The sequence below is a fragment of the Meles meles genome, chromosome 5, assembly GCF_922984935.1.
Source record: "Meles meles chromosome 5, mMelMel3.1 paternal haplotype, whole genome shotgun sequence".
In the NCBI taxonomy this organism is placed as follows: domain Eukaryota; kingdom Metazoa; phylum Chordata; class Mammalia; order Carnivora; family Mustelidae; genus Meles; species Meles meles.
Genome location: NC_060070.1, coordinates 22512317 through 22800674, shown reverse-complemented (window position 1 = coordinate 22800674; position 288358 = coordinate 22512317). Strand labels below are relative to the sequence as shown.

The window sequence follows — 288358 nt, the reverse complement described above, 5'->3', positions numbered from 1 at the left end:
CTGGAAAGACCTGGAGAGGGTGGCAGGGCTCTTGGGAGAGGAAACGCTTTGTACACATACACACTGTAAAGCACTGTACGAAGGTCAGGTTTTCGCTTTTAAGGAAATTCACTTCAGTTGGAACAGCTGATTCTCAGCTTCTCAGCAGCTAGTGCTGTTGGCTTCACTCCCACCATCCTCACTGAGAATTAACTGGTTCAAATATTGATTCCTGGGGCGCCTGAGTGGCTCAGTGGGTTGGGCTCTGCCTTGGGCTCGGGTCCTGATCTCAGGGTCCTGGGATCGGACCCCGCATCGGGCTCTCTGCTCGGCGGGGAGTCTGCTTCCCCCTCTCTCTCTGTGTCTCTCTGCCTACTTGTGATCTCTCTATCAAATAAATAAATAATTTTTTAAAAATGTATTCCTTTGATACTTGCTTACAGAACCCCTCGCACGCGCTAGCTCCAGCGGAATGAACAGGACATGGCTAATGCCCTCAAGAAATCCACAGCCTCGTAAAAGTTCTCGGAAGATTCTCATTCCGCCAAGTGCACAGGATCCGAAAGGAGGCGAGGATGGCTTGCCCTGGAGAGGGGAGAAGGATGGGGGCATTGCTAAATTCTGCACCAGGGAAAGACCAGGCTGTAGCGCACCCAAGTGTACCTCTGATTTGTTTAAAAAAAAAAAAAAAAATAGTTCCACTGTGAGTGGCCTTTCCACGTGCAACAAAATGAAAATGGTTGTTTTGACTTCGGAATAAGCCGCTATTTCAATTAGAACGTCTCTGAAAACGGACGTGGCCGTTGCTGGCAGCTGCTCCCTGCGGGCTCCTAAGTGAACCCCGTGGGTTGCATGGGCACCAAACAACATTTAATTATTTCCTACTTCACGCGGTCCACTCAGAGGCCAGGCAAGTCCTGCTTCACGTGAGTGGAGCCCCTTGGACTCATTCTAGTTCTATTTTCAACTTCCCGTCGACCCAAATCCCTCTCTGGCCCCAGGAGTTAAGACTCCATGTTCTAGTTACATAAATTCTAGGCCCCAAAATAGCCATGCACGCTGACAGCCATTTGCCCTGTCTCCTGGGCCTCGGGGCCCCATGTGCTGCTCGGATGACCACGACAGCTGTCAGCCCTCTCAGGTGGGCAGGGCCGGGATCCTGAGAAAGGTCTCCGTAGGGGAGGCCCAGACCACGCAGCCAGGCATCCTGACCCACAGTGCCCACTCCCCATTAGAGGACCTGAGGAAGAAGGTTCTTAACCATCTTTGGAGACATTTTAAGCTAGCAGAAGCATCTCCACTCTCAGTATGTTAAATACCACCGACTGGGCAGCTTAAACAAGTCCAAGAGCCTAAAAGCCCAAGATCCAGGTGCCCCGAGAATTACTTTCCTCTGATGCCTCTGTGCTGGGTTTGCAGGTGGTTGTGCTCTTGCTGTTTCTTCAGATGGTTCACACCTCTGTGCACAGGTGCCCCTGGTCACTCTCTGTATCTTAACCCTCTCTTCTTAGAAGGACACCAGCAGATGGCATCGGGACCACACTAACAGCCTCATTTTAATGTGATCTGCTCTTTTTTTTTTTTAAGATTTTATTTATTTATTTGACAGATAGAGATCACAAGTAGGGAGAGAGGCAGGCAAAGAGAGAGAGAGGAGGAAGTAGGCTCCCTGCCAAGCAGAGAGCCCGATGTGGGGCTCGATCCCAGGACCCCGGGATCATGACCTGAGCCGAAGGCAGAGGCTTTAACCCACTGAGCCACCCAGGCGCCCCGTGATCTGCTCTTTAAATACAATTTCCGAATATAGTCACATTCTGAGGTTAGAATGTTAAGGCTTCCGTGTATGGATTTGAGGGACACATTTCGGCCCAGGAGAGGCTTCTCGAAATGGACTCTTTTGTCAATACTCACCAGTTCCGTCTGAAACCCTTTCTCCGGGTGTGTGGCATCAAGGTGAGGATGACCAGATTCTCATTTCTTCTCCTTAGCTTCCCAGTCACCACACACCATTCTCTGGGAGGCCGCTGATTCCAAGCCCAAAGGCCCCTAGGAAGGACAGCCAGGCCGTTGGTTGTCCTGTCTGCTGAGATCTGCTGAGAAGCAGACAGGACGAGGAGGAATGAGAGAGGGATGGGAAAGAAGAAAGGGGATGGGAAGATTTTTCTAAAAAGCAGAGGAGAAAGACGAAGGGTGAAAGCAGTGATGAGCTCAGAAGGGAGAAGCCCACTTGCCTTTGTTTCCAGAATCCCCGGAGAGTCTAACCCTATCCAGTCTAGGAAGCCAGACTCAGGCTTTGGAGCCAGACCCAGGCTACTTGGCTTAAGAGCTGTGTGGTCGTGGGTCAGTCACTTACGTTTCTTGTCCCTCACAGGCTGCTAGGGCCCCTCACCCTGAAGGAAAGAGGGGTGGGAGAGGCCAGAGCTCTGAACTTGCCCACACTGTCCTCCCCAACACTTTACAAGGCTGGTCTCCCTCCTGATAATCCCAGAGATCAAGTCTGTGGAATGAGTCGATGAACGAATTCTCACTAAGGTGGGAATACACATGGCAGCTTGGCCTGACCCGTCCCAAGGGTCCTTGCCCTATAGCAGAGCCTGCGTATTATCAAAGATAATCATTCTGCACAGCCCACAAAAACATAAAAACTAATCCTGAGCAGAATGTCTCATGAGACTTGTGACTGCCTGAACGCCAGTTTCCTGATAAGCCAGGCTATCGGTGCTGACCGACGTTTTTTGGCTTGGCAGAGACAAGCGAAGAAATCCTCTCTTCTGTCTCACTGTCTTCTCAATACCTTCAAACACTGTCAAGTATTGCCTATTATCACTTTTAATTTGACAGGAAGTAATTTCCTGACACGTGAACCTCTCCCAAGAAACCACTCACACGAGCTGAGCTGAAAAACTGGAACACCAGGGGAACACCAGCTCACACAGACCTTGGACGTCAGCCCCCTTCCTCCCACGCTCTCTTCTTTGGAAGAGAAACAGAGTTTCCCTTCCTTCTCCTCGGGGTAGAAATCACCAGAATGCAGAAACAGCTGCTTCCAGTGCTGTCTTTCTAGCTAGACAATCGAAGGCCTGGATTTCTTGTATCTTAGCAAAGGATCTGGGGGTTCAAAACCGGTCCCACCTGCTCCATCCTGGGCCCAAGGCCCAGAGCAGTCCCAGAGCAGAGGGAGGAGCCACAGGGAGGCCGGTTCTTACAGCTCATATAGAAAATAAACTTGAGGGGCGCCTGGATGGCTCAGTGGGTTAAAACCTCTGCCTTCGGCTCAGGTCATGATCCCAGGATCCTGGGATCAAACCCCGCATGGGGCTCTCTGCTCAGCAGGGAGCCTGCTTCCCCCCAACTCTCTCTGCTGCCTCTCTGCCTACCTGTGATCTCTCTCTGTCAAATAAATAAATAAAATCTTTAAAAAAAAAAAAGAAAAGAAACTTGATAGCTGTTTTCAGAACACTGACAGCAAGTCTAAACACAACATTGCCAATGAAGATTTGTGAAGTTGGGAGAAACTTTACTAAAACATAATCATGAAAAACAAATTTTGATCAGCCAGGTTGGATGAAAAATGAAGCATCTTTCTCTTTTCTCCATAAAAAAAGTTACAGAATCCTTGAGTGTGCAACCAAAAAAACAGAAACAAAACCAAAAAGGAATAGTGTTATAGGGGTATTTCAAAGAACTAATGAAAATAGTAAATAGTTTGAATTTTATAATGTCTGTATTCTTCTTTGTGATTTCCCGTGCTAAATAAATACTCACTTTTATACCTAATTTTGTCATGTGTGTTTTTGTTTCTAAGAGGGCCTCCAAAATTAAGTAAGGTTTGGGCCGCACAAACGCTGGATGGAACCCTGGCAGGGAGTCACTAAAGAAATCGCTGGAACCCATCAAGAAGAAGTCAGCCAGGGGCGCCTGGGTGGCTCAGTGGTTTGAGCCGCTGCCTTCGGCTCAGGTCATGATCTCAGGGTCCTGGGATCGAGTCCCGCGTCGGGCTCTCTGCTCGGCGGGGAGCCTGCTTCCCTCTCACTCTCTCTGCCTGCCTCTCTGCCTGCTTGTGATCTCTCTCTGTCAAATAAATAAATAAAAAATCTTTAAAAAAAAAAAATTCTAAAAAAAAAAAAAAAGAAAAGAAAAAAAAAAAAAAAAAAAGAAGAAGTCAGCCATGTAACAACAGCAATGATGGTCTCCCTGCTGCAGCCCCAAACAGTGATTCCACATAAGAAAGGCAATCGAGCACGCAGACGCTTTGGTTCCTAAGTAACAGAGAGTTACATGGTTAAAGGAAACATTCTCACTTGCACAGGCCAAGGTGAGTTGATACATTGTGAGTTGTGGGTTGGTAGCTAGGACCTCCAGAGGAAGGCAAGATCCAGCATTAAGTGAACTTTGAATTTTGCCCCCTGGTTTTGGCTGGGTACGGCTGGGGTGTCCCACTGGGGTGTCCCGCATGGGAACGGAGGAGTCTGTCTTTTGCCAGGATGCTTGGAGGCAGGGGAGCCCCCACCCCCCGACCTGGGTCAGAGGAAAGGAAGACTCCTTATGAGCCGAATGAATGCTTTTAACCTCCGGAGTCTGCTTTGACAGCCCATTTTTCCTTGGCTTTCATTTTCTTCCTCTCTTTTCAAGTTATTTCATGTTTGGGGAAATGAAACATGAACAAAAAGTCAGATCAACAGTGACCCGCACCTGCAGGTTGGGAGGGGGGCCAGAGTCCACACGGCGCTGGTGGGGACTGGGATTTTTTTTTTTTTAATATTTTATTTATTCATTTGACAGAGAGAGACCACAAGTAGGCAGAGCAACAGACAGAGAGAGAGGGGGAAGCAGGATCCCCGCGGAGCAGAGAGCCCAACGTGGGGCTCGATCCAGGACCCTGGGACCATGACCTGAGCCTAAGGCAGAGGCCTAACCCACTGAGCCACCCAGGTGCCCCGGGGACTGGGATTTTAACAGGGCCTGGGAGGGGTGGAGGCTCAGTGGGACAAAACGGCATGCCCTGTCCTCTGCCTATTTTTAGAATGTTTGCCAGTTTCTTTAGTAACTACTTTTTAAAGTACTATACAAGAAAATGAAATAAATCCTTATGTTTATTTAAAAAAAAAAAAAATCCCCTGCCTGCTCTTAGCAGGACCAGCGAACAGAGCTGGAGGCCTCAGGCAGGGGGCAACAAGTGAGGCCACAAGGTCGCCTTCCCCCAAACCACCTGGAACTTTCAAGTCAGTTTCTCAGAGGACATGGGGCCTGAAACTGCATTTTTAACAAAGTATCCACGCGCCTCTCTTACCCAGAATCTGTGAGCTGAGAGCAAGGGCCCTGGACCAGGCCGTCCCTCTGTGAGGAACAGTTCCAGGGTTTGAGGGTCATCGGTCCTGCGACCCTGCCCCTCTCGGGAGGCTCTTCTGGCTTGTTTGGAGCACCTCGGTTACAAGGGGCTCATTGGAAGACCCGGGGAAAAGGAGGGAGGCAGGCGCCCAGCAGCCGCCACACAGCCAGCCTGGGGGCTCAGGGCTGGGGGTGGCGGTTGGGGGCCTGGAAGGACTGTCCCCAGTAGCTGTGGAGATCCAACACCACAGCTGTAGCTCTAGTACCCAAAGCCCTGGGACTCCAGCTTTGGTGACTTCCTACTCAAGCTTACTTTGGGCTGGAAGACTTACAGCCTAGGGAATCTGAGATTTACCTAATACATTATTATTATTACTCCGTGTTGGGAAGAGCGGCTGTCTGGTTTCTAGAGCCATGGCCGGTGGTCTCGGTTTTTGTTTTGTTTTGTTTTGTTTTACTGAAGTATGATTGACACACAATGTTCTATTAGCTTCGGGTGTACAACAGAGCGGTGCCACAATTCTATACCTTAGTGCATGCTCGCCATCTATCACTACACGATGTTATTACAATAGGATTGACTTTTTTTATTAACCCCATAGCGCCCAAAGCACTTAACTTCCCTCTGTGTGGCAGAGTTACATGCTTAAAGAAACATTCTTACTTGGGGATGAACAGTGTACATGAATTTATAGGATTTGACCAGCTGGGATCCCAAAAGGAAGTTGAGACAGGATTGGATCTCTGAGCTTCAGGATAAGAGAGGTAACTGAACATTGGTTACAAATTCAGCATCCGGGCCCTGCCTCAGAGGTCCTGCTGCAGATCTGAGGAAGACCCTGGAAGTCTGCGCTTGAAGAAGCCTCCAGGTGATTCTGGTGAAGGTGGCTGCTGACCTCACTTGGAGGCTTGCATGAGACTTAAAGTAGATTAAATTCACAGAAGTGCTCAGAATGGTACTTCATACATCACAAAATGCCAGATAAAACTTACCATCACTCTCCTCCATTCTGGGCTAGATGTGGAGGGGAGATAGCCATGAACCAGATAAACATGTTGCCTGCCCTCCAGACATTGAGGATAAAGTGATGTGAAGAGCTGTGGGGTCAGGAGTTTTGCCAAAGCCTAGTGGATAACTGGAGAAGCTTTTCTGGGCCACAACCAGGAGCTCCCAAGCTTTACCTGAGGTGACCATCTTGGCTCTAGAATTTGTACAAAGCAAGATTCTAAGCGTCAATCTTGTCGGAAGGTAGGTAGGAGAGGTGTCTTAATTCTCGTTTGCATGGCTCTGCGTGCAAGATTGAAAACGAGATTTCAGTTTCTCATCAAACACCGGCAATGGAAGGGGAGTCTGGTTCCCACATCTCGAGAGGAGGAGACCAGACAGGAAGATGCTAATCTATGAGGCATGGCCCTGGGTCCTTTCACAGAAACCACATTACGTGATCCTCACGGCGACCTTCTCAAATGGGCTGTATCACTGCATCTTTTTTTTTTTTTTGAAGAATTTATTTATTTATTTGAGAGAGAGCGAGAGAGAGCACAAGTTGGGGGCGGATGGGCAGGGGGAGAGGGAGAGACAGACTCCCCGCTGAGCAGGGAGCCCAATACAGGGCTCGATCCCAGGACCCTGAGATCAAGGCAGATGCTTAACCGACTGAGGCACGCAGGCACCCCTAATTGCATCTTTATATGTGAGAAAGCCAAGTCTCAGAGAGGGTGCCCTAAGCCTAGGTTTCCACAGCTAGAGAAATGGCAGCTGAGCCCAACTCCAAAACTGCTGTTTCTCCTGCACAAAATAGTAATCTATTAGTACATCTCATGAGCCAACTTGGATGCTCCAAGCTCTAAGTCTTCCAGTCCTCAGCTACTCTGGTTATCACTGTGCCAGGTGGTCCATTGCTTGAGGCTGACACCCCACATCTATGACTCCCTACAGCACCCCAGACCTGGAGGGAGAGCCATGCCACAGCACGTGGCGGAGGATTCCTCAGCAGGCATCCCAGGGGCCAGGAGACACAACCCAACAGTGTGGGCCATTTAGCTCCACAGGGGATGAACTTAGCCCAGCGAGGGATTGAGAGTCAGGAGGGACCCAGGAGATAAAGGCACTACACAACCTCCATGCCCTCCCCTCCATGCCCCCTGCTCTTGTCCAGCATACATCTCATGGGGCCAGCTAACAGGTGGGTCTCCTCTGAAGCCTTGGCCGGCACACTAGCACGCTGCCCCATACCTGCCTCCCCACCCTCCCCGCCTCACCCCGGCTGCCCCAAGGTTGTACTTCCTGTCAAAGCATGAACATTTAGGCTTTTCTTCATGTTCTGCTTTCCAGGGAACCCAGGCTGAGATTCAAAAGGAGCAGCGTTCAGATCGAATTCTCTCATTTAATCCTTATGACACCCACATACTGTTATCACAGTGATACAGATACAGTAGCGTGTGTTGAAAGTCCCAAAGCTTTGGGAGCAGCGCCACCCACGCACCTGCCTCTGATCCCGCACCTGGGACCCTGCACCAGGGAGGGTATGTTCCTGACAGCCCCCCTCACCTACCTGGTCCTGCGTGTGCCTCACCTCCGGTTCGTATTGTCCGCGGAAGGGAATGCTAGATGCGTGCCCTTAGCCATTCTCTCCATCTTATTAAAGAATTAAATTGTAAGTGGTTCCCACTGTACCCCCAGCCTCCCTTGCAGCTAGGTACAGCCGTGTGCCTAAGCGCTGGGAGCAGTCCCCAAAGAAGAATTAAGCCAACGGTTTCCAGAAGGTGCCCTCAGAGGGAGGGAGACTCCCTCTTCTCCCAAAGCCGGAACGCAGACATGGCCGTTGGACTTAGAGCAGCTCATACCATAAGAGAGAAGCTGAGTGTTGAGAGTGGCCGTGCACAGAGATGAAGGGAGCCTTGGTTCTCACCCCCATGGCCAACATGAGGACCCGGGACTGCCCTGCTCAACCTGGGATGTAAAAGAAATAAACTTTGAGTTTGTTTGTCCGCTCTTCTCTCAATCTTTGCCTCCATACCCAAATTTACATCCCAATCCACTTTCCAGTAGGTAGTATGGCACAGCTGCATGGAAGCAGGCCTCTGGGTTAGATGGATCTGGGTCCAAATCCTGACTCAACCCAGGAGGGTGGCTCTGATTCTTGTTTCATCTTCTTTGACAGCCCCTTTGTAGACCTACTTAAGAGATAATCATTCATATATCACATGTCTTCAGCATGACCTGGGCTCAGTGGCTGAGCCCAAGGTCTCAGACCATTGGGTCAAACTCCAGATCCATATGTTCCAACTGTATTACCTCGGACAGGCTGTTCAACTTCTCTGTGCTTCCATTTCTTCATATGTAAATGAGGATCCTAATAGTGGAGTTAAAGTTAAGGAAGATCACAGTCACCCACTATGAATGCAGAGCAGACCCAGTTTCCTAAGACTTTTTTTTTTTTTTAAGATTTTATTTTATTTATTTGACAGAGAGAGATCACAAGTAGGCAGAGAGGCAGGCAGAGAGAGAGGAGGAAGCAGGCTCCCTGCGGAGCAGAGAGCCCGAAGCGGGGCTCGATCCCAGGACCCTGAGATCATGACCTGAGCCAAAGGCTTAATCCACTGAGCCACCCAGGCGCCCCCCCAGTTTCCTAAGACTTAAAAATTCTTGGCACAGAACTTGGTATATGATAAGCATTCAATCAATGTTAGCTGTTGCTGCTGTTGCTGCTGCTGATTATATTATTATCATCATTCCTATGTTGCGCACAAAGCCTGGTGCATAAAAGGCATCAATAAATGTTTTCAGAAGGATTGAATGAATGAAGATCTAAGCCATATTCTGTGGAGTGGAAGAAGCTTCAAAAATGAACCAAACAATCAAGGTGAGATATTTCACCCCAGGCAAGATCAGTGCCTATCAGTATCCCCCCAAAAATGCGGCTCCTCAGTCCACAGACCTTCACAAGCATCCCTCAAGCTTGAAATATGGGGGTTCGGTGTTGTTTATGCCAAACCAAAGCCTAGGCTCTGATTCCATATGGAGCTCCCCAAATAATGGAGCTCCCATACAGCCCTGGAGGGCTGTTCATAAAAATTCAAACATCTGAGCCATTTCTACTCCGGGTGTTGACTTGTGCTAGTTGGTGAAGACACAGGAGTCTAAGATTGTCGTCATTCCAAAAATGACGAGTGTAATTCTCACCAAGGAAGCCCTGGTTAGGACGGCCCCAGTGAAGCACGGGGGCCAACTGCACACAGAATTCCTCCTCAGGGCTGCCCAGAATGAGCACCTGCCCCCCACTGGGCTGAAGGTGCCAGGTCATGATCCCAGAGTCCTGGGATCGAGCCCCGCATCGGGCTCTCTGCTCAGCAGGGAGCCGGCTTCCCACCCTCCAACCCCGCCCGCCCCTCTGCCTGCCTCTCTGCCTACTTGTGATCTCTCTGTCAAATAAATAAATAAAATCTTTTTTTAAAAAAAGTGAAGGGAAAAGAAATCTTTCCAAGTCTTTTATAAATTAAACTTGAAGTAACAGTACGGCTGAGGCCAGCTGGGTGGGCTTTGCTTTTCCCTTCTTTCAATTCTTTCCCCTCAGAGAGATGAGGGCGGGTATTTCTGGGGGAGGGGACTTTGCCACATGATCCTTCTATGGCAGGTGCTTGCAGGCAGGTGTGGAGGGCCCCAGGGGCACTGCCAGGCACTAGCTCCTGCACTCTGCTTGGCAACGGTTCTAGAGAAGGTTCTAGACAAGTTGTCAGTGCTCCACCGGGAGGCTCAGGAAGGGTACCCCTCCCTTCAGCAGGCTCACGGGACTGCATAAGGCAGGGAAATACTGCCACCTGTTGATCATTCAGAAACCTTGTTTGAGCACCAACCAATTCCCATGCGCACGCACTTTGTAAAAATTAATCCAGCCTTTTTACTAGTGTTGAATACTTAGAAAATTCGGTATCTTCCATTCTTGCTCCATGTGTCCATTTTTGCACAAATAACTCATGAATAGAGTCAAAAGTCACCTTTCAATCCCAGTTCCCTACTGGAAAAGTCACCTCTGAATATGCAGGTGCCCACTGCATGTACATTTATGAAAGTTATATAGGGTCAGAGGAGTAAAGGAGTCTCAAGCTTCAAGTTCAAGAGTTCCGGGCTCTGTTTTTGGATGACTACTGCTAGCTGTGGGGCTGGCCACGCCCCTTCCCCTGACAGGCTCTCTGATAAGTGGGGAAAGTGGGGACTTCCAGCTCCAAACCTATAGGTTCTGGGTACCTAGTAACACCTCATGTGATAAGACATTTCAAGTGAATTTTAGGAAAATTATACTGCAGGAGTTCTAATTAAGAAAATTAGTAAACAGGCTCTCTTTGAGTCCTCTGCAGGGTATTGTTACGAGACTGCAACAGTTCACTGGGCCTGTAGAAAAGAGGGGTCTCAAATTAAGAGGGTGACTGGGGGATGACTGTACATTCATTTTCCCCACATTTATTGGAATGGTTCCCTCCTGTCTTTTTCAACAGCAGGTGAGGTGTCCGCAAACCACCATGGGTTGCTGCTGCCTCCAGGAGCCCAGATCTGCCCCCACGCCACATACACACACACACACACACACACACCCCAAGTGAAGGAACTGGGGCTTCCCCACGTGAAGAAGCCCTGGGGCCAGAGAGCCCAGCAAAGCTTGCGAGTGCTGACTGGCAGCGAGCAGCAGCCCGCCCTACAGCCCCAGCCCCCTGGGTCTGTGGCTCTGGAGTTCTGAAGGTTTGCAGCACCAGGGAAAACAGGGCCTTGCAGGTTGCACAGTCAGCCACAGACATGGAAGAGCAAAGGGGGCTCCGAGGTACCTGTACAGCCCTGATTGGTTACATCTTAAACTAAAAATGTGACTACACATTTGCTAAAATGGGAAAATCAGTTGCAAATTACAGCAATCAAAAAAGAACCTTTTATTGTAAAATTTTTGAAATGCTGTTTATACTCATTAAGCACATGAGTATGAGCTATATGTCTAAAACATGTTCACTCATTTCGCCTCACTCGTCCTCAGCTGTCCGGCCTCGGAATCAGGCTTAGTTACTCCATGCCTTGGACCTGGGTGATTAGAAGACCTTGTCAGCCTCGCCTGCCAGCAGCAAATCTCTTCTTTCCGCAAAGGCCCCCTCAGCGATGACTTGAGAATCTGAGGCATATTCTCCCCGAAAAAGAGGCCCATTTTATAGTTTCTGATGTGAGAAACAAAGGCAGAAAATAAATTATTAAATTTCCTTACTACCTACAGCCCATTGACAAGTCCTTGAAACAGAGTGACATTCCCCTAGGGACTCAGCTGCCTTGCTGTTAATACCTTGCTAAGGGCAAAAGGCAATCTTAGCCTGAGTCCCCCTCCACCCTTCAATCCCACCCCCCACTCCCAGGATCCTGTAAGTCTCTTTTAACATATAAAGACTCCTTGGGAAACTTCCTTTATCTCTAGTCCCCAAGATATTTATTGATAAGCGTCTCCCAATCATATGACCCACTAATATTCATCTGAAGGGTCTCATGACTAAGGTTGTATCAGACAGTAATAAATGACATTTTCTCAACAATAGATAACCCCCTCGAGGTCCTGGAAACCTTACTTCCAAATTCTTTAGAGACTTATTCTATACCTAATCCCTGCACCCCCCCCCCCCAAGTATATAACGGACCACTCCACACCACCCCAGTGCAGCTCTTTCTGCCCACGGGACCTGTCCCTGTGCTTTAATAAGACCACTTTATTGCACTGAAGACGTCTCAAGAATTCTTTCTTGGCTGCCGGCTTCACACCCTAACGTCTTTCCTACATCAGTTTCTGCCTCCTTTTCTACGTCCCCAGGAAGCTCGTCCTGCAGCCCTTCCTCCTGCTCTGGTCGCTGTGGAACATGCCGCCGCCACCAGCAAGACGGGGCAGGAAGCTCCCATGTGCAGTGTCTGCCAACGTCCTCGCTGTAAATCCTCCTGCCCGGGCCCTTGTTGAAGACACAGGCCCAATGAGCAAGGATCAGCCCCAGCACAGCTCTCCAAAATGACCTCACCCTGGAAACTGATGAATTCCAGAAAACACACACAGAAGTTGCCTGCATGCTTTTATATGGAGCATTGAATAGCATCCATGACATAAAATTTATTATTCTTTTCTTTTTTAAAAAAAAGATTTTATTTATTTATTTGACAGACAGAGATCACAAGTAGGCAGAGAGGCAGGCAGAGAGAGAGGGGGAAGCAGGCTCCACGCTGAGCAGAGAGCCCGATGCGGGGCTCGATCCCAGGACCCTGGAATCATGACCTAAGCTGAAGGCAGAGGCTTTAACCCACTGAGCCACCCAGGCACCCCTAGAACTTATTATTTTAATACTCCACAGGGTTAACACCGAGTTGTTTTTCCCCATACACAGAGCCCTGAGAAGGCCTTGGGAGGGTCTCTCCTGATCTGCTAGCTGCAGAAACAATAGGAAGGGGAGGCATCGCTTATTTATGGAAGATCAGGAGAGTAAGAGAAAAGTCTGGGAAGGAGCACCAGAGAAGCAAGGAAAGATGATCTGGGGAGATGAGGCTGTAGAGGGAGCCTGAGGGCGAGGTGCAGGGGTGGATTTGAGGGGACACGCAGTCCATCTCCAACTGAAATCACCCACCAGGGCGAGCGTTCTTAGAAAAGCAGGCTGAGCCCGGGCGTGCGAATGGACAGCAGTGTCCCTGTGGAGGGGTGAGCCCTCCAGCACTCATCCGACCGCCTGGGCTGGAGAGAGCTACCACTCCAGGGAAGGAAGGTGCGGAGAGTCCCAGGGAGTCTGTGAAAAGATGACCATGGACTCCAGCCAGACCAGACCAGGGGGCGGCCGCAGCCAATGGTGCACTTTGCTCTGGTCTTCCGCTTGCCCTTGAGGCTTAGAGGGAGACAGCTCTCCTCCCAAAAAGAGATGTGAGGAAGCGAAAGTGTGTTTTCACCGCCCTGTTCAGTTTCCTTCTTCCTCCCTAATCCTCACTTGCTGTCCCCATCCGCCCAGCTGCCAGCCGCCTTCCAGCTAATCCGCACATCCAGGAGGAGAGGCCCATCTGCTTCAACTAAGAATTCCCTACAAAGCAATTTGCATTTTATTAATGGACTTAGAGAGACAGAGAAGCCTTCAAGAAATCAGCAGTTAGCGCAGGCCTGTGGGGGCAAAGGTCCAGTGCCCTCCTTGGGAGGGAGGGAGGCCGGAAGTCTGGAGAAAGCCAGGCTCAGGTGATGGAAAAACAGAAGCCTAGGACACTGGTGTCAGCCACATGGAGGGTGGGGACCTTCTTTGGAGGACAAAACAGGAAATAATGAGTTTCCATTTCAGCGCAAAGTATATACTGATACAGAAAAAAGCTGCAGATGACAATTAATTATTTGAAATGATACTCCATCCTGGAATGGGCTGTTCTATCGTCATCTGACTTGGTGACTTTGTTTTCTTTCCCTCTTAGATGCTACGTATTTTATAGATTTATTTTTTTTTAATTAAACAGATTAACATAGAATTTCGCTTTTAGAATTATCCTTTAAACTTCATTATACGAGATATCCTGAGGCATTGAGGGAACAATTTGGAAATGACAGTAGTTTTGTTTTGTTTTTTTTTTAATGTTTGCACAAAGCAAATTCATCAAAATTGACTTGGTTAAACAGAAACTTTAGCAGCAACGTGTTTATCGAAACGACCTCTACCCAGCTGTTTGTATGAATTCTACATACTTTCGCTTGGCTTATTTGTTCATTCATTTTTTATAGGTTTATTCCTTTACCTTCATATCCCACACCCAGTCTTCTTTAATCACATTCACGTGGGCAAACAAGCAGTATTTTTTCCTGTACGTATTTTTGGAAATCCGCGTTCTTCTAAAATGTATGTTGTTTTATTTATATGGATGAGACTGCGTTCTGAAGCTCGCTGTCTTTGTGACTTTTTTCCCTCGGCGTTGTGTTTTTGCGGTCCGGCTAGGCTACCTTCTCAGTAGCCAGGTGGCAAAGGATCCAGGCAGAGCCTCATCTCATTCAGCACTGTCTTCCTTATCAGGAAGTTTCCAACTCTGTGCCCCCACAAACTATTCTGTGAAGAGCAATCTCCTTAAGGATCAGGGGCAAGTTTCTCTGCCTAACGCTCAGGACAGAATTGATGGGTCATGGCGAGATGCAGATGCCACATTTTTCCAAGTAGGACCAGAAAACTTACTGCTCTTTCCAGAAGAATTTGAAAGAATCATTCCTTCCCTTGAGTGGCACCTCAGGGTTCCTACATCCTTACAAATACCTGGCGTTATCTAACTTCATATTTTTGCCAGGCTCATGAGTAGAAATTAACATCTCATTGTTGCTTCAGGTTCCGTTGTCTGATTGCTGATTATCTGCAGGATCTCTTCACCTGCGTTACAGAGGCTCATGCAATTAGCTGCTGGGGTAGGTAGAAATGGCAGACCCTATCCTTTGCTCCTTTTTTCTATTAGGGCTTCTGTCATTTTATTCTTTATTTGCAGGAGGTTCTTGTGTGCCTAGGTCTGAGCTCCTTTGTTTGCTTGTTGTTTCTTTGTTTTGTAATGTGATTTGTGCTTTCAAAGTTTTGTTGAATAATTCTTTCCCCGTTTCTGGGTCACTGAAGTAACTCTTGTATTTTCTTGGATCAACTCTGTACTTTTATCTTTTCTATTTTGGTGATGTGGTGTCCAGTGGGATGCAGTTGTGTTTTTTTCTATAAAGTGAATCAGATTTCCCATTTGTACCAAACAATCTCTCCCTCCCCCACTGACCTGTGGTGGCACCTGTATACTGTTAGTTCACGCACAGCTTGGATTTGCCTCTGAGCTCTCCCGTTGATCCATTTGTCTGTTCTGACTCCAAAACCACACTTAAAGCAAGTAATAATGGCTTGGTAGTGTGTCAGAATCTACTAGGATTAGCCCCCTCCCTTTCTTTACTCTTCTTTTTTAAGGCAGATTAGTGATGGATCTTTATTCTTTCATATAAATGTTAGAGTAAATTAACCAAGTTCCTTAAAAAAAATCCAACTGGAATACACATTAACATCACATTTGATTTATAGCTTACTTTGAGGAATGATTGACATCTGGATAGTGTCTTATCATGCTGTCCAAGAGTATGGACTCTCTCGCCTTTCACTGACGTATTTTAGGGTGTTCATAGCAGTTTAAAAGTTTTCTCCTCAGAATTATTACATAGTCTTGGTCAAGTGAATTTCTGGATAATTTATAGTTTTTTTGTTTTTATTATAAACGTATCTTAATTCTGATTATATAATGTCAACAATACTATTGCTTTTGCTTTTTCTAGAAAGACCTGTTGCTTTTTCTAGAAAGACCATTGAAAATAAAAGACTACTGAAAACATTACAAGTTTCAACTCTTTCTCTTTCAATCTTTACACATATTTTTTCCTTTCTTTCAAATATTATCCAGGACCTCTAATCGTCTGTAAGATATTATTAAGGGGTATCTGTAATAGCGGGAGTAGAGTTTATTAGTATGTAGAGGGCATTATTCTGATCTCTATCTTAAAGGAGCCACAGCTAAACTTTTCCTGTTAGGTGTAAATGTGTATCTCCTAGAAGATGTTGGTACGTAAGCTTTATCAACTTAAGAAATTCCTTTCTATTCCAACTTGATAAGAGTTTTTATCATAAATAGGTATTAATCCTTTCCGAAAGCTTTTTTTGCAAAGATTAAGATAATTATATGTCTCCTTTATACGTGTAGAATGTGGGGAATTACATTGATTAATTTTCTGATGCTGAGCCATCCTTTTATATCTGGGATAATCCTCACTTGGTTTTAATGTATTTTCTTTTAGTTTTTATTTATTTGTCAGAGAGAGAGAGAGCACAAGCACGGGGAACGGCAGAGGCAGAAGGAGAAGCAGGCTCCCTGCTGAGCAGAGAGCGCTACACGGGGCTCCATCCCAAGACCCTGAGATCATGACCTGAGCCAAAGGCAGTTAACTGACTGAGCCACCCAGGTGTCCCTTGATGTATTATTTTTTTAAATAAACTCATGTATTCAGTCAGTATTTTACTCTCTGCTTATATATCTACATTCATAAATGAAACAAATCTAGAATTTTCTTTATCTTTCTTTGGAATCAAAGTGATACTAGATTCATAAAATGACCTGGGCAGCTTTTGTTCTTCCTCTTTATTGATACAACCGGTACAACTGCACAAGATAAGAGTATCTATTCCTTGAAATCTTGGTGAAATTCACCTGTAAGTCTGTCTGAGTCTGGGATATAGGGAGAAGTAGGTCTTTGACCTCCTTTTCAATTTGTTTCATGCTTATTGCTCTAGTTCAAGCTCTCTCTTTTAGACCAACTTTAACATTTTGTATATTTTTCTATGAATTCATTTCTTTCATCCTGGCTTTCAAATTTAGTGGCAGATAGATGTGCACGTGTCTTTCCGGTCCCCTTTTGTCCTTCTGTTCTTTCCCTAGTTCTTTCCCTCTTCTTATTCTGTATTTTTAAATTAGCTCTACTCTTTTTTTCCTTAATCAATCTTGCCAGGGATCTATCTTGTTAATTCCTGAAAACATGTTTTGTTATCCTGTCAATTGCTGTTTGTGTTTTAGTACTTTATTGATTTCTGCCCTTATAAATATTTCCTTCTTTCTTGTTTGCTCTGTTGTTCTTCCCCAAATTCTCTTATCGATTGCTTACTTCATTTGTTATTCACATTCCTGTTTCCAGATAAATGTATAGAAAGCTGTAAATTGTCCAGAAACCTTCAGCTGGTGCGCACAGTTCTGGTGTATGGCGTTCACTTTAGCTCTGCCTTTTTTTTTTTTAAGATTTTATTTATTTATTTGACAGACAGAGATCACAAGTAGGCAGAGAGGCAGGCAGAGAGAGAGAGGGGGAAGCAGGCTCCCCGCTGAGCAGAGAGCCCGATGCGGGGCTCGATCCCAGGACCCTGGGATCATGACCTGAGCCGAAGGCGGAGGTTTAACCCACTGAGCCACTCAGGTGCCCCAGCTCTGCTCTTCTTTAAATTCCTTTATGATTTTCTCTGTATCTCAAAGGTTGCTCAGTAGCAAATTATGTTGTTTCCTAACAAAAGGACTTGTTTGGTTCTGTGTTTCTTATTCATTTCTAAATGTATTCAGTTTCAATTTGTTGCCTAGAACATGATCTGTTTTTGTAAACGTTCCAGTATGGTTGAAAAGAAATCTTGTTTTAATCTTCATTTTATTTTATTGTTAGGTCATGGATAGCTCTACTTTTCTTTCTTTCTTTCTTTCTTTTTTTTTTTTTAAGTAGGATTATCTACTTCTCTCTGCCATTCTTTCTGAATGGCAACCAATAGTTGGCTGGACTATTTCTGAAGCTTTCTAAATAGTATATATATGTTTACAACGGGTATCTTTTCTTCCTTTATTTTTTATGCACATATAATGTCAATCATCTGTGTCTTGTGGTATTTTTTGCCTTCAGTTCTCATTTTGTAAGATATTAATATTGCTGTCCCAATTTTCTTTTTGTTCGTGATTGCCTGGTCTGTATTTTTATCTACTTTTATTGTCAATTTTCTATATTTTTGTCATGTGTGTGTCTTTTACAGACAATATATTGTATCATATTTTATTTGTGTTTGAATATACTCCAAGAGCCTCTGTCTTTGGTAAAAGACCAAAAAAAAGTTAAGTTTAACCTTTTTGCTGCCACACTAGAACTTAGTTCCACTATCTTATTTATTTTTATTATTTTTATAGTCACCCTGCTATACATGGTATGCCTGGAATTTATTTTTCTTACAACCAAGGTTTGTACTTTTTGCCCGCTTTCGTCCATTTCACTACCAACCCCACACCCCTCCTCTGGCAACCACCAGTCTGTTCTCTGTATCTATGAGCTCGGGTTTTTTGCTGTTGTTGTTTTTGCTTTGGTTTGTTTTAAGATCCCACATATAACTGAGATCATACGGTACTCATTTCTTCCCATGTGACTTACTTCACTAAGGGTTGCGCCCCGCAGGCCCATCCATGTCGTCTCCACTGTGTGTTTTGTATTTGTTCTACTTGCTTTCTCTTTCCTTCTTTGCTCTGTTCCTAAATTCCGCCGACTATTTTAAGTTTTCTTCTGTAAGACTGAGATGATACGCTCCAGTTTCGTCCTTATGGTAGTTTTCCTTAAGCCCCATACTCCTGTTTCTCTTCTCCTAAATGTGTGGCTCTCTCTTACCTCCCCATTTCCTTTACTAGATCTCACATCCTCTTTTATGCTCCCTCTCACTCTGCCCCCTCTAATGTGGATAGAATTTTATTTCTGGGTTATGACGTGAGAAGGTTCTTTCCCTTCTGACACCAAATACATGTGTTTTTTCCAACAATACTTCTTCAACTCTCTAACACCAACTTCGAGCCTTAAAATTCTGAAACTAACTACCCAGAGTTAGTCAGATTCCAGAAGGCTCAAGTGCCTTGCCCTCCAAGACGGCCCTCCCTTCAGATGCCAGTCACGAGTATTGGGGTCCTGGGTCACCCATGTTTCCGTCCAACTTGGCTATAGAGTCAAGGTTTTTCCCCAAACCCCATCATTGATGGATTTTTTACAGAAGTTTCATTTCATCAACATGATTGATTAAATCATTAGCCATTGGTGATTAACTATCTCCAGCCCCTCTTCCCTCTCAGAGGTTGGAAAGTTAGGTTGAAAGTTCCAAGCTTCTAAGCAAGGCTTGCTTTTTCTGGCCATGAAGCCCCTATCCTGAAGCTCTCTAGGGGCCTGCCAGGAATTGTCTCATTAGCACAGAAGGTGCTCTTATCACCTTAGTACAAGAGTCATAGGAGCTCTGTGCCAGGAATTGGGGACAAAGACCAATTATCTTTCTTATATCACGTTACATAAATACATTTCCTTCCATCCTAGCTTTAAGACAATAGAAAACTTCACCAAGATACATGGTCACTCATCTTTCCCACAACTCTCTCTCCATGGTCAGGATTTATTTCTCCTATTATTTAAATACTTCTTCCGAAAGTATTATCAATATGGGTCTTTTTGTGGCAAAACCTCTGAAGCTTTATATGCCTGAGAACATTTCTTGTGTGGCCTTACGTTTGAATGATAGAACAGGTTGACTGAATAAAATACTTTAGTATCAGAAAATTTATCTTTACTATTTCTTCAAATTTTATTTTCTCCATTTCTAGGACTCTTAACTATGTGGTTGTAGACGTTTCTCTATCTTCCATTTCTTCTAGCTTTTTTTTTTAATACCTATTTCCTTTCTCATCTTACCATTTTCTGTTGCATTCTGGGAGAATTTCTCAATCTGATCTTCCAACTCACTGATGGTTTTTTTTAGCTGTATCAATCCTATTAGTTACCACATGTATGCTATTCTTAATTTTACCTCTTACCTTTTTCACACCTAATATTTTCTACTTGGTTCTTTTTGGTGATTTTTTTTTTTACTCTTGCTAATATCTTCCTTTATTTCTTTAAGTGTATTTATAGTGCTTGTTTTAAATTCTTGGCCCATCTGTTCAAATACTTCTGCCCAGTGGCATACATTGTGCAGTTTATTTATTTATTTACTTAGCCACTGAATTTTCCAGTCACTTTGGCTCATGAACTTCTCTTCCTCTCCTCTCTTCTACTTATTTCACCTGTTAATAATTCCTCTATTTTTTAACATGTGTTCTCAATACATAGGACCAAAGACACTAGACTGTGTCAGTTCCAGTGAGTTTAAGGGGAAGAGAGGGGTACAGCTGTAGATTAGGGAGTCCCCCGTCTCCCCCCATGGAGAGTCCCCAGCACCATGGGATTACTACTGATTCCTCGGGGCTGTTGGCCCTCCATGAGGCAAAAACTTTGGTTAAGCTTTCATCTTTGAATCTTTAGGAAAAGGCAAGGGAGGTAGTCCCCTAGCATGTAATTAGCCATCCCAGGGGGTGTAGAGAGGGAGGAGGACAGGGATGACTCTCAGAGGTTAGCTGTTGGGTCCACATCCTTTTTTTTTAGGACTTGATTTATTTATTTGACAGGGATAGAGAAAGAGCATAGGAGGGGAAGCAGAAGAGTGAGAGGGAGAAGCAGGCTCCCCGCTGAGCAGGGAGCCCGACTCGGGGCTCGATCCTAGGACCCTGGGATCATGAGCCGAAGGCAGAGGCTTACCCAACTGAGCCACCGAGGAACCCCTGGTCCATATCGATTTTCATCCCTTCTTCCCCCTGGTTGGGCTTTTGTGCTGCCATGAATTTGCCCTGCCGACACCTGTACCAGAGGTCCTCGCAGCAGCCGCCTGAGTCGGCGTTGAAGAGGCAGACAGCAGGTGCCATGAAGCCACTCTGGGGAGATGCGAGGACAGCCCTTAAAGGGCTTTTCTCCAGTCGGTCTCCTCACTGTGCTGCCTCTGGTTCCCTTCACTTAAGAGTTCAAGACACCCTTCCCAGGAGCTTGTTGGGAGTTTTGTTTGTTTGTTTCTTTTGTTGTTTTGGGGTCTGTTTTTTTTTGTTGTTGCTGTTTAAAAAATCAAGACCATTCCCATCTCTTTATCTCCAAACACGCCTCCATCTTCTCTGGGCTGGGACCATCCAGCCTGCTCCCCCTTAAATGAATTTGAAACACGAAAGCTTTTCCTCTCCCCTGCGGAGTGTTGAGTTTAAGGATGACAGTCCAGAACTCTAATAACACAATGCCACTTTTTCTAAGGACAAGGCTGGGAAAAGATGAACTAGGTAAGTTTTGTTCATTTGTTTATTTTTAATTCTGACCTTACTATATAGATGCTATGTCATTTTATCTCCTCCAACACCTTGTATAGTTGCTGCCTTTCTTCGCTGCCCAGATCCTCCCCAGGTGCTGGAGTTGGGGGAGGGGTGTTTGAGTCACTTTCCTTACCCAAGGTCACACCCTCTCCCCAGGGACAGCCAGCGTCCAGTGGCTGCTTGATGAGGGATAATGGGTGAGGCACCAAGGACTGGCCCCTCTTGACTCAAAGTGGCACGGCTCTGAAAGGCTAAGTTTGGAGCTCCCTGGGAAGCTGGCAGAGGCCTTGTCCCAACTTCTCCTGCTGCCCAGTCCTGCTTCCTTCCCTTCCCCCACACGTGTTGCCCCCCGCCCCCCCCACAAGACCCTTCTTCCTGCGCGTGGATCTCTGCCTCAAAGTCTGTCTCCCACGACTAGAACAAAGAGATAGATATCATGTCTTCACACTTTACAGATGTGGAAACTGAGGCTCGGGGAACTTAAGTACTTGGTCGAAGGGGAAATTTGAGACTTGACTGTAAAATCTGTCTGACTCTCAGACCTTTGGATACAGTTTTGGTCTGAGGGATTCCTGCCCTCACTAAGACAGGAATGTGGAGCAAAGAACATTCATTCAACTGTTGGCTCCCAGAGCCTCCCTACCTGGCACCATGCCCCCAAGATATAATCACATAACTCTCACACACACACACACACTTCTTTGCACACTTCTTTGCACTACCAACTCTTCCATGTCAAAAATTCCCACAAAGGAGTGGGAACTGCAGGCTCTGAAGGTTTGCCTCAAATGCCTTTGCAACTTCAGCAGCATAATGCCTGGCCCTGGGGCTGGGAAAGGGGACCTGACTGCCTGGCATTGCCATCAGGGCTGACGCGGTGCTCCCCCTGTAGAGTCCTGGGCAGGGAGAGCCACCTCCCAGGCTCCGAGAATGGTGGCTTGTCCTCCCCCGCTGCCCAAGAGACCAGAGCTAGGGAAATGCTGGTTTTCCGTTTCCCAGACAGAATCAGGAGTTGATGTCTTCTTTAAGAACAAATGCCATCTGCTGTCGGAGCCCAGCTAGTGACTCTGCCGGGGCCTCGCTCTCACTCACTGTCTGACTCGCTTACTCTCCCCCAAATGCCCACATCAGGGTGCTGCGTGCTGAAATCTTTTCTGAGGGTAAACATGTCTGCTCTCTGCCTAGGACCTTTTAAAGAGAGGATCCTGTTGTGTCGGAGCAGAAACACCCTGAGCCCACCTGATGTCAGAAAGGCACCCCGAACTGGGAGGTCACCCCACCCCATGCAGAGGGCTGGCAGCACCCCCACAGCAAAACCCGGCCTCCAGAGCACCTCCAGCTGGATTTCTGACCACTAGGTCATCATGGACACAACCTGTGCTGCTCGTTTCACACAGCGGATCCGAAATTCCTGAGGGACCATGTGTGGCTTGGCGCTGGCCCGTCCTCTGCTTTCCTGGCGCTGGGAGAGCCGATGAGAGAAGACAGGGGCCTGGGAGGGGATGGGGAAGACCACAGCCAGAGATGCTCCGGGGCTCTTAGAGCCACTGGACAGAGACTCGGGGCCAGGTCCCACATTCCAGCCAAGGGCCCACAGCTTTGAACAGCGGCCTTTTCCATTGAGCATTGAGAGGACAGCTCTAAGGATCCTGGTTAGCGTCCCCCCCCTCCAAACGTTTTATGAAAATACTGGAAAGAAAGTTGAATAAATCACCTGAAATAAGTAGAAGAGTTATGCCATTTTGGTAGCAGAAAGGACATTAGCAACATCAGAGGCCCAGCAGCTTGTAGGGGGGCCTGGCCTCAGCAGGTGTTGGTCCACTCCTCCTCTTGGGAGAGCAGCTGTGGTCCCTGCATCCCGAGTCGGTGCACTTCCTCTGCTCGGCACTGTCCCACTTCCTGGACACCTACATGGCCCTCGTGCGCTCCGCAGGGTACTTCTGGAGTCTCCACCCAGAGCCAAGCTCCGCAATGGAGCTGGGAACAGGACGGCAAGGGGAAAAATAAATTTCAAATCCATCATAGAACTTACCAAGTCTAGGGAGGAAAAGCAACACTAAACACAAAACTTAGGCAAAAAGCAGTAAAGCTATCATCGTACCAAGTGCTGAGAAAAGGACTTGCATGGTACTGGGAAAGTACGACGTGAGCTAGTCGGGCTTGCCTAGGGGGTGATGGCTGAGCTGGCCGAAGGAGGAGTGGGCAAAGAGGGGATGGCCAGTCTAGGCAGAAGGGGACAGCAGTGACAAGAGGGAGTGTGAGTCTGTAAGGACAGAAAGATGACCGTGAGTGGTAGGCGGGGTGCGCTGTGAGCCTGGAGAGGGTCCCGATTGGCCAGAAAAATGCAAAGTCCTTAACATCTGTGAACCAGTGCTGTGAAATAATCAGATTTGTATTTTAAAAATCAGGATTCTAAAGAAGGCACGTGTTGCGATGAGCACCAGGTGTTAGGTGCAACTAATGAATCGTTGAAAAACACTACATCAAAAACTAATGATGTACTATATGTTGGCTAATTGAACATAATAATAATAAAAAAAATCAGGATTCGCTGCAGCATAGAACAAAATAGGAAACGATGGTGCAGACCAGTTAGGAGTTACCGCCTGGACCAGAGTGATGACACGGATGGACAGGAGGGAGCAGGATTTAGAGTCTGATGAAGAAGGGTCAGCGAGACTTGGCAGTAGGTTCCATGAGGAGGAGAGGGAGAGGGAATGCCGAGCAGGACCCATGGGTTTTGGTGTCATAACTGGTTGTATAGTAAGAAGAGGACCATATCTGATGGTGAGAGTCTGCATTTCAGACTTGAGTTTGACGGTGCTTAGAGACACCCAAGTTGTATGGTCCAAGAGGCAGCTGGATACCTGGGGCAGGGGCTCTGGGTGAGGCATGTAATTTGTGGCGGGTGTGGTTTCCAAAGTCCCAGGCGCGGACATGGTCTCCCAGGGAGCAGTTACAGGAGGAGGGAGAGGGCTGTGGATGGTGGAGGGACTCTAACAGTATGACCCTGCAGGGCTCAAGGAGAGCTTCTAGAGAAACAGGAGACAAAGCCAGAGAACGTCAGGTCATGGAATCCCACTGAAAAGAACATGTCTCTTGAAGAGGAGGACTCTTTTTCTGGCCCCAGTGGAGTAACAGGGACGGGCTTACCCTCCCTGAAATGACAAGGCACACGCCACACTGGTTTTCAGACTTTGAAAAACAGAAAGCACAAGAAAGCCACCCGTCCACTGCCTGGAGAGAGTTTCCAGGCTGCTGGGCAGCAGGGGAAACCTAGGCAGAGCCCGATGGCTTTCCTGTTCTGGGAGACAGAAGTGAGAGTTTGGGGAGACCTCCTGAGTCGTTCCTTTCTCTCCTTCCAGAGATCCTGAAGTGGTTTTGAAATCTGGGTCTCATGGTGTGCGTGTGTGTGTGCGTGTGTGTGTGTGTGTGTGGCGGGAGAGGGGGCAGACTGTTTGGAACCAGCTGTAAGGAGCCTCATGAGCAGATAAAAATAAAGCGTGAAGCCTGGCTGGGAGAGTGACGGAGAGGCCAGGTTCTTCTCGAAAAGTCCAGGTGCAGGGGGAAAGAGGTGCAACATTTGCAGGGGTGAGGGTCTGGCTGAGAAGGGTGGACACAGCCCGTGGGGGTTCCGGGGCCCTAGTCAGAACCAGTGCCTCTCCTCCACGCTGGGATTGCCCTTCCTCAGGCTTGTCTTCAGAAAACCTCTCTGGAAATTCAACATCACACCTGTGTTTGCCAACTTCCCAGTAAGAAACAGCCCCCAGAAGCCCACCCCCCTGGAAGAGACACAGCTACCATGTTTTTCCTCCGAAGCACTTTGCCTGTTCTAGTCCGTGCCTGTTCTTTGCATGTTCTAATTCCTGCAGTCCCCAGGCTGATGTTCCCTGAGGGCGGCCCAGCCCACATGGCAGGGGCAGGGAGAGGCTTCCTGTCGGTTTTTAGGACCAATAGCCTCACATAGAGGAAGTGATCCCCAAATCAGTCTGCCAGAGGGCCTGCTCCATGGGCCTCAGAGAGCCAGGGGCTGCCATGCCACACCAAGAATCTCTAGCCAGAGATCCAGCTCAGAGAGCAGGCCAGGGGCCCGTCCCCTCCCAGCAGCCCTTGCAGCAAGGGCAGGCAGACTGGAAAGGACGAGAAGACGGGACTAGGAGCCAGAGTCCTGCAGAGCCCTGTCGCCAGGCCCGCACCGTGACCTTGAACTATCTAACCCCAGCTCTAGGTTGTGGTCTGCGCGCCCACTTTCCTTGAGCGCTGGGTGAAGAGAGGTCGACACACTGTTCACCCCCCACTACATTCGTTTCCTGAATTTCTACTTAGAACATTGGTGTCTGTCAGATAAGAGAGGAGCTCCATTAGGCTCCCAGCGTCACAGTTTCTAGTAATTACCATCAGGCACAAACAATGGAAAAAAACTCGACAATGGGTGTGATTTGAATCATTAACTTTTCAGAACTGCTCACAAATGAATCATTTCATCCACAATCAACTTCTATTTTACGTTATTTTTCTCCTCGAGATAGAAAATAGATAATTATGGAGAGAAGAATTGGGAAAACTTTCCACGTGCAATAATTTGTGTTCAGAAACATGGAAACAAACATTTCTCCGAATGTACGAAATGATTCCGCACAAAAATCTGTTATCGTAGAAAACCTTCCAGCGTGGATTTAGTGCAAGCAGGCGTAGCTGAGAAACGTCTGTGATGTAAAGCACATCAAATGTAAAATATGCTTGTGTGGTGTGTGGGTGTACGTGTGTGCTCCTTATAATACAGCCCCTGTCCTCCTTGCTCTGTGCAGCCCACGCATAAGTGGGCATGAAATGCTTAATAACACCCCCCCACCAGCTGCTCTACCCAAGGAGAATGTCTGATAGAGCTACACGAAGAAAGGAGCAGAGTCAGTGATGGCTACGCAGCGGGAAAGGACTTGGTAACTATGGCAACTTGCTTTAGAAGTTGGCCTTTCCCAGCCAAAAATCAGGTGCGCCCTGTCAGCCCTCCCACCGTCACACTGGAGGGAGGGAGAAGCCATTCAGCAAAGGCAGCCGGTAGCCACACAAAGGACACGCCAAGGAAAGTGAACCCCTTTTAAGCGCCAGCCCCACAGGGCTCTTGAAGCCGCAGACTAGGAACAAGCAGGAGGAGCGTAGGGGCGCCTGGGTGGCTCAGTCCTTAAGCGTCTGCCTTTGACTCAGGTCATGATCCTGGTGTCCCGGAGCTCTTGGCTCAGGTCATGGTCCCGGGGTCCTGGGATGGAGCCCCACATCGGGCTCCAAGCTTGGCAGGATGCCTGCTTCTCCCTCTCCCCCTGCTTGTGTTCCCTCTCTCACTGTCTCTCTCTGTCAAATAAATGAAATCTTTAAAAAAAATAAATAATGAGGAGCATGGTTGAGGAAGTCTCAACAGAAAGACCGGGATTTGAACTGCAAATAGAATGCAAAGTCTTCCTAATGAATACATCAGCCCAGGGGTGGCCATTCTCATGCAAACTAGGTGGGGACCCAGAGAAAGATCAGCACACAATCAAGAAGAGAGAAATGAGGGGACCCAGAGAGGGTCAGGGAGCAGGGTCTTTCTTCCCGGATATGGTTCAAGAGGAAGGAGGGACTGGAGTTCACCCCAGGATCCCACCATTCATTAGACAGATTTTGTAGCTGTGGCAAAAATTGTATGTTTGACTCTCAGTAGACTGCAGAGAGTTGATCGCACAGGGTGAGCTCATGTCTTCTCATTATATGCGTGATAGCTGTCATGACAAAATCTGGAGTGAAAAGAGCTCCTCAAATAGAGTTAGACCAAGTCCAGTGACCGTTAGCGATCTGTCTCTGAGAGGGGGAGCGTCCCTCGCATTGAAAAGGGCCCAGTGAGCGGCATCTCAGTGAGGACTCAGGCTCAGTTTACACATCTCATTGCAGCACCGGGCACAGCGGATCGTTGCCTCTGTCCCTTCACTTTTCCTCCACCTGACTTCCAGAGAGCCCCCTCTCCTGCTTCCCTCTGAGCCAGCTGAGTGCTCTTGTTTACTCCCCTTTGCGGGATCTTCCTTTTCCCCCTAACATTAGCTGACCTGGGGCTTGGAAGTCCTCCTGTCTCCTCTGCCTTCACCCTGTGTGATCTCGCTCGCCATCAGCAGGCTCACTGCCCCTGCACACTGATGACGCCTACTTGGACCTGCAGTTCTGAGAGTCGAGACTGATGTGGCCCGGCTCACCCAGTGCTCGTGGAGGGCCAGCAGGCGTCCCCCACACACAGCAGGGCCCCAACTGTCCTCCTGAAGCAGAGGGTGGTTCCGCCATCCAAGTAGGGCCCCGCTCTGAGCCCTTCTTACCCCTGCCCAGCCCCACCTCGGCTGGCCCCATCATCTCGCGCCTGGATTGTGCTAAGTCTGTCCCGAGTTCTCCGATTCCGCCTTTTTCTCTTTCCTACAGTCTATGCCCCACACAGCACCTAGGGTCTCTGAAAGCCACAAATGAGCTCCCACCGCCCACCTTGCTCCGATGTCTTCCGGTCCCAGTAAGAACACGGCCCGGAGATCTTACCAGGGCCTTTGGGGCCCATGGTGCCGCGGTGTGCCCGCCTCTCCAGCCGCCTCCCTGACCTCCCTGCCCTCTGCCCACTCCGCTCCGGACACGCGGGCTTTCCGCGCTACTCCACACGTGCCGTCAGAGCCTCACGCTCGCTGGAACCTCTGCCCGGGGCACCTGGCTTAGCTCATCCCCCTCTCCCGGCTGTGCTCTCTCCTTAGACCCTCCCCGCCTCGTCTTCCTTACACCTTCAGCCCCGCATTTCGTTCTGCCCCTTTATCCCTCTGTCCTTCTCTGTGCCCCACTGATGCCTGCATCATCAGAAGGGTTTCTCTCCCTCCATAGAACGTGAGGTTCATAAAAGCAGGGGCTACTTGTTGTCGCTCGCTGTCCCCGCCTCCCCGGGCCTCAGAACAGTGCCCGGCGCGTGGTGGATGACCGGCAGGTGTTTGCAGATGAACGAATACACACGCGCAAGAAGAAAACATCGGCACATCCGTGTGCTACGTGGGCTGGGACATGTCACGCGATAGCGGTTTTTAAGCTCCTTTTGATTTTGTTGCTAAATGATCTGGCTCTGGTAACAAATGAAGTGGTAAGAGAAATCATTCTGCGGGAGAATTAAAAACATCTGGGATCAAGACATGGTCCGCGTCTCTGACAGAAAAGAGGCTTCGGAAATTTAGCTAACAGAGGAGTGTGCAGAGGCGTAGAATAGGACTGGGAGCTGGAAGAGACCTGTCCCCTCAAGGGAGACATATGTCCTCCCACCCTGTGTCCTATGGGCTCACTGGCCCCATGCTCAATCACCAAGCCAGCCTCCCTGTACAGGTGCCTCCCCAAGAAGAACACTCCTTCTAGTTGCTAAAAAAAAAAAAGAAAGAAAGAAAAGAAAGAAAGGAAGAAAAAAAATTCTCTCCATATCATTACAGAATTACAGACTATTAATAAAGCACCATGCCTTCAGCATGAACTAACGAACTTGCCATTCACTTCTTTGATCCGCAAAGCAACCCTGTGAGGTAGCACAGTTAGAGTCCCATTTCACAGATGAGACCACCAAAGCACAGACCGGCTAAATGACTCGTCCAGGGATAGGACGCCAGTTAAGACGCGGAGCCAGGATGCAGGCCGAGGCTGGATTTCGGCCTCCACGCTCTTCATCACCTGCATAACCTCTCTGTTCTTAGCTGGAAGGGTTTCTCATTTTAAAGATGAAAAAGCTAAGGCAGGGTGTGTCAGTCGGTAAAGTGTCTGCCTTCAGCTCAGATCATGATCGGGTCATGATCCAGGGGTCCTGGGATAGAGCCCCGCATCGGGCTCCCTGGTCAGGGGGAGTCTGCTTCTCCCTCTGTTGCTTGTTCTCTCTCTCTGTGTCCATAAATAAATAAAATCTTTTTTAAGAAGAAAGAAAAAGCTAAGGCAATGACAAGCGGGGTGACTTGGCCAAGGTCACACAGCAGGCAACGGACGAATGGGGGTATGTCCTGGTCTATGTTTCCTGTTCTCTCTGGTTGGCTTGAAAGATCTCAGGGAGCTATTTCGGCCCCTGGGTAGAGGGCGGCAGGGAGGTTTTATGGTGGAACCAGTCCTAACTACTGTTAAACAGTAAAACCAACAGAAGAAATTGCCTCGAGCATTTATATACAAGGGTAGGAGTAATTAAAGCAAGCATTCAGAACTTAATCTTAGTTTAAGTGGAAGGGAAGCCTTTTGTATTTGGAATTTTTTCCTTTTTACCTCTTTCACTACAAGGTATTGTGTGATGTCTGCTCAAAAAGTACTTTTAACTGAGTTTTGCTCTGCTGTCCCCCAATACGAAGTTTACTTACTTTAAACCTGGGGTGGACGGCATCCTCTGTGTCCCTTAATTGTATCAAAGACTCACCACTGTGTGTGGCCCAGATGGAGTCTTGGGGGCCGAATAGCATTGCCAGGACTTGCCCTGGTCCTTATGCCTAAACATACAAGGTGAAAGATGTGACCTTGAGCAAGTCAGACCCTTTGGGCCAGTTTTCCCATCTAACACAAGCAGACAGGCCTACATGGTTTCTTGTTCTCTGTGGGGCCTTCTGATTCTACACACAGAATAATTAACAACAGTAGTCATTTGCTTATTAGCAGGCTCTGTGCTAGGGCTTTGTGTACATTTCTCATTACATCCTCTCAGCATCACTATGACATAGATACAATCATTATCCCCATTGTACAGATGAAGAAACTGAAGCCTAGGCAGGCTAAGAAACTTGCCCAAGGTCACAGGCGAGCTGGGGTGGGGAGGGGCAGAGGGAGAGGGTGAGAGAATCCTCAAGCAGACTCCCCCCTGAGCGTGGAACCCTGCACAGGATTTGATCCCATGACCCGGAGATAAGGACCTGAGCTGAAACCAAGAGTTGGAAGCTTAACTGACTGCACCCAGGCATCCCCCAAATGGTAACCTTCTCAGCACTGATCAATAACTTGCTTCCCCCCCCTTTCTCTTTTGTCTCCAAAATTAATCATAGAGGCCTTTTTTTTTTTAGTTTTGTTTTGTTTTGTTTTGTTTTTAAAGGGAATGTGGGGCACCTGGGTTGCTCAGTCGTTAAGTGTCTGCTTTCAGCTCAGGTCATGATCCCAGAGTCTTGGGATTGAGCCCTGCATCGGGCTCCCTGCTCAATGGGGAGGCTGCTTCTCCCTCCCACACCGCTCCTGCTTGTGTTCCCTCTCTTGCTCTCTCTCCCTTTCAAATAAATGAATAAGATATTTTTTAAAAAAATAAATAAATAAGGTAATGAGAAGGATAATGACAAGGCCCGTCCAGAGGATCTAGAACCTTACAAGTTGTCATAGTCTGATTTCTAGGTTCCGTGCCCCCTAGTACCTGGAGCTTGTGGCTCTCTTCCTTTCTCTTCTACACCTGAGGGTGCAGTTCTCCAAATCTCAGCATCCCTCCCCCAGCCTCTGGAGTCCCTGACACCGCTCAGTGCTTTGTTCTGTCCTTCTCTGTGAAAGTGCATCTCACTAGGGAGTGGTCCTGAGCTGGTAGGATCAGAGGGTGCTCAGGGGTACCCTGCCCTCATTCAGGAATCGTCCATCTCAGAGCAATTTGCCATTCACGGTCACCCCGGGCAAGCTGGGACTTAGTAACGTCAGCAAGTGACAAGAGTCTGAGCTAGGATGTTGAAAGTTGGATTGCAAGGGGAGGGTTAAGTAGAAGAAATAATGCAAAGAGAAATGCAATTCGATAACTGACTAGTTCATAGATGGAGAGAAAGGAGTGAACTACTGTCTAAGCCTTAGGATCCAGGATTTGAAGCTCAAGCAACCAGAAGAACGGTGGGGTCAGAGTTAAACAAGACATCCTTTGTAAAGGGCTTTCAAAGCTTCATTTTTTTCTAGGTTGAATACTGTACTTCTCAAATTTCCAAGCAGACCAGGCATGGGGAAATCTGTGGGTAATGGAGTTTTCTCCGGCCCTTCTCTGCACATTTTCTGCCGGGTTCCATGGGCCGCTGTGCCCCTCGGCTGCCTGTCCTCTAACCCCTGCTAAAGTGATGAGCTGTATCAGGTGTGGGCTGATAAAGGCAGAAGCCGTCCCCTCTCCCTTGGGAAGCTACGTTTTAAAAGGAGTCTCAGGAAGAAATAAAGCATTAAGACAAAAGCAGAAGGCACCTGCAAGAGTGGAATTAATGGGTCCTAGGGTTCATTTTTTCAGATGAGCTGGTAGTGCTAAAATCCCATGACTGGGTAATCACAAGGTTAATTCTGTTCTATTGGGATCGCTTAATTTCAAAGCTTTTCTTGCCTGACAGACTACTGCTTATCACTGGAGCTTTAGTCCTGTTCTTGTGGGAGGTATGAAATCACTTTCTTTCTTTTGTTTCTTTCTTCCTTTCTTTCTTTTTTTTTTTTTTTACAAATTACTTTCTAACCATCCGTTCATTTATTTTTTTTTAAAGATTATTTATTTATTTGACAGAGAGAAATCACAAGTAGGCAGAGAGAGAGAGAGGAGGAAGCAGGCTCCCTGCCAAGCAGAGAGCCCGATGCGGGACTCGATCCCAGGACCCTGAGATCATGACCTGAGCTGAAGGCAGAGGCTTAACCCACTGAGCCACCCAAGTGCCCCGTGTTCATTTATTTTAAAAGATAACAGTAGGGGCGCCTGCGTGGCTCAGTGGGTTAAACCTCTGCCTTTGGCCCACCTGTTTCCTCCTCTCTCTCTGTCTGCCTCTCTGCCTACCTGTGATCTCTGTCTGTCAAATAAATAAATAAAATCTAAAAAAATAAAAAATAAAAATAAAAGATAACAGTAGAGTTAGAATAATTCTTCCGTATTTCCTGTCGGTCTGTTCTGGTGGGTTTTTCCGTGGTCCATAAGAGGTCCTCTATTACTGGGAAAATGTCATGTTTAATGTCTCATTAAAGAAGAATGAAAACTCCATCCCCACATCCAGACCTTTAGGAGAGACACATGGCTCTTCTAAAAGAGACAATGCCCCGCCTGCCCCGTTAAGTGGAACGCAATAGAACGAGCTGATCTGTTATCACGAGCAAGTGCTCTCGGACCAGAGCCAGGAACTCAACAATGCATGCAGCCGGCAGCCACCAGTTCCAACTCAGCTGGTCTACCAGAGGTCCAGCTCGAGGAGACACTTACGGCCTCGCCTCCTCCAGGCACTGGACACTGAAAATTTTCATGCTGCATCAGTAGAGGGTAGAGCGGTGCAGAGCACAGACTCTGGAGCCAGGCTATTTGGGCTCAAAGACTTGCTCTGCCAATCACTACTTGGGTGACCTCAAGATATTTATTTCACCTGCTGTGTCTTGGATTCTAGAAAATGGGCACCCTATTCACACCTACCCTACAGGGTGGTTGTGAACACAAAATGACATCAGGTACGGACAGCTGTTCGTGTTAGCTTTTAATGACCTTAGTGACTGAAATATTTCTTATAATTTCAGATTTTGCAGGCATTCAATTCTGCAAGGGATTTTAGTTAAAATGAGACAAAAGAAAAGAAAGTGGTATCTAGCCTTTTTAATCATTTCCAGTTTCCCTTGGATGTCTCATGGTCTAGTAGTGATGTTCACACATGACAGGCCACACACTCAATGGCAGGGATGTCTGGGGACACTTTAGAGCCACCCTTCAATTATCATTGCCCATCAGGGCCACAGAAGCCCTTTCCATATCCCTTCAATGTCACGCTGTCGTCCCTGGAAGAGTATCCAGTTTCGACAGAACTCAGCCAACAACTTCTCACTTCTGCTTCAAGAGAGCACCCTGACCATGGAGACAAGACCACTCAAAGACGCTGCATAGAGATATATTCCACACTCATGTCCTGAAGACGCTCTGAATGGATGGGTCCTTTTCATCATGATGTTTTATTATTATAGTGCTGTGGAGCCATACAAATATTTATTGAATATTTATGCTTGGTGTTTTCCCTCTATGTGAAATGCTTCTCATCTAAGTGTTAATTCATGTTTGTTGATCTGTTGAAAAGTTAGGATAATCTTAAGTGTTTAAATTGGTGGTTGAAAATTATTTAGAAGTATTGTCATTTAGATACTCTTTCCTCTGTGTTCTGGCATCTAACCAGGGTAGCTTTTTCTAAAATACCATAGCAGAAAAAAAACTCTACTCCATATATTTTTAACAGTTTCTATTTTTGTGGAGTTCAGTAGGATTCCAAGAAAGAAACATAGTGAGTTTAGTATTTTACTTTTTAGCTTGGCTAACAATTACCAAATTAAAGCCACATATAATTTAAGACAGTTCATACTGCTATTAATAAAAAATTTACTTTGATAGCATTATTTTTAGATATGAAAATGGAACATGTTTGAATGAACTCCAGAGATTACATATTTTCTTTGAGAAGACAAACCATTTCCTGCTGAAAATATAAGGCTGAATCAAATACTGATGTTAGAGGTCTGATAAATCTTATTGAAGAATTACAGACGTACATAAATATACCTAAAAGGTAGCTCATTCTAGGAGAACATATTAAATAAGTTTACAAGTATGATATATATTTTCTTCCTTCGATCTATTTTCCTAGAAACTGAATGAAGTATTTTAAGTTTGAACCAGCCCAGAGATGGCTCTGTTTCATATCCTATATTACCCAATCTCTTATTCTTTTATTTCTAGAAAGACTAGATCTCATCCTGGATAATGGGATATCTGGCACAATTTAATTTTTTTAAAGATTTTATCTATTTACTTTTTATTTAAGATTTTATTTATTTATTTGACACGGAGAGAGAGATCACAAGTAGGCAGAGAAAGAGGGGAAAGCAGGCTCCCCACTGAGCAGAGAAGCCGATGCGGGGCTCCATCACAGGACCCCGAGATCATGACCAGAGCTGAAGGCAGAGGCTTAACCCACTGAGCCACCCAGGCTCCCCTGGAACAATTTCATTTATCTAAAGATCTCAAAAGGCTATATCTAGAATAACAGGAATTTTACCAAAGAAAAATAGGGTTCTTCGGGGTTGTAAAATGTGCAAGTGTAGGGTTGGATAAGCTTAGCTGACACAGCCAGATTCAGTAGGATGTTCCTTCCTCTACAGCTGTGTTTGTTGGACATTACTCTCTCACAGTATTAAAATCATAAGAGCACCCAAGACACCTCAAGTCTTCGGTGTGAGTTGAAAGTCATCCAGGAAACCTTGGCCCAACACTTTCCTGAAATGCCAAAACCACCTGTTAAATGAACATTCTTTGGGTTTAAGCTTTTCCAGTCTTCAGTATCTCCTGTTAAAGATGTTATAGATCCTAAACTTTTAGCAACAACCCTTATGGGCGATTAGCTTATTGACTTGCTGATAGTGTACAAGCCCACTTGGGACACAGAAGAGGACTTGTGCCTTTTGTTGGTGAGATGGGGGAGAAGCATTGTGGGGGATGTGTCAGTGGGGTTAGAGGGCCGCAGAGTCACTGCACAGTGGAGAGAGGAATCCCTGAGGTGGTTGGGAAGGGCTATGGGAGTGGGGTGAGATGGAGAAGTCCTGAGGTAGGAAATTTATTTCTGGAGAGAATGGAAAGTATACCAAGTAAACCCTTTGTCTCTGCATATATGTATAGGTATACATACGTGTGTGTGTGTGTCTGTGTCTATCTTTCCTTCCCTCCTACCTCAGGCTGGACCTAGCTGGTGCTTCTAACCCACCGTCAGTATGGTCTTCTGCAGATTTTTTTAAGGCTCCCAAGTATGATTTTTTAAAATAAATCTTATTTTTGAAATACAATTTTGATGTGGAAAATGCATATTATCTGTAGAAAAAAGTGGAAATCTTATGATCTGGAGATATAGCTGATATATAGTTCATTCAAGAGTTCAATGTTTTATTATTTTTGCATAATTGGGATTATGTCGATAAGATTTTTAAGAATCTGGATATATGTTTCTTTGTTTTTAAGGATTTATTTATTTATTTGACAGAGAGAGGGCATGGGCGTTGGTGACGGGCAGAGAGAGAGGGAGAGACAGTGTCAAGCAGACTCTGCGTTGAGCACGGAGTCAGTCTTGGGGCTCCCTCGCACGACCCCGAGATCGTGATCTGAGCCAAAACCAAGGGTCAGACGCTTAACCAACTGCACCACCCAAGCGCTCCTGTTTCTTTAATGATTAAAACAAAACAAGTAAGCAGACAAAAACCATTCAATGTTCCCTTCCTAAGGAAAGGAATTATGATTATAATTATTATCTTATTATTATTTTTTAAACGATCTTGTTTTTTCCCTAGAGATAAAACCCAAGTTCCATGGCATACCCTCTCCTTCCTCCAAACTCTTGCCATTTTGTTATGGTTTAACCATTAGCTTTGGTTTGCTTCCAGCTGCTATTCCAAAATCCCCACCACCCCCAACCCAGCCCTGCCCCATGAGACAAGGTTAACCTCACCTAAACAGTCAGCTCTCTTGTGCTCATGATTTTACTTCACTCTCTTCTGTCAGTCGAATCCCTATCCATCCCCCTTGTGCTGTAACATAGCAGGATTGTTGCTGGTTCTGATCTTTACTATAGTACAAAGCAAATCTTAAGTACTCCAACAGTTGACAGATTAAACTGTCCTGTTCTGACTGAGCTGTGAGTGCCTTCCTTAGCTTTCAGCCCTGGGGATGGAAAGGGGGCAAGATGGACTCTGTTTGCTGGCCTGAAGGCTTATTAAACCCCTGTTAAATTGAGTTCTTTCGGACAGGCTATCCTTGTTTTTGGAATAGCGTAATTATTTCCCTGTCTGGACCCAAGTATACCCTTCTAACATCAAAATTGCTTTCCACGCTTTGGGCTCTGCTAAGAAATCACCAATATGCCTTCTCCCTGGCCCTGGTCCCCCAGCTCTTTACCCAATCTGCTAATCAGAGCCGACCATCTCCACTAGCGGATTCCAACCTTCAAGTTTATTCTTCCTGTCCTTGCCATTCGAATTCTTAATGCAGTGAGCTGAATGTCTCCAGCCTCTCTATTCAGAATACCTCACTCTGATTCCCAGGAGTGTATGTCTACACCCACATCTCTGAAAAGCCTCCTATCGCTGTATATCTCTGTTGTCCCTGGAATATCTAAGTCGTATCAGGGAACATCATCCTTCATGAACCACATCGTTCATGCACACATTCACATATTAGAAAGTTTCCTGGGAAAACAGAAATTTCATATGCTTCGGCGCATATGTTTCATAAATTTTATGTATTGCAAAACATGTAGAAAGAAAATGCCTTCCAGCTTTTGCTACAACAAGCTAGTTCAGATATTAGTGAGCTGAAATTTTCATGGGCTCATTTATTATCTGCCTTCCCAAAATGTAAAATTCTGGTAAGAAGGTGCTGGCTTTATTTTCTTAGGAAGATAGCTTCTGTGTCATTTTAAGTTAATGTGACACTCTCCAAGTACAAGTCACAGTAGGAAACTTCAATCCTAATTAAAACCAGCTCCTTTCTTTCTTGAAACCAACCGTGGTGTTAATGTGGATCGGGCGCTAAGTTTTTAAACTGATACAAGCAAACTTGCTCTGATTTCTGCTCATTTCTATTCAGGTTTCAGGGTCACAAATCACCCCTGGCCAATACTAAAATCATGTTTTAATGAAATATAACCACCATTAGTATCTCTGAATTTATGAATTTTCATTAAAATATTCCGAGACTATCTTCTGCCATGTTTACCGGGCAGCAGACTGGCGCCAAGACCATGCCCATAGAATCCCAGATAATCAAATAATGAATCTGTTATCAACTGCTTTGCTTGTCCCTTTCCTTTAAGCTACTTTTCTTTTTTCTACATGCTAGACTGCTACCGTGTGCAGTCGCTCGCTGCAAGCCGCAAGAAATATCTGTGTGGCGCAGGCATTTGCAAAGGTTTTTCAACCTGCGGTAATCGGTCAGAATTCCGTTGCTGTGGTTTTCTAATACAAATCATTTGTCACTAACATCTATGAAATTGGAGAAAATTAAGTAAATATTTAAAAATCCTACATCCCAAATAACAGTAGACAGTATGATTTTTAAATCAGATCTCAACCTATGGAAGGAACGGAATAAACAAAAAATGTAATGATACCTCTAGAAATCACGCTTTGAAGATAATAACAAATTACACATGTGGGACTATGATATAAAATATCATAATATTCCTGTGAGGTGAAAGTAACTTTATTGGAGAAATACTAGGTGCCCAAACTCTCAACCACAAAGTTCCTTATTAAAATCTCAAGATGGTAACACCGTTCTGAGCACATAGCAACTTCAGGCTAACGTTTCTCACAATAGGATGGAATTAAGTATAAGCTGATACACAAAAGGTATATGATATTCTTTGTATTATTTTGTATTCTTGTGCATTTTCTGTAAGTTTGAAATTATTTCCAAATAAAACGTATTTTAAAAGTCAGTTAGCCAGTTTGTGGGTTTAAGGGAGAGAGAGGTAGGAAGAAGGAAGGTGAAGAAAAGGGGCAGATGTTAAGTTTCCGGCCAAGCACACAGGAGTCGGCTGAGGCCTAGACCTAGAAGTTCTAGTTCTAATACTGGCTATCATCTTTCATTAATTACAGGAAGAAAGACTTTTTATAGCAAATTTTCTGACCAAAAAAAAAAAGTGTTCTTTTTTGGCCTTGGTTCAGAGTCCCAAACCCCAGTTCTAAAAGGCTCTCCTCTAAGATATGCCCAATTTTCAGAATGTTCCTGCAAGGCTATGGACAGGTTGGTCACAAGAGGGGAAAATACACTCATTTTTTGATGGTTTCAGTTGCAAGCAAGTCCCAGACAACCTCACTGGCTGCGTGGCTACAGTGTAGTCTGTCAAGAGCTGTGAAAGGTCTGAGATTCCATTCTGTTGGCAAGCTGTTTTCCTGGATGCTGAGAGAAGACATGAGACAGCAAAAGTGAACTACTTTATTACTCACAGCAAAAGCAGTAGCCAGAGTGTCAGATGTTCTCAGTGGTTCCCCAAGCTCCTGGTCCCATAGAGATGGGGGGCGGGGGGGAGTGTGAATGGGCCTAGATGTAGAATGGACCTGCATACCCAGTGGGTTATATTCTGGGAGAACAATACTGAGCTTGGGCTATCCATGTTTTAGAGCAGGAAACAAGCAAGTTTCCTCTTTGTTGGGGAGAGAGAGATTACCTCATTCCTCAAGGTTGCTCACTGCAAAAACAAGCCCGAGACATGGCCCAGGTAAAGAGTGGTCTGGGCCTTGCAGAGTGCCAGAGTATGGAAGAGTGTCTCCCAGCAGAGTCCCTTCTCAGTAATAGATTGCTGATGAGTGGTCCAGGGCCGGTTATCGGTCATAACCCAAACAATTTCAGAATGGAGCTAATGGAGTGGGTTGTGTGGAAAATAATTGGCAGAAGTGGAGGGGCAGGCAAGTACAGCTCATCCACGGTTTTCTCTTTGATGAAGAAATAGAAAGTGTAGAAGAAGAGAGCAGGAGCTTACGAATTAGAGGCTGGAACCTCCCAACGACAGTAGGAAAGGTCTCTTACTTGTACTACTCTCACTCGAAGCAGCAGCTGCTTCTTCCTACCTGAGCCTCTCCTTTTGTCCTCAATGGGATGGCACTTTGGTGGCTGGCCCTTCTTTGCACTGCCCTCCTCTGAGATGTTTTCAGTCCTCGATACTAGCTGAAGTCATTTGCTTCTTGACCCTCTTTTGTATCTTAGACTTTACTGAAGGTTCTAGTTTCACACTGAAACGAACAGAATTTAATTTCTCAAATACACAAAAACTTCTCTTGCAGTCTCAAGTCTCAAAGGTACAGAGATACTCAATGTTTTTATTTTTTTAATCAAGAATTAAGAACTAAAAACTAAGAACTAAAAAAAAAAAGAAGAAGAACTAAAAAATCACATATAGCTTCCATACATTCCACCAAACATGTATTGATCACTTTCTTCCTCCTAGTACTGTGTTAATGCTAGAGATATCACATTTATCAAGACAGGTGCCTATTCCCAAAGATTTTACCATCTCTGCCTTATAAACTAAGGTTGTAAGGCATATGTAAACAGGATGCTGAATGGAACTTTTGTGCTGTATCATCCCAGAACTGTTAAGACTGACAGTGAGGTCAAGAGTAATCAAGGACACACCCTGCAGGAACACTACCATGAACCAACCACATCTGGGACCAGATTCTTCCCTTTAGGGCATACAGGATTACCACCATCCACCTCTATTCCGCACAAGGTATTAGGTAGAGCATTTACAAGGCCAAAGAAGGAGTGGTCAGCAGGAACCTTAACTAGAGTGTGGTAATTCATGGTTGGCTGAGTGGGGAGTAGGGAGGGCAGTTGGGTCAAGAGAGACTAATAGACTGGAGATGCCTAACAGTGAGTTCTCTATTTGGTTGCTAAATGAGCTGCAAAATTTGCAGGCCACCCAGATTGTCAACTACGTATGGAAAGAGAGTTCTTGGGAGTGGCTTGACAGGTGCTCCCTGGACAGTGGGGTCATGTTATATTTATACAATCTATGCACAGATAACAATCCATGCAATTTCAATCAAAATCTCAAAAAAAGTATTCATGGCATTTGCTAAGTTGGTCCTAAAGCTCATTTGAAAGATTAGAGGGCCAGAAATAACCAATATTCTTCTTAGGAAAAGTCAAAAGAAATTTGGCCTCCAGAAATCAAGACTTAGAAGTCTATAATAATCAGGAAAATGTATTGCTGTAGAGAAAGACGGATATACCACCATTCTCATTCATACACTGGAATGTGATAAGTGAGAGTGGGTGGCATTACAATTCAGTGGATAAGAAGGCCTGTATAATTGTTTATTATTCATAAAGAAAAATGATTCTTTATCGCATACCCCAAATAAAAATAAATTCCAGATAGTTAAAAACCTACTGTGAAAAAGCTAACTTCTAAAGTTTTCAGAAGAAATTATATGACAATATCTTTACAACCTCGGGGTACAAAAAGCTATCTTTATTCAGCAATGAAAAATACAACCATAAAGAAAACTAGTAACAAGTTCGCACATTAAAACTGAAAACTTCTGTATGATAAAACTCTTCATGGGGCGCCTGGGTGGCTCAGTGGGTTATGCCGCTGCCTTCGGCTCAGGTCATGATCTCGGGGTCCTGGGATCGAGTCCCGCATCGGGCTCTCTGCTCAGTAGGGAGCCTGCTTTCCTCTCTCTCTCTCTCTCTGCCTGCCTCTCTATCGACTTGTGATCTCTCTCTGTCAAATAAATAAAATAAAATCTTTAAAAAAAAAAAAAAAAACTCTTCATACTCAAAGTTAAAGGCCAGGTACAGATTGGGAGAAGATATTTACAATTCATATTATTGTATAACATAAATCACTAAGAGAAACAAATACTCTATTAGAAAAATGGGCAGAGAATACAAATGGATGCAGATGAAGAAAGTTAAATGGCCAATAAAGATATGAAAGAAAATAACTAAAGAGATAACGTTTCACATTCACCAGAACTACAAAGATCGTCAGTACCTATCCTTGTTGGAATATGAGACAGGAAATTTTAAAACAACAATGATTACTATGTTAAAGTCTCTAACAGAAAAAGTAGACAACACACAGAAGCAGAAGGGGAATTGAAGCAGAGATGGAAATGATAAGAAAGATGAAATGGAAATGCTAGAAATGAAAAGCCCAGTAAGGAGCTGTAATGTCCGACATTAGTAACCTGACACAGCCAAGAAGGAAATCTGCGAACCTCACAGATAAGCAATAGAAATTACCCAATCTGAAACACAAAAGGAAAAAAAGGAGTGTGTGGGAGGGTGAGTAAGAAAACAGAACAGAGAATCCAGGAGCTATGGAATAATATCAAATAATCAAGCATATGTAATTAAAATCCCAGAGGAAGACAAGAAAGAAAACATGGCAGAAAAGAAATTTGCTGAGATAATGGCTGAGAGGTTTCTAAAAGTTCCATAGATGAACCTGATGATCAGCCAAGTTTAAAAACCACTGGGTAAAGGGTAGATAACTCCTCCTCACTCCATGAACTAATAGCGCAAGTGAACTGGAAATGTAGATAGAAGCTTTACGAGAGGTATCTGTATTCGCTGCATTAATGAGGCATGAATCACGCTGACAAGTCAACATAATAGGTCAGCAGAGGATTTGGTTTAGAGCCAGACGAGTCTCTATGTTAAGTATGTTTCCGTCTCTCATTTCTAATTCTTTTTTTTTTCTGGGAAAAAACAAACCATCTTACCCTTCCTAAAAGAGGTGCCGCTGTACGAGCTTCACTCCTTTATGAGAAGATGACTGTAAGCTACCTTAGATCTGGGTCTTTCTTTTCCTTACAAGCACATAATAATCATATGCACCTGACGCATAGCAACAATTTGTAAATATTTGTTGAATGATCAAAAGAAATGAGCGAAAATGAAAAATGACACCTGGGACTTTTCTCCAAAGAGAAAAATTCAAGTACAAGGATGGACACATTACCCTTTTAGCTTTACGTACCACAAACTAAACTTAGACCTGCTTTTTAGCACCTCCCAATAACTAATACTGGTGATAGTGACACTAACTCATTCTTTCATTATTTTAACATTCACTAAAGACCTCCAGAGTCTCCTGTGAGGCTAGGGCTTACACTGAGCGCTAAAGATACAAAAATGAACAAGTTGGACTTCTCAAGATGCCCACAGTCTAATATCAGGAAATAGTGATATAAACAAATAATTACAATACATTCTTTTAAGTGTCATGTTAGTTTCACTTTTTAAAATGGAAATGATGTCCACAATACCCTTTCTTAAAAAGTAGAAAATTCATGGTACCTTTCAGCAATCATAGTAACTAAGGACACGAGTTTTAGAGTGAGACTGACCTGGATTCAAATTCAGGCTCTACTCTTTATAAGCTGTGAGGCATGGGTCACAACTTCTCTGAAACTCAGCTCCTTCTTCTGCAAAATGGTGGTAATACCACTTCCTACCTCATTCTGTTGTTAGGAGGATTAAATGAGATAGAGTGTAAACTACACCAACACAATGAAAAGGTATGTACAAACGAAATATCCAATCAGAGGTTAATATCCAAAATATATAAAGAACTTACACAATTTAATATCAAAAACCTCTACAAATAATCCAATTAAAATGGGCAGAGGACCAGAATAGACATTTTTCCAAAGTCATACAGATGACTAACAGCCACATGAAGAGATGCTCAACATCACTAATCACCAGGGGAATGCAAATCACAACGATGACGAGACACCACCTCATACCTGTCAGAAAAACAAAAACAAAAACAAAAACCCACAAGAAACAAGTGTTGGTGAGGATGTGTAAAAAAGGAACCCTCATACACTGTTAGGAATGTAAATTGATGCAGACACTGTAGAAAACAGTATGGAGGTCCCTCAAAGAATTAAAAATAGAAATGCCATATCATCTAGTAATTCCACTACTGGGTATTTACCCAAAGAAAATGAAAACACTAATTCAAAAAGCTATACGTACCACTGCGTTTACTATAGCACTATTTACAATAGCTAAGATATGAAAGCAATCCAAGGGTCCATGGATAGATGAATGGATAAAAATGTGGTAGATATACACACACACACACACACACACACACACACACACAGAGGAATATTACTCAGTCATAAAAAAGAAGGATTTACCACTTTCAACACAATGGATAGGCCTAGAGAGTATATGCCAAATGAAATAAGTCAGACCAAGAAAGGCAAATACCATATGATTCCATTTATATAAAGAATCTAAAAAGCAAAACAAATGAACAAGCAAACAATAAAACAGAAACAGACTCAAAAATACAGAGAACTGGTGGTTGTCAGATGGGAGGGTGTGGGGGAATGGGTGAAACAGGTGAAGGGGATTATGAGGTACAAACTTCTGGTTATGAAATAAATAAGTCACAGAGATGAAAAGTACAGTACCAGCAACGTAGCAAATAATGTAAGAATAATACTGTATGGTGGCAGATGGTTACTAAACTTACCATGGTGAGCACTGAGTAATGTCATGTATAGAGCTAGCAAATCATTATGTTATACACCTGAAACTATATAGCCTTGAACAATAATAATAATACATTCAATAATAAAAATTAAAAATATAAATAAAGAAAGGTACACTTCAACAGAGGGGGAAAAAAAGGTCAACTACTTAGGACAGTGCCTGAACAGATGGGGAACAGATTGGTGGGGGAAGGGAGTGGTAATGGTAATAAGAGTAATATATTTCCTTTATAATACGTAAAATTTTAATCCTTGATTATACGGAAGGGAGATTTATCCAGAATGATTTAGTTTTCATGAATTCTAGACAGCTAATATTTAAACAAACATATATTATACCAACAGCCAGAAGTAGAAAGATGTATCCTCCAGGAGAGGTATTATCAGTGATACCTCTCTGGGCACCATTTATAATCCACAAAGACTCTACAGTCACCATAAAGTTAAAACAGACTTTGGAAGTACAAATAAACGCTTCAAATACACACCTCCTTCCCTCAAGCAAGACTGCTTCAAAGAAAAGTGCCACTGGGGAATTTTAATTTATGATGAAGTTTTCACAATATGTGTAACTTCAAATAGCATCCTACGAGTCCCCAAGCAGTAAATTGGGAGCCATTTGACGGATCTGTCACTCGCGCTTTCTCATTCTTTAGAAAACTCCAGGGATGCACTGTCTCCACTTACATAACCTTCTGTATCTATGCTTTTGAACACTTCTCTTTGTTAGTTAAAAATAACCTGGATTGTTCACAGTTCTCTTTTTTTGTTCTGATGTGCCTTTAAATACAGCTGCATGCAGTTTCACAGCAAACAGCTTAATTGTGAGCCTAAAAAACTCAGTTAAAATCTGGAAATTGTGCATTTTATGTAACTCATGCTTAAGATGGAAAAATGCTTGGTTATTAATTTTAACTTTTCATAAGTACCAAAAATGGACTTCTCGTTAATTTTATTTTTGTTGATAAAGGAATAAAAAAAGATTTGGGCTGACCAATCTCTTCTGGTAATGGGTGGTGGGTAATTTGGATCTATCTTTTTGCTGAGGACAATTAGAAAGCTGGACAAAATATTAAATACAAGTGCTTGAAACTACCTGAGAGATGAGAAAATAACAAAGAATTGGCAGGCCAAGGTCTGGGGGTATTTGATGGCTCAGGCACTCCCTCCGATGAACTGACTGATTCCAGATGGGGCTATTGAGAAAATAAGCAGCACGTCTAGCACCTTTATGGTGATTGGAATATATGGCAACTGGAGTCTGGGACTTGCCCCAGGGGGAGGGCAGGTGAACCTCCTAACTTTGGGTTGGGACCTTAAAGAGCTGCACCCCAGGAGTAAGGTCGAATCAGAAGCAGATAGGCTCTGCAAGGACTGCAACTTACTTTGAAATACCTACATTCCTAAAACTGGATTGAAGTGATATACTGATTGCCTGGAAATAACAAAAGTAATTCCTCTTTGGGAGATGATTAAAAAGAAAAAGTCTTTGAGCTATTTCTATAATCACAAATAACTAGGCACATAAGGAGGGAATACGATATAAAGAAACCCAACAGAAGTAACAGACATTAGAAATCGGGGATATTTGATTTATCCAGATTCATTCCAACCCTGGAATTATCAGATACATAAATATCCTTTCTACTTTCAAGGAGATGAAAGATAAGATTAAAAGTTCTGACAGGGAACTGGAAACTTAAAAAATTGGAAATTCTAGAAGTGGTAAATACATAGAAATTAGGACCTCATTCAGTAGGTATAAAAGCAGATTAAACACAGACTTAAGTAAATTATAAAAAGGTCATAAGAAAATACCCAAACCTAACACAGAGAAACAAAAAATGGAAAATAGGGAATAATTGCTCTCTCTCTGGCAAATGAATAAATAAAATCTTAAAAAAAAATAAAACAACCAAAAAACAAAAAAACCCCTATCACTACAGATCTTAATGACCTTAAAAGGATAATAAAAATATTATAAAATAACTCTATGACAGTAAATTCAATAATTTAGATGAAATGGACATAATTGAAAATCTGAATAACCCAACATCAATTAAAGAAGTTAAATCTCTTATAATAAACCACCCTACAAAAAAACTCTAAGCCCAGATGGTTTCATTGGTAAATTTAATCAAACATTTGAAAAAGAGAATGTTCATCTTACACAAACTGTTTCAGAAAACAGAGAACACTTTTATAAAGTTAGCATAACTCTTATGTGAAAATCTGACAAAAACATTCCAAAAAAAGAAAAGTATTAGGCTTCCTGAACAGTGATTAAAAAAAAAAATCTCTAATAAAACATTAGCAAATCAAATCTAATATATACAAAGGATCATGATCAAACAAAGGCTTATTCTAGCAAGGTTGATTTTGTGTTTGAAAATCAATATAATCCATCCCAGTAACAGAAGAAAGGAGAAAAACCATATAATCAGTTCAACAGATTCAGAAAAATGCACCTCAAGTTTGGAATGAAGAGTGCGCCCTAAATCTGTTAGAACACATTTAAAAAAACCTGCAGCTAACATCATTCTTAATGGTAACATCATACTTAATGAATGCTTTCTCACTGAAGATGGGATCAAAGTAAGGATGTCTGCTCTTACCACTCCTATTCAATATTGCACTAGAAGTCCTAGCCAGAGTAAGAAAACAAAATTTAAATAAATAAAAGGCATACAGATCAGAAAAGGACATTGTTTTTATTCACAGATACGACTGTTTACATAAAAGTTTCTATGGATTCTATCAAACTAGTAGAACTAATACGTGAGTTTAGCAAATTGAAAGGACGTAACCAATACACAAAATTGTATTACTCTATATTATAAGCAAACAACTGGAAAGTAAAATTTAAAAAATTAAATACTGTCAAAAACATGAAATTCTTTAGGAATAAATTTAACAGAAAACATGCAAACCCTCTACACTGAAAACTACAAAATACTGCTAAGAATTCAAGGGGACTTAAATAGACAGACCAGGTTCACTGATGGGAAAACTCAATATTGTTGTCAATTCTTCTCCGAACTGAGCTATAGATTCAATGCAATCCTAGTCAAAATTGCCAGAAGAATATTTTTGTACAAATTGGCAAGCTTATTCTAAAATTGACATGGGAATATAAAGGGCTTAGAATACCTAAAGCAATCTTAAAAAGAAGTAATTGAAGGGTTTTTAGTACCTGACTCCAAGACTTATAAAGTTACCAGTAATCAAAACTGTGGGGGTAGTGGCAGAGGACAAAGGAACCAATGGGGTAATAGAGAGCCTTGAAATAAAGCCGTACTCATATATTCATTTGAATTTGGCAAAGGCACCAAAGCAATCTGTGGTGGCCATAAAAATGTACTGAGATCTCCTGCTGGGGGAAGCAGAGTGAACTGAGGCCCCAGCTGCTACCCTTCTGGATTGACTATTATGTTCACGCCAAGGCCAAGCTTACCTCATGTTGCTCCTAGCCAATGATTAAGCACAGCAGGTGAGTGATAGTGGCCAATCCCTCTAACAGGCAACTTTGGAATGAAGACTCCCCATTGACCTAGTCAAAGCTTTTAGAATAGCTCTGTAGTCTGAGACATTTTTCAACCAGTCTTCCTTTTTCCCTCCACTCCTCTCACCATGCAAAGGCTCTCCACATGCCTTCTTTGGTCTCCTCCCTTTCCCTCCCCCAATAAATATTCTGCACATCTAGTCCTGTCTTTCATAGGCATCTTGGAGGACATAAACACAGGCGGAGGCAGGATTAGGGCACCACTGTCTAAGAACACAAGTGGTGGGGTGGAATTTTGGACTGGTTTATTCATCACCTGGCAGGCCAAGAGGAATGTTATTATTACCCTGAGTGGTCTGCGGGGCATGGACAGGGAGTCTCTGGCACAGGGGAGCAGCCAAACTGCTACAGATTTCACCTAAGGTGATGTGGGAAAACATCCTGGAGAGGTGACTGCCCTTGCATGCATAATGATTCAAACATCTGAACAAAATGAGAACAGTGCCTAACAGTGCAGTAGGGCTGGCTGGTTACTGCCAAGTTGCTATGATGTTCTACAGAGGAATAGTGAGAATGTGAGGGCTGTTAACAAGCAGGTCAAGACTAAGGGTGAGCGCTTAGTTGGGTTACTTACAAAAAGGCCCTTCTTTCTGGTTATGGAAGAGCAGGTATAACTGAGCAGCTGACTGGAGATTCGTTCATTTGAGTCACAGAATTTCAGAGACATTTACTTGCTCAGTTGATGGATGTCTACAATGGGAAGGCCAGGAAAATTTACATGAAGGCATATGAACAGAGAGGCCACTGTGGCCAAAATGAAGACCACATAGTGGGCTCCCACTTACCAAGCAAATCTAGCTACAGCTGCATGTGAATGTCCAATCTGTCAACAGCCAATCTGATTCTAAAATGTATATAGAAGTACAAAGGGCCAAGAATAGTCAAGGTAATTTTAAAGAAAAACAACAAGGTGAACAGGTTTGCCTTCTTGGATATCAACATTTTCTGTATGGCTGTAAACCATTTAGAAAACTCTGATACTGGTGGAAGGCTAGACCGGTAGAACAGAATAAGGTCTGTAAATAGACTCATTTGTGCATATCTGTATTGTCATCATTCTACAGTCAGATTACGCAATCATATCAGCATAAATACACACTTTTTATAAATTTGCCTGGCAGAACAGAGAGGAAAGAACAGTCTTTTCAACAAATGGTGTTAACTTGATTTGCTATCCATAGGAAAAGAAAGTGAAACTTACGTCTGACCTCACATGGCGCACAAAAATCAATTCCAGATAGATTACAGATCCAGCTGTGAATGGTAACACAACAAAGTCTCTGGACTTTTTAGACAGTATAGAACAATCACATAAACTTGGCATAGGGAAGTATTTCTTCGGGCACAAAATGCATTAACCATGAAGAAAATAGATAAAATGGGCAACCTGAAAGTTAAGAACTTATTTTCAAAGAGCACCAATAAAGTGAGAAGAGAAGCTACAGAGGGGGAAAAGATAAAGCTAATAAACATAAGGAAAGGTATTCAACCTCATTAGTAATCCAGGAAAAGAAAACAAACCATGACCAGACACTGTCATAAGCCCACTAGAATAGCTAAAACTAAACAGAGTAATACCAGAAGCTGTGACAAGTATGCGGAGGAACAGGAATTCTCAGGTTGCTGGTGGGAGTATGAATTGGTACAACTTCTTTGGAAAAGTGTTTGGCATTAGTTACTAAAGCAGAAGATTCTCATGTCCTGTGAGTTTGTGATTCCACTTCTAGGTATCTACTTAACAGAAATGCCCACACAAGAATAAGAACCATATGCAAAAATGTGGAGAAATACACTAGTACTTCTTGTACAAGCCCCAAACTACAAACTAGAATCCATCAACAGTAGAACGGATAGAGTGTGACATATTTATAGCTTGGACTACTATAAAACAATGGAAATGAACAAAGTAGCTTACATATAACACGGTTGAAACTCACAAACAAAATTTTAAGTCAGACACAAAAAAAGCACATACTAAAAGATAACCACTGATATAAAGTTCAAAGTGTAGGCAAAATTAAACTATTATAGTCAAAACACATGCTTAGGTGGTTGGTGAAAGTCTAAGACAGAAACAAGGAAGTGACTACCATAAATTACTCTTGGGGTTGGAGATGAAGAAAGGGCTAGTAGTTAGGAGGGGGCACGCACTTTCTAGAGTGCAATATTCTATTTCTTGACTTGCATTGGCACTCACAATGTGGTAATTATGGAGTCAAAAATTTTATGCACTTTTCTGTTATGTGTGTTTTACAACAAAAAAGATTAAACAACCAAGCAAAAGGAGTAAGCTGGTCTTTGATATCAAAATGAAGGCTTAGTGCTTGGTTAATAGGCCCCATTTTTTATTTTTTGATAATGATAGGCAGTTCACATTGAATTATCTAGATCGTTTCACTGAGACCCTATGCCAGACATTTCTGAGATGGTTGGCTATTAACCAATCCAAGAATCAAATGTAAAATTTTGGCCTCATTTTATATGCTCCAAAAAACAAAATCAATAGAATCAAGCATAGAATTTATTTTTTGAGGATTCCCGCCGACCAAGTAAATGAGGCAGATGAGACAGCTTGGACTTGAAAGGGATAGATAAAAAGTCAAATCCCTTGCTACTTCTTTGTTTTGAATTACATAACCTTTGTGGCAGAATTATCTTTGACAGAATCCTGAGAAGATGATTTCTAGATCTGAAAGTTAACAGGATAAAGGGGAGCTGAGCACGTTAAAATGGGAATAGAGCAGGAATTCTGGAGATGTGACAGGATAGAAAGGAGGAGCCTCATAATAAAAGAAAACCACAATGATGTTCACATAGGGAAGGTGGAATATAAAGTCTCAAAACAAGAGAAGGCTGCATGATTTGACAATCTAGAAGAGCCTATGGATGTACTTAATGAGAAAAGGAGATCAAACTAGCAATATGGCAAAATAGAGCAGAACTCCAACATGGGAGCTTAATCATGGGATTAAGATGGCAAGGAGATCAGTCAATCTTTCCTAGTTTGTCCTTCCATCTCACAGTACCATCAAAACCCGAAGTTGGAAGAATCCAATGGTTTCCTTCTGGCAACTTCCTTTTATAGCCTGGAGTCTCTATAAATTCATGCACCAATCTCAACAATGTTTTCAATATGGTCTGACAATTTCCTATTTCCCTGGAAAGCTCTCCCATTTATCATAATGACTATTTGATTAAAAGTCATTTTAGAGGACTTTTCTTAAAACTGTTGACATTCTCCCCATCTCTCCAATCACCCTCAGCAGCACTCCCATGTACTTCAAAGAGGACACCTCCCATTAGAAGGAAACTTTCTCAACTTTTTGGGACCAGGCCTTTAAATCTAACGGCTTACCCATCTATCCTTTCCTTCCTGCAAAGAGCTTTCCCTTTACAAATCCAAGACTAATTCTTCCCTCCAACCATGTAGGTGATCCTTTCCCTACTTTATGTCCCAAACTGCTCATCCTCTAATGGTCTATCAGTAAGCCAGGACTCTGAAGTTTTCCTCAACTCCTCTCTAATTACCAAATCCAGTGTATTCCACATCCTGAATTTCTCTTGAATCTATCTCATCATGTATCTCCTCTCTCACCACCATCCCTAAATATTGTTTGTCCTCTCTTACAAAGCCTGACTGAACTCTTGACCTCCAAGCTTACTAGTCTCTAATTTATTTACCACATTGCAGCTGCCAATGATCTTCCCAATATGCTATTCTGATAGGTCACTTCTTTAATTTTACTGTCCACGAAATAAATGCAAACTCCTTAATATGGCTTACCTTTCTCATTTATTTCTAGTTTTACTACTCCGTCCATTCATGCTTGGCATTAAGCATTCCCAGACATTCATATACCTATTTCTTTTGCCTGGTAGACTGTTCACCATCACCTTAATACTTATCTGTCAGGGTTCTACCTCATAATTTAAATGTCATTTCCTTTGGGAGCCTTTCTTGGCTTCCTAGACTAGGTTTGGTCTCTGTGCTATGTGCTCCCCTAACATAACACTCATTGTTCTTTGTTAATTTATCTGTAGGCTCAGAAAGTAGGGCTCTGTCTATTCACTGCTGTGGCCCCAATACCCAGCAAAGTAACTCTAGGCATCAAAAAAGTCTATTAAACAAGTGAAAAGAAATATCAAAAATGTAAAATTTTAAAAAATAAAAATAAAGCATTAATCATAGGAGATGGGCTCCTTCATTTGGAATGGTCTAGATACAGTTCCTATAGATTTCCTTTAAAGTTAGAAGTACAACATACCATGGACTTCAAAGGTAAGAATAAAACAGATACTTTTAAGTTATAGTGGAAGCTATTACGATAGAAGATATATTGTGATTTGATGGTTCTTATGTCTTTTATGTTGTTTCCAGGCCAAAAAGATGGATGGGAAATTTTATTACCCCGGAGACATCAGTGTCCTATATCAAAAGAGTAGCATTGAAAAAGCTAGCCTAAAGGCAGGATGGATAAATAAGAAATTTATTAAGAAGTCTTTGAGTATAACACACACAAATACATAAGGAACATATTTATAAAGATACTATAAAATATTCAAAATCATTACCACTAAGCAAATTTACCTATAGTAAGAAAGAGGAGAAACTATAAATATCCTGAGAAAGATGACTTTAATACATGGTCAGTGGTTTAAATTTTTTGTCTAAAGAAAAAAAAAGCTAGAGCAGCTGGCCTTACAATAATGAGAAAAAGGTATTGATAACTAGTCTGCAAAAAAAAAAAAAAAAAAAAAATGCCTGAAATGTTCATTCAGGGCTGGTATTCATTCTTTATTCAGAGCCTGGCTGTCAGGCTTGAAAGGCAAGAGATTACTGATGCATTCTACAGCCAAGTCATGGAGAACATAAATAAATTTGTTTTTCGTACAGCAATGAATAAAGGGAGGAAAAAGACTTATTCTTTGTATTATAAAGGTCTCCTATGCATTGTTTGGCTTTAGTAAGATGATTAGCTTATTAATTAAAGTTAAAAGATACAACTTAGAAATATCATACTTTGATATTTCATTTTCATTATTTCAATGGAGCAAAGCCATCTTTAAATTCTGATACTGCATGATTAATATCCTGCATTGATTAATTTACATTTTTTTACTATGTAGACACTACATAGATCATGAATTCCAAAAAGGAATTTCTTAAACTATTTAGGAGCTTTAAGTAATTTATTTTATATCTGCTTCAGTATTTTTAGGGAGGTAGTTTTAAAAAAAGCTGGGGTCAGGTGATGGAAATTGGGGAGGGTATGGGCTATAGTGAGTGCTATGAATTGTGTAAGACTGATGATGATTCACAGATCTGTACCCCTGAAATAAATAATACATTACATGTTAATAAAAAAAAAAAAGCTGGGGTCAAGGTAAATGCAGTAGAGTGAAAATGAAAAAATAAAGAGCAGAAGTATGTTTACTAAGGGCAAAGTTAGAGCTTTTGAAAGTAATTCATGGTATTCCCATTAAATAAAAACACTATCAATTTTGGTCTCTGCCTTAAGAAAAGACTTCGCTAATATTAGTAACTTTTAACTTTTGGCCAGAAGAGTCAATCTTAGGCTTTCTATTTCTTAAATTACACACACTCACAGTTTTGATGAAGTTAGGACTGGTTTAGGCTCAAATGTGTTACTGAGATTAGTGGAGGGAATTTTTCAACATAAGAGCAGTGCCTAGGAAGATAAGATTTTAAGAGCTCTAGTAGACAGAAGAAACAAAGGTATTTCTGAATCTGTTTACAAGAGATAATTATGAATCGCCTATTTAAGATGAGGCCCCTGCTCTCATGTGAGTAATCTATTTGCAAGCTCAAATAGGTAATAACTGTAATGCAAAATGGCATTTAGGTGTACTTGAAGAAAGCTTATAATAAAAGCACTGGAGAAATTGAAAAGGAATACTCCATATTAACTCCAGTTGTGGTGATCTGAGAAGACTTCATGAGAATATGGGATGTGAGATGGATGTTGAAGGACGGGCAGGGCTTTCTGAAAGTGGAAATAAAGGTATTTCATAATTTACAGAACACAATCCAAATGAACATTTTCCTTAACTGTCTTTTAATAAATATTTATAACACGAAAATGCTTCAGAAGTCATCTCATCTGCCTAAATAAATGGAAAGCAGTGGTTCTAGCTTAAGATTACTTGAAAGTACAGAGCTTACAAATATTCCTTAGAAAAAGTTATAGACACACTCCCCCTCTGTAATGACTGAATATCATCCTAAACTCCACTGTATCTCAATATTCCCCTCCTCTTCCATCTTACCATGATTGTGAAGTTCCTCTTCGGCATCACACACAAAAAATCCAGAGGCAGCTTCAAGGAACAGTGGAGTGAAAATGAAAAATATACACAGAATATATTCTGTATGTATTTTTTACAGACTAAAGGTCAAATAACTTAAGGACTAAAAAGTATTTGTTGACGTTGGCAATATGGAGGTAAATGGGTAAGAACTGTGACCAAAAAAGTGAAGCTAATTATTCCTCCATGATATACAATTCATTTTTTCTGCCTCTAGGCTCCACAACCTAGTGCAATAGCGATCTAATTCATAAGAAGACAATAACTGTCCAGTAACTTTCATTCTTCTTAGGTATTAAAATTGACCACAGAATGATTGTTCTAAAATTCTCTCGGGGCGCCTGGGTGGCTCAGTGGGTTAAAGCCTCTGCCTTCGGCTCAGGTCATGATCCCAGGGTCCTGGGATCAAGCCCCACATTGGGCTCTCTGCTTAGTGGGGAGCCTGCTTCCTCCTCTCTCTCTGCCTGCCTCTCTGCCTACTTGTGATCTCTGTCTAATAAATAAATAAAATCGTTAAAAAAAAAAAGACATTAAAATTCTCTCACCAAATTAAGCTGAATTATCTAGACTGAAAGGTTATTTTGCTTTCTACTGGCACTTTCTTATCTTTCAGAAATATTCTGAAAAACAAAATCCTCTCATGAGCTATTTAGGATATGTACTGCCAGGCTTTAAAACAGATCCACTTCTATTATTAAGAAATTTCCAACTATTTCCTTTATTATTACCCTTAACTACTCCAATGCCAGTATCATTGCATTTTGGTTACTGGCCACAACTGACCTTTATAAAAACTATATACTGCCACTGCCTTCACACACTTAGAAAGATAAACTTTAAACTGCGTCATATTTTCTTGAGTTGAATTCGACATATTTTTGTAAAGTTGAAAGAAACCTCAAATCACTATCTTTTTTTTTTTTAGAGAGAGAGAGAGAGAGAGTGTGAGCACATCTGTGCATGTGAGCAGGTGGGTGGAGGGGCAGAGAGAGAATCTTTTTTTTTTTTTATTTTTTAAAGATTTTATTTATTCGACAGAGAGAGATCACAAGTAGGCAGAGAAGCAGGCAGAGGAGGAAGCAGGCTCCCCACCAAGGAGAGAGCCCGATGCGGGGCTCGATCCCAGAACCCTAGGATCATGACCTGAGCCGAAGGCAGAGGCTTTAACCCAGGCAGAGGGAGAATCTTAAGCAGGCTCCATGCTCAGCACAGAGCCCGGGCTGGAGATCATGACCTGAGATGAAACTAAGAGTCAGACACTTACATGACCGAGCCACACAGGTGTCCCCACTATCTAATCTCCTGTTCTAGGCAAAGCTACCCGAAAGAACAAAGCACATCTTTTGTTAATTAGAGCTATAAGTAAATTTTTTTTATGTCCAAACTATTACCACGATAGTTTGCCACTTAGTTCCTCATTCTTACTCCACAGAGTATGGGTCATTAGTTATGTACCTAAATAACCCCCAAATCATCAAGTAACCAATGACCTCATCTATCAGCTCTCTATTATTGTGGACTAATGCTGTGTGAAATAACCCATCTCAAGACTCAGGTGTAAGACAATAAGCATTACTTTTTTGCTCATAAATGTATAGGTCAGTTGAACAATTCCTCTGAGCATGGCTAATCTTAGCTAGCCTTGCTCATCAGTTTATAGCCGGCCAGCGGGTCAGCTTGTGCTTGGCTGGTGTAAGATGGTCTCACTTGGCACAGCTCTCTGTATGAGGTTTCTGATCTTCTAGCAGGGTACCTTGAGCTTAACCTGAGACAATGCTATTGGCCAGAACAGGTCTCAGCAACACTCAGATCCAAGGTGGGTGGGAAAAGAACCCATCTCTTGATGGGAGGAGCTAGAGATTGTACTGTAAAAGGATGAGGACTGCAGATACTTCTATAGTCCAACTAGAGAACTTCACATTAAACAATCTAATATTAACACTGATTTCCCTCCAGCCTTAAATCTGGATTGGGTAAACATTAACAACACTATCACTGCAAAATATAATTTCAAGAATGCTGTTAGGGTGTCAAGTCATCGTGTGTTGAAATTAGACAGCAAACTGAGATTTTAATTTAAGAGCCTAAGGAGTTGAAAAATACTGATTTTGAAAAAACGATATAAAAGCTACCTTACATACTAGACAACATGAATCTGTATAATTAAGAAGAAATTATATAGTTTAAGTGATTTTAGTTTTCTGCTTACTATGTACATATTAAAATTCTACTTTATATATATTTGATAAATTATCAGAAATAGTTTCATTCAAAGAGCAACACCCATGAACCTTTAAAATGAACCATTTATTAAATCAGACTGTTATTCTTAACAGTTAATGTAAGTTACATGTATGTTTATGTCAGAGTATTTCACATGGAAATTTTTTAAACTCTTATAGGCAAGCAAAATCGTACCACACAATATATAAGTGGGAAGGGGGTACTGCTAAACATTCAAATAAGGCAAGTATTTAAAAACAGTAAAACAATAATTAAAAAAAATTCAAGCATTCCTTTAAGAGAATTCAATACTACTAGCTAAACATACTTTCTGAGTGTATTCATATAATCAAGGCAGTGTTTCTTCTTTTAAAACATCAGGAAATGGAATAAGGCTCATTAAGAGATACAGCTGCCCTCAAGATTTCAATCTCAGTTGCTTTCTTTAAATTAAAATTCACAAAGTGCACAATTAAGATATATCAAAAAACTGAATCTGCTACTCTAACAACAGCTGTCCATGCTTAATACTTAGTGGTTTATTTGACCAAATTATCTTTTCAGGGAAAAATAAAAAAAGATAAGCCACTGTAAAACATTTAGTTTGAAATGTATGCTAATATTTTTCTTAGAAATCAAAAATTATGGAGGAAAAGGGTTATTTATCATAAGGAAAAGAAAGCAAAACACTGGAATGACCAAACATTTTCAAAGAACAAGCACCACAAAGGACATTTGCATTCAGTTTTGTAATATTTATCAATGAATTTTTCTTACTCCAACCAATCTACTTCATCAAATTCTGAATCATCTTCTGAATCACTATATTCCACAGCAATACGGCGAGACAGGATGGTGGCAACGTCATTTTCAATGCGTTCGTGTTTAGCTTCCTGTTCACGCTGCTCTTCTACTTTGCGTAGCTGAATACCTGATACAGAAAAACCAAAGCACTCTTTGTAAACCAAAATACTATATACTACATATTATTAATCTTTCTGGAATAAAATCAATTACATGTGAGAAATACTAACTGGAAAATGGAAAGCAAGATCTAGTAAAAAGAATCTGAAGGGATCATATTTAGAATCGTATTAATTTGGTCAATTAATTCTTTCATTATCTGTAAAACTAACTGGTCAAACTTAGCAGCTATCCAGGTGAATATCTACAGCTTATTTAGCCATGATGGTCTACTGTCCTCCCTACCAGCACCTCCCCCCAAAAAGTCAACCGGTGGTCAAATAAATGTTGTTGAGTGTATCTTCTGTGGCTTTATTCTCTCCAGTGCTTGAGGGAAAGGCAGTATTATTCATTCTCTGCTGCTGGTGCCCGGCTTATGGTAGGTGCCTAGGAAATGCAGGCTGAATAAATGAGTGAGTATGAGAGGGCTTTCCTTTGTTACTAAGGGAGGAACTTATATATAAGTTCCTATAAAGGCTTCTGGTAGAGCAAGTGTCACTGATACACCAAATGGACAGGCTTAACACTGAAGAAAACACCATTTTTAAAGGAGTTAATATACACATTAAACATAATATAAAGGGTTTTAACTAAATTTTCTATAACTTGTAAGTCTGACACTTTCAATTTCTCATTATTTAATGAACATTTTAAGAATCCCTACTAAAGTATGAAAATAAAATAACTCAGTGTGATTTATTTTCTGGAAAATGATTTAAAATACAGGTTGAACACAGCTTTCCTTTCTAAGAACCATGTGTACAAAGATACGGTCATCTAAAATTTTGTAAGTGAGGAAAACGTTATTCTGTCAAATATTTAGGAAGATTCTAATGATACCACAGCAATGCTTTTACAGGCCACAAGGAAATTACCTTTCCGTATTGCTTCCAGAAGTACACTCCTGGCGTCACTGATGACAGGTAGAGTTGATGGATGACGCTTTGGCTCAGAAGTAGGTATAACTTGTGATGGAGGAGATGGAGGCATTAATGGAACATGGGGACCTGGGGCAGTAGATGGAGCTGGATGTAGCCCAGAGGGAGGATGAGTAAGAGCTGCGACTGTGACAGGTGATGATGGTCGAATGCCCGGTGGAGGCAGAGGCGGCGGTGGTGGGGGTGGAGGCAGCCCCTGGACTTCACCTTGCGGGAGTGGATGAACTGGTACAGTCTCGCATACCGGGGCAGCTCTAGCTACTGGCGGAGAGGGCTGTACTAGAGGAGGTGCGATCGGAGGAGGAGCTGGGTGGAGAACTCCAGGGGCAATCTGGAGAGGAGCTGGAGGCGGAGGTACTGCTGGCGCTTGCAAAGCAGTGGCTGGAGGTGGAGGTGGGGGAGGTACTGGCGGGGGAGGAGTTGAAGTCATTGAAGCTCTTAATGAAGACGTTGACAAAGCAGATGGGAGAGGTGGTGGAGGAGGTGGGGGGGTGGGGCTCACAAACACAGGTGTCCTGCCTGTAGCTGGTGACTGAGGGCGATTTTCTATCAAACCTGTAGCAGAACTGAAATGATAAAGAAATCCTAGCAAGTTATTAAAAGAGAAAGAACTAAGCACAGGAAAGATATGACTACCAGTAATTATATCAGGGCAGATGCATTAACATGTTCCTGAAGAAATGAAGAATTCTTCAGTATTTAGGATGAAGGGAAAACGCCAACAAGAAATTTAAGAGGCGGTGCTTTCGTTTGTAATATTCTAAATGGTCTCATCCTTCCAGACACCTGTCAGATGCACTCAAGCATTTTATGCTTACTTTGACAAATAAAATATTCAATTTTATGCTGTGATAGGAGTCTTTATAATGACTCAACATTTATCATATGACAATATTTGCAGCAATACTTGTGGCCATTACAATGCTGCATTGATACTGAAGCTATTAAGACTCATCATATGTCATTTCAGTTAAATCAATAACAACTAATTATAAGCCACAACAGGAAATTTACAGCTCTCTTCTTTCCTGCGGATGGAACATCAAATGACTCAGTGATAGAAGGCTGATTTTTTTAACTGAAAATTATAAAGCTGGTCTCTATTTACCTATTAAAAATTTTATAAGCTGGATAACAATGGATAAAATTAAACTTCAAAATCACTTTACTGAAAGATTATTGCCTCTTTTCTCTGAAATTCTCAGAGTATTCCCCATAATACCAAATTAACACTTAGAATCACATTCTTTGGTTCCCATTTCTTAGTCCCTTACCACATTCCAAAAATTTTTAATTTTTATTAATATACTACACATTATGGGCTTGATAATAAAGCTATAATAAAATGAAACACACTTTAACCTTTAAAGTAAATTCTCATTCACTAAATTTTCCCCGCGCGAACACGTCAGCTTTTATCAGAGGCTGGCAAATGACGGTCCACAGTCAAACCTGAAATGCTGTTTTTATAAGTAAGGTTTCACTGAAACACAAACAGGCATTTATTTATGTATAGTTACCAATGGCAGAGCTGAGAGCTATGACAGAGAACGTATGCCCACAAAGCCTAAAATATTGACTAACTGATCCTTTCAAGAAAAAGGTTACCAGCCCCTGAGAACAAACATCACCTGCCCATCCCAGCATACCTGATACAGGTGGGTATGGGTTTGGTATCCCCTGCTCCATGCATTGGTGGAGGTGGAGGAGGTTCGTGTGGTCTGACTAAGACCCTTTCCTCAGCTCTAGTCAGAAGCTCACTCATCTGACTAAATGGCAAAGCAGAAAGTGAGTAAGATCCATCCATATGGTCCACATATGTCTGAGGTCTAAAAAAAAAAAAAATACAGTATCAGTGTGTTTTTCTTGAATTACAGGTAGAGTACAGTGTTCTACAGGAGAGATTTAACATGTATCCTTTGATTGCTAATATTTTAACCATTACTAAGAAATTTCAGAAATTTATTACTGCTTTTAAAACAAAGAATGCTGCTCACAATGTAACCTTTCCTTGCAGTTATTTTACTATATTATAATACTAATTTAATTCACAAGGATAAAAAGTATTACATATAGAATCTTATAAGCAAGAAAGTAATTATCTTTTGGCAAATTGTGTTCAAAGCTATCTGCCTCTATTTCATTTTTTTCCTTCAAAATATGATGTCAATGACAAAAAGCCAGAATATGAAAACTGGAATCTTCCACCATCAGGATATCTTGTTGCTATCTTAAACTTAAATGACTTCTAAATGTCTGTATTAGTGAGAAAGGCCTCCATGATACCACAGAGATGGCGAACTACATTGTTTTGTCTTTTTGGTGTTTTCAAAGGTGGCAGGGTACTCAGAAAGTAACAGTAACAAAGCAACACATGACTTAAGATCAGATTTAAGCAGAACTTTAGATTTATAAATATTTACTGATTGTAGTGCATGCTGGGGATGAATGTACACAAAGTGAGTTAGAAAATACAATTGACTATGAACACAGGTTTGAACTGAGCATGCCCACTTATACGACTTTTTTTTTACAGTACAGCACTGTTGATGTATTTTCTTTATAATTTTCCTTTTTTTTTTAAAAAAAGATTTTACTTATTTATTTGACAGAGAAAGACACAGCAAGAGAGGGAAAACAAACAGGGGGAGTGAGAAAAGGAGAAGCAGGCTTCCTGCAGAGCAGGGAGCCCGATGTGGGGCTTGATCCCAGCTCCCTGGGATCACGAACTGAGCTGAAGGCAGACGCTTAAGAACTGGACCACCCAGGCACCCTTCTTTATAATTTTCTTAACATTTTTTTCTGTGGCTTACTGTATTATAAAAGTACAGTATATAATACACATAACATACAAAATATGTGTTAAATGACTATTTATGTTCTCAGTAAGGCTCCCGGTCAACAGGAGGCTATCAGTACTGAAGCTTTTGGGGAGTCAAAAGTCACATGTGGATTTCTGACTGCACAAGGAATTGGTGTCCCTAACTCCCTCGTTGTTCAAGGATTAACTGTACTGAACTTACACTACTGGGTAAGGTACTACCATAATTACTTAACAGTAGTAGAAAAAAATGTTTATAGATTGCTTTTTCAAATAAATCTCAATTCTTTAGGTCTTTTTCTGTCAATGCGTATATTAATAGTATCTTACATGTATGTTACTTCTAAACTTGGCAAAGATATTAGCCTAATAATTTACATGTATTATTCCAAAGAAAACTTGAAACTCTTTTCCATTCAAAAATAACTACAATATATATATATAATAATGACTATACTCATTCAACTATACACAAATTCCTTTACAGAGATATGCTAGTATAATGTTTAGTTAGGGTAGCATGTCACTTAGATGGGGGCCATGGTGACTGAGAAAGGAAAAAGACCTATTCTATAGTTCCGCAAAAGGGGATGAGTAATTCCGTTTAAAAGTCCTGATATGACTGAGGTGGGAGATGTGGCAATAGAAAGGGCAGGAGAAAGAAAAGGAACAAAATATTACCCTTTCTCAGCTCCTATTTTATATGTAGTGAAATAGTAATATTTCAAAAAAATTCCAGACCCCAATCCTCTATTATGAAATTCTAGCAGACTCTGCCTGAAATATTGAGAGAGAGCACTGAGACTTCATATGAAAGCTTAAATAACCCTAAAGATCATCTATTCCAACCACCTCTTTCTATAGATGATAAAACTAAAATCCAGGTATGAAAATGACCTGCCCAACACCAGACTTTAGAAGGCTCACAAAAGTCAGGGTTTCAAAATTATTTCTATAGCTGAATCAGGGTCTGCTGGTTCAACAATTCAGGACCTAAGACTTAGAGGCATAGATATCAGAAACAAAACCAGTATTTTATCATTAATTTTGTTAAAAAACAAACAAAAGAAAAGAAACCTTGTTTCAAAATGAGAGGCTGGGCCATTAGCAACTTCAATATGCTTATGTAAGAGATTAGCATCATCTTCAGCCAGCTCTGGACCTTGGGCCAGTTTCTGCCATTCTCTCCGCCTGTCATGAGGTGCTCTTGGCACTTTTTCTGGTTCATGAGGACGATCTAGATTTTTCTGCTATAACAGATGTATTGAAACAAAGCCAAATGCTGAAGTACTAAGTTTTTAAAAAGATGTTATTAACAATCAAAATAAAATTCTAACATTAATACTGAAAAAGACAATGCCATCATAATATAGTTAAAGTAACACAGAGACAGTTCATTTGTACATTCAGAATTAAATCTTAGCTAGCTGACTTGCAATCCCAGTTTCTGGTCACATTTCTTTAACCTCTAATTTTAACTGATGCACCAGATAAAAACAGTATGCCTAAAAAGATGGGATTAGGAGGGAGACAAACCATAAGAGACTCTTAATCTCACAAAACAAACTGAGGGTTGCTGGAGGAAGGGGGGTTATGGAGAGGGTAGTTGGGTTATGGACATTGGGGAGGGTATGTGCTGTGGTGAGTGCTGTGAAGCGTGTAAGCCTGACGATTCAGACCTGTACCCCGGAGGCAAATAATACATTTTATGTTAATAAAATAATTAATTAAAAAAATAGTATGCCTAAATAATAAAATCTGAGGTCAGAAAGTCCTTTCAGATGAAAAAAGATTTACCAACTCTCCTCCCAAATCTACTAGTTTTTGCTATAATGAGTGAAATTTCTACCAGTAATGGCACTGTCTAACTAACCAAAACCTTAAAATTTATTAAGGCTATGTAATCTGGAAAGTGCCCAATTAGCTAGCCAATACAATTATTCAATTAACCCATAACAACCGTGTCACTCAACAGAAACAGGGTATTCAAAAAATAAAACACAAAATGATTCAAATTGTGGGACAAAGCAGAGAGAGGTCAAGAGTTGGTGTAACAAAGTCAAATGCCCAAAGGGGCAAAGCAGATCACATACATGAATGAAGAAAATCAGGTGTAAGATGGGGATTGCAATGAAAAAACAGGCATGTCCATTCAGGGCTTTCCACTTCAAGAATTTTAAAACCACTGTTTGTCAAACAAAACACTGACTGTAGGCATAATCTGAGCTGCCAGTCACCAGTCTGTAAACTCTGGCTAGAACGCTGGGATACTGTCTAGTACAGAAAATAGTAACACGAAGGCATTATGGAGAAAAGGGAGGAGAGGAGAGATAGTTACAGGAGAAACAGAGGGATGATAAGAAACAGATTTTGCCTCCTTCATAATTCTGCCTAAATCCCAATTTTGCCTCCTTCTTTATTTCCAGTTATTATCAACATATAATAAAGCAGATCCAAGAACATTTTATTACAAAGTAGAAAATAGCAACGTAGCAGACAGATAATAGGAATTTAGTGAGAATATCATCTTTCCAAAACATTCAGGATATGATCTGTGGTAAGAAAATATAGCTTAATTTACTTTGCCAACATCTGCACAATATTCCTTTGTCCCTTCTCACCAGAATGCCATTCTCTTCCCTGGTCCCCTTAATTCCTATTTGTTCTACAGTATTATAAGCTTTGTTGGAAGTGTTTACCAACCCTGTCCTCTGGCTAAAGCAGGTGCCATCTTGTGCTACCTAAACCCTCCACGCATACCTCTGGTATGGCACTTATACCACATTATAATACCGATTGTTAGACTGTGATCTTCCTGTGTGGTTATAAAGACTTCAGTATAAAACTGTCAAGATACAAGCCTAATAAAGTTCCCTGCATGCAACAAAACACAAATACACAAAAACTAACTTCAATTTTTTGAATCTCTTGTAATACCTTCTGCTTCCTCTTTTCCTTCCTCTTATCCTCTGTATCTTGCAACATCTTTTCTTTCCATAGATCAAAGAAATACGAAGGATTGGTATAAAACTTCAAACCTTCTTTACCATCATCTCTGAAATGTAAAAATATCAATTAAAACATATACCAGTAAGACGTAGAGAGGCAATCAGAATAATTTTAGTAAAATGCTTTTTTCTTACATTAATGAAATACAGCATGTGTAAAAATACTGACAAAATAAATTAGAATGCTGCATCAAGAAAATATTTCTCACGAATCAGACAAAAAAACTAAGGAAAATGGAAAACCAGGTGTTTTTCAGAGTTGGTGTTACTAATCTGAAGAACAGCTGGACGATTTTCATCCCTAACTTGTGCTGAATACCAACTTTTCTAAAAGTCCTTTGGGAAATTCCAATAGTTACAAAAGGTTCTGCCAAAGATAAAAGCCTGAAAAGACAATAATATCATTAGAATTGAGAAATTACACAGGTTTCTGCCAATTACTCTAATTTGCTTATTATCTCACCAAACCCCCAAAATATCCTTTAAAACTCATTCTAGTAGCAACTGTTATTTTTATCCAATGACTTGCATACTGACAAAACAGTTTCAGATAAATATCTGAATACCATTTTATTCAGGATATATGTTGTGTATCTTAAATTACCAATTGTACAAATTATGTGAAAGCACCCCCTAAGAAAGCCTGAGGAATTCTAGATTTTATTTTAAATGGTACAAAACATCTTTAAAAGATCCTACACATGTGTTTTGTAAAAACTTAATGCACATAGATCAAGAGGAGGCATAAGAAAGCAAAAATGATATTTCTACATTTTGTTAGTGTGGTGGAATTTTTTTTTTTCTAATTTTTATTTTTATTTTTTTTCAGTATTTATTTATTTTTTTCAGCGTAACAGTATTCCTTGTTTTTGCACAACACCCAGTGCTCCATGCAATACGTGCCCTCCCTATTACCCAAGTGTGGTGGAATTTTGAGCTCTTCATTTTTTATTTTTTACCTGAACAGCTATTACATTAAAAAGACAGTAACTCTTTGCCCCTTCGTATAATAAGTTTGCCATTGGCTTTGATTAATAATACTTTTCAAAACAACTTCCTTGAGTAAGTTTTGTATTTTGTATGCCAGAACCTTGGGAACCCACCTAGTGAATAAAGCAAAAGTTTTCTAAAGGTGGTAGATGAGGAGGGTTCTATGTGTTGGTGAAACGCTCAGTGACATAAAAAATGTTTGGGGATTCAGCATTTAAGGGTAGAGTGCTACTGATCTGGACTGAAACTCTGCACTAAATCGCCAGCCTTCACATTTATTACCCCACTGACCTGTAAGGAGTGAGTATATTGAGAGGTGGAGGCTGTTCGCAAACGTCATATGTCTCCTGTAACGGAATAGGCAAAGTCTTGCGGTCAAAGAGCTGCTGATCTTGAATTGTGGAACTTCGGAAAGCTTTCCTCATTGTTATATCTTGCAAAGATACTAAAACAAAAATCAAGAATCTATTTTATTTCTTTTTCTAAGTAGATTTAACATAGTACACAAATTCACATACCGTATTTAAGAGTTAGCACAGCTCAGGAAGTTGTGACTGTAGAGGCTTGTGAATCAGGAAGCACATTTTAAATGCTCTACCATTATATCACAGTGTTGTTCCAACCAGTTTGAAGGCACCTGTGATTTCTAAAGCTCAAAAGGCTCTAATGATAGCCTGAAATATCATCTACATTTCCCATCAAACATCTTTTTCCTACTTGCCATCCCCAGCCCCCACTAACCCACATTTTTCTTCTTCCTTTTTTTAAATAATCTTTTTTCCCATATCCTTTTCTTACTTTTATTTAGCTTACACCAACACTGAAAGTATTACTTGGTCCTCAGTGGCATTCTTGGCTAAACATACTGTTGACGTCTATGCTATCTAGACTATAAATATTATACATATGCTTTAAACTTAAAACAAAGTTTACCATGAAGAAAATATTTTCAAGTGCCAGGCAATCTATATCATCATCTATTTCACTTATTACTTATCTTATACTCTAATGATCTCTATTTAGCCATATATAAGCTCTTGAAGACTGACCCTGTCTCATACATCAGTATCTCCAGTAACTAGCAGAGCTCCATCACATACATGAGAATCTAAAATAACTTTATTTACTCATTTTCTTTTGGACTATGCAGCATGTTAAAATAAGAAATGTACCAAATTTGTACATTCTTAATTCTTAGAATGATTTTCTGATGTTAAAAAAGTAGGTGATTTCGGGGCGCCTGGGTGGCTCAGTGGATTAAGCCGCTGCCTTCGGCTCAGGTCGTGATCTCAGGGTCCTGGGATCGAGCCCCGCATCGGGCTCTCTGCTCAGTGAGGAGCCTGTTTCTCCCTCTCTCTCTGCCTGCCTCTCTGCCTACTTGTGATCTCTCTCTCTGTCAAATAAATAAATAAATAAAATAAAATCTTAAAAAAAAAAAAAAAAAGTAGGTGATTTCTTAAATATTCAATACGGGTTTAAGTATGTAGGTACATACCATAGCAAGGCCAGTACTACACAATTCTTAAATTAATTCTTCTCCCTAAAACAGTTTCTCTATCATCCTCACAAGTAAAATTCACTCAGCGTGAACGTCTGGATCTATGGACCAGCTGGAGCGATGTGGCTCTGCGATGGCTACACCACAACTGTCTTGCCAGCAGCTCCACTGCTGCATGATTTGTAACACACTCAAAAACACCAAAATAAAATTCAGAGAAGGAAAAAATTTTTTTCCCACTATCGCTAATGAGCAGACTATATGTGCTTGATGTTCTCACTAATGTTTATTCACTTAATTTTTGCAACAATTCAATGAGAAGAGAAACTATTATTCCATTTTAAACATAAGGAAACCAAGGCTAGGAAACATGATAAAACTGGCCCAAGGCAAAATGGTTAATAAGCAATGGAGCCAGAACAGAAAACCCTGATCTGTCTGCCTCTGAGGCTGATCCTTTTAGCCCTAACACCACACACTGTTCTCTGGCTCCTGTCAGATGTGGCCCCTTTTCTACAATCAAAATGGATCAATTCTTGCCACTCCCCCACCCCACTTATTTACCGTAAGTATATAACCAGGATGGAAACTAGTGTTTAATCTCCCAAACCTTTCTTAGTCAAGGATGTAAAGAATGTATAAAGTAATAAGCAGTTTAAAAAAAAAAAAGATCTATTTATTTATTTGAGAGAGCGAGCGAGCAGGGAGAGGGGCAGAGGGAGGAGGAGAGAGAAACTCTAAGCAGACTCCATGCGAAGCATGGAGGTCAACACTAGACTCGATCACAGGACCTGAGACAATGACCTGAGCCGAAACCAAGAGTCGGATGCTTAACCAACAGTGCCACCCAGGTGACCCATTAATAAGCACTTTTACATCTTCAACTGCTCTCATTTACCATTTGTCTTATTAACACGCCACCGTGCTAAAAGCCCTTCCAGCTGCCAACATGACATCTGATATTTAAACAGTTTTATGTAACACAGTAAGTCAATACAGTATTTGTAAATGTAATTAAATATAATTATATAGGTCTTTGTTTAAAAGATCATTTTTTACAGTTTCTAAATTATATTCATAGTTCTCACCATTACTTAAATTATTTAATAGTAATTTAGAAAACAAAAATATTGGTATTACACTCTGTAATTTTGTATCATATTCATAATGTTATTTCATATGAACTCTGAGTTTAAAAATCTAGGTTATAGTTATATAAGTAACTTTGAAAATGTTTTCTTTCCAACATCCCCAAAATGGTAACAAATTAAGCAGTTCAGCTTTTAGATTCTGAATCCTTCTCTCATGTACCCCATAATTTATTACAACATATACATCAAAGGCCATGGGTAAAAAAGACTTGTAGTAAACTCGTGTTTAATACTGTTCTTAAATTAAATGCTCATCTCACCAAACCTAGGATACATGTGAAAGAAAATATAGTATGAGTAAACTTACATTCTTCTTCTTTAGGGTCAAGCTGTGTAACACTAACAGATAAACGGTCCACACGTTCTTGTAATGAGTTAACTCTGAAGGAAAAACTATGTGCTTCATTGAACAATTCTCCAAATATATCTTCAGCATATTTACCTAGGCAAAAATGAAACATATGCCATAAAATTTAATGTGATCAGAGAGAAATACCAAACAATTTGACATTTTAAAAGTGCTGTCCTGATGACTTTGGCATTTATTTGGAACTAAAGTGACCAACCTGAGACAGAGTGGGAACACAACATAAAGCCTGGGAAATCTGATTTTACATACTAGCTCTGCCACTTCGTAGGTGTCTTGTGACTAAAATGGAAATACTCAATCTGCTTTATCCATACCTGCCTAGTTGTTGAGGTTAGAGAACATTATGATGTAAAAGTATATACAAATAATACCTCTTCTAAATCAGCATTCATAAATAAACTCTATACTAGAACTGATTTTCAGGCCAAATGGTAGAATCTAAGAGTCTTCATAAACCCAACAGAAGACCAGTCTCAGACAGGCCCAAAACATAAATTCTGAAAATTTATGACACAAAATATCTTCTTGTTCTATTTTCTTAAAAAAGCATCATAAATCTAAAATCACTGTATTTTCTCTAGTCATATACATTTCTATTACTGAAAAGAATAAGCAAAAATAATCCCATTCTAAAAGGAGAAAAAAGAGAAATTTCTATCTAGTAAATAAGCCAGGGAGAAGTTTAGGCAACCTATAATGAAAACATTATTCAAGTGTATTTAGGACATATACAATATGTATACTCATGATATAAAGTTGAGTCATTATTATGTGTACCTTTGAATAAAAAAAATTGATGGTCTTCCTAAATTAAGACATTTTAGACCCAAGGATACTGTGTAGGTTAAATCTAGTTCAACAGTAAGTTCTATTGAGATAGTTCCTGAGACAGAGGTAATAAATATTTATTTTTTTTAAATTTTTTTTTTAAATAAGATCAAATTTTTTTTTTAAAGATTTAATGTATTTATTTAACAGAATGAGAGAGAGAGAGAGAGAGAGAGATTACAAGTAGGCAGGGTAATAAATATTTATTAAATGAATTCATTAATCTCACTAGTTTATATTTTAATAATATTGCACTTTTCCAACGTATGTCAATACATTACCTGTTAAATCAACAAGCATTTAATGAGGGCTCGCCCTGTGCCAGGCAGATGTTATGACCTTCTGAAGGCACCAAAAAGTAAAACAAAATTCCTGTCCTAGAAGATTCTATAATGTTTAAGAAAAAAAAATCAAAACTTTAAAGTCTCGATAATAAATTAAGAACTTTAATGTCTACAAAAAAATAATAAAAAAGAATTATTTTGTATATATTCATTTACTCACATATATCTTTAAACCAAATTGACTGAAAAGGTCTTATATGTACCAGACATTGTACCAGACCCTGAGTATATAAAAATGATGGAACAAGGTCTCTGCCATTGATGAGTTTTGAACAGAGAAAGAGACATCTAAACAAATATGAAAAGCAATTTAATAAATAAGTCCAAATCTTTACTCCATTCACTTTGAGGCGTTGGTATCAATTTCCTCACCTGTAAAATAGGGATAAACATATCTGCTTCAAAAAGAATTTATAAGAAAAGAAGACAGTGAGCAAAGAACCTCGCAGAATTCCACATATAGGGTAGGAGGTCAGCAAGGGGCATCCCTTACTATAATATAAGGTAGAAGCTACAGAACACAGAGAAAAAAGCCCCTAACTTTTGGGTGTGGGGTGGTGTCGGAGACACTTCCAGAGACACAGCTTCTTCAGCAGATAAGGAAAGCATCCCAAGTGTAAGAAAAGGCAGGTATAAAGTCATTCATTTATTCATCTAATGTTAGGGATACAAATGTTAGGAACACAGAGATAAAAGGGCTTAAAAGGGCTTAGTTTAACACAGGGATCCTTAATTTATAAGCTGTAAACTAATGGAAAATTATACACAGGTTTTTAAATGTATTTGCATTTTTCTGGAGAGAGGACCCACAGTTTCTCAAAAAATTTTTTTTAAAGAGTCTATGTTCCCCCTCAGTAGAGTTTTAACTACTAAAGTACTTCAGTGGATAAAATAAACATCCCATCTGTTCTCTTTTCATATCCCTTCTTACTTTCCAAATCTACCTCCTCTTTCTCTTCGAGGTAAAAGGAAAAAAGTTTGTAATGTAAAACTGATTGGGCATGTATCTGAATTTGAATTATTAGAAATATTGTACTTATAACCCTTCAAAAACCTACTTGGTCTCCTTACTGTCTTACCATCTATGATGTTAAAAATCTAAATCAAAATCCCTCTCAGCTAACATTCTATGTTTTCCAAAATCAGGATCTGCCATATTTATCCAATACCATCTGTCCCTTTAATCCCCACTACGTATTTATTTTTGCCTCTATTCATTTGGCTATTCTTCTTGCAAGATAAAAATGCCTTCCTATTTCCTCTCCATTTTCTAAATTCTTTTGTTTCTTAAAGGCCCAATTCAATTCACATTTCATTCAGCAAGCCTCTTGTAATGACTTCACCTTATTTTTCATCTTAGTTCCTGTAATCTAAAACTCGTGATTTTAATTATATACATGCTCACACTATTCAGAATGATTTCAGTATTAATCACACTTGACTCTTTGATTCAAATGGGGTATATACTCTTTTCAGACAAGAACCATGTAGCTTTATCACACAGCAAAGTGTTCAGTCTTATTTGTCTATTGTCTATGTTTCTAATTAGTGTTATCAGGCCAATCTATTTATCCTCCCTCCTACCTTGCTATCTATCTGTCAAATTTAGGCTCTATCAGCCCATCTTGGCAGCATGAACTGACTGTATTCAACAGAAGGGTGGCCTTGGGAAGAGAGAATGGTAAAAGATCCCTCAGGTAATTAGAGTCTCAATGACCATTAAACAAGACAACAATAAAATGGGAAAGAATTTTGGTAGAACAGAATAAATTTATAGAAAGTGAATTCTATGTTTTCAGTTTTTATCTATTAGAAAACAGAACTGTGTTCTACTAGAAAAAACATTTTGGTGAGGAAGAAGACAGGAGGATGTCCCTTGCAACTGACCTTTATTTTGGTGTTCTCTTAACACTTTTGGTGCTAATGATAGCACCAAAGTCAACATTTCAATTACCTAGAACCATTTTGGATAGCCAAGTTCACTAAGTAATTCAGAGATTATTTAATGCATTACTTATTATAACTACTTTGGATAAAAACTGATGTAAAATCTATTTTAAGCTTCCCTGTCTTAAGTAGAAATACAAAATTAAACATAATTTAACCTTTTCTTGAAGACTCAGTAATGAGTTGATTATGGAATCAAAATGTTCTCAGTGAGAAAGCAGCCTTGAAATGCCTAAGATTATCTGCTTTTACATGAAATGGCCTCTTTCCGGTTTTTATATTGCTTTTTCCCTATGTCACTTCTTCCTTTGCTGTAAACTATACTTTGACTGGGTTAGGTAATACCTGCTTCTATTTTTATCTCCTCAATGCCTCCCTCTTTTAATGTTCTGAAGCATAAATGTTTGGAAATCAGATCATCAAACCTGTATGAAATATCAAAGTAAAAGTAAACAGACTCTGAGAGAAGGATCAGTTGGGTATTTTATGTACATAGTTTTTTAGTGCACGGGCTTGTTTATTTTGGCTAGCTAGGGGCTTTTTAGGTTTGGTTCCGGATTCCCTACTATGTCAGTGGGAAAGCTGCCAGAGAGTTTAATTCCAGGGCAGTAAATTATTGTTACACCTCGCTACAATATTAATGGGGTTTCTTTTGTTTTTGAATCTCTATAAACCGCTTAGAAAATGTCTACAATAGTCTCGGATTCCAAATCTGAAGCACCAGCTATATTTTATAAGTTATTTCTTTTTTCAGAGTTTGGCTATAACATGACCATGTCCCTGCTGTTAGATGTTACTTATATGGATTATACCAGATTTAACATTCCTTAAGTTTCCATCTTTAGGTCATATAAAAAAATGGGTGAGTACAGCAAATTAACACTCTTAATCATTATATTAGCTCTAAATTTGACGTTGGGAATATACCTAAAACAACATGCCTGTATTAAACCCAAAATTCACTTTAAGAAATATTTTAACTAAAATTTATTGTCATTTCTATGCTATTAATATGTATTTTAATATTAAATATTAAAGTATTATATACTCATGTACATGTAGTAATACAAATTTTATATGAAATTATGTTAGATTCAATTAGTGCTATGTCACAAAAAAGGTCAGCAAATGTCTGTAAAAATATGGTTAATCATCTATTAGTATGATACTTAGGACTCTTCTTTTGATTTGTCTCAAAAGTACATTCCATATTGACTTCCCCAAGGAAAAAAACAGGTAGATAATATAGTTTGTTAGTGACTCACTGCCAATAACTAACCTGAAAAAATAACCACCCAAAGAGGCAAGGAATATACTTAAATTCAAATAAATATCCTTTTATTTTTTAAAACTATTTCATAGGCAATGTAGAAATTTAGTGCTCTCACCAAGAGCATTCAAAAGTAATTTTTATGTTGCTCTAGCTATGTATGTGTATGTCAAGTGTTCTCACCTGAAACACATTAACAACCTCTCTTTATCTTATGCTAAGTACTCAAAAGAAAGAACAAAAGTTAAAAGGAAAAGAAAAGAGTCAATCTTGCCTATAAGGACAATACATGTGGGGCTAAGATATATCTAGGACCACTTAGAGAATATACCTAAGGCCAAGAACATCTTGTTTTTTCTTTAAAATGAAATATAAATGTCTCATTAAAAAGCTAAGGCATCACTTCAAAAACAGATTGGATTTACTTTTTTAAATTTTCCAGATTTTAAATTTTGAATAATTTACTTAATTCTTTAACTCAGCAATTCCCTTCTGCAGTCTTATCATGGGAACACACTGCCTGTCTCCTCCAATACCTGTCCCTCCCATTGGCCTTTACTACCCGGCCAACCTGCCTGCCTTTCGTCTGTGAGAGGCCAAGCTCACTTGCTATCTTCACAGCGTTCTGCACATCACACTACTAATGTCCTTTAGACAACTCACCCGACTAACCCGATTCTCTTAGTGACTACCTCACACCTCTTAATTTTAGATATTTGATAATATAAAAATATTTCCTTAGGCTAATAAAACATATGTAAAGAAAGAGATACTAGTGAATAGCTGAAGCCTCTAAAAAAGTAACAATGATAATAAGCAAGCAAAAGTATAAGAAAGATAAGTATAAAGTATAAGAAAGATAAGCCCTGGCATTATCTTTCATAGATGAAATCATATTTTAAATATAATTTCAGTGATTCTTGTCCATCATGTGATCCTGTTCCTAAAACTGTCCTTATTTCTCTTTTACCAGAGGAAACACGCAGAGAAAAAATTATTCTAAAACTCATTAATTTAAATGGGTACATTTTTCAAGACAACATTGTATTCTTCTCACGAAACATCCCCCCAAATTAATCATAAGAACATCTTCTTAGTACTTATACTCTTAAGTGTAACATTGTCGTTTGCAAGAAATATATTTCACTGATATAAAAATACTTACTTAGGCTACTTAGTTGTCTAATTATATTTGCCAAGGAAATATTGGTTACACATTCTAGTTCATTCTTAATGCCTCTAGGCAGTGCTGTGTGGCACAAGTGCCTAGGATCGATGTTTCTTTTCACTAATGGCATCTTGAGATCAACGTCTGTGCCAGGTCACCTGTAGGAAATCAAACAATAAATTAACATTATTCGATTCAACCCAAAACAGAGTAAGACCTCATCTTTCACATTTCATAAAAAATATTTGCTAGTAGGAAGACAATGAAAATGGAGTTACTGGCTAAATGAATCAAAACTTATTTATTAACCACCTTTTCACCTTCAATTATTAGAATTTTAACATTCTATTAAAAAATGAAAAAAAAAACAACTTTTAATGTCAGTTGCTTCATAATGAACTTATAAATCACTATCACTATTATTCTCCTAAAACCACAGTTTTTATTTACTACAACTAGGTTTTTTTTTTTTTTTTTTTTTGGAGAAATGGTGTGAAAGGTCCCCTCTAAGGAAGCGCTTAAAGAGAATTAAAGAAGCTGGAAGAATAGGATCAAATTTACACTTTCACATAAAATGTATCAGGCGTTCAACGGCTCAGAGATCAAATAGTCCAACAGTCCTATATCTCCAATCTTATCAACACTGACCATATCTTTAATTGATCAAATAGTTAACTTTCTTCCAATTATGGGCAGCCCTTATTTCCCAGGTCTCACATCTTCACAAATTTCAGCTACCATAGTTTTAGTTCAAGAATACCAGTCTCCAACAACATGGTTCCAATTTCACTTACCACACTATATTAACTACAACTGCACAAAGACAAATTTCTTTGTTAGCACTTTAGTCTACAAAGCACTATGTTAATAAGAGATGTATATCATGATCAGTGACTGATCATTTCCTTTCAAAGTTGGTTGGTGACTGGTCATTCAATTCACCTGTCTAAAGACAGCAAAGCATGTAGCTCTAGGTTACCTTCTTGCCTCCTAAACCCATCTGAAATTTTACAAAATGGGTAACAAAAAGAAGGAATTGCCCAACAAAGAGAAAAGTACAGCAAAGAAATGAAAAAATGATAAAGCTGGAAGTGAAACTGAATTTAAATGTAAATGGAGTAATAGAAGAAACAGCTAATTGTGGGAATGTTGCCATTATGAGAGACTCTAGATTTGCAGTCAGAAGAATGTAGCGAAGGTAACTTACTGACATAAATAAGGACAATGGTTGAGACAAAAAGAAGATGTTCCTTAGGAAGTGATGCAAGCAAAAAACTTTGCATTAAAGAAACTCTTGGAGATATCTCCCGACATTAAAAATGCAAAAGTAAAATGTTGGGAGCTGATCCAAACGGACAATTTGCCAAGGCACAGAAAAGATGCTCACTCTGGCTAGATCTACTATTCTAATTCTTACAAGGAGATGGCAAAGTACTGTTCAAGCTATTCTTGATAAGTTTTTTACAAAGAAATAAAACACTTTAATTCTAATTGTTTTTAATGTTTTATAGAACACTGTATTAAATTAATATAGTTTTACTTTTTTCATTTCCCTATATACATTTATAACATAAGAGTTTTTAACATCTTGACAAATTTTTTTAAAGATCATAGAATGAGGGTAATATTTCCCACTGCTTAAGATCCTTATGTGCAGTTTTATTTTGTATGGTCACTTTTTTAGTCCCACACTACCATGCAAAATGAGGACTGCCTGTACTCACCCACTGATAAATAATGGTTATGAAGAAAGTTTTTTCAAAATATTACCCTAATCCAAAAAAGGTTGGACAGCTTTTGTTGTGATTAGAATAGTGCCTTTAGGTAAAATTCAAAAGCACTTTGTTGAGAAAAACTCTCTTCCTCATCTCATTTTGTTGAGAAAAACTCTCCTCCTCATCTTTTACTTCAGTTTCAGTATTATATTCTTTTCATATTTTTCTGTCTTACTCCTTGGTGATTTTAATGGTAACTTACTATCTAACTCACTTATCTAACTCAACTATCAAAATCTTGGTGGCAAAAGTAAAATAAAGCCTAAGAACTTAATATCCTCAATCCTAAATAACTGCCTAATTTCTGTTTTAGAGAATTTATAACAGTATCTTTAATGTAGGATCTTTTGTCATACTGGGAAAGGGTGGAAAAAATCCTAAATGCTCGAAGGTTTAATTTAATTAGCAAGCAAAACTAAAATCAAATTCATTTCAGTATTTTTACTGCAAATGAATGACACTACAGACAAAGGGCTAATATCCAATATCTATAAAGAACTCCTCAAACTCAACACTCAAAAAAGAGATAATCACATAGAAAAATGGGCAGAAGACATGAACAGACATTTCTTCAAAGATGACATACAAATGGCCAACAGACACATGAAAAGATGTTCATCATCATTAGCCATCAGGGAGATTCAAACCAAAACCACATTGAAATATCACCTTACACCAGTTAGAACAGCCAAAATTAACAAGACAATAAACAACAAGTGTTGGAGAGGATGTGGAAAAAGGGGAACCCTCTCACACTGTTGGTGGGAATGGAAGTTGGTGCAGCCACTTTGGAAAACAGTGTGGAGGTTCCTTAAGAAATTAAAAATAGGGCGCCTGGGTGGCTCAGTGGGTTAAACCCTCTGCCTTCGGCTCAGGTCATGATCCCAGGGTCCTGGGATCGAGTCCCGCATCAGGCTCTCTGCTCAGCACGGAGCCTGCTTCTCCATCTCTCTCTGCCTGCCTCTCTGCCTACTTATGATCTCTGTCTGTCAAATAAATAAAATCTTTAAAAAAAAACAAAAGAAATAAAAAATAGAGCTTCCCTATGACCCTGCATTTGCACTACTGGGTCTTTACCCCAAAGATACAGATGTAGTGAAAAGAAGGGCCATATGTATGCCAGTGTTCATAGCAGCAATGGCCACAGTTGCCACACTGTGGAAAGAGCCAAGTTGCCCTCCAACAGACAAATGGGTAAAGAAGTTATGGTCCATATATACTATTGAGTATTATGCCTCCATCAGAAAGGATGAATACCCAACTTTTTTATCAACATGGATGGGAATGGAGGAGATTTTGCTGAGTGAAATAAGTCAAGCAGAGAGAGTCAATTATCATATGGCTTCACGTGCTTGTGGAGCATAAGCAATAACACGGAGGGCACTGGGAGGAGAGGAGAAGTGAGTTGGGGGGAATCTGAGGGGGAGATGAACCATAAGAGACTGTGGACTCTGAGAAACAAACTGAGGGTTTTGGAGGGGTGGGGGGTCCGGTGAGCCTTGTGGTGGGTATTAAGGAGGGCACGTATTGCATGGAACACTGGGTGTGGTGCATAAACAATCTTGGAACACTGAAAAAATAAAATCGAGTTAAAAAAATAAAATACTGCAAATGATCAATTTCCTCTTTAAAAACAATAAAAAATACTGCACAGGATGAACCAATAACATATATTTTAATATCTTTTGATCCACCATTGACTAACTTGCCTATGTAAGGGTAAAAATCTTTCATTTAATAATAAAAAAAAGCTCAAGTATATTGTGCTAAGACATAAATAACTAATTCTAAAAATTGTTAATCTATTTTCTTAGGTCATGACTAAATACAGCAAACAAAAATTTCCCAACTATTATATAACCCATGTGGTTATAAAAGTAATTAGTAAAAAATTCCTAGGCTTCTTTATCTATTTTCCTGGGTTCTTAGCAATTAAACTGCCAATTATTGAAGCAAACATCAAGAGACTGAGAGAATGCAAACTGAAGTCTACATCCCCTAAGGATTTTTAAATTATTTCTTAAGGGGCACCTGGGTGGCTCAGTGGGTTAAAGCCTCTGCCTTCGGCTCAGGTCATGATCTCAGGGTCCTGGGGTCAAGCCCCACATCGGGCTCTCCGCTCCGCGGGGAGCCTGCTTCCTCCTCTCTGCCTGCCTCTCTGCCTAGTTGTGATTTCTCTCTGTCAAATAAATAAAAAAATATTTAAAACAAAATTATTTCTTAAGATAAAATAATTCAGCTATCATTTCAATAAATCTGTTTCTTAATTCAAAGAACATTTCTTATGGGTTTAATTTTAAATCCTGATATGAATGGTAAAATTAAAAATAAAATTAGCTACAATACTGCTAAAGCATCATGTTTATTTATTTTTTAAAAGATTCCATTCATCTATTTGAGAAAGAGAGAGAGAGAGAGAGCGCGCGAGAGAGCGTGCGCATGTGTATGTGAGCAGGGGGAGGAGGAGAGGGAGCGGAAGAAGCAGACTCTGCACTGAACACAGAGCCCGATGCAAGGCTTAATCTTACGACCCAGAGATCATGACCAGAGCCAAAATCCAACCTTGCTGCTCAACCTCCTGAGCCACCCAGACGCCCCTAAACCCAAAACAGATTTAAAATTAAATACAAAAATACAAAGCTAATACAATTCAAAATAACATTATTTAATACGACAAAATCACTTTAACTCAATCATTGCTTGCCATATGAATCTTGTACTGACTGCTCCAAAAATCTGCTTTATTTTGTTCATGCCTATCCTGCTATGTAACAGCCTTTTCTTTATTTGAACTACTGTTAAATTTTATTCATTTGTTACCTAACTGACAATATTGGGCTTTACTATGTTCAAATACAACATTTAGGCGCAAGTGTTTCCCTGTAGTATCACCATTTAGACTGAAACATTTAAAGTAGTACTAGTTGACACTAAAGTTATGATAAACACAATCATAAACAGAGATACTAAAATTACTTTCCAGGATTCATATAAAGTAGACAACTAAATGATTCAGAATATGCTTTCAGTAAGTCCTTTCAAGGTAAAGAATTTTTTAAAATTTCTTAAAGGTTTTTTTTTTTTTTTTAAATTTGACAGAGATAACAAGTAGGCAGAGAGGCAGGCAGAGAGGGTGAGGAGGAGGAAGTAGGCTTCCTTCTGAGCAGAGAGCCCGATGTGGGGCTCGATCCCAGGACCCTGGGATCATGACCTGAGCTGAAGGCAGAGGCTTTAACCCATTGGCCACCCAGGCACCCCTCAAAGTAAAGAATTTTTATACAAAACAAATGAATAAACAAACAAAAAGCAGAATCAGACATACAAACACAGAGAACTGAAGATTGCCTAAGGGAAGAGGGATGGGGGGTATAAAATGAGTAAAGGACAGTGGGAGATACAAGCTTCTGGGTATAGAGTGAATAAGTCACGGGAATAAAAGGCACAGCGTAGAGAATACAGTCAATGATATTGTAACAGCATTGTATAGTGGCAGATAGTAACTCCACATGTGGTGAGGTTAGCATAATGTATTGAGATACTGAATGCTGTACACCTGAAATTAATGTAGCACTGTCAACTATATTCAAAAAAGTTTAAATAAAGAATTCTTAAAATTTTAAAATTCACATAGAAAACTCATAAACATCCCAAAATAGGTCCAGGCTGAGAACCATTCTAGGCCAAGCCAAAGACATCACTTAAGGAGGTGCAATAAGTTGTTCAAGAAGCAGGGTTAGGAACAGAATCTATTTGTGTACATGCATGTTTTATCAAACTCTATTGCTTCTTCATATTAAGATGTATTTATACAACTTGCACTTTAAAAAACCATTCTAACAATTCACTATTCATGGACTGAGCAAAATTTCACATAAGAGGAGAAACAAAATGATTCTTTCACAAACCAAAACAGATGAACACTGCTTTTTCCTATTTTTAAAGAGTAGGAAACACATCAGTTATGTATCATGCATGATAACAAGCCCACCAATAGACTCCTGTACTTGATTTAACCCAAAATATGGAAAATTTTACCCCCTCCCCACTATTTTTCCTTCATGCTTTCTTTGTTTATCTCCACACACATAATTCCAAATACTGAATACCTCTTTCTGGATATCCCCATGAATAAAACCTTAAAATAACAAGCCCCAAATTAAAGTCATTATTTTTCCCCAGCAAAAACCTAGCTCTTTATTTCTTATATTAATTAACAGCCCCATCAAAGTATAGCCTAGTTAGATAGAATCTTCTTTGACTCCTTTCAATCTTAACAAATCTAATCTGTACAAGAACATCTATTCAATTCCTACGAGATCATCTGCCGGTATCCAACTGTTGGTATTTTTCTCAAACTTTTTGAAAAACTTCCAAAATGTTTGTATAAATTTGTATTTCCATATCCTCACAAACATGTGGGCTTTCTAATACCCATGTTACACTCTGTAAAATACGCCATAATTTATTTGACATTCTCCTAATTCTGGACATTTTGGTTACTTCTAAATTTTTATTATAATAAATAATACTTGATAAACTTACATTATATAAGTCCTTATACAAGTTCCTGGTTATTTTCTTGATGTATGAAAAATTCAAGACTCTTAAATATTTATTTCCAAATTGCTCCCAATAAAATTATTCTGTTTTCAGGGCACCTGGGTGCCTCAGTCAGTTAAGCCACTGCCTTTGGGTAAGGTCATGATCCCAGAGTCCTGGGATCGAGCCCCACATCGGGCTCCTTGCTGAGCCAGGAGCCTGCTTCTCCCCTGCCTGTGCTTGTTCTCTTCCTCTCTCCCTCCTCTGTCAAATAAATAAAAATCTTCAAAAAAATTTTAAAAAATGATTCCATTTTCATTTTTACCACACATGAGACTATTTTAACACTTTTTCAACTCCATTATTTATTGTCTATGAGGCCTCTTATACTTCAGTTTCCTTACCTTAAAGTAGGGAGAATAAGACCACCTAATTCAAGGGTATTTTATGGAAGTTAAAATGGTTGTTACATGAAGAGTTTTCAGAAAAGTCCTTGGCACTCCTGGACAACCAACAGGTTAAAAAAGAAATCAAAAGGAAAATCAGAAAATATCTGGAGACAAAGATGAAAACACGACATATCAAATTTATGGGATGTAGCAAAAGCAGTTCTAAGAGGGAATCTGATAGTAGTAAATGCCTACATTAAGGAAAAAAGAAAGATTTCAAATAAATAATCTTAATTTGTACTTCAAGGAAGTAAAGAACATGCTAGGCCCAAAGTCAGGAGAAGGAAGAAAATAATAAAGCTTAGAGCAGAAATAAATGAAATAGGGAAAAACAACAGAAAAAAAAAAACAATGAAATTACGAGTTGGTTTTTGAAAAGATAAAACTGACAAAAGTTTAGCTAGACTAACCAAGAAAAAAGAGAAAACTCAAATAAACAAAATCATAACTGAAAGAGAAGACATCACAATTGATACCAGAAATACAAATTTCATATTCAGCTACTAAGAACAATTATACACCAACAAATTAGATAACCTAGAAAAAAATGGGTAAATGCCTAGAAATATACAACCTATGACATTATTAGGAAGAAACAGAAAATACAAACAAACCAGTAAGGAGATCAAATCAGTAATCGAAAACCTCCCAAAAAAGAAAAGCCCAGGACCAGATGGTTTCACTGGTGATTTCTACCAAACATTTATTTTTAAAAACTTTTAAAAAAAGATTTTATTTATGTATTTGAGAGAAAGAGAGAGAGCATGAGCAGGGAGAGGATCAGAGAGAGAAGCAGACTCCCCACGAGCAGGGAGCCTGATGCAGGACTTGGTCCCAGGGCTCTGGGATCATGACCTGAGCAGAAGGCAGTCAGTCAGTCAACCAAATGAGCCACATAGGTGCCCCTCTACCAAACATTTAAAGAAGAATTAAAGCCAATCCTTCTTAAACTCTTCCCAAATATTTAAGAGTAAATAATACCCCCAAACTCTTATGAAGGCAGCATTCTCCTTATCAAAGCCAGATAGACTATAAGAAAACTATAGGCTGGGGTGCCTGGGTGGCTTAGTCAGTTAATTATCTGTCTTTGGCTCAGGTCATAATCCCAGAGTCCCGGGATCGAGTCCAGCACTGGGGCTCCCTACTCAGTGGGGATTCTGCTTCTTCCTCCCCCCTTCATGCTCTCTCTCTCAAATAAATAAAATCTTAAAAAAAAAACTAATAAATTCAGTAAAGTTGCAGAATCAAATTAATATACCAAAAATCAGGTGTATTTCTATACAGAAACAACAAACCATCTGAGAAAGAAATAAAGGAAACAACCCTATATGATAGCATCAAAAACAGTAAAAATCTTAGGAATAAATTTAACCAAGGAGGTGAAAGATCTGTATGATGAAAATCATAAGACACTGATGAGGGAAACTAAAGACACAAATAAATGGGAAACTACAGATTCAATGAAATCCCCATCAAAATTCTAATGGCATTTTTCACAAGAATAGAAAAAGCAACCTAATATTTGTATGAAGCCACAAAAGACCCCAAGAGCCAAAGCAATACTGAAGAAGAACAAAGATGGAAGCATCACATTTACTGGTTTTAAACAACATTGGGAAGCTATAATAATTATAACAGTATTGTACAGGCATGAAAATAAACACACAGGTCAATGGAGCAGAAGTGAGAAACAAGAAATAAACAATGCGTACGTGGTCAGTTCATACCTGATAAGGAAGCCAAGAGTTCTCAATGGGGAAAAGATAGTCCTTTCAATAAACAGTGCTGGGAAAACTGGATATTCACATGCAAGAAAATGAAACTGGACCACTATCTTACACCACTCACAAAAATTAACTCAAAATGTATTAAAGTTAAGCTTAAGTGTAAGAACAAAACCCATAAAACTCTTAGAAGAAAACCACAGGGAAAAATCTCCTTAACGTAGCTCTTGGCAATGAGTGTATGAATATGATACCGTGAACACAAGGAACAAAAGCAAAAATAAACAAGTGTGACTACAGCAAACTAATACGCTTCGGCACAGATAAAGAAAAAAATCAACAAAATCAAGAGGCAACCTACAGAATGGAAAAAAATATTTGCAAACCATTTTAATAAGGGGTTACTATCCAAAACACATAAGGAGCTTAAACAACTCAACAGCAAAAACCACTAACAATCCAATTAAAAAACAGGAAGAGGAATGAATAGACAAACATTTTTCTAAGACAATGTACAAATGGCCAATGGGTACATGAAGATGCTCACTATCACTGATCTCAGGGAAATGCAGATCGAAATCATAATGAGGTATCACCTCACCTATGTTTGAATGGCTATTACTAAAATACAAGAGATAACAAGTGCTGGTGAGGATAAGAAAAGGGAAACCTTGTGCATTGCTGGTGGGTTTATAAAATGACACAGCCACTATGAGAACCAATACGGAAGTTGCTAAAAAAAAAAAAAATCAAAAATACAATTACAATATGATGCAGCAATCTCACTTCTGGGTATATATTCTCCAAAATGCAATCACTATATTGAAGAAGTATCTGCATCCCTATGTTCACCGCAGCATTATTCACAAGAGCCAAGACATGGAAACAACCAAAGTGGCCACTGGGGGATGAGTGGATAAAAAAGTTGTGGTAAAAAAAAAAAAAAAAAAAAAAAAATTGTGGTAAATATATACAATGAAATTTTTTTCAGCCATAAAAAATGACATCCTGCCACTTACAACAACATGGCTGAACCCTGAGGGCATTATGCTAAGTAAAATAAGTCAGAGAATGAAAAATACAGTATGATCTCACTTATATGTGAAATCTAAAAAAGCTGAACTAAAAAAAATAAAAATAAAAAAGCTGAACTCATAGAAAACAGAGCAGAATGGTGCTTGTTAGGGGCTGGGGGTTGGAAGAAATGAGGAAATGTTAGTCAAAGGGTACAAACTTACAGCATAAGACAAGTAAGTTCAGGGAATATAATTGCAGGATGGCTATAGTTAACAATATTGTATTACATACTTAAAAACTGCTAAAAGAATAGATCTTAAATGTGCTCACAACAAAAAATGGTAATTATGTGACATGAAGGGTGCGCTATTGTAAACATTTCACAATATATGTATTTCAAATTATCACATTGTTATATATTACTTAACATCTCAAGAAAGCTTAGAGGGGAGTCCCTGTTACATGGTCAGTGCACAATAAATACTACTATTGTAATTTCTCACCAACATTAATCACTAAGATAGAATTGACAGTACTCTATGGTTAATTTTTTCAAAGATTTATTTAAAGATAACGTGTGTGAGTGAGAGAGAGTAGGGGGAAGGAGAGAGAATATCTCAAGCAGACTGCTCTGAGCACGGAGCCCCACCCAGGATTCAATCTCACAACTGTGAAATCCTGACCTGAGTGGAAGCCAAAACTTGGTGCTCAACCGACTGAGCCACACAGTCACCCCTCTTTGATTCATTTTAAAGAGGAAAAAATGATACAGAAGGAACATCAGAGAGCAAAGAAGATACTGACCCACATCTTTTCCAAGTTTAACATACGTGGGATTTATGAATGTAGGTAGCACTCTCACACAAGAGGGTACAGATGAAACTAATTTAAGGGACTAGCTAGTTATCAGTTAAGGCAAGGAGAATGAAGGTTTAAGTTTGGAAAAGAGGACAAAATAACTATATACAGGGAAGTTTGCAAGTCATGGAAGCAAAAGCTCTCTGGAGCACAGTGGAAGGATTTGGGAAAGATGGAGAAATGGGTCAAACGAGGAACTGTTCAAAGCAGTCTAAGATTTGAGTTCAGAGGATAACAGAAAACAAAGGCAGCTTGTACTTCTGCCAGCTGACTCAGAAAAACAGTCAGATGAAACATAATGGAATTATTTCTAGGTCTTTTGAAAAGAATATGGGCATTCTCTTTGGTTTATGCTATGGTCCTAAAGGTGTCAAGAGACGATGCTACAGCATGCAAAAGTAAATATACTTTCAAACTTTACCACATATTGTCGTACAGCTAATTACTGGCATTGGAGGGATAATCCTCTCACTCAGACTTCCCGTTCAGTTGCTTCCTTCATTATAACATGTTGACATTTTCTCCTAAATTTCATTCCTGAATTTGCAACTAATTACTTGGAAAAAATAATCATATATAGTTTTATTTTTCTTTAGTTGCATTTACTATTTGCTACGAAAAAGGTGATTTGCTATTTTCCTGCCCACTCATTAGTCTCATGAGATCTTCACATAACTTTTTATCTTGGCATTTCACTACAGAGAGGAGTGTTTTGGCATTTCAAACCTGGGCATTTCAACATGTACTTCTCTTCCTGAACATTTTTAAAAATACAAAATAAAACTAGTACCAACATTAATTCCCACTCTTAATAGTTTTCAATTCAGAAAACCCAGCTATTTTTAAGACTCATAAGCTGGAACATGTATTGGAAGCCAAGTAATTCATCTTTCATTTTTATAGATGAACAAATTTACCTGAAACAGTTAAGAAACTTGTCTGAATTATTAACAAAATTGGCAGCAGAGCTATGATTGTATTTTAGGTTTCCAGATTTTAACCTACTCTTCTCTTAATCTGTTTTAAAATGCATTTTAAAATCCATTTTTATTTATTTTAAAGATTTTATTTATTTATTTGACAGAGATCACAAGTAGGCAGAGAGGCAGGCAGAGAGAGATGGAGGAGGAAACAGGCTCGCCGCCGAGAAGAGAGCCCAATGCGGGGCTCGATTCCAGGACCTGAGATCATGACCTGAGCTGAAGGCAGAGGCTTTAACCCACTGAGCCCCCCAGGGGCCCTTATTTATTTATTTTTATTTAATTTTAATTTTTCAGTGTTCCAAGATTCATTGTTTATGGACCACACCCAGTGCTCCCTGCAATATGTGTGCTCCTTAATACCCACCACTAGGCTCACGCATCCCCCCCACACCCTCCCTTCCAAAACCCTGTTTATTTCTCAGAATTCATAGTCTCTCATGCTTTGTCTCCCCCTCCAATTTCCCCCAATTCACTTTTTCTTTCCTTCTCCTATAAAATCCATTTTTAAAAAATCCATTTTATAGGGGCACCTGGGTGGCTCAGTGGGTTAAAGCCTCTGCCTTCGGCTCCGGTCATGATCCCAGGGTCCTGGGATCGAGCCCCACACCGGGCTCTCTGCTCAGCAGGGAGCCTGCTTCTTCCTCTCTCTCTCTGCCTGCCTCTCTGCCTACTTGTGATCTCTATCTGTCAAATAAATAAGATCTTAAATTTTTTTTAAAATCCATTTTATATTCTTGAGGAAACAGTCTCCCAAATTTCACAATACCTTAAAATTTTTCCAGTGGTTATTTTGAAGTTCCCCAATTCTCAGATGACTACCTCCTTAAATAATTGCTTCCACATTATGTATGATGATCAAAATTTGGTGGCAAAAGAGATACCAAAGAAGTAAAATACCTTACCATCCAAAAGCTTACAAGATAATGAGGAAGCAAAGATATATGCCAAAAACTTAAAAGTATTAAAATTGGACATATGGATGACTAAGGTTTAAAAGTAGGATAAAACACATTATTGGGTGATCAAAGAGAATGAAATCAAAACAAGCTAAAGAGGTTAAGGCAAGACAATAGTAGTAATAGACCCGTGTGCTATATTTCACTGCTAACCCCATGTAGCTAATTTTAAAATAAATAAATAAATAATTTAAAAATCAGTTCTTCAATCCACTAGCCATGACAGTGGTATGTAGTATGACAACACAGCTACAGAAAATCACACCATTATTGCAGAAAGGTCTGTTGGATAGCACTGATGCCCAAAATGGATAAAATGGTAAGAAGATAGGTTAAGTCAGGCATAAGGAAAGAAATATAAGTAAACTTGCCTGAATGTACATGGAGATGGAAACACAAGATAAAAAATGCCATCAAATTGTAGATTTTGAACTTTTTGATATTTAAGGAAGAACACATGATTCTTCTTAAGGAGTAAAAGATCACAAACATTCGATTTTAGAGAATTTTAAAGAGATTTTACTGTTTCTTCTGGACTAAATGTGAAAGGATGAGGCAGTAAACCAGTGGATCATATATGTGGTATATATACACATATGTATGTACAGCTTTAGTAAGTATCGTTAAATGGTTTCCCAAAGTATTTGAACCAATTTATACCCCCACCAGCAATTTATCATAATTCCAGAAATTTGACATCCCTGCTAACACTCGGTATTATTCACTAATAGTTTTTTAAAGATTTATTTATTTTAGAGAGAGAGAGAGTGAGCGGAGGGCAAGCGGGGGAAAAAATCTTCAAGCAGACTCCCTGCTGACACTAGCCTCCACCCTACAACCCAAGATACCATGATCTGAGCCAAAACCAAGAGTTGGATGCTCAACTGAGACACCCAGGTGCCCCTAAACTTTAATAATTTGATGACCTAAGCAAGACTAATCACATTTTATTCTGAAGTTTCATCTAATCCATCAAAAATTTTAATATCTAGGGCGCCTGGGTGGCTCAGTGGGTTAAGCTTCTGCCTTTGGCTCGGGTCGTGATCTCGGGGTCCTGGGATCGAGTCCCACATTGGCCTCTCTGCTCAGCGGGGAGCCTGCTTCCCCCCCCCCTCTCTGCCTGCCTCTCTGCCTACTTGTGATCTCTGTCAAATAAATAAATAAAATCTTAAAAAGAAACAAACAATCCCTTTTAAAAAATTTTAATATCTAAAGTCTTTTGCCACTAAATAATTATAAAATATTAAATGTATTATTTTTGATTAAATCTTTTCTGTGAAGTAAACAATCAGTACATAAAACCTCTTCCATGCTATAGAAACACTATTCCCTACATTCTGTAAGATTTCTGTAAACTCAAGAGTTTTATGATTGGTCTAATAACAAGATCAACAAAATGCACAAAGCTACACTAAGTCATCTATTATATGAATTTAATTAAAAATTGAGGTTTTAAAGTATTAAATTTATAATTATAGACATACATTGAGTCACAATATTAATCACAATTTTGAGTCAAGAACTTGTGAAACTTACAAAATCACCTCTTTTATCATGTTCAATTCTTAGTTACATCCTCACTTTTGTAGTGTTTTCTCTTGACAGGTGAAAGAGAGTACAAATATTATTAACCTTTTAGTTATCCCGACTTGGACATAGAAATGCTATGCTGAATCAAATCAATGAGAATAATCAATCTGCATTCTCTTTGAGTCTCATGTTCATCCATTTGCAAGTATTTATTATTACTACCATTACTATTACTTTTGGTCTTTGGTCCTATTTTTAGGAAAAAAAAAATATAAACTTTAATTAGGTATAACTGAGGCTTCATATACTACATGTAGTGGACAGAATTCTACAATGGCCCCCAAATCTGCCCCTAGTGCTACTTCTATGATTGTTATATTGCATGTTAAGAGAGATTTTGAAGATGTAATTATAGCCATTCATCAGCTAACTTAGTATAGGGAGATCAAATGTGTGGGCTTACCCTAATCGCATGAGCCCTTTAAAAGCAGAGTTTTTTCCAGCTGATAGCAGAAGAGGAAGTCAGATTCAAAGCATGAAGGAGATTCATTGTGCAGTGGCTAGCTTGAAGAGGGAGGGGGCCACTTGAAAAGGACCTGAGTGTGGCCTCCAGGAGCTCAGAGCAACCTGACAGGCAGGAATAAAACAGGAACCTGAACTCTATAATGGCAGGAAATGGATTCTGACAAACTCAATGAGCTTAAATTAAGCTGATGTTTCCCCAAAGTCTCCAGAAAGAAACATAACTCAGTTTACACCCTGATTTTGGCCTTGTGAGATACCCTAAGCAGAAAAACAGACATGCCCAGCCAGATTTCTGACCTATGAAACTGTTAGATAATAGTGGTTGTTTTAATCTGCTAAATTTCTGGTAATTCATTAAGCAGCAACAGAAAACTAATACACTGCACATAAAGTGTACAGTTTGATCAGTTTTAAAACAGTTTTATCACAGTTTAACACTGTGAAATCACCAGTCACCCCTTTAATTTTGTGTCCCTTTGTAATACCTCCTTCCACCCATATCTACAAGCAACCACTGACTTCCCTTCTGTCACTACAGATTTATTTGCTTGTTGTAGAATTCTATAAAAATGGAATTATAAAGTTTTTTTTGCCTGTCTTCTTTTCATTCAGCCTAATTATTTTTATATTCATCAGTGTTGTCCCATGTATCAATAATTCATTCATTTTATTGAATAGTATTTCATTGTATGGATAAATAGTTTGTTAATCTGTTGATGGACATTAGGATTATTTTCAGTCTAAAGTTACTGCAAAAAAGGTTACTATGAGCATTTTGTACAAGGTTGTGTGTGGCCATGTATTTTTGTTTTTCATGGGTAATACACATAAGTTCGTTTTAAGGACCTGGGGGGAGAGAGAGGTAGGAGAAGAATTAAGGGTACTTCTGAAGTGAAAAATGAGAGGGATCCTTTTGACTTCCAAAAGTAAATTTCAGGAGAAGTTGTGACCTCTCCTGTTTCTGAAGAAATGTTCAAGAAATGGGAGTCTACAAACTGGTTGAATAATAGCAAAGAAGATGATTTGATAGGCAAAGACTTAAGTCCCTTATTTCTAAATTCTACTTTTTCCCTCCAACATATTTTTCAGTGTTTTGATTCTGTTGCTTATATTCCTGATAAAATACAGTATCATATAGATTACATTTAATGCATTTCAATGCACTATTACAAAGATGTCTGCATTCCAGATTTCTCATTTACTATGATGAACAATATTACTTATCTTCTATGAACAGGTTATATTACAGCAAGAACCATGGCACAGCCTTAACATAACCACAACGAAAGGACACATTTTAGCAAGAACCTAGTCCATATAGGAAGACCTCAGTTAATTTTTTTTTACACATAAAAGCAAATAAAGAAAAGGGATCCAAAATAAAACATGCAATGAGGGGACTTGGTTACCACCACCTGAACTTAATAAATCCAGAGTTTATTGGTAGGCAATTCTGAAAGAATAAAAATAAGTGGTGAAATTCAGAATTCTGTCTCATAGACATATCTGAAGTGATTACAGGGAACTTATGTGAATATATTTCAGAAAACTAATTCAAAATGTTTTTGAAGAATAAAAGTGATGTCAACACATCAAGAATGATTAGACATGTATGAAAAATTTTTTCTTTTTTAGGGACGGGACCTAGAACATAGGAAATAAATTCTACATTACTTCCCCTATTTTTTCCATGATGACTCTTCTGTGAGAGTCCACTCTGACCTAGTCACATTTTTGTTTTTTCATTGTACAGTATTCTCATGACAAGAAGATATAAACTAAGATACTGCCAGGAAGACAGCATATTTCTTCTTCAAAAGCCATAAAATAAAGACAGAAGTACAGGGACTACTCCCTAACTTTATGAAGCCAGTGTTACACTAAAACAAAAAGAAGAAAATAACATTTCAAGAAAACTACACACCAGTATCTCTCATAAACACTGATGGAAAAATCCTTAATAAAATTAGCAAAGTGAATTCAACAATGTATAAAAAATTATACACCACAACCAAGTGGGATTCATTCCAGTTACAAAAGGCTGATTCAATATTCAAAATTCAATTAATAACTTTTACATGAATGGTCACAGCAGCTGTATTTGTAGCCAAAACCTTAAAACAACCCAAATGTCCATCAACAGATGAATGAATAGCAAACTGTTATCCACTGGAATAGTGTTTATACAATAAAATGGCATTCAGTAATAAAATGAACTAATTATGGGGTCACCTGGGTGGCTCAGATTAAGCCTCTGCCTTCGGCTCAGGTCATGGTCTCAGGGTCCTGGGATAGAGCCCCAGTTGGGCTCTCTGCTCAGCAGGGAGGCTGCTTCCTCTTCTCTCTCTCTGCCTACTTGTGATCTCTGTCAAATAAATAACTAAAATCTTAAAAAAAAAATCAATTACTGTAATCCATCACATCTACATCCATCACATCTACAGGCTAAAGAAAAATCACATGATTACATCAGTCGATACAGAAAAAAATTTTGACAAAATCCAGTACCCATTCATGATAAACTCAGCAAACTAGGAACAGAAGGTAACTTGCTCAACTTGACAAAGAACACCTACATAAAACTATAGCTCACATCACACTTAATGGTAAGAAACTAGAAGCTTTCCTGCCAAGATCAGGACAAAGGAAAAGATGTCCTCTCTCATTACCTTATACTGAAAGTGTTAGCTAATGTAATTAAGACAAAAAAAAGAAAAAATTAAACGATCAAGAAGGAAGAAATAAAACTGTCTTTATTCACAGATGACAAAACTGTTTACATAGAAAATACAAAAGAATCAACCAAAAAACCCTCCTGGATAATAAGCTATTATAGCAAGGTTCCAGGATATAACTCAAATTGTTTTTCTATGTATCAACAATAAGCAATTAAAATGTGAATTAAAAGAACACTGACATTAGCACCCCAAACCCCAAAATACTTAGGTGTAAATCTAACAAAATACACATAAGATCTGTAGGAGGAACTACAAAATTCTGATTTTGAAAAAATCGAAGAACTACGTAAATGGAGAAAAATTTAATGTTCGATAGGAAGACTCAATGCTGTCAAACATCACTTCTTGCCAGCTTGATCTTTAGATTCAATGCAAATCCTAATAAAAACTTAGCACATTACTTTATGACTACTGACAAACTGATTATAAAGGTTACACAGAAAGGCACGAGAGCCAGAAAAACCAATGCAATACTGAAGAACAAAGTTAGAGAACTGATATATCTGACTTCCAAATTTACTATAAAGCTACAGTAATCAAGACAGTGTGGTACTGATGTCAGAACAGACAAACAGAACAGTGGAACAGAGAACCCAGAAATAGATTCACATAAATATATGATCTTGACAAAGGAGTAGAAGCAATACAATAGAGCAATGATAGTCTTTTCACTAAATGATGCTGGAACAACTGAACACCCTCATGCATTAAAAAAAAAAAAAGGTAGGGGCGACTGGGTGGCTCAGTGGGTTAAGTCACTGCCTTCGGCTCAGGTCATGGTCTCAGGGTCCCGAGATCGAGTCCCGCATCAGGCTCTCTGCTCAGCAGGGAGCCTGCTTCCCTCTCTCTCTCTCTCTGCCTGCTTCTCTGTCTACTTGTGATCTCTCTCTGTCAAATAACTAAATAAAATCTTTAAAAAAAAAAAAAGAAAAAAAAAAGTAAACACAACCTTTTTTAAAAAAAGACTTTATTTATTTATTTATTTGAGAGAGACAGAGACAGTGAGAGAGCATAAGCCAGGAGGAGAGGGAGAAGCAGGTTCCGTCCGCACTGAGCAGGGAGCCTGGCATGGTGCTTGAACCCAGGACCCTGGGATTATGACCTGAGCCAAAGGCAAACGCTTGACCAACTGAGCCACCCGGGCACCCCTAGACACAGACTTTATACCCTTCACAAAAATTAACTCCAAATGGATTGCAGACCTATATGTAAAATGTAAAACCACGAAACTCCTAGAAGATAACACAGATACCTGTTGAGTTTGGCAATAACTTTTTAGATATAACACCAGATCCATAAAAAATAATAAACTAGACTTTATAAAATTAAAAAACTTCTGCTCTGTGAAAGCCACTGTCAAGAAAATGAGAAGACAAGCCATAGACTTGGAGAAGATATTCACAAAACACTGAAAATCCAGTGTTATCCAGACTGTTATCCAAACTATACAGATAACTTTTAAAACTCAACAGTAAGAAAGCAACCTAGTTAAAAACTGGGCAAAAGACCTAAACAGTTCCAAAAAAAGATACCCAGATAGCAAATCAACATACGCAAAGATGCAAAACATCGTAAGTCAACAGAGAAGTGCAAATTAAAATGAGATACTACTACATACCTATTAGAACAGCCCAAACCTGAAACAATGACAAAATCCAAATGCTGACAAGAATGTAGAAGAACAGGAAATCTCTTTGTTGGAGAGGATGCCCACTGATATAGCCACTCTGGGTGACAGTTTGGCAGTTTCTTTCAAAACTAAATAAACCCTGACCATATAATCTAGCAATCACATCCAATGAGTTGAAACCTTAAGTCCACACAAAAACCTGCACATAGATGTTTATAGCAGCTTTATTCGTAATTGCAAAACTCGGAAGGAACCAAACTGTCCTTCAACAGGTGAGTGGATAAACAGACATGGTATATCCAAATAGAATATTAATGCTAAAAAGAAATGAGCTAACAAGGCATGAAAAGATATGGAGGAAACCTAAAGGCGTGTTACTAAGTGAAAGAAGCCAATCTGAAAAGGCTGAAGGAAAATCTACGGAGACAGTAAAAAAAAAAAAAATCAGTGGTTGTCAAGGGTTAGGGAGGAAAGCAGAGATGAACAGGCAGAGCACAGAGGATTTTTAGAACATTCTGTATGATACTAAAATGGAGGCTACATGTTATATATATATATATAAAATGTCATACATTTGTCAAATCTACATTTGTCAAAATCTACAGAATGTATAACACAAAGTGTGAAACTTAAAAGTAAATTATGGACTCCAAGTGATAACAATGTGTCAGTGTAGGTTCACTGACTGTAACAAATGTGCCACTGTGGTGCAGGATGTTAAGAAGTTAGATAGTGGGGGAGGAGGTACACATGTGACCTGAAGGCGAATGTGGGAAGTCTCTGTACTTTGGGCTCAATTTTGCTGTAATCCTAAAACTGCTCTAAAAAATAAAATTTAAGTCATAAAAAAATGTGAATGTATGTAATGCCATGCAACTGTACACTTTCAAAATGGTTAAAATGATAAATTTTGTTACGTATACTTTACCACCATTTTCAAAAAGTCGTAAGAGGGTTCTAGCCACATTAGGAACCAAGAAGATATTTTATTGAGATGTCTGTTTCCTCTCCATCTCTTCTTACTCAAACTACTGTCTTAGTCCATCTGAGCTTCTGTAAAAAAATAACACATACTGGTCGGCTTATAAACAACAGAAATTTATTTCTCAGAGTTCTGGAGACTCAGAAGTCCAATATCAACGCAGATCAAGGCTGTCCAAGACCAAGATGTCTGATCAGAGCCCCCCTTCCTAATCTATAGATGATTGTATTCTTACTGTGTCTTCACATGATGGAAAAAGCAAGGAAGCTTTTATTTTTTAAAAAATTATCATTTAATGGGGGGCCTGGATGGCTCAGTGGGTTAAAGCCTCTGCCTCCGGCTGAGGTCATGATCCCGGGGTCCTGGGATCCAGTCCCGCATCAGGCTCTCTGCTCAGCAGGGAGCCTGCTTCCTCCTCTCTCTCTGCCTGCCTCTCTGCCTACTTGTGATCTCTGTCTTTCAAATAAATAAACAAATAAAATCTTTAAAAAAAATAATCATTTAAGTCTCATTTAAGGCAATTTTTTTTTTAAACAACTTCCTTCTGGCTTAGACTTTCTATAGCATTGTTCATTCAAAGTATGATCCTAAAACTAGCAGCAGTAACATTAACATCACCCAGGAACGTGTAAGAACTACAGAATTTTAGTCCCACCCTGGAGCTTCTGATCAGAATCTGCTTTTTAACAAGATCCCCAGGTAATTAGGACGCATGATAAAGTTTGAGTACAGTATTCTAGAAGACTTAGCACCCCTCTATTTCCTCTTGTATGTTCCTCACAAGGGGCATGAATTCTAGAAATAAAGAAATAAAGGGAGCAAGGTACAAAAGTCAAATGGATAGGCCAAGATTTTATCAAAGGAAAAGGAATAGGGATACAGTAATGCAAAATTAGATATATGGGGTATAGTTGGAAAAAAAGAAACATTCATGAGAAAAATAGGTGATATACCAAGCCAAGCTGCTCATTTGGTCATTTTGTGATCTATCACAGACCTACATACTGGGTATTATGTTAAGGTCTTTTAGAGAAATGAAACTGACTTTGTGTCAGGAACTTTGCTAAATGCTATATACATGTAGATGTGTGGGTTTTTATGTATTTAACCATCATATTAAGTGAATACAAAGTCCTTAGGGGAGAGAGAGGCTATTCCTACTTTACATGAAGGGAAATTGAAGTTTAGGAAGCTAGTAACTAGCCCAAAATACTTATTTATACACAGCTGAATCAAAATTAGAAATCAGGTTCAATGTTTTTTTTTCCCCACTGTATCCCTATGTTGTCTGGAAATTGATCACAAGATCCTAGTGGTCGTATAAAACACTGTCTCCTGGCACACCACTCTTTGCCACTGTAGGGCCTTTGTATGCACAGTTTCCCCTTAGCATTGCTGGCTCCTTTTCATTTCTCAAGGCTCAGAAAGCCTTTCCTAATTCCTCTTAAATAGATCCCCTTGTTATCCTATTATAGTGTCCTATTTATTTCCTTCATAGCATGTTTTCAATTTATAAATGTGTATTTAATTGTTTAATGTTATATCGTTCCTACTAGGCTGTAAATTCCTCCCTTAGAGTAGAAACTGTTTCATTCATTACTGTCCCAATACTTAGCATACTGCTTGTTACATAGTAAGTATTCAATAAGTATTTTAAAAATAAGCAATGTTTACTTTCTGTGTGGCACCATATTGGTTTATTCTCCAAGAGCAGATAGTGAAAGAAGGGACAAAACTAAATTCACCACAGGGAATTAAAATGAAAAAGTCTCCAGGGTCAACACCCAACCTGAAAATAAAATTTATTACCTAAAAATGAGTACCTGTTACCATCAGCTAAATTATTAATTGACAAATAAAACCTAGTTCCAATGTGCCTGGAGTATCTAGGATAAGCATCTTGCTACTTAGAAACACAGGGATAATCGTATCACCGCTAGTGTGACTTTGTGACTTCACAATAGGCTTTCCACTTTTCCTATTTCACTATAAGAGCATTTACCAGGTTAAATACCAGGTTGTTGAAACATACAGAAATGAAATGTTCACCTGAAACTAATGTAACATGGTGTGTCAACTCTACTTCATTAAAATAATAATAATGATACACATTAAGAGTACAGTAGGTGCTATACAATGATAGTCACTGTTATGCCTAAATGTCACCTCTTTGGTTGGACTTCCACAGATTATTTCAGTCCTTTACTATTTGCATGTCACTTACATTATGGTTCCTCATCACGGGCCAACATAGGTTTTATCTCCCTTACTAGGATCTGAGATGATCTGCGCAGTTCCAGATCTCCCACATTTTTAGTGTATATAGAAACTTATGGTCAATTCAATATATTTTTTCAAACTTTACCTGTAAATCATTAAACTGAGAGACAGAGATGAGCAATAAGACTCAATTTCTGTCCTTGCACAGCTTATAATCTTGTAGTGGAAAAAGAGATGTCATTTAGTGTAAATGACTCTACATCCACAAACTCTTTTTCTGAAACCCTTGGGGACTAAAGTGTTTCAGAATTTAGAATTTCTCAAATTTTGGAAAGGTAATACAATATATATACTCCTATTAAATAACCTCTCAGCAAGGTCTAGGTCAGTACCATATGATCAAACTTTATTGTTTATATAATAAAATGTATGAACATTTATATTAACTGGTATAAATGAAGACTACAAATAGCCTCACATCAGTTCAGGTAAGGTTTTATCACTGTATGTTTCTAACTGCTGCTATAACAAATTACCACAAACTTAGTGGCTTCGACAATACAAATTAATTTTCTTACAGTTTTGGAAGTCAGACATCTCCCTGAGCTAAAGCTAAGATGTCTGCAGGGTTGGGTTCTTTCTAGAAAATCTATGAGAGAATCTGTTCTTTGCCCCTTCCAGCCTCTAAAGGCTGTCAGTGTTCCTTGGCTCCTGGCCTTCTTTCATCTTCAGAGCAGTTATCTCATTACACTGACCTCGGCTTCTGCTATCACATCTCCTTCTCTGACTCTCTTGCCTCTTTCTTTCCCTGATTATATTGAGCCTGTCTCAATAATCCAGGCTAATCTCCCCATTCCAAGATTCTTACTTAAATCACCTCTGCAAAGTCCCTTTTGTCAAGTAAGGCAGCATAGTCAGAGGCTCCAGGGATTAGGATGCAGACATCTTTGAGGGTGCATTACCCAGCACACTACAGCCACCAAGTTAAAAAAAAAAAAAAATACTCCCAGCCTTCAGAGTCTTTTGGACTTCAGAAATACAGATAAGGAATTTGGGGCCTGTACAAGGGAGTGTAAGGGCAGTGACATAAGAAAAGCACAGGATAATTGTAAAAACATAATGAATGGAGAGACCACAACCATTAAAAGCTTCATGAAATAGCATTTGATGAGAGCCTTCAAAGATACAAAGGACTGTGACAGATGAACACAGGAAAACCTTACAAAAGGTAATTTTCAGACATATCTGCTCCCAAAACTTTTCAGATATACAAAGCACAACAGCAAATTCAGAGAAAACTACCCTTGAAAAATGCAGAGGTTAGAGGTGCTAAGCCCCTGTACTGTCAAAAATCCACCTCTAACATTGAACTACCCCAAACTTAACCATTAATATTCTATTGTTGACCAGATGCCTTACCAAAATATAGTCGATTAACACATACATTGTATGTTATTATGTATCATATACTGTATTCTTAAAATAAGCTAGAGGAAAAAAATTTTAAAATCGTAAGAGAAAATATATTTACGTATACTGTAGAAAAATACATATATAAGTGAACCTATGCAATTCAAACCCATGTTGTTCAAGAATCACCCATATGGTACACACTGAAGGAAGAAAGAGAACTGCAGTTTGACTAAACTATATCAAGTTAAATTAAAAGAGTAATTAAAGAAAGTTGAAGTAGATACAATAGGTTATGTTGCTTGTCCGGATGAAGAGTTTGTCCTTAATCCTGGAGAGAGTGAGTAGTTAGTTAGAAATATTTTGAACAGAGAAATGACATGATATGATTGGTATTACACTAGAGAAAGATTAATTTGTAGGACTGATTCAAAATGGAAAAAGGAGAAGAGTAGCAGACCAGTGACTAATCTAAAGAAGTCCTAAGTATCTTAAGTAGGGTGGTTGAGAAGCAGAATAAGATAACTAAAATTCCCAAGACAGTTTCATCCACATGATTTTTAGTAAAAGTAGCTATCAATTCTAGTGCTGCATGTCAGGTACTATTCTAAATTCTTTCTATCTCACAAAAGAGTATGAAAGAGTTTAACTCCATTTTATAGATGAGAAGATTAAGACACAGAAAGTATAAGTAATCCTACAATGAGTAAGTAGCATGGCTAGGATTTGAATTAGGTAGATATGACTTCAAAATTTAAAGAAATATGAGCGCAAAATGACGTAACATTAATCTGAAAACTGGATAAATTAATTTGTGAAAAACTCACCATTCCACCTGACAATAAACAGTAAGTTAGAAATGTATACTATAAACTATAAAACAAACACTAAAATATCACAGGAGTTTATAACTATTAAGCCAACAAAGGAGACAAAAGGTAATCAGTAAGGAAGCAATAAAAAAAAACCCCAAAACTACTCAATCTAAGAAAAGACAAACAAGGAGATATATAGGATTGATGAACAGTCAAGACAGCAAGAAAACAAATAACAAAATGATAGATTTAAACTCTACTATATCAATAATCACATTAACCATAGATTATCTGAACATGCCAATAAAAAGGTAGAGATTGTGAGACTGGAGTAAAAAAAAGTAAGGTCCATCCATATACTGTCTACAAGTACATACAAGTATATACTGCTTTAAATACGAAGGTACAGATAGGTTAAAAGTAAAAGAATGGAAGGCAACATTTCATTAGCTAATGCTAATGAATAAAAAGCTGAAGCAACTATACTAACATCAGACGAAAAGTCAAATAATATTACTAGAAATAAAGAGGATCATTTGTAATAATAAAAATCAATGCATCCAAAAAGACACAAAAATCTAAAATGTTTACGCAACTTTGGGGGCACTTGGTGGCTCATCGGTTGAGCATCCAACTTGGTTTTGGCATCCCTCATGGTCTCAGGATGGGATCAGGCCCCACATTCAGTTCTGCACTTGGTGTGGAGTCTGCTGGTCTCTCTCCTGCTCCTCCCCCTGCTCTCTCTCTCTCAAATAAATAAAATCTTTAAAAATTAATAAAAATAGCCTTAAAGTACAGCAAAAATAGAACTTCAAGGAAAAATAAAGTGCACAGCTGTAGTCAGAAATTTCAACATCTCTTTCAATAACTGATAAAACAAGTAGACAGAAAATAAGAATATAGAGGTGGAAGAACACCGTCAACCAACTAGACCTAATTGAATTTTTTATAGTACTTATTTTAGAGAGAGTGTGTGTGAGAGAAAGAGCACAAGCAGGTGGGAGGGGCAGAAAGAAAGGGAGACTGAGGGGGTTCCTGGAAAACAGATGCTTAACCAACTGATCCATCCAGGCACCCCAACCTACTTGAATTTTATAGAATGTCCTATTTCAAAACAGCAGATACATGTTCCTTCAAGTGTACAAGTAACATTTACCAAAGAGAGACCATATTCTGTAATGTAAAACATATAAGAATAATTTTTAAGGATTCAAGTCCTACAAAATGTGTTTTCTGACCACAGTCTGATTAGAAATCAGTTAACAGTAAGGTACCTGGAAAATACAAAAATATTTGGAAACTAGAAAACATATTTCTACATAATCCCAAATCAAAGAAGAAATGAAATGAAAAGTTATTTTGAACTAACTAAAAATGGAAACCACATATTAAATTTTGAAGGAAGGAGCTAAAACAGTGCACAGAGGAGGAATTTAGCACTAAAGTGTCTGTATTAGCAAAGAAGTCTCAAATGAATGGCCTCAACTACATTCATCTCAAGAAACTAGAAAAAAACAGAGCAAATTAACCTCAAAATAAGCAGAAGAGAGGAAATAACAAAGATGAGAGCAGAAATCAATGGAACAGAAACAGAGAAACAATGGAAGAAAAAAAAATGAAACCACAAGCTGGTTCTTTGAGAACATCAATAAAACTGACAATTACCCAAATTGATCAGGGAAGAAAAAAAAATACAAATTGCCAATATCCAGAATGAGTTGTGTAATAACTATATCATATATAACTATAGAGATTCTATAGATATTAAAGAATAGTTAGAAAAAAAAAAAAAAAAAAAGAATAGTTAGGCAGTGGCATCTGACCGGCTCAGTCTGAAGAACATGCAACTCTATCTTATCAGGATCATGAGTTCAAGCCCTACCCACTCGAGTGTAAATCAAGATTACTTAAATAAGTATCTTTTAAAAAAGAATAGTTAGGGAGTGTTATAAACAACTTATCCTAATAAATTCAACAACATCTTCAGTGAAATGAACAAATTCCTTGAAACGACTACTAAAACTCACTCAAGAAGAAATAAGTAACTTACATAGCCCATTGAAAAAAAATACTAGCGAAGGATTTATACTACTGGACTTCATATTTATTATAAACATAGCCCTATATATATATATGCTCAATTAATTCTTCACACCAAAAAAAAAAAACTTTTATCTTTACCTCACCCCATGTACAAATAGGTTGCAGACCTAAATGTAGAATATAAAATGATAAAACTTCTTAGAAAAAAAATAAAATCTTCGTGACCTTAGGTTAGGTAAAGATTTCCTACATATAACACCAAAAGTACAATCTATAAAATGAAACACTAGTAAACTAGAATCCATCAGAATTAAGAACTTCTGCTCTTTGAAAGATACTGTTAAGAGAATGGAAAAACAATGCACAGGTTAAGAGAAAATATTTGCAAATCACTGATCTGATTAAGTACATGCATTCAGAATAAAAAAACTGCAAATTCAATTAGAAAACAACCCAATAAATAAATAACCAAAGATCTGAACACATAATTTACAAAAGAAAACATACAGATGACACACGAAAAGATGATCAAGATCATTAGTCATTAGGGAAATGCAAATTTAAGCCACAATGAGATACCACTACAAACCTATTAAGATGGCTAAAAGCAGAATGGTAAGGATGTAGAGCAACTGAACTCGTAAGTTGCTTATAGAAATATAAAATGGACAGTTGGGGACCTGGGTGGTTCGGCTGATTAAGTCTCTGACTTCGGCTCAGGTCATGATCTCAGGGTCCTGGGATCAGACTGCATGGGGCTCTGCACTCAGCAGGGTGTCTGCTTCTCCCTCTGCCTCTGCCCCTGCCCTTCTCCCTGACTTGTGCTTGCTTGCTCTCTCTCTCTTAAATCTAAAATCTAAAAAAATAAATAGATAAATATAAAATGGCACAATCACTTCGAAAAACACTTCGGGACTTTCTTATAAGATAAAGAAATGTCTACTATATGACCCAGCCATTCCACTTCTATGTATTTACTCAGGAGAAATGAAAGCACATGTCCAAATAATGACTTTTACATGAATGGTCATAGCAACTCTATTTGTAGCCAAAACCTGATCCATCAACAGATGAATGAATAGCAAACTGTTATCCACTGAAATAGTGTTTATACAATAAAATAGCATTCAGTAATAAAATGAACTAATTATGGGGAAGCCTGGGTGGCTCAGATTAAGCCTCTGCCTTCAGCTCAGGTCATGGTCTCAGGGTCCTGGGATCAAGGCCCACATTGGGCTCTCTGCTCAGCAGGGAGCCTGCTTCCCCCTCTCTCTGCCTGCCTCTCTGCCTACTTGTGATCTCTCTGTCAAATAAATAAAATCTTAAAAAAAAAAAGAACTAATTATGGATGTCAAATAAAATCTTTAAAAAAAAAAAGAACTAATTATGGATGAAACAACTTGGGTGAATTTTAAAATCATTATGTTGAGCAAAAGGAGCCAAAGAAAAGACTATAACTATATTATTCCATTCATACAAAGTTCAAGAAAAATGCAAGCTAACCTATAGTGACAAAAAGTAGATTAGCGGTTGCCAAGGGTGAGGGTTGAGTTTGGTGGGGTTGGTGAGGTTGGTGGAAGGTGTAGGGAGAGGTAGGATGCAGAAAATATAAAGGAAGACTGAGAAATCTGGGGGAATTCATTATCTTATGATGGTTTCAATAAAGTATCCATAAGTCAAAACTTACCCAATTGTGTAATTGTATGTCAATTATATTTCAATAAAGCTATGAAAAATCTGTTTAATCAAATAGCATTTATTAACTATTTATTCCAATATAGTCAATACTCATATCACACTATACGATGCTTATTTTCTACTACCTATAAACAAAAAAATAGATGATATAAACTTACAATAGTAATATTAGACATCAACTTCAATGTACAAGAGGATATGGTTTTTCATAAAAATTTTTCTGGAAATATGCAAGCAAAAAATCTTCAGGACTAACAGATTAAAACATAGTATAAAATTGGACAGGCTCAGGTAGATTCAGTGAGCTTTGCTATCCTCTGTCCACATACAACAGTCCTACTGAATTGAAAGTAAATACAGTAATCACCATGGAAAACTGGTAAGCGTACAACTTTAACAATTCCCACCCCATCACTTAAAATAATCCACACAACTATAAAATAGAAGATGAGTTGGATTACTAGAAATTTATAATTTGCCTATGTCAAAGTCAAATATTTTTCCACAGAAACCATTTCATATGGTGACAAAGTTCCAGACCAATTCCCAAATCTTATTTAAGCAGTAGGGATTAATTAGCCTCTCCTTCTACATCACTGTTTTTCCCTCTACTGGATCACTGCCATCAACACAGAGACATGCTATAATTTCACTGTTCTGTAAAAAAGATCAAAAACAAAAACAGACCTCTCTTGGTCCCACTTCTCCCTCTAGCAACATTAAGCCCTCTCCCATTTCTCTGTGCTCCTTTATGGCAATATTCCTTGAGTTCTCAGATTCTCTTCACCAATTCTTACTTAAATCTGTCCCATGCAGGCTTTCATTGCCAGCAGCGTACCAAACCACTCACCATGATCAGTGATCTGCTCTAATTCTCAGGCCTCTTCTCACTCAACCTATTAACTACATCTGACACAGGTGTTCACTCCTTGAAAATGCTTTTCAAATCGGGCTTTCTGGAAACCTCAACTCTTGGCTTGCTTCCTACCACCTTCTCATCTTCTGTACGTCTAAATCTTACTAAGATTACTTACTAAGTACTTCAGGCAGGACTTAGTCCTAAGACCTATTTTCTTATTTTTATTTACACTCACTTCATTAGTGATTTCATATTAAATTTTCTTAAAGTGAGATATATCTATATTTAACTTGATGAATTTGTATGCTTTACTGTCATCCCCAAATAAACTATAGATATAGCTATCATTATTTGCAGACACAGCTATCTATAAAAACAGATTCAAAGAGAAACAAAAATATTAAGTAGAGTAAGTAACTTAATTTTCAATAAGTCATCACCATCTTTCTTTAGTTTTACTTATAACTGATAGGGAGTTACTTTAAAATTAAAAATACAGTTATATTAATGAGTACCAAAACAAATAATTTAGTATTCAGTCTAGTCATTTATTAAATTAGAAACACTTAAATATTACATTAAATATTTCATTAAAAACACCAATCATGGCCTTATCTACAGTCCTAGTCCTATAACATAACAGTAACATCCTATATTAATATAGACTTGTTTCAAAAGCCCTTTTACAACAATCATCTCATTTTACCCTACAAAAGACTCCACAAGGATATTACAGTAAATACTGTTTTAACTAGCAGTTTCTGCTCCTAACATGACCTCTCACATAACAGTAAGACTTTAAATGAGTGAATTTAATGAATTTAAAATTAGTTGGAGAATCATAAATCCATCCCCACTACAAGGAATATATATTAAAATTCATGCTCAACCGATGGCAGGTCATTAATGTCATCTTTCTGTATTTAGTGTAACATTACAAAAAGGAAATTTACATCTTCTTTTTAATGCTAATGAACGAAACTAAGTCCTTTATAGAAAAATCGGTAGAGACATGCTTTACTTCATTTACTTCCATGACTAGACTGACAATGAAAATATGATTTTTATGATATTAACACCGACTGACTAAGATATAAGGTACATGGATGTTGGTTAGCTGCCTCTATTCCAATGAAAAAGATTTACTTTTGCAAGCAAGAAGTAGAATGCATCTGTAATTGAGCACTCACTAGTAGTCCATGATTCCTTTCCTCCCTCCAAGATTTCCACCTTAGATGACATGTCATGTACTGCTTGCCAATCCCAAATCAAGTGTTAGAAGCCTGTAGATTAGAGCAAGGCTTTCCAAAGCATACCGCCCTTCCCTTGAGGTCTCCATTGTTAGTACTTCCAGACCTGAGGATTGAGGAGTCAGCACCTTCCCTTCTACAAACTATATGAAGTGTCTGTGTACACATTCTTACACAGTTCTACCTCCAAGACCTCCATTTCTGAAATGTTCCTTTCTGATTTAAATAGTCTATCCTACCTCTTCAATTCCTCATTATAAATTTTTATCCTTACACAGTCCTTGTAATCCTTTCACACTCTCCTCTATTTTCAAAACCGTCAACAACTTTTTGGCTTTGCTTCCCCTCCTACCTCACTAGCCTTTCAGATGCCTCTTCAAAGGAAAAGGGCCCCAGACCACAAGAACTTACCTCCTGGTCCCAAAAAACCGCTGTGTCAGAATGTACCATATTATATACCTTCTGACACCTTCAGCACTTCTCTTCTGGTTCTCCTTTTAATTCTTACCTTGTAAATATTAAGTCAGGATCAACAGTTTTGTTACACCCCATTCCTTCTACACTCTCTTTTTCATAAATCCATCTGTTTTCAAATCTTGAACTGTCACCTCAAAATTACTTATACAAATGACCCCAACATCCCTATAAATATTTAATCCTGTGCTATCAGTCTACCAGACTGATAGCACCACAAGAATGTCTCATTAATCCAAATTCAGCACATCCAAATTCAAAGTCATTTTCCATGACTCTTCAAAAAGAAAATGTACTCATTCTTTGGACCTCTCTATTTCCAGTTAACAGCACCAAATCACTTAGAATATGATGAGATCACCTTTAAATTAAAGCCAAGTACTAGATTCCTTACTAATCAATTTGCTAATCCTTTGATTGTGTATGAATTATTGGCAAAAATAACTGCAAGCTCATCAAAGGAATATAATACAGTCATTTTCATTTAATTCCTTTGATGGTTCACTAATTTGGAACACTATTTTTACGCTGTGCATGGCTTAAACTCTGGAACCAATCTCCAACACATACCTCCAGTTTTACAACCTAACAAGTAAATCAAAATAATTCCAATTTTCCCCCACATCTAGAGAAAGCTCGAGTCAGGAATAAGCATTACGAGAAGGGCAATTAAATTTTGGCTACTACTGAAAAATTCTGCAGCTTAAAGCTTAGTTTGTACCTCATAAAAATTAGAACTACACCTTTTCACAGGGTTGTTGTCAGACTGTATTATCACATATGCCTAGCACTGTACCTAGCATATAATAAGGGCTCAAAAAAATGGTACTACTGTTATTACTGATGTCACTATGAGGTCAGAAGCAATACAGCCAAATGGGAAGGCATTCTGTTCCTCCAGGTCACTGCTTACAGCACACATTTGTTACAGTGTTATTTTGATCAATCTATGTCCTATATTTTCTAGAGCAACTCTAACTTAGATGACTATATTATAATGGTTCTTTTAAACCTTTGGAAGTTCCTAAAGTTTCAACATTTTGTCATCTACACTTCATTGTTCAGCCTGCCTTTCATCCCAGAAGTTAGCACAAAAATTTTTAGATGGTGTGATGCATACTTTTAGTTCCCGTGTTATATAACAAAATCAAAACTGCAGAAATACTTAAAATGTATACCTTAAGTAAACACCTAAGGACTCCAGGCAGAGGAAGCCCCTGTCTATGCACTAACTTTTGTACTTTTCTTTTAAAAACTATTACATCTCATTTGACTTCATTCAGGTCTCTGCTCCCCTCTCTCTCCCTAACAACCCTATTTAAAGTACTGGCTCCTCCTATTACTTTCTATATCTTTGCCCTGCTGTATTTTACTTCATAGCACTTACTGCCACTTATCATCATACCATATTGGTATTTGTTTATTGCCTACTTCACTCACTAGAGTGCAAGCCCCATTTGAGCAAGGATTTTGGTTTTTTTCTCCACTGAATACCTAGCACTCAGCAGAATCTGGCACCTAACAGCTGCTCAATAAATATAATATTAATTAACAGAGAGAACAAGACCCTGCTATGATGTATAATTTCATTTGGTTTCCTAGAATGCAGTAGATCAGAAGTGACAATTTAAAGGGAGAAGCTACTAGAAGCAGGCATATAACACTGACAGTGAAATATTAAGAAATTTCAAGGGCACTTACGTGGCTCAGTCAGTTAAGCATCTGACTTGGCCTCAGGTCATGATCTCAGAGTACTGGACTGACTCTGCGTGAAGTCCCTTGTGGAGCTCTGCATAGAGCTCCCATGCTCAAGGGGAAGTCTGCTCCTCCCTCTCCCTCTGCCTCTCTGCCCCATTCATGCTCTTCCTCTCTCCCAAATAAATAAATCTTTTTTTTTTTTTAAGGAAGTTCAAAGTATCAAACATAACAATGGACGCCAGCATATCATAACTGAAACAGTATTCCCTATCAACATATCATTTCATCAAGTTTTTAAGGTGTACTTGTTACTTAGCTATCTCCCTCAGAATCAACTGTGCCTCCTTTCTCAGAATTATCAATAAATCATAATATCTTCTTTCAAAATATTGTCCTAGGCAGCCTGGTCTCAAGCTAGTTAATTACCAAGGTGCTTGATTATTATTGAGCCTCATAGTTTATATCACAATTCAATATACCTAAATTACCTTTTACATAGTGCTTTATAGTTTACAAACACCTTCTAAGGTATTTTTAATCCTTACAATAGCTCTTCCATGTGGTGGTTATCATACACATTTTACAAATGAGGAAACTGATCAGAAGTAAAATGATCTAAGATAAAGGACTAAGAGAAAGGACTAAGAATTAAACTCAGTCTTCTGGTTTAGGTACGCCAATTCCTGATTAATCTCTGGGTAATCAGAGGAGGAGATATAGATAACTGAAAAATAGCCATTAAAATCAAAATTGCAGTTTATCCAAGGAGAATTACTGAGCATGGCTTGCCATATAAAAGAAAGGAAGCAACCTAAGCATCTAACAGAGGGGGGCAAATGAAATAAATTTTAGTATATCCATACAGTGGAATACTACACATTTTTTTTTCATATTTGGTTACTTCCAGGTTCCACTCCGACATGTAAAACACTTAGAAGACATTACTCCTCTCTCACAATAAAATAAAAGCTGAACAACCTGAAAAATAATGGACTTTTCCTAGATTCTTGAGATACTGAGACCAGAGGACACTCACCCAAGAAACTAGAAAGAATGATACAGAGAATACAGATTAGCCAACAGAAGCAGAAGGTACAGAAGTCAGAACTGATATGAATATTTAAATGGTAACTTGAACAAGTTGCTGGAGGCTGACTGTGGACTAGTTTGAGACTTTAAAACTCCTGGAGGTCTAGTCTGAGGGGGCTGATAACACTTTCCAGGGTTTTATGCCCCACAAGTTTCTCTAATTAAAATCAAAGAAAAAAATCCCCTTCTGCTTGGCTGGGGGAAGGGAAAAAATAACATTTCGAAACAAGTCCAGAGAATTCTCCACACTAGCAAAGGAAAAGACTTCATCAGAGCCTTATCCAACTTGGAGAAGCAAAAACTACCCAATTCCTGCCCACTTTTGCCTTTTTGACATACCTATAGTGTGGGGAAGAAAAGCTGAGAAGCACTGGTGAAGGTAATAATGCCTGAGAATTTCCCAAAATTAATGACAGAAGCCAAACTATAAATCCATGAAGCTCAGAAAAAATCAAGCAAAGAGAAATACCAAAATATCTATACCTAAGTATATAACATTCAAACTGCAGAAAACTAAAGAGAAAAACACTGAAAGAAATCAGGGGGAAAAAAAAATGCTTTATCTATAGAGGAACAATGATAGGAATTATGTTGGACTTCTCATCCATAACCATGCATACCAGAGTGGAGTGAAATATTTCAATAAAAAAACCACCAACCTAGAATTTGTCACTGAGAAATTATCTCAAAAATGAAAAGAAATACTTTCTCAGCCAAATAAAAACTGAATTTGTCATCAATAGACCTGCTTTGCAGAAAAAAGTTCTCTAGAGAAAAGGAAAATGACATAGGTTAGAAACTCCAATCTACATAAAGAAAGAGCTACACAGAAGAATAAATGAAGGACAGATAAAAAAAAAAATTTTATTCCTGAATTTAACAGATAATTGTTGGTTCAAAGTGATAATAGTCACAAAATTCCAGTTGATTATAGCATGTGGATAAGCAAAATAAATGGCAGCACTGTTACAACAGATGGGAAAGAGAAATTGGGAATTCTCCATTATAAGAAATCTGCAATACCTATGAAGCGGGCAGGCAACCTCTAGGACAATAACTAAAAATATTCCAAAAAGAAGTATAATTGGTACTCTAAGAGAGGAGAGAAAATGGAACCATATAAAAAGCACAATTAAAGCCAGAGAAGGCTGAAAAAGAGAAAAAAAAAAACACACAAAAGAACAACTATAATGAAAAGTTACAAAAATGATTGATATTAATCTGACTATATCAAAACCACTTTAAATATGAATGGTTCAAATACACCAATTAAAAGAGAATTCCAGAGTGGATGAAAAAACCCAACTATGTGTTGCCTACAAGATACCACTTTAAATATAAAGATACAGATAGATGAAAAATAAATGGATAGAGACATGCTAACACTAATCAAAAGAAAGCAGGAGTAGCTATGTTAATTTCAGAGAAAGCAGACTTCTGAGCAGGAGAATTTTTCAGGGATAAAGAAGGTCATTACATAACATAAAGGGGTAAATTCATGAAACAGAGGACGTAACAATCCTTAATGTATAAATACCTAACAACAGAGAACCAAAATATGTGAGGCAAAATCTGACAGAACTGCAAGGAGAAATAGATGAATTCATGATTATAGAGACTTCAACACCCCTCTATAAATAACTGACAGATCCAACAGGCAGAAAATTAGTAAGGATAGGGCTGAACTGAACAACACCATCAATCAACTGGATCTAATTGACATTTATACAGTACTTCACCCAACAACAGCAGAAACCACATTCTTCTCAAGTTCATATAGACCATTCACCCAAACCACATTCTGGGCCATAAAACACACCTTCCAAAATTTAAAAGAATAGACATCATACAGTGTATGATCTCAGACTATAAACAACTAAAATAGAAAGCAACAGCAGAAAGATAGCCAGAAAATCCCGAAATATTTGGAGATTAAACACCACACTTCTAAATAACACATGGGTCAAAGAAGTCTCGAGAGATTTTAAAATATTTTGAAGTAAGTGAAAATGAAAAATACCACTTATCAAAATGTGTGGAATCCATCAAAAGTAGTGCTTAGAGAGAAATTAATAGCCCTGAATGCACACAGTAGGAAAGAAGAAAGTCTACAATCAATAATCTTGGGTTCCATCTTAACTACAGAAAAAGCAAGCAGAAGCAGCAAAGAAATCAACAAAATTAAAACCAGGAAATCAACAGAGAAAACAAATGAAACCAAATGATTCTTTTTAAATATCAACAAAATTGATAAATTTCTAGCTGACATTATGATGTATCATGCAAAGCTTTTATTTTGGTTTTTAGAATAAATAAGTACTAGTCTTCATCCTCAACTAAAATACAAAATGCTTCTCCTGTTCCTTTTTTCCTCAACCTTTCCAATTTTCTAACATCATTTCTAGCACATGTATGTTACAAAATTTATCACTGCCCCCCCAAAAAATGACACATGTGAGACAATAGAGTCTTATTAAAAAGTGGAAAACAAAGACTTACTTTTGTAGCATAATGTGAAAAAATGACAAAGTTCATATTTTTGGTAGAGAAATCAAATAAGTTAATCTATGCCCTGACATGCAAGCTTTTCTTTTTTCTTTTCAAATGAGTTAGTCAGTAGAGAAACATTTACTTTAATTAGAGTAGACCTGAGTGACGGTTACTCAAGAGGAAAGAATGGCAGAAAGCTCTATCATTGTCAAACATACCCAAAATAAAGCACTGCTGCCATCGTCACCTAATAGGTGTTAACCACACCCAACCTCCACCTCCTTAGAATTCCATTAGAACCATTAGTTTAAGAAGTGGTACTTTACCAGCACAGGGCAGTAGGAAAAAAATGGGATTTTAAAATCTGTGTTCAATTTTACCTTTCTCATTTTTATGAATACAAATTAATCTATGGTAGGACTTGGCTGGTTGGCTGCTAAGTACCAGAAATATAATTCCAACTAGTTTATGAAAAAAAAAAGACAACTTATCACAAAAATATAGCAGTAGTAGTGGTATTACACTTGGGTGTCTCTTGGAACCCAGTCTCAGGACCATGGACAGGTGATTACAGCTAGGACTGTATCTGCTCTTGTTCTTTCTTCCAGATGCCCATTTACACCACTAACAGTTTCTGGGTTCTGTATCTTCCAGTTTCAGTAACTAGAGCAAAACCCTCTGGGCACTTAGACTTCAGGAAAAGCTCTGAGTGTCCTCCTGGCTTAGTGCAGGTGTACAGAACTGCACCTATAAACTACAGAAATGGGCAGAACTGTGACTCGTCTCCCAGAGTGATCTTTTTAAAAGATGGATCTGGTCCAGTTGTTAACCTGATTAAAAACCCTTCCTGGCTTTCCCCAATACTTACAATAAAATCCACAACCCTAACTGAAATAAGACTTATGTGGGCCTTACATGGTTGACCCCCATTTACCTTTAACAATCTTATTACATTACGCCACAATCCCTCTTGCTCACTATATAGTTGAATTTTATCTACTTTGGCCTTTTCTTAGCTCTTAGTGGAATCTAACAAGCTCTTTCCCACTTCAAAACTGTTGAATATGTATCGTTTGCATTCTCTTCCCTTTTCACATAGCTAATTTCCACTAATTTTTCCTCAAAGCACCCTCCCTGACTCCCAAGGTAAATTTGGTTCCCTGTCCTTTTCCTTTCTAGCATTCAACACAATTTCTAATTACAGACTCATGTATTTGTTCAGTATCTGTCTCTCTTACTATACTGTTAACTCCAAGAGAACTGAGACCTCTATTTTGTTCTCCATTGTATACTTCTAGCACCCAGCTGGCCTTCAATAATTATGTGCTGAATGAATAACTGGTTTAGCCTAGGACAAGTGGTAACCACCACTAGACTGACCAATTACAGATGAGGGGAAGGGTAGCAAGCAGGCAGAATTACTGTTATCAAGTTATTAAAATGGTTGCTCCACATTAACTTACTAAGGAAAGGAAAGAGAAAGTGGTTCCCAGACAGCCTGTGCTTCTGTTGAGCCAATAAACAACATGTTTATTTCAGTTAACCCTCCTCTTCCATTAAATTCTAATAGGATTATGATACCAATGAAATAAAATAACAAATACAATGGTAGCTATACAGTGACTTGTATATATAGCAAGCATGCAATGTTATTTTTTATCTACTTAGGAAAACATGTTACCTATTTATTTTTTGTAATATTATTAACCTCCAAATAAGAAGTTAATTAAAAATCTACAAAATACTCCAATGTGTATGACCAACATAGCTGTGTTTCATAACCCCTTTTCTCACAGCATCCTGATCTTTCCACCTAAGGGAATTACTTACCTGCTATTCTGTAGCAATTTAAGTACCCACTCAAATATCTATTTAACTTACAGAACGAGTTCTAGAAACACAAAAATGAAGCAAAACAAAACAACCAACTAAGACAAAAAATCTGTCTCTATTCTCAATGGATCCATAAACACACTTTCTCACTCTGCCTCCAACCCCACCACATGCATCCTCCGGCCATGCCCAAAGTTCCACAGCATCCAATGCAAGACTGTCAGATTTAACAAATAAAAATGCAGGATATCCCACACAGTATGTGATACCCCTATTCTCAGGCCATATTCCATCACTTTACTTCATAAACCCATTCCAAAACCCTAGTTCCAATATTTTTCCTTATAAAAAAAAATTTCTCTGAAGATTCACTGGATATGATCTTCCTCCAAAGTATAAATAAAATCTACCTTCACTTTATTTAACAGCTATCACTAAAACACTCAAAAGAATAGAACAAAGCAAATCGTCTTTGTTTCTTGGTGGAACCAGGAGTTAAAAAATAAAAAAGAATAAAAATAAAGGCAGACAGAACAACCAACATTACAAAAAACTCCTTTAAGACTAAAAAGCCTTGCTTCCAAGAACAGGCATGTGAGAAAAAGATTAAGACTAATCTTTTCAGAGGTAGATCCAGAGAGAAGAAATTCCCTGAGAGGAGGAAGTATAGAGGCAGTAATATTAGAAAGGAAAAATCAGCTCTCATAAACAAGTGGTTACACTGAGCATTGAAATGCCTCTGAATTTTATTTGTAACCGAAAGGAACCTCAGAGATTATCTACTTCAAATTTTCATTTTATAATCCAGAAAAACCAAAGACCCTGAAAAGTAAAATGACTTATTAAACATCACACAGAAGACCCTAGCTCCTTCCAATTTCTCTCATTCTCTCACCTCTTGCCCCATATAATGTAAGGCTCACTGAACTGAGGAAGATCCTCCTCTTCACATCCATTGGGTATTAGAGAACAAGTTCCTAATAATGCTGTCACGTCTAATACAACAGAAATGTATTCTTAGAATTTCAAAGAAAATTCTGAATGGATTTTCTGAAAGAAAAAGTGTTGTACACAACTGTAGTTATTTTCAATATAATATTTATCCTAATTATTAGTAATATAATTCTCTAGTATTATAAATCTTATAATTTAGGTACATTATGAGTTAAATTTGGTGGGCTGCCTGTGAATCTAACCACCAAGAACATTGTTTTTGAGGAATTTCCCAATTCCAAACCATTTTACAAATTTTAAAATAGAGATCTCATGCTAAATTAGGAAACAGCAATACACAAAGACTCAAAATTATAAACTGAATATGATAAATTAAAAATTCAAGATTCTTCACTTCATAAAAAGCTCTACCTCAGGGTCATTTATTTTTAAAACTTAGTATTCAGGCACATTTGGCACAGGATATAATTAACATACATCTTTTTAATAATATTTCACTGGAAAACTGAAGTAAGCAAAAAAGAACCAAAACATTTCTATACTTATCTAATTTAGGAAAAACAACAAAAAACCTTTAATGCATATCTTCATGAAGTGACCTAGAAGAGGTAAGAAAATTAATCATTTTATGAATGAAAGGTTGACAATCCCTCACATTATTGTATAAGATATTTAGTACTCTTCCGAAAAATGTGTGAGTAAAGGAATTCTAACTGACCAGGTAAAAAAAGTTCAAAGAACCTCCAAAGCATTTTTCTCTTTTCTCCTGAAATAAAGCTATAGTTCATGATTTAAAATTTATTGATAAATCTATTTTTAAAAATTTCTCTTCAATCCACTAAATCAATGGATATGCTTCAGTCATTCTACTTGTCTCGTAACAACAAAAATGAGCCCCTGCTATTTGCTAAATGCTATGCTAGCCATTTTAGATTTTTGACAATAAGATTCAGGATAGTTTCTGTCCTCAAGGAGCTTAGAAAAACCTTTAATTAACTGTATTTACCCAAGTGAAAATGACAGCTGAATTTTAAGTTGGTCATTTGAGAAAACATTAAAAATGTAATCAAATTCATTCTCAAAAAAACTACACAATAGTAATTTTAAAGACATTTGGATAAACTCATCATCTATATGAAGCTTCCCCACAAAGTAACCAAAAATACAGCTTTGGTAAAAGTTCTAACAATATATTTTAATAGTAACTTTTGCTATGAAAATTGAGTTAATAATAGTCCAATAAGGAGATCAAAAGTTACTATTACTATCTCTGTGATAATGAAAGCCAAACATTTGGAAATGGATACCTTAAACTATTCTGAAAATGAAAAAAAATGTGTAATATAGTATTATACAACATTAATACTCTGCATCTGAATATGCAATTATTTACAAACCTGGACAAAACTCAATACCACACCTTACAAATGATCCCAACTATGTATTTTGGATCATGTCCAAATCATTTTTCAATGAAAAAGGCCTTAATGTTTTTTGGGAGAAAAATTTTATTTTTACAAACTTAATTCAAGATTCTACTTGTTTATTATCAAGTCTTGTAACTTTTTTCGTGAATATGAACTATATCCATAGTTATATCTACATATAGGTATTAACTACAATACCTATTAAATTTGCAATTATTAAAAACTCTTTATGGATGAGAAACATTTTTCAATTTATAGCCATATATCTCCAAGGCAAAATTCAATGTAAATCAGCCATTCTAACACGCCAGGGGATATCCTAATGACGTTTTTATCTTGTATTTTACCCTGAAATATTTTCATCATCCATCAGTTAAAATATCTAAAAATTTCTTTAAAAGCATTATGAAAACATCTTTATTAAATTTATGCATACTACTCAATGACATAAATGGGTATTGTCTCAATATACATATAAGGAAACCAAGGCACAGAGGTGTCCATTTTGTAAATTGCAAGGTCATTTCCTAACCAAGCACTGATTCTACACCATCAAGTTTTAAGTGCGCCACTTCCAAACGCCGTAAAACAATTACTGTACCTTAAAACAACTGCCTCTGCAATGCCTATGTGCAATTCTGTTTTATCAAGAGGGTTATGGCAACAAGCTTAAAGGAGAAAAGCCAAAGGGGAGGTTCACAAAAAAAAAAAAAAAAAAAATGGAAACACTTATTTTTGGCAGTGAATCATTTATTTTTAGGTAAGGAGAGGTAAACAGTTTTTAACACAAAAATCAAGTAACCAACAGTTGTTTCTTCCGTTTTCAAAAAATATTCCATTTTTCAGGTAGTTCGTGCAAAACAGGAGCCTGCCCATCCTTGGAGAGAGAAGTTAGAAAAAAAATGAGAAAAAAATTCCACAAGTAATTAAATACATGGTACTGCAAAGAACTGAATGAAAAATAAAATTTAGAGAAATTAGCGAATGCTCATTATGGCAGTTGAAACCCCACCTTAAATATTAAATGCTTCCTTTCATTCAACTGAAAGCTATGAATAGCAATAAAATATTACCGAAAAATAACAAAATACAAAACTTTATTCAAAACTTGAGAAATTTTCTATCAAGTACTTTATTCAAATATTCGCAATAAAAATACTTTGCTAACAGAAACTTAGAACATATGGGAAAAACTGCCCGAGAGTTCAAAGACAGACTGCATTTAAAATTACGAGAGAGCACTATCAACAATTAGATGAAAGTTCCCTATCACACATATTACATTTAAGAATATTAGATGGGTTGAGTAACCAATAAACCAATTACCGCGCAAGAAATAAGACTTAATACGTGAATCTTAACACCAAAGAAAAAATAAAATTTTAATCCAAAGCGCATGATACAGGAAGGGACAGGATTAGACTGAGTCATATTAAAGTATCTAGTCTAGCTAGAGATTAGTTAATTAATCGGCTGTAAGACAGGTTGTGAACGTTCAGGTCAGAGGTGCTTTCTTTTCATCATTATTCCAGTTCAACACCCAAGCGCATGCAAGAGAAGGCGTCAGAGTACCGAAGCTAGGGGGCATGCTATAGCAAGGGGAAAAGAAAAATGGGAAAGGTGCAGTGGATGCTGCATAGTTGAATAATTATCTGGGTGGCACAATGGGCGAGTCCTGCCGACATCGGAGCTGAGTAAGCGGCTCCCTAACTCTGCTCGAGGCACTCCCCCATTACCACGCATCGGAGGCGACCTCCCCGCCTCGCCCCCTCTTCAGGGGAAGAAAGGGATCTCCGCACTCGCTTTACCTTTATGTCTGTAATATAAAGACGCGCGGCGCAAACACGCAAACGCACTAGCCGGCTTTACGGAGCCTCCCGCACGTAGCGCAAGCGGGGGCTTCTCGACCACCCGGTGCTGCAGCCGCCCCCAGTGCGAGCAGGCAAGGGGGTGCCGGCCAGGGCAGGGGGCGCTCAGGCGGTGGCACCCCAGGTGAGCCCTGCAGTCTCCCCACCTAGAGCAGCCTCGGGCGGTCCCTGCAACAGAGACCCAGGCACGCCGGCCGGCTGCCGTCTCCCTCGGCAGCCCAGCCCGGCTGGCGGGTGGGCGGCCGGAGCTCCGGAAACCCGCGAATGGGGGTGGGGGCCGTAGCGGGGGAGGCGCGCCCATCCCCGTCACCTTTGCCGGGCATGAGCGCCACACACATCTCTCTCCGTTCTGGCCGATAAGAAAGAGTTCTCCCAGCACCCTCTCCCCACCAAATACCAATTCCTGAGAGATTCGTGCTCACCGTGAAATCATGGGGGTCTTGCCTTACCCCGTCTTCATGCTTCGGTGGCGGCCGCCGGTCCCCCTCAGCTCCCGGGACTCCACCTACAGCCTCCAGGAGCGACAGGCTCCGGCGTGGAATCGTCTCTGGGCAGCGGCCGAGGCACCGGACTACTGGGAACGCCGCCTGCGGCGCCCGCCGGTCGCCGGACCCACCGTGTGCTCGACGCGCGAGCGAACAACACCGAGAGCCGCCGCCGCCGCCCCCCGCCCGCCCCCTCCCCGCGCGCGACGCTCCACAACCGGGCGCCGGGATCCGCGCCTGAAGGAGGGGGGACCGCTGACCCTCGCCACCTAATCTCCCATCCTTCCCAACAGGAGCTATTCTCCACAACTCAGGGTCTTCCAGCTTAAGAGTCTCGCTTTCCTCTTCAGCTCCCAGTGCCCAGGTGCAGCCGTGGTGGAAAACTCAGCCTCCGCCCACTCACCCAACAGAGGGAATGAATACGTCTTTCCCCCCCATTTCCTGAGGCTGTTTGGTATTGCCCAATCCTCAATTTGGGGGAAGGGGACGGAGAGAACAGTGCTCGGCCGGGGAGTGAGGGAAGATGATAGCCAATTGAATGAACCATCCATTCAGGGGAGGGGTCAAAGAGAGGGACTGCCCACTTCGCCCCGCCCCTCGCTCCAAACTACATTTCCCATTGTACATCTCCAACTTCCCGCCGCGCTGCACGCCGGGAGCGTGGGACTTTGCGGCCTCAAGGTATTTTGGAACTCGTAGTCTTTAATCTAGCCACAAAGGTCCTGAAAGTTAAAGGGTATTATAACTCTATTTCCCTAGATCAATGCTTTCATATTCTCGGTTCTCTTATACGTATGCAAGTGCTAGTTAGTGTACAATTTAAAATTTCGGAAGTGAATTCTTACCAAGGAAGTAAATACTGTGTGTTATGGTCATCTGTCAGGACCTGGAAGCCGCTCCTTCCGCCCGGGCCTGGTCTCCGCAGAGGATCTGGTGCCGTCATGTCGGCTGCGATTGCAGCTCTGGCTGCGTCCTATGGTTCGGGTTCAGGGTCCGAATCGGACTCGGACAGTGAGGGCGGTCGGTGTTCCCTGCCAGCCGCCGACTCCCTCATGCACTTGACGAAATCAGCTTCGACCAAACCCTCTCTGGCAGTGGCGGTGGACTCCGCTCCGGAGGTGGCAGTTAAGGTAAGCTCTTTGGTCACTGATGCAGTGCGGGACTTGTCTGCTCCTGCTCCAAAATCCGGCAGTCTCTTGTTAGCGCCGGGTTCCCTCTTCCTGGATGAGGAGACAAGTTGCTAACGCTCGGATCTCTTCTTCCTACATGCGTCTTCCTCGGGAGAAGCCGGGACTTGGAAGTTCAGGACAGCTCTCCACTGCTCCCCGCTCTCGCCTCCCTCCAGCAAGTGGGAAGGGGAGTCGGGTTGTGAAATTTGAATTTATTGTGATTAGGATGTGGCCTGGGTAGAGCAGGTTTCAATTAGAACTTCCCAAACTAGAGTATGTACCCTCACTTGAAGTGAGTAATGTCCCGGCTTTGTTCTGTTTCTGAAGTCAGAACTCGATTCTGTTCCCCGCTCCACCGCTTCTGTGAACTTACAACCTTCTCTGTTTCATCGCCTGTACAATGGAGATAATTTTAGAAGCACATATCTATTCGAGAGGGTTATGTAAAACTTAAGTGAAATGATACAAATTAGGTTATAGTACAAAGCCTAGTATCTAATGAAAGTACAGTAAATGGTAGCTTAACCCTTGTGATTGTATATGTCAAAGAGTGACAAAAGCCCTTAGATTTAAGAAACTGTGTGCTTGATCCCAGTTGAGGAAAGTGATAGAGGGAGACATTGGTTGTATGGATCATTTAACAAATATTTACTGAAGATGTGTTATTTGCCAGGAACTATCCTAGGGGTTGAAGACACAGAGGTCTTTGCATGCATGCTAGTGGAAGAGGCAACCAATAAAATGTGAGCAAATAAAATGGTTACAGATTGAATTGAGTAGTATTTAGAAAAAAATAAGAGTTCTGTGATAGGGAAGAAGATAGGATTATGACTTCCATAGATTGGTCAGGGAAGGCTTTTCTGAAAGAGTAGCTTTGAAGAAGGAGGAGAAACCAGCCATGTGCAAGATAAGGCAAGAGTTTCCAAAGGAGACAGCAAGCTTGGAGATGACAAAGAGCCGAGTGGGTTTGAAGATCTGAGGAAAGGTTGGTGTGTCTAGAGCCAGAGGAAAGCATCTCCCAATTGGTAGTGTACGCCCAGTAGAGCCTAATGGGGGTGATCAGAAGTTCAAGATAGGGTGATGGGAGGCAGTGTGCAAAAATTACTTTGTACTTAAGATGTTTCCTAAAGAATTGTCAAATCAGTATGTTGTATACCTGAAACTAATAGAACATTGTATGCGAATTATACTTCAATTAAAAAAAAAAACAGACCAAAAAAAAAGATGTTCCCAAGGCAAGTCTTCTGCAAGTTTCTATGAATTTTACTTTTTATTAATAGAATGGTATAAAAGAATGCTTAGGATCCTCCTATCTTTATGACAAAACAAACTCCCCAAACTTGTTTCACCCACTCCAGCAGCCTCCCGAGTTGTCATTCTTTGCATAGCTTAGCTTTTTGGAGCTCTCACTTCATCCCATTTTCTCAACCAAGTGCAACCTAGCCATAGCCTCTTAGGAAACTACTTACTCTCCCTAAGAAATGTTGAGAACTTGTCAAGGTCTGCCATCTGACTTGAATATCTGTATCAAGTGACACTATTAAATAGGTCTTGTTTTTTGAAACTTTCTCTCCTGTGGCTTCCGTAGGGCCATCCTCAGTCTTCCGAAACCCTGCTGTTCTGTGCTCCCTTGTATGTTTCCTTTGACTCTGCCCTTAGTCCCCCTTTCACTCCTCATATTCTCTCATGCCTTCAACTTCAGTCTGTGCTTCTGATGCCTCACCGGTGAGCACTGTCGTTCACACAGGCTCTGGAGTCTTGCAAGACTGCCGGGATTCAAATACTGCTCCAGCACTCACCCAAATGGTCACCTTGGACGAGTTACTTTGTTGTTGTTAAGATTTTAATTATTTATTTGAGAGAGAGAGAGAGACAGAGAGAGTGACAGAGAGCACAGGTGGGGAGGAGAGGGAGAAGCTGGCTCCCTGCTAAGTAGGGAGCCCGATGTGGTGTTCGATCCCAGAACCTTGAGACCATGACCTGAGCCAAAAGGCAGACACTTAACCATCTAAGCCACCCAGGTGCCCCTTGGATGAGTTACCCAAGTGTTGTGTGCCAAAGGTTTTTCTGTTTTGTAAAGTGGGGATGACACTAAGACCCATCTCATGGATAGATTGGTTATAAAGCACATTCAGCACTTACCTATAACATGTCAGACACACTATCTGTGCTATTTCCAACTCTAAACCCCTTACTAGCTCCAGAACTACTAAACAACTCTCTCTGGAGGGTTCCCAGGCACCTCCAATCCAATGTGCTAAAAAATTAGATTATTTTTTTCCCCTCAAGGTCAGCCTCATGTGTTTTTCCCATTTTGGTTAATGATCCCACAACCCACTTACTAGTCCAAGCCAAAATAGAAGGGTCTTCTTTTCCTTCTTCCTCAGCCCCTGGAGCTAGTCGTTCAGCGGGTTCTAACATTTCTGCTCCATTAATTTCTCTCAGATTAATTTTTCCTGCCCATTTGCACTGATACAGCCTTACTTCATGTCTGCATTACTTCTCCCAGGAGTCATTCTTGTTTTTCCTTTCTCTTTCAACCCCTGCTTCTGGGTAGTCGGTCCTGTCATCGTGACACAATGGTATTTATCAAATATTTTCTTTCAGATTTTTATTTCTCTGCAAGACTATTATAATAACCTTCTAACTGATCTTTCTGCTTTTTCCTTTCTTCTTTCCTCATTCTATATCCCATTCTTTCCTTCACAGCGCATGCAAAGTAATCTTTCTAAAGTCCAGTGTTACCTCACTTCCCTGCCCAAAGACACTGTGTTACTACTAATTCCCAAGTTCTTGTGTAACCTGAGGCCTGCCATTCTCCCGTACTGAACTCTACAAAATAAGCCCCCAAAGCCCTATTTTCTTTTTTTTCCTCTCAAGATTTTTGGCCACACTGGTCTCTCTGCCTGGAAATCCCTTTCCTTGTTGCTCATGCTGCTTCCCCGCCAAAAAAAAATCCTACTCTCCTTCCATCTCAGTGCACATATTTCCTCCTCTGTCTGTCCAGGCAGCCTTTCTTGGTACCTCAGTTGTAGTACTTGCTGCATTCCTGTGACTTGTTAACTTTCCTTTACCCTGAACTCTTGGGAGACCTTGGGGACCAGAGATGGTTGTGTCTATTTTCATGTCTCCTATGCCTAGTATACAAGATTGAGGGAGATATATTTGGTGAAAGAATGAATGAAAGAGTAAAAGAAAGTCTTGAAAAAGCATGTACACTGATTGGGCGGGGGCAAGGGAACGTCTCTAGAACTCACTTTGTTCAAACACCTCAAGTTTTAAGTAAGATAATCCAGAAAGAGAGGTTGTATAAGGTACCAAAGGTCCATTAGAAGCAGAGCACAGAGCCCACCTCCCCCCTGCCCCGCCCCCGCAAGCCCATCCCCCAGCTGATGAAGATTCTATGATGAGAGAGTCAGGGACATCAGTTATCACTAGTTTGTGTACCAACACATGCTGGTAGGCAAAACAAATTAACAAATAAAACCTCAAAACCTTACACATAGTAAATGTGCGCATAGAGAAATGACCAAGGGAGGAGATGTGAAGCATGCAAATACGTTCATCTGTATTTGACTAATTGTATTATGACAAATAGCAAGCATTTTGACAAGAGTATAAACTTAAGCAGTGTTTTTAATCCATTTTCCTGAACACTAATGCGATTGAACATCTTTTCATATATGTTATTGGTGATTGGACTTTTTTTTTTATTAAAGATTTTATTTATTTATTTATTTATTTGACAGACAGAAATCACAAGCAGGCAGAGAGAGAGAGAGAGAGAGAGAGGAGGAAGCAGGCTCCCCGTGGAGCAGAGAGCCCGATGCGGGGCTCGATCCCAGGACCCTGGGATCATGACCTGAGCCGAAGGCAGAGGCTTTAACCCCCTGAGACACCCAGGCGCCCCATGGACTTTTATTTTCTTTTTGAAGTTGACTATTGGGTCGACTTCCTTCCGATTTATAGGAAATCTTTGTATAGTCTAGATAATGTCCTGTGTCAGTTACATGTGCTGCAGATATCTTTTCCAGTTTGTGGCTTGTCCTCTTGCTCTCTACTCTGTCATGATAAACAGTTGTTTGCTTGTCTAGTCTTAGCAGATTCGTCTTTTATGAATTGTGGTTCCTGTTCCTCGTTTGAGAGCTTTTCCTATCCCACAGTTATAAGAATGTTCTCCCATTTCGTTTTTTGAAAGCACGAAGTTTTGCTTTTTACATTTAAGTCATAAATCCACATGGAATTAATTTTTGTGTATGGTGTGAACATTTTTAATACCATGGCTTGATCTTTTGGTAGGACTTTTTCCCTTACCCCTTATTGTTGTTGTTAGTCGAGAATGTCGTGGCTCTTCTTGTCCCCTGTAATTCTATATACAGTTTAGAATTGACTTGTAGAGTTTTACTGATTTCCAGGTGGGATTTTGTTTGATTATAGTGAACCACAGATCAATTCGGAAACAATATTATATCTATTCATTTCTTTAGGTTTTCTTTAGATTTTTAATTTCTTCCGAAGTATAAATTTTCTCCATCAATATCTTGCAGTTTTGCTGCCGGTATTTCTAAGTGTGTCTTATTTTTATGCTAATGTATTAATAAATAGCATTATTTTTTCTGTTTATTGAATTTAACTGATCTCACTACTTACATAGTTATATCTGCTGCAAGTATGACAATATTTTTTTCTTTCTTTGACTCTATTTCTTTCATTTTTTTTTGTTGCCATGCTTGCTAATGATCAAAAGTAAGAAGGTGGAAAAAGAATATATCCAGCAAATACTGAACAAAAAAAAAAAAGTGCCATTGGTTGTATTAAGATCAATAAAGTAGACTTCATAATGATGCAGGTTCAATTCACCAAGAGGTATATGGCAGTTTTAAATTCATATGCATCTAATAATGTAATCTGAAAATATTCAAGTAAAAATTGATAGAACTACAACAAAAAACTGACAAATCTACCATCACAGCAGAGATTTTACTATGCCTTTCGATAATTGATAGAACGAGCAAAAAAGAATAATTATGAAACGGTGATTTGAACAACAAAATTCACAAACTATGTAAAGGGTATGAAGAACCTGCACTCAAAGCAGAATATTTTTCTCAAGCACTAATGAAGCATTTTTTAAAAGCTGACCATACACTAGGCCAAGCACTGGTGAACTTCAGTAAAAGGCCAAATAATAAAGATTTGAGGCGGTGCGGGCCACATACAGTCTTTGTCATACCTTCTATTTGTCTTCCTTTTTTAAACAAGCCTTTAAAATAAATGCCATACTTAGCTTGTTGGTACAAAAACAGACTGTAGGCTAGATTTTGCTCACAAACTAGTTTGGCAACCCCTCTAAACCATAAAATAAGTCTCAATAATTTTTTTTTAAAGATCTTATTTATTCATTTGACAGAGAGGAAAGTGCAAGCACAAGCAGGGGGAGCAGCAGAGGGAGAGGGAGAAGCAGGGTCTCTGCTGAGCAGGGAAGCCCCATTCAGGGCTTGATCACCAGGACCCCACGATCACAACCTGAGCTGAAGGCAGAAGCTTAACTGACTGAGCCACCCAGGTGCCCCAAGCCTCAATAAATTTTAAATCATGTTATTGAATTCTCTGACCACGATGCTTCTAAGCTAACCAGTTAACTGTAAAATTCCCGTATTTGAAAATTATGAAATTGTACTTCTCAATAACCCAGGAGCCAAAATAAAGAAGTAATAATAATGGAAAATACTTTGAACAGAACAATAAGGAAAATAATACTCACCAAAACTTGTGAGGTGCAGCCATAGCAATATATATATACATTTTTAAGTATAGTCTTAAATACAGGTAATGGAAAAGAAGACAGACTTCACAGGAAGTTACTATACTAGGCATCCATGCTTTTGGATTGATTTTTTTTTTAATCATTCCATCCTTTTCCAGTGCTGATTTGTAAATTATGCCCTCAGTTTCTGCTCTTTGAGTGGTTACCCGTAGACATTAAAACCTGAATTAATCAGTACTTTGCCTCTTACTGAACAGTGCAAAAGCCTTAGATATTTCAGTTTTATTAACATTCCCCTACCCCTGCTTCAGCTATTAGCATCCTGTATTTTTCACATATATTTAAACTTCAGAAGATGACCTTAAGCCAAGCTGATTCTTGCATCTCGTATGCAAGAGGTTGCTTTTTTCTCCGGAAGTACAGTGCATACTTCATGTCCTCTTGTGAGGGCTAACTGGTGGCATATGCTCGTGGTTTTAGTGTTTTGTTCTGTTTTTTAAGATTTATTATTTATTTGAGAGAGCGTGGGCAGAGGGTAGAGTCAAAGAATCCCAAGCAGACTCCCCACTGAGCACAGAGCCCCATATGAGCTGGATCCCATGATCCCAATCTGAGCTGAAATCCAGATTTGGCTGCTCAAATCTGGATTTGATGATGACTGAGCCATCATCTACATGCTCCCTCAGTTTGTCTTAAAATGTTTTTATTTAACCCTCTTTTTTGATGGATCTTTTCACCAGGTTTAGTTTACTTAGCGGGCAGTTTTTTCTCTCAGCATATTTAAAATACTTTTCTTTTTCTTCTGACTGCTTTTAAGACCCTTGCCCTCTGCCCCCTTTGTTGGGGGGAGGGTGTGGTTTCAGTCTTGACGTTCATTATGGGATACCCAGATGTGGATTTCTTTTTGTTTGTCCTGCTCAGAATCTGTGGGGTTTCTTTAATTGGGAATTGATGGGTTTGGAGTGTGGATCTTCATTGTTTCCGGAAAGTTCTCAGTTCTTATCTCTTCACGTATTATTTTAGTCCTGTTCTCACTTCTTTTCTGCTAGGACTCCAATCAAACATATTTGTTTTCTCCAGTGTATGAGAACAGTTATTTTCTGGTTAAAAATGTATTTTAATGCAACACTGTCAGATTTGGCACTTTGGAAATCATGTAATGAACCCTATTGGGTTGCAAGAGTTGCTTGTTAATTGACTTTAGAGATAAAAAAGTAAAAGCATGCCTGGCTCTCTCTTATTGTAGACCAGGAATGTTACTTTCCCCCACTGCATTCCCTGCTTTCACATAACCAACTGAGTAAAATGAGAATTCTGCCTCTTATTTCTTTATGGCTGATCTTTCTTATACTTATGAACTTCAACTAGATCACTTTTTTCCTCTGCATTTGTTAAGGGCCAAATCCAAAGGATATCTTTATGTGAATTTCTATTCTTTTATCTCATCCATGTAAATGTCCATCTTAGGAAGTTTATTCATTTCTACTTTCTGGGGGGGAAAACTATAAATTGATAAATGGCTCATAATGATTAATATTTGTTTTCTGCTTTATAGTTTACAGAGTGCTTTTCCATCTGTCATGTACATGAGTAAAAAATGTGAAAAGGACTCAAAAGTAAATATTATCTCATTATTCTCAAATTACTTTGAATCAACAGAAGATAACCTGTTCAAACTTATTTGACCCATAGGGTACCCTTCACTCACTGCACTTTAATTTTTATGGATAATTAAAACTGAATGGAAGTCCTCTGTAATTCTGTGGTAATTTCAATTGCATGGTTAATTATTATTAAACTCCTCTTGGGTATTAAAACAAGGTTGTGATATTGTCCAAGTTTTTCTAATTAAATGTACAATTAATTAAAAACTCTTCATTTTCTGGAGGGTTGTTCAATTTGTTCTACAATTTTAGCAGGAACCAGAGACTGGGACCTATTTATATTTTTTATTAGTTGCCACTGATGTGTATATAAGAGTAATTCTTTTTTTTTTTTAAGATTTTATTTATTTATTTGATAGACGGAGATCACAGAGAAGCAGGCAGAGAGAGGAGGAAGCAGGCTCCCTGCTGAGCAGAGAGCCTGATGAGGGGCTTGATCCCAGAATCCTGAGGATTAACCCACTGAGCCACCCAGGCACCCCAAGAGTAATTCTTTTTAAATTGTACTTTGCCCTTAAAATTTAGTATCTCATGGCACTCTGTTCAAAATAATTCAAATTTAAAATCTCCTAATCGGAGAGATCTGATAAACCACATTTTAAAGTGGTTCTAGCAAACGTATTCTGTGAAATCCACTCGGGAGGTCTGAATGTGGCTAAGCCTTGTTATTTTAAGCAGTTTACTCTAGAATTGAATATTGAGAAATGCATTTAATTTAGTTTTTATGCAGTTGAAGCCATTTGTATATAACATTTTAATTTTATGATCCTGGAATTTTTCTACTCAACATTCAGCAGATACGGTCTCTAATCGGTGAAGATTCTAGTGTGCATTCTAGGTTAGTAAACAGTTCACCCTTGAACAATGAGAGGTTAGGGACAGCAACGCTCTCCCTTCCTCCCCGCCTCCCTGTGCAGTTGAAAATCCGAGTACCACTTTTGACTACTCAAAAACTTAACTACAAATCGCCTGCTGGTGACAGAAGCCTTACCGATAACATGAATAGTCAATTAAAACATATTTTGTCATGTGTATTATATACTGTATTCTTACAATAAAGAAAGCTAGAGAAAAGAACATATTATTAAGAAAACCATAAAAGAAAATACATTTATAGTACTTTACCGTATTTATTGAAAAAAATCTGCCTACAAATTCAAACCCGTGTTGTTCAGGGGTTAACTGTATACGTATCATATTTTAGATGGCCTCACATCTGAATCCCCTTCCTAAGAGTCGTAATGTGAGGAACAGCCCTTGCTGCCCCCAGCTTTCAGTAGTGAAAGCCCAGATTCTTGTTCTCCCAGCTCCCTTTCATCTAAGGCTCGGGACAGTAACTTAGGCTGAGCAGACAAAGGCACGCACCTAAATTCTAATCTAAAACCAACCCACAAAGAAGCAAGAAAAGAGAATATGTTGAGTGGCAGTGGTGGCCAACGTCTAGTTTCCCAACTAGGCCAGTAATCTCAATAGCATCCAGTGACAGCCACAGTGGTTTAGTAATGATGTTCAGGAATGGTGAACTCTTGTCCTCAGCAGACTGGTTCTGTGACATGCTTGATGTTCAGTTGGGATTCCATCTGTATACGCACCCCATTTCCCCAAACTGAGTCTCTACCCTTCTTGGCAATTCCAAGAGAAAAGATGAGATACTCAAAAGGATTCAGTGCTGTTTAATTGGTCTGTAAGGGTTTTTCCCCTGTTTGCAGTGAAGAACCCTGACGGAGTCTGCCAGTGATTTTTTGGTTTATTGCCCATTGGGTGTCTTTAACATCGTTTCTTGTGGTTACTTGAAATTTTTTCCCCTTCTCATTATTCTGTTAGCATCTTGGAGTCAGTGACCTAATGTTGCTAGTGCTTATTTCATAGAAGTGCTACAGGAATTATATGAGAAAATGTGAGACAACAGTAAGGTCGTTAAGCACTTTTTTTCATAGCGTGTACCCTCTTCTAACAAACTATATAATTCACTTAGTATATTGTTTATTGTATGTCTCCCCCACTAGAATATAATCTCCACAAGGACGGGGAGCGGTATCTGTTTCTTTGGGTCTAGAACAATGCCTGACACACAGTAGGCACCCAGTCAGTATTTGTTAAATGTATAAATGAATTTGAAGTTACCACACCTGTTTTGTGAAGAGGCCTGTGTCCCCAGCTACACAAAGAAAATAACATCAGTTGTGAGTTCTAACATCTCCCACCAACTCCAAACATCTATCCTTCTCTTTGTCCTCTGTTTCATCTCAGAGAGGACTCGCCTCTTCTCAGAGGATAACCTTCCAACTGTGCTGGCTTTTTTCCTGGGTTTCTCCCTACTTTCTCTTATCCTGTAGCTTATAATTGACTAAATCTTGGCTTAGTCCTTCCTTAAGGAGGGAAAAAACAAACTTAATTTTACCTCAAAAATTCTTCAATCTGGCACCCCATCTCTTCTTTTCTTTATTGCCAAATGTCTTGAGAAAGTAGAAATGATTACTGTCTTGTTTTTCTAAATCCTTAGTTATATTTCTGTCTCTTAGGACTGCTTTTCCATACTCTACCCCACTACCAGAATCGCTCTGGCAAAGGTTTCATGTGACGTAATTGCCAAATTCAATGATCTTTAGTCAACCTTCGTCCTCTTTCTCAATGGATTTGACTCTTTCTTTTTTCAATTTAACAAATACTTACTGAACAGGCACTGATTACGCTGCATTCTACTAGGCAGTGAGGATGTAAAATGTTAGTAAAAACCATGTGCAACAAATGATATAATATCACAGTTGCTATAAGGAATTATGTAAAACATTCCTTAGGATTGTAGAAGAGCAGTTTTCCTGAGCCAAGAGAAGAGAAGGTAAAAGAGAAAATAAGAAGATGACGTATTATCAGATAATAAAGGGAAATTCATAAGGAACAAAGACAGTAATATCACCAATAGCACAGCTAGGGTGAAAGTGCTTGATATTTTTAAAAATCAGAGATTTATCTAACAAGGCAAAGGTGGGAGTGTATTACCAGATAAGGAGGTATTATAATGGATGAGACAAGATCTGATGAAGTCTGTACAAGGATAGTGGGGACAAGAATGAGAAGGCCAGTAGAAGTAGGGTTGCTGGAGAAATATTTCAGAGATAGAATCAGTAAGACTCAGTGCCTTATTTGTTAGCGAGTAAAGGTGGAGTCATGGAATGAGACACAGCAAAGTCTTTGATGTGGTAGAACATCCATATCATGTAGTTCAATAGGCAGTTAGATAATATGGATCCAGAGGCCTGGAATGTGGTCAAGGTTGCAGATAAAAATTTGTGGAGGAGATTGAAGTCCTGAGAAAGAGAAGATAAGGTAAAAATATGGACAGTTCCAAAACTAGAGAGGATGGAAGTCCAAGGGAGTCATACCTGAGGAACCCTATCTTTGAGAAAAAGAGAAATTAAGTTACCTGCTTTGGGTGAGGGTTGCTTTACAAGTGGTAAATTTTGAAACACTCACCACCGTGTGCCTCTAGTACTATTTTTTGTTATTGTTTTCTAGTCTTTGGTCGTTAGTTGTTCTGAGTCTACCGGGTCTTCATTGGTCAGTGACATTGCTTCTTCTCCACCATCACTATCATCTTCATGATATCTCACCTTCTGAAAAAATTTTTCGATATTGCTTTGAATTGTGTTTTGTATTATGTTGCAGATGTATGTTGCATTAGCAAAAGCCCAACAGAATAAAGAAGGTGATATGGTAGGGTTGGTTCTAGGAGTCAAGGATACATGTGTGCCTATGAAATCCAATCTTTAGTAAGGGATGGTAGACAATAAATATATGGTAGGTGATGATAAATGTATTGGACAAAAATAAAGCAAGGTAAGAGAAAGTAGAAAAATTGAGCAGAGACCTGATAAAAGAGAGAAAACAATCATGTGGCTATCTAGGGAAAGAACGTTCCAGGAAAAGGAAATAGTATATGCAAAGACCCTGAGGCAGGATTGACCTTTGGTGAATTCTAGGAATAGCAAATGAGCCAGTGAGGCTGGAGTTGATGAGCACTGGCACAGGACTTGGTGAGGATGGAAGTTTGTGGGGGCAAGTTTTCAGGGGGCGACCATTCTGAGATCTCGAAGAGGAGGCTAATTCTCAACCAGTTAGATTCAAACGTCCTTTTGTAACAGCAGTTCTGTAATTCTACTGAAATGTAATTCAGAGATGATATGTAACTTCCTTAAAAATTTCAACTTTTTGCCCTAATTAAAGGAAAGGTATATATAGCCTGCTTAATATGTGAATTAAACATGTATGAATAACGGTTTTAATATGTAAATACTCAGGCAGGACAATACAGGAAGATAAAATCCCCAATAGCACTACCCAGGGAACCATACTTACTCTCTGAGAACAACTGGTAAGGAGAAGTTACTCGAGGGTTTAGAACAGGAGTAACATAATATAATATTTTTATTAATTACTTTTATTAACATATAATGTATTATTTGCCCCAGGGGTACAGGTCTGTGACGTCAGGCTTACACACTTCCCAGCACTAACCATATCACATATCCTCCCCAATGTTCATAACCCAAACATAATATAATATTTTAAAATCACACAGCTTCCTGCATGAAGTGAGGCTGTGGGTAGACAAGGGTAAAAGCAGGGAGCCTGGTAATCAGGTGTGAGATGGTAAATTAGACTGTGAGATGACCATGAAAGAGGACTTGAGAAGTGGTTGAACTTTGAATGTATGTAGAAGGTAGAGGATTTGCTGATGGATTGGAGATACAACGTGAAAGATAGAGGAAGCGAGGATAACTCCAGGAGTTTCTGCCTAAGCAAATGTAAGGCTGGAAGAAGTCACTGGGGAAAAGGGAAACAGAAGTGAGATGTATCAAATTTGAGATGTCTGTTAGGCATCCTGGGAGAAAATATGTCAAGCTAAAAGTTAGATATACAAGTCTTTAGAATTCAGAGCAGAGGGCCAGGCTAGAGATACCAATTTGGGATTTATTATATTTGTAGCAGGTGGTGTGGTTACACAAAATAGAGATCACCAGTGATTCTGTAGTGGACATGAGATTTTTATGTTCATTAAACTGGGGGGTGAACTTCAGAAGGTTGAAACATTGGCATAGAATGTAAGATTTAGATTTAGAATATTAGAGTCCTGACACTTTGTAGCCCAGAACCCATGCCATCTGGGTATATGTCTAATAAGGTTTGCTGAATAAATAAGTAGTTGTCCTGAATTAGGAACCAGAGGTTAGGTCTTTGGAATTCATAAAAAAGAGGACTTGGGCTCTCTTAATTTAAACCTTGGAGTAGCTTACTAGCCTATTTAGAAATTTTTAATTTGTTCAGGTGGGATAAAATCAGCATTTTGGAAAGAAGAAAATGTTGTTACACATTCTAACCTTTATACCTACATACATTACTTTTATTAGTCTTTGAATTATTAGAATTATTAATCATATGGTTTAGTACAATAATCATAAAATTGGTATTAAAATAACTAGTGTGACCTTGATATAGTTTCCAGAATAAAATTATTACTTGTCAGATATTTAATGTTCGTTTGGTTTTCTTTTAGGAAGATTTGGAGACTGGAGTTCACCTTGACCCTGCTGTCAAAGAAGTTCAGTATAATCCTACCTATGAGACCATGTTTGCTCCTGAGGTAAGAAGACATTCTATTCAAGATTCTGCCTTTTGCTAAAGCATTTGAATTATACATAAGTAGATAAACAGTTGGTGAATTCTTCAGAGTTTTCTCAAGAGAGTATGCTATTTAAACTTTCCAAAAAATATGTCCTATTATATGCCAATTATATCTCAATTTTTAAATAAAAGGAAAAGAAAAATGTACTTTTTTTTTTTTAAGATTTTATTTATTTATTTGACAGAGAGAGAGAGAGATCACAAGTAGGCAGAGAGGCAGGCAGAGAGAGAGGGGGAAGCAGGCTCCCTGCTGAGCAGAGAACCCAATGCAGGGTTTGATCCCAGGACCCTGAGGTCATGACCCGAGCCAAAGGCAGATGCTTAACCCACTGAGCCACCCAGGTGCCCCAAGAAAATGTACTTTTAAAAATCCGCTACTGTTCATCTACCAACATACAACATCTGACAGAATGGAACAATGCCTTTTGAGAAAAGAAATGTTTTATTTTTTTAAGATTTTATTTATTTATTTGACAGAAAGAGATCACAAGTAGGCAGAGAGGCAGGCAGAGAGAAAGGAGGAGGCAGGCTTTCTGCTGAGCAGAGAGCCCGATGCGGGGCTTGATTCCAGGACCCTGGGGTCATGACCTGAGCCGAAGGCAGAGGTTTTAACCCACTGAGCCACCCTGGTGCCCTGAGAAAAGAAATTTTTAAATATCTGATTCTTAGACGAGAATGTAGTTAACATTTTCCTCAGTTTTGTTTAGGGAGTATTACAGATTAACCATCAGGGAAAAATAATTTATTATTAGCATCATCAGTGCATAGTATATTGTGAAACATTTGGTTGCAAATGGTCCTGTGCTAAATACTGGGAAGAAATGCCATGCTAACGTGTTCACTGCTCGGTAGTGGTCACAGTGTGTATTGCCTACTCTGGGTAAGACATCTTATGATGGTGATGATGATGGTGGTGATGATGAAGATGATGGTGATGATGAAGATGATGGTGGTGGTGGTGATGTTGAAGATGATGGTGATGGTGATAAATGGTGATGGAAGCATAAAGAAGATGAGGAAGGAAGAAAGGCAAAAAACAGTGAAAATTGTCCATTTAGGAAAGTCTTGGTGTAAAAAAATAAATTTTTAGGGGCGCCTGGGTGGCTCAGTAGGTTAAGCCTCTGCCTTCGGCTCGGGTCATGGTCTCAGGGTCCTGGGATCGAGCCCCGCATCAGGCTCTCTGCTCAGCGGGGAGCCTGCTTCCTCCTCTCTGCCTGCCTCTCTGCCTACTTGTGATCTCTCTCTCTCTCTGTCAAATAAATAAATCTTTAAAAATAAATAAATAAATAAATTTCTAGCTATTTCATTTTTAAAAAGGGAAAGAATGCCTGACTGAGAAATAGAGATGCCAAAAAATGGTCATTATGAAACAAAATAGGTCTTCAGTAGCAGGATCTTTAAGAAATACTTTAAAAATGGGGTACGGGGTCATATTTTATTACAACTGGGTAGAGAAAGAGGTACTTTTAAATTTTTTGTTTTTTAGCATGTAGTCACTTGTCCCCCTCCCCCTTTTTTATTTTTATAAAGCAGAGTCATAAAGCTGTTCTGTATAATTTGCCCGCTCAGGTTTCTGTAGTTACTTAAAATATGGCAATTGAAATACGTAGCACAGCGGACGATGTCAGTGGTAGTATTTAGACAGGGCTCCAGCAGTTCCTAGAGTGTCCAGTAAGCAGAGATCTCTTTCTTGTACTGCAGCACAGTTTAAATCTTATTTTATTTTTCTTAAATCCCTCTAGCCTGTTGAACCTGTAGACTGTTTCATATCCCTTGGTACCATTTTAGCTGGCACAGTAAAGAAAGGTTGTATATTACATATATGCTTCGTGATTTTTTAAATGAAAAGTGCCGCCATAAAATAGGGCCACTAAATGCAGAAAAAGAAAATCTGGAAGTGGTGTGGTGTGTGACATTCTTATGTCAGTGCATTTTATATGAAGTCTCTTTCTCTTCCATTTTTAGACCTTTTGCATAACTAATACATTGCTGTGTGACTAGAGTTTCTGAAATTTAGAAGATCAAGATTTTTTTGGTGATACTGGTGAGGCCTAGCATCCTCTTTGTGAGATTACCAATCCTTTTAGTATTCTGGGTTTTTTTCTCATGTTAGGGAGCCTCACATTCAAAATATAAATTAATTTATGTTAGAACACTGATGCTGGTCATCAGTTTAAGAAAAGAGAGATGAGGTGGACAAATGAGAAAAAATTACTATTTTTCCTGGTTGCTGAATGAACTTATTACCTTTGAATTTTATGACTAGGATCTGTATAATTTGACAAAGTGTGGAAAGGTATTAGCAGGAACTTTGATTGATGAAATTCATATTCCCATATCTTGAGAATCCATTGTTGGAAAAAGATACAGTCCTTTTCCTCAAGCTGCTGTTTACCAGAGATGATACCTTCAGTGTTGTTTTTAAAAAGGGTAGAGACCAGACTGTTTTGTATATGCCTGAAGTGGTATTCAAGTTAAGGGAGAGATTGTATCTGATTGTGAAGATAAGAAAAAGTTGCATAGAGGAAGAACTATTTAAAATAAGGAATATTGGGGCGCCTGGGTGGCTCAGTGGATCACAGCCTCTGCCTTCAGCTCAGGTCATGATTCCCCACCCCCCCCCACACCCGCCCCCAAAATCTGGCTCTCTGCTCAGCAGGGAGCCTGCTTCCCTCTCTCTCTCTGCCTATCTCTGTCTGTGAAATAAATAAATAAAATCTTTAAAAAAATAAAATAAAATAACGAATAAAGTCCAGGGTAAGAACATGAGATGTGGGGTTAAATACACTGCTTATTAGCTCCGATGTAACCTTAGATTGCCTCAGTTTTCTTTTTCTTTTTTTTTTAAAGATTTTATTTATTTGACAGAGATCACAAGTAGGCAGAAAGGCAGGCAGAGAGAGAGGAAGGGAAGCAGGCTCCCCGCTGAGCAGAGAGCCAGATGTGGGGCTCAATCCCAGGACCCTGAGATCATGACCTGAGCCGAAGGCAGAGGCTTTAACCCACTGAGCCACCCAAGTGCCCCTGCCTCAGTTTTCTTATAGTTAAAATGAAGATAATTTTTCCTTTACCGAGTTACATGGATACATGAACTAATGTATGATAGGGTTAGGAAACTCTCTGGCACAGAGTAAGCATTTGGTAAACAGCAACCTTTTTTGTTATTTATATTACTATTCTTGGCATTGATGCTAGAAAGGCTTTTATAAGGAAAGATTCCAGGCAAAAGAGAAAAGCATTAGCTCAATTATAAAAGATCCAAAGAACAGGAATACCTTCGTCAGCAAGGGAGAACAGGGAGGTAAGACTCACATATAGCATTGTGCAGGTATCTGGGGGCCAAGGTAAGCAGTTTGGTCTTGATTTAGTAGATGATAGGGGCACCTGGGTGGCTCAGTAGATTAAGCCTCTGCCTTTGGCTCTGGTCATCATCTCAGGGTCCTGGGATCGAGCCCCACATCCGGCTCTCTGCCAGCAGGGAGGCTGCTTCCCCCCCCCCCCCCCCCCCCCGCCTGCCTCTCTGCCTACTTGTGATATCTCTCTGTCAAATAAATAAATAAAATCTTTAAAAAAAATAGATGTAAATACATTTTTAAAATTCTTATTAAAGAGTGGCATAATCAGAGCTGAATTTGTAGGAGGGCTAACTTGATAAGGGTTTGCATGATGGAAAAGAAGAGGAACAGAAACTAATGAAATGAAACTGCCATTTATTACTGTATACCGGCTAGCATACTGAGGAATTTATATATTTGTGTACCTTATCTCTTTTAGTTTTCACAATAATCCTTTGCAATAAGTACTCTAATACCTGTTTTATTTCAAGGAAACCAAGTCTCAGGTTATACTGTGAGCGAGTAACGTAGTTGAGAATGTGAGTTCATGTCACTCCTATGGATTGCTCTGTGGCTGGAAGACCAGTTTGCAGACTGTTCCGGGGTTTGCATGTCACACCCCTATGCACATACTTTGACTTTGCTAGTTCAGTAAATTAACTGTATTGACTATTTCATTTTATAAAATGTGTTTTTCCCTCCCAACCAAGGACTTTTCCTAAATGGTCTAACCTAGTATCCAGATAAGCTTTCTCAAATTGCAGACAGAACTTGAAGAGATACTAGCTATTGTTTTAGTGCACTGCTTTTCTTCCTTTCACTCCATCCTTTTTGGATCTACTTAGAGAAATGTGTATTTGCCAGCTTTTGTAGACTCATATAAAACCCATAAGCCTCAGGGAGATTTTCAGATTTAAAATAATAGTACTTTTAGGAATAGAAAAAATATCAAAATTAAAAGAAAAAAAATCCTAGTTTTTGTTAAAAATCTGGCCAGAGAGCTGCTATAAATACTAATGTTAGAGTGAACTTTAGAAATCAGATAGTTCAGTTCTTTAATTTTGTAGATGAGGAAACTGAGGCCCAAGGTCATAAAACCTACACTAATAAAATACTCTTATATTAATAATATTTAAACTGTGCTTTTATGTCTCAAAAGGTCAAGGTGTTCTGCCAATAAAATTGAATGGTGGTGATCTTTTCCAAATTTGTGGAAAATAATTAAGTTATTCAAAAGGCTCTTCTTACCTTGAAGTTTGTTTATAAGTATTTAAACATTGATGACTACAATAAATATTAATGAAAAACTTACCAGCAATCTAAGTATTATATAACTGCTAGTTCAGTAACTTGGGGGGGTGTTCTATATGTAAACTTATTATTATGATTTCATACAGTCAGTTTTTACCAGTGTAAGTTTTCTTTTTTTTTTTTTTTTAAGATTTTATTTATACATTTGACAGACTGAGATCACAAGTAGGCAGAGAGGCAGGCAGAGAGAGAGAGGAGGAAGCAGGCTGTCCGCAGAGCAGAGAACCTGATGCGGGGCTTGATCCCAGAACCCCGGGATCATGACCTGAGCCGGAGGCAGAGGCTTTAACCCACTGAGCCACCCAGGCACCCCCAGTGTAAGTTTTCTTAATTCCTCTGGTGTTTTACGACTAAGACATTGACCCTCAAGCATTCTACCTTCTGAAGACTTTTGAGAACCACTGCTTTACAATACACAGGTTTCTTAGATTTATCTACCAGTGTCTTAAATTAAAAATGCTTTCCTCGGGGTCCCTGGGTGGCTCAGTCGGTTGAGCCTTGGACTCTTGGTTTCAGCATGGGTTGTGATCTCAGGGGCCGTGGGATCTGTGTGGGGCTCCACGAACCATGGGGGATCTGCTTGGGGTTCTCTCCCTTTGCCCTTCTCCCCACACACGCATGCCCTCACTCTCAAATAAATAAATAAATAAATAAATAAATAAATCTTTTTTAAAAGTGCTTTTCTCTGGGTGCTTAGGTCAGTTAAGCATCTGCCTTCAGCTCAGGTCATGATCCTAGGGTGCTGGGATTGAGCCCCGCATTGGGTTCCCTGCTCCACAGGAAGCCTGCTTCTCCACTCCCCCTGCTTGTGTTCCCTCTCTCACTATCTCTCTCTCTCTCTCAAATAAATAAAATGCTTTTCTCTTACTTTATACATAAATCACTACTTCACTCAGGTGAAAGATGTAAGCATACTCAGGAACATCCTGAGATGTCGTGTTGTGACACGCGCTCCTGTGCTTTCTTTTGTTTTTTAATGGTTAACCCAGAATTAAAAGAAGTGCATATTCACAGAGACCAGGAACATCTGGGACACATAATTTTTAAGTAATTCGGAAGAGCTGAGTTCTGCTGAGTAACATTCTCTCCCTTTCTTTCTGGCATTTATTTAATGTCTCTGAGATCAGTTCCAATAGCTGCTGGTAACCAGGCAGTTAAGGTGAGCCAAAAGTACTGAGATCCTCCCCCAACCCAGCTTCCTATTAGAAGATCTTTTTGTTGTCTCAGCTTAAATATCTGTGAAATGTAGCACATTTTAATTTTTAGACTGCTTTAGGAATAGCACCCATATGAGATCTACTTAGCTATAGGTGGATCTGTATTCATATGGAAATCAAAGTTCCTTCACGCTGAGAATTTTTCTTTAAAAGATAGGGCGGGTTAGATATGTATGGCCTGTAGAAGAATTGTTCTTTTTTGTAAAATCTTAATAAAATAAGACTATGGAAATTGTATTTTCCTTTTTCAAATTGGAGAGTATAATTGTAATGATTAACTTATTATATGAGTAACAATAAGAGTAATGGAGATTTTTATCATTTCAAATATTTTTCCCCCAGAAATGTCAGACACAGCTTTGCAGATGATAGCTGACTATATTCGGTAGAGCATCTAGGAAACTTCTAAGTCACTTTATTATCTTTAATTTTATGGATATTCCTTGTTTTTGTAATAAATTTCATGACTGAACAAAGTTACTGTAACTGCCAGCATTCAGCAGTCTAAATGTTTTTCTCCCCTACATTTCCACCCATCAGCAAGGAGGAACTAATGCGGGCTATGAAGTCTTAGTACTGTCCTTTATTATAATTCAGAATAAATAGTAATGAAAGTTAATGAAAATTGGATATTTTTAAATTGAATCATTTTAAATATATAAGTGGAAGCTGTCAATATAAAAGAGTATTGTAGGGGCACCTGAGTGGCTCCGTGGGTTAAGCCTCTGCCTTCGGCTCAGGTCATGATCCCAGGGTCCTGGGATAGAGCCCCGCATCGGGCTCTCTGCTTGGCAGGGAGCCTGCTTCCTCCACTCTCTCTGCCTGCCTCTCTGCCTACTTGTGATCTCTGTCAAATAAATAAAAATTAAAAAAAAAAAAAAAGAGTATTGTAGTAATTTCTTCTGAAGCAGAAAAAACCATAAGGCACATGTAACAATTAATTTCAGATTTTTGTGCATAATATAATGTTGCTATCTAGAGAAGGCAGCATTCTGCTTAAGAGAGGATCAGTAAGTTATTTTATGGCTCTTAGAAATGTATCTAGGAAAGGTGGTTTCTAATGGTAGTGACTTACGATGTTCTAACTTCGAAATACTTCATCATGACAATATACCTACAGAGTTCAAATAAAATACCTTGTCTAATTCCACAATTTCCAAAATGGGAAGTTCACTTTATTCTTCATTTAAAAAGAAAATACAGGGACGCCTGGGTGGCTTAGTCTGTTAAGCATCTGCCAGTGGCTCGCGTTATGATCTCAGGGTCCTGGGATTGAGCTCCATGTCAGGCTCTCTGCTCATCTGGGAGTCTGCTTCTCCCTCTCACTCTCCCTTTGCAATTTCCCTCTCTCTCTCTCTCTCAAATAAATAAATAAAATCTTTAGAAAAAAAATACAAAGTTGGATTTTTCCATTACCATTAAATAAATATTTTTAAGTTAATAGTGCTTGATATAATCTGATACTTTTTTACCCAATTTTTTAAAAAGCTGCTATGATTTAAGGAATGTTACAATGCAGTGGAATCCTAGACTATGGTTTGTTCTAACCTGGTTCTACCAATTAAGACTAAAACTCTTGACATTAGGACAGATAAAATACATCATCTTTAGTTTTTTTCCTTCATTTCCAACATGAAAAGGAGAATACCGCTCTAACTTTCCAGGATTTTTGTACAGATCAAAGTTAGTAACATTTAGAAACCATTATGGAAGCTCCAAGCATTATAAACAAACAGATAATAATGTACTGTTTTGTGTAAGACTTGTTAGTGTGGCTTTTCTCAGTAAAGAAATTTTATTTTCATTTATAATGTCTTTTCTGGGGACTTTTTCAAGCATTTAACTTTTATTTTCTATTTCCTATTCTCTGCCTCCAGTGGGGGTCTGAGTAATCTTTCCTTTATTAGTGCTTTCTGTATGCCAGGCATTATGGTAAATATTGAAGATTTTAAGTCTCTACTTTGAGGAACTCATAATCTAGTGGAGAAGAAACATGTATTTTTTTAAAATTACATCATGATGCCATTATTGATATAAAAGTCACCAAAAATCATCTTTACAAATTAAAAAAAAAAAGTCACCCAAAAAAATTCCAAATCGGGATTCAGACCAAAATACAGTTACTTTCAATTATCAAGAGCAGCATTGTGAAACAGAACTTCCTGCAGTGGTAGAAATGTATTAGCCAATAACCACATGTGAGTTTTGAAATCTTGAAGTTTGGCTGGTATGACTGAGGAGCTGAATATTTTAGTTTACTTAATTTAAATTTAAATAGCCCCCCTATAGACTTTGGAGAGCTGGATTGCTCTCTTTCTGACCTAGGGGCTGACCAACAGTGCTAATCAGTCATGGCCCAGCTGCACTGAACCATGTGTGGGGAGCATGTTCCCCAATAGGAACCCAGTATGTCCCCCAATAGCCCCTATGGTTTAGAGTTGATAATATATTATACAATAATTATAGTAATTCTAGATTTATATATCAGAATTTAAGTTTATTTTTTTCTTATAACATTGCAGTTCGGACCAGAAAATCCCTTTAGGACCCAGCAAATGGCTGCCCCTAGGAATATGCTTTCTGGATATGCTGAACCAGCTCATATCAATGATTTTATGTTTGAACAGCAAAGAAGAACGTTTGCCACATACGGTAAGGTGATTAAGATTTACAGTTTCCAGTTTGACACACTTTTGTGTGAATAATCTGTTTTATCTTCTTGCTTTTTAAATTTACTAATCTAGTTTCCTTTTTAAGGTAGTGTATTTTCTTAAACGCATCTATATTTATACAGACGGGAAGATGAACTCATGTTTTTAGCTATCATTCTAAATTTGCTGTGATTTCTGAGTACTAGAAATATTCTGTGGCCTTAAAAACAGAATATTTTCTGTTGTACTTGATAATGAATACTTGTTATTGAATGTCCATCATATGCAGATTGCTGTTGAAGTTGGTAAATGACCAGATAGTGTTAAGAGGTTACTTTTATTTTTAATTCCAGTATAGTGAACATGCAACGTTATATCAGTTTGCAGCATACGATATAGTGATTCAGCAGTTCTATACATTACTCAGTGCTCATCATGATAAGTGTGCTCTTAATCCCCTTCACCTATTTCTCCCATGCCCCCACCTCCGTCCCTCCTGGTAACCATCAGTTTGTTCCCTCTAGTTGAGAGTCTGTTTTTTGCTTTGTCTCTTCTTTTCTTTGGTCATTTATTTCTTAAATTCCACATATGAGTGAAATCATATGGTATTTGTCTTTCTCTGACTGACCTATTTCACTTGACCTTATACCCCCTAGATCCATCCACGTTGCTGTACATAGCAAGATTTCATTGTCTTTTATGACTAAGTAATATTCCAGTGTATATGTATTACATCTTCTTTATCCATTCATCCGCCAATGGACCTTGGCCAGCTTCTGTAATTTGCCTATTGTAAATAATGCTGCAATAAACATAGAGTTACATATATCTTTTTGAATTAGTGTTTTCATATTCTTTGGGTAAATAGTAGTAGAATTACCGGATCCTATGGTAATTCTGTTTTTAATTTTTTGAGGAACCTCCCTACTATTTTCCATAGGGGCTGCACCAGTTTGTATTCCCACCAGTGGTGCGTGAGGGTTCATTTTTTTTTCTGCATCCTTGCCAACCCCAGTTGTTTCTTGTGTTTTTGATGTTAGCCATTCTGACAGGTGTGACGTGATACTCATTGTGGTTTTGATTTGCATTTCCCTGATGATTAGTGACGTCAGGCATGTCTCCATGTGTCTGTTGGCCGTCCGGATGTCGTCTTTGGAGAAACGTCTGTTCATGTCTTTTGCCCATTTTTCATCAGATTATTTGTTTTTTGGGCACATTCTTTTTATTTTGTTACTTACTGATTGACTTTATTCTTTATTTATTCTCAGATACTATCTCTGAAATCTTCTTTTGTTCACTAAAGGACATCAGAAAATAGAATGGCTACAGATTCATTGTGTAGAATAATTATATCCTATCAGCAGTAGAATTTAAGAACGTTAACATGCACACAAAATTGGGAATCTCCTTTAAAAGAAGATGGGCTTTATAATGTCTTTGTTGATAGTTCCTGGTCACTGCTCTCGGATTTGCTAATATTTGGTGGTGCCTTTCCTTTCTCTTTCTATAATCTCATCTGTGTCTTTTTGCCTATTGTAGTCTTTATATATTAGTTACTTATGCTAATGTTTCTAATTTTTCTGCCTTATCTGCCCTTAACCGTCATTATTATAAGATAGGATTTAAAAAGTTTAAAAAAATAGTGTCATGTGAAATATATGTATTCAGTGATGCTTTTTAATAAGTTATTTTCATTAAATAATATAAACAAATTTTAAACTTTCAGGAAAGAGAGAAGAAAAAGGTTACCCCACCATCCTAAAATATCTACTCTTAGCATTGTGATCTTTATCTCTCCAAGTTACTCTGTACTATAATCATTCTATACTGAAAAATTTGTGTCTTACCTTTTTATTGGTGTTCTATCATAAGCATTTTCCAGTGTTAATATGTAATCTCAATTTCTCATTTTTAAGCACTATGTCATGACTGTACCATAATTTACATAATTATTCTTATGTTGGAAATTTACTTTTTTTCTAATTTTTAGAGAGTAATGTAAACTGACTCACTGTAAAGTAGTTTAAAGTTTTAGTACAGATAGTCTTAGTGATTTATCACAATATAGTCTTGGAAATTGGTTGTAAAGATTGTCATATTTCATTGATCATATTTCACCATGACAAGGTTATAATTGACAGTGTGCCAAAAGCTAAGACTGTGTACCTCTGAAATCATCTAGAAGGGTTGGACATTTCCAGCCCAAAAAATGGTTATCCTGCATTGTAAGCATTACTTGAATAAGGGATCGCACGTAAATATCAAGTATATATGCGGCACACAAAAATCAACTTTATTGAATCATAAGTTTGTTATAGTCTATAATGAAACAGACTTTTAAAGATTTTGCTTGTTTTCTTAGACTTTAGAAAGGACAAGCAATAATTTAGAGAGCTATGACTACTTTAAAACAAAACAGAAAAGAAAAGGCTTAAGTTTATCTGATATCTATTTTCCTTCTTAAATTATCCTATAGTAAGAATAAGCATTTAAAACTACTCAGTTTGGGGCTCCTGAGTGGCTCAATTGGTTAAGGAATAGCCTTGGGCGCAGGTCATGATCCCAGGGTCCTGATATAGAGCCTGGCATTGGGATCCTTGCTCAGCGGGAACCTGCTTCTCTCTCTCCTGTCTGCTACTCCACCTGCTTGTGCTCGCTCTCTCTGTGGGTCAAATAAAGAAAAAAGAAAAAAAAAAGAAAAAACTACTCAGTTGGCTTTAGACCTGGTTTCAAAAATAGGCCTTTTTTTTTTTTTTTTTTTTTTTTTTAAATAACCAGTGGGTTTTGCCTCTCCCTTTAGGGAGTGGTGGGCTAAAACACAGATTGAACTATTTAGTGAGTTAAAGACTTAAAAAATGAAAGCTAAAACTATCCAACAGATTGTGCCTTAGTGTTAACACAGGTTAGACTCGTCACTACCTTGGTGTGTGGCCTCAGATTCTACACAGTGGTTCAATTTCTCGGTATTTTCAGATAAGAGTTCTTGGTTTGTACCAATCAAAGGGGGGGGCCAGAGGGCACCACACCGGTCTGTTCATTTTTCAGAAATGCTGTCGTACCTGATAGATGTACTGAGAGACTTCAAGAGCTCTGCACTTCAGTGACAGCATAGAATTTGGGCTTCCTGGCTGTCTGTATAGCTCAGCCAAAATCCAAATGCCGTTAGTGAGCTTCAGGGATTGGTACAGCATGTCCTGCCCTTCCACATTCCTCTTGGCAATAGTTATAAACACTGTTGTTTTGCAATTTGTTGGAAACAGTGTCAGCATTTAAATGACATTTCTTAATCTGAAACTGAAGCTCATTTTCATCGGGAATATCCTTCCACGTTGCAAGGAAGACCTGGTGCTGCATTTTGCCATCTTCTACAGAAAGTACATTGAGTGGGATGAGAAGACATCAGTATTACTTTTCACAGCTATCTGCAGTTTATTCATAGGTTCCATATTCATAGCTGGCCCCAAGGTATTGAGAATCAGGGACATCAATGCTCTGGTTTAGCATCAGTGGTGCATGGATGGTCAAAGGAGTGCTTGGGGTGACCCCAAAGCTATTCTTGTTAAACTGGACTGCAGAGTCTGTCATGTGCTAGAGAGCTTTGTTGGTGAAGTTCATTTCCATATAGATGTGCCATTTGTGGTGACTAACTGTTCTGGAGATCCCCAGGCCTTTAGCTTTTACTACAGGCAGTCAGACATCCACCAGGTGCCATGCCTATCCCCATGCCTATCCCCATGGAGAGTACAGACAGGTCATTCAGACCACTGCTGACCACAGCAGGAGTAAGTGAAGGAGCAAAGGTTGCAGGCACTGATGAAGGGACGAAGGATTGTCCCATCAGACCGTCTAGTCCTCCTCCCAAGAGATCCACTGCTCCCATCTGCATGGAGGACGCCAGTAGCACATTGACTGGGGGCCAAGGGCAAGGTTTAAAAGGTCTCCTACAAGGTCACCTTGAGAGCGGCTAACCTGAGCCTGTTCTAGGTTGGTGGTGGTGGGGGGGGGGGCAGGGCTGTCACCTGCATCAGTGCTCCCATGGTGTACTGGCAAGTGTTTGTGGTGGATTCCATGACTCCCTTCTACAAAAGCATTGGGTGGCTATGGTACATGGAGGCCAAAGAACCCATGTGGTAGATTAGTCCCTCCAGCAGAGTTGATCTTACTAAGATCTGTCTCCTCAGACACCAGTGGCTTCTCAAACAAGACTGCTTCTCTGGCTGTGACAGGGTCTGTTGAGAAAAGGCACCAATAAATCCAGCCCCAGTCTCGAAGGTCAGGATTAGCAGAATCCTGTGTTGCCAAACTCAAGACTCACTATAGCAGCTCCTGTGTTTCTCATGGTTTCTTGAGAAACAACTTCACGATGGCAGTAAGAGTGAGCTACACCTGGGCTTTCGTCAGGAAAACGCTCCAGGAAGCTTTCCAGTGACTCGAAGCGTTATCAGTTCTCTCCGCATATCCTCCCCCAATCCAGATCGTAGCTGCTTGAGTGTCTGGTCCATCCAGCGAGTCTAAGTTCTCAGACCGAGTGGCATGGTGCTTTCCTACTTGATGCAGTATTTGTGAAAGCCCTCCCTTATAGAACCGTTACCTCTTGGATCACATAATTTCCTCTGGTCTGGAGGAGCTCCAGCAGTGTGCACACACGGCACCCTGTGGATAGCTCACTTTGATGGCTCACCGGCCAGTGGCCTGCACAGCTTCGCGAGCAAAGCCAACATCCACCTCTGTGGTGTATTCCTCTAATTCTGCCAGAACCTGAGCAATGTTGTCTCGGAACTCCAAAGAGATCACGATGTCCAACTGCTCTAGTTTAGAATAGATGGGATCACTGCAGTTCACAAAGAAGACTTCGATTTTCTGCTTCAAGATTTGGGGGCTTTCTGGAAAATTACACTGATACTCTTCAGGGCAACATACTGCACCTCCAACTCCCTGGACAGCACAGTGACAAGCGCAGGGGCAGCTCCTTCAGCAGCATATTGCAGTAGTCCCAGTCCTTGAGTAACATCTCTAGAAACTTCACTAGGACTCTTACTGCTGAAAGCACCGCTGCTCAGTTGGCATGAAACCACCAGTGAGTTACAGGCTCACAGATGCTCTGAGCCCGGCGGTCATCTTTAGGGTTGTAATGAGACAGGAGGTCCAAGATGAAAATCTGACCCCATCCAGCACACTTATTCAGGGCTGTCAGCAGCTGATTAATGTTCTTTGGTTCAGATCAAGTAGGTCGCTGTTTGGGCAAGATTCGCTGATTTTAGAGCATGCTCCTACAGCATTAGCCAGTTGGGTTTGAATCTGCTCTGAGATCCCACAGAGAATCTCGAAATGATCTTCTGCCATTTGGGCATTGATATCATGGAGCTTTGCCACACGGAGTGCTGCTGTTTTCCAAAAACAGAGATAGCTTCCTCCTCCATCAAGCATTTGCAGAGGGGTTCACAGAGATCGTCTGTAACCTTGTCCACCCGGCTGCACTCCCACAGTCCTGACGGCCAAGGCCCAAATGAGAGGACTGGGATCTTCACGGTCCTTCACAAAGCTGTTGATAGCCATGATGGCCATGTCTGACTGACTCGTGGCATAGTTCATCAAACAGAGATACCCAAGCTTCTTTAATTCCAGATTGTCAGTTTACATCTGGAAAGAGAGAGCTGACATCCTTCCCCACAGCCACGGTAGCGGTCACTTTCTTCACAGCCTCCTTCCTCTTCTCTTTCTTTTCGTTGTTGAGTTCAGCCTTCAGTTCAAAGATTTCTCCATGTTTATTGATTGTGAAGTACTTGGAGTCAGTCATGGTTCTGGATCTTTCTTGTGCACCAGAGGCAAGGGTTGGGATGGTGGCAGCAGCCAGCAAACATAGCCCAAGTGGTGGTGTCATGGTTTCCTGGATATAACTGGATATAAATGTTTTTGAAGGTTTTGTTACATCTTGTCAAAGGAGTTCTCCTACCTTACACGCCCACCACCACATGTGCAAGTCCTCTTTCTCTTTACCCAAGATCTGGTTGATCGTTTTTCCTTTATTTATGTGATGACAAAAATGTATAATATTTTATCTCTTTAATTTGTTTCATTTGGACCACTAGTGAGGTTGAAGGTTTTTCCCTGTATTTGTGACCATTCTTTGCAGATTGTTTTTCTCGGATCTAATAATAAAATTGGTATTATTGGAGACTGTTAACTCAAGGAAACAAAGTGAGAGTTGCTGGGATGGGGAGGTGGGTGGGGGATGGGGTAACTGGGGGATGGGCATTAAGGGGGACACGTGATGTAATGAGCACTGGATGGTAGATGCAGCTGATGAATCACCTGAATTCTACCTCTGAAACTAATAATACACTCCATTGCTGTACTTTTGATTGCATTGAATTTAAATAAAATTGAATTTAATTTAAATAAAAATTTTAAGAGCTAGAGCCATTTCAAATAAGACTACAAAGGAAGAAAGTAGACATTAACTGTATTAAAAATATCAAAAGGAAAATAAACTTTAGCAAGATAGATGAGACTATCTCAGAACTAAAATGCAGACATAGTCACTTTCTTGAAACATAGGATATTAGAAAACGAATTGGACTGAAGTTCTGTAGTGTTAGAATTGTATCTTCTTCTGTGCCTGGCTGACTTCTAGTAGGGCATATTGCTAAATATTTAACTTCTCTCATTTGTGAAGGGAAAATATTATTGTCCCTTAACTACCTGAGGTGGGAGGCAGTAGCAGTAGTAATGGTGATCCTGGCAGTAAAGATTTATTTTACCATAGATGATGAGGAGAAGGAAGAGAGCATGAATTCCTGTGTTCAGAAACAAGACTATGGCCAGATGAGCTGGGGATTTATGCTTCTGTAGGTACCACAGGAAGTACCAGGGATCTCCCTTTCCTCTCTGCCAATCCATCCCTCCAAACAAAAATAATGCAGTGTCATCCGTATAGACATAAATCTCTCTCAAGATAGAATTACATTGTAGATCAATTCTTCTGATTGAGATGGGGATTTTTAACATCAGATATGTTGGTCTAAATTTTGTATGAGCCTTGTAAGATCTCATTTAAAAAATCCTTTACAGAACACTGCTCTGTACCTCACAGAGACAAAAGATAAAGTAACTCATGGGATTTGGATCTGTGATTTCAGAGAATTTACTCCAAAGCTGCTTTTCTGCCATCTATCTCTCTCGTCTGGCCAAGAACGTATTTTAATACTGAAAAAACTATATGCAGTTGAGTTCATAGCCAGGTGGTTGGTTCTAGTCTAGCCTGTCATGAGGGTGAGTTGAACACCTATATCCTTAGCTTATTTGGAAAGTGTGTTCGATGACAAATCTTTTTCTGTTCCCCAAAGGAAGTTCTCTTTAATCTTTAGCTGGAAAATTAAAGTGTCAACTTTATCCATTAAGATGTACCCCTTAAAAAAGTGGCTAGTACTTTAATATATTTTGTGATCATTCACACGAGTCAAAGATCATAAACTGATTAATGACTGAGTCTCTTTTGTAAATATGCTGATTACTAAAAGTAATTTTACCAAACCTATCATGTTATAGCATCCCCACTTAGGAAAAATTGATTTGAGTTAAATATAGATTTTCTTTCCTGAAGTCCCCAGACACCACTGCAGACTACTTTTATATAGATAGTAGCTACATACTTTCATCACTTTTTGAAGGAGTTATTCACAAGCCAGTTGATATTCTTACTTACTTTTCTTACCAAGGAAACATACATAATGATTTATGAAGTAGAAATGTATTATTTTAAAATTAAGAGGGATGGGTGTCTTTACAGAGAATAGCATTTTCAAAATAACAGCTAGATTTTATATAATTCTTCTTACTCTGTTCTTTTAAAAAGTATTTAATAGTTTATATAATTTGATAAGCTACAGCCCTATATTATCTAGTACCAAAAACAAAAAGGAAATGGTTTCTAAACTTCCAAATGTGTGACGTACCTATATTTGTAAGATCTTAGAAATTTGACTAACATTTGCTTGGCCAGAGAGACCGTTAATAATGTAATGTCAACATGCTAGATGCATTCTAGAAGATACTTCTTACTCAGCTGAAGTCCTTCACGGTCCACCCTGAGATGCTGAGAGACCATTTCAGCATCTGGGAAGGAAAAATATGAGATGAGTGTAACTGTATGTAAGAAAATGAATTTTAAATGGCAACAATAGAATCAGTAATACGGACTTTTTTCCTTACAGGTTATGCCTTAGACCCTTCATTAGATAATCATCAAGTGTCTACTAAATATATTGGTTCAGTAGAAGAAGCTGAAAAAAATCAAGGTAATTCATTCAAATTTATTTGAAATATTTCATATCAAGTATATGTATATATACGCACACATACAATTACTGTCTTGCAGATTGACCTGGGACAGTAGGAAAAACTAGTATCTTATTAGATTGATTTTATTTTTAAGTTGAGACAAGTAATATAGAGCAATATAGTTTAGAACTATTATTGTTTAAAGCTTGTTTTTGCCACTTATGAGGCATGCAACCTTGTAGGAAAGATGTTGGTACCTATCATTCGTGTTGTTATGAGTACTTGGCACAGTGCCAACCATGCAGAACTCATTCAATAAATTATAATTAATGTGTAGCAAATGCTTGCAGTTTATTTCTCAGCACAAATGTCAAGCTACATTTTTATGGAGCAGAACAAGTTTTATTATACATTGTCTATGGAGACTGTCTTAGGGTTGCTTTGAAGGCTGAGTTCAAATATGTTTTAGAATATGTGTTTGTGCTCATATTCATTTTGTACTTGTAAGACAAAGTATCATACTCTAAATGCTGACTTGTCACAAAGCTCATCATTGGAATCTTACCCATAAAATATGCTCATTAGAAAGAGAATATGCTGGGCACCCGGGTGGGGGGTGGTCTCAGTGGGTTCAGACTCTGCCTTCGGCTCAGGTCATGATCTCAGGGTCCTGGGATCAAGCCCTGCATCAGGCTCTCTGCTCAGCAAGGAGCCTGCTTCCTCCCTCCGCTCTGCCTGCCTCTCTGCCTACTTGTGATCTCTGTCTGTCAAATAAGTAAATAAAATCTTAAAAAGAAAAAGAATATGCTGCTTGTACGAGGATACTTCTACTTAGAAGACCCTGTATCATCCAGCAACCTTCACTGTATGAGCTACATTATTGTTCAAATAGAATTTGACAAGCTTTTGTTGTAGCACACAACCTAAAGGAAACTCATTTGAATTAATATAGGCAAGCTTTTTTGTATAAGTTAGACGTCTACAAGCCATATCTTTATGTACTTAGATTTTCTGTTAACAGTTAAATTGTGATTATGACTTCCATAAACCTTTCTTTTTCCAATTTAATGACTACACACAACTTGCCTCCTCCTACTGATCAAATCAGAATCTCAACCAGAAACATCCTCTTTACTGTTTTCTTTTTAATCTAAGATTTATGGTATGAGAGGTCCAATTTAGATTTTGATCACTTAGAAGAATACCAGATTCTTGTGAAACCTTGCTTAATACATATATTATTAATTTTTAAGTTACTAATTCCTTACTATAATCTAATTCAGTTTTTAAATGATAAATTTTACTTTATTCTTGCTTTCAAAAGTAGCTTTATCTGGGCACCTGGGTGGTTCAGTCGGTTGAGCACCCCACTCTTGATTTCAGCTCAGGTCATGATCTCAGGGTTGTGAGATCAAGCCTGTGTTAGGTTGCACGCTGAGCGTGGAGCCTGTTAAAGATTCTCTCTCTCCCTCTCCCCATGTATATACATACACTCTCTCGAAACAACAAGGACAAAAAAGTAGTTTTATCATTATTTAGTGATACTAAGTTGCTGGATTCCTTTCAGAAAGTGGTAAAATCCACTGATACAGGTCCTTGATTCATTAAAAAGGATTGTGTACCTTGTAGGATTATATAGCCAGGTCTTTTCTTTAAGTATATTAAGACTCGTAAAACATTGCAGTAGTAGAAAGCTTCTCTTCCCAGAAGGTTGAGTTTCTCTTTGTATGGCATGAGTTGGTATACCTGACAGATTCATACAGATTTTATTTTGTGTTCTTTAATGAAACTTTGGTCACTTAAACAATCACTTTTCTTTAACCACATAAAGTAAAAATTATATATATGCTACTGTTTATTTAGAAAATATCCATTTTTTTTAAAAATGTAGGTTTAACCGTATTTGAAACTGGTCAGAAAAAGATCGAGAAGAGGAAAAAGTTCAAAGAAAATGATGCATCTAATATTGATGGTTTCTTGGGACCATGGGCAAAATATGTGGATGAAAAAGACGTAGCCAAACCCTCAGAAGTAAGTTCTGATGTTTTTCATTGCCAGTTCAGGTAGATGCTGTGTGTCTGTGAAAGAGATCTATATTAATAAACTTGAGATTTCCTTAGAGAACCAAATGATGACTCATCAATATTTCTCTGCCGTGGTTGACTGAGAAAATAGAGTCAGATTTTTTAATTTTTCTTGGGAATATTTTTAATTTATCCTTTTCTGATTTATTTTCTTCCATATTTTTAATTAAAATACAACATTGAACAATTTTTAATAATTTAAATTTAGTAAAAATTGATAATGCTATTAAGCTACCTTGGTAGCTGCTCTTGATACCACATACTCCGATAGTAACCACAGAATCAGCCTTTCTGTTGTTTTAGAATTGGTGGTGGGTTTTATTTGTTAACTTATATGAAAATTTTAATAAACAAATAAAACCCACCACCAATTCTAAAATTACAGAAAAGCTGATGTCAAAAAATGGGCAGAAGACATGAACAGATACTTCTCCAAAGAAGACATACAAGTGGCTAACAGACACATGAAAAAATGTTCATCATCATTAGCCATCAGGGAGATTCAAATCAAACCCCCATTGAGATACCACCTTACACCAGTTAGAACAGCCAAAATTAACAAGACAGTAAACAGCAAGTGTTGGAGAGGATGTGGAGAAAGGGAAACGCTTTCACACTGTTGGTAGGAATGCAAGTTGATGTAGCCACTCTGGAAAACAGTGTGGAGATTCCTCAAAAAATTAAAAATAGAGCTTCTGGGGCACCTGGGTGGCTCAGTGGGTTAAGCCTCTGCCTTCGGCTCAGGTCATGGTCTCAGGGTCCTGGGATCGAGCCCCGCATCAGGCTCTTTGCTCAGCAGGGAGCCTGCTTTCCCCCCTCTCTCTGCCTGCCTCTCTGCCTACTTGTGATCTCTCTGTCTGTCAAATAAATAAATAAATAAATTTTAAAATATATATATATACAGCTTCCCTATGACCCTGCAATTGCACTACTGGGTATTTACCCCAAAGATACAGACGTAGTGAAAAAAGGGGCCATCTATACCCCAGTGTTCATAGCAGCAATGTCCACAATTGCCTAACTGGAAAGAGCCAGGATGCCCTTCAACAGATGAATGGATAAAGATGATGTGGTCCATATATACAATGGAGTATTATGCAGCCATCAGAAAGGATGAATACCCAACTTTTGTATCAACATGGACAGGACTGGAGATTATGCTGAGTGAAATAAGTCAAGCAGAGAAAGTCAATTATATGGCTTCACTTACCTATAGAGCATAAGGAATAACAGGACATTAGGAGAAGGAGAGGAAAAGTAAATTGGGGTAAATCGGAGGGGGAGATGAAGCATGAGAGATTGTGGACTCTGAGAAACAAACTGGGGGTTTGGAAAGGAAAGGGGTGGGGGAATATGTGAGCCGGGTGGTGGACACACCATTAAGGGGGGCACGTATTGGAGGGAGCACTGGTTGCGGTGCATAAACAATGAATCTTGGAACACTGAAAAAATTTCAAAAAATTTTTTAACAAAGAATATATTTGAAAAAATAATAATACTATGAAGTTTTATAAGGTAAAACCATAGAACTCTACCTGTCCTTCTCCATCTCCTAATCCTACTACTGTCTCTGTGAGCCAGTGACTGTCCTAGGTCTTAAGGATATAGCAGTGGATAAGATCAAGAAAATCCTGTCCTTGTGAAGCTTATATTCTAGCTGTATCTTTCATCCATGTATCTCAGTCATATACATATGCCACTTTTTATTTACATTAGACATCATCTGTTGACTTCTTTGTTATTACAGATAAAGATTTACTACTATCCCACCTTCTTTCCACTGTTTCTCCCATAAAAGCTGTGTCACAAATCTGTGGTTGTTGCTTAGATCCTTATGACTTAGTAAAAGTTGTTTACTGGAGAGCAGCATAGTGTACAAAAATTGAATTTCCTTTCCAATACCAGATTTTCTAGCTACTTTGTTTTTTTGCTTACATAATTAGCATACTACAATAAATTTATTTCTAGGTGTTCCAGAAAGGTGGGTTTTGTATAAAATGAGTTTAAAAGTATTAACTAGTTGGGGCACCTGGGTGGCTCAGTAGTTTGTTAAAAGCCTCTGCCTTCAGCTCAGGTCATGGTCTCAGGGTCCTGGGATCGAGCCCCACATCGGGCTCTCTGCTCAGCGGGGAACCTGCTTCCTCCTCTCTCCCTGCCTGCCTCTCTGACTACTTGTAATCTCTGTCTATCAAATACATAAATAAAATCTTAAAAAAAAAAAAGTATTAACTAGTACCCATTATGTGTTTCATGTCATTTGTAATCAAAGAGTTGAGACTATTATCCCAGGAGATGTATGTAACAGCTATTGCTTCACCCAAAATTGGAGCTCATTATAAAGTATTTATAACCAGCTTTGGGCACAGTGGGGTTCTAAAACATCCATTTCAAAGTTCACTCCTTAATTTCCTTAGGAAGAACAAAAAGAATTGGATGAAATTACAGCAAAGAGGCAGAAAAAAGGCAAACAGGAAGAAGAGAAACCTGGGGAGGAGAAGACAATCCTACATGGTAATATATTTTTTATGCCTCTTCATTTTCATGATAAACTTTCATATATTCGGTCTGTTCTCTGTTCATATGTATCAACTGCCCTTACTAATCAGCTGCTGTACTTCACTATATTAAGAATAATTATATTTGACTATTTGCATCTCAAAGAAATTACAGCAGACTCATCCATGTTCTAATAAAGGGGAGAAAATAACATGATTAATGATTGCTACAGATGATTCTTTGAAGTGCTAGTGAATTTTTAAAAATGTAGATAAAGAAGAAATTTGAATTTTCTATAATCTGTTCTTTCTTAAGAACAGACTATTCCCTCAGTCACTTTACCCTTTTGTTTTTAACCCAAATCAAATATTCTCCAGATATCTACATCATTCATAACTAAGTTATACTTTAAAAGAAAAACTTTGTTTTTCATGTGAATAGACTGGAGATTAAGATTCTCAGACTAATTTTGATATGTGGAAGAAAATGCTTATTCAGGAAATGTACTCCAAAAGGATTTATAAATATTCTAGAATGTTCCTGGTTCATTCATAACCAGTTATATTTGGAAAATTATGTAGTGATTATCAAACTGTAAAGAATAATTTAGTACCATTGTATTGATTATTCTAATGTTAGATCACAAATATCAAATATTTAGGTTTGATGAGGCCATATTTGGTCTCTCAAACTCCAGTTTTCTCTCCAAGGATGCTATTTAATACTATGGTACTTGCAGCCATAATCAAAATAACAACCAACAGCTACTCAGGACTTACTGTGTGGCAGGCAGGTTACTAAATGCTTTATGCACACTATGCAATTTAAGTCCCACTAGTGACTTCACTGCAAACTTTGTGTTGAAAGTGGAAAAGAGAATGAAAAAGGAACCTGGAAGGGCACAAAAGAGGAAGTCAGGGAAAAAGGATAGTTGATATTTTTGTTTTAACTTCTTTTCTATCCTGTTTTGCTTCTGGGTCTTTGCCAGTGACTCACAAGGCCCAAGCATTTTCTCTTCTTCCCTCGATATAATTATGCTGCAGTGAAATCTTCTTTAAATATCATTAAAATGTGTAACTAAGTAAAAGAATTACAGATCTTATTTAAAGGACTGATATTCTCTGGGTACTTAGAAATTCCAAAATACTACCTCTAATTGTAAATAATAGCAGGGATTTCAGACAGCTCAATTTTAGCTGACTCTTAGTCTTAACTTCATCAGAGTGTTGTTACCTAAACCTTAATAAGGAACAATAGCCCTGTGAGTAAGTTGTTATCATCTAAGGATACAGGTTTTATGACTATAGCTTGTATTTGTCCACGGCTTTCCTTTGTCTTGTTTTAGTTAAAGAAATGTATGACTACCAAGGTAGATCCTATCTTCACATACCTCAGGATGTTGGTGTTAATCTTCGGTCCACTGTGCCACCTGAGAAGTGTTACCTTCCCAAAAAGCAAATTCATGTGTGGTCTGGACATACAAAGGTAAGCAGATTTGTGGGGATTGGCCATGACATACCATTCATAATTCAGTGTTCTGGTAGCCCAAGCCTTTCCCTAGAAATTCTTGCCACAATCTGCTTTATCTAGGGTACAATGTCAGTGAATAATGGGTTGGTAGTAGCACCAAAACATCAGTAATTTTGCCTTAGCTCTTGGGATTACTGTGCTTAAGAGAAGATTAGATGGTTTCTGGTTTATTAACTATGATCATATTGAGACTAATGCAGAGGCAAGATACTTGAAACTTCTGATGTTGATATTCCTTGTCATCTGCACTATTCCAACTGATAATTCCCAGCTTTTAGCAAAGAGCAAAGGAACTGAGTAAAAGAAGGAAGAGGAGAGAGAGCATTAATAACTTGATTGACTTAAGAATTCCCTCGGGTGAGAAAGTCAGTATTAAAGGTTAAAGAACATAGCTTCAAAAGTTTGGTGTCAAAAAGGCTGTTCTTGGAATACTAACAAAGCTTATTCTGGGGCATTATTTTTGGAATGAAGAAAAAAGTAAATTAGATTGTCTAAAAATACACTGTCCTTTCCTTATGTTTCATTTCAGTTGATTGATTACTGTAATACCTTTTTATAGGGCGTCAGTGCCGTCAGATTATTTCCTCTCTCTGGCCATTTATTGCTGTCTTGTTCCATGGACTGTAAAATCAAGGTGAGTTTTCAGTAACAGAGTAGGAATGCTGCAGAGCTAGTACTTTGGTGAAGTCTGTTTGGTTAATTATAAAGAAATTTGTGTTTGATAGGCAATTAGAGCCTAATTATTTTCTCTTAGGCCCCATGAATATAGCCATTTGTGAATTCCTTCCAAACATGTATGGCTCTGTGGTCCAATTGGCTAGGCTCTTCTGTAAGCTTAGAAAACTGATTAGAATGTAATCAATCACTTTGGTTTTAGATACACAAATATTTAACCACTAGTAATGATTTTTAGAGGTCTTGGATATGTAACTGAGTTCATTTTTTTCCTCAGAACCATATGAGCTAGAGAGAACACGCATTAGAAATCCCATTTTAGAAAATAGATAATGTAATTCACACTTTTTCTTATAAATGCAAGTAGATACCAATAGCAGAAATGCTCCTAGCTTCTTTCAGTTTTTTTTCGTCTCAGGAGGCTCCACCTTAAGTTAAATTTCTGCTATAGAGCATGTGGGGAAGAATTCACTTGCCACAGCATGTCAGCTTGAACATGGGGAAAGCCTTTTTAAAAAATCGTTAATCCGAAAGAATAGTTATCTTTTTGTGTGTCTTCTGTGTCTAGTTTGTTATGATGGTCAAGAAATATCAACTCTGTAATACTCTTGAGGCTTGGAAAGTTGAGTCATTAAAATTTTACTCTTTGTAAACAATTCGTGGATATTAACAATATATGAAGGTAACTTTTCTTGATGAGAGCAATCATTTAGGCATTTGTCTCTACTCAGTAGCTTAAAATCAAAAACCAACTGTTTGGAGTGAAAACCTTTTTTCCTTTTTTTTTTTTTTTTTAAGATTTTATTTATTTATTTGACAGAGATCACAAGTAGGCAGAGAGGCAGGCAGAGAGAGAGAGGAGAAGAGCAAGGAAGTCTGATGCTAGGCTCCATCCCAGGACCCTGGGATCATGACCTGAGCTGAAGGCAGAGGCTTTATAACACTGAGCCACCCAGGCGCCCCCCCTTTGTTTCCTTTAACTTTGACTTAATACAAGCTATGTTCCTTGAGATGAAGGTCTTCTGACCAATTAAAAAAAGCCTGGTGTTCAATTTTGTTCACATGCATAAACATTTAGGAGGTATCCATTATGTGCAAGGGGCTGAGACTGAAAACTTATCAAGGCCCTGTCCCTGCCCTCAGGGTAATCATTTCATTATGATGTAAATGACGGTTATAGAGTCAGGTGGAAAGTTCTGGTTTCTAAGAAGGAAGCCTCCTGCAGCAGAAAGGTAACGAAATAAAAAGTGGTGGGGGTGAGGGGAGCGTAGGTAGTAGTAGTAGAAAGACATGGCGTGTGCTGAACATTATGAGTTTGTGGCTGCTGGAGTCTCGAATCTGAGAGATAGAGAATGGTGACAGGCATCAGCGAAGGATCAGGTGCTAGAGGTCCTTGCCTGCTATGCTGTGGGGACTGAGACTTTATCCTCCTGACACGGGGTGGCCAGAGTGCTGTTTCTTTTAGAACACTTGTAACGTTATTGAGGATTAGATTTGAGGCACGCAAGAATAAAGGTAGTTTTAGGGGTGCCTGGTTGGCTTAGCTGGTTAAGCGTCTGCCTTCAGCTCAGGTCACGGTCACAGGGTCCTGGGATCGAGTCCTGCATGGGGCTCCTTGCTCAGCGGGGAGCCTGCTTCTTCCTCTGCCTGCCACTCGCCCTGCTTGTACTCCTTCTCCCTGACAAATAAATAAATATATAAAATATATTTATATTTTATATATTTTATATATATAAAATAAATAAATAAAATCTTTAAAAAAAAGAAGAAAGAATAAAGGGAGCTATTGTATGTACTAATTCACTTTAGGTGTGATGAGAATTATTAGCCTGTTATACTTTAGATCATCGTTTTCATATAGCTTCTATAATATTTTGTTACTTTAGAAAGTTCAAAAAAAAATCTTCAGTATCAAAATGTTATAAACATGGCAGTTTTGGTTTTTTTTTTAAGATTTTATTTATTTATTTGACAGACAGACCACAGGCAGGCAGAGAGGCAGGCAGAGAGAGAGAGGGAGAAGCAGGCTCCCCACCGAGCAGGGAGCCTGATGTGGGGCTCGATCCCAGGACCCTGGGATCATGACCCGAGCCGAAGGCAGAGGCTTTAACCCACTGAGCCACCCAGGCGCCCCTAAACATGGCAGTTTTAATAACATTTAGTTCTTCTGGAAGTAGCTCATATTACATAAATAGAAACTTGTCATCATGGAAAATCTGTCAAATATAGAAGAGAAGAAGAAGAAAGGGAAGATCACTTGTATCAGCTCCACCTAAGTGCTCTGGATATTTTCTGTATCTTTGTCAGATCTCCGGGGTGTGTGTGTGTGTGTGTGTGTGTGTGTGTGTGTGTAGTCCAAATGGTACAACACAGACTAACAGCACCAAGCATCATGTTCGTTGATGTATGATGCCTTTGGTTAAATCCCCAGTACCCGCAGATACGCACACGCATAGCTGGCAAATGTTGTTGCTCTTGATTGAAACTTGTCATTCTATGGAAGTCTTGTATTCAGTTTAATATTTCTGTGTGTTTTTTCCCCAGCTCTGGGAGGTTTATGGAGACAGACGCTGTCTGCGAACATTTATTGGTAATACTCCTTTCCTCTCTGTCTATAATCTGTTTGGAAAGACTTTTTAAACTCATTGACCATAATGTTACTACACTGCTAATGAAGGGAAGTCTTCAAGGACTCGAACTGAGTCTTGAAGAGGAAGTCCTCCCACATAGACATATAGACAAAAAAAGAGAAAAGAGCAGAAGCGAAAGTGGTCTGAGAAAGCATGCTCTTTGGGGCAGCCGGGTATAATGCAGAATTGCCAGAGAGGGGACACGGTGGGAGGTGACTAGAGGGAACAGCAGCGTAACCGGGGGCAGAGCATGATGGACCTTTGGTGCCATCAGTGAGGAGTGGAGAATCTATGCAGAGGCCTTGGAAAGCCTGCCATTAAACTGCTTTTGAGGAAATTGACTTGGTCCGATCTGAAGTTTACAGAGATCACAGTGGTAGTATGAAGATGTTCTGGTAGGGCAGGCCTGCAGGCAGGGAGATGAATGACAGGGTTATGTCACTGGCCTGAATTAGAGACCATGAGAGCCTAGCCTAAAGCAGCTGATAGAGAGGAAGAGAACAATCAGGAGTTAAAATCAGCAGGACTTAGTCACTGGATGTGAGTGATAAGAGTGAAGCAGAAATCTAGGGTGACTCCCAGCTGGCTGGCTGAACAGGGATGCCATTGGCCATGAGAGGGGATATAAGACGATGACAACATGTCACTTGTTAAACCTGAACTGCCTTTGGAGTATGGAGATGCACATGTCCAGTGAGCAGTTAGCCGGGTGTTGAGCTTCGAAAAGAGGTTAGGAATCAGCAGCTAAAGCACACTAAAGAATAAGACTGAGCGAACTCCTTGAAGGAGGAAACAAGGCCAAAAAGAGAATAGCTTTGTGGCCAACTAGCCTTGTGGGTAGAGGATAGTTTACTGTCTTTGTGAGATTTCATGTGAAGGCTGGTTACGTTTCCAGATGTAACTGTGTACATGACTGAATTTTTGTGTGATTTGTAGTGGCTCGGTTTTTAGATTTAAGTGGGAGTCCATTCTGCATGCCTTGTTAGAATTGTGGGGCCTCGCTGAACAAATGCTACAAATGTAGCATCCTACAGGGAGACTCTCAGCTGCAGATGGGAACAAAATGCCTCTTATACATATAGTGGACTTGGTCTCCATCTTGTTCATATAGTGGACTTGGTCTCCATCTTGTACATATGGTGGACTTGGTCTCCATCTTGTTCATATGGTGGACTTGGTCTCCATCTTGTACATATGGTGGACTTGGTCTCCATCTTGTTCATATGGTGGACTTGGTCTCCATCTTGTACATATGGTGGACTTGGTCTCCATCTTGTTCATATGGTGGACTTGGTCTCCATCTTGTTCATATGGTGGACTTGGTCTCCATCTTGTTCATATGGTGGACTTGGTCTCCATCTTGTTCATATGGTGGACTTGGTCTCCATCTTGTACATATGGTGGACTTGGTCTCCATCTTGTTCATATGGTGCACTTGGTCTTCATCTTGTACGCATAATGGACTTGGTCTCCATAGTGGACAGATGGAGAAACTATCTAACCAGCAGATAGTTTTTCAGTGGAAAACGAAATTATCAGTTTTGGAAGAGGGGACTCTTTGCTGTAGAAAAGAATGCCTAATTACTGTCACACGTAGCCCAATTAGAATTCACTGGTGATGGCGGTCCAGGGCTGCTGTGTGTGGCTGACAATTCGTGCAACCCATATTCTGTCAGTCTTGGTCATGAGGGGTGGTAAAAAACAGGGAAGTTTCTGCTTTGATTTAGCCACATTTTATTCATCCCTGTAACTTTCAAAAGAGCAGCTTGGTCTGGCAGACTGGTTTCCAAGCAAAGCACCTTTAAGTTAATTTATTGTCAAGATGCTATCTTAAAACAAGATAGATGTTAATGTTAGATTCCAGAAGGCTTAGTCTCTTGAGGTTCTGAAGTCACTTCTCTGAAACTTGGTAACTTGATCACAGAAATCCGCAGGTATTGGAGAAGAGCTCTGATTCCATGAACTTTAGGATTGGGTCGCTTTGTTTCACTTAGTGAGTAATCTGGAGAACGAACCTCCCAAATGTCACTAGGCCCTCTCCTTTCATTGGCAATAATTGGTCTATTATGTTTCCTTAAATTCTTGGCTGCTTAGTCATCAATTATGTATACTGCATATTAAAAGATTTCTGTGACAAACTCTAAATGTTAGATCTTTTCTCTTGGCTCTTACCTAATGTTAGGCATCAGAATCACCTAGGGAGCTTTCTGAAGGAGAAATAAAAAACCACTTGCATTCCCAAGCCCACACCTACCATATTCTGCATCAGTAAGTTGGGATAGGATTCCAGAGATTCTGACTCACAGGGTGGCTTGCAAATGCTATTTCTCTCACGGTGTTTGTGTTTTAAGAAAAAATCCTTCCCCTCACCTCCATTTCTATTGTCCCTGCTTTAGGCCACAGCAAAGCCGTTAGGGACATCTGCTTTAATACTGCAGGGACGCAGTTCCTCAGCGCAGCTTATGACAGGTACCTTAAGCTCTGGGACACAGAGACAGGTAAGAACTTATTATACTAATGCCGGTACGCATTTATCTTACAAATTAGCACGTATAAACCATAGAACATTGAGCAGTCTTCCGTGGCAAAACGGTGCCTCTGAAGCTGCTCATTCTCGTATCATCGACTGTCAGCTAATACCATAAAATGTTCGTAAAGTTCAAACTCAGCTACATAAGTAGCTCTTTTAGTCTGAACCTTTGTTTCCATCAAATACAACTTATAAAGCGAACATCCTGATAGGCAAGCGAATTTGAAATCTTCCGTAGATGAGTTAATTATCTTCTTGTTCCCCTCCACCACCAAGGACACTGCATTGCACGTAGTAGAAGCACAATAAATGTCTGATGAACAGAATTAATTTAATTGCTCATATTGATTACAAAGTCTGTCTACAGACCCACGGGTCAGGTGGTTTAATGTATTCACAAACGTTAATTATTTTAGTACATTGTGGCTACTATAATTTTGCATAATTAGAGAATCATCTTTCATCTTACCAAGTTCTAAGGGTAAAGATAATAGCTAATATTTATCGAACACTTACTGTTTACCAGGCATTGTGCTAGGCACTTGTATCCAGCATCATATCCAATTCTTAAAATAGCCCTATAATTACTATTATTATTATAGATAAAGAGATTGAGGCTTAAAAGGGGAGCTTTTCCAGAGCCACACAGCTCATAAGTGGCTGAACTGATTTAAACCAACGTCTCTCTGATGCCAGAGCCCCTACGCTTACCCCACAGTGGTTCTCCACTCCGGCTCCAATCACTTTCTCTCTTCTGCAGTCGATGATCCAGATTTACTTTTGAAAAAAATATTTTTAATCATAAGGAATCTGTGAAAAGGAACATTAGAGTTTATAGTAAGGAACAAGCAGTCTGCCTTCTCCAAAATGTATTAAGCAAATGATCTCTAGATTTTAATCCCCAGGCTGTCTTTGAAGTGGTCAAATTTCTCTTCTCTACTTTAACTTGAGTCTTCGGTTTTAGGACAGTGTATATCAAGATTTACAAACCGAAAAGTGCCCTATTGTGTCAAATTTAATCCCGATGAAGATAAGCAAAATCTCTTTGTAGCTGGTATGTCTGATAAAAAGATTGTGCAGGTAAGTCTTTTTTACAGTATTTTTTAGTAAGATTCCTATAGTTTATGTTGTATTAAGGGGATGGAATAAGGAATGTTAACTTGTTTAGTGCTTGCTGCTAATGGTCAGAGATCTTTTTCTTCACTTTCCATAGTTCTGATCTTTATTTTCACATCTGCTCCACTTCTGTCTTGACCTTTTCTCTTGTTTGATCTACAGTGGGACATTCGAAGTGGGGAAATTGTGCAGGAGTATGACCGGCACTTGGGGGCTGTCAACACCATTGTTTTTGTTGACGAGAACAGGAGATTTGTGAGCACATCTGATGATAAGAGCCTAAGAGTTTGGGAATGGTGAGTTTTTGTCAGTAGAAGATCTGATTTATATAAGTATATCAGGCAATTTAAAAATCTGTAGCCAAAGAAAAGCCTGATAATAGGCAACCATGTGAATATTTCCACAACTATGATATCTGGCTTGCCAACCAAACTGTTTTAAACATTTAAGTACCCAGAATATGGAAATAAAAATTTAGACATGCTACATTTTCATAGTCTTTGGGCTAAAGGTTATATATTTTGAGCCTGAATCTAAAGGTTATATATTTTGAGCCATTTTTCTTGCATTGGTGAAAAGTTTATATTGTGTTGCCTTTCGTTGTTTATGAGGTACTTTTTCTTTGCAAAATGACTGATGAGATGTAGGCCCACAAATGTATAGACTCTGTTATTCACCATTGGGATTAAACATTAGACCCTGACCTCAGAGTCAACCCAAACAAAGAAAGAATACTTAAAAACTCTTAAGTTTTTAAATGTCTACATTATGATTATTCAGTATTGAAAATGGCCCCAGGTCATCACCCATTGTGTCCTGCCATTCGTAACACATAATGGTAAAAATCAAATGTTTTATTTGTAGTTTTACAAATGGTTAAAGTGGTAAGTTTTGCTTTCCTTGAGAGAGAAAGAAAAACTTTCCTAAAGTCAAGAAATACTAAAACTGGTTTCACTAAGTATCATAGATCGTGTTTTTTCATTTATTTATGAAGAAATGCATAAGAGTCTTTTTGTTCAAAGGAATGTTTGGATGGCGCCCAGCTCGTTTTTATAGTCTGTTATGAAACACAGCTCAGCCGTGGTTACAGCCTCGCAGGGCCTAAAAGTGTGACTTCCCACCCCGGAAGATGCTCTGCTTTAAGAAGTGGGAAGCCAAGAGGTTGCTTCTGAAACTGAGTCTCTCTGGGGAACTGAGCAGGTCCCTAACCCTCGTCAGGGAAATTTAGGTAATTGAAGGTTTTGTGTGATTGAACCACAGTTTGTCCCATGCTCAGCACCAGTAAACCCCTTCAAACTGCCCCCAGTCATGGAGAGCCAGCTGTACTCTATGTACAGTTTTAATGTCATCCTTAAAGTCCAAGATTTGAGACTGTCTCATAACTAAGATCTTTTTTACTTCAGAAATGATGTTACATGCTGAGAATCCCATACAGACCTCAAGTTTTTTATGAGCGTCTTACATTATTTGTACCATAGTCTGAAGCATAAACATATCCGTGTACTTGTTTTGTTTATATACAGTTTGATTATACTTAAACTTTCAGATGTTTCTATCTTCAGATGATATTTCAACTCCATTTTAAAATGTGGAGTAGTTTAAATGAAATTGGTAAATATTTAAATGAAGCACCAGTTACAGGGCTCTAAGAACACTTGCATGTGCTTTTGAAATTAGACATTGGTCAGCAAAATATGCAAAAAAAAAAAAGTACAGATCTTTCACCTTGGTTAAATTTATTCCCAAGTATTTTCTTGTTTTTTGAGGCTATTACAAATGGGATTGTTTTCTTAACAATCTAGAAATGCAACTGATTTTTTAATACTGAGTTTGTGTTCTGCAACTTCACTGAATCATTTATTGGTTCTAACAGTTTGTGTGTGTGTGTGAAATCATTAGGGTTTTCTATATATAATATGTCATTCGCAAACAGAGACAGTTTTACTTCTTTGTTATTTGGATGCCTTTTTCTTCTGGCCTGATTGCTCTGGCTAGGACACTCAGTACTACATTGACTAAAAGTAGTTAGAGCAGACATCCTTCCTGATCTTAGAGTAAAAGCTTTCAGCCGTTTACAGTTAAGTATGATGTTAGCTGTGGGCTTGTCACACGTGGCTGTGTTCCCCCATACCCAGTTTATTGAGACTTTTTATCATGAAAAGATACTGAATGTTGTCCATTTTTTGGAATTTTTTGAGATTATCGTATGATTTTTTTTATCATTCCCTTTGGTATTTCATTGATTTGTATATATTGAACCATCCTCACATCCCAAGGATAAATCCCACTTGATCATGTTATATGATTCCTCTAACGTACTGTGGAATTCAGTTTCCTAAAATTGTACTGAGTATTTTTGCACCTATATTCATTAGGGATGTTGGCCTATAGTTTTCTTTTCTTGTAGTGTATTTGTCTGGCTTTGGTACCTTATAAATGAGTTTGGAAATGTTCCCTCCTCTTCTGGTTTTGTTTTTTTTTGGCGGGGGGGGGAGAGTTTGAGAAGGATTACTATTCATTCTTCTTTAAATGTTTACTGTACCTCACCAATGAAGCCATCTGGTCCTGGGCATTTTTTGTTGTTTTTGATTACTGTTTCATTCTCCTTAGTCATCATTGGTCTGTTCAGATTTTCTATATCTTTATGAGTCTGTCTTGATAAGTTGCATGTTTCCGGGAATTTATTCATTTCTTCTAGGTTTTCTAATTTGTTGGTATATAATTGTTCATAGTAGTTTCTTGTGACCATTAGTGCTTCACTGTTATCAGTTGTAATGTCCCTTTCATTTCTGTTTTTATTTGAGTTTTTCTCTTTTTTTCTTAGTTTAGCTAAATGTTTATTAATTTTCTTTTTCAAAAAACCAGCTCTTAGTTTCATTGATCTTTTCTATTGTCTCTAGTCCCTATTTCATGTGTTTTCTCTCTGACATTTGTATTTTTTTTTTCTTTCTGCTAACTTGGGTCTTAGATTGTTCTTCTTTTCCTGGCTCTTTGAAGTGTAAAGTTAAGTTGTTTATTTGAGATCCTTCTTCTTTAATGTAGGTATTTATCAGTATAAACTTCTCACTGACTTTTGCTGCATCCCATAAGTTTTGGTATGTTGTGTTTCCGTTTTCATTTGTGTCAAGATAGGTTTTGATTTCCCTTTTGTTTTCATCTTTAACCCATGTTTTGTTTAGTAGTGTGTTGTTAATCTCCACATACTTGTACATTTTCCAGTTTTCTTGTAATTGATCTCCAGTTTCGTACCTTTGTGGCCAGAAAAGATGCTAGATATGATTTCAGTCTTAACTATATTAAAGATAGTCTTGTGGCATCATATATGATCTATCCTGGAGAATATTTCATGCGCACTTGAGAAGAATGTGTATTCTGCTCTGTTTGGTGGAATGTTCTGTATACATCAGTTAGGACCATCTGGTTTAATGTGTCATTTAAGTGCAATGTTTCCTTATTGATTTTCTGTCTGGATGCCCTGTCTGTTGTTGACAATGGCGTATGGATGTCCCCTGCTATTATTGTATTGCTGGCTCTCTATTTCTCCCTTCAAATCTGTTAACATTTGCTTTATGTGTGTAGGTGCTCTGATGTTGGGTGTATAAATACTTGTATTTGTTATATCTTCTTAATGAATTGATGGCCTTCTTTGTCCCTTACTGTAGTTTTTGACTTAAAGTCTATTTTGTTTGATACAAGCATAGCAACTACCCCAGCTTTTAGTTTCCATTTTCATGGGATGCGTTTTCCATCCTTTCACTATCAGTCCTTCAAACTGAAGTGAGTCTCTTATACACAGTATATAGTTGGGTCTTTTTTTTTTTTTCCATTCAACCAACTTGAGTCTTTTGTAAATTTAGTCCATTTACTTTGAGGTAATTATTGAGAGGTCTGGACTTTTACTAGTGCCATTTTGTTCATTGTGTTCTGGTTGTTTATAGTTCCTTTGTTCCTTTCTTTCTTCCTTTGTGATTTGATGATTTTTCTATAGTAGTGTGCTTTGATATCCTTCTGTTTCTCTTTTGTGTATCAATAGGTTTTTGCTTTGTGCATACCATGAGGCTTACATAAAACATGCAGGTCTTGCATTCTTAATCATATGGCTGGTTAGTTAGATGATGAAGGGTCTGGTGGGGAGAGAAGATAACTTGCACTCAGTTTGGTGAGTCAGAAGGAAACATGAGCATGAGTCTTGCTACAAAGCCAAATAGGAAGCAAAATCACCTCAGGATCCCTAGAGCTGACCTTTACCACATACATCCATCCCTGAAGGCGATTACTAGTGTTACTGGCAGCTTGCAGAAAGGGAGGCCCCGACCACCTGAGAGTGAACACTGACCCCAACAGTAGGAAAATTCTTATTACTAGGACCCTCAGATGGGTGATGTTTGCCAAACTTTCACACCCTATGCCTGCTAAGAGAAGCACAATGATACAAAAAGACAAACTAAGAGAAACTTGGTTTTCATAAATAATGCTAGATTATTAAGATTATTAGACAATTTTAAAGGAGAATAAGAGATTATCAATTAGATATTGAACAGCCTGGTATGCTAATTGGCTGGATTCATGAGATGTCATAGACATGTTTTTTTCCCAAAGGTATTTATTACATTAAAATATTTTTAGAAGGAAATTTGACAGATGTTAATCCTACTGTTTATCTTGTATCTTTAAAATTTCATAGGTTTTTTTTTTAAGATCTTATTTATTTATTTAACAAAGAGATTGCAAGTAGGCAGAGAGGCAGGCAGAAAGAGAGAGGGGGAAGCAGGCTCCCCACTGAGCAGAGAGCCTGATGCAGCCCTCCGATCCCGGGACCCTGAGATCATGATCTGAGCCGAAGGCAGAGGCTTTAACCCACTGAGCCACCCAGGTACCCTAAAATTTCACAGATTTTTATTAAGTTTTTTTTCCAAAGAGTTCATTTCCGGTTTGAAAATTATATGTAAGATATGTTACTAGCTTATTATACGGAATTAGTTTCTAATGAGAAAATAGTGTTGTGTTTATTAAATGTAACTATGCCTAGCAGACATTTTCACTAGCAGTTAACAATGTTCACAGAGTGTTCAGACCCATTTCTTGTTCTAGACCTCACTGTATCAAGTCCTTGAAATAAGGGATCTGCATATATTTTTTGTTTGTTTGTTTACTTTTAGGAAAACATTGAGTGATCTGAACCTAGACTCTGGTTAATGTAGACAGGCTCTACTGTTTTAATCTATGTTATTGATTATTATGGGCTAATAATTTTATATGAGGAGGAAAAAACAGTTGAACCTTTTTCAGACTGAGGTTCTTTTCAGTACATGTGGGTTATTTTGAATGTCACTTCTCATTGGTATTTTAGAGAGGAATAAAGGGTTGGAAATTTGATAAATGATACTGTTCCCCAGGTTACACCTAAAAATACTTTGTTCTAACCAAAGCCTCATAGAAGTTTTTTCTAATCATTTGCTTCTTCTGGATGGGTAGATAGACGGATAGAGAATATCCTTACGTGAAGGCAAATTATTATTATAATTATTGTTATTCTAACTAATCAAAGCTCTGGAACTTGAACCATACTTAGAAAGTGATAGTGCTGCTTGATATTCTGTTATTCAGCAGATTTCCACACGTTACTCTGTAAAAAATCATTTCTGGTCACTCATGAAAGCAACAAGACCAAGATCCTTCGGAATTATTAAAGAGATTTTTTTTTATCATGGAGAATATTAAAAACAAAAAGGCTTTTGGAACTTTTCACGGTTCTAGGTGACTAGTTTTGGATTTTTGTTGTCTTTGTTTTATTCTTTGTGTCACTCACATAAGAATTTCTTTAATGCACTTTTCTCCTGCACCATATACATGTAGAATAATAGAAGATGGCCAGGTGCCTGGGTACCGGGTACCCAGTCAAGGAAATCTCCCTTACCCATTCAGAAATCTCATTACTTCCAGATGGGCTCTGCCTGCCTGCAGATCCCTGTACAGCTTCGCCCACTATCCCCTTGCACTGCCGAAGCCTCTTTAACCCTCTCACCTGCTTGCAGAGTTAACAAGCGAAGGCTGACTGGCAGGTAAACTAAGAACACCTCCCTTCCTGTAGGCTTGCCTCAGATATCTTGCTGCTGCCTACCATGGTACATTTTTGGATGAGTTCATTGTCAAAGAACTTCAATCACAGACATTTTTTTTTTTTTTAAACATAAAGGCCAAAGTTTAAGTCAAATGGAGTTGGAAAACTAAGTCACTAACACTGTTATAATTATCATGGAAAGGCACTTGTGAAGTACAGGACTGGTAATAAGCAACAGGAGGCCATTTTGTGATTTTTTTCCTTCCCCCCAGGAAGTCCCATGAAAGGTTAATTAAATATATAATTTCAAGAATATCTCTTTAGTTTCAGAGAGAACGCTTCCAAAGGTACTTTTTTAGAAATTACTTAATTCTGAGAAGCTGGTTTTTTTTTTTAAATTTTAGGGACATCCCTGTGGATTTCAAGTATATAGCAGAGCCCAGTATGCACTCGATGCCTGCGGTGACTTTGTCTCCAAATGGTGAGTGAGTAGGTAGAATGTGGTTTTAAATGAGCCTCGAAGACAAAGTGTGATTTCTGTATTCAAAAGAACTTTGGCTGTTTCCTCCTAGGGGAAGTCTGTCACAGGGCCATACTTGTATAAGGAAACCTTTTTGATATTAAAAATAGTCGCTGGTTTTCGTCTGTGAGTCACCTCACCCATTCTCTTGTTTTTAAAAATAATAATAATAAGAAGAAGGAGGAGGAGAAACAGTGAACTGCAGCTAACACTGACTGAACATTCCATCTGAGGATCAGGGCTGTTTTGGTTTTTTTTTTTTTTTTTTTAATAATTCTCCTTCCAGCAAAATCGTGTTCAGTCATTTAGTGATTTTATTGTGAGCTCTTTTTCTTTCAGAGGATAGACAATTTTGATCTCGTTCCCCATAATAAGAATACTTTAGCAATTTACTATAAAAGATATTCTCAGGCAAAATAAAAAAGATAAATCCAGCTACCACTGTTTTCAGTTCAATAGTGCATCGCCTTCTAAGTACAAAGTACCTTATACTGCAGATATCCTGACAGTGTACTGACCGACTCAGCACTGTCCATGAGGATGTTGGGGTAGATGGTCTGATGTTTGGGCAGCACTGTCACCGAGGCCCCTGTTAACTCCCATAGCTCCTGTGAGTGTGGAGCAAGGAAGAGGCGGCAAGAAATCCTTTGCTCTTCCATCCAGGCATCTGCCACAGGCCGATCAGTGATCATTTTTGTCAAGCGCCCTGTGATTTTTATGAGAAGGGCGACCTAACCAGGTCTGATGTTGATAACCACCACGTTGTATACAGTCACATTTGTCTCTCTCCACCTTATGTAGTAGTTTTACACTCCCCGTTACAAATATCGTGCCCATCTTGAACAAGGCCATTTACCCTCTCAGACTGAATATTGTTAAGAGCATTCCCTTCGTTAATAAGTGTGCAAGTACGTCGGATGCGAGAAGATGCTACGGTTTGGGCTCTAGAGACTTTGGTGAATCTTGGGTAGATAAAAGTAGTTTGGCCTTTCAGGAACAGTTCCAGTAATTTTTTTAATCGTATCTCTTTTTTGGATGGTTTTATTTAATAATCCTAGGTTTTCTCACCTAGCATTAATCATTCCTTTTTCCATAATTAACACAGATAAGTCTCTTTTCCCCCATGGTTCTCTTGTCTTTGCTTACTCCTAAAATTAATTTCATTTCATAAAATTTTCTTTAGTTTTGTTAATGCTAAACTCAGAATTTCTGTATAATCTGATTCAAACAAAAAAGGCTTTTATATGAAGAGTGCTCAATGATATGGGATTTATCCGAGCGAAATCCATTACTTCTTTATATATAAATCCCTCTTGTCAGCAACAAATTTGTAACACTTTACAGCAGGTATGGTAAATTCGTTTTCCTATTATTATAAAGCTATTGGGAACAAAAGAATATTAATATCTGAACAGATTTAAAAAGTCTTTTCAGAATTTTCAGTCTTACTCTAACATGTCTCATTTATTGAATTTACAGGGAAATGGCTGGCGTGCCAATCAATGGACAACCAAATCTTAATTTTTGGAGCACAGAACAGATTTAGATTGAATAAGAAAAAAATTTTTAAGGGCCACATGGTAGCAGGTTATGCTTGTCAGGTGGACTTTTCACCAGACATGAGGTAAGTCTAAATTTTCTTTTATAATCTCATATTCAAATGTGATGACATAAACCAATGTCGTACAAATAGTGACAGTTTAAAAATCACTGTCCCATATGTAATCGCATGATTATGCAGATTGTCACAACGCCTGATGGAAAGACAAGTTATGAAAACTACATTTGGCTTTTTTAAGTTCTTCAGTGGGTCTCTTTATCTTGCTTAGTCCTGTGCCCTTCAACCACAGCAAAGTTCCTGTCCATACAGTCTATGCCATATTTTCTCTCTGCTTTTCTGTAATCACTATATGGCTGTGATCAAACACTGGCAGAATTAATTCTGTATTGCAGTGTTGACATTAAAAACTTCCTGCAGCTTTTCTGTGGTGAGACCTCAAATCCAGCTCTTGAGTCTTTCTAGGCTGCACTGTTTCCTAAAGCCCAGAGAAAGTCTCTCTATGAGTGAAACTCTGCATTCATTCCCTCATTCTTAACTAAAATATATAAGGAGAAGTAATCAGAAGTCTCTGTAACTTTGTATATTTAGGCTGGGAATTGTACCGTAAACTCCTGCCTCCAAGTTAGTCTTAGACATTTTCAGAAGTGTTGAAGCCAAAAAGTAATTATGAAGGTGGTTGAGTCCAACTACAGTAGAACAGGTGTCCCCGGACACTGTGTGAGGCCGGTTCCCCTGCACTGTTTCTGTCTAAAGAGTGATTAGATACTACTTCTGTTGTGGCCCCTGGGTTTCCCAGCCTTTCAGGTTAATACACTTTTAACTCAGAGATTGGTAGCTCGATGGGGAGAGTGTTTTCGGTAGAAGTTTTTTTTTTAAAAGAGTTTATTTATTTATTTGACAGATAGAGATCACAAGTAGGCAGAGAGGCAGACAGTGAGCGGGGAGTGGGAGGGAGTGTGGGGGGGTGGGGGAGCAGGCTCCCTGCTGAGCAGAGAGCCCGATGCAGGGCTTGATCCCAGGATCCTGAGACCACGACCTGACCCGAAGGCAGAGGCTTAACCCACTGAGCCACCCAGGCGCCCTTCAGTAGAAGTTTAAATCATAGACTGCTTTGTGCTCTACCTTATTATTCTCACTGAGCATTGTATGTTCACATTGACTTATTTACATTACCATGAAAAAGATGAACTCCCTGTTTCTTATCCACTTTGTCAGTTTAAGGTGAACTTAACAATTTAGTCAAAGTGAATTTAACAATTTGAATTTATTTCTCTTCCCATTCTAGCTATGTGATTTCAGGAGATGGCAATGGAAAATTGAACATCTGGGATTGGAAGACCACAAAACTCTACAGTCGATTTAAAGCTCATGATAAAGTGTGTATAGGGGCAGTGTGGCATCCTCATGAAACATCTAAAGTTATAACGTGTGGTTGGGATGGTCTCATTAAATTGTGGGATTAATGAGATTAATCCTTATCTAGGGTCATTTTTGATCCAATATCATATTTAACTGTATTTAATTATTAACTGTGTTGGATGACAATTTGATTTACAAATTATGACTTCCTTACATGGCCTTATGAAATTGACCCATTGTTTAAAAAAGTGTTTTTTTGGTAAATTTGGCTCATACAATTTCATTGGCAACTTCGTTTTGTTCTTTATAGATGTTATTTATACAGAAATGACCATTAGCTTTCATCGTGGTGAGTAGTAGGTGTTGGCAGGCAGTTTGGGTTTACCCCCTCTCCCCATCCTTGACATACCGAAAGGATCTCTTTGGGTTTGAGGAAGACTCCCTGGTGGACTGGGGGTTTTAAAGGAGGTAATATAATTAATGACAGATAATTCTGAAAGGCACCATGTTTACCTCTTCAACAAAAAGGGAAGTAGGAGTAGGGACGATGTAATTTAATGTAAATCTGAAAGAAGGTAAAACCACGCACAATTACTGTTCCCATTATTTTTGGTGGGTCAAGTTCAAATCTTTGGATTCAAGAGTTCTATTTTTTATGACATATATCGTATGTTTACTTGTAAAGTAACAATCTTCTCTGACTGCAGTGTTCCTCTAACTATTAAACAATGGAAAATAAACAGTCCAGAGTTTTTTCCTTGGCTTTCTTCTCAGTCAGTATAGACAGGACTATATGTAATCAGAGAATTATGTTATTTTTGAAAGTGAAACTCAAGAGAATTGAGTCAAGACTTTGAGTTTTATTTGTATTTACTATCTGTAAGGACCTGGCTACACTTCCAGAAATCAGGGTCTCCTAGGTCATCGATTCATAGATGTTACTACTGAAATACTCCTCATAGGAGATGGGGTATGAGGGCGTTGTCCAAAATGTCAACTTGTAATTTCTTTGAAGTGGTGTGTTTGATCTTTAAAATTATTCTGATTTTGCTTATGAATATATGCAACAGAACTTTTTAGGAGTAGAAAAATTTTTAACTTCTCTCCGAATCTTTGAATAAAATTGACACTCCAGGAAGATGGCTGTCGTTCCCCGATCTGAGAAGCAATAACGAGTTGGTTTAAAAAAAATAAAGTTTAAGAACTCGGTTTGTGAAATCCGGATAGCCTCTTGAATAGAGTAGCTAACAGCACTTTGGTTGACAAGCCATTTCTCCTGTTTTATTACAAATCTCTGTAAGATATGTGAATATTTGAATGTGCTTTGAAATATTACAGTACCATGCTTAAAAACGTTGGTTCATAGCTGCTCAGAGTGCTGACTTGGGAGACCAAAATCATGTTGAATGTTGATATCCTAAGGGCATTGGGCTCTCGAGAGCAATTCATGCTCCTTGTGCTTAAGAACTTCCATTTTCAAAAAATTAACTTTTAAAAAGGCCCCATATAGATGACCTGGCACTATGGCCACATATATATAAATTTCAAAGAAGATAGAAAAAGAGAATAAAAAATGGTAAGACATGTTATTTTGGGGCACACAGACACTCAAATACGAACACACTGCCCGGCCTCTGCCTTTGTGTATCTGCCAGCAAGAGTGGCTGCCCTTCCTGAAGAGGAAGGAATTCACCCAAGACCTTTTCTTTAGTCCCAAACCACTGGTTTTAACAAATGTGAATGATTCAATTGTGATGGGACAGAAAGAATTATACATTTAAACGATCTTGTTCAGCATCAGTATTGTATATGTTACGAATCATAATTTCTAAATCTGGGTTTATTTTATTGTGTTTTTGACTGTTTCTAAACTAAGTAACTGTATATAAAAGTTGTCTCTTTTTTTAAAAAAAAATCGTATTTTTAAATAAAGCATTTTTTCTAGAAAGTGTTACCAAAATTTTCATTCCTAGTCTTAAGTCTTAACTGTTGAGACAACAGCTTAAACCATCTGCAGATTTTAAAATGAGTCATTTTTATTTTATGGGGAGAAACGCTTTTAGAAGTGGGGATGATATATGAATATGGCATATTAATGGATTTATTCTAGTTAATATCAGAAATATGGGGCAGCGCGCTGACAGCACACAGATTAAGCCTAACACTTTCCGTATTTGTTCACTCAGTGGTGACACTGAGTTATGACTGCACCCATTTCAGAGTATACAAATGAGTGGCGTTCTTTTCCAGCTTAAAAAAAGTCTCAAGATTATGTTGTTATTGGAATTAAGTGGTCACCTTCTGGCCCCTTTTCCTCACTGCAACCTTTTGATCACACCGAGATTTCCCTCCTGAAGGTTAGCATAAAAGTGATGCTTTACTGAAAGTGTTAATCAAATAAATATTTAAATATTGAAGCAGAAGGTGGGAATATTTTGTCCTTATAAGGAGACAGTTTTAAAAGATAAGAAATAGGAAACAGTATCAAACAGGCACTTCTCGAAGTAAAAAAGTATAGAGTAATTCCTGACGATGCATTGTGAGGCTGGTTGATGTCCTTGCTGGCATATTTATAAATTACCAGAAGGAAAACAGTGATAGTGAAATATTAAACTCTTGAATGACAGCCGTTAAGGACTGCGGCACCACCGATGACTATAGAACGCTTTCCTGGAAGAACAGTGTTTCTCTGCAGACTGAGAACCATCTGCATGAGAATCACCTAGAGATGGTGTTGCTCGCTGAGATACAGAAGAGAAGAAGAGGGAGTTGGAAGAGCCATCACGAAATGAGGTATGAGGAAGGCATGTGCGAAGTGCCATCCAGTCAACGTGGGTTTCAGGGTGAGACCTAGGGAACGCCGATGCCGTGTGCCATCAAAGATGCATGTTTTCCACATACTGACATCTCTGAAATAGGGCTGTGTCTTAAAATCAGTGCTGCGTCATGGTTTCATTGGCAGCGTTCTCTCTTAGTGGATCATACAGTAACTGATGAAATACAGTAGAAACAAAGCAGGTGCTAGGGGACCTATGAAGAAGAGATGATCCAGTAGAAAGAAGGTTCTATCACAGCACGTGGCTCCAAATTCGTGAGAGCCCATGAATTTGCAGAGAACACCCATGTTCTCAAATGTTCTCCTTTTGATCAATGGGTAAATAAAACAAATGAACTAACAAAAGACTGCTATTGGGAAATATATTTATATTAATACATATTTGAATGTTTTCATTCACTGGGTCAAACTCAGCACTTTTAGCAAGGTCCCCAGTTGATGTGTACGCTAAGGATGAGAACCAGTGCTGCAGAGTCTGAGTTTGTCTTGAGTATTTCAGAAATGGCACTGTTTGGTACCGTGAGAGAAATTTTGTTAGCCAGACATAAATACACGCGTGTGTGCATGCATGTACATTTAGGTATGTGTATATATAAGCATGTGAAGATACGTATGTATATACATTTTGTATGTGTTCACAATCACTTTAATAATTGTGGAAACTGCTTTCTCAACCTAAACACTCATTTTATCTGGAACTTAAAGGAAAAAACAGTTGCAGCTTGCAACCAGAGTCCTTAGAGGGGCTTTATTTTAGTGACAAAAAAAGAACTCCTCTGCCTGTACAGTGTCCTGTAACTGCAACCACAATCTTTAGGGGAATTTTCTAGCCCCCCACATCCTATTCTTCACTCCTCAGCATTTGCGATCTGAGGGACTGACTCAAATCTCGAACATTTTTTAAGTACAGATTCCAGGATAGTGCTAATAGAAAATGTGAGCCATGTGTGTAATTTCTTTTCATGTGTACAATTTTTAACTTCCTAATGGCCACATTTTTAAAATGGGATATTAATTTTAATAATATATTTCATCTAATATAATATATGCAAAGTATTAGCTCAACATTCACTTATCTTTTTAAAAAGATCGATTTAGGGATGCCTGGGTGGCTCAGTCAGTGAAGCATCTGCCTTCAACTCAGGTCATGATCTCAGGGCCCTGGGATCAAGTCCTGCATCAGGGACTCCGCTTTTCCTTGCTCAGCAGGGACCCTGCTTCTCCCTCTGCCTGCCACTCTCCCTGTTTGTACTCTTGCCCTCTTTCCCTCTCTCTCTCTCTGGAAATAAAATCTTAAAAAATATATATATATTTATTTATTTTATTTTAGAGAGCGCAAGCTGGGAGGGAGGGCTAGAGGAAGGGGGGGAAAGAGAATCTTAAGCAGACTCCCCACTGAGATGGAGCCTAATGTGGGGCTTGATACCAAGATCCTGAGATCATAACCTGAGCTGAAATTAAGAGTCAGAAGCTTAACCAACTGAGTCACCCAGGTGCCCCTCAATTATTTGTTAAATACATACTTTACTTTCCTCATACTAAAGTCTTTGAAACCTGGTGTGTGTTTCACACATAACAGCAGGTCTCAATTAGACACTAAATATTCATCAGATAATTTTTACCTGTTTCATACTAAGTCGATGTACTGAGCCCAAGTTGTTGCAAATATATCAGAGCTTTCTAGTAATTGAATCAGGTAGATGTTTCTAAATTTAAGTTAATTAAAAGTAAACAATTTAAAATTCAGTTCCTCAGTCACATTAGCCACATCCGAAGTGCTCAGTAGCGACCTGCGGCTAATGGCTGCCATGTTACATGAAATGGGTCTAGCACCACTTTTTACACCCATGGCTCAAATATTCAACTAAACTGCTTTATCTTTGGAAAGGAATCAAAGGTTCAGACTACTCAAAATACATTAAGAATATAAATTTTTCTCTGCTTCATTTTGGGTAGTTTTCTCGGGTTTATCTTCCAGTTTGCTTTGCAATCTCTTCAGCTGTGTCTAATCTGCTGCTTAATCCATTAAATGTATTCCAGTGACTTTCCCTCTATGGAAGGTCTAGTTTTATAGATTTTTATATCTACCCGTTCTTCACATATCATTTTCTTAAGGTTTCTATATAGTCTTTCATGCCTTTAATCATTTTAAACAATTGATATTATACTTTAAGACTTGTTACATCAAGTGTGGGCTGAAAACCCCAGCGTTTACCTCATGGTGGGCTGCTACCTTGTCAGCTGTCATTTTTTATCAGGCGTTCATCTTAAGCAGGTCTTGCTTTTTCTTTTTCGAAGAAATCTTTGTAGCCTGAGTTGAAGAGTCCCTTCACAGTGGTTTTACATTTGTTTTTGCCATACACCCTTATGTTTCACTCCCTCAGTTTTTTATCTTCATTTCTCAGCTTACGGTTTTCCTCCCCATAAGATTAATATAAATTCAACTCTTCAAGCAGACCAGAGGTTTCAAATTCTCATGGGAAACTTTTAGTTCCTCCGAGAGCTGCAGCAAAGATAGGCTTTCTTGTGTTGGGGGATGGGAATGAGAGCAGTAGGGTTTTTTGTTTGTTTGTTTGTTTTGAGGGCAGTAGGTTTTTTTAGGGCTCTTGCACTGAGGTTGTGTAGCCCTCCCGGGGCCCACTGCGCAGGTGTCTCCATGCCAGTCCTTTCCGCCAACACAGCGTTATCTCTGGTGCTGTAGGCCTCTAGCACCACTGGTCCACTAACCCCCCTAGGACTCCTGCTGAGTAGGTTCCTGCTCTACCTGTCTGGGTCTAGGCTCCCTCTGAGCTTTGTATGTCTGAAGATTTTTCCCTCTTGGCATTCCGCCATACATATAAATGTATACGTACATGTGTGTGTGTCGTGCACACACATGCACAAACAGAAGGATCACCGCAGATATACACAATCTAGTATCTTCAGATAGTGTCACTTCATTAGGATATTCTGTAAACAGATGTATAAACCAGTACAGTCTGAAACACTCCGGTTTTTAGAACCCTGTGAGTTTAAGCATATTATCCGAAGAGGTACTTGGCCTGAGAGCACTTCATTTGACTGGAGAGCCATCATCACGAATTCATTCCTCTGTTATCCGGGCCTTTTCTTCTGAATAAGCACATCATTTGGATTCTTAAAAATTTATCCCAAGGCTTCTCTTCATAGCACACAAATCAAGAAATTACCCTGCCACTGTCTGAGCCTTCTCTAATCACAAAAATCTTAGAATAATGAGATTTTCAAGCTGGAAGAAACCTCAAAAATCAAACATTCCAATCTCAGATAAGCAAATAGGCCAATAAAGGTGATGATTTGCTCGATACCACACAGCTAGTCAGCGACAGCAGCAAAATCTTTCTCCTTTCTGTTCTGCCTCCTCCCCATAATCGACTTAGTTGTGGATTTTTTAAACTGTCAGCTTTGTGACATAATCTTTGTGGCTTCCAGCTTGCTCTCTCCAAGTGAGGTAGTTCAAAAGAAACACTCAGCTATTGAGACTGTGTTTCATCCTTTGGTAAAACAGAACCTAGTGAACGACATTTTCTTCATCTCTTCCATTAGAGTTGGGCCCCATCAGTGTGCCCATGGGAATGTTGTTTGTTTTAAGAAGCATTCGTTATTGTTTTTCCCCCAAAGATTTATTTATTTATTTGAGAGAGAGAGAGTGTGCGTGCACACACGCACACACACCCACTCGTACACACTGTGGGGTGGAGAAGAGGGAGAGGGAGAGAGAATCTCAAGCAGACTCCGTGCTGAGTGGGGAGTCTGTCGTGGGGTTTAATCCCATGACCCTAAGATCACAACCCTAGCTGAAACCAAGAGTTGGATGCTCAACTGACTGTGCCACTCAGATGCCCACAAAGCATTAATTTTAATGAAACGAGCACTTTTCCATTTAGTGTTAAAATGTGACAGTAAGCTCACTTGATTTATTTTCCTTAAGAACAGAAACATAATTAAAGAATTTCAGTATCTTCTAAATTTAGGCAGTTTAAGAATACATTGGATGGGGCGCCTGGGTGGCTCAGTGGGTTAAGCCTCTGCCTTCGGCTCTGGTCATGATCTCAGGGTCCTGGGATCGAGCCCTTTATCAGGTTCTCTGCTCAGCAGGGAGCCTGTTTCCCTCTCTCTCTCTGCCTGCCTCTCTGCCTACTTGGAATCTCTTTCTGTCAAATGGATAGATAAAATCTCTAAAAAAAAAAAAAGAATACATTGAATCTTTGGGTTATGATTTTATGTGGTAAGTCAAGTTCAAATACCTCTTTCAATAAGAAAAAGACATTTTTACATAAAATTAAATGTGTTTCTGAACTCACAAAGAAGCGGCAGTTGGCTAATACAAAAAGAATTATGTTATTGCTTCAAAGGCAAACATAAACTTATCTCCAGCTGAAAAGAACAATCATATTAATGGAGCCTGGAGGTATTGTTGTGTTGTCAAGAATAATAATGTTTTAATGAGGGCTTCACTTTTAATCTCACAAAATGCGATGATAAGGCATTTTATCCCTGGTGTTAACCAAAGCTTTGCAAAACCCAAACATGGAATACTTGGGAGTTACAGATCTTATACTGTATTTTCTGTATCTAAGATCGTATAGCCAAGGCAGACATGGCTTACATGAATAAATAACTTGGACTAAACACCATAAACTCATGAATTTACTTTTGTTCTACCCTAATATAGAGGGGTGAATTCTAACAGATATTTGCTCAACTTCTCCCTGACTTTCTTCATTTTAGCACATCAAATAGTTGCAGATATTTATATGATAACCTATTAAAACTGCATCAGATACAATCACTCTAAGAGAAGGCGAAAGGGAAACTCCTTTCCTTTGAAATTAATCTCCAGTCGTGACAGAGTTTGTGCCAAAACGTGCTTTCTGAATCTCTGACATAGGTCTTTTATGTCTTTCACCTAAGTAAGGTTTTTTAAAGTCATTTGAAGAACATTATTACATTTTTATTTTCAGATTCACTTATGGGCATTGGTCTGGTAAGATGAGGCTCGTGAACCTGCAGGTCAAAAACTGGCTTGAAAACACAGGAAACACACAGTGCATTTCCAAGTGACTGGCTCTTTCTAAAACCCAAGAGGAAAGGGTCACAGAGTGGGATGAGCCAGGGCTGAGAGCTGCTTCCAGGCCTCACAAGAGCTTTTCTGGCAACCTGAAATATCGACAGAGAAGTCACTGGGCCCCCCCAACCTTTCAGGAAGTCTCCATTTGGCAGACATATTTTAATGAAGTAGATTGCTTAAACTAAACTTGCATGCTACCAAAACGTCCCAACTCTAACAGATGGGCAGGTCTGATGTTAGTGTGTTAGTGTATTTGTAGCTACCCTCCCCCCCTCAATTTACTAATAAGGAAGCAAGAATAAGTCCTTTGGGCCTGGTATCTCACGTCTGTTAGAGACTGTGGAGGCCGCACAGCGGAGGGGAAGGGGACCTACCCAGCCTCTGGATCCGAAAGCTAGAGATGTGGATCCCTACTATCCTACTGCACCATGTACTAGTGGCAGCACCTGCCTAAGCTACTAACCCTCTCAGAGCCTCTTCACCTGCGTAATGGGGAAAGTTACACTTCTGTATGGGGTTGCCGGGAGAAATGGCAACCATCTGCGAACAGTGCCGAGCACACAGGATGCTCTCCAATAGCAGCTCTTGACTCTGCCTCTTCTCTGGGTTCTGTTTGTGCTGCTCTTGTGGGGGTTACAGTGGTGCTGGCTCTTGTTTTGCCTTCACAAGTGGGATCTTCCCAAAGAGCCGTGCTGTGGTACCCCAGACCCTTGCTCGTGGCCCACGCCGGTAGTTCTCCACGGGGGGATCGTCTGCAGACGTCTCTGGTTGTTGCAACTGAGAGGGGCGGGGGAGAGGTGCTCCTGGCAGCTAGTAGGGAGGGCCAGGGACGCTGCCGAACATTGTACAAGGCACAGAACAGCCGTCTCTCCCCCAACAAGGAATAATCCAGCCCAAAACGGCAATCTGTACTGAGGTTAAGAAATGCCAGCCTACACAATAAGCATAATAAATTTCAGAGGCAGGGGAAACCATAGCAACAGTCAGGACAGTCATCATAAATTTCAAACTATCCATGAAGGGAATGAAGGACAGTCTTAGAAATAAGCACAAAATAAGTACAAAAAACTATTGAACAAGCTGCCTTGTAGGTGGGTGTGGGTGGGTGTGTTTGCAATTTATTTTGAGTTTGTGTTTTTTTTTCCTTAACAGTACAGCCATTCTTGCTTCAGATTTTAAATATATATATATATATATATATATATATATATATATATATATACATATATATATATAGTGACGAAGTCTATGTTTGTACACCAGTCTGCAATAAATGGGGACTTGCCCTGTACAAGGGGGGCTTTCAGTGAGTCCATCAATCTTCAGTCCCCTGAATTAAAAATCTTAATATGGGCGTGTGCGTACCTAAAATCTGATCAGACTGGACACATCAGATTAGCACACTTCATACTCCGGTGTAGAAGAAGGCTCACGAGGTTTAATGTATAAAAAGGTTTATTGTATAGACTTCACTGTATAAAATTTTAATTAAAAAAATAAAAGAGAGGATCTGTGATACAATCCAAGCAGGAAGTGGACTACCAAAGAGGTAACTTTGTTTTAGGGGCTGTGACACAGGCATTTCAGAGTTTTTCATGGACCCTTTGTGCTTCTGAGATGCCCATGGACATAGAGAGCAACTTAGCTGCTATTTTAAGTTCCCATCTCAATGACTTTTACTAATGTACTGTGCATTTTAAAATAAAAAGCTTATTTGTACTTTTAAAAATTCAGAAAATCTTGTTCCCTTTTGAACTGAAGTCAGTAAGATCATCTAACTCTACTATATTTTGGTTTCTCACTTGAGGGCATGGTATTTTCAAACCACTGCAAGAAACACAAAGCCAACCCAAGGAATCTGGGGTAGAAGGAGGTAAAAAGGTAAGAGAAGGAATAAAGTCTAGTAGCAACCAGCATTCTTCTCTCTATCCGAGTTTCTTGGACAATGAGTGTATAGTTTTCTTGCTCTCTCATGATGTTAAAAAAAAAAGGTCAGAAAATATATTTAATTTATAATAAGGTAATAATTTGGTTTACTTTTATGCTAACTACTTGACTTGTTTGAAGTAGACTTTTTGAAAATCATTCAATGTCTAATCCCGTAAGTAAAAATGATGGAGATCACTTGATCTACTGAGAACCTACATTTCCTGTTTAATTTTTTAAAATATAGAAAGGACTGGGGTTACTGAAACCCAATGTAAGCATCCCAGGAAAGAGACAGACTTGAGCTCTCAGGCCACAGTCTTCTAACAAATGCCCACTGGCAGTAGAGAAAAACTCACTTAATCTTTGACATAATGTGTTAAGAAAAAAAAAAAGATTTGACAGCATAAGCAAGGCTGTGGTTGAGAAATCAGGTTTGAAGTCAGTGAAGACAATAGCACAGACACCCAAATGCTGCTTCGTGCTTAGTTCGTAGGAGCAGAAGGGGATTTAAGGCTAAGTGTGAAAAGAATCCTGAGTTCAAGTTCTTAACAGTCTAGTCTTTTAAACTCAGTGACGGACTTTGGTGTGTCTGAGTCCCAGAAACCAGAATCAGGGGTGCTTCTAAAGCCACAGCATGGCCTCCGCAAAGGCTGAGGACGAAATGGCTGAAATCTACAAGGTCCTAAAGAATGTCGTGGACCACCTGAACAAGAACAACCTTGAAAGAGGGGGAGTGAAAGTCAAGGGAAAGGTCCTATTTTAAACAGGTAGCTACAAACTTAAGAATCTCATCATCCCAGGAAAAAAAGGAAATTTTATGTAATTTTGTTTTCATGTTGGTGAATTCATGGATTTTAGATACATAGTGAATTTTTGGGAAAACAGATGAGTGGGGGTTTACCTTCCCAGTTACAAGGAAGAAGGACAAGCATCTCCTCTCTGCCAGAGGCAAACGGGCGAAAGGCCTGGGCTTTGGGCAGATGGAGATGGACCCCGGTGGCACTCCTGTGTCCGTCCCATCCACAGGTGTTCACACAACCCCCGCCCAGAGCAGTTGACAGGCTAGTGGGAGGAGGCTGGACAGGACACCATCATTAGCACGCCGGACACGCCTCATTCTGCAGCTGTGTCCCGGAGTTCTGGATGAGGTCTGGCACCCTAGGTCCATCTCGTATTCACCCAACTCAGAATATAACAGCTACTTGCATTGAAAATGTCCTTCTTCAGGAACAGCTGGGGTTTAGATAAATCTTTGTAACTATGAAAAAGCCTGAAGCCCTTTAGTTCTACCTCCTTGAGGAGGCTGTACCAGAATCTCACCACACTGCTGTCGCCGCCACTGACCTCAAACCCGGGCCAGTGGAGGTGGATCGCAAAGGTGAGCTGTCCAATTTGTTCCAGGACATCTTCCAGAATAAGGTTTTCTAAAACTTTCCATTCTGCACTCTCCAGATCTGCTTTGAGAACATCAATCTGTAACAAAACGATGGAACGAGATTAGCAGATTCAATAAACGTTGTTAAAAATACCACCTTGACCTCAGGAGCGTCGCTGTATAACTAAGGACCTCCTACAAGAGCAGAATGTTTCAAGTTTTAGAGTTAGAGGCCTTTTTCTGGGGCCACAAATGACATGAGTTTCTAACCGCACGCCACACCAAATGTTAATAGACAAATAATGAAATACCAGTCAGAAATCATAATGGACCCCCCCCAACTTTCTGCCCAATGGGAATGGATGCCTGAGAAGGAGATGCTGGAGATTTCACAGAGCTACATGTCTGCAGACTCTCCCTGACAACCTAGACTCCACTCTCGGGAACGCAGCCACGTCAAGACAGCATGGTGGCCCACAGGGGAGGGATGGACGGACGGCCACTGCCTGCCAGGACCATGTCACAAACCCCTCCAAATTCTCAGGACTGGAAGCCAGGGAGAGTTCTTGGGTTCTGAATATTAGACTTCTAAAAAAAAAAAAATGATGATTATCTCATAACTTCTTTCAAAGGTACACACCAGCACAGCATCTTAAAGAGACGGGGAGGAAAAAAGGCAACACCATTCTCTGTTCGTTTAATGAACCTAAGTTCACATCCCAGGTAAGATGAAATATACGGAGAAGAGTAGGCTAGGAGAGATTTTGCAATTAATTAAGTTAGGAGAATCAGCTCATTTTTGCTGGCTCTGCTCTTAGAATAACAGAACCCCAAATGCCTCCAGGAAGCAACGAAGCTAATTCCTTACTGAGCGCCTGTGTGCACCCCGCACCACGCAAAGCGCTTCGCTTGCAATATCTGTTCACTCCTCTCAATGATTCTGCGAGCGTGACTCTGTTGCTATCCCTGTTTGAAGTTGAGGAAACCAGACTCAGAGAGGAACATGTCCCCAGTCACGCAGCTGGAGAGGCTATGGGGACATGGGAATGAGTCTGTCCACACAGCCCCTGTTCTTACCCACTCCACGATGCTCACTCCCCATAAGCCCACAAGAGGTTTATGAGGTAACTCGGATTCCCTAAAAGGCTTTTTGCTTTAGAAAATAAGGTGCCATTAGAGAGTGAATAAGGGCCCGTGAGTAGAAGTCTTGTTATCAATATCCCCAGCTTACATCGGCAGAGCACTTCACAGCTTACAGAATTACTCTCTACATACATAATCTCAGTGAAACAGCTCTATATGCAGACGAGGCTTTCGTAAAAATGAGTCTGGGCTCCCAACATCACCTGTGAGATTTCAAGAGTTGGGTAGAGGAGAAGATGGACAGGATTTAGACATAACTGCTCCAGGAAAATGGTCCTTCCCAGTGTCCTGACATACCAAAGGAGATGCTTCTTGCTTTCACTATCTTGCCTTGGACGGTAGCTCCCCATGGTCCACCAGGGAAAGAGTGATGGCAACAAGCCAAGAATACCAAGAGGCCTCAGAAGCATCTAGATATCTGTAAACCACCCTGTCCAAACTCAAAGAGAAAAAGTAAAATAAAAAACAAAACAAAAAACTCCTTTCTTTTCTGAGAGCAACTGAACAAAGGCAGATTCCATGCAAACATGCCTGAGGTTAAGATAATTCTGGTGAATTGGACACAAAAGAATTAACTCACTCTTTTTTTTTTCATCCCTGCTGCCCTTTCTTGACTTTGTTTAATCACTGAAATTTTAAGCAAAATGTTCTTGAATTGGGGTGATTAAACTGCCAGAAGAAGTATGTAATTAAAATTTTACAAAATTGTCTAATTAGTACAGAAAATATCCAGAACTCAAAATCAACTTTTTGTGTCAATTCACATAGTTAAGAATTTTTAAAAAATCTTTAGAGTTGTATTTCTACCATGGTTTTCTGTGAGTTCACATATGCTGAACGTGATCAATATATCAAACTATTAAAGGGACAGGGCAAAGCTAATCAGCCTGCAATGGACCTAAAAACTACATTGGGGAGTTAGAGTATATATATGTTTCATATTTTTTCCAAACCTATTTTTTTTCTTTAAGATTTGTTTATTTATTTGACAAAGAAAGACATAGCGAGAGAGGGAACACAGGCAGGGGGAGTGGGAGAGGGAGAAGCAGGCCGAGCAGGGAGCCCAATGCAGGTCTTGATCCCAGGACCCTGGGATCATGACCTGAGCCCCCCAGGCGCCCCCCAAACCTATTTTTAAAATAAGCCACCTAGGCACCCCCCAAACTTATTTTTAAAATAAGCTATCAATCAGAAGTTATGAGCAACAGAAAAAAAAAAAAAACAACCAAAGTAGGATAAATCATAGCAGATATATGCTTACTGTGAAAATCCAATTTTCTTTTAAGATTTTTTTATTTACTTATTTGACAGACAAGTAGGCAGAGAGGCAGGCAGAGACAGAGGAGGAAGCAGGCTCCCCGCTGAGCAGAGAGCCCGATGCCGAGTGGATCCCAGGATCCTGGGATCATGACCTGAGCTGAAAGCAGAGGCTTTAACCCACTAAGCCACCCAGGCGCCTCTGAAAATCCAGTTTTCACTTACAAAATACTATCCTATCAAATACGACAACTCTGTCCACCCTGTTTGATTCCAATGACTGGAAATTTCCCCTTCGATCAGAATTGAGCAGGTTGATCTAAATCACACAGCCCAGGAGTGCGCAGGACAGAGGAGCTCATCAACTTCTTCCCTGACTTCCAGCCTGCAAGCTGAGCAAGCCAAATGCTGTGAATAAAACATGGGTTTCTTTCCCCGTGCGCTTTTCCCATTTTTTGTATTTCAGAATGTTCTACCACCGCAACTATTCTGCAAATGTAATTTCCATTATTACTGCATAATGCATGCAAAGTCATTGTTGGGATAAGGCACCAAACATTTCTGCATCGCGTATACCACTGTTCAGATTCTAACATCAGCTCTCCACAATCACGGCCCTAAAAATCATGCAAATGATTACATCGGAATAACCAAGTGCCAATCCGAATCCAGCTAGGTTAAATCAGGTTTCCTGAGGAAAAGCAACGAGGTGTTAACTCTCTGTAAACTCTGTTATAATGAAAGACATGTTCTTGGTTGGAAGGGTCTAGAAGGAGGTAGGTCAAGCAACCTGTCTGCTACAATTTCGGGGGGCATTAAAGAGGTCCTCCTACCAAAAAAAACTCCTTTCCCTTGTGCCTGGAACACCCAACAAATCTCCTTTCGCAGAACTTTTTGAGGAAATGAGAATTTTAATTTTAACTGGATTAGGGTGTGCGGCCATTTGGCAGCCTCCCTCATCATGGGCATGAGCTTATGTCTGGGATCATCTGCCCGGAACTGCAGAGATGAGAAAAAGTGGGCAAAGGGGCAGTGGCCTTTGTATTCATTTGCTAGGGCTGCCATTAAAAAAAAAAGTACCACAGACTGGGGGGCTTCAGCAATGGTAATATACCATCTCACAGTTCTGGAGGCTATACGCCTAACATCGAGGTGTCCGACGGCGTTGTTCCCTCTGAGGGCTAGGCCCCTCTCCTAGCTCCTGCTGGTTTGCTGGAAGTCTCCATCATTCCTTGGCTTCTGTGTTACTCTGATCTAGTTCTTCATCTTCACATTGGGTTATTCCTCCATCTACCCATTGCCTGCATCCAGATTTCCCCTCTCTATAAGGACACCACTCATACCGGTTTAGGGGCCCAGCCTACACCCGTATGACTTCATTTAAGCTAATTACCTCGGCAGTGACCCTATTTCCAATGAAGATCATATTCTGAGGTACTAGGGGTTAGGACTCCCACAAGTGAGTCCGGGGGCACACAACTCAAACCGCAACAGTGTGTGAGGTGACTCTCACTGCCAGAGCTTTGGCGAGGCGGTACGTGTCCTATAGCCCATTCGCCAGTCGGTGCCTGGCAAAAGTGTCCCGTACCAGAGACCCAAGGACCAATGACTCTCTGAGGCAATTGTGTCCTGCCAGTCCCTCAGCAGCCAGCTCTGACCGCTCCAACTTTGCAACACCCAGGGCAGGTCAACAGGTCTCCAAGGCCAATTAAAACCACCATCGTCAAAGCCCTGGGCTTCGTTCCAGGGTTCCTTCCTGGCCACACAAGCAGGCCCAGTAGGTGCACTTTGTCTTCTGGCTCCCCCAGTTCCCTAGCTGCTTCCCTTTCCCTCCTGGGACTCCTCAGGCACTCATCACCCTCATTCCTGCAGCTTCCCATCTGAGCCTTTTCCCTTTCAAGGGGAAGGAGGGGCACTCCGCCCCTTGAAAGGACTGGCTCTGGGGCTCACCAACATCACTTCCACTGTGTTCTATTGGGCAACGCAAATCACAATGCCAGCCCAGATTCAAGGCGAGGGGAAACAGATTTCCAGCCCTTGAGGGGAAGAGCGGCATACACAGAAAGGAGGAGACAAACCATTCATGGTTGCAAATAATTGACCCCAGGGATTGAAAGCAATATTCAAATTTATATGCAAATCCATAAATGAGCCACAATATTAGGTGAGATGCGAACCTTGGCTAGGCCCAAGTAACACTCCAAGAAAAATAAATCATAAAGCCCTTATTCATCGGAATATTATTAAAGAAGGAACATTAAAACATGGCATTTGCTTTGAGAGCTGGCTTTCCTTGGAAGTTGACAAAGACCCTGGGAGAGAGAATGGATTAAGCATGACTAATAAAGACAACACTGTAAAGGACAAGTAAAATAAATACATGTAAGTCTCAGATATCCCGTTAGTGTACCAGGGCTGCTGTAACAAAATGCCACAGACTGGGGGGGTGAGGCACTTAAACAACAGACATTTATATTTTCTCCCAGGTCTGGAGGCTGGAAGTCCAAGATCAAAGTGTGGGCAATAGTGATTTCTCCTGAGGCTTCTCCTCAGCTCAATGACAGCTGTTTCTACACTGTATCCTCTTACAGACTTTTCTCTGGGCTCATGCTCTCCTGGTTATCTCTCCTTCTTCTTAGAGGGACGCTAGTCTTATTAGATTAGGGCCCTACTCTCATGACTTCATTTAACTTTAATTACGTCCTTAGGGAGCCTATCACCAAATACAGTCCCACTGAGGGTAAGTGCTTCAACCCATTAATTTGGTGGGGTTGGCGGGGGGAGGGGGTATAAAACCGGCATTTTTGTTAGAGTCTATTTAGAGGCAACCAGTATTTCTCCACAGAGTTTTAAAATACATCCCTGGGGGCGCCTGGGTGGCTCAGTGGGTTAAAGCCTCTGCCTTCGGCTCGGGTCATGATCCCAGAATCCTGGGATCGAGCCCCACATCGGGCTCTCTGCTCAGCAGAGAGCCTGCTTCCTCCTCCTCTCTCTCTCTCTCTCTCTCTGCCTACTTGTGATCTCTGTCAAATAAATAAATAAAATCTTTAAAAATAAAATAAAATAAAATAAAATAAAATACATCCCTGTTACTGTTACAGCAGCCTGACTGCAGGAGAGCCGGTGTCCCTCCTTTGTAGTTAATGGCTAACTCCAGCTCTGGGGAGTAAAAATGTACGCCACCTCCTTAATTGAAGATGAGTCATAGAGACTGTGGCAGATTTTCTTTTTCAAAGATGTGTCCCCATTAACTCCCATCTCCTTCTTTTCTTCAGCGTGGCCTTGACCCTCCTCTCATTAAGAGATGGAATTGATGTTCCCTCCCCAGGGATGATTTCATGGGATGCAACCTACACAGCCGCACCAGACCCCCCAAGTTGAAGGGCTCCATACTTGGCTTAATGTTCTGTTGTTGCTGACTTGAAATTCTTAATAAGTTTTGAACAAGGGACCCTGACTTTTCATTTTGCACTGAGCCCCACAAATTAGGTCTCCTGTCCTGTGATGTTCCCCTGGAATCTTGATGGGCTTGTTGCCATTGACTAAGAGTATGGTAGAAGTGGTTCTAGATGACATCCAAGCCTGGACCATGAAAGCTTCTACTTTGTTCACTCACTCTCAAAAACTTTAGCCCCCAGGCCAGGTGTCTGACTGTCCCGAGACCATGGTGCTGTGAGAAAGTCCAAGATAGCCCTTGCAGAGAGCCCACATGAAGAGGCTCTTGGTCAATATGAAGAAAGAGATGCCGACCAACCCTGGTTTCTCCAGCCATCGTCTGACTGTAACCCCCGGAGAGACCCTGAGCCAAAACTAGCCAGGAGAGCCCTTCCCAAACACTGACTCCAGAAACTGTGATCGATAATGTCATCATCACAGAACTTGAGTTTTGGGGATAACCCGTTATGTAGCAGTAGATAACTACAACAGAAACCAAGTACTATTTATGCAAAAGTTACAGGTTAGTTGTACAGTATCAAGTACTATATAGTCCAAAGCTGTGATTCCTAGAGATTCATACATATATAACCAAAAATACTCTCTTATTAAAAAATCAAACATGGTCATTATTTAAAAATGAAAACTACAGATAAGAAAAAAGAAAAGGAGTTAAGACACCCATAATCCGGAGTTTAAAAGAGTTAACTCTTGAATACCTGGTGCATATCTTGCTAAACATTTTTCTTTTCCATAAACACACACACACACCACGCAGATCACAGCATACACAGGCATAATTCAAACACACCTGCTGTTTATAAAATTAGAATCATACTGTGTTTTCAAATATGCTTTTTAATGTAACAATGTAACAAACCATGGCTATCTTTCCAGGCCCATACATTTCCATCAGTGTTCTCTGTGTCCCCCCGGGGATGTCACAAGCACATGACTGAGGTGGCTGGGGCACATGCAGACCTGAGGAAGATGTGGGGGAGGCTCTGGTTCCTCCACCTCGACCCAAGAGGAGCAACTCCCCTTTTCTCTCTTTTATATACTTGGACTCCCTTGTAAATTTTTACTTGAAGAAGAGCTTTCCTGCCAAGAGAAATAGTTTGCCTCCCTCTATAATCTGTTTCGTAATGACTTTTATATTGGTTTAATTTGCTTAACCAATCCCCCTTCTGATGGACATCGAGGTTCCTATCATTAATTGGCTATGGCCCACTGATGTGATCAATAAACCCAGAGCTAAATATAAGTATGTTCTCTGATTTCCTTAGAAGACACTCCCAGGAGTGGAACAGCATGCGTAAACAACAGGCACAGCTTACAGTTTTCAGTAATTTTTCTAACCTGTGGACCCTTCCTGTACCTGCTCTTGGGAAACTGAGGACAAACCAAGGGCCACTAAGGCTAGGTGCCCTGTACAGACGCACTGCCAAAGTCTCCCCACTGTTATCAGCCGGGTCAATGACCCCTTGTTTTCTTATGCCAAAGCCATGTGACACTCTGGAGTGTTCCTAAACATACCTGTGTCTCTGGGTCTGAGTGAGTCACCAGATTAGACAAAAACCTGCATGCCATTCACAGAAAGGAAAAACAGGACAAACCAACTGTAACTAAGTACATATTAAATTATTTCTATATACCTTTTTATTTAAAAACCTCTTAATAAGAGATGATTTATTAGTCTCTATTAAATCTTTCAAAGGATATAGCTTCTTTCTCATACCCAGAAAATGTATATTAAAGCTTAAAACGGGCTCTTACCCTCTTTATGATTAATTAGCTTTAAAATTAATCATTATATTCATCAAAATCCCTGGCTAAAAGCCAAAACTCTAAGTAATACCGATGAAATTGCAGTATCAGCCATGCAGCTTATCAATCGACTGATGCAGAACAAGGAACTTCCCATTCAGGCTGGAATTGACCTGCAAACATAGCCGCTTGCCTCAGGATGAGCTGTCTGGTTTGGGGCTAGAATCATACACTTTGTGGCATTTACAGGTACATCTCACATTTTGTTTAAAAAAAAGGGGGGGGGATGCTGGTTGGCTCAGTTGCTTAAGCAGCTGCCTTCGACTCGGGTCATGAGCCCAGTGTCCTGGGATCGAGTCCCACATCAGGCTCCTTGCTCAGCAGGGAGCCTGCTTCTCCCTCTGCCTCTGCCTGCCACTTTGTCTGCCTGTGCTCACTCTCTCTCTCTGACAAATAAATAAACAAAATCTTTAGGGGAAAAAAAAAAGATTCCTGAAAAGAAGTGTGCAAATTGAGTTTTGTAATTGGGCTCATGTTATGAAAATGATTTTTAACCTCATCTAGTTATTTACGAATATTTTAAAAAATTGAATTATCATTACCTGCCACCCCAACAGATCAAGCTACATTCATTCCCCCATATTCACTGTAGTTTGGGTCACTATTCAATCATATTTTTAAATAATTTTATCCACACAACTTCTTCCTGCTTCTTAGCTTAATTACGAAAAGTTGTTACTTAATGAATAAAGCAAAGTAAATCCAGGCTTTTATATATCAACTTTACTTAAAGCAAGATATATCCACACCAACAAAATTAAAAGCTGAACACCATTAAAGAATCTTAGTTTTGTAGAAAAAGAGAGAAAAATGGAAGGAATTAATTTATCTTAAATGAACAAGAGGATTAGAAGTCTCTTTAAGATCCTTAGACTTTAACTACACTAAATCAGACTTAATTACCAGTGTTGGCTGGCAGAAATGTAATATTACAAAATTTCCGCTACTATCGGGGAAAGAGAGATAAGGCTTGCCCTGAATATCACAAGAAAGAGGTCACTTGAAGCTAATGTAAGATCAATTCTGAACTAACAATAAAAGAAAATAATTTGAAAAAAAAAGAAAATAATTTTAGGTAGTGATCAGATCACAGAAATGGCCCCAGCAAGGAGCAACACTCTGCAAAGGAGATTCAAGGAAAGAAGGGAAACATTTACAAAGACTCTTTTGTCAGATCTCCAGCCTATTCGGAAGAATCCAATCTCAGACAGCTGGGCGACAATTTGCTGGGTTGGATGTGGCACTATAACCTGGTCCTAGCTCCAAAAACCTAGGCCGTGGACAGGAACTGGTGAGCTCCTCAGAAATCAGTAAGTCAGAAGACACTACTGTGTATTTACCCCAATAATACAAATGGAGTGATCTGAATGGGCACGTGCACCCCAATGTTTATAGCAGCAATATTCACAACAGCCAAACTATGGAAAGAGCCCAGATGTCCATCGACAGACGAATGAATAAAGAAGTGGTGTATTATCTACAAAGGAATACTATGCAGCCGTCAAAATATGAAATTTTGCCATTTTCAAAGACGTGGATGGAACTAGAGGGTGTTACGCTAAGTGAAATAAGTCAATCAGAGAAAGACAATTATCATATGATCTCACTGATATAAGGAATTTGAGAAACAAGGCAGAAGATCATAGGGGAAGGGAGGGAAAAATGAAACAAGATGAAACCAGAGAGGGAGACAAAGCGTAAGAGACTCTTAATCTCGGGAAACAAATTGAAGGTTGTCAGAGTGGAGGGGGTGGGAGGGATGGGGTGGAGGGGTGATGGACACTGGGGAGGGTATGTGCTATGGTGAGTGCCGGAATTGTGTGAGACTGATGAATCACAGACCTGTACCCCTGAAACAAATAATACACTATATGTTAGTAGTAATAATAATAATAAAGAAGTCAGCAGGCTACAAGTTGATGTGGGAAACAAAGCTATAAGAAGAATGATCACATTGCCTTACTACTTACAATCCAGCCACAAGTCCTTAAAACTAGCAGAGTGACTTTCCTCTAGGAAAATTAATTCGCTACAGGAAAAAAGTGATCTTAACCCAACCCCCCAGGACACTGTAAGTCTTCTTTAACATATAAAATTCCTTTGGAAACTTCCTTTATTTCTATCCCCAACCCCCAAGATATATGCTGGCAATCATCCCCCAAGCACACGACCCACCAATATACATCTGAAGGGTCTCATGACTCGGGTTTTATTAGACAGTGATAAGTGACCTTTTCCTAGTAAGAGCTAGCCCCCTAGAGGTCCTAGAAACCTTGCTTCCAAATTCCTTGGAGAGTTACACTATCCCTAACCTCCTCCCCACTTGAAAGTATATAATCAGTCACCCATTACCGGCCCCCCCCCCCCCCCTCGTAGCTCTTTCTGCCCACAGGTCCATCCTGTGCTCTAATAATTTTGCACCGAAGATATCTTGAGAATTCCTTCTTGGCTGTCGGCTTTGAACCCTAACATCTTCCCTACATCCCTGGAGACTTTTGACAGCAAAGAGCTAAGCAGTGCAAATTCCACAGGACCGAGGTGGCAGCAAGGCACTGGCCCAGGCAGTCAGGAGGGGCCGGGACAGGACGGTGACAGGCAAAGGGTTTAAATTACTTATTTCTACCCACTTACCCCAGGCAGCTGAAAACAAACCACGCATCTGTCTCTGACATTAGGTCAAAACCCTATGGCTTAAAGCCACACCACCTCATTAATTTGTTTTTTGGGCCTAATCCTATTTACAAAGGCATTCTCAAGTATTTCCAGAAAGAGACGGGACATTTCAAAATATATATATAAACTACTCCTAAATGAACAGATGTATAGAAGATCGATAACCAAGCAAATACCCAAATAAAATGTCTCTCAGCCAGACATTTACTCTTAGATGTGGGCTGGAGTCGATCTCAGAGCACGGTAGGGCCAGCCGTGTGACGGAAGCTACCTCAGACGTGGCCCAACGACAAAACACAAGCACTTGGAGAAACGGGAAGCAAACTCTTTGGGTTATTTACTGTCTAAAATACACTGCACTACGCGCTGAGGAAAAACACCACTGGGGTGAATAGTAGAAAAGGCTCAGCAGGGGCAGAAATGAGAGATGAGGGAAGGGCGAGAGGCTCGGGGTATCTGCTGTAGGTCAGTGTCACCTTGATGTCCTCCGTCTCTGCGCCCTGTACTGACTCCGAGAGAAGGTTCTAGCATGACTTGCACTCATTTGTTGACACCTCTGATTCCTTACCCGGACTGTCCACCCACTCCTTCAGGGCAGGACCCAACTCTTCTTTGGGTATCAAGTTTCTACGGAAGCACCTGACACGCGATAAGTAGGGTATCCCAGGTGATACCAGTACTGTCCATTCGGCCCTTGGAACACCTTACATCTAGCCCCTCTTATCTGTCCCTCCACCTCCAGCACAGGTGGTGTCACGGTCTTTACTTCCAATGCTCTATGAACCTTCCACTTTAGCCAAATGGCAGTCTTTGCTAGTCCTCAGAATGACGGGACATTTCCTGCCCTTGCTCCTTTATTCAGAGGACTTCCTTTTGTGTAGAACACCACAAATTTCTGCTGGGGACCCTGTCTCCCCTCTACCAACATACAGAACATCACGACTGTCCCTGAAGTACAAGCTGAATTTCCTTCTCTTTAGGGAACTTGAGTTGCTTCCAGTTGAGAATATTGAGTTGAAAATATTCAAAAGTTCTTGCTTGATACAGAGCTTGAGTTGAGAAGATTCAAAAATTCTTGCCCTCGACGTCTAAAAGCGGAGGCAATTATCCAAGAAGGCACTACTTATCATAAGTTCTGACAGGACTTGGAAATATGTACAGATTGTTTATCTCTTATGGAAGATTTCACTGGCATTAAACTGCGAAGGTCCCCATCCCAAACATTTTCTAATTCAACGACAAGACCGGAATAAGGAAATAGATACTGTCAATACATAATTCTATATGCGTCATCCCATATTTTTGTCGTGTTGTGTTGTGTCTTATGCAGTGAACTGTTCAGATGTAAAGGCAAAGGAAGGAATGCTAGGGGGCCAAGTGGTGCTATCACCGTACGTGGCCATTTAAACTTTAAATAAAATTCAATACAATTAAAATTTCAGTTCTGCCACATTTCAAATGCTCACAGCCACCTGTGGTAACAGCTTCTATGCTGGACAGTGCAGCCACAGGACATTTGCATCACTATGCAAAGTTTTGTTGCACAGTGCTGCTCAGAGTACCACAGGCATCAGCATCAGCAGAAGGATGTGAACACACCCAATTCAGCAGATTTAGATCAGAGCTGAGTGTTTGCATTTCTACCAGGAGCCCAGCTTCTGGTGATGCTGCTGATCCAAGGACCACGCTTTGAGAACCAGTGGACTTGGCTGATGACACTATGTGAGATTAAAACAAAACAACAAAAAAAAGATTTTATTTATTTATGTGAGATAGAACGAGAGCACACGGTGGAGGAGGGGGAGAGGGAAGGGGTGAAGCAGATTCCTCACTGAGCAGAGAACCCGATGCAGGGCTCAGTCTCAGGACACTAGAATCATAACGTGAGCCAAGGGTGGATGCTTAACCGACTGAGCCACCCTGGCGCCCCTGCAACATGAGTTTTTTTGTTTTTTTTTTTAACCAGGACTCTCACCCCCACGCAGGCTGGGTTCCCCCTCACTCTCATGATCAGACGTGGAAGTGTCCACACACTGGTAATCGCTGATCTGGGAAGATAGAGAGTGGGTTTTCCAACATCAGCTGCTTTCTTTATTAGGACACAGTTAGGTCAGAGTTCCCTGAACACATCACCAAGGTGAGGCGCGTCCTCCCCGAAATGCGTGCAGAAATGTGTGTCTGTGCTCACAGGCTCTCTTGTGAGAACACTGTGGTCGCTGGAACTTCGGCTGTGAGGACGACTACTTCCCATGTGGGTCTGGGGCAGGTTGTTTAGGCTCTCGGTGACTCAGGAAAACAGGGCTCCTCCTACCTGTCCTGAGGCTAAAGGAGAAACGCCATATGGCACCATGCACAGCTCCCAGTAAAGTGAGGGCTCCCTCAGAGCTAGCTCTTACTATTCTTACCAATTCTCAGGGCAGCCCATAACCACCCCCACCAAATTAACGTCATCTTGCGTAAGCTAATATCAAAATGGGCCTTCTCTGGGCCCCAGCTGCTATGTTTTAGGAAATGACTCAAAGGAAGAATTAAAATTCAGTACAAGGAAGATACGGAGATATCCCACACATGAGAGCCAGGAGCCATCTCTACTGAACACACTAGCAGGTAAAACTGAAAACAAGAGTTTCTTCAATTGCATTTACATCTCACGAGAGGCAAAAGCATCATAATCTCTGTGCCCTAGAATGGACTGTAAGCTCCAACAAGGCTAATAACTTACTTGCTTAAATTCCCAGCTTCTAACCACAGTGCCAGGCACTATCAAAAGTAGTTGGGCGGGGGGGGGGGGGGGGGGGGCGCCTGGGTGGCTCAGTGGGTTAAAGCTTCTGCCTTCGGCTCAGGTCATGATCCCAGGATCCTGGGATCGAGCCCCGCATCAGGCTCTCTGCTTGGAAGGGAGCCTGCTTCCCTTCCCTTTTCTCTCTGCCTGCCTCTCTGCCTACTTGTGATCTCTGTCAAATAAATAAATAAAATCTTAAAAAAAAAAAGTAGTTGGTAGGTGGATGGGTCAATGGATGGACAAATGGACAGAAGGATGGGTAGATGGGAAGATGGTTAGATCGACCTCCCAGTTTCCAGGTTATGGCAGACGGGAGCCAGTAGGGTTGGGAACGTCTGGTCCAACTTCCTCATTTTATAGACAGGGAAAACTAAGCCTGAAAAGGCTAAATGATCTGTCCAAGATCATAAATTAATTATAGTGGTAAATATTCCCCATCTCAAACACCAGTCCTCTGCTCTCTCTCTCTCTCTCACACACACACACACATACACACACTAGCATTCATCACACACTACCGTTGCTTTGGGACAACGACCAACTCTAAGTTTCATCCTCCCTGAGACTTAAGGACTGATGAAGAGCTCCGTACAAAGACTGCTACAATATCTGGGAAAGAAGTGTGATCCCTCCCTTCTCCCAATATCCCTCTCTGCCAAGAATCTCTTTGCACTAGGAGTGCCCAGAAAAAGCACAATCTGGCATTTTCTAAATTTACTTCTGATCAATACCAGCTCCCACTAAGCACATTAATACAAGTTCAGATCCTATATAATGCTCGGTTCTCGATAGAGAAAAATAGACATATGTACTGTCAGTTAGTTTAAAGGCGAAGGTGGCCAGAGGTATTGCTTAACCACGTAGTCATTCTTCCTTCTTCCTTCAATATGAACACCCTGATTTCTAGCTGATCACACTGCTGCCCACACTTCCCAGTCTCTGTTTTGACTGTGTGACCATGGGACCAAAATATGACCAATAAGATATAAGTAAAATGTCATGTAGGATTTCCAGAAAGTTTCTTAAAAGGAGGAGGAGGAGATGGAGGAGGAGAAGTAGAGGAGGGCGGTACTTAGTGCTTCCTCCAACCCTTTGTTGGGAGCAAAGCTGTGATGGCTGAAGCTGTAGCAGCAATCCTGGGCCCTGAGGAGAATTATACCCTAGGGATGGAAGAGAGGGGAGCTGCATGGATCCTAGGTCTCTGATGACTACCAAGTCCCTCTGTAAGATCTGAACTAACTACCCCAAGACCATTCTTATGTGAGAGGAAGAAACATTTTCTATAGTTTTAGCCACTATCATTTTTCTTCACGTGGAACCCTACTTAATTTCAAAGACATCCAACATATTCTTATTTTTTTTTAAGATTTTATTTATTTATTTGACAGCCAGAGACCACAAGTAGGCAGAGAGGCAGGCAGAGAGAGTGGGGTGGGGAAGCAGGCTCCCCGCGGAGCAGAGAGCCTGATGCGGGGCTCGATACCAGGATCCTGCGATCACGACCTGAGCCGAAGGCAGAGGCTTTAACCCACTGAGCCACCCAGGCGCCCCAAACATATTCTTACTTATAAAGAGTGGTGTCTATTTTAGAAGTTATCCAGAGCTTAAGCCTCCCGTAAAGAAGTCATTAGTGACGGTGAATCCACGCAGCAGTCCCCGCCTAGCGGAAGATCACCGTTTCCCCCGAACTGGTAAGCAACTTTCTAATTCTGGGATCGCAACTCTTCTTGCCGCCTCCTCTTCCCTCCGGAACCATGGTTCTTATTCTCCTGCCAAAACGCTCATGACCACAACCCCGCACTCTCCCTTCCTCCCCGAGCCCCCAAATTCTTAACGAGCTAACGAAATGGCACTGTGAAATCACACGTGGTCAGTCCTCTCGCCTGAGAGACCCAGGTTTGAGGCATTATGTAACTGAAGGTCGTTCTCTTCTTGATTCCTTCCATACATTTGAAATTGTAATATATACTTAAGAAGCCAGACACTGACTTCTTACTTTGACCATCTACTGAATTCTACATGTCTGTATATTTTTGTTGAAAGCACAGATACTTTTTCTTGAAGAAGGAAAGCAAAATTCAGCCAGGACTCAAGGCAAACAAGAAAATACAGCTATCTTCAGTCTCATAATATTCCCATAATAACATTCAATTTAGATGATTTTAAGCTGAAGATGTCAAGTCTTTCACCTGGAAAACAAATGTAATTTCTAACTGGAGAAGATCGAGGTTTTGTGGAGCTTAAAGCTTATTTAATTTAAGGGCCCTCTTTATGAGAAATAATACAGAATCAGAATACAGGATTAGGTAAAATCACTTATGCTTATAATCAAGACATATACACAAGTCCCAACCCAAGAGAAAAGACAAAATTAAATGAAAGAAAACTATAAACAGATCACTAAAAGCCAGAAAATAAGAAAAAAAAATAAAAGAGTTTTTAAAAACCTGCAAGAAAAAATACAAGTGTACCAGTTTTGAACCTCTTGTTAAATTTATGTAGCAATTACAGTGAGAGGAGAAAAACAACTTTATATACAAAAAATGAGTACCCAACGACCACATACTGGTATCACCCATAAGAAACTCAAAGAAATGTGCTGAATATTCAGATATTTAGATTATATCTAAAAACCTCATTTTAGGGGCACCTAGGTAGCTCAGTCGGTTAAGTGTCTGCCTTCAGCTCAGGTCATGATCTTCGGGTCCTGGGATCGAGTCCCATGTCATGCTCCCAGCTCAGCAGAGAGTCACTTGTCCCTTTCCCTCTGCCCCTCTCCCCTACTTGTTTTTTCTGTCTCTCCTCTCAAATAAATAAAATCTTAGAAGTAAATAAACAAATAAAAACTTCATCCTAGGGGAAATGTTAAAAAACAATGACTTATAGAAATAACCATTGATTCGCTCCTCCTGGGTACAAAGCCCTAACATTTGTGTTAGATGGGCCACCCCTCAGAACACAGTATCTTTTTCCCTTGTATCCACTGTAACAGATAGAGCCATCTTTAATTAAGCACTTGCTATATGCCGAGCCAAGCAGCACACTAAGCACTTTCCATGCAACACCCCCATTTAATCCCCCAACCAACAAATGAAGTGTTTTATTATCCTCATATTACAGATGGGGAAACTGAGGCTTAGTGGGCCACACAGCTCACAAGATGTGAAGCCAAAACCAAATCCAAGCAGTTTCCATAGAAGCCTGAGATTCAGAGAAGTTAACTAACCAGCCCAGGTCATACAACAGTAGTAGCATCAGAATTCTAATTGGGTCTGACTCCAAAACAGGCTCTTCTTAATGCCGTGTTCTTATACCCTCACAAGTGTTAAGGGATCCAAACACAAAATAGGACCTTGTCAATGGTTTCTGGGTTTATGGCTCCTTTTGCAAAAATGACAGGAGAAAAGCAAATGTTTGCGAAGTCTTTCTTGAGTTCCTACCTTGTTGGTGGCCCACGGGCTGCCATTCTCGGGGAAGAAAGACGGCAGTCGGGCCTGCCTTCAGACAAGGCACACGCATTTCACACAGGAACTAGTGCCCTCTCCCCTTTGTTCCATCTACTTCTTTTTCTAGAATGATAACGTTGTCATTTATATTCATTTCATAGCTTCTGTATGACCAAAAGGCCTAACTTGGGGCTGGGACAATTTTTTTTTTCTTTTGCCACCTCATGTTTTGTAAAGTTCCATACAAATTAATATGCGTACACAATTAGAAGAAAACCACCATTTGCATCTGTGGAGGCTGGAATAACTGCCATGAGCCCCCGCTCCTGCTAAAGATGGGTTTCCTCCCACAGATTCATCCCCTCTACACCCAAAATGGACTACGTATCCCCTTCAATTCCTAATTTCAGGTTCATGTCCCATTGGAAGAGGCCAGGCGGACAGCCAACACCAAACAAGTTAAATTGTCAAAACGAAAACACTGTTTGAGACCTAACCTACCCAGCAACAAACATACGACATCCCGCCCCTACCCTAGGCTTCTACTTTCCTTAGTAGAGGATAACAATTTGCGATGCTATTGTTTGTTTCTTTCTATTTATAAAAATAAGACACAGAGTTGTTAAAAATTGACCAAGTGCAGGAAAGATATGGAGAAGAAGAAACATTACCAAAATCCCTGTCTCAAGAGGAAATGACCATTAACATGCTGGTTATAGTTCTTGTATTATTTTATCTATATCTATCAGAGCAGATAATTGAGATGGAATGGTATATATAATTCTGAAATCTGTCGCTAGTGGGTTTTTTGTTTGTTTGTTTGTTTTCTTTAAAAGGTCACTTACTTTTTTTTTTTTTTTTAAATAGGCTCCACACCCAGCGCAGAACCCAGTGTGGGACTCGAAACCACAACCCTGAGATCAAGACCTGAGCTGAGATAAAAAGTTCAGCCATTAACCAGCTGAGCCACCCAGGTGCTCCAAAAGCCATCTACTCTTAATGCTCACGTACAGCTCCCTTACTTTTCAGGCAAAGATCAAGTCAACATCTTGAGTATTCTAGAGATGTCTGCAAACAGCCCAAGCTTCTGCTATCCTGGGACTTTTTTGATCCCAAAGTAATGGAGGTTTGCCCACTCAACTTACCCTCTGTAGAACTACATGACAAAATGAGAGCTGATCTTCCTGGAAAATATGAATTGTCACTGTATTTTCATGCTAATATGAATTTAGTGAGAAGTCAGTATTTTTTTCACGTTTCATGACATCTGTGATTTACACCTGGCAACCTCTGAATTGCACAAGCGGGAAAGGTTGCCTATTCAAAAGAAAGGACGGGATACAGCAGGTATAGGAGAGTGGAGGAGTCATAAGACACAAGATCAAAGTATGTCTGAGCCTCGTTTGTTTGATAAGGAAGAGGTCAAAGAAGGGGATGTGAAAAAGGGGAGAACAAGGCCTGCCAATGACTTCTCATTGAGATTTCTCCTCTCCCACTGCCCTAAAATCTTTTGTATGCATCAGCTCCACAAGAACAGTAGGAGGGCCACCCAACAGCTAAAGTGAAAAGATACATTTGATGCTTTGTTTGCTACTAATTGACATGTGGGAGATTTGGCAGCTGCTTATCTTTGAAAATCATCCAAATCTATACACTTCTAACTGAATCAAAGAGATCGATACATATAATGGACTTTGTTTTAAGGCTGTGTGTTGGCCCAGAAGAAAGAGAATGAAGGTAATCAGGAAAGCTTTACAGATTGTCAACCAGGAAATTCATCCTCTTGCTTGATTTCAACGGTGGCTCTTTTGATCATCTTAAAAGTGAGGATCCCAGGATTTTCGAGCCTCTGATTCATCTTCCTTCTTTAAAAGAATCACTGATGCCTGGGAACTTCAGCCATGAGGCAGTGCATTTTCCTGGAGCTGAAAGAATTTTCCAGATGGCATTTTTTCAGTAGAAACCAAGGGTAGGATGCGGTTTTCTGCACATGCACCCACTGCTCATGGAACTTGACATGTAGTCCGTGTTAACCCGTCACCATGAAGACCTCCCCTGAAACGGATGCTCCGTATTTCAGGGAATGGGTGGCTTCGGGCAGACATCATTCAGGCACCAAGGATAGCTTTGAAGTATGTCAAAATAGTTATTATGTTATTCGTCCCCGAATAACATAATAACACTTGAACTTCCTGGAAAGGAAATCTCTTATAAGACATTATACTAGCAAGCTGAAGATCTTTCAGTTACTAATGACCCTCATACCAGGTTTTTCCATAAATGCCTAAATATGGAGACCAACGTGTTCTAATTATCTTGTTTCTTGTGAAAGAAGCAAAAGCAGCACCATCTTGGTTCTGAAGTGAGTTGCCAAATTTGGGTGAGTTCCCTGGTAACTGGATGTCTAACTAATGAATTCATACTGAAAATAGCTTTCTAATATGTTTAGTTAAGAGCACACATTTTTAATTTGCTGTTTCACAAAAAATAAGTGTGGAAAGTTAGACTTTCAGCTGTGAGTTTCTTGATCAATGTGCTGGAAATTGTCAACCAGAGCCACATCGGAACTTTAAAAAACGGTTTAAGAGGAAGTTATCTTTTTAAAAGTCACCTCTCAGTTATCTAGGGGGTAATTTCCACACCCACGTTCAAAAGTAGTTATAAGGACACGGTTCGCGGCTATGTATCAAATATTTATTCCGAGATATAAACAATTTGGATTAACTAGACCCCTGGAGGGAAACCATAAATTGCTGACAAAGCAAAAAACCGCTTTCATTGTTTGTGGGGAATGTGACATGTAGTTCTGTTTTCTTCATAGGCAAAAACCCAGTTCAAATTTGTTTATAGCAAGCCCTAGAGGAATTTTTTAATGTTTGAGAAATGAATATTTCTTTGTGAAATGAATTATTAAATAGTCTTAAAACGTTTTGTTCTGTAGCTCTAATTTTATTGCACTGGGATTTGACGTTTTTTCCCCCCAAAACAAATTTGTTTTATTAAAAAGTTGGTTGTAAAAATGCAACTGGGAAAGAAAGACATAAATTGCAAAGTAGAAGTCTCTTATTCCCACCCACACTTTAAATTTTGCCCGGGATTGACAGACGTGATTGCTATCCCTAAAATGCCAAGGCTGACTAATGTCGCCTTCCCCCACTGGCTCTTATCAATCCCTTAATGCTTGCTCACCTGATATTTCCAATGAATTCTACTCTCAAGAGAGCTCAGCCTTGAACTGTCCACCCTTCACAGTGTTTCCAGAATTATCTACCTAATTTCAAAGCTTATTATTTAAGTCCCTTGTTTCAGGGCTTTCTGCAGCTTCCTACAGCTTCAAAATGAAATCCAAACTCCTGTACCGGGCTCACCAGGACCCTCACTGCCTGGACCCTGCCTTCCCCCACTTTCTTGGCCTCACATCCTTGCTCTCTCCACAAATCACCTTTTGTGCCAGCCACGCTGCATTCTTTGCTTTTCTGGAATTTACCGTGCTCTTTATCACATCTATGTCTTTGCACTGACTATTCCCTCCCACCTTCAAATTTTTAAAAAGATTTTATTTATTTATTTGACAGAGAGAGAGAGAGCACACACAAACAGGGGGAGCAACAAAAGAAAGAGAAACAGCTCTCCACTGAGCTGGTACCTCACATGGGGCTCCATCCCAGGACTCTGGGATCATGACCCGAGCGGAAGGCAGAGGCTCAACCAACTGAGCCACCCAGGCGCCCCCCCCCCCCCGCCACCTTCAATTTTTAACAAACTCCGTTTCAGCTTGAAAAAGCCAGTGGCAGTAACACCTCCGCTGAGCCACCTGCCTGACCACTCCCCACCCCAAGAAGAGCGAGCTCCTGTCTTCTGCTTCTCTTGCAGCAGTACTCAGCATCTTACTATACCATTTCTGTACCACTCGCGGTTCTGTAGATTGTGATGTCTTTGAGGTCAAGGACACCATCATGGCTCCCCTGTCACCGGTTGAGTTCCTGCAAAAGGGTTCACTGAGCACCTAAAGAGTGTGCACTAGCATCCAGAAAAAGTAAACAGTAACACTCTCTCTTCCTCTCTAGCATGGAATAGGAAATAGTTGCGAGTGTTAGTCCATAACAAGCACTAACGACCCACGGCGGAGCTTCGCAAGCAAAGCAAGCCTGAAAACTCTGCAGAGGGGCACCTCCGCAGCCTCAGCCTGAACGGCAAAGAAGGCAAAGTATACCCAAGTGTTTCTTCTTCCCGCCTTCCTCTGCCTTCCTCCTTCACCTCTTGTGACTTCACACCCACTGCCTTTGCTCTTGTGTGCCCACCGGTGGGGCGAAGCTTCTTGGTGAACGTACATCAAGCCATACACAAATACTGCCCCCTCTTCCGTCTCGGACATCTTCCACTCTCTTGGCCAAACAGCTTGAGTCTCCTATTTGAGAAACAAGTAAGATTATACAACATACATCACTGATGTTTGGCCAAGAGTAGGCTCAATCTTCCAGGGCGACATATCTTTTTAAAAGAGTGGCTAATTCACTTGAATCTAACCAGCAAAATACACTAAAGAGGTATTTTTTTTAAAGATTTTATTTATTTATTTGAAAGACAGAGAGAGAGGAGGAAGCAGGCTCCCTGCTGAGCAGAGAGCCCGATGCGGGGCTCGATCCCAGGACCCTGAGATCATGACCTGAGCCGAAGGCAGAGGCTTTAACCCACTGAGCCATCCAGGAGCCCAAAGAGGTATTTTTATTAGAAGGCCTTCCAGAAGTTCCTTATGGCTTCTGGGCCCCTACATACGGCCAGCTCCCAGATGGAAGAGATGGTGTCAGCAACTGGACCCCCCCCCCCATCTCTAAAAGGTTGCCCACACTGGGCACGTCCGCAGGGATTTCCCAGGGCACCTCGCTTTGATGGCCAGGGCTCCAAAAATCACAACTGCTCAGTGTATACACTTTTGGCCCAGTGCAGACACATACGGAAGTAAGGCGAGGGGGACGAGGAGGGGAAGAGTCGAGAAGAGAGTGACAGGGGAGAAAGCACGTCAGTATCTAGGGAAGTTCCAGAAGATAAAATGCCCAAACAGATGACACTAGGCACTCACACCAGGAGCTTACTGAAAAAGTCAGAAATGTATCCATCCCATCACCTTTTTCTATTTAGAACATTTTGCCCCTAAAGAATCTGAGTGTCCTATGACATATTAGCCCTCCACCAAAAAAAAAATTAAAAAAAAAAAAAAACAAAACAAAACTGAGTGGGTCAGAAAGCTCCAGAGAACTTTTCTTCCTGAAATTATGAAAGCCTGGAGTGGCTAGAAACGTCTCTGCTCTACCCTCACTTCTCAGGGTGCCAGTTTCTATCCTAAGTTTGATCTTATTTTCAGCACGGCCATTCCTTTTATAGCCACGCGTGCTGAGATCAAAGGTGGAGAGTCCTGACGCAAAGAAGACTAAATGTTAGAGAGAAGAGTTGGAAAGGGCTCAAACTTCATTACATAAAAAAGTCATTTCAAGGGATAAAAACCACTTCCAGAAGAAGCCAGGACCGAAAATAGTAGCAACTTGAAACTTCGTTTTAGGAGCCTGGGGGATGTTGTACCCCTCCATGCGGTTGCCTAGGGAACAGGATTCATTTAAGCTTTGCTATCCAATAATGTCTTGGAAATTGCTACCCTATATTATATCTCTGACTGTTAAATTCACTCTAAATGGAAAAGCCTCTCAAAACTACAGCTGAAGGTAGAGTATAGGAATCTTTGTCAGGAAACTGTTACAGAAAGCGAAAGCTCCTTGAATAGCTCTTGCTGTCACCATCCATGAGCATTCTTCTACTTGGAATGGAGATTTTCTCATCCATAATAACCTAGCCTTCATTTTTATTGCATTTGATGTGAAATCTTCTCGTAAGTAAGTGAGTTTGTCTTGATGAAACACACTTTTCTTAGCATGTCGAAAAAACATAAGTAGGAATATTCCAGTCTGAACTAAGCCATGCAGAATTATTCCGACTTCCCCTTAAGCATTAGTGAAAGAATATCCTTGGTGACAGGATGTATGTAAGAAGCATAAAGAATGATACTGGGTTTTCTGCACATGATCAATTTTCTTCAGCTATTGCTTGTTATAGCCCCACTATGAGGGAGAAGAGTCTGGGTAATTGTCATGGGAGGCTTATTGAAAGTACCATCAGTGTTAGTACAAATTTGTTTATATAAAAATACCGTTGGCTGAATCCCTATCCTTCTTTTTTTCGTATTATTATTTTTTTAAATTTTGTGTCATTTTTTCAGTGTTCCAAGATTCTCTGTTACGCACCACACCCAGTGCTCCGTGCAGTACATGTCCTCCTTAGTACCCGCCACCAGGATCACCCATCCCTAGCCTTCTTGCTTCCAGTAACCCTATCAGGCCAAAGCAGTTACTTCACTGAAGGTGCTGACTTTTTCATTTCTGCATTTCTTCCCCCCTCCCCTTGTATTCTTGAATGAATAAAAGGCATTTTGAGGCTGACTTTACGGTGGGGAGAATATTCCTGTTGTTTATGTTTCTTTGCTAATGCTTTTGGCTTCTCTGCATAGTACCACTTTTTACAAGGAAGGTAGCTAGACAAGGCTGAACTGTAACTCTTTACTTTCCTCTCTGAGCCCACCTGGGTTAAAATCTAGATCAGGGGAAGAAACGGAGACCAATGGCTAAGGAAACAGTAATAGGTGATTTGGTGAGTTCAGCATTCTATGACATTTTAAGATTCTGGCTGTCCTGTGCCTGAGACCAGAGACTGTGTCCTTTAGACTGATATCCTGAGGCAGAACCAGCTCTGCAATGGTAGGCATTAGCTGATCAGCAAGATCTCAAGGAACCAGAATCTAACCACAGGAGAAAAATTCCTACTTTTCATAAAGCATTGTCTTGGGCACTACGGGGCTTATAAACTTGCCAAAATAACTTTCTGCAGATCCACTTTAAGGTACTTGAATGCTAAGAGGACAGATTCATATAAGAAATATTGTGGGCTTTTTTTTTTTTTTTAAGATTTACCTATTTTAGAGAGAGAGTTGGGGGAGAGAGAGAGAGAGAGAGAGAGAGAGAAAATCCCAAGCAGACTCCCCGCTGAGCACAAAGCCAGACTTGGAGCTTGATCTCATGACCCTGAGATCATGACCTAAGCTGAAACCAAGAGTCAGATGCTTAGCCAAATGAGTCACCCAGGTGCCCCCAAGAAATCTTGCTTTTAAAAAATGAAAACAAGGGGCATCTGGCTGGCTCAGCCGGTAGAGAGTGAGCTTCTTGATCTTAGGGTCATGAGTTTGAGCCCCATGTGGGGTGTAGAAGTTACTTAAATAAATAAAACTTTAATTTTTAAAAGATTTATTTATTTATTTATTTATTTTAGAGAGGGAGGGAAGGACAGAGGGAGAGGGAGAGAGCGAATCTTAAGCACAGAGCACAGAGCCCGTTGTGGGGCTCGATCCCATGACCCTGAGATCATGCCCTGAGCCAAAACCAAGAGTTGGACGCTCAACCAACTGAGCCACCCAGGTGCCCCATAAATAACTAAAACTGTAAAAAAGTCAAAATAAAGAATGAAAACAATTTCCACAGAAGGTCCTAAGATAAGTGCACACCCAGGTCTATCTTCTACAACCAATTACTGTACCATAAGAGTGAAGTTCAGAATGACTTTACAGTATTGTCAAATACCTCATTTTGCTTGCTGTTTTATGAACAAGGCCCTATTAATTTAGGCTCCTGTGGAACACTGGAGAGGGGTGGTTGAGCATTCAATGTCGGAAGTAGATTAATGATGAAAACAAAGATAATCAACACACTCTTACCAATTTTGTTTCAAACAAGTAACATTCATTTGTTGCTGTATTTGAGAATAGTCAATTCTGCTGTAGAAAACGAGAGATCAAATGGGAGAGGTGAAACTTACAAGATGTATCAGGAATAGGGAAGTAAGCCAGGAAACATTAAGCATAAGGAAAATGCGTAGAGACATGAGATGAACATATATAGAGATAGAAATGCTGAGTAAACACTAAAATGGTCACTAAACCTTAAATATACATGAGGCATATGAGTCACCCAATATTTATGAGGTCTTAAATTGGCCACCCATGGATTATACTCATTCTGGCCCCACAGGTATTCTGCCAAATAAAACTCAAAGCTGCTCACAGACCAATTAGTGAGTTTGTCATTGTGACCAGACACACTTGTCCCTGTGTCTCTCCAGTTGACAGTTGAGCCTCCCTGCTCTAAACCCCAACTCTGTTCCTCATTATGATGCCATTGGCAGGGAAGGCTGATGAGAGAAGAAGAAGGGGAGGGGGAGGGGGAGGAAGATGATGGGAGGGGATGGGGGAGATGAGGAAGGAGAGCGGGACTGTGACTGACCAGCAGACTAGGACTCATGCAGTGCGGTCTTTCTACCTCACTTGTTCCCAACGCCAAAACACGGACCTACTCCATTTCTTCCCCTTATTTCTCACTGTGCGTATTTAATAGATTCAATAAACCATGTGATTCAAGCATCCTAATTTGTGACCTGTAACGTGTGGAACAGTTTACCTGGTAGTATATTTGGGGACTACACTGTATCTAGGTCATTGCCCACATGACAAAACTCATCAGTGTTTCTTAAGCCTTCATACGGTCTGCTAATTGTCTGCCACCAAGGGCCAAGAAAAGAGAAAGAAATGGAAGGTGGCAACCAGTTATTAATGGGGAAACCTGAAGTAGCCGATCCTGTCTAACCCTACAGCTTGGTAACTCGTGGTCCTTGCTGGGACTTGATAGTAGGTAATACATAGTCGTGGTTCCTCCTGGTAAAATGATGACTCGGTCAGATGGTTCCATGAGAGGTATTGGCATTTGGAGATGTTCCTCAAAGAGGACAGTGGTCTATAAAGAAGGTTATGATCTCAGGACACTCAGCCAGCCCAGCGATTTCACTAGTACCATTTTAGAAAGCTGCTCATTAACAGTGTGAAACTAACTCCACTCCCTGTACCCGTATTTCCTTACTACACGCTGCGCATGGGCCAGGCACTATGCTCTGTGCTGCTGTGGAGAAAAACTGAGCGTGATAGCTCCCCATCTCGGGAATCCCACAGTGCACCACAGAGAGACACGAAGTGTATCACAAAGATACACTAAGTACCCAGGTAATATGATACAAAAAACCCAGCTACACTGCATAAAAGGCATGCAAACAAAACTTTATGGAAATTCAAAAAAGCAAGCAATCACATCGACTGGAAGAATCCCAGTAAAATGAAATGGTACAAACTCTCTTAAGGATAATTTACCCATGTATATGAACAGCCTAATGACTGCACAGTTTATGGTAATTAAAAACAGAAAATAATCCATGTACATGTCTAAAATATTTGAGTGGTTAAAATAAACTCTGATGGGGTGCCTGGTGGCTCAGCGGGTTAAAGCCTCTGCCTTTGGCTCAGGTCATGATCGCAGCGTCCTGGGATCGAGCCCCACATCAGGCTCTCTGCTCAGCGGGGAGCCTGCTTCCTCCTCTCTCTCTCTCTCTGCCTGCCTCTCTGACTACTTGTGATCTCAGTCTGTCAAATAAAGAAATAAAAATCTTTTAAAAAAATAAAAAAATAAACTCTGATACATCCATTCACTAGAATATACACAAGTCTTAAAAATTACACTGCAGGTAGGCATTTCATAAAGTGTTATGGGAAAAGTATAAAATACACATGATAAAAAAAAAAATGTTCCAATTCTTCAAAAGGACAGGCAGTGAAATGTCTTCCTCCCACCCCAGAATCTCCAATTTATCTTGGAGATCTTTCCCTATCAATAAAATACAGATCTATAGCATTTTCTTTATCAGTCACAGAGTGCAACTGTATGGGTTTTATATAGATTTCACTTACTCGGTCCCTGATTAAAAGACAACTACACTGTTTCCAGAATTTTGCTATTACAAAAAAATGCTGCAATATATCTAGATGAGGTGTCTAATAATATGTGAAAATTTCAAGATATTCTGTTAAGTAAAAAACAAAAGCAGATGAACGTCTGGTTTCCAACTCCTCACGTAGGAAGTTGGAAGTTGCTACTCCATCCTAGCAACAAGTAAAAAGCTGAACAGACTGAAAAATCAACACCTCTTGGATCTGTGAGAGAGGAGGATGCAGGGTGAACTACAGCCCCCGAGATAAGAGAACAAGAAGTACAGAGAGAACACCGGGAGGCTTGGCTTCCCCGAGCACAGTCTCAGGAGACAGAGCCAAGGCTGGAAAACCCAAACTGTAATTGACAAATTGCTGGAGGCTCAGTGTGGACAAGTCCGAGGAGACCCAGTCATGGAGGGTCCCCCCAGTACTGTGAGATTTACTCTCAGGAGTTTGAGCTTATTCCCGCAGGAAACGTCAGAGAAAAATCCCCTCAGGTTTCTGGAAGGGCATGAGACGGGGGGGGGGGGGGGGGGGGGGGGGGGGGGGATCATTTTTAAATATGCTGCAGCCGTTCCGTTTTTCCTAACAAGGCTACCCTCAGGGACACTGGCTAACCTGAGCGTCACATGCAGGGGCATTCTTAGAGGCTAACTAGCCAGAGGAAGGCAAATACCCAACTCCAGCCCACTCGAGCCATCCTGCCGCACCTAATGTAAGAGAAAAAGACTGAGAAAATCTTGGTAAGTTCACAGTTCAGAGGCATATGTATACTTAAAGACTGAGACCTAATTATAGGGCTGTAGGACGCCTCCCCTCTCCCTACACCTTACCATGGCATTCCTAAAGGCCTATTTATAGCAGTTCCTTTTATGCAATACATTAGGTCTGGCTATCAAGAAAAATTGCAAGGCATTGTAAGAGGCAAAAGACACAATCTGAAGAGAAAGACCAGAAACAGACATGGTAAGGATGTTGGAATTATCAGACTGTGAATTTAAAACAACTATGATTAATATGCTAAGGGCTTTCGTGAATAAAAAAGCATGCAAGAACAGATGGGTGATGTAAGCAGAAATGGAAATCCTAAGGAAGAATCAAAAAGAAATGCTTGTGATCAAGAACACTGAAACTCTAGCCCTAACCCTTGATGGCCTTATAAGCAGACCGGACTCAACCTAGAAAAGAATCTCTAAGCTGAAGGATGTATCAATTGGGGCAGCTGGGTGGCTCAGTTGGTTAAGCATTTGCCTTTAGCTCAGGTCATGGTCCCAGGGTACTGCGATCAAGCCCCAAGTTCGGCTCAGCAGGGAGCCTACTTCTCCCTCTCCCTCTGCCTGCCACTCCTCCTGCTTGTGTTCTCTCTCTGTCAAATAAATACATAAAATCTTTAAAAAAGAAAAAAAAAGGATGTATCAATAGAAACTTCCAAAACGGAAAAGCAAAGTGAACAAAGGCTGAAAAAAAAATTCAACAGAACAGAACATCCAAGAACTGTGGGACAACCACATAAAGTATAACATACACAGAAGAAGAAAGAGAGGAAGGAACAGAAGAAATATTTGGAAGTAATAATGACTGAGAATTTCCCCAAATTAAAGTGAGACATCAAACCACAGATCCAGGAAGCTCAGAGAATACCAAGCAAAATAAATACCAAAAACCTACACCTAGACATATCATTTTCAAACTACAGAGAATTAAAGATACGAAAAAAATCCTGAGCAAAGTCAAAGGAAAAAAAAAACACCTTACCTATAGAGGAAGAAAGATCAGAATTACATCCTAGTTCTTGTCAGAAAATATGCGAGCAAGAACAGAGTGGAGGATACTGAGTGTTTACCCAAAGAAAACAAAAATATTCATTTGAAAAGATACACGCACCCCTACATTAATTGCAGCATTATTTACAAAAGCCAAATTATGGAAGCAAACTAAGTGTCCATCCGTAGATGAATGGATAAAAAAAAAAAAAAAAGGTGAGACACACACAGAGAGGAATATTAGTCATTAAAAAGGATAAGATTTTTGCCATTTGCAACAACCTGGATGGACCTAGAAGGTATTATGCTAAGTGAAATAAGTCAGATCAAGAAAGATAAATGCCATATGATCAATAAAACGAAGTCTAAGTTTAAAAAATCTAACATAAAAAACCTAAATCTAAAAAAACCAAATAAATAAACAATCAAAAAACAAAAACAATTCAGGGAGGGAAAGGCTCTGACCATATTTGTTGGCCGAGGAGGAAAGATTAAAGATGGAAGAAAGATTAAGACCAAAAGAATGGAGCAAAACCAAGGGGAGATGAGCAGTGACAGCATCTGGACCAGTGTTCTTGGCAAGAAAAAAAACAAGCTACCTTCTTATGAGGCAGAAAAAGAGACCGGCATTACCCTTCAGGAGATAGAGAATTCACATGGAATTCAATAAACCTAAGGCAAATGGCTAAACAAGACTGAGAAAAAGAGGTTCTCCAAAAAGATTTGGAGTTTATATTCTAAAAGAAAGGGAAATGTTCCTGTGGGTCAGAAAATGGAAATTCAGTTTTGAAAAGCTACCAAGCTTCAACAATTTCTTTGGGTATTTTCTATAGCTTTTATACCATTTTTTCCAGATTCCCAAACTTACTGTCTAAAAAGTACATATGGGGCACCTGGGTAGTTCCATCATTAGGCATCTGCCTTTGGCTCAGGTCATGATCCCAGGGTCCTGGAATAGAGCCCTGCATCCAGCTCCCTGCTCAACAGGAAGCCTGCTTCTCCCTCTCCCACTCCCCTTGTTTGTGTTCCCTCTCTCACTCTCTCTTTCTGTTAAATAAATTAATTAAATTAAATTAAATTAAATTAAAATAAGTAAAAAAACAAAAACAGCCCCCAAAATATAGAAAATAAACTGACGGTTGCCAGAGGGGCAGGGGGTAGAAAAACTGGGCAAAATGAGTGAAGGAGGGTGAGAGACACAGACTTCCAGTTATGGAATGAATAACTCACAGGGATGGAAGGTACAGCACAGGGAATATAGTCAATGATATTGTAATAGTGTTGTATGGTGACAGATGGCAGCTACACTTGTGGTGAGCATAGCATAACAAATAGAGACACTGAGTCACTATGTTGTACATCTGAAATTCATGTCACATTGTATACCAACTATACTCAAAAACAATTTTAATTAAAAAAAAATGAGAGTGGAGTAAAATATTTAAAGCACTGAGAGAACCACTGACCTGAATTCTGTACTCTGCAAAATTATCCTTCAGTATTGAAGGAGAAATAAAACTTCTTGGACCAAGAAAAATTGAAGGATTTTGTCACCAGTAGATCTGCCTTGCAAGCAATGTTAAAAGAAATTCTTCAGAGAGACGAAAAATTACATAGGTCAGAAACTGGGATCTACATAAAATAAGAAAGAGCGTTGAAGAAGAAATAAGGGAAGGTAAAACAAAACCATATTTTTCTTATTCTTAATTGACCTAACAGATAACAGTCTGTTCAAAATAGCAATACCAACAAGGTATTTTATTGTGTGTGCATATGTATACACCGTATGTTTATATGTATGTAGAATGAATGACAGCAATGATATAAAGGACTGGAGGGAGAAATTAAGATTTTTTGTTATTATAAGGTACTCACACTACCCAGGAAGTGGTATACTAGTACTCAAAAGTCAACTTGGATTAGCTATAAATGTGTAATGCAAACTCTAGGGCAACCACTCACATACACACACAAAAAAAGTTTAAAAAGAAGTATAAAATGACACACTAAAAAATAAAAAAGTGGAATCATACAAAATGTTCAATTAAAACCACAAAATCAGGAAAAAGTGGAAGACAAAAACAAAAACAACAAAGACAAGAAATAGAAAACTGTAATGAATACGGTATATATTAATCCAACTATATCATAATCACTTTGAATGTCAATGCTCTAAATGTATCAACTAGAAGACACAGACTGTCAGAGTGGATCAAAATACAACCCAAACTACATACTATCTACAAGAAACCTACTTTAAATACAAAGACACATATAGATTAAAAGTAAAGGGATAGAGAAAAATTTACTATGTTAATACTAATCAAAAGAAAGTGAGAATAGCTATATTAATTTCAGACAGAGCAGACTTCAAAGCAAGGGAAGATATCGGGGATAAAGAAGGGCATTACATAATGAAAAAGGGGTCTATTCTCCCAGAAGATATAACAATCTTAACATGCATGTGCCTAACAACAGAGTGTCAAACTATGTGGCCCCAAAATTAATAGACTTACAAAGAGAAACAGGTGAATCCACTATCATGGTTGGAGATTTTAATACCTCTCTATCAGAAATGGCAGATCCAGCAGGCAGAAAATCAGTAAGGGCATAGTTGAATTCAACAACACCATCAATCAACTGTATATGATTGATACCTAAGATTACTTCATTCAATAATAGATTATGCATTCTTCTCAAGCTCACATTGAGCATTTACCAAGAGACACCATATTCTAGACCAAAAAACACACCTTAACAAATTTAAAAGACTAGAAATCACACAATGCCTGCTCTCAGATCACAGTGGAATTAAACTAGAAATCAATAACAGAATGATAGTTGGAAAATCCCCAGATGCTTGGAAATTAATAAGAAAACTTCCAATAATACAGGAATCAAAAAAGAAATCTCAAGAGAAATTTTTTAATATTTTGAACTAAATGAAAATGAAAACACCTTATCAAAATCTGTGGAATGCAGAAAAAGAAGAAAAAAGAAAAAAGTTGTGAAATGCAGTGAAGGTAGTGCTTAAAGTGAAATTTATATCACTGAATCCCTATGTTAAAGGAGAAAGATCTAATATCAATAATCTAAGTTTGCATAGCAAGAAACTAGAAAGAGAGCTAATTAAATCCAAAGTAAGCAGAATAAAAGAAATAATAAGAATTAGAACAGAGATCAACAAAATTGAAAACAGGAAATCAATAGAGAAAATGAGTGAAACCAAAAGCTGGTTCTTGAAAAGATTATAAAATCAGTAAGCCTCTAATCAAGGTAACTAAGCAAAAAAGAAAGAGGACACCAATTACTAATATCAGAAATAAAATCAGAAATAAAAGAGGGGACATCACTACAAATCCAATGGACATCTATGGAATTCTATGAACAACTATGTGCCCCCAAATTTGAAGAGTTAGATGAAATGGACCAGTTTTTTGAGACACACAATCTGCCAAAATTCACACAAGCAGAAATAGACTATCTGAATAGGCCTGTATCTATTAAAGAAATTAAATCAATAATCAGTAAACTTTCAGAACAGAAAGCATCAGGCCCAGAGGAGTTCACCAATTAATTTTACCAATCAATTAAGGAAGAAATTATACCAATTCTTGACAATCTCTTTCAGGAGACAGAAGCAAAAGAAATACTTAAGTATAAGTTTAACAAAATATATACAAGATCTGCATGAGGAAAATCATAAAACTTTGTTGACAAAATAAAATAAAAACTAAATAAATGGAAAGATATTCTATGCTTGTGATTAGGAGGACTCAAAACTGTCAAGATGGCAGTTCTTCCTAATTTGATATAGATTCAACACAGTCCCAATCCAAGTTCCATCAAGTTATTTTGTGGACATCAACAAACTAATTCTGAAGTTTATATGGAAAGACAAAGACCCAGACTAGCCAGTGCAATATTGAAAGAGAGGAACACAGCTGGAGGACTAACAGTATCCATCCTCAAGATTTACTATAAAGCTACGGTCATCAAGATAGATTGGTATTGACAAAAGTATAGACAAACAAATCAATGGAACAAAATAGCCCAGAAACAGAGTCACATATAAATAGAGTCAACTGACTTTTGGCAAAGGAGCAAAAGACAGCATTGGAGGAAAACACGGTCTTTCAACAAATGGTGTTGAAACAACTAGATCTCCACATGCCAAAAAAAAAAAAAAAAAAAAAAGAGAGAGAGAGAGAGAGAGAGAAAATCTAAAAATAGACCTTACACCTTCACAAGAATTAATTCAAAATGGATGACAGACCTAAATGTGAAACACGAAACTATATAAAATTCCAAGAAGATAACAGAGGAGAAAATCTAGATGACCTTGGATTTAACAAACCATGAGGGACTGTGGACTCTGAGAAACAAACTGAGGTATTTTTGGAGGGGAGGAGAGTGGGAGGTTGGGTGGGCCTGGTGGTGGGTATTAAGGAGGGCATGTATTGCATGAAAGACTGGGTGTGGTGCATAAACAATAAATTTTGGAACACTGAAAAATAAAATAAAATAAAATTTAATTTAATAAAAAAGAATTACTTAGTCACATGTAATTCAGAAGCACAATCCATGAAAGAAAGAATTGATAAGCTGGACTTCGCTGAAATTTAAAAAATTTCTATTCTGTGAAAGCAAATGTCAAGAAAATGAAAAGATAAGCCACAGACTAGGAAAAAAAAAAAACCCAAACATTTACATAGGACACATTTGGTAAACAATTATTATCCAAAATATACAAGGAACTCTTGAAATTCAACGATTAAAAAAAAAAACAACAAAAAAACAATGAACCAAAGACCTCAACAACTTGCCAAAGAAGACCTACAGATGGCAAGTAAGCAAGTGAAAAGATGCTCAACATCACATGTCATCAGAGAAATTTCTGTTAAAACAACTACGAGATACCACAGTGCCCTATTAGAATGACCAAAATCTGGAACACTGCCAACAACAAATGTTGGGAAGGATGAACAGGAATTCTCATCCACTGCTGGTAGGAATGCATAATGGTATGGTACAGCCACTTTGGAAGACAGTTTGGTAGTTTCTTATGAAACTAAACAGACTCTTGCCATACGATCCAAAGGAATTGAAAACATGTTCACATGAAAACCTGCCTGTGGATATTTATAGCAGGTGTATTCATAATTGTCAAAACTGGGAAGCAACCAAGATATCCTTCAGTGGGTGAATACATAAATGAACTGTGGCACATCCAGATACGGAATACTGGTCAAGGCTAAAAGGAAACGAGCTATCAAGCCATGAAAAGACACAGAGGAAACAAATGCATTTTATGAAGTGAAAGAAGTGAATCTGAAAAGACCACTTACTTGATCATCCAAACTATATGACAATCTAGAAAGGGAAAAACTATGCAGACGGTAAAAAGATCAATGGTTGCCATTGGTAGTTCAGGGCAGTGGGAGGAGGAGGTGAACAGGCAGAGACAGGATATTTAGGGCAGAGAAACTACTCTGCATGAGACCATGATAATGGATATATGTCCTGATACATTTGTCCAAACCCACAGAAGGTACAACACCAAGAGTGAACTGTAACATCAACTACGGACTTTGGGTGACTACAATATGTCAGCGTAGATTCATCAGTTATAACAACTGCACCTCTGGTCGGGGCAGGGGGGAGAGGGGTGGTGTTGATAACAGGAGAGCCTGTGCTTATGGGGGGCAGGGGCAATTGGTAAATCTCCATATGTTCCCTCTATTCTGCTGTGAACCTAAAATGCTCTAAAAAAATAAAGTCAATAACAGAAAGGAAATAATTAGATACCATACACAGTACGATCCCACTTTAATTTTGTGAAAATATATTTACCATAGTAAGAAAAAGTCTGAAAGAAAAGAAATATACGTATTAGTAGTCATTATCTTTATGGTAAAATTACATGACATGTGACTTTAATTGTCCCCCTTTTACTTTCTGTGTTCTCTATTCTCTAAATTTTCTACAGTGGAGAAATATCACTTATGTAATTTAAAAATCTTAAATGGTTTTAAGAACAGCTTTGTGGATGTGATAGCATTTGGACTAGCACTTGAAAGACAGGTGAGATTTTGATTTGCTCAGAAACTGAGAGAATATTAGTGATAGAAAGAATTATGATTGAAGCTCCATGGGGTGAGAAACTTCAGGCAACTTCGAAGTCAAACTGCCTCATGAGGCTAGAGCATAGAATACTTGCAGAAAAGTGGTAGGTAAGGAAGAAGTTGGAAAACCGCATTGAGACCTCACTCAACAGCTGAGTTCTACCACAGTTACCAGAGTAGGGAGCACAGGAGAGGAATAATAAAGACAGAGATGAGCAACAGCCCCCTTTTCATTTAGTAAGAAAATTTAGTTACCTGGAATATTCCTGAGCACTTAGTTCAGCCAACTGTTGGTATTATAATGGGTATGTCTCCAAAAAGGAGGCAAAATGATCTAACAGAGGGGTTCAGAGACAGAGAGGTCAACCTAGAGAAAATACAACATCATAAGGCAAATGTAATTGATGTCTTAAAGAATCATTGCTACATAAATACTTCCAAAGACATCAGTGCTCACCAGCCAAGTAATTTCCCAACAATATACTCAATCAGCCTGTGGGACTTTAAGTACTACACCCCAGAGACGGACATGGGGAAGAAGACTGAACTACAAGATTCCTACCAATGTCACGAAGCAGGTGGACTCTCTGAAATGCACACCAACTACATTTTTGACCATCACCGCAGAAAGATCGATCCTACGAACAACTGCAGTGGTGTCTGGACATCCGATTCATACCGCTATGTTCTAAATGCTTCCCAAAATCCATTCCAGAACACGAATTCTCTTTAACATTCTCTGGAGTAAACGACTGACCTATTAGAGATTCCCCACTATTATTAAGAAAGCAGAGAACGATAAAATATACCAAATGGCCCAAACCATAATACTCCATTCCAGGTATCTACCTTTTACTACCTAAAACCATTCAGATCAGTCCAACTTAGTAACTATCTAAAAAAGAGCTCCCATCTGGGGAGCAACTGACCAGGCATCGTGCTAGGTTCTTTACAGACGTTTTGACTTTAACCCCAACTGTCTTGCGCAGAAAGACATTTCACATTTCACAGACATTTCACATTTCCCCATTTCACAGAAAAATAAAACGTGGCTCAGAAGGCTTAACTCACTTGTGCTGTACACACAACGAACAGGAGATAGAGCTGGTGGCAGGGTCTTTTTGGCTGAGAACCACTCACCCTACCACTAGACAACACAGCCCAATACCGGCCACTCGCCCCCAAAACAGCATTCTGTTAATGCCACCACTATTGTTTTCCTGTGCTAATACCATGAGTGGGGCAACTGTGGGAATCCCTCAGGACTTATTTCAGACAGATAACTGGATCTCTGCACTTTATCATCAGAATACTGCCTTGGCAAACAGCAAAACCAATACAAATTTCCAAGAAAAGAGCTGTGCCAAATATTTCTGTGGCCCCATTTTTGTCTCAATTGCCTACAAAATGAAAAACTGGGTAGAATATTAACTATGTATTTCATTGGCTTGGGGGGTCAGAGAAACAAATTCCTTTTATAAAATCAGAGGCAAGAAGTTAAGAATCTCCAAATATAATGCCTATACATTTTGAAAATCTCAAATTCCCTTTAAAAATCTCAAGAATTAAATTGCAATTTAAGATATCTATAAATAGCATGGAATTGAGCAAAATGCTACTGATTTAAGCCAAATGAGAAAATGAGCAAGAGGCCCTTTTGCTATCATTACAGAACAAAATTCTTTAGGGACTAGAAGCTGTGTTCTAAGAATAGAAAGAACATTTTCTCCCTGAATACCCCACCACTCCCTCACTCCACTACACTTTGATTTTACATCTGTAGGCAGCTTTCTCTTTTCTCCCCCAAAGAAAAGGCAGGAATGGGTCTGGTGGAAATATCTCAACATCTTTGAGTATTAGATGAGATACAGAATAAGAAAAAGAACACTATTGCAAAATACTTTCCATACTCTCGCCAGAGATCAATAGAGGCAACCAAGAAAAAGGTAGTCATCTGTTCAGTTCTTTCCCGGCCCTCCAGAGCCATTCCTGCAGAACAGAGGACACCTGGATATCAGGAAAGAAACAAAGGAAAGGGGTCCAAGCACCAAGGGATACCCACCTTATCAAGTCCCCGCTATGGACTAGGCATCAGGAATACAAAAATAAATGGCATACGGGATTGGATTTCTCTGTTAAATACTCCCGTAGCACATCACACTTCTTCGTAGCACTCATTACAGGATCACATGTCTGGTTTTTTAGCTACATGTTAAATCTTAAGAGACTTGGTTATGGAAATGTAAAATGGTACAGCCACTCTGAAAAACTGTAAAGCAGTTTCTCAAAAAAATTAAAAATAGATTCCCATAGGATGCAGCAATTCCATTTCTGGGTATGTATCCAAAAGAACTGAAAGCAGGGTCTTAAAAAGATACGTGCACACACATACTCATAGCAGCATTACTCACGATAGGCAAGAGGCAGAAGCAACCCCATGGTCCACAGACAGATAAACAAAATGTGGCATATACATGCGAGGGAACATTATTCAGCCTTAAAAAAACAAGGAAAACCTGTCACATGCTACAACATGGATAAACCCATGGACATTTTGCTGAGTGCAATAAACGAGTGACAAAAGACAAACACTGCATGCTTTCACTTATGCGAGGTACCTAGAATAATCAAAATAATTGAAAGAGAAAATAGAATGATGGTAGCCAAGGGCTGCAGGGTGGGGGAAGGGATTAATGTTTAATGGGAAGGGACTTTCAGTTTTGCAAGATGGAAGTGTTCTAGAGATTGGATGCACAACAATGTGGTATACAGATGGCTCCCACTGACAACAGTTCAACTTAATGATTTTTCAATTTTACAACGGTGCACAAGCAATATGCATTTGGTGGAAACCATATTACATCCTAATTTTGATCTTTTCCCAGGCTAGTGGTCTGGAGTGGGATCCTCCATCCAGTTCCCAGTCAGCCACATGATTACAAGGATCAACAACCCGTATACGTATAACCATTGTGTACCCATTGAATGACTCTGTTTCTCATTTCCAGAACAGTATTCAATAAATTACATGTCATAGCCAACATTTTATTATAAAATAAGTTTTGTATTAGATGATTTTGCCCAACTGTGGGTTAGTTAAGTGTTCTGAGCTTCGGCTAGGCTAAACTATGACGTCCTGTGGGTGAGGTGTGTTAAATGTACGTTCAACTTACGACAGTTTCAGTTTACAATGGGTTTATCAGTACATAACCCCATCTTAAGCTTGAGGGAGATCAATACTTAGCATTACTATACCCTCAAAGACAGTTAAGCTGGGCAGGGGAGCTAGCCGCCCCAGAATGGCGCTGCCAGAGAATGAGCAGTTCCTGACATAGCTGACCAGACTCTGGAAGAAGCCGGGCAGTGTGTTCATCACCCAGAAGAAGTATGATGATCAAACTAAACCCATTCCAAGGAAAGGCTCTGTAGAAGGCTTTGAGCCCTTGGACAAGTGTCTGTTCAGAGCTCTTGATGGGAAAGAGAAGATCAGCACCGTGGCGAGCTCCAAAGAAGGGAACGCGTTGCAGATGGCTCACTCAAACCTACTGGGAGTTAACATGGATGGGCTGAAGGAGGGGAACAGAAAGAATGAGAGCAGGAAGAGCAAAGCAGCACAGGGAAGGGCTCTAGATACCCTGCTCTCACAAGAAATGTTTCACCAACTAACCACCGAATTACGATTTTTCCTATGGTTTTTACTGTTGGCCCCAAAGCTAGGTTTCTGGCTCCCCTACAATAAGTTTTCAGGTGGGATGAGGGTCATTTTGGATGGAAGAAGAGCTGAGCGGTTACAGGATAGTTGTAAAAAGCCAAGTTTATTTTAGAATTGGCTGATGGGTCTGTGTTGCATGGTTGTATATCCTGGGATTATAAAATCTCTGCTTCCACGTGAAGAACCATGGATCATTAAACTTGTATTTATCCACACAAAAAAATTTTTTTTAAATAGTTAAGATAGTAAATTTTATGTTACATATATCTTACTGCATTTTTTAAATTCTCCTAATTAAAAAGAAACTTGGAGCACCTGGTGGCTCAGTCAGTTAAACAGATGACTCTTGGGGCACCTGGGTGGCTCAGTGGGTTAAAGCCTCTGCCTTCGGCTCAGGTCATGATCTCAGGGTCCTGGGATCCAGCCCCACATCGGGCTCTCTGCTCAGTGGGGAGCCTGTTTCCCTTCCTCTCTCTCTGCCTGCTTCTCTGCCTATCTGTGATCTCTGTCTGTCAAATAAATAAATAAAATCTTTAAAAAAACAAAAACAGACAACTCTTGGCTTCGGCCCAGGTCATGATCCCATGGCCATGGGATCCAGTCCTGCATAGGGCCTCACGCTCAGCACAGAGTCTGCTTGGGATTCTCTCCTTGTTTCCCTTTCCTTCTCCCTCCCCATCTGCCCTCCCCCCTGGCCCGAACACATGTGTGTGCTGGAACACATGAGCTTTCTCTCTTTCTCTCTCTCTCTCAAATAAATAAATAAACGCTTTGAAAAAAAGAGAGAGACTTTTTTTCCCCCCCTGTAGCTTCATTATTTAAGCACAGGTACTTGCATATGGAAGATATTTAACAAATATTTATTGAATGGACAGATGAACGGAGGAAGGGATAGATGGATGAAAGGACTGGACAGAGAGATGGGAATATGAGCAGAAGACCAACATATAAACCAATAATTACTATGGCATGTGAACTTAGTGAAGTGGACCCTGTGACTGTGAAGAAGGGAAGAGTCCCTACTAGGGCTGATTCTGATATAGTATTTACCCTACAGAACTACTTTGTCTTATCCACCAACACCACACACACACACACAAATTTTTTTTTAAGATTTTATTTATGTATTTGACAGAGAGAGAGAGAGATCACAAGTAGGCAGAGAGGAAGCAGGCTTCCTGCTAAGCAGAGAGCCTGATGCGGGGGCTCGATCCCAAGACCCTGAGATCATGACCTGAGCCGAAGGCAGAGGTTTAACCCACTGAGCCAGCCAGGCGCCCCCACACAAAAAAATATAATAGAGATTTAGTCCTTTCAGGTTGAGTAATTTTTATTTTTTCTCTTTATTACCATATAATCTGTCTTTCGACCTAGATGAAATTAAAAGAGAAAAATCCATTTTTTCACCTTTGCTCTTTCCAGAATCTCTCGTAATCCAAAAGGGTAATGTGAAATAAGGCTTACAATCAACACTGCAGAAGACGAAAGCAGGTGATAAGTTGCTTGCCCGTAAGTTATTAATCAGCTATCCTCCAGGGCGCAGTGTTAGGAAGCTGTGTCATGTAATAAACAGCGGGCGAAATGAATTATCTCCGTTTTCTGACTCTGAAGTGCAGGCATGTGCTATAAAACTAAATTGACATCTGTTAGCAGGCTTGTCACATGGATGGTTTTTTCCTGCAGAATCTGGAATAAATTAAATCTTAAAATAAAACTTGGAACAGAGAGGCTGCTTTACATAATTCCTTCTAATGGCGTGCTGATTTTAAAGAGAGGCTCTCACAAGAAATGTTTCATTATCATTTTAATTGCAAAACTGTTGAATGCCACTCCATGCTAGGAAATCAGTGTTTTTGTAATGTCCTTATGCTTTGAACTAAAAAGTGGCAAGTGACACCTTCTTCGCTGGCTGGAAGATAAATCAGGTTTTACCTTCAAATAAAACCATGCCCGCTTTTCCCCCAAGTCCCTGGAGCCTGTTTCATGGGTGGCTGGTTATGCAAGGCACCTCTGAGCACTGGCATGCCTGAGTTTCCGGGGCAGAAATGGTTGGCCGGGGTGTGACCTCACAGGGTTTGCTCAGGAATACACTCCCTTGGAGGATGCACCAATAGGTTAGCAAGTTCTGGGGCTTCTTACTGTCAAAAGGCATTAAGCACTTTCTAACACAGAGAGAGGAACTGGCGTTCAGTTGCATGACCCCGTGAAACTGGGTTGTGTAACACGGAACGAAGCATTCTGTGCGAAAGAAAGTCACACAGAGGGAAACCTTCACCAGCTCCCAAAGCTTATAGCCCCTCTGGCTCTCCTTCCCCAAACTCTGCCAAAATAACAAAATTCTCAGACAAATACACCCTCCCCTGGCACACAGCAGAGAAGAAAACCAAATACCAGATCCCCAGAGGCTCGTTTCCTGCAGGAGTGGAACCCTCTCCTTTTGTAATAATGGCAGGCGCCTTTGAAAATCTCAAAAATGCAGCACTCAATCAAAATGCTTTGTTTTACATAACATCATAATTCTGCTCTCCTTAAAATTCTTCATTCATTTCTCTCACCAACATAGCATATTGGCCTGCACGACCATCTCAAAGAGTCACAGCTCATATCCCACACCTTCTCATAGGGAACACTGAGGCACAGAGGACACAGGAACTCAGTGAAGAGACAGAGAAGGAGGCTGCAGAAGTGAAGAGGCTCTCAACCCCCTTCTTGGTTAAAGGGTTTCCTGCACAGGAGGGGAGAAGGGATTTGCAAAGGGAAGGCTGAGTCCCTAAAGCCCTCTCTACATGCTGGGGCCCCTCCCAGGGTGATCTTATTACCTGGGTTAGAGCTGGGGTGGATCGGTTGAAAAGGCAGCTCCCCGGGCTCCATGACAGACCAGCTAAGTGTGAATCTCTAAGGTTGGTTCTGGGTTCGAAGTTTTAATCAAGGTCGCTAGCTGATGAGATTCTTTGCTTGTGCTGTTATTTTTGGTTTGTTTTCCAGTGTTACCAATGCTTACAGTGCAACCTGAGAACCACTCAGTTGTAGAGGTGGGAATGGGTCTCCGGATTTGGGAACACTGCTCACACACGACTTCACCAGTCATGGCTTCTGCCAAGGAAAACACAAACCACTGCTAGATCCAGACCCACCTAGCTCGTTCTTCAAACAGGCTTTACAATCCGCATGCTAGCTAAATACTGAATGGTCTGAAAAATCACTATGAGCCCAGAAATCTGCTTCACAGCAAATCTTACCATTACAGATAAGTGAAAAAGGGTAAAAAGCCAAAACTCATTTCCTACGTGTTGAGTGCCCAAGTTCTAGACCCCTGTTCCCAAGCTGGTTTGTCCTTTAGGTCTACTACAGATTGATGAGGGCAGAAAAATGTCTCTGCAACTCAAATTGCAATTCAGGAGCGTAGCTGACTCATTATTCCTAAATTGCTACTGGCTTATTTCACAGAAACGCAGCCTTGTCATGATTAAATAGCATTTCTACAAGACGAAGTTGCCTTCGAATACACAGAAGATACACACCTCTCTCTGGAAAATATAAACGAGTCTACACGGAAGACTGCCCTGGGCCCTAAGAGTCACCTGGATTTCTACCTTTACCATAGCATATCTTGTTGCCATGGTGTTTTCCATCCAAGTATCCTGAACGTCAGTGGCGAAGGCTTCCGGATGCTCTAGCTGCTGCTTCGGAATTCTGCGGTGGGCTGTGTGAGATCAAGCATCCAAACTTCAATACCCTGCACGTTTTATTTAGGAAGATGCTGGGTAGAAAGTGAGGTCAAGTACCTTATATATTTCCTGAGCACTTCCCTAGGTAGTTGGGATGAGAGCCTAACGATGGAGTCCTGCTCTTAAGCCATGTGCTCCTCCGTTAGGAACACATCTCTGACAGGCAGGGATCTAGCTGGAGAGTAAACCACAAGTCACCTAGGACTGAGGCATGTCTGGGCCTTGAACTGGTACAGGAGACCACTGGGAGACATTTTTTTTTTTTTTAAGATTTTCTCTATTTACTCAACAGACGGAGATCACAAATAGGCAGAGAAGCAAGCAGAGAGAGAGAGGGAAGCGGGCTCCCCACTGAGCAGAGAGCACGATTCGGGGCTCGATCCCAGGACCCTGAGATCATGACCCAAGCCGAAAGCAGAGGCCCCAACCCACTGAGCCATCCAGGCGCCCCTGGGAGACATTTTTATAAGGGAATGTCCCTCCCGAGGAAAAAACTTTGTTCCAAGAAACAAGCAAGTGTGAAACCGAACTCTGGTAGAGGCTGGCACCGGAATAGAAAAATGATCTGAAGCATAGGACATCATCGGTGCCTCATAGCACCCTTGGCAGGGACCCGGGCTGAGGGTGGCGGACGTCGGAACACAAGGTGGTCCAGGGGCGCCTGGGTAGCTCAGTCAGTTGAGCGGCGGACTCTTGATTTTGGCTGGGGTCTCATCACCGCATCCCGGGATGGAGCCCAGTGCCTGGCTCCCGGCTCCGCGGGAGTCTGCTTGGGTTTCTCACTCTCATTCTTCCTCTGACCCTTCCCCCTGTGCTCACTCTCTCTCACTGAAATAAATAATAGAATAAAATATAAAATAAAATGAAATAAAGTGGTCTAGTGCCAGGCCTCTTGGAAGACACCAGTTACTAGTAAACACCCTCTGCTCCTGTGTTTCTCAGACTACCGTACAGGTCTTGCTATTCAAGGTATAGTTCCCCAAGCAGCAGTCCCACCAGAGCCTGACAGCATGCCAGGAATGCGCATCTCAGGACACACCCCAGAGCTTCAGAATCAACGTCTGCATTTTATTTAGATTCCCCAGTGATTCACCTATACATTAACTATGAGCCATAATGGCATGAAATATGATTTAGGCACTACAAATAAGCATTTCAAAATCTTCTGTTTGTGAGGTATTTTTAACATGTATTAGAAAACATAACTAAGCCACAGTTTACTCTTGAGTCCATGGGTACTACTTCTCCAGATAATTCGAAGAAAGGTGAGTCATTTAAAGTTGACTTAAAGGAAAGTATAAAGGGAAAATGTACCCCCATGCCAAACACAAACCAAAAAGAGAGATTTCTAAGAGAAGAACACAAAGGACATGAACTAAAACTATATTTTAAAAATAATAATAACAGTAAAGAAAATAGAGGAATTTAGAATGACATTTCATATAAATATTTATCAGAACAAAACATAAAACTGGTACGGCAGGACTAACAGCAAACAAAGGAGAATTTAAGGCAAAGGAAATTTCCAGGAATGAAGAGTGACATAATGTACACATGTGGAGAAATTATCTTCCCGAGTCTACCACTTTCCATTTCCACCAGCATAGCCTGCGTATTCTTCCCAAGAAGCCCTTCACTCTAGGGCGGTATCAACATCTTGTTTATATTTGCTCATGTGATAAGCAAAAGAAAAGGGAATTTTTTTGTGGCTCAATTTCAAAGCGCCCCTTCTCTCTAGCACAGCGCCTGCCTGCCGCAGGACAGACCTGAGGTCTGGTGGCGGGTGGCGAGCTCCAGGCCCAGGGACTGAGGGCCCCAGCGAGGGGGAGGGGGACACCCCGCCCCCGTGGGGGGTGACCGGCCCCCGGAGCTGAGCCCCGCCGCCCTTCACGCAGCCATCCCACCCAGGGCTGAGGCCCCGCGCTCCGCTTCTGCTCCGTATTAATTCTCAGCAGTTTATTTAATTTCTCTACCGCACAGTGTTTACTTTCTACACCATCGCCAGCAAAGCTGTTCAGGGCCCCGGGGCAGCAAACAGTCACAACTGTCTACTACCGGGTCTGAAGAACCAATTGCCCTTCAGTTTCCGCACAAAGCTTTCATTAAAAACTCTTGAGTGGAATTAGGTGCGGTTATCAATTTCCTGGGGGAATCTGCTATATTTTCTGAGAAGACAAAGGGAAAGAAAAAAGAAAGGTTTTCTACAAAATTTTGTAAAGACTTACTGAAACTGTTAATTAAAACTTTTTGAGTTTAAAATAATTTTTTTAAAAGATTTTATTTATTTATTTGACATTTATTTATTTATTTGATATTTATTTATTTATTTGACAAGTAGGCAGAGAGACAGGCAGAGAGAGAGAGGGTGGATGCAGCCTCTCTGCCCAGCAGAGAGCCTGATTGGAGGCTCCATCCCAGGACCTGGAGATCATGACCTGAGCCAAAGGCAGAGGCTTTAACCCACTGAGCCACCCAGGCGCCCCGAGTTTTAAATTATTTTTAAGTCACACTGCGTTTTCTGATCAAATTCTCAAAAACAATCCATTTGGGGAGGATCATGGTCCCTATTACACTGGCAATCAAATGGAGCACCAGAGCAGTTAAATGATTCAATCGGTGCCAAATACTAATGAGAATAATAATAATAATAATAATAATAATAATAATAAACTAACTAATGCGAGAATGGGTGCTTCAAACGTCAATCCCCGAGCTTCCAGAGGTAACCTCTAAGGCAGTACTGTTACTCATAGGATCAACCGCATGGTTAAGACTGAAAGTGGTGGGGCGCCTGGGTGGCTCAGTGGGTTAAGCCTCTGCCTTCAGCTCAGGTCGTGATCCCAGGGTCCTGGGATCGAGCCCCACATCGGGCTCTCTGCTCAGCGGGGAGCCTGCTTCCTCCTCTCTCTCTGCCTGCCTCTCTGCCTACTTGTGGTCTCTCTCTGTCAAGTAAATGAATAAAATCTCTAAAAAAAAAAAAAAAAGACTGAAAGTGGTAATGGTAATTTCTCAATCAGCCTGGATCATTCAGGGTACTCTGTGTAATAAAGGCTTAAGGGGGAAAAGCACACGTCATGATTAATATGAGCAGAAATTTCAGACTCGATACATCCAGTCCCGGTCTGGAAAAATTCTTAAGCATCGTTACCGCAACAAGCACATCAGCAAGGAGAAGACAGCTGATCATTAATAATGCTTGACCCAGGTGACAGGATTCCCTGCCAGACTGGCTTCTGGTTCTCCCACTTTCGCTGCTGCTGCTGCTCTCACCTGATGCTTTAGAAGTGTTTCTGATTTACAGCTGGCAACTAAAATTACCTAAGAGTTTTCAAAGCAGAACAAAAGCCCTATGCGTCTTTCTGTCAGCCTCTCAGAGTCTGGCTTTTCCTTTTGGCCTGAGTGGCTGGAATCTAGGGATGAATAAAGAGAAGAAAAATCACGGCTTCCCGTAGAAAACACCTCCTAACTGTATGAAACAGTTTTACATCATGAGGTGAAAAGAACACAACAAAAACCCTTCTGGTTTCTAAAGTCGGTAGCGGAAGAAATGAGTGAAGAAGGCAAGACTCAAGGACAGACGTGTGTGCGAGAGTTTTCCACCTGCTTTCCCCGCCAGGGCTACCTGCTATTGACCGGTGTCTGTACACTTGCAGGAAAATGAAAACAGACGTTGCTTGCTGCAGGCCAGAAATGAAGTTTCCTTTTTTCTGGCACCACATAGCTTCTAGAGGCCTGTTCCTAATGGAAGCAATCACTCACTGATGGGTTTCATTTTTGCTGTTTGGTTTTAAAGCATTTGCCAAAACAAACAAACAAACCAAAAAAACCACCTAGGAAAGATTATCAGAATCTTTCAAAATCCTCCATATGGAATTTTTTTTTAAGATTTATTTATTTATTTATTTGACAGACATCACAAGTAGGCAGAGAGGGAGGCAGAGAGAGAGAGGAGGAAGCAGGGTCCCCACTGAGCAGAGAGCCAGAGGCGGGGCTCGTGGGATCATTTTTTTTTTAAGATTTTATTTATTTATTTGACAGACAGAGATCACAAGTAGGCAGAGAGGCAGGCAGAGAGAGAGAGGGGGAAGCAGGCTCCCTGCTGAGCAGAGAGTCCGATGTGGGGCTCGATCCCAGAACCCTGGGATCATGACCTGAGCTAAAGGCAAAGGCCCCAACCCACTGAGCCACCCAGGCGCCCCCCTGGGATCATTTTTAAAGCAGCAAATATATACTTGGCAATTCTGGCCCGGATCACTCTCGTGTTCTTTTTTTTTTTTTTTTTTTTGTGGTAAAATATACATAACATAAAATTTACTATCTCAACCATTTTTAGGTGTCATTATTAATGTTTTTAATAAAAATAAGTAGCCTTAGGAATATTAAAAACATCCTTTAAAACAATTATCCTTTTTAGGTACTACTGTAAATATTTCTGCTGTCCCAGGAGCAGCATAAAAGATCTCATGCTTCATCCTCAGCATAAAACTCTGCCCACTGCGGCTCCTACAGAGTTAAACAAACACGATTCAGGTGCGTACCTGATTATCTGAAAACACATTTTCATAGGAAATGTGGCTTGGATACATTTTATCCACGGGTCATTTTTCAAAGCCTTATTTTATCCTCGCATTTACCAAATCATTTGCTGAAATATTCTCCAAAAAAGCAGTCTTGACAAAGTCTATTCTTTGAAGAGTGAGGGCAGATAGGGCCAAGGTATAAAGAGCCTTAGAGAGGAGCAACAGGAGTCCCAAATGAACACAAAGAATCCGTAGCTAGCTGTCTGAATCACCAAGAGTTGACATATTAGAGAATCAAGCCTGTAATTTTCAGCTGTAAGAAAAAATAAATAAATAAATAAATACACAAAAAAACACAGGTCTCTGCAGGTAACAAGTGGCAAAAATAAAATAAAGTTCTGAAAAATGCTCCCACTTCAGTTTCTGTTTGGAGATTTTACCCCCCAAATCCTGTGTATGTTGCATTAAGTCTCCTAATTATTAAATGCTAGTTCCTGTCAATGGCGGAGCAAAATACAAATCGGTATTTAATCACATGTTAGAAGAGCAGCAAATTCTTCGAAGTGGTTCTTGAAGAAGCTCCTGCTGTCCAATTAAATGGATTAAAAAAAAAAGACGAGGAGCAAGAGGAGGAGGAGGAGGAGAAAAAGAACAGAACAGAGGAAAAGCCCTTGTATTAAAGATCAGGCAGGCAACTCAAGTTTAAAATTGAATTCCGGGGCGCCTGGGTGGCTCAGTGGGTTAAGCCTCTGCCTTCGGCTCAGGTCATGATCTCAGGGTCCTGGGATCGAGCCCCGCATCGGGCTCTCTGCTCAGCAGGGAGCCTGCTTCCCTCTCTCTCTCTCTCTCTCTCTCTCTCTCTGCCTGCCTCTCTATCTACTTGTGATATCTCTCTGTCAAATAAATAAATAAAATCTTAAAAAAAATAAAATAAAATAAAATTGAATTCCATGTATGCTGTTTTTCAGAAACACCCATTCTGGCATGTTCTAAATCACATGTCATCTCTGGCTGAGAACAGGAAGGTAAAATAGGCCAAGCCTGGGAAGGGCTGGCAAACCAACACAGGCCAAGTACACTCAGGAGAACTATCTAGGTATTTGCCAGCAGAGTGCAATTGCCTCGGGTCTACACCGAAAATGTTGCTTTCAAGGAACACCGTTCAAAGACTGAGTTTCTTTTTGCTATCCATTCACAGGAAGACACTTGCAGAGATCTGACATCTTTCGACACAATTTTATCCATTGCAACACACAGAATGTCCGTCCCATTTTACAAAGTTCATTTTAATCAGACATAATGTATGTTCTGGCCTTCCAGAGCCTGGAGACTCAAGACAGTTGCTACAGCAGTGAGAAACACGATATGTGGGCGATCACTTATCAAACAAAAACCTGGCCCCGATTACTTTGTATTTGGGACTGACATAAGTAGTTTGCTCCATCTGAACATTTTAAGTCGATTGCCAAATGAAAATGGGACTTTTGAGCCCCTGCCAGAAGTAGGCTTCTCACTTCCTTGCCCAGTCTTAGCCAAAACCCTAGCACTACCCAACAGCAACCGCAATCTACAAATCAACTTAAAGACCTCGATCTTTGCCAAAACTTTATGTCTACAGAGCTGACTCTATAAATAATGACAGGGCGATCATCACGAAGTTTGAAACTGGATCCTCGACCGTCCAATTCTGGGTTTGCATTTTTTTTTTCAAGTTCATGAGTTTGTTCACTTAATTTCATTATGCAATCAAATGAAAACTCTCACCTTGTGATGCCCAAATTCATTCAAAATGGTGCCCAGCTTTCTGGTGTTCCTATGCGGGTTTTGGGCCGCCACAGCTGGGTGTGGGTCCCGCCAGTCGATGGACAAGCGGTGATACCAGAGGCGCCGACTCTTCAGAAGATGAGCCGACTTCACACTGGGATCGAAACGATGGACTTCGCACCCACTGTTGGCCAAGCTAACCTCAAACTGCGTATCGTCACTCCCCAGCCTAGAAAGAAAAGAGGATGGAAATCAGTAACAACAAAACGATACGAAGCAAAAGTGTTGGATTGACAAGACGATTCTCAGGCCCAATTTTCTTACTCTTATCAAGCTTTCTCCTGTTTTAACACATGGCTAACTGCACACAGTCAATAAACCTTCTTCTATCACAAAAAGCATTAGAGCTAAAAGCTTCTGGGTATCAAGCAAGCAGAGACATCATGGGCTAAATGCAGACCAGCAAAGCACATGTTCAAACATGTAGAGGCATGCCAAATTCATTCTTTACAAAGATGTGAATCATAGCAGCAACGAAACAAGACGATCCAGTGATCTTAAGAGGCTTTCTCAGAAGACGTCAAAAATATAAGCGCCAGGATCGGTTCCCTTCGGGAGAGGTGCAGTTTGCTAATGAGGTAATTTGTCTCCATTCTAATGGCCACGATGCATGAAGCCTGATTTAAAGATAATAGCTGTTTCCTTAGAAATGGAATGTGTTTTAAAATAGTACAGCTTCCTGGTGGTGGGTATCGCGGAGGGCACATATTGCATGGAGCACTGGGTGTGGTGCATAAACAATGAATTTTGGAACACTGGAAAAAAATTAAATTAAAAAAAATAAAAATGAAAGCAGCAATTAGAACAATAATAGAGGAGATCAGCCCTGCCTTATGAGGACATTTAACATGTCAGAAGATGTCCTACAGGCAACTACCTATGGGTATACCGTAACTGACCTCATACATCAAAGAGCTGAATAAATAAGGTGTGTTTGAGGGGTGCCTGGGTGGCTCAGTGGGTTACAGCCTCTGCCTTCGGCTCAGGTCATGATCCCAGCGTCCTGGGATCGAGCCCCACATCGGGCTCTCTGCTTGGCAGGGAGACTGCTTCCTCCTCTCTCTCTCTGCCTGCCTCTCTGCCTACTTGTGATCTCTGTCTGTCAAATAATAAAATCTTTAAAAAAAAAATAAGGTGTGTTTGATGATAATAATGCTAAAAAAATAAAATAGTATAGCTAAAGAAAAGGCAACTGTGTGTGGTTCTACTCAAGAAATAGAGGAGATACCTCACTCAAAGTCACATCAACAGGAGGAAGAAATTTTGAATTATTTGTACCTACGAACGCAATATGTAACATATCATGCAGAACACTCATATAATTAACACATTTTTAATTTACTCTGTCATATTACTCAGACGTATTTGGTGGAGTTAGATTCATCACTTTGATTAAAGCATCAGTTTGGATGAAAAACATGAAATTAAATGAAAGAGGATTATTTTTTTAAATGGTGATTACGGTTTCTTTGCCCAAAGTACTCTACTTAGATGTGATTTAAGATACCAAAATTTCCCAGAGTATCTACAATACATCGACCGAACTTGAACCCCATGAATGCTTCATTCTCTTAGACTTTACTCGCTCAGATATTCCATAATATGGAAACATACAAGCTCACTGGCTAACAAGTATTTACCTGCTTTTAGCTGACTAAAATAAGTCTTCGGCACAGAGGTCCTCCCCCTAGACATGCTGATTATACTCTTACTTGCCTTGTTTTCCCTTCACTTCTACTCCAGTGCTTTTCCCCTCACAGGACCCATGGCACGTTAACCTTCTGCTGTCCCTTACCTGTAGTTCTCTCTACCCTTTTGGCTAGAAGATTAGCACTCTTCTCACAAACGCTACCATTCCCTTTATCTGAAAGATACTGTTTCCTATCTCTTATCGAACCCACCCAGCTCAACCCATTGTAATCTCTATCCTAGTGTCCCCCCAATTTTTCCATCATCTAATCCAGTGTGGCAGACTGACTTGCTGGCTCTAATTCTTCACCCTTCATCCATACCACTGCCATGCTCTGCTCATCATGGGTAGGGTATCCCGTCCTGCTCCTTGATTTTTTTGGCTTGACCAGGTGATTTCTTTTTTGGAAGGCTCTAAGTATTTCTGTCCACTCCCTCGTATCATGCTCATGATGAAAACTTGCTGTCTCAGGAAAATACAAGACATGAAACGTCGAGGTACCCCAACCTCTATGACACCACCAGCCTTCTATGAAAAACAGAACTGCCCTTGGCCACCTCACCTTGATGTAAAGTCTCCCAGCTGAGCCCAACCTCAATCAACAGAAGCCCAGCTGATTTGGAAACATATAAGCCATAATAAATAATGGTTTTAAGCTACTGAAATTTAGAGTGATTTGTTATACAGCAACAGCTAACTTATAAACCTGCCATGCACTGTATGTCCAAGAATTGAATAAAAATGACAAAACATTATTTAGTAGACAGATTTCTTTCTGTATAGATCAGGATGTTGCCAAATTCACCTGCCCCAAGTAATTTTTCACTTATTTGAATATGTTGAAACTTAGATGAGCAAACCAGTGTTATTATGGGTCATCTCATGGAAAATGGCAGTTTTGTAACTTTACTAAGGAAACACTGTATCAAGAAAGTCCTCATTAAATATAATTTGTATGTAAACACTCTAGAGGAGAGAAATGTGAATAATTTCTTTCTCTGAATTTTCTAAATAGTTTTCAAGGAAATATTCTCCACTCTAAACCATGTGTTTTAATCAAGACTTCAAAAAAATTTTAAGAATTAAATTAAGCACATACACTTCTGTAACTAACTTTTTTTAGTAAGGCACTTTATTGTATATCGGTATGTTATCAATTTAAACTAATTTTTATAATGAAAAAATAGCAATACTCATAGAAAGAGTTCAAAGAAATAGATAGAATGAAAAGCTGAAGTTTTCCAGCCCTAGAAATTTTGGCCACTAATTTCTAGAGATAATCACACTTAGCAATTTTTTGTGTATCCTTCCAGAAATTCTCTACATACATACAAGTGTTCTCTACCAGAGACATCATAAGCACACACAGACATATATAAGTTCATCATCATATAGTGAGGAACTATTTTGTACAATACCCTAAATAACATGAAAATACTGAAATTTGTCATTTTGGAGTTAATTTATGTTACTTTTACTAAATAAAATACATTTAAGACATAAGTGTACTAAATTGGAAAATAATAAACAGCGTTCACTGAATCAGGGTCTGTAATTCTTACTTTCATTTATTCAAATGGTGCTTCTTCAAGTTTTTATTTAAATTCAACTTAGCTAACATGCAATGTAATATTCTGCTTATTTCTGAATCGCATGTGCTGTGCAATGAGATGGGGGCTGACAGACACAGATCTATAAAATGTTGCTCCAAGTGAGAGAAAATTGGAAAATTAGGTAGGGTCTGGAATTTCCAGAATATATAGTACAGTATCCAACACGGCATGGGGCAGGCTATGTTTCACTGTCTTATTGGTATATATAAATAAATATTTATAAAGCGCTTTAAGGAGCACTTGGGTGGCTCAGTCATTAAGCATCTGCTTTTGGCTCAGGTCACAATCCCAGGGTCCTGGGATCGAGCCCCATGTCAAGCGCCCTGCTCATCAGGGAGTCTGCTTCTCGTTCTCCTTCTATCCCTTCTCCAGCTTGTGCTCTCTCTCTTCCTCACTCTCTCTCTCAAATAAATAAATACTTTTCAAAAAGCACTTTAATATGTTTAAGGCATTATACTAGACACCAGAGACAAATAGATAAATAAAATATAACCTTTGAACTGAAGCTCACAAGTCTTAATGAAGAGAGATTTCTGAATAAATAACTATAGGAAAATAACAAAGTAACCAAAACTATTAGTTACAGCAAAAATGTACTTGGTCTGTAAGAAAATCATTTTCTGTTCTTATTTAACTTGAAAAGAGAATTCACTGTAGAAAATTCTACTTTTAGAAATGTTTTACATAACATTTATTCCATGAAGCAAGAAATGTATATCATAAGGCTCCTATCTCATGATCTAAGAGTTGTTCCACTCCCTGCCGCCACATCTGCATTCCAGGCAGCGGGGAAAAGTAAGAGGGGAATGAAGGTCATATCCTTTCCTCTTAGGGCATGGCTTAGACGTTGCACATACCACATTCACTTGTATCTCACTGCTCAAAGCTAATCATATGGCCACTTGGAGCTTCAAGGAAGGCTAGGGAATGCGGTCTTCGGCAAGGTGCCACAAAACTCACAAGCTCTGTTACCAAAGGAAAAAGGAAAAATATATCCAAGAGAAGTAAAAACATATGTCCACACAAAAACCTGTACATGAACGTTAACTGCAACTTTATCACAAGAACCCATAAGTGTAAACAACCCAAATAGCCATCAACTGACAAGTGAATAAATAAAATGTGGTATATCCATACAACGGAATATTATTCAGCCATTAAAAGGAATGAAGTAATGATACATGTTACAAGATCAAACCTTGATGCTAAGTGAAAAAAGCCAGTCACAAAAGGCCACATGTTGTATGCTTTCACTTATATGAAATGTCCAGAAAAGGCCAATCTACAGACAGAAAGTAGATTAGTGGTTGCCTAGGACAAGGGGTGAAAAGTGGGAAAGGGTTGGAGAGAAATTGGGAATGACTGCCACTGGGTTTATGGCTTCCTCTTTGGGGTGATGAAAATGTTCTATATTTGATTGTAGTGACCAGAAACCATTGAAATGTATGTCTCAAATGAGTGAACTATATGATATGTGAATTATAACTCAATAAAGTTGATACAGGATAGGTTTCTAACCAGATACAGGAAAGGTTTCTAACTATGACCACTGAAGTCATAAGGATGGGAAGAAATGACACAACTGGACAACGGTGTCCCCAGGAGTTTCAGTAACCCATTCTTCAACCCTGCAGGACCCAGAGAATCTGGCCAAATGGTGATCTATTATGAGCTCTAACAGATAATTAGGTTACCTGTTATCTAATTATTGAGATGATGATGATTAGATCTGTAAACTGGCAGCTACTAGAGGGGGAGAAATAGATTTTTGGGGGCATAAATGACACTGAAGAGTGGATAAAAACATGTTATAATTATTAGTTTTTGTTAAATAACATTTCATGAAATGCCAAGATTTCATCTAAAACATATATTCTCGGGGCACCTGGGTGGCTCAGTGGGTTAAAGCCTCTGCCTTCAGCTCAGGTCATGATCCCAGGGTCCTAGGATCGAGCCCCACATCAGACTCTCTGCTCTGCGGGGAGCCTGCTTCCTCCTCTCTCTCTCTCTGCCTGCCTCTCTGCCTAGTTGTGATTTCTCTCTGTCAAATAAATAAAATATTAAAAAAAATAAAAAATAAAATAAAATAAAACATATATTCTCAACAGGGATGGCATCACCCCTAAGGGGGCAAAAACCCATTCTTGGGAGCCAAGAAAACTTCCTATTTTTACCTGGAAGGCACAGATACATACGTTACATAAACAGATACACAATTTATCTATGCCATTAAAATTTCATGGGGTGGGGGTTGGTGATTAGGGAAAATATTATCTAAAAGGATCCTTGGGTCCATGATTTTCTGATTCCTCATTCACCTACACCAGAGCTCCAGCTGTGTTAATTAAACTCCTACAAGTTGAAAAGGTTTGGCTCTGGATCTTGGTCATTCCTTGTGAAATGCTCATGGCACCCGGAAGTCCCAGCTTTCCCACCCAAGATACCGGTTGTTCCCTAACCATGTGTCATCTAGCAAACATTCTTCTGTCTCATGCTGAGAATTTATGCCTCGAAACCAAATGGTGCCACCTACCAGAGAACTAAAGAAGAGATTTAAAAGATGGACTGGGGCACCCGGTGGCTCAGTGGGTTAAAGCCTCTGCCTTCAGCTCAGGTCATGATCTCAGGGTCCTGGGGATCGAGCTCCGGATCAGTCTCTCTGCTCAGCCGGGAACCTGCTTCTCCCTCTCTCTCTGCCTGCCTCTCTGCCTACTTGTGATCTCTTTCAAATAAATAAACAAAATCTTTAAAAAATAAAAAATAAAAAAAAAATAAAAAGATGGACTTATGCATGATCTCTTCCCAAGTTCCCTCTTCCGCTCTCACGTCTACCCCTGAAATAACAGTCTTTGACAGGCAGGATAAAATAGGTGATTTTCCCCCACTCACTTTAGCTATCACCCTCCTCCCACCCCACCTGCACCCTCCCCCTCACAGAGAAGACATTCAGGGCAGCCCCCAGCTGAAGAGGTCAGGCCAGGCAGATGACCTGAGCACCTAAACCCACAGCCCCTCCTTCCTCTTCTCCCCCCACTTCCGGTGACATAACCTTCCTGTACAGCACCTTCCCCTATCTTAACTGGTCTCTTCTACCTCCATTTCAAAGTTGAAAAGGATCCGATTTTAATTCTCAACCAAGCTTCACCCAGAGTGCACACACTCTCCCGGAGAAATGCTTTTACATTAGCTGCAGAAAAAAAAAAAGGTCTGACTCCTAGTAAAGATGTTCCGGACTCCGAGACAAGGTGAACTTGATTCCTCCTCTAGTTCTTGGGACGGAGGAAAGGCACGCAGCCCTTGTCTTCTGGTCCTCTGTGCTCAGATCGCTTTCCCCCTGTCTAGGAAGGCTACCCCTAACTGCGGCTTTATCTGCCATCCTCAGTGTGCCAGGAATGACGGGGCACAGCAGTGACATGGTCTTGCTGCTGCCACAGCCCAGGGGCTCAGAGCCTGGTGTAGGGGCCCCATGACCCACCTGCCCCCGGCCCTCCCTGCCATCTCACAACTATCCCCATCCTCCCAAACCCTGACAGCCCAGGGCCCACATTCCCTGTTCTTGAACCTCCTTTCAGGACCACCACTTCTGGCCTGGGTCTCTGTCTTCCCTCAGCATCAACTGAAATGTCAGCTGGCCATTTACCTGCAATCCACCCGAGAATGGGGGAGGCTTATCCTGACCCTGTCCTGAGTCACAGGGCAACCTCCTTGCACATCCACGACCCAAAGCATCCTTCCTTTACCCAACCGAAATATTTTCTTTAATTTCCAGTCTTCAATTAAGCCTTTTTCGGTTTTGAGTCAAAGTTGGCCCTTATCATCTAGTCACGTCTGTTCCCTGAAGAATTCAACTGTCCCTATCTGCTCTTTAGAAAGCTGAGTTTGAATAGTGAGCATTTCAATGGAAGTAAGAAACTACCTTTTTACATGAAGTCATCTGAAATCTTAGAGCAGGATTCTCTTATGGAATGGCTCTGAAGTATGAGAAAGCAGAAAGGAATTTTAAAGATCTCTCCCCTCAACAGCTTTCCTAGTTTTCATTGTACTCAGGGATATGCTTTAAATGAGATTATTCCAGGGTGTAAAATAATATGTAAAATATAAAGGCAGTTCAGAGCAAGAAAACGGGACCAAGCTGAGCTCTCTAATTTGCATGTGGTACTATGGAATTATTTTTATGACCTACTTTCATACATTTTTAACATGATAGAAAATAAAGTCTACTGTCAAAACTCTCCATTCTTTCTACAAGCTAGAAGCAAAGCTGGTAGGCTCCCTTCTGTTCTAAGGCTGAGGAACTAATTTCCTAAACCTTAGCCTCCTGGTTTAAATCACAGCATAACCAGCATCTCTCCCTAGTCTCCTTGTCTGGTGCAATCATTTATGTCGCAAGCATATATTGAGTGCCTACTGTGCATACCAAGCCCCCCAATAGAGACTTCACTGAAGCCATAGAAGAATGTTTCCATTATCCTGAAACTCTTACTTGAACCTTTCGTTTTTTACAAAAAGTCCACAATGATTGCAACGAAGCATTCTTGTTTGGTAAAGTTTGACATCGATGGTGATCCTCTGGGCACATACACAAATGTAGGTCCAACCATCCCCCTGCCCCATCATCTAGGATTCAGGTTGACAGTTGTTATTCACGTGCCTGAACGTGAATCACAGAAGTGATGAAATCTGTCAGTGAGAAGAAAGCACAGACACCTGTTAAGGTCCCCAGCACTTCTGTAATGGATATCAGCGGCCCTGCCTAAGAACCTCATCACACAGCTTCCACAGAGAGTCTGTGGAATACGGTGTCCCCAATAAAAATAACTCTTTCCTGCCTTCTTTTTTTTTTTTTTTTTTTTCTGAGACACATATTTGTAAGTTCAGGTCTGGATGTGAGTACTGCTATAACTGGTGAAACAGTCTCATTACTTTCTATTTGTCCTTTTATAGAAAACTCTGTAAATCCATTTGTGTATGTAGGTCACTTTCAGCCTATTCAGGCTGAAATATTCCTGAATATTCATATTTCCCACAGTTTTGACAAAATGACACTGTTTTCACAAGAATTCCCTTTTCTTTCTTTTTTTAATGTAAAGTACACATGGATTTACCATGGGCACAAAACATAAAAATCCAACTGGAATCATTCATCTTGGGTCACTCATCCTAAGTATGTATAGAATTTCCAATATGCCCACTGTTCCTTCTCTTCTTAATTCTTAGTATTCTCTTTGTAATAAGGACGCTGTAATTCTAGCTAGAAATCATTGGCTTCACCAAGAGGACCATCCTCATCATGCTGAAAATTGCAGTTGCCAACTTACCAACTAGCCCAATGGGAGAGAAAATGGTCCCGGCCACTTCTGGTGACCCGCAAGGGCAGTGCCCACAGTTACACGGCAGCCAGCGGGGTCTGAGACAATGGCAGGAGGCAGAGCCCAGCACCCGGTGACCGTGCATAACTTTTTGTTGCCGAAAAAGCCTTGGCCACTCGCAGGAGTGTTTTGTGTTCTTCCGCTATAAAAGGCACTTACCCTAAAGAGTAGAGGCGGCATTGCTTGTTGCGGATTTGATGCGCTAAGCCAAACCTGTCATCAAGACAGACTGACCAGGGCTTCTTTGCAGGGCTGGCGTCAGTAGCTAGGCTGTCTGTGCTCATGTGATTGCATGCAATCTGTAAGGATTGGAAATCAATATGAATAATTTAAAGCACTGGATGATAAATGGCAGGTAGGGAGTTATGCTTCCCCAGTCCCTGAAAGCCGTAACAGGAGAGTTATGTCCTTCTCCACTGCTAACTACTCCTCTCCGCAGGGAAACACAAGACTGTGTCAAATATTCGGAGGAATTCCAAATACTGGATTAGAAGGAGCCTTGTGGAGACTATAGGTAGGTTCAAAGGGAAGTTAAGGACCACTATAGCTATATAGCACAGAGTATGCAAGACAGACCAAGTCAGGAGCAAAGGTGGCAGAGAGGAGGGGTCTGGGAAGGCTTTGCAGAGGTGTGTTAGCCTTGGAGGATGAACAGAAGCTGATGAAGAAGCTGAGATCAAGAAGGGCATTCCGGACAAGGAGAACGGTGCTGGCAAAACACAGAGGTCTGTAACCCACAGTGTTCCCACAGGAAGTTGCGAGATACGATTGTGGGCACAGGTCTCAGAAGGATATAGATTATCAATTCCTTGTCTCAGGCAGATAATCTGGGACCACCATGGTCCAGAAAGATCGCATGCACTATCCCAGGTAAACAGCTGATCAAGGGTCAAGTGAGATTCATTTGTCGTCCCTGCTCCCAAACCGTATTCTTTGTGAAACACTATACTAATGAGCTTCCTCCTAGGGGAGAAGAGCAAAAGCCCCACGCAGGAAGGAAGCTCTGCCCGAGCTAACCAAAGCACTTCTTTTAGCTCATCTATCAAAATTAGATAAGGAAATCAAAGGGAACATGTATCTAAATCAAGCAGAAGCAAGTCTCTGATTTCAAATGCATATAAAACAAATATACTGTATAAGGAATTCTGACTTGTGTCTAAGACTGGCACAGTGTGCATGACGGAGGCTGCTGGAACCAAAGGAAGCAGGTTCTGTGGCCAAGATATTCCTCTGTGCCTCATATGACGTTACGAGCATCAGTTTTCCCCCAAACCCCCCCGAACGCGCATCGTCATCATTACGCTCCATGAATCGGGCAGCAGCTCTGGCTGTCACATCACGGACAACAGAGCACGCCATGAGCCAAGGATGTTCTCAGGTTCCTTGCTCTAATTCATTGGAAAACATAACAGCAACTTATTTTCTTCTGAAGAAGATACTCTAAGTTTGCTCAATTCTTTTATTTAATGGAGCTTCCAAAATTCTAATCTGAAAAGCTTATATATACGTAGCCTATTCAATGCACACGGCATCTCCCTGATCCTGCTGTCACCTAGGGCTGCTGACCTGACAAAATCATTCGGCACTATTTATCAGAGATAAAGGAGAGAGTTCACTGCTAGGATCTGGACATTTTAGAGGGAAGCTTGAAATGTGAAACCCTGTATATATATTCTTTTCTCTCAACTGAGTTCTTATCACTCTTTGAAGGGAAAAAATAATAACAGTGGAATCAAATCTTCTCTCGAGCAACTATTACAGAATACGCTGATTAAGTGGGTGCATCAACATGTTAATGTGTACAATTCATTTCCTACCGTTCTCCCACAGATAAGTGGAAATTATGCCTCCGCCTGCCCACTGCCTAGGCCCCACTCACCCAGCAAGGGAGGAAGAACTGCTAAGCTAATTAGTCAACGTTCAATGTGTTCACTGGGCCCTTTACTAGTGGGCGGGTTACGGTGCCTTAAACATCGGCACCACCGTCACTCTGCCGCATGCTCTGCCCCCCATACGCGGCCAGTTGGGCAGCTCTGTAGGCCCCCAGAGCACAGCCAGACCTCCTAAGGCTGTCCCATTTGTTCTAGGGCAGCCTCCTAGAGTACTTTCATCAAAGCGGCATCTTTGTGTGTACTTTTCCCTAAGAACCTTCTTAATCAGAACAGGGTATGAGCACTCACAGGTTCTTGTTCCCAACTCCCTCCTCACCCCACTGACACCGAAGTCTCGCCTTTCCCGCCTTTCCCACTGTGTTTCCCAAAGTGTGGTCTGCCTACATCCTGCTGGACCCGGGAGGTACTTGAAAATACAGAGTTCTGATTCCCACTCCGGATCTGTAAAGTCCCAATCCTGAGGCGGAGGCCTGGGAACATGCATTTTAACACTCCTCCAGGCAATGCTTCGGCAGGTGGTCCTGGGAATTTACAGACGCCCTTGAGTAAAGCCCCACTGAAACGGTCCAGCCTGGCCTCGCCGGTGCCTTCGCAAACTCAGGAACGAGGCTACACTTGGGCCAGTGCTTTTTAAAATGAAAACAGCAACCCCTCCAAACCTAGCCCCAGCAAAAAGCCAGCAAAGCAGGCAATGACACTTAGGGCAAGGCCTCCAGGAATCAGATAAATAATACGGGTCAAGGGTCAGGGCTTTGAGGTTCAGCAGCCCTTCCTTCCAACGTTGGGGAGGAGAGTTTCATTCCATTAAAGGTGACCCTTCAAGCGTTTCCTCTTCCTCGGATTTCGTCTTGCACAGATATATCCCTGTTGGAAAGACATTCTTCTCTGTTCAGTCTCTCTGCTAATGTTGCCCTTTCCTCTCCTAGCTCAAAAATGTAACACAGGAGTGTTTTCCCTTTGGGCCATTTATTAACCATCTCACCGGTAGACATTAGCTTTTGAAAACAACCAGGAGGAATCGGGAAAATTCAGCTCCTAAAAATTAATTAAATGTCGATTTTTCAAACGTTCTCGTTAAGATTTATGGCCAGGGCTTCAATAAACTCTTGCAAGCAAAATAATCGAGGGCAGTAACTCCTAGCTAAGCTCCAACTCCAGTAACTCTGTTCTTTCCTTCTAATTCCCCTTGTAATTTTAGCAAATTAGGCCTGCACAAAGGAGAAGAGACTCCAGGAAAAAATAGTTTCTGAAATGCACTTTAGTTATTTAACATAAAGGGATTCATTTATTTTTTTAAGATTATTTATTTATTTCCTTGGTTTTTTTTTTTTTTTTTTAATCTCTCCATTCAATGTGGGGCTCGAACTTGCAACCCCAAGATCGAGAGTCACACGTTCCACCGACTGAGCCAGCCAGGAACCCCTCAAAGGGACTAGTTTACTCTCCTTTCATCTGGTATCCCAAAAGATGGAACAGAATATCGGGCAATGCCTAAGTAGAATCTGGCAAAGGTAGCCCTTAAAAATTGGGGACTTCTGGCAGAATCACTTCAATGATCAACTGTATGTATATGCAATACCATTATTTTGAAAAGCAAAATTTAAGGAAAGAGTGATATTTTTGTTGCTTTTATCCCAGGGTGTGTGTGTGTAGCAGCAAATATAATAGATATGATTGTTATAAAGTTGTAAAGCTTGCATTTCTGGGACTTAGGTTTTTATGTTATTCTCACAAATAGACAGATGGGTAGATGGTTAGATGGATGGATGGATGGATGGACAGATGATAGCTAGACAGACAGATGATAGATAATGTTTTAAAATCTATTTTTTTCTTTTTAAAAACAGCAACTGTTGCTTAATTTTGTGCTGCAAGGCCTGCTTCCTAGAGGCATATGGTTTGGGGGTGGCCAACGAAAGCTGGATCTGGAGCCTTCCCTTAGAACAGAGTGCTGTGTTTATGGTTTAACCATTTCTTGTTCACAGCAGTGTCTCATCGACTCCAGAACTCAGAAATGTCATTCTGGTCTTTGACATTAGAAAACGATACCTAACTAAACTGAGTTCGATGTTGTGCATGCGCCACCAAACATCCTGTCCTCTGGTGTTTGCTTGAAACTTCAGGTCCCCAGGTGTCTCGTGCCACCAGGGCCACCGCAATGCGCAAGTCCAGGGGGTGCCATCCCATTGCAGTCTATGTCACGCTGTCCCCCGCCCTGTGCTTCTGTTTCCAAGCTCCCGTGCCTGGGGAAGCTCCCCCAGCCATCCCCTCACCCGGTCAGAGAACACACAACCCTCGTGCACCCTAGCTGGTCAGCCAGTAAGTGGGGGTATGTGATTCGGCGTGCCCACCCTAGTCACTGCCGGCCACTGAACAGGGGTTTGACAAATGCCTGGTGACTTGAGGAATGAATGCGTCAGATGCATCAGTGACAAACACAGCAAAGCCAGGCCTTGCTATGCAAGCTTGAACACAGATTTGAGGAAGATCTTTTTATTTTATTTTATTTTATTTTTATTTTAAAAGTCAGCATAAGAGGATGGGGGTGGAATTTGCTTTAAGACCTTCAGAGGGTTTTTTCCTCCCTGGCCCGTTATGACTCACAACTGCTAACTGTGGAAATTTTGGGGAACAGTGACTCTAATATTCTTCCAGTTTCGTAGGCTTTCATTGTCAAGAGGAATTCTAAATGAAGCCTAAGCCCCCAAACAGCCAAAAAAAACCCAAAACAAACAAACAAAAAAAAAAAACAAAACAAAACAAAAAAAACCCTCTGCATTACATAGAGAGGGGGAGGGAACGCTGTTTAGCAAAATATCCTGATTAAGAATGAGTTCCTGTCATCTCTGATGAGCTCCCACCTGCTGGCTTCCCAGGGACCTAGAAGTCCAGAAAAACATAGGACCCCACCTGGGCAAAACGACCCCTGATTGCAAAACCACTGTGAGATCTAGAACTTTATCTCACTTTCTCTGGAGGATGAAAATCCTTCTAGTAGCTCCAACACCCAGATCTTTCTTGTTGTGCTCATCAAACTGAATAATGCATCCATTTAGCTACCTTCCCAAATAGTTCTTAGCTGCTTGAGGTCAGAGACTGTATTCCCAGGGCCTGGCACGAAGTAGGTACTCAAAAACACTTAGTCATTAACGATCCTTGGCTACTCTTGGCAGACCATAAGCTCAGAGAACTGGGAGAAACCTAAGAAATAATTTAATAACTCTCTTCCTTTTCAAGATCAGAACAGTGAGAGCCAGAGAAGCAAAATAAATTGCCCAGGGTCACATCAGGCTACTTTGTAGGATACTTTTCTTTTCCCTTCAAAAATTTTCTCCTCTCAATGTGTAACTCATGGGAAAAATCCAAGAGGGGCTTGAAATAACCCTTTCATGCCTCATGAGCTTCTTCTAAGCAAATATGCCTTTTATAAGTCACAGAACATTAACTTAAAATACATATAAAATGAGATTTGGAGACTTTTACTTGGTCAAATTATTTGGGGGGTGGCGGGTAGAGCCCACAGTTCTCAAATTCAACTCATAAAGTTAACACCTTGCATTTTTCTCTGGTGCCTTAAGGGCTTCTTAAAGTCAAAGACTTCATGTCCTTCCTGTAGAAACCAAACCATAAAATTAGAATTTCAGCATCTTAATTAAGCCTATGAAAGTCCACCAAATTAATTTGCAGCAACAAAATAAGATGAAATGATGGAAAGCACAGGGATCAAATTTATCATCCTACATAACTGATGATTAATTCAACAAGCTTTTACTTCCATGTCTAGGTGACAGATATTAAGATCCAATTGTCTGACTGCATTACATGAAAAATGGGACTTTCTTTTACCCCTAAAGTAGCCTTCTAAAGATGTAGAAACATGTTCTTTCCACAGATGAAAAATGGGCTCTGCTGCCAGGAAGGTGTTGGGGAACAAGTGGGATGCCCAGAACCAGTGGGCTGAAGGGGCATCGAAAGAGCCCAGGACCTCCAGGGCCACATCAGGCCCCCAGGGCACATTTCCAAGGGGCTGAGGCCCATTCTAGGCAGTGCGAGTTCCTAATTTCCTAACACCTCTCAGCTCAGGTCAGGGCGAAGTTTCCCTCCGGCCTTGATCTTCTCTAGCGTGTCTCTGTCCCCAGGATCAGGCTACTTGAGGACAGAATCTCCTGCTTCACGTGTCAAGAGCCATAGACTCTGATGAGTAGACAGTCCCTTTTGCTGAGTGGACAGTCCCTTTCCGTGCTGGGGGCACAGATTCAGCCCCAGCGGGCACTGTCACGGTGTGTTAAGTGACTATGGTAAAGGCCAATGCTCCCTCAGGATTTTCCGTCCCCTGAGAACTGACTGCCTTTGGACAGGGGAGCTTCTCAGCCTGCCTCCTCTCCTCGGCTCTCTGGCCTAGCGGGGCTCAGTCTGCCAAGCATCTGCTGCAGCAAAGCGAAAAGGCAGATTCCTCCAAACACAAAATGGAACTTGAACCTCCGGATGATGGGTTTGTTTTGTGACACACTTGACTGCCTACTCACGGGCATGAATCTGTCGCTTTGAATGCCTTTGCAGAGCAGTTTGCAGAAGTGGATCTTTAAAACACATCGGGATGAATCATTAAAACATTTCAAGACGAGGATACGCCTAGAAGGCAGAAGATACTGCGGCGAATGGAGGCATCTTACCTGCCTCTGAGTAATTGGTAAGTTTAAGCGGCAAAGCCTCAGAGACTCTGTCCCTACCGAGTCCCTCCCAGGGGTCCCTGGGAACCTCCCCAACCCCCTGCTGATCCAATTCCTTTTTAAAGGGGGCTGCTCGGTATCTTTCCGTGTTTCCCAACCCGCTTGCACCCAGAATACAACCTGGGGGGTGCTGATGTAGCTCAGGAACCTCAAGACCTCTTCATCCAGGGACTGAGCAGGGCCCGCCCACGGCTGCAGATCTATGTGCCACCGGGGACCCTGCGAAAGACAGAAAACAGGCCCATGTGTGAAGGGTGGCAGCGCTCAGGGTGGGGGTGACAAGGACACGGGGTATCAGCGCGGCTGTGCGGCCGCTTCTGCCAACTGATCACGTCTGAGCACAGGCGGAGGGCACCCGGGTTGGAGCTGCTGTGGTTAAGGTCATGTCAGTCACAGGGAAGCAAACAGGGCCTGAGAAAGCCCAGCTACTGGGTTAAGCAAAAGACTGCAAAGGCCTGGGACATCTGACTTCTGATTCAGAGCAAACTCTGCTTGACCCCATCAGGCTCTCCCCACTGGGGCTTTTGTAGGACACAGAGCCACTCCCCATCCGAAGGAAAACCCCCCCTTGTGGTAGCTGAGCGCCCTGCCATTCCCTAGACTTAAGGAAACCTCACTGATCTCCCACAGGCTGCCGCCTTCTCAGCAGTGGGCCTCCTGAGCATGCGACCTGTGACCTGTGCCATGTTCTGGGGCCGCCGCTGGGCTCAGTGCTCTGCAGACACTGTCTGGAAATTCTTTAATAATTTCGAAAAAGGAGCATCACATTTTCATTTTGCACTGAACCCCACAAATGATATAGCCAGTGTGCCCTGAGGGGCACCTTTTCTGGGTACACAGCCTTTTCTTACAGCCATTATCCTGTTCTGTGAAGGTTGAGCAGGCAGAGACTCTAATCACAGAAAGCCTGAGAACATTAATATATCTTCCCAGTTAATACCATCCACCACTCCCCGCCCTACTTTTTTTCCTTCTCTGAAGTAGATGCTGGTCACCATTTGATCAAACAATACGGAGCATCAGTCACTCTGTCCTGGACAGTGGTCGCACAGATACAAACAAGACCTGGGCTGTCCCACGAAGGGCAGTCAGGTAACTTGGACAGGGAAATGCTGAGACATTAGGAGAGCAGTTCTTTTCAGGAAATTATCTAATTATGAAATCAGACCTTATAAGCACATTTAAATACAAATACCTCCCAGTTTGGTCTGGTCACCTTCTTCTCACATCACATGAGGGAGCGCCTTGTCCAGTGGCCACAAGAACAGTGTTTTGGGCAAACGTGTCTAGGCCTGGGGTTTAAAACTCCCAATGTTCTCATCCTGTAGCCACTCCTAAGTGTCCCCCAGCATCTGGCCCTCGAAATCAGGGAGCAGTAAACTCTTTCTCTAAGGGGGAAACAGCAAGCATTTTAGGCTTTTGCAGGCCATACGGTTTCTGTTGCAATTCCTCGCCTCCTGCTATCGCTCAGAGCAGCCCCAGACAGTGAGTAAACCGACGGTCGTGTCTGTGTTCCAATAAATCTCCATTTACAGAAAAAGGTTACAGGCTGGATTCGGCCTGCACAGCTGTAGTTTGCTGACCCCTGCTATATTTGATTCTAATTTAGAGGCAGGCTGGCCTAGAAGAGAGTGTTTAACTTGAAATAATGCCAAGAGAGACAGAGTAGGATAGCTAGACTAGAGCTAACTTGGTCATCTGGGTGACTTAGGCAAGTATCAGTTCGAGTTCTCGCATGATACAGTGGGCTCCTTCCTGCTGGCTAATTTGAGAAGAATTTAATAGAAAAACTATTTATAAAGGTGTGAGCAGGATTTAAGGAAACCAGTAAGGAATAATGGGACACCCATGGCCGGTAGCCCCAAGGAGCCCTCACAAACCCTCAGACCGAAGGAACAAGGAGGAAGAGGAATGTATGGAACCCAGAGAGGGACACTGTATGGAGAAGGCGTTCAAGAAAGGAACAAAGCCAATCCTGGCACATCCAGTCCTATCATAGACCCACACTAACTGTCAAAGGCAAGAGAAGGCAGAGAAGAGGGAGGCTATAGTCGGTCAGCCTCTGGCGGTGCAGAAGAGGAGAAGGGTGGAAAGTGGATCTGGAGAGGCAAACAGAAGGTCTCCGGCATCGCTTCCTTTGGAAAGAAGCCATGAGACTTGAGCAGGGGTCATTCATTCAGGGGACACACATGCCTTGTGCCAGGCTCCGGGTTACAATTGAACACAGTATAATTTAATTTAATTGCTTTAACCCAATAAATGCAATGCAGTTCGGGAGGGGCTCTGACAGATATCTCTAGAGGGTAAAAGGGGTCACCAAGACACGAAGGACCCAAGTATAATCCCAACACAAACGCCCAAATGCAGACTGTGGCAAGCAGTCACTACCACAAGAAGCCCAAAGGCTTCATTAAAGAGACACCTGGGTGCCTAGGTGGCTCAGTTGGTTAAGTGACTGCCTTCAGCTCAGGTCATGATCCTGGAGTCCCAGGATCAAGTCCTGCATCCGGCTTCTCCCTCTGCTTCTCCCTCTGACCCTCCCGCCATCATGCTCTCTCTCTCTCTCTCTCAAATAAATGAATAAAATCTTTTTTTTTTTTTAAAGATTTTATTTATTTGACAGAGAGAGATCACAGGTAGGCAGAGAGGCAGGCAGAGAGAGAGGGAAGCAGGCTCCCTGATGAGCAGAGAGCCCGATGTGGGACTCGATCCCAGGACCCTGAGATCATGACCTGAGCCGAAGGCAGTGGCTTAACCCACTGAGCCACCCAGGTGTCCCATGAATAAAATCTTAAAAAAAAATAAAGAGACACCCTAAACACCGCAGGAGCTGCTTAATGTGAGCTAACACACAAAAACAACTTCGCAAATCGGTAACACTGAACCCACACGGTGAATGAATATGGTAAAACTATAGAATTCTCTTCAGGATCCGCAAACAGGATCCTGTTTGCAATCTGGAATTTCTCATTTCCAACCGAGTGTTGACCATGATGAGGCTCAACATGGCAGCTGGAGCACTGACCCTCCGCTGAGAAGCCTCAGGTGGAGAGATAATAGAAACACACAGCAAAGAGACGCCCTAGAAGTAATCTGGCTTAATGCTTTGGTTGAGCTGTTTAAAAAACATGTCACATAAAGTAATGTTCTCGTTGGAATCAGTCTGACAGCAGTTCGTGATTATTTCCCCAAGGAAACCACTAGCTTTTATCATCTCTTTCAATTATCATTTGTCTTAATTCTCTAGAGCACATCAATATTTGTCCTTCCAAACATCCTGACGACGGGGTCCTCAGAGCCCCTTAAAACACCAATGGCTGGTGTTTAATAGAACAAGGCAAAAACAAAACCAAACAAAAAACCTTTTCCTTAAAATAAAAATTATGATTTTATCCCCAAACAATTCCCTGAATGGCAGCATATGCTTTTACCCATAGGCTCCAAATAGCATGGGGCCAGAACGACGCTACCCCCCTCCCACCCAGGAGATGGAAACATGGATTCCCTGGCCTGTCTGCTACCCCAGCTCCCTCCCAGGATGGGTAAAGGAACAGTTTCAGCAGAAGGGAGTGCTTGTCCTCTCACTCGGTGCTGGTCTGTCTTGTACCTGGGCTAAAATGTCAAATGCCGCACACACAATGAGCTACCCCAGCGAAGGAGCCATCTTCTTGAGCCGCTGCCGGGACAAGGGCCTCTAGACTCCTTTGCAGTCCATGCTCCTGCCCCCTGAACCATCAGGCCACTCATACAAAGGAGCCCCTCCCCCAGCACGGACAGGTGACTCAGGGAAGACGGGGTTCCTAACTTCTGAGAGAAAGAAGCAGCCCCCCACTTTGTTTGTGAAGGCTTTATTTGGCACTTTCTCCAGGCAACGTGCACTGAAAAGTGAGCTGGCTTCCTCTGGTATGTTTTGAATGCAGAGAAAAAAATTGCCCCCAAATTAAGATTAAAGACAGCAGAAGATATATACTGCTAACTCATGTTGTTCCGGGACTATTTTGCAGACATCTGAGATTCTGCATCCCACAGGGTTTAAAAAAAAAAAAAAAAGTGATCACCGAGTCAGTCCAAGCCTGTGCACACAGATAATGGACCTGGCTCAAAGAGACCACAACAAGCAGAGCCAAGAGGCTTTCAGATATTTTTATAATTTATTATTTCAGCATTAAATTTGTTTCTTGAAAAAAAAAAAAGATTTTTCAAGCCAAAGAAACTGAATTCTGAGATTTTACTATGAAAAGATAATGCAAAAAACAAAGCAATGTTTTAAAATACTCTTACCTACCAGCATCCACTTATGCACGTAATAGGAATGTCTTAATTCAAGACCACCAGCCCCAAGCAAAACTGGCTGCATTTACTATATATATATATATATATAAAGAAAAGCAGACTCATGACCCAGAAAGAGAGGCATCGATTCCACCTAGTGCAAAAACATTTCCTTGTCTTGAAATCTGGAATAACAGCTTCCTTCTTCACAGTTTTCCCCCACACTCATGAATAACCTCATGGGGCCCCAGAGAAATTGTCCAACAAGGACCATACCACCATTTTTAAATGGTCCATTCCTCTGTATTTCAATGCTATAGTTCTTTAGGGATGAATTTATATAGGATGAGTGATTTAAATGGTCAGTTTCTTTATTGTGCTGGATATTTGGTAGAGTGTCTGGGATGTTTTTGTGAAGTTTCAGGACTTCCAGAATGCACATTCCCCACAGCCAATAAGTTCCTGACGGGTTTTAGAGCCAGCAATCTTCTGTTGGGAGAGATGGCGAACAACTGATTCTCGACCTTACGGTGGTGCCTATATGGTCACGCCCATGGATAAGAACATGGTTGTGAGTCTTTGAGTCACACTGAACAACCCACTGAGCATGTTGGGGGGAAGTCTAAGCTTTCTCTGAGAAAGACCCAAAACAAGCAAAACATATTTATTTTGCAATTGTGTGCTAATGAGGAGCATCTGTTAGTGGGCAGGAAACAATGATGGGAGGAAATTGTTTCTTCCTTTTTAGGAGGAGAAAGGGGTTGTGGGAGTCATGGGGTTGGGGAGGGGGAGGCACAAACAGTGCCCAGGCAGAAACCCCGGGTCCAGGCGCTGCTGAGAGCATGTGAGCCTCGGCCACCCCTTTCTGTCATGCCCATAGATGATCACGGCTTTTAGGACTCGGCCTGAGTGGTGCATCCCTGGGGTGACAGCTTCCACACCTTCCCCTCTGCATGCTTGTGGGCCTTTTTCTCGCACTTAGTCCTGCTTCAGAAAGAGCAGGGGCCAGGTACACATGTTGTGGTGACATTGAAAATTCAGGTACTCCGTGCAAAAATGTCATTTTAAAAAAGAATCTCAAAAATAAATAAATAAATAAAAATTAAAATTAAAAAAGGAATCTCAGTTTCAGTGCAGGGTAAAGATGGGTAAACACACCTCCACCCTGTGTTGTACACCAAACGCAGCAATGAAATGTGGCCAGAAGGCCCGGAGCCGTGATTTGAGGAATCTGGAAAGGAAATACTGGCAGGCAGCTTGGAGGAGAAGCTCAGAACTGAAAGCACCACAGAAGCTGCAGGAGGCCACCATTGCTTTTTCTTCTGGGATCGTCTCTCCTGGCCCCTACTCAAGGTGGCCACATACTAGAAGTGGGCACAGGCACAGACCAAGAGCGTCAGGAGAAGCCCCCTCTCATTCAGGCTCCAGCAGGGAAGGGGTCTCCTAATGCTCAGGGAAACTGGGGAAAATCCCCCATGTTTTCCTGTCTTTTCTCTTCCTTTTCGCCATTCTAGCATCCCAACTCCTGGGCCATCCCACAGCAGTGCTGGAAGCCAAGCAGAGGGCCCCAGACACCTAAAACTCTGAGGAAAAAGCAGCTTACTATTGGATCTATGGCTGTGACCCCAAGAGGATGGGGTGAGCCCCCCATATTTTCTCTCTTTCTCCCACATCTTGGCCTTAGACTCAGGCACAGTTACCAGAAGTATGCAGCAGAACACAGGCAGAGCAGAGGTATCTAAAGCCCAACCTTTCCAACCAGAGGTTGGGAAACCACAGGAAACTGGGTAATACTGAGGAAATCGTGGAAAAGGAAAGCAACCCCACAAAGCGGGTCCTGAAGTCCTGGGCTCACTCCTGAACTGTAGGAGCATGGATTGGACCCTAGTTAGCATATCAAAGGCTTTGGGAACCAAGGTGACAGACTGGATAGGCTTTTACAGGCTCCCGGACTGGACACTGGGTGGCATGCATGTGGGATAGATCTGGAGGGAAAAAAATCACAAAGCCTTTGAAAATAGGACTGATATTGAAATCACAATCCCCAAAAGGCTGGCTGAAATTTAAGCCTGAATTCAATCAGATCGTCTGTGAAAACAAATATATCAACCTTACTTATAGTATTTAAACATGACTCACTGTCTCATAATATAATACACAAAATGTCCAGGATATAACCCAAAACTATTCCGCACAGGAAGAATCAGGAACATCCCAGCTGGCGTGGGGAAAAGAAAATCAACAGATGCCAATGAAAGCATAACACAGATGTTGGAATTATTTGACCAAAACTTAAGAGCAACTATTATAGAAATACTCCAAGACATAAGAGTGTACATCTTGAAACCAGCAGAAAAACAGAAAGTCTCAGCAAAGAAACAGGAGATAGAAAGCACCTAAAGGACATTTTAGAACCAAAAAATGAATCTCAGTGGACAGACTTAGCAGCAGAATGGATAGGACACAACAAATAGTCAGTGAACTCGAAGACAGATCTACAGAGAGTATCTAATCTGAACAACAGAGAGGAAGAAACGATTTGGGGTGGGGAGTGGGGAAAAAAAAAAAAGAGTCTCGGGGGCCTGTGAGGCAATATCAAAGTGTCTAACTTTCAGTCATTGGAATGCCACAGAAGGAAGAGAAAGAATGCAGTGCAAATAAATAAATAAATATGTATACATATATTTTTATAATTTATGGTTTATGATATCTATATAATATATGATATTATGGTATCAATATCATATATATATATATATATAAAGATATAATGGCTGAAAGAATTTGACAACAGTTATAAACCTAAAGATTTAGGAATCTCACAAGCCCCAAAAAGACTCAAGGAAACCCATGCCCAGACACATCAAACTCAAACTATGCAAAAGTAAACACAACAACAGCTGAGTCTATTAATCTTGGGATGACCTCAGTGGTGGGCCAGGGTCTGAACGGCGAGGTGGGAAAAGCTGAGCCCATCCCACAGGGACCTCTTACCAGGAGGTCCCCTCCCTGTGAAGGCCCAGGCCCACCTCCCCAAGTCCATCTGCTAAATGCCTCTGGCAGCAGACAGCGCACAGGCGGGAACCCAAACCAGAGCAGCATCGTGAATCCTTCGCCCATCAATCTGCCGCCTCCGCCTCATTGCGCTGAGTGTGGGCTGGGAGGCAAGGGAACCAGAAATCAAATCAACTCTGACAGGAAAAAATGCACTACAATTCAAGCAGGCCTGGGTAACTTTGAGGAAGGAATTAAGGACAAGAAAGAATAGACACTCAGCTCTAGATTTAATCTCTAAGTTATCCCGGTAAGTTGGAAAGAAATGCCAAACAAAATTTGAGCTGGGTTTTGTTCTACGACTGATGTCTTTAAATTCCCCACGTTTTCTGTGTGTGTCAAAATAGTCCAAGCCTGTATGAGATTGGAACGCACCAGGGAATGGCTAAAAGAATAAACCATGATGTATTTTAGGTTTTTATCATAGACAGTAGAAAGAGAAGCCAAATTCCTGGAGAGATCTGGTGCAAATGCAAAGGTTCTCGTTTGTTTTCATGATGTCAAAACTGTACAGCGTCTGCATACATAGTAGGAACTCCAATGTCAAATCGTGTTTCTCACTGTGTAGCACATCGACCAGGAAAGGAGGAAGGAGTTTCATTTGTCTTACGAAAGTAAGATTATATAAGAAAGTTTGCCTAAGAAAACAAATAGGAACTTAGAAACAACATGAATCACATTTTTAAGGATTCTCTCTTTTACTCCCAAGCTCGTTCTCTCTCTCTCTCTCTCTCTCTCTCACGCACACACACACACACAAGCATGCACACTTCTACATACACACACACACTATTCAAAACATAGAGGGGACCCGAACTTTCTGGAATTCAAAATCCTAGAATCTTAACATCGTCTGAATCAACATCAATCTGCTAAGAATTCATGGACTTACTCCAGATGGAAAACTCCAGCCAGTTAACATCTCCCCCAAACATTTGCCAGTTCCTGAATCATTAGCCTCAGGGCGGAAGGCCTGCAGCACCCCTATAAACCCATTTCAAGGACCCTTGGATACTGAGTAGGTGCCAAAGCCAAAGGAGAAGTGGCATTAGCAGAGGTTGGGTGTTGGGGGAGAGACAGGAAAGCCACTGGGATGGAGGGAAAGAAACTGAGAAGGGAAGAGGGGAAGAGGAGGGTATGAGAAGGAAGAGGGGGTGCTCCCCCAATCCTTGCACAGCCATCTTCACCCTCCCCACAAGGTCACTTGGGAATCTGAGTTGTCCATAAAGAGTGCCCAAGGCCTCTTTGGTGGCTCTCAGCTCGCATCAGTCCTCAAACCTCAGGCCAAATCACAGTTCTCCCCACGGGCTCCCTCACTGCGATCCCGAAACTGCCAGTCACAGCCACAGAGATGCCCCTTTAGCCTCTGAGGCTCTGAGGCACAATGTGGAGCAGAAAGTCTGTCAATGGTAAAGCTCAGTGCTGCTCAACAGTTTTACTGGAAAAGTGTTTTAGTTCTGAAGTCTACACAAGATGTGATTTTTCATTACCGGAGGAAATTAAAACACGTCACCCAGAGTCACCACATACAGGGGAACAGGGGTCATGGCAGAATGAATGCATCCAAGAGGCCACACCCCAAGCAACTGAATCCTAGAGTCACAGCACCCTACAGCCACCCGCAAGGCCGCCACGTGGAACAGCAGCCACATGTGGCACAGCACATCGGCAGGGAGCAAGACCTTCCCTGGAAGTCAATGGTAGACGCCGGATGGTGCTTGGAGAGTCTCCTTTGAGAAAGGACATAAACAAGTGGGACATAAGGTGCTCCTGCCATGAGTAGGACGGCCCTGGGCGGGCAGAAGGAAAAGAGCACAGCGGAGCCCAGGACTCCAGCCGAACCAACCACTTCCCCATGGTTCAAGGGCATCATCAGTTTCCTGACGAGGCTCTCACCCCCCATTGACTATAAGCCATCAGTTGCACAGAATTACACATGTATGCGTGCGTGTGCGTATGTATGTCTCAGCTGCCAGGATATTTCATTCATTACTAACTCTCTCGTCACTTTCATATTGTCCATACTGCCGCTCTGTGGCCCTTCGGATTGTGATACACTATGAGGCAGCCTGACGGAACCCTCCTGACAGAGAGAAGACTGCGGTTCTGAGACATTCCTCTCATGACTCTGTATTTATAGGACATTTTCCCCTCTGAATGCTCTGTAAGTTATAGTGCCTGACAAGTAGAAGCGTCCCAATAAATGTTTCTTTGTCATCTGGCGGACACCGCAGGCGGGTTAACACCGGGGAGAGCCCGCTCGCCCAACAACTCTGGCGCCCAAAGCACTTAAGCTTCAAACCGAAATGGAAGGAAGGATTTACAATCTTTATCACGAAGTGGCCCTTTTCAGGAACATGAAGAATCGCTGAGAGAGGCAGACCTTTTCAGAGGTCGATTTTCATTGGGTTGGCCGCCGTGGAACTCTCTGGACTCCGAGCTCTCTGGTGAATGGCGTGCGAATCGCCGAGGTCAGAAGTGAAACCGTGGAAGAGGCCCCGCCAACCTTGGCCCAGTTCCCTTTTCCCACTTCAGACTGGAAGTGACAAGAGTGAAGGGGACAGACTGTGCGAGCAAATACAGCAGATGCAAGCTGATGAAAATGTTGACCATATTTCCTCATGGTACGAGGAAAGAAAGGGCTGGTGGTGCTTCTATTAAAGAAAAACAAGCACGCCGAAAGAGCTTACAAATAAACACGTTATAGAATCCAGAAGACAGAAACTCTTACTAGCTTTAAATTTTACTCGTTTCATCCTTGTAGAGGGGTCACTGCATTCAAAGAGAACTTAAGGATGAGCTAGAGCAACTCCTTTCTCATGGGAGAACATCAAGCTGGGAGAGACAAAATGGCAGGCGGGAGGTGGCGGCCTGACTCCGGGCCAGGCCTCAGAGTTTTCTCTCCTCCATACCTAGGTTTCCTGTCACTATAGACATTATACGTTATTTCAATCCCCTGAAATTTTGAGGACATGTTTCACTGCAGCATAACCTATCCTGTCCTGAACATACCTTTTTTCTCCTACCCACAGTTCTTTCCTTCACTCACCAGTCAGTTCAAATTCCATGATTTAGTCCCACAACCTCCCCCAAGTTTCCTAACCACTCAAGCCTTTACTACGTGCAAAAGAAACTCGGCAAAACAGGCTCGTCAACAATCGTCGCTTGTACTTCTCATTTTATACTTAATCGAATGTTTGGTGTGATCCGTTTCAAGTATGTTGGTCTTGCTTCTCTAACCGGACTACAAACCTGTGAGAACACCATGTGTTTTACTTCTGTTACAGTCCCCCACAGAAACGGTTCCAAGGGATATTTTTACATTGATTTAAATGCCAAGAAGGGAAGAACATGATATAATCCTTGGGATTGAGGACAACTGTTTTATTACTTTGGATGAAAGTAGGGAAAGTCACTAGGTGGGCTTTACAGTAATACTTGAATCCAGCTAACTATAAATACTATTTACTTATTTAGATAGAAATAAGTGATTATCATCCTTAAATGGGTTTTGAAAAAGATTTTATTTATTTATTAGAGAAAGCATGAGCAGGATGGAGGGGCAGAGGGAGAGGGAGAAGCAGACTCCCTGCTAAGCAGGAAGCCTGAAGTGAGGCTCGATCCCAGGACTTGGGATCATGATCTGAGCTGAAGGCAGCTGCTTAACCAAGTGAGTCACCCACGCATCCCAGCCTTAAATGTCTGATAGATAAAAAGGGTAACGCCAGTTATAAATGTAAGTTAAAGCCATACATATTCTATACCTTGAAATCGAGTTAGGCTGTATCCAAACCTATTTGTTAAGAAGAGCACAGAGCTCTGCTACTATATTGAAAGTTTGGTTTCATAATTCCAAAGACTACTGACACGTAACCTTGAACTATAAATACTTACTACTGTAAATCTGATTTGTTAAATGCAGAACAACTAACTGTTTGTGTAGAGGTAAAAACTCTGTCTGTCGTGAGAGCCTGATCCCACAAAGCCTTGCAGGGATACACCCTCTGATCATAAGGTTTAGGCCGAACATTCTACCTGCACGACTATGCTGTGGCAATTCCCTTAAAGGAAAATTATTGCATTCCTCCTTCTCGGAATTTGTCTTACAAATAAAGCAACTCCAACATACTCTAAAACATGGCACAAAATTTTTATGGCCTTCGACATATGTTAGATCAGAAGCACTCTTCACCTCTCTACCAAACCGTCAGACCACCTGACCCTCCGCACCTTCTCTTCCCGTGCTCTCTTCTGCCACTAGTTTAATTATATTTTCACCAGGAGTCATTTGGTTTGTTCCCACACCAGTTTCTAGCAGTGGTGCAGAATTACTGAAATTCTATAATTTATTTAGAATTGAGGTAAACTGATGAAATCTGTGCACAGAAAAAAAAAACCAAGTCAGTAAAAGTCAGGCATTATTGAGCAGCTGGGTGGCTCAGTTGGCTAAACAACTGCCTTTTCGCTCAGGTCATGATCCTGGAGTCCCAGGATCGAGGCCTGCATCCGGCTCCCAGCTCCAGGGGGAGTCTGCTTCTCCCTCTGACCATCTCCCCTCTCATGCTCTCTCTCATCTCAAATAAATAAAATCTGAAGAAAAAAGAAAGGTACTATTTTTAAATGCTGCTACTTGAGTCTGAGGGAAGGAACCGTGAGATAGAAGGACAAAATTACTGAATTCTAAAGGTGTTCTGCACAGAGGTTGCTTCACAAGCATTAAGTTCTTGCTCTACTTTGAAGAAACCAAAATTGAACATGAGTGATGCAGTTGAGAAGGGTTTTTTGGGCAAGAAAGACCAGAACTCCAGTTAGGGGCCATCTATACTCATAGCAAAAGACTGGCAAACAAAGGTATGTGTAGGTTTTGAGTTAAAAACAATGTGTACACTTTTTGTTAATCACTGCTTTAACGACATTCTACCTAACCGATCAATGACTGCCAAGTGGTGAGTTTCCATCGAAGTTTCTCATCTTGCCAGTCAAATGGTCATAGAGATTCCGCAAGTGCACAGAGACAGTGCCCTGTTATTAATCAACTTAGAAAGATGCTAGACTACGGTCAGTGTGCGGCTGGAAAAATACAAACATGGAGGAGGACTGTGGATAAAGCAGAAGGCCGGAAGAGGTGACCGTAACTTCCATTATGTTTGCTTCTCAAGTAGCTACGAAGTTGTCTGCCTTTAAAAACATTTTTTTTAACATTCAACATTTTATGACATAAACACTTATTTACAAATGAAGCAACATAAAAATCAATAGCAGGGAGGAACCACTGGCTACTATTGTGAAAAAAACAAAACAAAACAAAACATGGCTCTTCTCCGAGGTACAGCTTAAGGAGACCAGGGAGGGCCGAACTGGCCATCAGTAGGACTGTACACCTCAGTACCGCATCACCCACCAGGCCAGGCCTCATGCAGTCCTGACTCTGCCAGCTGGTAGACTGGACTCTGGGCTGCATCTCCCGAGGGCTCAGCCCTGCCAGCAATGAGGCGACTGCGGGAGGCAAAAGCCCATCACACTGGGGCAGCTCTCGGATAACAGTGAACACTAGTTACCAAAGCTTCTACACCAGGTTGAGGAATCAGCCATCCCAATCATAATGGACACGTCTTTCCCTGGAACTCACACCTCCCTGAGGGAGGGAGGGCTCCTTCAGGGGAGGCCTGGGGTAGGTGAGGCAGAAGTATTCGGCAGACGCCTTTGACTTTGATTCTGATCCCCTCCCAGATTCAGAATTTAGGGCTTCCTGAGGCCTGCGCTGTCCGTGAAAATCACCCGCGAGTGTGTATGCACACAAATGTTCACTGTTCTAGAACAGTCCTGTCCATAGCTTCCATTGAATTATTTTCATCAAATTTTGAAACGCCTATCTACACAGTCCACAGGAAATTTGGGAAGAAGCTGAACATAAGAATTCCCTGCAGAGATCCTCCCTGTTGTACTTCTCTCTTTCTCTATTTTTTTTTCCCAACAAACTCCAATCTGTTCCTATTTCTCCACTTCTATTTTTAAATTGAAAAATTTTGGTTTCAAAATAACTATAATCTAAAAACTCCTTGAATAAAATACCCACCTCTCCCATTCCTATATGGTTTTGTTCTTTTAAAAAAATTTTTTTAATAAAAACCTCAAGAGCACTTTTGATCTGTTTTTCCTATTAACTTAATGACATGACCAAACCTATGTGCCTTTATTTTGATTATTTGCATCCTCCCTTGCCTATGTTTTTTTGAATAACAAAATTATAGAGATAGTACTCTTTTTTTCCTGTTTCTTGTCTCAGTGTATCACCATAACAAGGAAGGATACAACGTTGTGTGTGTTAAACAGACTTCCATCTATGCTAGTGGTTCGGTTTTATAAATAAGAACATTCCCTATCCAGGAGGAAGGCCCAGGCATTCAAATTTTCCAAATCAATTCTCTGTATCCAGGGTACCCAAATGAAGTCAAACACTTAGGTTTCAAATGTGGGGTAGCCGTCTGCTCCTGATTGAGGTTAATGTCCTCTTAGTGCACATTAGGTAAATAAGCCTTTTTTTTTTAACTACTTCTGTACAAAATGAATATTCACTATTCAAAGGAACATTCCCTATCATAATTATACAATCAGTTCAAATTTGTTCTTAAGCAATGTAAGGCATGCTTGAAATTCCAACCTGACAAAATAGCTAAAATCAAGCTTTAAAATATATTCGTTGACTTGGAAAAGATCTAAAAAGCCTTAATATCAAACCTAAAATCTATAGCAATCAACATATTTTCCTAAGATCCAGATTTCAACATGGATGCTGGCGTAGTACAGAGTAGAAACAAGATTTGACCTCAGCCAGCTGGGTTATAATCTCTACTTACCTTGAACCAACTATTTTTTTTTAATTTTTTTATTAACATATAATGTATTATTAGCCCCAGGGGTACAGGTCTGTGAATCGCCAGATTTACACACTTCACAGCACTCACCATAGCACATAACCCTCCCCAATGTCCATAACCCCACCCCCCTCTCCTTACCCCCCCCCCCCCGCAACCCTCAGTTTGTTTTGTGAGATTAAGAGTCTCTTATGGTTTGTCTCCCTCCTGATCCCATCTTGTTTCATTTATTCTTTTCCTACCCCCCCAAAACCCCCACGTTGCATCTCCACTTCCTCATATCAGGGAGATCATATGATAGTTGTCTTTCTCCGACTGACTTATTTCGCTCAGCATAATACCCTCTATTGAACCAACTATTTAACAGAGTCCCTCTTGGTGGAATGGAAAAAACAACCATCTCATTATATGACTGTTATGAGGACCATTTAGGATAATGACACAGCAAGCTTCTGTAAGCTTGGGAAGAGTTGTTTAAAAGTAAGGTATTAGGGGTGCTTGGTTGGCTCAGTCGGTAGAACACATGACTCTTGGTCTCAGGATCATGAGTTCAAACCCCACACTGGGAGTGGAGCCTACTTAAAATAAATTTTTAAAAAGTAAGCTATGATCAGGGAGATTCAAATTAAAACCACATTGAGATATCACCTTACACCAGTTAGAATGGCCAAAATCAGCAAGACAGGAAACAACATGTGTTGGAGAGGATGTGGAGAAAGGGGAACCCTCTTACACCGTTGGTGGGAATGCAAGTTAGTGCAGCAACTTTGGAGAACAGTGTGGAGATTCCTCAAGAAATTAAAAAGAGAGCTACCCTATGACCCTGCAATTGCACTACTGGGTATTTACCCCAAAGATACAGATGTAGTGAAAAGAAGAGTCATCTGTACCCCAATGTTTATAGCAGCAATGGCCACGGTCGCCAAACTGTGGAAAGAACCAAGATGCCCTTCAACGGATGAATGGATAAGGAAGATGTGCCATAAAAAAAGCAGTAGCCATCGTTAGGCTGAGGGGACCAATGCTGGACCAAAGCTAGCACGATTGTCTTAATAAGAACAACCCACATGGAATGAGTGCTTACTACATCCAAGGCACTGTGCTGAGCACATAATATGGATTGCGTCACAGCTGAGAGGATGGAGAAACATGATTTTTTAAGAACAAATGCTGATTGCAGCTGATTGTGCCTTCCTAGCAGAACGGCATAATTCATCTCTAGGCCAGGCCTGGAAGGAGAGAGGAAAACAGAAGAAGATAAATTGCCTGCGTAAGAAAATGACATGTATCTGGAGTTCATTTGCTGGGAGCTCAAGAGAAGAGAGTGGGCAGCAGGGGCAGGATGCCTTGAAAATGGAAGAAAGGAACAGAAGTATAGACAAGAGAAGGCAGGCTCAATGTTGCATGAGTCGAAGAAAATACAGCCAGTAGGAAATCCTCAAAGGCCAAGAACACTTTAAGTAATCAATTTTAAACGGACTTCTCTTTTGAACTGCACTGGTATCTCCCACTATGACTCTGAGACTTTCAGCAAGGCTTCTGTTGGGGTCCTGCTGGGGGACAAAAGAAATGGGCAGCGCAGGGCAGAGAGGAGAAAGCTGTGGCCTGGGGTGGAGCACTGCACGGGAATTGAGAAACAGTGACCAGCAAACTAAGCCTCAGACGTTACCAGAACATTGGAGGGCAGGGAAAGTATTGGACCTCACATAGCACGTGGTTCAAGCCATCTTAAGCCTGGAGGGCCAGGACCTCAGACACTGGAAAAGATGGGGTCAGCTGACTGTCATAATATAGCCTGCCCCCAAAACAGACTTGTGTTATAAAAGGTGTGTTACCAGCAGTAGTAAACAAAGCACCAAGACTTAACTCCCTTTAATGTTCACTGAATGGCAATGGCCTTAAAACAAAGACCTTGAAGACTTTATGATGACATTCCTATGAATGGTCAGAGAGGACCAAAGCTTTTTTCTCAGTGTCCCTGTTGGCAGGCAAGACCATTCTTCTCATGAAGGCCATTGGTGGCCCCCATGTGGTGGTCATAGTTAAGTGGTGCTGAGCCCACTCCCATAACAGGGGTCAGCAAAGGTTTTCTGCAACAAGCCAGATAGTAAATGCTTTAGGTGGTGAGCCAAAAAGCAAAATCAAGGATATTAAGTATGTACCTACATAACAAAAGACAAGACAAATTTCCCCAACATCTGTATTGATGAAACTCAAAATATAACAACTGTGCATAATTTTTTATCATAAAGATCTACCAATGAGAAGAATGGAATTTTTTTTTTTATAGCTTTTTGGCTTCACTGGGTTTTGTTTTTTTTTTAAGATTTTATTTATTTATTTGACAGAGAGAGAGAGATCACAAGCAGGCAGAGGGGCAGGCAGAGAGAGAGGAGGAAGCAGGCTCCCCACTGAGCGGAGAGCCCGATGCGGGGCTCAATCCCAGGACCCTGAGATCATGACCTGAGCCAAAGGCAGAGGCTTTAACCCACTGAGCCACCCAGGCTTCACTGGGGTTTAAATCCTAACATCAAGTCAGGTGCAAATGTTCATTTACAAAAGCTGCTCTTAGCTCTTGGGCCATACAAAAACAGGTACAGGTTGGATATGGCTTGTGACCTCAGCTCTGTCCTCACCAATGTCTGAAGCAAAGTCAGTGCCGGGTGCTCTGTTCCAAGTCTGTAGTGGAATAACCTGATTCAGAAATCAGACACCTGGAAAGGACTCCGGAGTTGCTTTTGAAAGATTCAGATGTTCCTCAAATACTCGGATCTACCACTGCAATGATTAAAATAGCCATTCTTTCAACCGCTATTTACTGAGCACCTACTACCTGCAGGTACTATCAGAGTCATGGCAGACACAGTGGAAAGCCAGACAGACAGCTCACAGCAGTGAGCCACCTTCACAGGGAATGAGACCGCAAACAGGAATAAAGAAAGAAGGGTACCTGGCTGGTTCAGTCCGTGGAGCCTGCAACTCTTGACCTCAGGGTTCATGAGTGGGAGTGCCATGGGAAAAGTAAGAGAAGATCTTACAAAAGAAACTGTGAATGAGCTGCTGGGGAGAAAGCCATTTAGCAAGGAGTTCCTTTTGCTCAACACTCTCAACAATCCTTGTTTTATCAGATGTTTTGCATTTTTTCTGATATGCTGGGAATCAAGCAGAATTTTGCTGTGTTTTGATCTGCTTCCCCTGTTTGTTGGTAGGAATGATCTTTCTGCACACTCACGCTGCTCTCTCTCCCCCATGTACATACGTGGTCTTTCAGGTTTCCTTTTCAGATAATTCTCTGTTAATTCCCTGTTCCGTTGTCTTTTTTTTTTTTTCCTTTTTTTTAACTCTGTGTGTGTGGGGGGGGGTTGTTTTGGGTTTGGGCAGTGGTGTTTTAAAATTTTGGATATTAACCCTTTATTGGTAACATGCATTCAGTATCTCTCCCAGTCTATGACTTGTCTCTTCACGGAAGGATATTTTTTTGTTTGTTCATAAGAAGATTTTAAATTTTATCCGGTAAAGAATCTACCTGATGTGAGAATTAGTTGTGAGCTACTTATCTCAGTGGACAAATTGAAAAAGTCATGGGTTTCAAATTTAAACCTTCATTTCACCCCTTATAGCTGTGTCTTATGCAAATTCATGTGTCTCTGAGCCTTGGCTTCCTCATCCACAAAGTAAGGACAATTCCCACCTCATTGGTTTGTTGTGAGAATTAAATGAAAGAATATATGCCACTCTCTGAGCATGGGGCCCCTCCCACCCCACTTTTAAATTGTAATCTTCTTGAAGGCCTTATATTTCCCCTACTACCAAGGTCAATGCTTAAGATTTTGCTTACTGTGTTGGTTAAATTGAGTTTATCTTTTAAATGCATATAAGGCACCAAGCATAATAGCATGCACTTAATTGAATAAAACGCAGAGGACAGGACCAGAAAAATCATTCAGCAATTAACTCTTTAACCTCTGATTACTCCTCTGGCCTCCTCTGAACTAAAGAAATAACGGTCACAGTAAGAGGCACAGTTAATAGGAGATTTGTAAACATCCTTTTGAGTGAAAATTGTATTTCAAAAGCTTGGAAACATTTATACAGTCACATTAACACAGACCAAAATTATTTAACAGCATGTTTTAAAAGATATCTGTGATCAGCTTTGAGGGGAAAAAAAATCACAAACTAATGTGAACAGGTAAGCCTTTACAATTCCGTAATAAATGAGCTATATAGGGAATACAACTATGACAAAAATTCTAACAAAAACTTATCTGTTACTGCAAGCTTTTTAGATCTTAAAATACATATATTCCAGATATATATTATATAAAATAATATATATAAAATACATACATGTGTGTATATGTGTATATATGCATATATGTATATATACACATACATATTATGTATGTATGTACATAATATATATAAAACATACATAATATGCTCAGCATACTTTATATATATTTTTATATATATGCTCAGCATATAATGTGCTCAAATTTGTTTTAAATTTCAAGAATATTGCTATAAACTTCTCTCTTAGAACTGTTTTTGCTGCATCCCAAAGATTTTGGACCACTGTGTTTTCATTTTCGTTTCTTTCCACATAATTTTTTATTCTTCGTTGATTTCCTGGTTGACCCATTTGCTGTTTAGCAGCATGTTGTTTAACCTCCATGTATTTGTGATCTTGTCAGATTTTTTTCTTATGGTTGATTTCCAGTTTCATAGTGTTGAGATCAGAAAATATACATGGTATGACTTCAATCTTTTTTAATTTGTTCAGACTTGCTCTGTGGCCTAATGTGTGATCTATTCTGGAGAATGTTCCATGTACACTTGAAAAGAATGTATATTCTGCTGGTCTTAGGAGGGAATGTTCTGAATATATCCCTTAAATCCATCTGGTCCAGTGTGTCATTTACATCCGGTTTCTTTGCTGATTTTCTGTTCGGATCATCTGCCCATTGATGTAAGTGGGGTGCTAAAGTTCCGTACTACTATTGTATTACTGTTGATTAGGTCCTTTGTTTGTTAACTGTTGTTTTATGTATTTCAGTGCTTCCATGTTGGGTGCGTATTTACAATTGTTGTATCTTCTTATTGGCTATCCCCCTTATTTTTGGGGGGGGGAGTCAAACAGTGTTTATTGAACGTAAAGTCATCCCAGCCCCACGGGGAAGAAAATTCCAAGGAAAAAGGGGAATAATACACGTTAAATACCCACCAGCGTGTTCGCACACACGCACGCACACACACAGGCACACGCACACGTCCAGGCTCCAACAGTGACCTGTCAAACACAGGCCCCCAGGTGCAGGGGGCAGGGGGGCTCCAGGATGGGTTCGAGTAGCAGCAGCCTGTCGCCCCTGCCCCCTGCCCTGCCCTGCCCTGCCCTGCCCTGCCCCGGGTAGCCACCGCACCTAGGAGGTGGGCGGCAACTCTTCCCCGCTCTTATTTTTATATAGTATCCTTCTTTGTCTCTTGTGATGGTCTTTGTTTCAAAGTCTGTTTTGTTCAATATAAGTAAGTATTGCTACCCTGGCTTTCTTTTGACATCCATTTGCATGATAAATATTTCTCCATTCCCTCACTTTCAACCCGCAGAAAAATCTCAGATAATCAACCTAACCGTACAACTTCAAAGGAGCTAGAAAAAGAACAAACAAAACTCAAAACCAACAGAAGGAAAGAAATAATAAAGATTAGGGCAGAAAGAAATGGTCTAGAATCTAAAAACAAGCAAACAAACAAACAAAACCCAGGAAAACAGATCAATGAAACCAGGAGTTGGTTCTTTGAAAAGATCAACAAAATTGAGAAACCCCTAGCCTTTTTTTTTCAAGGAAAAAAAGAGAAGACTCAAATAAAATCACTAATGAAGGAGGAGAAAGAGCAACAAACATCACAGAAATACAAACAATTGTAAGAGAAGACTTTCTTCTAGGTTGTACAGTTTGTTGGTATATGAAAAATCATATATATGATTTTCATATATATGAAATATGATTTTCATATATATGAATATATGAAACATATGAAATATGATTTTCATATATATAAAATATATACATTTTTCATATATATGAAAAATCATATACCAACAAACTGTACAACCTAGAAGAAATGGATTAATACCTAGAAACATAGACCCAAACTCAAGCAGGAAGAAACAGAAAATTTAAACAGACCAATTACCAGCAATGGAAGTGAATCAGTAATCAAAAACTCCTAATAAACAGAAGTCTAGGACCAGATGGCTTCACAGGTGAAGTCTACCAACATGTAAAGAAAAGTTAATACCTATTCTTCTCAAATGATTCCAGAAAATATAAAAGGAAGGAAAATTTCCAAATCCATTCTGTGAGGCCAGCATTACCCTGATACCAAAAACACAGAGAGTCACCACAAAAAAAGAGAACTACAGGCCAATATCTCCAATGAACACACATGCAAAAATCCTCAACAAAATACTAGCAATCCAAATCCAACGATACATTGAAAAAAATAATTCACCACCATCAAGTGGGATTTATTCCTGGGATGCAAGTGTGGTTCAATGTTTGCAAATCAATCAATGTGATACATTACATCAGTAAGAGAAAGGATATTTAAAAATATGATCATTTCTATAGATGAAGAAAAAGCATTTGACAAAGTATAACATCCACTCATGATAAAAACCCTCAACAAAACAGAATTATAGGGAACATACCTCACTATAATAAAGGACTTATATGAAAAATCCACAGCAAACATCATACTCAATGGGGGAAAACTGAGAACTTCCCCCTAAGGTCAGAAATAAGACAAAGATGTCTACTCTCACTTTTATTCAACATAGCACTAGAAGTCCTAGCCACAGAAATCAGATAACAAAAAGAAGTAAAAGGCATCCAAATTGGTAACAAAGAAGTAAAATTTTCACCATTTGCAGAAGACATGATATTATATATAGAAAATCCAAGACTCTACCAAAAAACTTCTTGAACTGATAAATGAATTCAGGAAAGTTGCAGGATACAAAATCAATGCGCAGAAATCTGGTGCATTTCTCTACACTAGTAATGAAGCAGCAAAAAAGAAATTAAGAAAACAATCCCATTTATATCTGCACCAAAAATAATAAGATACCTAGGAATAAACCGAACCAAAGATAGGAAAGACCCATACTCTGAAAACTATAAAACACTATAAAAAAGAATAGTGTATAAAAAAGAAATTAAAGACGAGGGTTCCCTGGGTGGCTCTGTTGGTTAAGTGTCTGCCTTCGGCTCAGGTCATGATCCTGGGGTCCTAGGATCAAGTCTGGCATTGGGCTCCTTGCTCAGCAGGGAGTCTGCCTCTCCCTATCCTTCTACTTCTTTCCCAGCTCATGCTCTCTCTAGCTGTCTCTCTCGCTCTCAAATAAAAAATAAAATCTTTAAAAAAAAGGAAGAAAGAAAGAAATTAAAGACAACACAAAGAAATGGAAGACCTTCCACGCTCATGGATCGGAAGAACAAATATTGTTAAAATGTCTATACTATCCAAAGTAATCTACACATTGAATGTAATCGCTACCAAAATACCAACAGCATTTCTCACCGAACTAGAACAAGCAATCCTAATATTTGTATGGAACCACAAAAGATCCCAAATAGCAAAAGCAACCTTGAAAAAGAAAAACAAAATAGAAAGTATCACAACTGTAGACTTGAAGTTATATTACAAAGCTGTAGGAATCAAATATAGTATGGTCCTCATACACACACACACACACACACACACACACACAAAACTAATGATGTTAGGAAAACTGAACAGCTACATGCAAAATAATAAAACTGAACCATTTCCTTACACCAACACAAAAATAAATTCAAACTGGATCAAGGACCAAAACGTGAGACCTGAAACCATAAAAATCCTAGAAAAGAACACAGGCAGCAATTTCTCTGACATTGCCATAGCAACGTTTTTCTAGATATGTCTCCAGAGGCAAGGGAAACAAAAGCAAAAATAAACTATTAGGACTACATCAAAATAAAAAACTTCTGTACAGCAAAGGAAATAATCAACAAAACAAAAAGGTAACCTGCTGAATGGGAAAAGATATTTGCAAATGACATATCCAATAAAGGGTTAGTATCCAAAATATATAAAGAACTGATATGGGGCACCTAGGTGGCTCAGTCAGTTGGGTGTCTGCTTTCAGCTGAGGTCATGATATCAGGGTCCTGGGGTTGAGCTCATATCAGGCTCCTTGCTCGGCAGGGACTCTGCTTCTCCTCCCTCTGCCCCTCTGCTCATGCTCTGTCTCTCTCTCAAATGAATAAAATCTTAAAAAAAAAAAAAAGTACTGATACCATTCAATGCCCAAATAGACAATCAATTTAAAAATGGGCAGAAGACATGAACAGAGATTTCTCCAAAGAAGACATCCAGAGGGCCAAGAGACACACGAAAAGATGTTCAACATCACTCATCATGCAGAAACTGCAAATCAAAACCACAATGAGATACCACCTAATACCTGTCAGAATGGCTAAAACCGAAAACACAAGAAACAACGAGCACTGGCAAAGATATGGAGGAAAAGGAACCCTCCTGCACCAGTGGGAATGCAAGCTGGTGCAGCCACTGTGGAAAACAGTATGGAGGTTCCTCAGAAAGTTAAAAATAGAATATGACCCAGTAATCGCACTATTGGGTATTTACCCAAAAAATACAAAACTACTAACTCAAAAGGATACATGCATCCTGATGTTTATAGCAGCATTATCTACAACAGCCAAATTACAGAAACAGCCCAAGTGTCCACCAACGGATGAATGGATAAAGAAGATGTGGCGTATATACACAATGGAGTATCACTCAGCCATCAAAAAGAATGAAATCTTGGCGTTTGCCACAACATGGGACGAAACTATAGTGTATTATGCTAAGTGAAATAAGCTGGTCAGAGAAAGACAAACACCATAGAATTTCAATCATATGTGGAATTTAAGGAACAAAAGAAAGGAGCAAAGAAAAAAAAGAGAGAGAGACGAACCGAGAAACAGACTCTTAACTATAGAGAACACACAGATGGCGACCAGAGGGGAGGAAGGGGGAGAGGATGGGTGAAATATGGGTGGTGGGGATTAAGCCGAACACTTATCCTGATGAGCACTGCGTCCTATATGGAATTGTTGAATCACTGTATTGCATACCTGCAACTAATACAATATTGTATGTTCATAATACTGGAATTAAAATAAAGATGTAATGAAAATAAAATAAAATAAATTTTATTAATAATAATAAATAATAATATAATAAATATAAAATTAATAAAATAAACAATAATAAATATTGTTTTGTTTTTATATTTTTATTACTTTATATTATATTTAAATATTATATTTAATTTTTATATTCTCTATATTTTATTATTATAAAAATAATAATAAAAATAAAATGTCAAGAGTAAAAGAAATAATAAATATCCCAATGACTATTGGGCTAAATTTATACCCCATAGACATACATGCCTATAGCTCTCTGACGTCCAGGGGCCTGCTTCCCAGCCAGCAACACAAGGCCAAACAGAGACCTTCTTCATTGAAGGACCTATTCCCACAGGCTAGGGGTTTCCACCTACCTGTTCTAGTTTACTCTACACAACGACCTTGTGTGTTAAGCACCACTGCTCTTCACAGAGGAGGAACCTGAAGTTCAGACCAGGTATGCCACATCCAGTGAGCAGCTGAGCAGAATTTAAACTTCCAACGTCAAGTATAAAAAGATGAGCCCATCTCACAGGGGAGGATTGATCATAACAAAGTATTTTCATGACATTTGCAAATCCACATAAATAGACCTCCGGAATCTCATGTGTTACCTTCACTGGCGTCCCCATATTCTACCCCCAAATCTGCTGGGCGATGAGGCCTCCTTCCACATGTGATCTAATCCCTGGGCTCTAGGAGCATCTCATTAATTAGCACTTTTGAGTGATTTGTTGTGCTCCACTCAAAGCAGATGAAAAATAAAAACACATGCCGTCATATTGTGCCCAACAGCCAACACCACACAACATGAGAATGGCCTCTGATTTGGGGCCAGTCCCGAGAACAAGTCTTTCAACTTGCTCCAACAAAAAGTCAGTGGTCTCTATGAAGATGGCTTTAAACATGGAGTTTGAGTCATCTCCCCAGAGGCTTGTCTAGATGCATGGCTTCATGTACTCAAAACATGCTTTTCTTTTCCCCAGGAAGAAAAAAAAAAAAACAAAAAAACCCTGCAGACCGTGATCCCATCACTACCCTGTGCGAGGAATCGAACATAAACAATGTCAAGGAGAACCATTATATTTAACAAACTCCAGGACGCGCCCCAGCACTGTTTATAAGATCTAAATCGAGTCTTGTTTTAGTACCCTGTTCTGCTAAATTCAGATGTCTGCTTCATTTTAGATCCAAGGCCCCTGGAAGAGAGCTTCCTGGGCTTTATTCAACACTGTGAAATGTGCATATTCAGAGAAGCCATCGAGAAACATGACCTCCATGATGCCATGACCTCGACAATGCCCGTTCAGGTACAGATGACTGAAGGGCTCCCATACTGCGGTGGCGGAAGGGCTGCGACCCGGCTCCTCCAGCTCGCTGACTTCTGAGCCCATGGCAGGCCTCTGTCCTCCCCTACTGGGTCTCTGGCCCCTAGAGTATGAGCAGGAGTGCTGGACATGGCTTCCAGCCAGGACACTTACTACTGCCAGGCACAATCCTCCAGAGTACTCAGCCCTCTGCCAAGGGGACCGGCAAGTTTCCAGATGGGGACTGTGCTGCCAGCCTGGGTCCAAAGGGAGGATGACAATGGCACCGGGCGTCACCCCAACCCCACCCACCAGCAATGGACACACTGCATGAGCAAGAAACACACTTGTCTTAGTTGAAGCCCTGAGATCTGAAAGTTGTTTGTGATCCCAGCAGAGACTCACCCCACCTGCCCACTACCCCAGACAAACGGTGCCGTGAACAAGAGCTTGATGCCTCTCGTGATAAGTTAGCGGATCTGTGTAATTTAGTATCTGAAGCTAAATGTAATTATCTTGTCAGGGAAGGATCCCTTGGCCCATAGTTCACTTGAACCCCAATCATCGTGTTCTAAAATCTGAATTAAACAGACCAAGCAAAACTGGAGAGAGAAAATTACAGTTGTAACCTTCCAAACCGCCAGTTCTAATTTATCGATCTGTCAAGGTTCTTAGTTGTAAACAACAGAAACCACTCCGGCTAGTTTAAGTAGAAAAGGAATTGATTAAAGATTTATTAGCTTGCAGAACCTCAAGGACAGGAGTCTCACCATCCTGCCAATGTAGATTGCACTGGCCCACTGCTGAGCACAGATACCGTGGCTCCTTTCACCACCCTGGGCCCCGGATACCCCCACTGGAACCTCGGCCACCACGCCCCTCTGCCGTCCTCCAGGCTGCTCACTTCTTCAAATCTCTAAGGTACCAACCAAACTCTCATGCAGGTGTATCACGAGTGCCGTCCAGGTGCCAGGAGGAGTGAGAAAATCATGGTTTGGCCTTTTTTTCTTGGAAAGGTGGATAATTCCTCAAACACAGGAGGGAAATTCAAAGGTGTGGTCAAAAGGAATGATCAATACCCAGTCCCTATGGGGTCACGAGTCATAGGAAAAAGGAAGGTCTTCAAGACTCATTTTGGCCCATAATCAGGTGCCCATAATCAGGTTCCCTGCCCCTTTCTGGTCTCTGCAGCACTTCCCCAGAACCAGTCAGGCCTTCTTCCAATGAATCACCATTTTCACCAGTCTCAGTGGACTTCTGTCACTTGCAACCCAGAGACTCTGAATACAGAAGTAATTTCATGTTAAAAAATCTCAAGCTAGCCAGTTGCAAACAGGGCTGTAAATATTCAGATGCACTGAAGAATTTTTCAGATTTTTTTTTTTTCAAAGTAACTTCACATGGACAGGAAAAAAAATGAAAGAACATAAGACTCTAACTTTGGTTTGAGAACCCTAGTTGGGATAATGGGCTACATAATGATTACAGTTACTTTGTCTACTAAAAGTCCTCACAACTAACATTTTACTTAAAAAAAAAAAAGGGGGGGAAAATACTGCATCTACAGAGATCTTGTGTGCATGTACCCAACTGAAAAAAAGATGACAAATATGCAGAAGATGTCAACTTATTGCCAAACGCTACATGAAAATATATCTATATTTTCTACATCTATAAGAATACATCTAGAGAGATCTAGCTAACCAATAAACACACACACAGAGGCACAGATGCTAAGCGTATTCACACAAACAAAAACCTACACTGTTCCTAGGGCCTCAGGTTCAAGATCGCTGAACTGGACTAGTTAGAATAATAGAATAAAATATGAGAAGAACAAAACCCTAAGGGCAAAACTGTACGATACTTACACTAAGTCGTTAAGCAATGTCAAGGACTTGGCTTCTTAGAGTAACTTACAGAAAGTTTCCTTTTCTCTACCAATGGCTTCTGGGACAGGAAGGGGACTCCTGGGCTCTGTTTCTGGCTTGTGGCTAGAGCTGTCTGACCCAAGGTGAGTATCTGAAGACATCAAGCTGGAGTCTTGTTACCATAGCACTCTAGGGAGAAGGTCAAGGAGAGCGGGGATTTCCCAAGCAGCCCTGCTCCTTCTCTGCCCACAGCGGTCACTGAACCCTTCCTTTAATTCAGTGAGAAATTCTAAGTTTTCCCAATATATTTCTTCAATTTTTTTTTCTGTTTTGGCTTTTTTTGCTTAAGCTAGGTCACAGTCCATTCTTTCTTGTTTACAACCAAAAGAACATTACATTGACTAAGTATTCTCCTCTACCATCTTACTCTCCCCATTAACCAACTCCAGCCTTAGGCAACTCATCTTTCTTTACTAGGAATGACTAAAAAGGACCTTTGGCTTCTGTTCCTCTAATTTTTGTGTGCCCTGTGGCTATTGCACTTAGCAGCATTGACCTCGCTTGTCACTTTTTAAGAAAAACAATTGCTAATTTTGACATCTGGCTAAGAGGTTGCAACTTCAAATGCCTTCTGAGATCAGACAGGTAACGTAGATGATGGAGAGAGCGCTGAGCTGGATTCCGCTGGACACTATGCGTCCCGTCGAACGACCTTTACATTCAAATGCTTCAAACACCATACCATACGGTTCAAAATGAAATTCCTCATGGGCCAAATCTACCTCCTGGGCCATCCACTAACAACCCAGCTGGCTATTAGTTTAAGTTACAGATGGTCCTACTCTGTAAGACTCCTACAACTCAGTTTTGTTTCAGTCATTGGAATAGGATAAAATTGCTCCTTGAACAGCAAATTTTCCCACCCTCTCTTAGAGAAAACTCCACAGGCAGAGCACCTGGGTGGCTCAGTCGTTAAGTGTCTGCCTTCGGCTCAGGTCATGATCCCAGGGTTCTGGGATCAAGCCCCATATCGGGCTCCCTGCTCAGGGGGGAAGTCTGCTTCTCCCTCTCCCACTCCCCCTGCTTGTGTTCCCTCTCTTGTTATCTCTCTATCAAATAAATAAACAAAATCTTAGAAAGGAAGGTAGGCTCCACAGGCCAGTAAGGGGACCCATCTGAGGTCTCCAGAGAACTCAAGGGCTGCTTTTAAAAGAAGTTTATCAATGCTGGTAGACTCCTGCTTTCGTGGTTCTCATGGCAAGTGAAGCAGGCTCCTGTTACTTTCTGTGAATCACAGAATAAAGAGCCAAACTCCTTGGAAGCACAAGGACTCCAAAGGTGTCACAGCACAGATGGAAAAACCCAGATGCCGACCACCCCTGACCGTCTCCAGTTGAACTACGCAGCTCTGATTCTCTGCACAGACTAAAAGGGAAATCCAATTTGAGAAAACGGAGAGGGTTTTCTTTTCCTTGGAAAATGGACCGGACAAATGGCACACAAGAACCTAAAATTGTTGGAAAACAATGGCGCTTCCGTCAGCAGTTCCTTCGCCCACAGAATGCTCCCTGAGGAGCTGTGGGGTTTGGAAGGAGTGCAGAGGCCTGCTCCCCGGCCTCACACACATCAAAGTTTTAATCAAAACCTGCTTTTTCTTTCTGAAACCAAGCAACTGCTATTTCACACCCACATATTGCTGGGGCTCATTCAATTACCCTCAACGACTTTGTTTAAAATGAAAATGCTTTCCCTCCTGAGGACAGTGTGAGAGGACTGATTAATGCTGTTCCCTGAGGGACAGAAATGTAGGTACACGGCAAAAATCCAGGTAGCTGGAAACTACTGCTGGGCCATATTTTACAAGCCATTCAAACCTACCTGCCAAGTATTTGTAAGAATAAGGACTACAGGGCAGTTGGCTCTATCAAGGGGGTATACTATACATCACCTTGATGAAAATCACAGAATTACAAAACTAAGATGTCGTGAAGTGAGGAAGAAAGACCAAATTTTTCCATATGGTTTTACAGAAGAGGAAACAGCTTTTTTTTTTTTTTTCTGACACATTGTTCCAAAGGATCTGTAACCAACAAACCAAACAGCACATCGCTGGGTTCTGTGGCTCTGTGACTCAGACGTCACTTTTCTCCCCAACACATTAAATGTCAAGTAAAATACCTCCAATGAGAGAGAAGAAATTTCTTTGGGAAGCCTGGCTCCTGTGTTGAGTGCCTCTCCTGCGTAAAGGAGCCCTAGGTTGTACAGCCCCTGAGCCCCGCCTCAGGATCCACACTTAGCCTGGAGTCTGCTTGAGATTCTCTTGTTCCCTCTCCCTCTGCCCCTCCCTCCTCACTCTAAATAAATAAATAAATAAAATCTTAAAAAAAAAAAAAAAAGAAAGCATAAATCATGGAGACCTATCTTAGTGCTCAACAAACACCCCCCACAAAACACTTCACCCATGTGACCACAGCACATGTCTAAAACAGAGAATATCTCTAAAACAGAGAAACCAGAAAGGAAGAGAGAAGGAAAAGAGAAAGAATTACCATAAAATGTTTATGCATGTGTGGTATGCAGATCTGGGAGCCTAAGAGCTCTGATGGAAGGCTTCTGTATATACAGAAGTCATGGGTTGCAGGGTAGTCCTAACCCAAAAAGGCAGTATTTACCCGTCCTGTGTCATCTGCCCCCATTTCACAATGCCCTAAGGTTACGACCTCTGCTGTGAAAGAAGATGTAATATTTAGAGCTAGTTCTTGCACGGCTGGTGAAGCAGGGATGGAGGAAAGAGGGGAAGAATTATATGAGGACTACACTTCTCTTTTTTATAACAGATTATTTTCTTGAAGAGAAGCAGAAACTGTGATTAAAGTGGCAATATAATTGCTGAATTTTTGTGCCTCCAACACCTGCAAAGGAAGCACGTGGACAAGAAATCCTCAGCAGCCCAATTATTTCATGCAGGTTTTCATCCACCCCAAAACCAAAAGGCGTCCCCAAAATAGAACGGAACTTTCTCTCCTCCGCCAATCTGGTAGGTGCCTTCCACAAAGTAACCAAGAACCTAAATCACATTATTTACCATTATTCTCAACAAACAAAATTTAAATAAAGCGAGATCCAAGGTTTTTAAGCACAGAACTTTCAAACTTTCATTATATCAATTATTAAATGCCAGATGGAGCTTACATTTCACATCTTGATAGGAGGCTAAAAAAGGAACAAGATTTGTCCCCAGGGAGATAAGAGATCTCAAACTCTGTTCCCAGAAGTGGGAGAACAGATTAGATAACTGGTCTTCTCGGTTTTGAGGAACGTTTTAATTCAACTGAAAAAAAAAATGGGGAAAATGAAATAAATTCCAGATTCCCACTATCTAGGAATGTGAGGAAGTTAGAATGTATATCTTGAAAAAAAGTAAATAAATGGATAGCTGGGAGAAAGGAAATCCAGGGACAATTCTTCCTTAGGAAGCTAAAAAAATCAAACAATATTTTAAAAATAACAATAAATTAATCCTTTCTTATATATTTTTAACCAAAGACATTTAGTTATCATAATAGGCTGAGATACTAAGATTCTTATATATATATATATTTATATATATATATATTTTACATATCGGTGTCTCAGGAGTAAGCATTTCCCAGGGGTCACTCTGGGAAATACAATCCTTTCCATCAAGCACAACCGGGGGAACAAAACACTCAATCTTAAATGGATTACCAGGTTGTAACACAGACAAAGCAACTCACAGATCAGAATGCATCTCATCATCAGAATGCATTGGGGAAAGAGCAGCATAGAAGGAAGTAGGACAGATAGGGGAAGGTTTCCAAGCGATGACCCCTGACCTGAACATTCAAGGACGGAAAGGGCATGAATCATGGGAAAGGAGTATGGCTCCACCCACAAGTAAGAGAATCCATGTAAGCCAAAGGAATGGAGATAGTTTACAACAAGTAACATTTGGGAAACGGCTGAGAGTAAAGACCCAGAACAGATGACTGAATGTTAAAGCTATGATTATTGAGTGCTTGTCACATACCAGACTCTAGACATATATTTCCTTTTGGTTTTTTTCCAATTAATTTTAAGAAAACAGAGCCCCTGGGATCAGACCCAGGTGACTCGGTTCTGGAAGCCACCCTCACTCCCTAGTTGACCTCTACAGTCTCATGGCTTTAGTCCCACCGGTACACTGATGACTCCCACATCTCTATCTTCAGCCACAATGTTTCCTCCAACTCCAAACTCGTATGTCCGACTGCCTGTTTGACATTTCCACCTGGATGTCGACAAGATACCTCAAACTCAACATGTTTAAAACCAACCTCCTGGTTTCTGTCCAGCACCACCGCCCCCCCCAAAAAAACCCAAAAGCTTTAACAGTAACAAAAACTCTCCTCCCTCCCTCATCTTCAAAACACAAGCAGAATCAGACCACTCCTTACACTGCCACCTCTACCACCGCATAGAAGCCACCGCCATCTCCAGCCTGAATCACGGCAGCAGACTCCTCCAGGGGATGGACATGAACTTCCCCTCGAGTGACCCTCTGAGTCTGCGCATTCCAACCCTTTCCATTTGCAGGACAGGCTCCAGTTACTGTTGTCTGAAATGGAGACCAAGATTTAAGAGTGATTCTTGGACAGGTGACAACAGAAACAACAGAGGCTGAGGGCGGATATGAGAGGAAAACTACAGGGAAGGTTGAAGGGACCTCTGAGGACATGGAGAGAAACAAAAGAACTTGAACTTGAAAGAAATATCAAGTCCTACATCAAACGTCCCCTCACGGTTAGCCTTTTTTGACTCAGCCAGAGTGCAAGACTTTGAGTAGTACAGTATTGGTCCCATTACTAGAGGCCTAAGGTGAGTGCCTCCCTCAGCAGACTTTGAACTCATTCTGGGTCCCCAGCACCTGACACAGCCTCTGGGACCTGGGAAGCCCTTGGCAAAGGTGTGTTGGTGGCGTAAAGTGGTACCATGTTCATTTAAGGGCATCAGGAGCATGAAGAAGGGAGTCGAAGAGCAAATTAAGACTTTACTTGGGAAGTGAGGTTTCAGAAATAGAAAAAAAGTATTTGAGTTGATCCAGGAAGATAACAGTGATGGCCAGGTGGGTCATAGCAGGGGTACTGTGCGTCAGAGGCAAGGCCTGGGGGAAAGGAAAATGGGAAGAAATGGTGGGCTGTGATACCGAAAGTAGGCTAGACTGGGAAGCTAAAGAAAGAAGCAGAGTGAGAGGAAGAGTTCTCCCTCTCCCCAAGAGGCAGGTGGTGGGGGACAGGAAGTGTTTAAAAGAAAAAAGGATGCGCCCAGGAACAGACAGAAGTTCCCGGAGAGGATGCAGTTAGGGTTAATGGGCTATGAGGCCCAGGCCAGCTCAGCTCATACCTGCAGTTCTTAATCTTTTCATCCCCGAGTACCTAGGAAATGAGCTCCAAAAGGAGGGTGAGGAGGCCAGAGGCTTACCAACCAACCAGAGGTTAAACTGGAACCACTCACTCAGGTGTGAGCCAAGAAGTTAATGCGGTAGGAAGAGTAACACTGTCGAGGGCTTTAAAACAAACCTAGGTTATGACTCAGTCCTCGAGGTTCCCACTCACTGGCCATCAGGAGGAGCTGGGGCTCAGCTTCTCACCCTGCGCCAGCCACCCTGCCAATGTCTGCGGCACAACTGAAGGAAAATTAGGCTGGAAAGTGGATTTCCATCACACCGCGATGAAGGTACAGTGGAGAAGCCACACACAGTGGCTATGCAGCCGGCTTTGTCCGGGCCTCAAGGAGAAAACCGCTGGGAAGCACAGAATAGAAACAACACCCCAACACCTTGCTTTTCCTTCCGCTGCCCATCACTCACACCCTCTCCTCACTAAAATGTAAGCTCCTCGAGAGCAGGGCTTGGTCCTCCCTGGCTGGCTGCGTGCCTGGCGCGGGAGGGGGGTGGGGAATGACACCCAATGGACACTCAGCAGATACTGGAGCACACTGGGCTCGGTCCTGCAGCGTTGTATCTGGGCACTGAGGATGCCACCCCTGGAGCCGCCAGAGAGGGCTGAGGTGGGAGAAGCGAAGACTTCTCTGAAGGTCTCAGTGGGGCGGTCTTCCGGGGGGGGGGGGGGGCTCTGGGAGCGTCGGGGAGGGGGATTCGGGTGTCAGGCCCAAGACTGCACCATTTGCAACTGACCTTCCGGCGGGGATGCCCGCGCGGGGCGCAGCAGCCCGGCTCCAGCGTCCCGCTCCCGCCGCCCTCCGGAGGCGCTCGGCGCCCGCTGCGCACGTAGGTCACCTGCCTCCTGCTGGCCCCGCGGGGCGGGCCGGGCGCGGGCGGCAGGTGCGGCCCGGGTGGCTGGGGAGCCGGTCCCAGCGGGGCGCTGCGGGCGGGGGATCGGGGCCCGGAGGGCCGCAGCTCCGCGCACAGCCGCAGGCCGAGCAGCAGCGCGGCGCCGAGCACACATCGGCGCAGGGCGCCGCAGCCCCTCCCGGGAGGCCTCTCCAGTGCCATGGCGGGGGCTCGGGCACGGGGCTGTGATCAGCGTTCCGCACGCCCTGCCAGGCCGGCAGCGGGGACCGGGACGAGCCGCCCACGGTGGGAACTCCCCCAGGGGCCGGGGCGCGGGCTCGGACCCGCCTCTCCCCCTGCAGTCCAGCACAGACTCGGCGTAACCTTATCCTGCCCAGCACAGCGCGCCTGGCTACTGGAAGGGGCGAGGGGCGCCCTGCCTGGCGGGGGCTTGGGGGCGCAGGCGGCTCGGAGGGGCAAGAACCCGAGGGGGGGTGTCCCCCAGGGGGCGCTCTCCACCCCGGCCTCCAGAGCCTGGCGGAGTCGGAAAGCTACATGGCCAGAAAAAGCACATTCCTAACAGGGTCCTTAATGGGTGGTAACTTCGTTTTCTAGCATTAGTATTGCTGGAGAAACACAGGATAGGTGAGCTGCCAGGTTTTGCTACAAGGAGCAAGTTCTGATAGTCAAGCAGTTTGTGCCATTAAGCACGAGATAAAAATATGTCGCACTTAGGCTCGGGTTTACAACTTCTCTCCCTCAAGAAAGAGGGGAGGAGAGAATAACACCTGATACCAAATAATCAAATTAGAGTTATTCCATTTCTAAATTCTGCCTGAAGCCAATCCGTGCTTTCTCTCCGTGTTATGAAATGTGTGGGGGTGAAGGAGAGGGAAAGAGCCAGCGAAGACATCTGACAGCAGGGAGAGAGAACAGAAGTTACCATGGCATGATGTAAATCAAATTAATTTAGCTCCAAACACACACCTCCCTGCTGTCTTGCAGAGATACAGAAGGACAAATTTATCTTTGGGCAAAATGCTCCCCAGCTGGTATTTCCATCACCACCTTGACCTTAATTAATCAGGTTGAATGCTCACAGCCTGGAGTCCGGTTCTGACTGTTCATTTTCAATTGTTAGGATTCTTTCGCACAACCTGTTTGAAGTTTGGGCTTGGGGTTTACGTTTGGATTTGGGTTTGTTTTCTTTAGCCGTGGCCACTTCTTTTTATGCTCTACACTTTTATTTTCTGTACTTCTACAGGAAACTACCCACCCCCCACCCGACCTAGCCTCTTCCCTAACAGCCTGAGGCATAGACACAGAAACCAAATATGGAGCTCCCTTCCCCCCACTCCCTGAATCTCAGGAATTTTCCTTAAGGAGCCCTCCTCTCTAAAATCTGTCTAGCTTCAGAACGAGCCAATCTATTCTTTGTCACAGTACAAAGCACTTGGGCTATTTCTCTACATCTAACAGCCCAATCTAGTCCATTCCCTGGGCCACACAGTCCTCGGGCTCCTGAATGCTCCATTATGATGGACTTTTGTTTTTTCCTTAGATGCAGCCCTCAGGCTTTGTTTTAAAGAATCCAAGCAAGTATATTCCCCGCCCCCGCCCCCCCCCCCCCCACACACACCCAGATTTTTAGAGAAAACCTCACATCCTGTGACTATTTAATGAGTTTGGGTGTCAGACTTGAGCTATGTGCTGAATCAGGACTCTGCCTTTCAGAAGCTGTAAGACTCTAGAGGAAGTATTTCACCTTTCTCAGCCTCCATTCTCTCGTGTGTAAATAGACCTATGTATCTGGTAGGATTCAGAGATTGCATAAAATAGTAAACCTCCAGTAACGTAAATAATACCTGTTTCACAGAAGGCATTCAGCTGATTACTTACCATTAAAGAAAACCCTGGATGTTAGGATGAAAAATGAAATTTAAGCTCTGATTCCAAAGTAGATCTTAAGAATGTATAAGGAATTTGTAAATATCTTATACGTTGTCTAGAATTAGGAGCTTCCAACAGTTGCAAAAACAACCATTAAGACTCCCAGACCTACTCCATTCAGTTGTATAATGATGTAAAACTGTTAAAGACATGATATGCATACTGTGTTTGATCAACCTCGATGGCCAAAGTCTGATGTAGACTTTGCTAGAGATTTTATTTTCTGTGCAACCAGTAACACTGCTACTAACTAAATAAGTAATCTTTTGAAGATTATGATCTCACTAATTTATGCCCTTTGCTAACATGCTGAGTTACTCTCCAGGGGGGAAACATGAGGAGTGTCCTATATGATGAAAATGGGGATATTTCACAAGAGTCTGAACTGGAGATGGGAGGGGGCGCACAGAACAGTGTCGCTCTTGAAGAAAATGGGCAAGATGACCTCATATTTTCCCTTATCTCATTTCTATGGTTCTCTAATAATGTTTCCATTATGAGGAAAAAATCCGAATAAAGTACAATATTTAAAATGCCCTTTTTCCTCACCTTTTGCAACTGTCTCTAGGCATTTATTACTAATAAAAAAGAACTGTTTATGTGTATGCAACATCATTAATTTTCTAGGAAGAAATTTCCCATTTTTAACTTCCACACATTTCCGTGTGTCGTGGAGGATAATGAATAGTGCAGTGGGTTAGTTGGTAGGCTGGAGAGGAAAATCTGATCACTGCCGTAGCTGACAAGCCATCCTTCATCCACAACATTTGCTTTTCTCATGGAGTTGAACTTGTCATGTTTGTGTCTGGATATGTTTCAAAAATGCAGATAATCACTAGCCACTGAATCATAGGTTGGTTACTTAAATGTGCAGGTCAGTAAACCACAAAAGCAGTTTTCATCAGATCACAAATTATATCCTTCTAGAGGTTTCAGCCAGCAAAATGAGTAAAACAGAACATTTTTACCGCTAATCTCCTAGACACTATACATTTAAATGAACACACATGCGGTAGGGTAGTGGTTCTCAGTCAGAGGTAATTTTGCCTCCCCAGGGACATTTGGCAATTTCTGAAGACATTTTTGGTTGCTACCACAGACAAGGACAGGCAGAAGATACAACTGGCCATATAATGGGGAAGAGACCGGTATTCTGCAAGATAGCCTCAAACGCAAAGAATGGCATTCCACAACAAAGAATTATCCAGCCCCAAATGTCAGTAGAGCTTAGTTGAGAAACCTTGCTGTCACAATAGATATTAATAGGGCAATTTTTAATTACAGACCGTCCAAAGAGAGAACAGAAGCTCAGACAAGGATTCTTACCTCTCCAAAGTGGTTGTTTCCCTTTCACTATGAAGTATCCTGCCTGAATTAAAGTAATAAAATTTAGAAAGGACTGGAACCCCACCCCTACCCAATACATGTAATACATACTCATTGAGGAAAATGTACACAAAGCAAAAGAAGATGTCAACAATCATTCATATATCATGATTCAGAGATAGCTATCCCATGAGACCGTTTCCTATGCATATATGCTTATAGTTTACGAAAATGAAAACATATGCATATTTCTGTATCATCTGCTCTCATATATGGTACAAATATTTACCTATTAAATCATATGATGTCTGGGATTTGGTTAGAAATAATCCAGTGGGAGAGGTGGGAAATAGCCTGGGGTATAAATGAAGCAACAAGAGCTTTGAGTTTATAATTGTTGTAACTGGATGATGGGGTTCACAGATCTCTATTATTGAGCAGGTTTGAAATTTTCCATAATAAAAAGGTCATTAAACAGTAATCTATTACCCTACAACATCATTTTTAATGGCCATATGTATTGTAATTAAACCAATCTTTGTTGGTTGAATAACTAGTTCATTTCCAAGTTTTCATTTTATAAACAGTGCTGAGATACACATCTCTATAGCTAAATCTGTTGGATCTGAGATGGACTAAAAGGAAAGAAAGAGGTCACAGATGATTCCGAAGATTTTCCTGAGTAATTAGAGGAGCGGAATTGCTGTTAACTGAGAAAGAAAAGACTTAAAAGTAAGAGTAGATTGGGGTGGAAATCAAGAGTTTGATCTTGATGGTCATGTTAAATTTTGGAAGCCTATTAGACATGCAAGTGAAGATGTGAAGTAGGCAGTCACATTTAAAAGACTGGAGGGGCACCTGGGTGGCTCAGTGGGTTAAAGCCTCTGCCTTCAGCTCAGGTCATGATCTCAGGGTCCTGGGATCCAGCCCTGCATCAGGCTCTCTGCTCGCTGGGGAACCTGCTTCATCCTCTCTCTCTCTGCCTGCCTCTCTGCCTACTTGGGATCTCTCTCTGTCAAATAAATAAAATCTTTAAAAAATAAATAAATAAAAAATAAAAGACTGGAATTCAGGGGAGCAGGGCAGGATGGAAGTGGAAATTTTAGATCATGGGCGTATTGATGTTGAATGAGGGAGGGAAGAAATATTTGAAGGTTTAGCTCCGGGTCCACCAGTTTTTGGTCAGGAAGATGAGGAGGAGTCAAGAAACGATACTGAAAGAGGTAGACAGTAAGGGAACAGAATGTGTTGTCCCTGAAACCAAGTGAAGAAAGTATTTCTAGAAAGAAGACACTGAGAGGTCTAATAAAATGTGGGCTGAAAACCACTGATGAGATTTGGCACCACGATGCCTTGTTTATTATCATCTTTCCCAACTAGAATGAAAGCATGAGTTCAGGAACTTTGCTTTGGTTATTTCTACAATCCCAGTTCCTAGAACTGTATTTGGCATGTGATATGTGTTGAATAAATAACCATTGAGATAAAGAGGAAAAAATGAATCAAATATGTGTGCATTTGTAATTGGTGATGATTCTTAAGAGTAGAATTGCTGAGTTAAAGCAAAATTGTAGGTCTTTGATATGAAGTGCTATTACTAATTTTTCAATCCACCAAAAAAGCCCAGATCAATCCCATTCAAAGGCCAACAGCTATTGCTTTGTTGGCATCAGTGGGAAATCTCAGAAAATAGCTTGAGCCAGCCTCTGGCAAACAGACGGACCAAAGCCGTTTATTTTTAGTTCCCTCCCACTCCGCCATCACTGCGCGTGAACCCACCTTTGATTCCCCCTCAAATGCCCATCTCAAGCTGTATCCTATGTAGGATTGTGTCAATCAGTTTCATTCTCCCCAGCCTACGGATATAGCTACATGTTAAGATACTAGTTCAATATCAGAAGCATCCGTGTTAAAGGAAGAACTCACCAAGATGGAAGCTTTCAAGGTCTAGAATGAAGTCATAATAGGATGACAGACACCGGAACTGATGCTTAGGGCCAGAAGCCCCGCCTAAAATCGAACCCCTGCTTAGCCCACAACCTAATAGAGCTGAATCTGAGCCAGCCTTATGGGAAATGCCTGGGGAATGGCTTAGTGCCCTGGCCTGCCTGGGAGAGAGATCATGAACCTTTACTGCTTCTTTTGAATCTGTTAACACTGTGTTCTCCCAGGCCTCATGTTTAACTTATTCCAGCATTTGTGGACTTGCTTTATCTTTCGTCTACCTAGGCTGTTTCTCAAACATATAGTGGTCTTACCTCCATACGCCTGCAGTGCCCTGCATGCAGTAGGTCTCCACCACACCCCTGGAATTGTCAACAGACGGACATCACACCCAACCAGGTGGGACATCACACCCAACCAAGATAGCACTTTTCTTCCAGTACCCATTGCTCAGCTATCCTACCCAAAAATGGAATCATATTCAAACCTATACTGGATGACTCAAAGGTACTACCTCCAACCCGGTACATTTTTGACCCAAGGGTATTGGGAAGAGTCAGGGAATGCTTCATGGAAACTGTTGGGAAAGAGGAACTAAAATGAAAAGTGTAGGTATGGGGAGACTGGAACATGGATGGGGTGGAAATTATGCGGACTGATTGCTCTTAGGTAAGCCTTCCACCTGGACATGAAGTTCAAAAAAAGACACAGCACACACACACACACACACACACACACACACACACACACACAGAGACTGGATTCTGAAAACACATCTGAGATATCGTCAGATAGGTTTATTTATAGACATTAACTCCCACAATGAGACTGTCCTGGATTTTATGGCAATAAAGAAGCTTAGGTTAAGAATTATCAAAACATTGCCTCTTTCCTAGGACCACCTATGGAGCATTTCCCCTCCCTCACCCTTGGCTCATCTTATCATTATGACACATGCCAGAAATAATCTCCTGGCTACAGATCACTTTGAAGTCAGAAACATTCCTGGTTGAAATTTTCCCAAAGTCAAGGGCTTACAAAAAAAATCTCTGAAGGTCAGAAAAGATCACCAGGGAACTGACAGGATAAAGTGGAACTCAGCAGACCCAAAGGCAAAAATCTCCAGGCTCCGTCATCTGAACTTAGCTTGTGAATATATTAAAAATCCCGAGGTCAAAAGCCATTTTACTTTCTCATCACATTACCGCGCTAGCCCTGGAGAAAGCATAAAAACTCTATTATTATCAGACCATGATGCAGGGATTCTCAGACTCATGCCTGCTGGAGAACCACCTGGGGAGCTGTTTAAATGTAGGTCAGAAGCCCCACCTCCGGAGATTAAGTCAGAGGCAAGTCCCCAAATCTTTAACATGTTTCAGGTTGTTCGTGATTAAACTTTTTGAAGTCTTGGCACAGGGGTCCCCCTCCCCCGCCATGGAAACGGTTGAGAGTCAAGGGTGGGATGTAAGGAGCAGTTTCTACAACGTGTCCGTGTATCCACGCCTTCAAATGTTCCCCCTCAAGCCTCTACGTACAGTTACTAAGAAAGTTTTAAGAATTAACAAAGCGTCTTCATATTCAAAAGTTCAAGAGCCCCTTTAATAGCCCTTCTCCTCCTCCCCATGACTCGTTCCTGCCCGCCCTCCCGCTGCTATTTCTCTAGCACCTGGATATCTGCAGCACTAGCCAGACTGCAGCACCGTTCAGCTCCAAGGACCCCAGCGAGCTGAAGAGACATGGTCTCAGCCAAAAAGTCAGTGTGAAGCAGAAGACCCTAGTCTAAGCTTAGCTTCCCTCAAACTACTCGCTGGCAGTAGAGCCTCAAACCAGTTAACCTTACCTCTCGGCGCCTCAGTTTCCCCATCTGTAAAATGGGGATAATAATAGTAACTTCCTATGTGATGAGTAAATAAACTGATCTTCTTAAAGAACGGAAACTACTGCGCCTGCGCATCATAAGTGCCATCACGTGTCTGTCATGTGTTACTATTGTTCCCTGAAAGCTGGAGCAACATACGTTTTCATTTTGCATTGGTTTATATTCCTCTTGCCTTTGTGTTGAAGCGTCTGTTTGGGGCTTGGGCTCACTGAGCCTGGACTCTACTGACATAAGAGGGGAAATGAAAGCACATCTCTGCACCTGTTGTTCCTACCCAGCCCGCTGCCTCTTTCCTTTACAACCATCACATGCCAGGGAGTAGCTGACTAAGCTTGCCACTATTTTCCGGGAAAGCACCTGGATCCAATTTAACTGGTGGGTCTTTTCCTTCTCACTTTGACCTGCAGTGCTCTAAAACGTGTCCTTTCTCCTTTGCGTTTCTGATTTCTAAGGGCTTTGTGTGCCGAGGAGCCTCTCACCGCACTTCTGAGTTTACCTTTGTCCTATGCTGGCTTTTTACACTTGGCCCTTCAGACCTTGTCAGGGCCATTACACTGATTCCCATCGCCGGCCTCTCAGGACCTTGTCAGTCCTGCTCGCTTTACCATGAGCTTGCACGGTCCGTGTTAGACACAGAGTGGATCTCAGTGCCTACGTCCCGACACCTCCTTTAGGAATGTTCTGGGGGCAGAGGCCCGCTGAGAACCATTCTCCCTCCTCCCGCTCCCCCACCCCCAGCTCCGCTCCCCCGGTGACTTAGACGGTTGCTCAGAGAGGGGAGACAAACGCTGTCTGAAAGAATGTTGCTGTTGCCAGGAGAGGAAGCGGGAGAAATAGCTCCCTTCACAAAGGGCGGCCGAGAGAAAAGCGGCTCTAAGCTGGACGACAAAGAAGGGGGAATGAATTTCCATGTCTTGCTAATATTGTGGGTGTGTAGCTACCATTAGCTGCTTCAACCGCAAAGTATGAGATCACTGGAACAGGTTTTTAATAGCCGCGGTTCTTATTTTAACATCTTTGTGGGTTTTTAAGTCAGCTTCTCTTGTGGGGAAATTGTTATGTAAAAAACCAGGGAACAAATTCCGGTTATTGCTCTAACTTTGGCCCCCAGGTAACCCATCCCCTAACTCCCTGCAGCAATTTTCACCAGCCCAGGTCCCACAGCAGATGCAGGGATGGGGATGGTGAATTATTTATTTCTGCCTCCCTGCAGTGACCAGCCTCTTGCACAGAGAGGAGCACAGTGAAATGCACGCAACCAAGGATTTCAAGAACCCTGCAATGCTGGATATGGTATATATGAACACAGTCTTCACGCACCCCCTCCCAGCCAGCCAGACACCCCCCATTAGCTATACCCCAAATATCCATTGCACTTTCCTGCCTCTAGACCTTGCTTATGTATTCTTAATATCTGAAAGGATCACCCTGTCCTGGAGATGGGAAGATCGTGGGCAGGCTTGGGAAAGAGCAAGCCAAGCTATTTGGATTTTATTTAACGAGCAATGGGGAGCCACGGATAGTTTTTGAGCAGAAAACACTAGTATGGATTCAAGGTAGAACCTGCTTAAGACCGTTCTAGACCCTAAGAATGCAGATCTTGGCACTCCCCAAACTTCTCCTTATAGACTTCAAAATAAGAATAGTAGCAAATAGTAAAACACAAAACATCAGATATATGGACATTGAAAAAACTTGACTCTACATCTTCTGAATGTAAAATTCTGACTGCAAAAAGAGAACCCTTTTCCATCTTTCTCTGCTTTTCCTTTCCAACCAAAACTGCAGCGATCTCTTCCTTCATTCTCCCAGAAACTGACAGAGTTTTAAGGCTTGAACACAGAGATCTAACAAAATTAAGTGGCCATTGCCTACCTATGCATTTTCCTCACAAAAATTAGGTGATGGTGCAGCCTGATTGAGAATAAATCCTCTCTCTTCGGCTGCAGCCTCACAAAAATGCACTGAGAATAGCTTCAGAGCACTGCTACAATATATCCAAAGTTGTCCCCCCCCCTTTTTCTTTTAGATTTTTTTTTTAATGTATTTTCTACCCCCAACATGGAGCTCAAACCCACAACCCCGAGATCAAAAGTCATGTGCTCTACCAACGGAGCCAGCCGGGTGCCCCTAAAGTATCTTTCTTGAATCCCTTAAAAGCTGATGAAATTTTAAGGGAATCTTGATTTCGTATAGTGAATACATTAAATTAGAGTCCTCCTAAGTTTGGTGGACAGTAATGAAAAAAGTTTGCAAACCACAAAATACAATCGTATTCTAGCATTTGCTTTCAGAATAAGGTTGAGATTAGTCCTATAACTGGTGAGCTCACCATGTAACGTCAAATCCTTCATTTTGTCTAATTCTGGTTTAAAAGCAAAAGGGTATGGATTTCCCTGAGTCCTCCAGCCCTAAGCTTTTTAAACAATTAAATTAAATATAAAAAGGAGCTACCTTAAGGTTTCATTGATAAGAAAAATCAAAACTCAACCAGCAATCTGTCACCAAGATCTCTTTAAAACAGAGAGACCCCCTTTAAGGTAAAAGTCTTTATCTTGTTGACCACCATGCTTTAAGGAAACAAAACTCTTTCTGTGTAGCCTGTTTCAAATCCCATGTAAACAAAGGGGAGAAGTTCCATTATCTTTCAGGCTTTCACATGCCACGATAAATGGGCTGTTCGTCTATTACTCATCCACTGCGGTTAGAGATTAAGTCTTTGTTACTGACAGGGGTAAATCTCAGCTGGGCAGATCAATAGAATTATTTTTCTCCTCAGACAATAGAAGTTAGGAAGATAATGATTAGCAATGTCTCTCTCTCTCTCTTTTTTTAAATTCTGCTTTTCATTAGCAGTTCATGTTCCAGAAAAGGCTTTTTGAGCTGCCGGACAAAAGACAGCTCCCAAGGTTCAACCGCGTCATGTAGGAGGGAAATTTTCTGCAACTTCTGAAACCTCTCCCAGTGCCTGGAGAGAAAAGCATATTCTATACGCAGACTAGTCTCAGAACCATAGGAGAGCCCTCCTAATTAGCACTCTTTGAATCCATTATCGGTCAGTGCTAAGTCTTGCATTACCGCATGGAAGACAGTCCATAGCCGGAAGGTCAGAATAAAAAGAGGAAAGCACAGAACAAACAAAATGCTTCAGCAGTAAGAACAGCAGCTCTGCTCTCAGAAGACAGACTGCTCTGACTGGCTTCACACTTTGGCCCCACGTGGTTTCTTTGGAAACTACTTGTCATGAAATTTCATGATCTGTTAAAAAAAAAAAAATGTGTAAGAATATATCTTCTTACCTACCTCACAAGGATGTTGGAAAGATTAAAATCAGAGAGTTGTGAAAGTGTTTCTAACTCTCTGAGGAAAGACGGGAGAAATGCTTTGGGGATAAGCTTGTTCTTTGGAATTTGAAAATACTCCTAATGGTCCATCATCTCACAGCCTTCTCCCATTAAAAGCCCAGGATTCTGCTGACCACGCAGGCAGCTCCCTTGTCTCTGAATAGCTCTTTGCAATCATTCCAGTGTGAAGCCCAGAACTATTTAATACATGAGTGACAACGAGAAGAAAGAATGGTACCACCCATCCAAACCGTTCCTGGATTAGTCAGAAGAGAAATTCCAGCAGCCCTGCCAGGGCAAGCAGTGGAAATATACCCCTTACCTTCTCCCTTCCTCTCCTCAAAGCACACTCTCCTCTGTCTCCTTCCAAATGTAAGAACTAACAAATGCATTGCCCTCTGTTCACACACACCCTTCACGTCTCTCCTCTCCTTACACCCTAATAGGAGAAGGCATGGCCCACCTTCAGGAAAACGTATCTTCAACATACACCATGCCCTTGTCAAAAGACACCTCCAACCCCAGCAGAGACCTACTGGATGTGGATTTCCCAAACATTTCCACCTTCTCCTCCATAGCGCTTCCCACCCAAATTCTACACGATCAAAACCAACTCTCAATTGGGATCCGCGTAACATTCCCATTAAGTTGTACTGTCACTACTCTCTGCTTAGGGAGCTATACCTTCCTAAATATTCTCACCTCCTATTCCTCTCCTTCAGACTCTGATACGTCTTCTCTCCCCATCCTGCTTGCACCATTCTCCCCCACAGCCTATCGTCTCCAAGGAGCAGAACAGAGGGGAAATGCCATTACCGTTAAAAAATCATTCTGTATTATAAGAGATGGTGCAACAGGGGTGTGATGCCCCCAGAAACACTTTAGAGACGGGTGAGGAAATGAAATCCTAAGAATGGAATTGCATGTGAAATTGGAGGGCTGCAAACTCAGGGAATAGAGGGCATCCCCTGAAGTCGTGCGGCCTGCATGCTTCCTATTCTATCTTAGACTAATCTAATCCTAATCCTTAATCTAATCTAATCTAGTGCAGTGCCAGGGCTGTAGGCTCGCAGGCACCGGGGACTGAGAGATGCAGGAAACATGGTGATGGCTTCTCAGGCACTAGCCTGGTCGGCACAGCATTCAGTGGCAGCCGACAGATGCTACCCTTGAGCTAATGGAAGCAGAAAGGTACTTATTCCCAAGTATTATGTGGCTTCCTAAATCATGGAAAAAGAGAGGAACTGGTGCAGACTGAGCTCCTGAGAACAACTCACAACAGCCGCCGCCATTGCCGGGAGAGTGGCTGCCATGGCCGTCGGGCGCGCGGGAATCAGGAAGCCGCGGATGTTGGGCCGCAGGCGTCCGCTGCCATCTGCTCCAGCAGGAGGGGATGTTTCCGGCCCTGCCTCTTTCCACACTTTACCCGGTTCCAAATCCAAGTTTCCTAGAAAAGCAGCAGCCCAAAAGAACCGAAATCACACAGGGAACGCTCAGCTGTAAAAGAGTGTTGAGGAAATGGAGGTTTTAGCTCTCAAGACTCTACAGCACAGAAAGGCACATTGTAAGGATAAGTGTTGAGCGATTGTCCGACATTGTATTCTGCATGAGTGAGGTTCCAGTAAGACGGAAGACCAGTCTTGAAGTATTAAACACCTTTATTTAAGCTACTTTTTGGGAGACATTTTCTCTTCTTCTATTTTTTTAAAGATTTTATTTGACAGAGAGCGAGAGACAGAACACAAGCAGGGGCAGAGGGAGAGGGAGAAGCAGGCTTCCCGCTGAGCAGGGAGCCCCCTTGTGGGGCTTAATCCCAAGACCCTGGGATCATCACCTGAGCTGAAGGCAGTTGCTTGACGACTGAGCCACCCCAGCGCCCCTGGAACACATTTTTCAAGTG

General features: G+C 40.6%; 3 protein-coding genes and 1 pseudogene across 12 annotated transcripts; 1 reads left to right on the top strand and 3 right to left on the bottom strand.

Annotated features, from left to right (window-relative positions):
* Nucleotides 1-55240: 55240 nt before the first annotated feature.
* On the bottom strand, nucleotides 55241-115724 carry WASF1 (WASP family member 1). 6 transcript variants are annotated; one of them, XM_046004820.1, is made up of 10 exons: nucleotides 114728-114888; nucleotides 110952-111051; nucleotides 72469-72629; nucleotides 66852-66986; nucleotides 64187-64340; nucleotides 62808-62952; nucleotides 60975-61144; nucleotides 58726-58905; nucleotides 57014-57642; nucleotides 55241-56106 (listed from the first exon to the last, which is right to left on the bottom strand). In XM_046004820.1, exons 3-10 carry the CDS (start codon nucleotides 72599-72601, stop codon nucleotides 55949-55951), a joined length of 1704 nt encoding a protein of 567 aa, XP_045860776.1. In that variant the 5' UTR covers nucleotides 72602-72629; nucleotides 110952-111051; nucleotides 114728-114888; the 3' UTR covers nucleotides 55241-55948. The 6 variants fall into 6 exon arrangements, with proteins under 6 accessions (XP_045860776.1, XP_045860777.1, XP_045860778.1 ...); XM_046004821.1 differs by lacking the exon at nucleotides 110952-111051 and adding an exon at nucleotides 92124-92248; XM_046004822.1 differs by lacking the exons at nucleotides 110952-111051; nucleotides 114728-114888 and adding an exon at nucleotides 115636-115724.
* Nucleotides 115694-170363, top strand: CDC40 (cell division cycle 40). Its single transcript, XM_046004817.1, has 15 exons — nucleotides 115694-115920; nucleotides 128945-129031; nucleotides 137458-137587; nucleotides 145800-145883; nucleotides 147758-147897; nucleotides 150365-150461; nucleotides 151792-151931; nucleotides 152536-152610; nucleotides 155196-155241; nucleotides 157678-157779; nucleotides 158776-158891; nucleotides 159090-159223; nucleotides 165393-165469; nucleotides 166988-167132; nucleotides 168355-170363. The coding sequence occupies exons 1-15, from the start codon at nucleotides 115732-115734 to the stop codon at nucleotides 168530-168532; spliced, it is 1740 nt and encodes a 579-aa protein (XP_045860773.1). The 5' UTR covers nucleotides 115694-115731; the 3' UTR covers nucleotides 168533-170363.
* On the bottom strand, nucleotides 140628-143587 carry LOC123942753 (annotated as a pseudogene).
* METTL24 (methyltransferase like 24) lies at nucleotides 145545-276360 on the bottom strand. Of its 5 annotated transcripts, XR_006818303.1 has the most exons (7): nucleotides 275920-276360; nucleotides 243214-243312; nucleotides 236631-236770; nucleotides 227740-227968; nucleotides 179627-179755; nucleotides 158523-158621; nucleotides 145625-145701 (listed from the first exon to the last, which is right to left on the bottom strand). XR_006818303.1 is itself a non-coding variant. In XM_046004827.1 (6 exons), exons 1-6 carry the CDS (start codon nucleotides 276235-276237, stop codon nucleotides 145648-145650), a joined length of 969 nt encoding a protein of 322 aa, XP_045860783.1. In that variant the 5' UTR covers nucleotides 276238-276360; the 3' UTR covers nucleotides 145545-145647. The 5 variants fall into 5 exon arrangements, 4 of the variants coding, with proteins under 4 accessions (XP_045860783.1, XP_045860784.1, XP_045860781.1 ...); XM_046004827.1 differs by lacking the exon at nucleotides 158523-158621 and having other exon boundaries at nucleotides 145545-145701; XM_046004828.1 differs by lacking the exons at nucleotides 145625-145701; nucleotides 158523-158621 and adding an exon at nucleotides 147886-147944.
* Nucleotides 276361-288358: the final 11998 nt, after the last annotated feature.

Bases quoted from the DNA above. Each gene is read 5' to 3' on its own strand.
- CDC40 (XM_046004817.1), top strand. From the start codon at position 115,732: ATGTCGGCTGCGATTGCAGCTCTGGCTGCGTCCTATGGTTCGGGTTCA. The intron at 129,032-137,457 runs GTAAGAAGACAT...ATAACATTGCAG, and splicing joins AGACCATGTTTGCTCCTGAG to TTCGGACCAGAAAATCCCTT. The intron at 167,133-168,354 runs GTAAGTCTAAAT...TTCCCATTCTAG, and splicing joins GACTTTTCACCAGACATGAG to CTATGTGATTTCAGGAGATG.
- WASF1 (XM_046004822.1), bottom strand. From the start codon at position 72,601: ATGCCATTAGTGAAAAGAAACATCGATCCTAGGCACTTGTGCCACACA. The intron at 62,953-64,186 runs GTCAGTGGGGTA...TTTACATTTCAG, and splicing joins AATATACTCACTCCTTACAG to AGATGATGGTAAAGAAGGTT. The intron at 56,107-57,013 runs GTAATTTCCTTG...TTTCTGTATCAG, and splicing joins TCTGGAAGCAATACGGAAAG to GTATTCAGCTACGCAAAGTA.
- METTL24 (XM_046004825.1), bottom strand. From the start codon at position 276,237: ATGGCACTGGAGAGGCCTCCCGGGAGGGGCTGCGGCGCCCTGCGCCGA. The intron at 243,313-275,919 runs GTCAGTTGCAAA...TGTCTTTCGCAG, and splicing joins GCGGGCATCCCCGCCGGAAG to GGTCCCCGGTGGCACATAGA. The intron at 236,771-243,213 runs GTTGTATTCTGG...CAATCCTTACAG, and splicing joins GCTACATCAGCACCCCCCAG to ATTGCATGCAATCACATGAG.